The sequence below is a fragment of the Peromyscus californicus genome, unplaced genomic scaffold (assembly GCF_007827085.1).
Source record: "Peromyscus californicus insignis strain IS unplaced genomic scaffold, ASM782708v3 Scaffold_21__1_contigs__length_65335640, whole genome shotgun sequence".
Taxonomy (NCBI): Eukaryota; Metazoa; Chordata; class Mammalia; order Rodentia; family Cricetidae; genus Peromyscus; species Peromyscus californicus.
The window spans coordinates 17,613,440-17,901,797 of NW_026294514.1; the positions used below are offsets into that span (position 1 = coordinate 17,613,440).

Sequence of the window (288,358 nt, forward strand, 5' to 3'; positions counted from 1 at the left end):
TCCTGCAGGCTAAAGACCCCGGTGCTCGATAATAAAATTTACTTTCTGGTGTCTTCCAGTATAGAAACCCGAGAGGTCACATACAGCAGGAAATGGAATTAAGTACAATTCTATAGAGTTGATCGCTCATGTAAAAATTCATTTCTGCTTGCAAAACATTTTCCACATCTATTTGAAGCCCTGTGTTACAGGAATGCCAAGTATCCAGCATGCCTCACTCACAGAGAAGGGATTTGTAGCTGAGAGAAATTAGGGCTTGCCCAAGGCCACGTGTCTTTAAACTAGGACATAAATTCAAGTCTCCAGTCCAAAATCCCTTGAACTCTCTGTCATGTTGAAATGTACCAGGATGATGGGAATTACAAAAAAAAAAAAAAAAAAAAAAAATTGATCAAACGTATGGAAGACACTTTAAAAGCCAAGCGCTGTGATGGTGACCTCGGTGTGTTACTTTACATAGCCTTCAGTCCCAGCTTCTGCCTTAGACGCCCTTCCGAGTGGAGGGTGGCCACCTCAGATGCTCTTCTGAGGGGAGCTCCGGCTCAGCAGCACCTCAAGCAGCATCCGCAGCCTAGACAAGAGTGTGGGGCACAGAAAGAAACCAAGACACTTTGGGTTTGTTTCGGAGAACAAGAACTCGAGACTGGTTGACTGGGCAGGAGAGGGAAACTGAGGAGGCAAGAATCTCTCAGTCTTTTCACCGAAGGCACTGGCCTAATGGATGTTCTTTACCTGGCAGACAAGTCGGAAGAGGGTGAGCAGCTGTTCCAGTGGGCCGGCCGTTCCTTCTTGTTTGTACTGTGACCCCTTGCCGATGGAACCACTGGCCATTTGTTGGCCTCTCCTCGTCTTGTTTCCATGCTCCAGCCACGGAGGCCTGCTTCCTGTCCCCAGCTCTACAGCACCTCTCCCCATGGACCCTCTCTCATTCATTCAAATGTCACGGCCTCAGAGAAGACTCTTCTAACCACCGTAAGGTTCACTGTCAAGGGCGTTGTCTGTCTGTTTCCTTTGTAACACTGCGCCGGAATTCTAGCTAACACGTTCACATACCATTTTCCTCAGGTAGTGTCTAGGGACCCTGTCAGCTCTGCCTGCTGGGGTAGCCCACAAACCTTGAACAGCATCCAGCATGTTTTCAGAGTGGAGTCTATGTAATGTATCCCGTCATCTTAGGACTCCCTTTGCTCCACAGAAGATAGGTCAAAGGAACAGAGAGCTACGGCCTCTATTCTGCTTCTCCATTTCATCTGTTTGTGCCTCTGTGCTGGATTTCCCTGCCTCTGAGTTTCCATACATGCTGTTCCCACTTTCTAGAATACCTTTTCCTCGCTTATTTTGTTTTCATATGGCTCACTTGAATGAACCTCACTTTTCTCTGAACACACTCCCCAGTTCCTTTCCTCAGGCAAGGCAGTTTCTCCTTTTAAGACCCATGTGCTTTTGAGCAAAGTGAAGCTATGTGTCGGCCATCAAGCTCATGGTGAAATGACAGCATCAGGTAGGGGGGCTTGCTCGGTTGGCAAAGTGCCTACCCACTAGCATGGTGAACTGGGCTTGAGGCCTGGAGCCCAAGCAAAAAACCTGGGTGTGGTGGTGGTATGTGATCCCAGTCCTGAGGCGGCAGAGATATGTGGATCCTTGAAGCATGGTGCCCAGTTGGCCTAGTCTTCATAGGTAAGCCTCAGGCCACTGAGAGGCCCTGTCACAGAAAAAACAAGGTAGACACCCCCTGAGGAAGTCTACCTGAGGTTGGGTTCTAGCCTTTGCGTGTGCAGGTACACACACACACACACACACACACACACACACACACACACACACACACAGGGTGTCATGATCCTGAGGTTGTCTTCCCATGATTCCCCCCTTCTAGGAACAGCTACTTTCCACCTACACTCATGCAGATCTCATGTGGGTATCACAGGCTCTGGCCTAGTGGTCCCTGAGTCTTTGTGAAACCACACTCAGCCCCTGCTGACTGGCTGAGGATGTGCTCCTGACTGAAGAGGAGGAAGCCACCCATAGTCAGGAGTTAATGGGCATAGAATGAGCTCTGGATCCAAACAGAGCCCAGCAGTGGCTTTCCCTGGGAATGATGGTATTGTTACCAAGAACCGGAAGTCAGTGTCTCTGGCTTTGATGGGGTGCACTTCAGAGCTACAGCAGACACATTTTCTAATATGAAGGCAAAGAAGTAGAAGTCTCTAGAAAGAGAACAGAGAGCTAACGGAGGGGAGGGGAGGGCCCTGTGCATTTGAGTTCCCAGTCCTAATGGTTCTAGAAGTCACATTCCACATCTATATTCCTGTAATGAATTATGTATATGCTAAGATACTTATAATGAACTCCCCTTTGTGCAAGGTCTCTTCATGTTGAGTTTCTGTCACCAGCAAAAGCAAATGAGTAAATACAAACACACAGTTCTAACTAATATAAATTGCCCTGTGCGTCTTTGAATCCCCACTGTTTAGCACAATCTTTAGCTTACTGTATACTCATTAGCTAAATTAGTAAATTAATTAATCCTTATCCCAATTCCTGTGTCATACAACACCAAGTGAAAATGCCTCCTCTTGTAAAAGAACAAATACAATGGTGTAGTTGTGTTTTAGCTCGTAAAACGAAGCTGCCTGCTTTAATATAAATACAGTAGAACACACCATTTGAGCAAACTTCCAGAATATTATAACTCAATTATGAACGTAAGGATCTGTTAAGTGGCACAAATCTTTGTACAAGCCATCACAGTTGGGTTAAATTTGCTTGGTGTGGGTTGGACAGCACTCCAAGGAGAAACAGAACTATTAGAATAGCAATGTTTTTTACTTCAGGCTGCCTATTTAGGGTTCCGGGTAACTGAGCCTCCATGGTCTTCAGTGTCTTCATTCAAAAACAAAGGGGAGGTGGTCTTGTGGAGTTAGGCTTAAATAATGGCTGTTTTCCTAGTCCCCTGTCATGTGAACGATTACTTAAAAATCTAGGTAATTACTCGGTGAAATCAGACGTACTATCCTAGTTATAAACACACTACTGCCCGTGATCAGTTTGTGACGGTCATTATCAAGTTTTTCTCAGAGGGAAGAGGGCTCCTTGGTACAGTGTTAGCCTGGCAAGAATGAGGAGGACCTGAGTCCTAGAGCTACAGCACCTGCTAAAAAGACAGGCATCTGTGACTGGGGAGGGGGTGGAGGCCAAAGACTTGAGGATTCCTGGAGCTCCTTGGCCAGCCAGCTTAGCTCAATAGATGACCTCCAAACTGAGGGAGAGACTCTCGTTTCAAAGAGGGTAGTTGCAGGGCAGTGGTGGTGCACACCTTTAATCCCAGTGCTCAGGGGGCAGAGGCAGGTGGATCTCTGTGAATTGGAGGCCAGCCTGGTCTACAGAGCACGTTCCAGGACAGCCAGGACTGTTATACAGAGAAACCCTGTCTCGGGGGTGGGGGTGGGGGGATAAGAAGATAGAGAGAGAGATAGAGAGAGTTAAGACCTGACCTTGACCTCTGGCCTCCACAGTCACGTGCCCAAGTATATGAGACACATTAAAAACTTAGACCAGTGTGGGGATGCTTCTGGAACCCTTGGTGCCTTTTGACCTCCACCACTTCTCCTTGAAAGCCACTTCTCAAGGCAGGAGCGTTTTCTAACAACAGTGAGTTGGTTTTGCTTACATTTTATTTTGAAGGAAATCCAAACCACTGAACAAGCAAACAGAAAGTCCTGCTGTTGGGGAGAGACAGACGTGCAGGGGTGATTCTGTTCAGATCATCTAAAAATACACCATCAAAGACACTGTCCTCGAGTGTGTGTGTGTGTGTGTGTGTGTGTGTGTGTGTGTGTGTGTGTGTGTGTGTGTGGTGGGGGTGCTGGTTGTGTGTGTGGTGTGTGTTTGGGTGCTGATGCAGGGCACCCAGCTCGCTGCAGCCCGGAAGAGAACAGCGGAAGGAAGCTCACTTAACCACAGCCCCGCCAAGGGACACGTTTCCCTGGCCTCTTCCTCCCTGTGCTGTCCAAGAATTGTAGGAAACCAGAGGGCCAACGTGGAAAAACAAACAAAACAACTCTCAGCTAAGAAAATGACGAGCGTTCCCAGCCAGGTTCCGTTTTCTGAGAACACACTGGTTAGTTTTTCAGGGACTGAGTCACTGGAGAAAGGGCCGGAAGGAAAAGCCGAGAAAAGCCCACCTCAGGTAAGAATCTACTAGGTAGATTCAGTGAGGAGTTGGGGGACACTGTGTTTGGGGGCCCAGATGAGCAGGACAGGACCACACACAGACTAGGACCCCTCCACCCCCCACCCCCTCTGCCCGTGATTAAAATGTCTGTTTGGGATGCTAACGAGTACTACTCTAGCAAGTGTGCCAGGATGCACCATCATTCGCTTGCATGGACTCAGGTGATTCCTGCAAACATCTTGAACGAGCTGAGAGAGTCTGGAAAAGTACAGGTGGTAGATAATTCATAATTAGTGTGTGCCCGAGGCTCCTCAATGCTTGTAAAATTCATCTTGAAATAGTTTTGGAAGTCGTTCCAAACTACAAGAGAAAGTACAGTTTAGAAGAGCTGATGCAGGAGGAGAAATGGCCCGGCGTCTCCCTTCTATTATGCCCGTCCATTTCTCTCATTTGCAGCTATTGTAGCACAGCTGAAAGAACATGGCCCAGAAAGGCCAAGCAATGGACCTCAGGACACACAGCCTGCCGGAGGCACAGCGGAGAGCTAGGAGAATGAGTCTAGATCCTTCACAATCCCCTTTCTTCTATCAGGCTGTCTTATACATGAAGAGAGACACGAATCTTTGTCCTGATTGGAATGGAATTAAGAGTTTTTTTCTCACTGTTGTGCTCTGCTCTTGGCTCTCGGGAGCTGCTCTGAAGAATTCTTCTGTTTTCCTCTAGAACCTCTCATGAATGGATGTAACAGCTGTGAATGAGGAGGAACCATCCTCTGTGCTAAGTGAGTGGGCGCTGTCATGGAAGGTAGGAGCTCATCATGAACTACCAACATACACAGTTCAACTGTTTGCAAGGCCAGAAGGAATATTCTAATAGTCTATCTCATGTAGCTAGAGTTTTCCTGGTCCTGCCTGGCCCACGATCAGGACAAATATCTCTCACCCGCCAGTCCCGCAGCTGCTCAGACCCAACCAAGTAAACACACAGAGACTTATATTACTTATAAACTGTATGGCCATGGCAGGCTTCTTGTTAATTGTTCTTATATCTTAAATGAACCCATTTCTATTAATCTATAAGTTGCCACGTGGCTCGTGGCTTACCGGTATCTTAACATCTTCCCATGGCGGTGGCTGGCAGCATCTCTCTGCCTCAGCCTTCCACTTCCCAGAATTCTCCTCTCTCTTTGTCCTGCCTATACTTCCTGCCTGGCTACTGGCCAATCAGCGTTTTATTTATACAGAGCGATAGCCACAGCAATCTCAAGATGAAAGACAGGCCCTGTGCCTTGCCCTGCAGAGGCCTCCCTGGGTGCTATGTCCTTTGCTCCTTGCCTACCTATGGCTTACCTGAGCGCTAGGAGGATGGACACCTGCACCTTGCCAGTGATGAGCCATAGACCTGAACCTAGACAATCAAGTTCTTCCTCCAGGGGAAACGGGAACAGGGCACCCAGAAACTGTCAGTTCCTGTGGGGAGCCAGATGATAGGGTCATGCCAGGAAAGAAACTAAAGGAACTCTTCCGGAGGGGGATCGTGATGGAAGCTCCAGTGCCCCGTGTGCAACAGATGAGGAACCAAGGGAGTTGTGAAAACAGAAACAAGTGTGAGGAGGGGGGAAAAGAGAGGGAGGGGGAGGGGGAGGGAAAAACGAGAGGGAGGGGGAAGGAAAAGAGAAAGAGAGAAAATCCTTCAATTCCTACAGGTACTATTTTTTCCACAGTAGCTTTTCTGCACCCTCCCCGCCCTCCATCTCTGCACCTTTTTCTTAACGCTTGATACAACTGCAGTATGTTTTCTTGTTACTAGAAAGGGTGGGTTGACTTCTAATTTGGAGCAAAGCAACAGAACAGGAGATGCTCTGAGCCAGGTGAACAGGTGCTGGACAAGCTGCCCCTTTGGAGAATAAGGGGGAACAAAAAAGGCTGCAGAAGAACAAGGGAAGCAGAGATGACAGGGTGTGCGGGGAAGGCCACTCACCCCCAGGGGTGGGGGGAGGGGAGGATGGCGGACTTCCAGACACCCATTGACTCCCTGCCCAGCCAGTTGTGTTTTCCATCCCCCCCCACCCCCAGAGCCAATCAGCTGCTCATCACGGCTACTCCGGGACAGCATCAAAGGGATTTAATAATGGTTGGCAAATGTCAAATTACATTGAATCTGAACCAGATTCCAGACATTTAGGGCTGCACAGTCATTAACGATCAATTAGTGCACTCACTTTTCAGTCAAAGCATTTTTATGCTATTTCCTTTCCAGGGCCAGGAAGCCTGCTGCTCTGCCTGGTTCCCCTTCAGCAGCAGCAGCAGCGGTGGCCGGGCAAGGCATCATCGGGCTGGCTTAGTCAGGGGAGGGAACAATTGAGTCCCTGTTCCCATTGTGGCTTCCCTTTCTCTATTTGTTCTCCCGACGACGACGGGATTTTTCAGGAGGAAATGTTTCGGATTCGTACATTCCGTCCTGCAAACGTGGCTTGAGGCAGAGCAGGGAAGGGGTGGGGTGGGGTGGCGAGAACTCGGTCATTTTCCTCTTTTATGGTAAAACGCAGAGGAATAAAAAGTAAAGATGCAGAGACTCACCCACAACCGTTGTCTCTGGTGGGAAACTAAGGAGCTGCGCACACCAAGCACAAGGGAGGACATTCTGTGAACTCCTGTCACCTCTAGAGGCTCAGGGTTAGGCGAGGCAGGGCCACACTCCAGCAGCAGGGCCAGTAAACGTGGACCACAGAACAGGGCATTGCTCTATTGATTACTGCGTATCTGCCTCGCCCTTCCCTTTTCAAATTAGCTCAGATTTATGGCATGCCCTTTCTGCTCCCTCAGCCACCCACACCATTGCCCGTCCTGTAGGCCAGGTGAAGGGGAGAAGCAAGAAGCTGGATGTGAATATTTTAAGGAAGACTGTTCATAATCCTGAAAATTCCTCTCTGTTTGTGGGTTTTTTTTTTTTTTTTTTTTTTTTTTTTCCTGTTGGGGCTTCCAGAGGGGTTATTTTTAGAGTAACTTTCTCAGAATACAGAGAAGCCCGTATTCTCCAACTGTGACACATAGTCCTTCCCTCATGTAACTGGTAAAATCTAGACATAGAACTAGACTCAGCTCAAAACGCTTGGTTGACAGACATACTTCCAGCTCTCTCTAACATGGGGTTTCCTTCAAGTGCTCGGCCCTAGGTTTCTTCTGATGGTGAAGACAGAGACAAAGGTTTAAAAACTTAGAGGTCTTGACAGAGACAGGGTACCACTGGCTCCTTTGCAGCCCCGGATGGGGCCCAAACTGTGATCTCAGACCCCAGAGAGGGGGAGACCTTCAGACTCAGTGTTCCTGCACCCCACTACGGCTCCGTCAGAGCACATCTCTCTCTGCGCATGCCACGTGCAAACCAGAGGGGATCAAAACAAGGCCAACAAAATGGAAACCCATCTCCTCAAAGAATTGTGCCCACAGAGGTTCATGCTCAGAAAAGACTCAGAGAGGGGATGGGGGACAGGGCTTGGATAAAGGTGCCCGTTGCCAAGACTGAAGACCCGAGTTTGATCCCCAGAACCTGCACAGCAGGAGAGAACTGATCCCCAAAAGTTCTCTGATACACACACACACACACACACACACACACACACACACACACACACACTCAAGACAAATGTATGGGGAAAAATGTAAAGGAGGAGACCCATGGAGGTTTCACTTCAGCACATGTGCAGAGGGGGCTATCTGAGATTTTCCCTTTACAGCTGCCTATTGAAGTCACTTGTACTGAGGGGTATACAGTGTATGTGTGTGTGTGTGTGTGTGTGTGTGTGTGTGTGTGTGTGTGTGTGTGTGTGTGTTCTTCACTGTGACAGGCCCCAAGACGACAGGGCACCAACGACAGGGGCACTAAACTAGCAAATCACAATTGCAGCTGTTTGCAAATCCCTATTTTCACAGAACAAAACCAGGAAAAAAAAATGTTTATTTGCCTGACAAAAATCTTTGTTTTGCAATCTGACCTCTCTGTATCGGTGTTTCTGACTCTGGGGTGCTCTCCAGTTAAACCACCCTTGTCTAGTCGGTAGCACTAAGTCCTGGCCACCGAGCTCTACATCAAGTCGGGATGAAACAGAAAACGGCACTCACCAAACAAACATGGATCGAGTCTAATGTGGGTGGCCACCGGCTCTCACTCCAAAACACATCGCACACGGTAGGCTTCTGCACACATTTAAACAGAGGTACGTTTCTGCTTGGGAACCAATTACTTCACGTCAATCACAGGCCACCCTACAGTGTCAGGAAGGATTGCAAACCAAGGGGAGAGGTGTACATTTGGTCGGGTTCCAATCCTGTCTTTCTAGAACTCAGGAGATAACTATTCCATTATTATATGTATTTTATTGTCCATGTGCAGTAAGAAATATTGAGATCAATATGGCTGGCTCATCTTACACAGCATATACTCTAAGTGGCAGACTCACTGCCTGGCATAACAGTGCCTAAGACGTGAAGATGTGCCGGAATCTTCCATGTGCTTTTCGATTTTATGACCCTCTACCCTGAGAAATCAAGAGGCCAGCTAAAGGCATTTTTTCATTTATCACCATCCTAAATTGTGCTGAAAATCAGAGCTAGTGAACTGTACAGAAGAGGAAGAGAAGAGCATGAAAAAGCGCCCTGCCCAAGAAAGATGGGCCGTGGTATTGGGACCACGCTAGAGAAGGAAGCCTCGTGTGTGCGCTGGAACTGGTTCCTCATAGTGACATGGAGACAGAAAGAGGATTGAGAAAGATAAGCCAGAAGACGAGAATAAATGCAAAGAAAAAGGAAACAACAGCAAACAAACAAAAAACAGGGTTCCAAGACAGGGGGCGAAAGACACTGAAAGTTCCCAAAATCAAAGACGAGGCTTACATTTTGCCCACTATTTGGCATTGTTATCTATCAGGCCCTGTGTACCTTCTCCCATGAGTTCACCAGAACATGGAAATATTGCCTGCACTTCTTATTTCTAATAGTTGGGATTCTCTGAGTGAGAGATTCTGTAAGCAGAGCTCACATACTTCTCAAAATAGTTTGCAGTTTTAATGCCAAGAACAGACTATATCAAGGGCTAACAGAAAATTCACCATCAACTGCTTTGGCCCTGAGGTTGTTTAGAGTCCTCAACCATGTGTCCTTAAATATACCCCCAGGGGCTCAGGCATCCTCATCAGTCAAGATAGCCTGTTGACTTTCTACCCAAGAGACTCAACTGGAAGTTGTCACTTCAAAGAACAGATCAAACCCAGCTGCATGACAGGGACATGCTATTTCCATGGTTATTTATCCAGAGGTGACCCATTTCCTAGTAGCCGTTCCTTGAGATCAGCTCTGCAGACCCAGGCTCCTAGGGCTTCTTCATTTGATCACACGGGGGACTTTAATGGCAACAAGTTCTCCTTCAGTCCCTTGATTCCCGGTTGCCCCATGGCCTGGCAGTAATGGGTAAGGTGTAGCCTGCCTGGCAGCTTACACCTCCAGAGTTGGCCATTGCTTCTGTTTTTGTTTTTGTTTTTTTCTCTCTCTCTATAATCACCATACCTCTCATTGTCTCTGCACTTGAAAAACTTTCACCTGGAAGAATAAACTTGTTTGTATTAAGATGCATCCATCTCAAGAATGGATAAGACAGAAAGAGTTGCCTCTTTTTGGCTAGTCGAGGTTACAAAACAGGAAAGACATCAGGCAAAGTATATTTAGTAGTAGAACGTGAAGGATCTACAACACGATCACAAACGTATTTAGGAGGCCGAGTTGTGTGTCTGTGTACATGTGTGGGTATAGGTGCTGGCCTGAGACGCAGGAGTCATGGGATGAAGGTGAGCCCATTTTGAAAACGAGCCTCCCAGCATGCAGTGCTTTCCAGGCACTGACTATTGACCCTGGGGCAGGAGGAAAGGAGTGTTTGCTGTGGCCTCCATCTCCAAGCTACTGGCACAAGCTACATTTGAACCCACCATGAGAATTTCTTGACAGGTGGGCCTTCCAAGACGGGAAAGTGAGGCAGAGCACGCACATCTGTCTCACTAATAAGCCACAGAGGCTGCAAGAGCACTGTGCTCTGAAGTACCTTTCTAGGCATCAAATCAGTCTTTATTATATTTTCGCGTGCACTTACTTTTTGATTCAATTTGAAATGTGCTCCAAGGAGAGGCAAAGGGACCTAACCATGAGCTAAAAAGAAACGGTCCAGCAGGCACTTCAGAGAGTGACCACAAATGATGTCTCTCAGGTACCAACAGTAACAATTGGGCATTTGAATGCCATTCAAAGACGGGTAGTTGTATTCTGAGTTACTTACTTATTTTCATTTATATTTTAAAAGAAAACAGTTATCAAGCCAATGATCTGGGACTAGTTTTGCTTAGCACAAAACTAAAACTTCTATACTTAATGCCTTAGAAAGCACATTGATCTGCAGAAAATTACTAGGGAAATAATTACTAGTGCAAAGATATCACAGGGCTCTTGAATGTCACACTCGAGTAGCTCATATTGAAGGACCACAGTCAGGACCTATCAACACCCCTGGGCTGACTTCATTGTGCAAAGAACACGCTGTATGAACTTGGGCAAAGTAGAATCTGCTAAACTTCTCTTGACTCAAGGGGATACAGCGGCACCAACAGACATCTCCAAGATGCTCTCTACGTCTACCATGTGACAACTCTAACTACTGTGTGGGTAACTTTCTGTGATAGGTGGGAAGGAAGCAAGAAGATGGAGTCGGTGTTGCCTGCTGTGATTTGAGGCATCAAGGCAGCGCTTGGTTTCCCTAAAGCAGGGAAATAAAAAGTCAATGTACTAGGTTAGGAAGCAAGGAACTGGTGGTCACTTCCGGCCTGTGTGTAATGTGGCATCAACAAAATCTCGTGTCCTCCTTAGGTCCCAGTTCCTTTCCTTATCTTTATTAATCATTTTCAACTTTCAAAAATAGTATATATTTATTATAGAACATGATGTTTTGAATTGCATAGTGGAGCACCCAAAGCAATCTGATTAACATATTTCATATACTTACCCATTTCTTTGTTTATTATGATGAGAACACTTTCTATTCTGTTTGGGATTTTCAAGAATATGATTATTTGGGGCTGGAGAGGTAGCTTAGCCATTAAGATAAATGCTGCTCTTGCAGAAAAGGCTTGAGTTATGTTCCCAGCACCCACATCAGGCAGCTCACAACAGCCTTTAACTCCAGCTCCAGGGGATCCAAGTCCCTCTTCTGGACTTCATGGAGCCTGCATTCACACATACACACGCATGCGTGCCCCCCCCCCCCACACAATAGAAAATAATAAAAATAAATCTTTAAAAAGGAATCCATTTCAATCGACTATAGTCAGTGTGTGGCCCAACAAACTACTGAACTTATTCCTTCCAATTGAAATTTTGTCTTCTTTGACTGGTCAGCCCCGCTCAGCCTGTGGTGGCCTTCTGCTTCTGAATTCAACATTTTAAGATTCTCTTTATGAATGACACCTTGCAGTGTTTGTCTTTGAATGTGACCATTTTCTCTACTTAAGAGAGCAAGCAAATGACGAGGATAGCGGATAGCGCCTATTCAACCTATCCAGTCTTGACAGCTTTGGGAAATGAAAAATTCTCTTCAAACAGAAATCTTAGCCTCCCATCCTCTTGTAGATTTTTTTTGACCATTTCATCATTTAAAAATATGCTTTGGTTTTTTGTATAGCTATAGCAAAGTCAGATGTACTTTTAAAAGGTAATAAAATTCAAACCAGTTAATACTGAGAGTTTTAAAAATATCAGACAAAACATTGAGAGTTGGAGATGAAATTGGCCCATCATAGATCAACCAGCAATCCATCCATCCCTTGTAGGTAGCCTCAAAATCCTATTTTAGTTAAAATTTGTAGCCATCTCCTCTTCTAAATCTGTAAGTGGAAGATGAGCTAAAAATCACTAAATTATTTACCAGTTCCATTGAACTCTGCTTTTTTCCTGAGACTTCTTAGCATTAGTCTGACATTCTCAACTAGACACACAAATGCACATTGCAGATGCCACCACGGTCACACTATTCAAGTCCAAGGTCAGCCAGACCAAACTCTCAGAATACTGTTGGCTTCTGGTTGCATTTTTGATTTTTTTTAAAAAAGACATTCCCAATCTCACTTATCTGATCTGCGACTTCACAAGAAGATAAGGTACATCTAGAAAATGTCAAACAAAAACTTTGTCACATCCAAAGAGGACAAAGGTCTCTCTCTCACACACACAAAAGTGAAACTCCTACTGTATATAAAGTATAGTCTTCCAGTGCCAGGGAAGGAAAACCCAGAGACTGGAGCTTTCCTCCAATTTATACTGCATAAAATGGCTGCTCAAGGGCCAGCATGATGGGTCAGCAATTAAAGGCGTTCGCCCCCAAGCCTGATCATTTGAGTTCAACCTCTGAGCCCCACATGGCGGAAGCGACTCCTGAAAGTTGTCCTCTGACTTCCACATAAATTACACACACACACACACACACACACACACACACACACACACACTCACACACACACACACACACACACACTCACACACACACTCACACACTCACACACACACACACACACTCACACACACACACTCACACACTCACACACACACACACACACACACACACGTTTTTGAAAAGGATGTTCAAAAGGTTGTGACGTCGGTAACACATATTACAAGCTATTCTAAGCAGAAAAATTGTGACTCTAAAGAGGGTGCTTTAGCCATCTAGAGTATTCCCTTATGTATTTCATCTCCTTATGCCATATAGATTAGATTTACACTCTTCTCAGCATCCCAGCACAGCCCAGGGTGTGAGCCATTTAAAATGTCCAGAGTGATGCCTCACCATAAATCAAGGAAGCAGAAGAGCAAGCCAGTCTTGTTCCAGGTAATGCTGCAAAGCTATCTTCTTCCCTTCTCGCTCAGAGAAGTTTCTAGAGAATGATTTTGGTTCTGAGAATTCCATTGCTCACCTGCTGAGGCTCCTGAAAGGCTGGCGGGGGCGGGGGGGGGGGGACGACACTGAGGAGTTCTGCAGCTCTACTGCTGTGTTCCCTCACCGGGTCAAGTCCTTGCCTCTCACCCTGTCTGGGCCACTTGCCTGCTCAGAGGTGGTAGCTGAGAATTAGACTTTCCAAAGCATTTCTCTGGCCCCGAAGCGCCCACTGTTTTCCTTACTGCTCTTTGACGTGGAAAACAAGATGACCCATCTCTCCTCGAAGTTCCTACCCTGCTCCCCAAGTTCATTGTCCAGGCGGCTCTCCTGTGGCAGGTTCAGTCCCTGTAGTCATGGTTTCTAATGTGGACACTTACTGAAATTTCTCCCCAGGTTTATGTGACGAGGGGTAGAGATGTTTAGCCATCGTATCCATTTCAGGAAGCCCAAAGCATGAAAGGCAACCCCCAGTAGCTGTGTGCCCCATGAGACAAAGTGTTTATTGTTGCTTTCAGTTACTAATACTGCTTCCCTAGGGGAATGGCTGGGCAAGGGACGCTGGGATCACACAGCAGTTGGATCCTCCACCTTACTTCCTACCTCGATGCTCCCGCTAGAAGCCCAATGCAGAAATGATGTTAGCAGTCTCTTCCTTCTGAGAATTCTCTCAGATTTCTCCTCTTTTGCTTCCGGGGGTGCTTGTATCTGCATCTGTTCCTTCTCTGTGGAGTCGCTGGAGTTGTGCTGCCCTGCTTAGTCACTTTCTGCCCTTTCTTACCCACCGTGGCTTGTATATACTCCCTGTCTTTACCTCAGGGATTCCCTCTACTCGTCCCCCCTCATCCCTTCTCCACAAACCGCTTCAAATGATCCTTTCCAAACATACTCCTGGTTAACAGCAGTACAGAGCAAACTGCCCCTTTTCCCTCATCAAATAACCCACTTCCAATAAGCCGCTCCCAGCTCCCTAAACAAATAGCATCCCATAATCGACCTTATTCCAAAATATTGCTTTTCATAACCTCCAACCATTTGCTGTTTCTCCTTTAATTCACTGAAACCATGAAGTGCACACACACACACACACACACACACACACACACACACACACACACACAGAAATGACATCTTTTGCCTCCTCTTCCCCAAGAAAGAAAATATGTATGAGATTGTAAGGTGTCATTTGTATCTCTTTGATGATTTTTTTCCACTAATGAAATGAGCTGATGGGGAAATATAGTGAACCATCCCAAGGCCAAACACATTCTACTGTTTATTACACATATTACATTCTTAAATAAAAATGCGTCACATAACATTTTTGCATAGATATCTTACAATATACCAATTTAAAAAAGAATTATGAAACAGACCAGTAACAAAAATAAATTTTTTCTTCATTAATAATTTTGTAACATTAACATACCACCATCATATAATACAAATAATAGTTTTAAATCTTAAGACTTTTGTACAGCAAAAAAACTTGACAAAGTAATATATTTATATATATATATATAAAAAGCTTAAAAAAAATAAAATGTCAAAAAAAGGCATAACCGAGGGCTATAAGACTGGGTACTTCTGTGATATATTATAAATACCAGAGAAGGCCTGAGAGAATGTGACGGGGAGGTGGGGGGGAAGGGGAGGGGAGGGGCTGGGGGCAAGTCTTTCCAAACACGTTTGCTAGACACGTCCGGCAAAATGAAAATGGATAGTGCAAAATTAAATTTCTTCAAGCAACTGTGAAGAGGACGATAGAGTGGAAAGGAAAGTCACGGTGCCCGGGGAGTCATGGCGTATGAGCAGGAGTGAGGGTGCTGGGGTGGCGTGGTGGTGTGCGAGGGAAGGGAGAGAGGCTCCGAAACACGCTCAACGTTTACTGTTGCCTCTGTGTCAGCAAGGAGATCTGGGCCCTAACAGGTGCACTTTCCCTCCCTAGAATGGAGCAGAAGCGAGAACGGAAGAAATCAAACTATCTGAGCTCGGGTCAGGAAATGCATGCTGGGAAGCAAACACAAAAGAACCAGCCCACGAGCCCCCAAATCTTCAGGACCCGATTTACAGAAAGTGTTCTGCCTCTGGTCCCAAGGGCTAGGGTTAAAATGTCCCCTTCCCCCGCCCACTGCTCCTCCCCTGTACATGGAACTAACTCCCAGTGGTGTGGTTTTTATATACTGGCATTAGAAGCATTCATCCCCCCCCAAAAGAGATTAGGCACTGGTGGCTACCCCTCTTTACCTCAGTAGCCTGTTTTCCTTCTGTGAAGGTACAGTAGGTACATATGCACACCCATGAAGGTGTGTGCACACACACCACCCTCATTATTCTGATGTGGGGTCCTTTTTTTATGGCAGTAGACAGAAGCTGGGGTCGAAGCTGGGGTCAAAGCTCACAGTTGAAAAAAATCGTATAAATGGTCCCCAACCAAGAACACATCAACCTTCCCTCATGACCACAGAGAGGGAGCCCTGTTTTGAAAGAGTATCTTGTTTGGGATATTTCTGACGTGACAGCCTTGATTTCACTCTCATTTTGGATACCTGTTTCCCGAGGATTTACACGCAAATACAGAACACCCGAAGAATACAGTACTCTATTGGAAGGATGCACACAAGGTTAACTGCAGCTTAGTTATACCCTTTCTGGGATCTGTTAGAGGAACCGAGAGAGGAGACTGAAGTGTTAAAAACAAGGAACCCTGAAGCCTCAGGCATTAGTTAGTCATCAGACACCACACTTCATAGGAGCAGACTTTGCTTCCTTTGACATATTTCTGTCATCCCAAATGCTTCCAAAGATCCTCAGAGAGAAAAACAGGCCATCAGGAAGGCAGCAAAGCACACTCGGGCTGGGCCCTCCAGTTCCAAATGAAGTATCACCCATGTTTCCCGAAATGCAACCAGGACACTCAGAACAAGGGATCCTCCTGCCCCAACTTCTGCCGCTTAGAGAAAAATTTGAGGGGAAATTTTCATGAATTTATTTCAGCCAGGTCCGACTTACTAAATTTCCATTTGGACTAAATATTCTGGGTGCAAGATTTCAGTCATATGTGGATGTGGGGGGTCTTTTTGTTTCTCAGTTTTTCAAGGGAGAGAAAACAGATGATTTGTGTGCTCAAATGGATTACATGCTACCCACCTTTGTCCTTTTGGAGCAACGTACGCAAAAGAGGAGAGAAAAGTAGTTCCTGCTTGTACATTACGAAGTGACTTCCAGAAAGGAAATCACTCAGAACTATCAAAAACAATCACTGAGGTCTGCCCTGGCAATCTGTGTCTTTGGGCTTTCCCACGGCAGGCAGGAGTGGAGGCTGCAGGCAGGATGTTCTGAATGCATGGGGTTAGCCCCAAACCCCAACCCCAATTATTTTCCCTTGGATGCAAATAGACATGGATCATTTGGAAGTTTATCCCAAATTCAAGTCCCCAAATAAGCTCTTCTCTGATTTCAAAGAAGATTTTAAAAAATAAAATTAAAACAAAACAAAACAAAACCCTAAGAATCCATTCTGCTCATCAGGCATGAGGTTGGCTGTCTTTTTACCCTGTTATCATCAGGCAATTAAAGATGAAAGAAGGTAGAGGAGGTGCGCGTGGGGAGGTGATGGCGGGGAGAGAGGAGTGTTGGAAGGACTCTATGAAGGAATTTGGGAAGGACGGGAAAATGGCCAGCATGAAGGTCATTTTTGGGGTCTCCAATAGTTTTACAAAAATGCAGCTTTATCATGGAATTCAAACATCTCTCTCTCTCGTTTTTTTTTCTGGACAAAATGCTCATCACCGTGAGGCATGAAGCTGGGCCAGTGAGCCGACAGTGGGCCAGGAGGCCAGGAGCAAGGAGCAGCATTACAACGTCAGGTCTCCACATCCCTGACGGTCTTGTGGAGGAGACAGAGGCGTAACTTGAAGTAAAGAAATCGCCAGTGGCTTTAAACACGTCTTCTACGCAGCCAACTCTGGACCCTGGATAGAGTGCCCGAGGACAGCCTATGACACACTATGCCAAGTTTGTCCTTTCAAATTTGAGATCCCTTGGACTGCTGGGAGGTAATGTTTTAAATAGTGAAAGGGATTTTGTGTTTCCAATGTCCATTACATCATTCCAGATAACCAGTCCTCCTGGGAGCAAAATATATGTTGAGGTTATTTCTTGGAAAACCTGCTTCCCCTGCCCCCAGAGGCTCCAAGAGACCACCTCTGAAATTTGAGAAAGGACTGATGGTTTCTCACAAACCTATTTCTAAAAGGTCCAAGGGCTGCCCACCCCACGCTGAGGGCCGGTTATCCTCCACAGGTGTCCAGTGGGGCTCAAGAAGAACAGATTCAAAGCCACGTGCTTAGCACCTACCAAATTCTCAGGCCAATTCCCACAGTCAGCAAAGGACTCTGAAGCAAGCAAGCACCATCATGGCATCTCAGGGCACCCTGCTCCGAGAGAGGACAGGAGCAGATTACAAAGGACCTCACTGATACAAAAGAGAAATTACCAAACATTTCCGACACCAAAGAGGACCAAGGAGCCTTTGTTCCGCCACATTCCAATGAAACCACGGGTGACGAGGGACAGAGAGCAACGATAACTCTTTTGCGTATTTTTTTTCTTTCTTTCTTTTTCTCTTTTTTTTTTTTCCTTTTTAAATAGGGCCTTGCATTGATCCGTACAAAATTTAAATTAAGTACTATAAACCTTAGTAGTAACATTTTGAGAGCAAGAGCAGCCCCAGCCTGGGAGAGAACATCGGTAAATCGTGGCAGCCATGGCTTAATGCCATCCCTGGCGTGTGCGTGCATTCATGCTGGGGGCTGCAGAAAGGGGAAAGAAACAAAGCAACAGAATTCGGGTAGTCTAAAGTTTCATCTAGTGCACGGACTGGAGGTGCTACAGTTCCATACAGCTGAGGTTCAAGGTCCCTCACACATCCTTCATCCGAAAAGGATGCACCACACATTCAAATATAATCCCATGGTTTGCCCTGATGGACTGGCTGCAAAATGCACTCAAATGTAGGAGAGAATGAGATTGTCAGTAAGCAGTGCTCCAGTATCTAAGTCATGTCCACTTTTAAATCTTTGGAATAAAACAGATTTCTTTTTTTTTCTTTAATACCCTCCAACTAACATATACATAATTGCTTCTGGCAAATGGAGTGTGTGTGTGTGTGTGTGTGTGTGTGTGTGTGTGTGTGTGTGTGTGTATGTGTGTTCAGGGTGGTTTCTTTTATTATTATTATTATTATTATTTATTTTTGGTCTAAATTGAAATAAAAAAAGAAGTAAAAGAAAAAAGAAAATTCTAAAGGCCAGACCTCAAAATGCTCCAAGTGTCCAACTGGAAGCTATAGCATTTGTGACAAGGAGGTCCCTTCACCCTCAGACGAGTAGATTCAACATTTCAGTGAAACAAAGTTGTAGAAAGCTGAGAACCCAAGCGCCAAGGATCCTGAAGGTTGCTGTCATTGTGTGTTTGTGTGGCTTATATTGTTACTATTATTTCCTTTCAAAGACTTCAGTTTTGCATCCCAAATATGCACGGGGTCGCATTTTAACAGTCAATGAGTCAAGCCGTCAGAGGAGGGCGGGAGGGAGCCAGCTGGTATGCAGGAGCAGCAACCATGTGTGGACCAAATGCCATTTTTGTTTGTTAGACATGTCTTGAAGGGATGGTCCCAGAATATACAAAATATACAATCTGCCCTAATAACCACCCCGCTTGCTTGCATAGGACATTTGATGGTCCTAAAGGCAGTCTTTGGAGTTTAGACCAGTGCCAGCTAGCTAAGAATTCGGGAAGATAGAAATCAACATTGGATGTATGTGTATGAAATGCAAGTGAGCAATACAATCCCCTTGGAGTCAGCTTTCAGAGTAAATATGAGGCCTCTGTTGATCCTGGGTGCTTTAGGTCACAAGCCATGGTGGGCCGAGCCAAAAGAACCAGTTCCCCTCCCCCCAAAGAAAGCACCCCCCAAGCCCTAGACACATCACAAGAGAGACACCTCCATCCTTTCCTACATGGACAGCCTTCATTCCCACAATGGGATGTTGAAATATGTATTTAACAAGTGGGTACCATGAGCTCAGTGGGTAAGAGGGAAGGGATGGGATGATGTTTTGTGAAGCCTCTAGACTTGGGAGGCACCCTCAGATTCCTCCACTCCTGGACAGAGTGATTATTTTTGGCTTTTTGTCAGGTCATAACCCAGAGTTAGAGTAAATGCGCAGCTGCCCTTTGAGACTAGTGACATCTATGCTGTAACTGGTTAGCGTGGTGACAGTGACACAGCACAGGAGCTGCTCACTGTGAGCTGAGGTCATCACGCCTCAAGGAGGGATGAGAGAACTGTGATGTCCCATCTGATTGGCTGCTTCGAGAGCTGGACATCCAGGTTCCGGGAGAGTCCTGGAGAGGTTTAGTCCATGGAGAAAAGATAAAACATTTAAGCTTCCAAATAAGCTTTTTTTTTTTTTTTTTCAAGTTTCCATTAGCAAAAATCAGAGAGATTAAAAAGAAAAAATCTAGCACTGGCAAGGAGGTGAGGCTCAAGGGGTGTACTGTGACTTATCATCAAGGACTTTATTCTCTTGGCCACTTTGCAGTCATGCTAGAAGTTTCCAGAATCCCTAGTGCATATGATGTGCGAGAGTCAAAAAGGTAAGAAAAGAAAATTCCTCCCTTGAGAGTGAAGTCTAGAGAGATGCAGGCCAGAAAGGTGTAAGATGTGAATCCATAGTCTGCCGCCGCTAAGGCCGTTGGTACCGACTCAAAAGATCTCAGTGGTCCTAAGAAGAACCAAAACCGACCGAGAGTTCCGGGAGGAAGTGTGACGCACGGAATAGTAGGACTTTTCACACACAAAGGACAAATAAACCAGGAGTTAAGTTTGGCTACCAAACTGCAATTTGGTTTTCTAGGTCAATTTCCCCCAACTACTTAAAAAGAAACGTTAGTGCTACACATATGCAACCATGAGATGTTGGATTCTCTTATCAAGTTGCACTGAGAAGCAGTTATGTAAGCCCCTCGTACTGCCGGCCACCATGGAGACATCCATTTGCTTTTCTTTCTTTTTTTTTTTTTTTTTTTCCATTGGTAACAGCGGGAAGTAATTCCAATAGTGCTGGAGTCAGCAGCCAGCACCTCGCTGAGTTTGCCTGCCTTCCTTCTTCGTCTTCTACCATCTGGCTAGGGCAAGGCATAAGAAATAGACGTATATACTTTAAATATAGTTGAGTGCATGACAGTGGGTCTGTGTGTGGGTCTGTGTGTGAGAGGGTGTGTGTACGTGTGCGTGTACAAGTATGTACACAGAGGTTTGTAAGCGAGAACTTTCTTCTGCGAGGCAGCGCTCCCCGCCTGAAGTCCAGCCCTCTGCCTCACGGCCTTTCCTTTGGACACTGGCTGATGCCATGGCAACTCTGGCCTTGACGGTGTTTCGTTGTTTTTGTTGTTGTTGGTTACTTTTGTTTTTGTTTTGTTTTGTTTTGTTTTGTTTAGATATGTCTCTTCATATGGAGAGCAAGATGGTCAGACCTGGAGAAACACCTAGAATGATAAACAAAGAAGCTCGTTAGAGAGGTCCAGCTTTTACCAAATGATCAGTCTTAAAGAGAGACGGCACCCATGAGTTACGGAGAGATGAGGAAATGTACTGGAGGAGCCAGCATGGCTAAACTGCTTCAGTTCAAACCCTAGCTCTTCCAGGAGCTGTGTGGCTCTGCTCACACAGGGATGCTCACAGCACTCTCCTAGGCTTGTGCAAAGGATTAAACAAAAACGAGTATAAGAATATCACGGCACATGGAGCAGGATGTCAATGCATGTTAACTGTTATGATTATAACTATAATTATCTAAGACGGAACGAATGTGGAAGTGCTTCCAGACGTACGTCACGCTCATACACTGTAAATACAATAACGAAAAATTGGCCTGTATCATCAGATAGTGGAACACGGACGTTTCAACACCCAGATTGCAGTCTCAAGCTTCACCACGAAAGCCCAGGAATGTACTACCTGTAATTCCCAGGCTCACACAGGCATAATATACTCACGTCAAGGCAAAGAATGGAGAACGGTGTTCACAGACTGAGTATGTTTTTATAGTATGTAGAATGTGCCAGAGTATCCTCAACACTACCCTAGTGACAGCTCCATGGTGAGTCAGTCAGTCTCTGTGTGTGCATCTGTCTGTCTGTTTCTCTGTGTGTTAAAGAGCTGAGCTGAGGCTACATAGGAACTGGGACTGGGGCTTTTGGACTAACACTTGGTGCTTCAGTTCTATAATCGAGCGCCTTCCTTGGCAGATGTTATGGCCATCTTCCTTCCTCTTTACTGATAGTAGACACATGATAGTCTCTTGGGTAGAAACCCTTTTACGTTCTCAGTAGTATAAAGCTGACCTTCCTTCTAAGGTGAAAGCTATGGAGGCATTGATTGCTAAGCAACAGTCAGATGACTCCCAGAAGCCAATGGCAGTTCTTAGCTGCTGAAATTACTGGAAGGGAGACGTGCTCCTTCAACTCGGAATGCTAAATTGCTACGAGATGAGCGTGGCGTTGCTAGTGCCTATATTGTAGCTGTGGAAAAGCCTTCTGGAGAAGGAAGTGGGCAGGGAAGAGGGTGGAAGGGGGATAAAAATCCAGATGGTATCTGAGAACCTGGATTCAGCCAACCTTCAAGACAAACTGAATTCCATTCCTGATAGTTATCTGAGCTAATAAATAACCTTTTACACTAACATCACTCTAAAGCAGGGTTCTGTATCTTACCATTAGTATAGTATAAGCATTTCCATGCTCCAACACTGTGCAATCTTAGGTTCTGGCTGGAGTACCAGCTATGTTCATGTAAAACAACAGCCATGCATGACCCTGGCTGTGTGCCCTCCCTCTCTCCCTCTTTCCTTAAGCCAGTCCTCGCTTTGCCTATAAAAACATTCCTAGGCATCCCTGTAGCCTGAGATAGCCCCAACACTCAAAACCCTGGCTAGGACATTAGCAAGCCACCCATTCAGGTTTGCAGAGTTTCCTGTCCAAAGCAAGACTTCCTTGCGCTTGTTCATTCTTAAAACAAACAAATCACAAATCCACCCTGTCCCCTGACCCCAACAGTCTCCACACCCTCTGTTTGTGCCCATTCCTTAAATAGGTACACACGCACAACAGATGTTGTGAAATGAGATGAGGAGAAATAAGAAAGACTATGAAAAACTTACCGAATGGGAAAACCACAGCAGAAACCAACCTAACCCAAGGATACCCGGATAACAACCCCAGCCCCACCAGCTTATTTTAGGCCCTAATTTGGAGTGAACAGCTATATAGACAATCCTGCTGAACTAACTCTGAAACAGATTTGATTTATTGTAAAATAGTGATATAGCTAAATGGTCTTCGGAGAACTCAGCTTTTAACCTGCACAATTCCATACTGTCATGGGGGCCCACTGTCTCTTCTCCTTCCTTCCCCCAATTCCCACCTCTTTTGCTTTTTTCTAGCACCAACAGGCTGCCTATGTCATTTCTGGAGACTCTAACCCTCCATCATCAAAGCACAGTCCTTAAAAATGGAAAAGGCGGTTGAAAGAGACAGAGCAGCTTTGAAGATGGAGGATTTGGAGTCTCCTCCAATGAGACCCTAGAAAAAGGCAAGAAATAGACTCCTCCCCTAAAACCTCCAGAATAGAATGAAGGCTGCCAACACCTTGACCACAGCCCAGTGAGAGGAACTTCTATTGAACTTGGAAGCTACAGACCAGCAAGAGGATGATTTTGTAATGTAAATAAACATGAGACATCTGTGGTCCCAGGTTGTCATAACAACCAGAACATCAACCCAGAGGATCAGTGGTTAGGGTGGAATTAGGACCTGAGAGAAGACAACAGAGCAGTCTGTCTGTCTGTCTGTCTGTCCAGTCTGTCTCTAGTATATTGAACTGGTGAGATGAAGAGGGAGGGGCCGTGGCAGAGGGGTGAGCCCCTTTGCTTTTCTTCTCAGGTCCTGGGGATATCTCCCTGATGTAGAACATTATTAGTTGCGTGTGTTCAGCTTCTCCTCTGCTTCTCCTATGGCAGGACATCTAGCCATATATGTTCAACTATCTACCCTTATCCTTCAATCTTTTTCAGGAAAAAAAAGCCAAGCCCTTTAGTCTGGTATGAAATACAGCTGCGTGCCAACTGACCCAAACAAGCATCTTCATTGGCTCAAATTCCAGGAAATGTTTGATAGTTAGACTTAGACCAGATTCCCCACAATTAAGGTTTCCACTCAAATTCAATACACCAGGTTAGGTACTCAGTCAAGATTAATTTTCATTTATCAGTCTATACTTACTGAGCTCTGCATAGAAACAGGAAAGAGGAATAGATAAACTGGGCATCTAGAAGTCTAGAAGTGCAGAATCCAGTCGTTTGAAGGCTCCCACGCCCCAGGAAGCATTCATAATGGCACCACAGCCTAACGGCTTTCAGAACAAGGTCTTTAGTGACTGAAACTGGTATATTACGGAGGACTAGTCAAAGCCTACATCGTTCTCTTGCCTATGGTCAGGACCCTCTGAGGTCAAATGTGTGTTAAGCCAACTGCAACCCTCTAGGAGACTATGAGGCTGAAACGCAGCTACTACTCTTTGTCATCTAAAGGTGTACTGCTATAAATACTAAAACACCCCCTCTCAACTATCCAAGACCTTTTAGGATCACCTTGATAACAGTCCCCCCAGATTCTAACAGCCTATTGGGAGGAGTGTTACTCCGCCTGTTGCCTGTAGAACTGAGTCCTCTATACCACCATCAATAGCCTCACGCTCTCTTGGCTGGGACAGGGCCTGTCCCTCCGGCACTGGATCACTCGATGGGCTATACTAGGTTCTGTCTGATGATGAGGATGTGGTGGTACAGTCACCTCACTGGTTTCCCCTCCAACCTTAACCTGAAGCCTGAGGTCACAAAACTCAGTGTCTTCAGGGGCCAGGAGGGGGAAGCGTGTAAGGGCATTGAGCCAAGTATAAAAAGCGCACAGCACTCCCAGACTCTCTCTTTCCACTTGGGATAAGGCATTAGGTGTGAAGAAACAGTGCTCCTTGTTAGAGGAGATAACCCAGAAAGCAGGGGAGTACCAGACAACAAATGACTTGTTTTCATGCTGGAGAGGCAACAGGGAGTGGTGGGGACAGCAGAAAAACAACCGTCACAACATGTGACCATTATTCAGCTCCAGTCCCTGACAATCAGCTGGGAATATGAGCCTATGGTGGCCAGATACAACTGTTCTAGATCAAACTAGACATACGGACTTGTTTGGTATGTGACACTTAACAATTTTAAGCAGGAGCAAAGAAAAGAAATACATATAATTACCTCCTGTATTTTTAAAACACACACACACAAAATAAAAGTGTACATTATACATGGTATATGTTTTAAGAAAAGGGAGGTTAAACCTCATGTAGCCTCTACAGAAAGGGGGCTGACTGCTCAAAGTCTGAGGCCAGCAGCAAGGCATTCACACACACTGTGAAGCCATCAGGGCACAGGATCCTGCTACCAGCTGCAGACAGCCTCCATTTGCAAAGGTCAAAGTCTCCTCAGGAACGGCAGCTTCCCATCACTCCAGGGCTTCCTTTCATCTGCCCTGGGGCCTCACGACAGTTCCCAGACCTGTCTATTCTTAGCTCCCTGAGGAGTGAAATGAGAGGTACAGCCCTGTCAGGAGACACCAGTGAGTTCCAGCCCTCATTCATTCCTGAGGTTGAAAATGTTCTCCTGACCTAGGGCCTGGGACTCTGGCTTACTCAAACGCCCCCTCAGTATCGCATTGCAGAACTGGTGCCGTCCTGCGGCAAATCCCATCTGCAAAGACCTCGGTGTATTTTGATGAGGAAAACAAGGCAAGTGACTAACCAGGTTACCCATCACTGCCATTTCCTTCACACCCGACAGGCCTGGAATATTTTCCCACATCCGTCACACAAGGGGGTGACTGACTGCTAATGTATCGGCTGCTCCAAGTTAGGAATTCATCAGTGGGTTGTGATCTGGCAATTTCCTCACAAGTGCTCATTGTCCGCTTCTAAGCACCAGGGCAACCCATAATGCCACCGGCTCCAAGTCCCAGCCTCCACACCCTTCAGAGACGGGGTGACTCCTGCTGCTACATGGTGACAGCTCACAAAGAATTCATCCTCACCCCAGTTGATAACAGTGAAACGCTCTTCTTCTTCACAGGCCCGTGAAGGGCAGAGCCAACACCTGTCGGCTTCTTCATTAGCCAGGGCTGGGGAGGACTGAACCGGGGCCATGGGGGATAGAGGCTGAAGGATGGTGTCCAACACCGAGACACACGGACGGGACACCCTGAGGAAGAAAGGCTGCTGCACTCCAGAGGCCTTCTAGGGAATGGAATGGCTGTGGAACAAGGGCTGTGTACCCGGGTAGCAGACACAGCTCTCCAGGCAGTGGCTGACAAGAGCTGCTAGAAGCTCACTTCCTCAGGCCTGTGGGGGAGGTTATCTCCGCACTCCAGGAGGCATGGGGTCCTTATTTAGTTCTCAGAGGATGAAGATAAGAGGGAAATAGCCTCTTCAGGAAGAATGGGGGGAGGAAAAACACAACTGTCCTTTATAAGCATCCCCAAAGAACACCAGGCCAACTTGGCAGAGCGTGGACTTGGACATGCCTGCTCTACTCTCCAAGCAAGCAAACTCTCAGAGGAAGGCCTGGCCAGTGGGACATGCAGGTGTGGAGCACAGGGACTGGGAGAGGCAGGAAGTGAGAGAGATCTCATTTCCTCCCAAGGACAGCCAGGCCTCTGTGGACATCCTGCTCCCCCCCCCCCAATCCTGCCATCCGGCAAGCTGCTGTCCAAGCCAGGGAACCCTGAGGCTTTCAGGGGCTTTTATTGTATTAGAAGCATTTTTCTCATCATAACTGAGACCTTTAGTATTGCATTAAAAAGATGGTTAATTTTCTTAAGCTTCCTTTTAAACACAGAAATAGGATTAGACGGATAACATGCTCAGATGCAAGCCCATTATTTGATTATGTCTAAACCTAATCCTGCCTTCACCTTGGCCTGCAGAGTCTCCATTTTGGGGTTTATCGGCTGATAATGCCAGGGCTGTCAGATACTATTACTTGGCTACTATCTGCTGCTACGTGATCCTTCCACTATCAAATGCTGAAGGTTTGAAATTGAATTACAGGATGAGTTTGCAGAGTTTGGCCATCTTTGGACCCTTGAGCATATCTTCATCGAGGAAGGAATAGTCCAGATGTCCAAAGAATAGGCCCTTCCTTTAGTAAACTCATTTCCAATAACGCTTCAGATAAAAGTCTTAGAAATGAGCCTTTCTTCCATCAATCGACAACCCCGCCCCCCTTCACTATGAAAGATGAGGGAAGGTGGTATGGATGATAATAAAAAGATCAGAAGAAGCAACTATGATGAGATATTCTATTACCTTTTCCAGTATACTGTAATTTTCTGTCTCATCACTTCCGCGTGAGGGAGGGGTACTGATGTCTTGTTTCTACCCAGTGACCAGCACTGTTGGTTAAAGGCCAATGCTGAGCAAATGCTATGCCACCAAATTGAGAACCCGAATTTATACCATGTAAGAGTATGCTTCTTCTCACTTTTTTTTTAAGCAGTAGAGAACGTAGAAGGTATTGCCAAGGCCATGGAGCTGGGGGTGAGACGGGCCTGTGACTACTCGCACATCACACGCACGGACCAGCCTCCAACCTACAGCGCGGTCTCCCTCCTCAGTCCGGTAGCTTCCGGGTGGCCTTACCTGTCACAGTGGTTGCACTTAAAGGGCTTTGCACCTGTGTGTTTCCTGTAGTGCCTTGTGAGCTCATCGCTCCGTGCAAAACGCCACTCGCATCCTTCCCATGAGCACTTGTAAGGCTTCTCACCTGCAGAAGATACGGAAGGACCATGGTCAGCAAGGAAGGACCTCACGCCTGCTCGGGTTCTGCTGCCTGGTGGCTGGAGAAAACAGCCTCTCAGATCATTTTAGGGAGACTAGATTCCCTAATATAGAATGTCACTTTTTTTTTAAAAGCCTCCTGGTGTTGAGTTTTCTTTCTCCCCCCCCCCCCCCCCCTTTTTTTAACCTTCAAAAGTGGCTTTACAAGCTCTTCAATTCTGGGGCTGTCATTTCAGTTCCCAGAGCCAGGGCATTTCCTTCAACTGGTGAGGAATCAATTTTTATTTATTTTCTATTCCCCGGAGCACTCTGAGCCCCATGGTCCAAGCAGAAAGGAAACGTGCTATTTTCATCCGGACCACAAATGCTTCTAACTCTATTTTTCTCAAGAACCTACAGTCATTTACTATTTCAGTCTTTTTTTTTCCCTCTCTCTCTCTCCCTTCCCCCGCTCTCCCACCGCAAACCATAGCCAGGTAGCTAAGGGACGAGAGAAACACCTTCGCCTCCCAGAACCCATGTTCCTTCCAGGAAATGGGACTGGATGGACAGACAGCAGGACCACCGACTGAGAGAAAGACAACCATCACTTCCCAATTCCTGGCATTCATGGGGAAACCTCCCAGAGGTCCTCGTTAGGAGGTTCCCATGACTCGGTGGCTCTTCTAGAGTGTTAATACTGGACAACAATATACATCATCACAAGATATTTTAGAAGTCAATTTGTAGAGCAAGTTTTAGCCGCAGAGAAGCTGTGGAGAAACATGAAATCTGAGCACTTGTGCTCAAGTGACCTTTTCACAGAGTAAATACAGATGGAGGAATATGTAAGAAAACGTGCATGACTTTGTCGGGGGCTTTTTTTTTTTTTTTTTTAAACCCATCACATCTGTCATCAAATAGGACAAATATTTATCCTTCTAACTATATAGGGAGCTGGTCCTCATTAAGTAGAAAAAATAATGTTTGAAAGTCCAATGAAATCCTAACGTGACGCCCCTGCCGCTGAAAGCCTGGTGAGTACAGTGGTTTAGGGTCCACCGTCAACCTTCCTGTGGTCCTACGTGTGGCCACAGGCAAGGGTGATTAATCTTGGGTGGCTGTCTAACCTTAGGCAAGTTAACAAAGTTCTCTGGGCTCCTGTTTTCTCAGAGATGACAATAACGTGTACTCCTAAAAGGTTTGTAAAAATTAACAATCTAGCTTATATGTTACACACTAATTAGAAACGGTAGCTGGCACACGGGAGATTCATATTATTGGTAAATATTATAAAGTATACAATTTGAGGGCCAGGGAGACGGTTCACTGAAGTGCTAGATGCATAAGCACAGGCATATAAATAAGCATCCCGGACGCCCTGTCAAAGAGCTGGGTACAGCCGTGCACTAGGGAGTGAGACAAGCTGACCCCCGGAGTTCACAAGCCAGCCAGCCAGGCAGCCAGCTTAGCCAAGCTGGTGAGCTCCGGGTTCAGGGAGAGATCCTATCTCAAAAACCAAAGTGGAGAGCAACTGAAGAAGACACCTGATGCTGACCTCTGGCCTCTGACCTCTGGCCAGAACACACATTCATGAGCACACATCTGCACACGCACCTGCATGCACACATAGACATAGCCACACGAGCACGTACATACCACACGCACACGCATGCGCGCGCGCGCGTGCACACACACACACACACACACACACACACACACACACACACACACACACACACTTTCAAGCTACAGTATAATGGATGTATGCATCTTTCTGCATTTTCAACGGCTACACATCTCCCACCACACATCAGTTAAGAAAACATTACCCAGTTACAGTACTTGACCTACTTTTTTCTTTCCACCTTTTCGTCCCTTTAAACTTGACTAAAAAGCACTCACAATTCTCCACTTCTATCACCTCGAATCAAATCAAACATGCTTGAAAGTCTTTCCCCCCCGCCCCCAAGACAGGGTTTTTCTTATGTATCCCTGGCTGTCCTGAAACTCGCTCTGTAGACCAGGCTGGCCTCGAACTCACAGAGATCCACCCGTCTCTGCCTCCTGAGTGCTGGCATTAAAAGCGTGAGACACCACCACCTAGCCATGCTTGCAATGATTGTTTCATTAAACTGGTGCCCCAGTGAGTTCACTGCTGTGCAAGATGCAGTACAGAAGGAGAGTGAGACATGAATTTCCTTCAAAGGGAACTAAGGATACATGGAGTGGTGGGGCCTAGGAGGAAAGATTCATTTATGGAAGTGTGTGTGTGTGTACACACGCACGCACGTGCATGTGTAACACCAAGTTGTGTTGGGTTCACCTTATTGCTAGCTCCTTGATGAGAAACACTGGGAAGGATACACCTGCTGAAGAGAAGCGTGAAGACGTGCCCTCAACTTGAGAGTCAGCACACTTGTGACTGTGCTGAACTCTTTACTGTGGTATATACAACAGGTTTCTTGGACCAGGTAGTTTGCGACTAGCCAATGAACCTCAATTCCTCCCCTAGTTCCTGTGTTTGCAGGAGCTGCTTGGGAGAAAGGTCTAATTGGACGTCAGTTACAAACACTGAGAGCTCACGGCTCCCGACAGCCGAGGCTGGAGTCAAGGTGGTCAGCTTCGATACTGAGAAACAGGGAGACAGTGCAAGTTTTAATAGCTCTTCAGTATGTATGTGGACGGAGACAAGGCCAGGGTGCCCTTCAGGAACGTTCAGAATGAGAGGGGTGCCACAGGAAAAGCAAGCTACCCCAGGGCCCTGTCTGAAACACTAGTGGGCATCAGCTATTTAATGCTATGGATCACTCACAGGGCTCTCTGTTCTTTCACACGGAGACCTGGTACAAAAATATATATATGTAAATATGAACAAGGCACCTAAGTGTTCAGAAATTCAAAATGCCTTCCAGTCCCAAAGACCTAATAATAGTAATAACAATAATAATAATAATAATAATAATAATAATAATAAAACCCAACAAAAATTAATAATAATAATAATAATAATAATAATAATAATAAATCTAAAGCCTGGCATTTCCTAGTACCAGAGATCTTTGTTCCAGATCAATCTCACACAGGAACTGGCTGGCCCAGCATAGGTAACAATGCTGTGAAGGGTCCAGAAAGGACAGAGAAGAGAGGAGACAGAAACAGGGGCACTCAAGGTTAGGCTTCCTCGTTTCAAAGTGTTTGGTTTTTCTCTTGCTGTATTCTTTTAACTATTTTGTTTCTTCAACAAATAACACCGAAGTTTTGGTTATTTTCCCTGAAACACTGCACATGCCTGGTTCGTTCCCTGCACACGGGCAGCTGTCCTATGCAGGAGGGAGTTCAGAGTCCAGGTGCCTGTGACTCCTTTGCCTGCAGGAGGCGTGACGTGGCTCAGAGCCGATTCCCCAGGCACTGCCTTCAGCTGTGGTCGGGCACGATGCAGAGCAGCGCAGAGGTCGGGCCCCTTTGTGCCTGACATCCCAGCCCAATGACATTAGGTGACTCACTGGGCTGTTTTTGTTTTTGATTTCCTCACCGTCTAATCAGTTTACCTTCAAGTTAGCACTTTTGCAAATATTCATGAGGAATTTTAAATAATCACAAGGGAATTCAGCAACATGAAGGCGCTGTGCCTGAACACAGGGTTCGGAGGTCAGAGGAGCAGAAAAGACATACAGAGTTGGGAGCAGGGGACTTTGGCTGCTGTTCTCCACATTCTGTGCCCAGATCCTTAAACCGGTCTGTATCGGTGAGGCAGGTCTGTAAATTCTTGTTAGAGTTCTCACTATGGTCAGGATGGCTTCTCCACAGACCCCCAATACCTCACTAGATCTGAGGTGTGGAGCACCGATACCCAAAAGGCATGAATTCTTATCCTACTAATCTACCTATGGAAAAATTTGCTCACTTCATGAAAGGTTTAACCGTCTTTCTATATAAAGGAACTTCCCTGTTTGATTACTGAGAGAGAGGGAGAAAGGAAGGGAAGAGAAAAGGAGGAGAGAATTGGGGGGAAAGGTAGGAGGGAGGTGGATGGAAAGATGGAGAGGGAAGAGGGGAAGAGAAGAGCGAGAAAAGGAGAAGGGAGGGAAGGAAGGGGGTGGCATAAGACGAAGGAGGGGGAGGGAGAAAAGGAGAGGGAAGAGAAGGGTAAGAAAGGCTGGAGGGATGGTGGCGGCTGGTCAACTCTAAGTGAACTAGGTAAGTTGTTACTCAGTTCTCTCCACTTGACTCTCTCCTTCACCCCGACTTCCTTCCTGTCTACACCAGATACTCCTCCAGGGTATAAAAATGAATCACACGACAGGTGTGTGACATCCAGAATGGTTAAACCACTCATCCTGCTGTACCCCAAGAGTGAACAAAAATGTCCAGGAGAAGGGTGTTTGAGACAGGCAGATTCAGAGACACATAAAGCATTAGGTCGGGAGTCCCCAGCGGATCACAGAGGAGATGCAGGAGGACACATCACGGAGGTGGCTGCACACCCAGCTACTGCGCACCCAGCTCCCAGGGCAGGAAGGAGAGCACCCTTCAGAACCCCCAGGTTTCAGGCTGAATATCAAGAACCACTTTGCCTGGCTGGCAATCACCTCAAGAAATTTGTTTCCCTGGGGGAGACATGCCACCTCAGAGGTGATTTACAGCCAGATGAGGGCTCTTAAGGAGAGGTAAGGGTGCCTGAGAAACACAACTGCCATTTATCGAGGTTGAATTACAGCAAGAATTCATGCGCTCCTACAAAACGGATCTGAAATGGAGTGTGCTCTCAACCAGCATGGCATTTTCTCTGCCTCTCCCAGGGTCACTCTCCCTAAATTGTGATCAGCAGATCTGATGGATCAAATGACACCGTCATAAATACTTTCTGACCGTGCACCCCAAATATATGTAGATTTATTCATGAATTATATAAATGTACTAAAGTCCTAGCATGTTAGGCTACTGTAAAGCCCATATTCAATAGAGCGATCATTAAAAAGAATGAGGGCAAATTAAATATAAATAAAGTCATACATTATTCTTCTTGCACTCAGAAAGACTGTAAATTAAATATAAATAGGAGTTATACATTTTTTTCCTCTTGCACTCAAAAAGACGGAGCTGCACAGCCCAGCTTCTGAGGCCAGGGTCCTGGCAGGTTAAGGGAAGCAGCTGCTCTAGCCCCATGCTACTGGTCTGCTTCCATTCTTGGCCCTTACAGCTCAATTCTTCTTAAAGCCATCACAGAAGCCTTTGAAAATTCAAAACCACAGCCCGTGTCTCTCCCAGGGCACCTTGACATGTTCTACACCCATACACTCGGCTTCTTTGACATTCCATGGATTTTGCTTTAAGCATCGGAAACCTTATCCTGAGGGCTGGGGAGATGACTGGGTAGGTGGAGTATGCTCCACAAAGGCATGAGGACTTGAATTTGGAATCCCAGCACCCAAACAAACAAACAAACCAAAAGCAAGCATTGTGCCACCCCCCTATAACCTTAGAGCTGGGTGGGTGGAGACAGGATGCCTGAAACTCACGGGCTAGCCAGCCTAGCAAGATCAATGACCTCCAGGGTCAGTGAGAGACTGTCTTAAAAGAGGTAGAGAATAACCGAAGAAGATACCCAATACTGAACTTCACATGCATGCATACACATGTGCACAGAGATGAACACACGCACATGCCCACGCACAGATACACCATTTTTCTGTGAAAGGTGACGACAGACAATACTAGGCTACCACAACATTCCCACCTCAGAAAAAGTTAAAATGAAATACAAATGTTTATTAGTTCCCCACCATTCTCTTAGGAAAAAAAAAAAAAAGTCCCAAGTCTACAGAGCCCTAAAGTATGCACTTAGCATGACCTAACCCTGGCCAGGCCACCTTTCTTATCTCATCTCCCAATCTCCCCCTTCCAGGAATCCCCATCTTCCCACGCCGCCTCTCATGCGTGCTTCGACCCCAGGGCCTCCGTCCGCCCTGGCTTCGCCCTATGCCTGGAACGTTCTTGTTCCTTCACAGAATTCTTCACTCAGCCTCTGCCTCAAGGTAGCCCCACCCTCACTAGCCTCCGTAGAAAAGCAGGTGAACGGTGACACGGTGGCGCACACTGTAATCCTAGCGTGCGGGAGGGGGAGGAAGGAGGACGCAGAGTTGGAAGCCAGCCGTGTCTCTACATGAAATAAAGTGCAGACTGTCCCTCTACCCACAGCACCTACCTCCTCACTTTGCAATGAGGCGGCCTGGCGTTGCTGTGCGCTACTGTCCCCGTCCTCTGCCACACGGTCAGCTTTAGGCTAGCACCCATTTTGCCCACTGCAATGCTAACAGCCCTGAGCATGCTGTGGCATCCCTCCGAGTAGACCACACTAAATGAATAATAATAATGAAAAAAAAAAAAAAAACAATCCTTCCGACCTACTGCATCTTCCCTGTCAACAAAGACCGGAGTCCACACAGGAACAAGACAGCTTGGGTGAGTTCTAATCCCTTGCTGGCTTAAGAGGTAAAAACGTGTGCTGGGCTGTTTACGTCTGAGGTGCCTCTTGGAGGTGGACTAAATGTGTATTCCTTCACCATCAGAGGTCATTTCCATCCCTTCCTCATCTCTCAGAGCCTAAAGGAAGAGAGTCCTGACCACCTGCATCTCACACTTAGGACCTAGACCTCCTGAGCAATTGCCCCCTGGACAGTGAAGGGCATCAACTTATGCAGCCTGTTTATAAAGGCTTGCCTCTGGGGCTGGACTAGAAAGCATCCCTTATGGAGCAGATGCACCAAGCTTCAAGATCACCTTTAAGATACAGATGGTAGCATGAAATATGAGCATGCAGCAGAATTGCGCACTCAAGGATTTTTAAAAGACCCTTGGAAATGAGCAGTGTGCATGCAAATTTTCTAAATCCACTTCCTGATCTGCAAAGCGTCATCCTGAATCCATGTCTTACAAAGAGGAGAACTTTGACATGGTTAGAGTTCCGAAAAGGCTAATTTGAATCTTTCATGATTTGCAATGTGATTACTAGGCATCCTGGTACAACAAGGCTCTAGTCCTCTCAGGGCCTGGGTTAAGAACATGGAAATGTCTCAGATTAGGAAATGGAGAGGCTGGAGAACATGGTAAGGGGTTCATTTTTCCTTTAAGGACAACCAAAGGCCATCCATCAGCAAAGGCCCACCAAGTGCTTCCACATCCCACTCAGCAGCGCTAAAGACTCTCCAGTGTGGCACCCAGGGGAATGAGCCATCAGGAGAGACAATGCCACGAAGCTTTCCTAACACCAGAAACAGAACAACCAGCAAATGTCACTCCATGGCTTGGCCACACCAGCTCAGGCTTGCCGGTACCACCGTTTTAAAGTACCAGGACTGAGTTACTAATGGGCTCTGCTTTGGAGAATTGCCCAGGTTTCTCTTTGATTCCAGCTGTATCTTAAGTAGTTTCTCTTCTTCTCCAATAAAGGATTGGCTGACTGAGAGAAAATAAGACAAAGACTGTACTAGCCCAGAATATCGAAAGCATCTCCAATAGCTACTACATAAAATAGAGTGTGTCTGCACTAATCCATGCTCCCCGCTGATCCTCCACTCGCCTATTACTGCCTCACCCAAGGCCTCCCAGGTGCTAGGACGTACACTACTACATTTACAAAAAGCATTTATCCATTTTCAGGGCAAATTACTATCTATTCTTTTTTCAAATTTGTTCTGCAAACAGCTATAAAGCAATAGCCAGCTTAGGTTAGCCAAACTCTCCGTAGCCTGAGTATCTCCTTCAAGGTAACTGTTCAGAAATCACTTAAATCACATCCTCAAAGATGTGCAGGTCCTACTTCAGAACAGGGAGAGCGATGGGAGGGGGTTCTGGCTTACTCTCACAGCCTCTGATATCTGTGCTGACCAAGACAGTGGATACAGGCGCATATGGTGTGCATATTTGAAATGCACTCAGGGAACTAAAGAACTTGAACCTATGTTTCTAAAATGGACCTTAGAAACAGAAGCACTGTCAAACGCTTTGTGCGCCGGGTGGTGGTGCCGCACACCTTTAATCCCAGTACTTGGGAGGCAGAGCCAGGTGGATCTTTGTGAGTTCGAGGCTAGCCTGGTCCACAGCGCGAGATCCAGGAAAGGCGCAAAGCTACACAGAGAAATCCTGTCTCGAAAAACCAAAAAAAAAAAAAAAAAAAAATGCTTTGTGCTTTTAGCAGGACTACATTCACCATGGAAAGTCTAACACATGGACTCAAATATGCCATCCAAAGTAGTGCAGACTAAATTTTAAAGACCCACTCTACAAGGAGTGGAAAATATGACATATTAATACATTTTTCATATTGATTTTATGTTATCATATTTGTGTGCATTGGTTTATGTTGCTAAAATTAATTTTTACCTGTCCCTCTTTTCCTTCTTGGCAGCGCTCTGTTCCAGCTGAGCAAGAATTCTGCCACCGAGTTAACCCTCCCCACCCTTCTTTTTACATAAATAAAATAAAAAATTGCCTCGGTGGCATATATATATTTCTGCTCCGGACTGAACTTCACAAGTCCCATGACCAACTCAACCTTAAAGGTTCATCCTCCCGAATATTACCATATTGCTGCCCGTGTCCGGCCCATGGCCTGACACCCGGTGTTGACATTTCTGTGTTCTTACCTGTGGGAGACACAAGCTTGCTCCCACACTCATAATCTTGCACGAACTCTCAACTACAAGAGGCTGGGGAGAGAGAGAGAAAGACCTGGCAGCCCCACTCAGTTATTGTACTTTGGTGGACTCTCAAACCTACTCCTTTATTCCCCCTTCTCTTCCTACTCTCCCTTCTTCCTCTTGCCTCTTATCTTTCTGTCTGGAAGGCTCTGGCAAACTCCCCAAATGTAACAGCAGCTTCTCTCATTTGGAGGATTCTCCTTGTTGCTACAATGGGGTTGGCTGCCTGAGTCACCCTTCAATGGCAGAGTCTGCTTTGCGAAGCTTTGCACATGAGTTTGGGAGCCCTGAGCAGGTGATAGCAAAGTTGAGATGCCAAGGTGAAGGCAGCAAACATGTGCATGGATGGAAACTCTGTAAGTTTAAATGGCAGCATGTATTAAGGGCCTGGGAACACAGGTTTGGAGCATTTAAGAAATGTTCATTCAATCAAAAGACTCAAAGAAGACTTCTTTGATCTCCCAAACTCAATAGATGGATGGAGTCTCCCCCTGGCCAGAGAGCAAATTTCATTGAGGTCAGGAACCATGACCAATTTGCTCACTTTATTCACAAAACATAGCATAAGCTTACTCTCTCTTTCTTGTGTGTGTGTGTGTGTGTGTGTGTATGAAACAGAAGCAGTATAAAAATATTTTAGCCTCTTTGTAGGACTACATTAACTTTCACCACTGAAAGTTTAACGTATGTACTGAGTTATGCCATTAACATAGATATGTTAATTTTGACATATATATGTTAAATCATATATATCCACAGAAGTGCCATAAGAAGCCCAACATAATTACTATTTTTAGTGGTTTGCATCTTCCATGGCAACCTCTCTTGCCGTGGCTAATCTTCCTATTGCAGGAGTTCTCTTACTTCGGTTTGCATTAGAGACCTCTTAAGGTCTAGGAAAAAAACAGTTGGACTCCACCCTGAGTGACTGATTCACTAGAGAAGGACTGAGGAATCTGCATGTCCAGCAAATTCCTAGTCGATGCTTCAGAAACCACTGTTCCAACGGGGGAAAGGGATCACTCGAGTTCTAACTCTGTCATATAATAAATGTGTCTGACTAACTCACAGAGTCGGTTACCAGGTACCTCTTAAAGACTTAGAGTTCTTGGGGTTGGAAAGATGGCTGAGTGGGTAAAAGCACTACCTAGCCATGCCCGGAGCCTGATGACCAAGTTTAATCTCTGGAACCTGTGTGAAAACAGTTGGATGTGGTGGTGTCCGTATGTAATCCCAGGACTTCTACAATGAGATGGGAGGTGGAGACAGGAGACTCATCTTGAAGCTAGACTGCCAGCTAGCCTGGAGCGCACAGCACAGCTGCCTAAACAGGAGAGATTGCCTCGACAAGGTGGATGGTGAAAACCAACTCCGCCACTGTCTTCCACACGGGTTTTGGCTCATGCGCTCACCTGCTCTGAGGAAACCTAGTGTGTGAATGTGACCAGTGAACTACAAAGTCCCCCTCGAACGGAAGGTGTTACTTTGATCTGTGAGGAGGGAAGAAGAAAAGGATTTGACACGTGAGAGGCCAGAGAGGATGGTGGGAACAGAGGCCCCTGTCACGTGTACATAAGTGAGGACAGGGACACATACACTGGAGTGCAGGGAGCACACTGAGGTGCTTCTCTGGCTTACCCTGCCCTCCACAGCATGGTCGGCGGAATGCACAGAATCAGACAAGTCCTTTGGGGGCCATGTTCCACTTTTTCATTCTTTAGGAGGTAAAGTGTCAGGTTCCTGTGGACTACTGTTTGAAATGTTGGCAGAAAACTCGGCTGGTCATGCAATCAAGGCCACGACAGCCTAGACGCTGAAGTAAGTTTTAACTGTTGAAAGTCAAGGAGCTTTTTCAACGTGGCACACGTGAGATCATCAACCTGTGCCTGGGGACACACCTCACCAGGCTTCCCAGAAGCCAAAGGATGTTTGACGTATGTACTGAGTTACGTCAGAGTCATAGTCAAGTTTCTTGTTTAACTGGAAAGTGTATGAAGTGTTCTAATATGTTCTAGTGGGGCAGGGCAGAGCACAGCCAGTGAACAGCATACCCCAACACAACAGAGCAAAACGATTCAGACATGTGCGCTGCTGTTCCCACAAGACTGCGGACTCATTTACACACTTAGGCACAACGCAGCAGTTCAAGGTCATCCTTGGCTACACAGCAAGGTCAAGGCCAACAGTCTCAAAGAAACTCCCCCCAAGAGAAAAAGAGAGGGGGACGAGTGAAAACCCCAACAGCACCCGTATCTGGCATTCTATGTCCTCGAATTATGAACCGGGAAACCATGACCACTTGAACTTCAGACACTTTCACTACCGCTGTTTTTTAAAGCACCAAGCTACTTACAAAAATATTTTCCCAATTTTGTTTGTATTTGGTTTGAGTTTGCTTTTTTTTTTTTTTTTTTTTTTTTTTTTTTCTTCCAGAGACAGGGTTTCTCTGTGTAGTTTTGGTGCCTGTCCTGGATCTCGCTCTGTAGCCCAGGCTGGCCTCAAACTCACAGAGATCCACCTGGCTCTGCCTTGAGAGTGCTGGGATTAAAGGTGTGCGCCACCACTGACCGGCTTGAGTTTGCTTTTAACAATGATTTTTATCAACTATTTTAGAGATTAATCTAATGAAAGCTTGATGTCACTTGGAAATTTAATATGTTTATATTAATATATTTATATTTAATATAAGGACCAGGTATATGTTAAATTTGAAGGAGAAAGTTACTAGAGCATGCATCGTTTTCTTTTTAACATGACAAATTTACCACCATGTGAACTAATTTGAAACTAATACATAAGATAATTCTTCCATTTACCACTAAGATAATTCTTCCCTAAGTCAAGTTTCTACCATTTACGCTCATATCTAGGTAGGAATTTGACTGTTAAGAAAATATGAGCTTTATTTAAATTCACCTTTGGTCAATCCTTGGGATTCACTTTCAAATATAAAAGATAGTCATAAAGGACTAAAGAACAGGCTTTCACTACAACAAAATCTGTAAAGAATAAAGAATCTTGAAGACATTCATTAGGAAGCCTCCCTGACAATACCTGGACCCCCTAAAGAGCCGACCTGTTTCAAAGGCTGACAGCCCCAGAGTGAGTATGTTCTGCAACGAGTCTATTCTTCTTGACTGGAGTTTGATAGCAAGAAAAGGAACAACTGTGGTACATCCAAGTCTTGAGCATGGGCTGGCCTACGTGACACTCCCCCACACCCACAGGAGATTTTCAGGATGCCGAGGATGATGTGAGGTGACTGATACTTGGGGATCATAGCACATGGAGGGGACGGGATAGTCAGGACAGGTGAGAGGCCATCGCATCAGAACAAGGCAGAGCTGAGATGTATGGCAGTCACCAAATGACACACCCAGCTGACGACATCGAATGTAGTGTCTAGGATACGTTGCACTTTTCTTTAGTTCTAACTAAAAACTGAATAATAGAAGCCTGAATCGCTATTAGGATATAGTAGAAAGTTAGCTTTCTACTATATATGTTATAAATATGAAAAGAAATATGTATTTGAAAAAAATAGGACAGGATTATCCAAAACCACTGCAGGACTGCTTTTTGAAGTTATAGAATGAGTGGAGTCAGCATCCTGAGTATGTTTTGATTAAGTTCATGATGACATTTTGTTATTCCCTGATTATACAACTTGGATGGTAGAAATGTAGCCTAAACACACCAATTCTCATAAGGTAATTTCCTCTAAAATTTAACAAGGCAAAAACTAAAATTCTATCAAACCCCCAAAAGCTGAAATTAGAGAATTTACACAGAGACAATGGAGGGCAGATACCTTCTCTAGACGAGCTACCTTTCAACAGAATATGTGTGGATCTAGTTCTTTTAGAGACAAATGTCAAAAAAGTAAAGGGTTAAGTCATCCATAACCTACAAAAATCTCTTCCAAAATGATCGAACATTTTTTTTTCCAGAGGTTGAATCTCTTCACTGACTAAATCAACCCAACCGTCTATTTTACCTTAGTATCAAAGTCTCAGAAAATACTAACTCAGAAAAGAAAATCTACATTTCTTATTTTGTGATGAATGGCAGCCTAGGGCAGACTCTGTTTCCACATCACTGCTGAGGTAATTAAGAGACGGTATCCATGAAACTAGGCCGTCGGCTTTTCTACCTTACCAGCTGTTTACCACATCTACGACATGGTATCTCCATCCTCTCTACATACCACCACCTCTCTAGACCTCTGCTTACCGGAGTGTCCGGGCATCCACTCATAAGATGTCTGTCTTCCACATGTTACCCCCTACTGAAGTATTTTGCCTTCCCCCCAGATTTTAGCCTTCTCCACATCCTCAGTCTTTGGCCACCCATCTTCTAGTTCCTGTAGACAGTTATCTGTTTATGGCACAATACTGTGTCCTGATTTTCCCCACCCACATCAGATGCAAAGTGTTCACTAAACTGGGACATTGTACACTTGCAATGTGATAATAAATACTAAGTGCAGAGTGTGTGACCAGGCACTGGGATAGACGTTTTGTTGTTTGCCTCGCTCATCACTCACAAACTAATACAGGCTCAGATATCCTGTTTGAACCCAATGCAACACTTGCTAATTAACAAGTCAGCCATCAGCCCAAATCCAATAGGATAAACGCTTGTTACCACCTTGCCTACCAGATCCACAGACCTCTTTAAGATGCGTTATCTTAAAGATAATGAACCCTTCCTGCATCTCTGTCCACAGTAAACATACCAGGTCCAATTCTTAGACTTCTTCTCTAATTCAGTGACAGTCTCTGCTTTGTGGCACATTGGGTTCCACCGGCATTAGTTCTAACATGCATCTACCAATCACACGGCTAGAGAGGAGAGTGAGTGGGAAAAGAATCGTGCCATCAGAGAAATCCCAGGGGGAAAGCATCAGGCACGCACACAAATGATGCAGGGCCCAGTGCGTGTGGTAAATATGTATGTGTGTGTGTGTGCTGTCATGTGGAGAGGAAAAACCTTATAACTCATTAGGATCATTACAGTGGAAGCCCCCAAAGGAGAACAGACACAGTGAAATTTGAAGAATGCCAGGGCCAAGGGCATTCCAAAGAGAAGCGACATATGAAAAGGCCCGGAGACAAGCAGCAGCGGCGCATCACAGCAGAGGTGAAGGGTGAATACCTGAGGAGCAATACTAAGAGCGACGGACAGACGGTAACAGCCAGACCAAGGGACTTAAATGACAAACCGATGGGGTTTTGAGGCCAGAGGCCCAGTGTGTGACACTGGTATGTTCAAAACCTGACAAAATGTACGACCTCCATACTTCCAGAAGCTGCACCCTGGGAAGCTGTCACTAGCACAGGTAGGCATGCTCTCCCGTCCTCTCCCCCTCTCCCCCTCCCTCCTTCCTTGTGTGACATGGTCTAGAAGAGACTTAAACGGAGAAATGTTTCCAAGCCGAAGAACTACAAAACCAACAGTCCCTTCAAGGGCAACAACAATCCACCCCAATGTTCCCAAGACGTAGAAGACTGGAGACCTGCCGGAGACCTTCCATTGACCTGATGTGAACACACACACACACACACACACACACACACACACACACACACACACACATGCCTGCTCTGTCTTCCACCTTTTCTTCAGGCACTGTCTCCTACATCCACATCTGTCCTCTGTCTGATGCTTCCTAAAGGGATCATCAGGAAGAGAACTCCATGATGAAACCAGCCATGGAACCTACATTAACACACACTCAACCTCCCCTTCCCCTCAAATCTACAATCACCACAAACACCCGACACCCACATACAGAGAAGCACCCCCACACAATCTGTCAGACGACAGAACCCTAACCCCAAACAGCCTGTGTTTTCTCAGTACTAAACCTGCAGCGATAATATTTTCTCTTTATTCTTCTACTGAAAAAGGAAGGCATCCTGGGAAGAAAATGTCAATGCTCCTTGACTTTGCATTCTGGGGGGAGAAAAGGTGCAAGAAATATTAGTGTGGGGCCCATCTGACCCCATATGCATGCTCTCTCAAGCTGGTGACTCTGTATTCACTACAATACTACTGTATTCCAATAGTGCTCTATTCTCGTGACACTCAAAATGTACATTAAACTTCCAATCAGAACTTCTGCCACCTCACAGGAGCTTAACTTTCACACACTTATTTCCAATGCCCAAACACACCAATGCACTAGGCTGTCCCTTGACCATGTGCCACACTGGAAATTTCACAAGCCAAGCATTTTATATTAGCATGTCTGCATTATAGGCTAAAAAAGAAACGACTTTTAAGGGCAGAAGCATAGAGCACCAACTGCCAGCTACTGCCTCCGTTTATGTACTTCTTATCTGCAGTAAGAGCACCCTGAGTTTTAGTTCAGCTAATGACCACCAAGCATCAAGATTCTATTTGACCAGGCATGGTGGGACATGCCTACCACCTGAGTATTTCAGAGGCTTCAGGGCTATAAGCTCAGGGGAGACTGGGCTATATATATAGCAAGACCCTGTCTCAAAAGGTCTCAAAAAGTAATGATTGGTAGATAGATAGATGGATGGATGGATGGATGGATGGATGGATGGACGGATGATCTCCACTCCTTTGTAATTACTTGCTGACATATTGAGTAAGTCCTGCCTGATGAGAGATGAGTGGAAGTGATAAATGCAATTTCAAGCTGCACTTTTAAAGGCTGGGAGAGCCCCACTCCTTCTCACTTTCAAAAGAGCTGTGTCAAAACTAGGTCCCTGGAAAGCAGACCTGCTGGGTGCCATCTTAACTAACAGGGACAAGCAATTTCTTAAAACGTGAGCTCTAAGGACAGGGAACACAGGACAGGGATGAGTCTACAAGAATCTAGGTTTCTCATAAAAGAGAAAAAGAAACCCTTACATGTAATCTTCAACTTGCTTGAATCTTGGACCCAAGAGCTCTGTTTAGGACTCGATGACTTCACATGGTAACAGAGACAAGCACATGAAGACAACACATGTCCAAATGGCCAGGACCTCCAGCATAAACATGACTCCATCACTCAAGCAGACTTTCCTCCCCCTTCAGTCATGTTGCCCGTCTCTAGAAAAGGTATCTTGTATGAAAGCCCAACTCGGCAGAAACACATACACAGGCATGTATCCAGACACTCCTCTCCAGCAGGAGGCCTGGGTTCTAGCCCAGCTCTAGGAACCACCACATATTCTTAGGAGAGCTATGTGTGCGCTCTTTGAATCAGCTCTCCTCAACAAAATGGAGTTAATTCCCTCTTTAGCATTCGCCTCACAGGTCTGTTGTGAAGTACCAAGAGAAATGAGAAGACGGCTAGAGACTCGTGCAAAGGTCAAGTTCTGAGACTGGTGTTTCATTCCGTAGCGATGCGCCTCCACATTCCAGCTTTTCAACACATGATGCGGCACTGGTTAGAAAACCAGAGGGTTTGGACCATACAGCAGAAGCTCAACGCTGCATTTATAAACACAGAGCTACTTAGTTGCAGTCATATTGTAGTTCTTTTAAACCATGAAGAAACGCTGGGCAGCTGGGCAGCAGTGGCTCATGCCTTTAATCCCAGCACTCGGGGAGGCAGAGCCAGGTGGATCTCTGTGAGTTCGAGGCCAGCCTGGTCTACAGAGCAAGATCCAGGACAGGCACCAAAACTACAGAGAAACCCTGTCTCGAAAAAAAAATAAAATAAAATAAAAAAATAAAAAAAAAAACCCCAAAACCAAAACAACAACAACAAAAAACCATGAAGAAACAAAGGAATGTAACCGGCAAAGACCAGAAGCCCTCCTCCGAAACTTCATGTTCGGTGCTCAGAATAATACTACTGGCTATTGGACAGTAGTGGAGGTAGGTAGTCCGTTTTTCTTAGACAAAATGGCACATCAGCTTTATCAGTACTTTCTGATGTTCCTCCCTTCACTTTCTCCCCCATCTTTGTTACCTGGAACAGTTCTAGGTAAATCCAAAATGGAAGCCACAAGGCCAATGGCGAAGCAGGCCTTCATTCTTCACCCATGTCTATAACGGTTGTAAACTTTGCCAGAAACTATTTCCCACAAGGTCTTCCCGGGGACTGAGGCTCTCTCCTTCCCCTGCCACATCCTCTCCTATACCCAGCCCAAGCAAAGCGGGGAACTGGAGCGTGTGTGCTACTGGCAGAGCATTAGGTAGCAGTGTCTTCCCAGATGGAGCCACTTCATCCTGCAGGGAAGCTCCTTAAGACGGGAAGTAAACAACCCCAAACAGCTTCAGGAAGTCCCTAAAACTGACCAGATTCACGAGACCCTTTCCCCCCCGCCAATAATAAACAATAAAGACTGCTGAGGGTCACTCTCAGACAAGACAAGCCACAAAGATGACTGAGAGTAGCCCGGCTGTCTGCAAGAAGCAGAAACCAGAAGAGGTTTTGATCCACTGGGCACCTAGAGAGGATACTCTCCAACTTTGCTGAGCTGCCTGTAGGCGATGCAGTGTGCACCAGGTTCCCGGCTTTTGTGAGCAGTCATCCATGCAGGGGTACACTTTGGTGATGCAGCTGTCCTTTCTGTTCTTGTAAGTAACCTCAAGAAAACTCACTGGTTCACCAAGTTGGTGAACCACTATTCTGTGGTGAGTAGACGTGGTGTTGTTCCATCTCCCCAGAAAAAGCCTTGTCACACACCAGAGAGATACATACACTGTGACTGGAGAACAGGCAGGGCCCAGACTGTCCAGGCTTACAGACTGGCACCATCCCGAGAGCCTCCAGCACAGCAGAGCCTGAGCACTCCCAGGGTGAGTGATCTGAATGCAGATGCATCCAAAGTGAGCAATACACACAGGACTGCAGTCTGTGGAATGGGGAAGGGAGCAGTAATGGAAGGGATACAAAGCAGTTCAGTAATTCTTTATATTGATTGCATCTGAGATTATATTTTGGATATTGAGTAAATAAAACGGTATTAGAATTAATTAATTGGGGGCAATCGAATGCTTCTTAATTGGAAGTGGTAGAAAAATTGTAATTACACATATGATGCCCATATCATCTTTCTATTGAAAAGCACAGCCACATTTAACATCTTGGAATTCACTCTATGAACAAAGCATGGGACTGGAAGGTTTTCAATGGAGGCCAGACGTCATCAGAACTTGACTTTGAAGACGTAACACACTACACAGTAGAGAATGGGTGGAAGCAGGCAATGGTTTTGGATGAATAGAGGCAGGGATTCTAGAAGTCTCTCCAAGCATCCCAGGGAAAGAAGACTGTGGTTAGAACATAGACTTTTTCCATTCACAGCAGTAGAGTTGGAGAAAGTGGGTAGATACAAATCATAGTTAGCAGTGACCTTAGACATGGCAATTGGTTGGAGGGGTGTGTATTGGGGCTGTCACCCAGGGCTCCCGCTGTGTGCAGAGCGGATGGGCCACTCAGCGTTAGATTGCTAATATTTATGGTTTATCAAGTAACCCAAGGATGCCGTTGCCAGCCTGCACGAAGTGCTCCTTCAAGAGGCATGCATCAGAGATGCCCTGGGGATGGTGGAATGAGAGCACACTGCTCCAAAGTGCTTTCTTTCTGAAGAGCTCAGAACAACTAGCTACAGATTTTGCTAAGCCGAGAACCACTTTGGAATGCTGCCGGAAATGATGATGGTAATTGACGGCAAGTCCAGGAACGAGGCTGAAAGTGCAGCAAATGGGACCACTGGGCTGCCAGGGGCGGGGTCCTTGCTATTGGTACCCCCTTTCTTCATTTCCTTCCTAGGAAACTGCAGCACAACGCTGCAGGTGAATAAGCTTCACAACCATACTTGGGCTTCAAGGTCAGCTCAACTCAATGACCATTTGCTAAATGCAGTCACCCAAGCCCCTGAACTGGAAAAAAATACTGCCTTCCCTGTAAGAATTCACTGGACTAGCACAGGTAAGGAACCATTGGACTCCCTAATTTGTTCAGAACATTCCAGAAACTCAACATTTTCCCTCTACTCCAGCCAACACGAATCCCCGGAGAGGGCACTGGGTGTAAAAGAAACTAGTTCTCAGGTCTCGGGTGAAGAAAGCACAGGAAATCTCATGAAGGGAAGCGGGGCAGGCATTTCAGTGTTAACTGTACAGAGAACCGAACACCAGCCTGCGGCTGCCGTGACATCGGAGGCCTGCTCCTTCCAGGGCAAGCATTATCATGAATAATTAAAGTCAAGCTCTGCTTATCAAAATAAACGAACAAAGGAGTCTCTGACAGAGCAGTCCCTGCCCCCACCTTTTAAAGGCTGTTCCAGGAGACCATTTTCCCAGCTTCGTCTCCTCCTTCCACTCGGAACCTCTTCAGAGCCCTCCTTGTCAATTTGGATAAATTAGCAAGCTTCCCCTCCATATGGATTTTCAGCCGTAAATCACAAATATGACTGTGTAAAATTATATAGCATGGGCACAGTGAAATAATAAACACATTTATATTTTATAACTGCTGTTTTCTACACATCCAGGCTGCCTCACTGTCTGGGCCCCAATGGTTCCCAAGTGCTCCCCATTGGCCTCCCATATACAGCAGCCTCTCTTCATGGACGGGCCCCCACCCCTACTTGTCACACCACAAGCTATCTGCCAACTGCCAGCCGGATCTTCTTTGTGACGAGGCATCAGGCAGGGAGCTCCATGGGCTCCCAGCCCTCCTTGCCGCAGGACTCACACAAGAATTATCAGGTGACTTTTCAAACCATGTCAACACGGGCCCCTTGACCCACAGAACTCAAAATTTCAGTGGTTGGACTCGACATCACATCTGAAAGGACTCATGTTTGCACAACTGCGGTTGTGTATACAAAGATTTAACGCCTCAATAGAGCGAAAGCTTTTCATTTAATTTTAAGTATTGCTGTATTCGTCTAACCACAGATCAAAAAAAAAGGTTGAATGGTGAGCCCACGGTAATTGATCTAATAAGCTTTGTGCCCGTGGCCCTTCTAGGCCACGTGGCGACAGTTGTGGGAAGGGTGCATGCAGGGCTTTCCTTGGCCGAAAAGGATTCTTTCCAGGCCTTGGCTTTGATCATTAAACATTCTGGTTTGGGTAGAAGGAAGGACACCAAGGAAAACCGCACAAAAACCTGTGGCAGCCGGGCTGGGGAGTGAGGAGATGTAGGTGGACTAGAAAGTCCTCTAAATGCTTAACAGTACACGGCAAATAAGCTAAAATCTATTATCAAATGGGGACGGGCGTGGGGCAAGCCAGTTACAATGACTTCTTAAGTTTATTTCCTTGGCAGGTGGGAGAAAATGAAAGGAAGAAATAGACTGGAGAACACAATGACCCATGAAAATAGAGGACCACACAAAGGAAAATCCGCAGTCCTCAGAAGAGTGAGCCCTGAGGGGTGTATGTGTGCTGTCCCCTTTGCCTTCTAGGAATTTGTCTGCTGGTGTTAGTATCTCTGCTTCCTTCAGATCTCTAGAAGACAATGTAAGTGCCCATCATTTGGTGGTCCCTACACATCCTTTAAACAGGGTGGTAGAGAACAACCATTCTTCTTCACTGTGTGCTTTCTCTGAATACAGAGGAGAGATCATAGTCCACACTAGCCCAAGTTAGTGCTTTTGCTCATTAGTGGACACGCAGTTCCTGTATTTCCCATGGCTTCCTCTTCTGAAGACAATTAGCTTGTCCATAATGAGCTTCAGAAAACTGGGGGTGGGGGTGGGAGGGGAGGGACCAAACGCAATTATTCCTAATTTCGTATTTTCCATACAGGCGAAAATAAAAGCACAGACAGAAACCATTCTTTTTTAAACACAGCTGGGAAGACTCTGAAATACGTAAAATCAGAATGTAAAACTTACATGAGACCCATGCACACAGAGCATCCTTCAATTGCCCTGTGGTACCTTCATTTGACTTTCCAGCCTTATAACCAAAGATGGGGCCAGGGAGAATTTTCTGTTTACACTTCTTGCCGCCAGTTCTCTGCTATTAGATATCATTTCAAGAATCTACACCTTACCATTTGTTTGCATCTTTCAGACTAACTTGCGATTGAGAATATCCACTTAAGACTGAGGACTCCCTAATGAAGCCCATGGACAGAATAAAGACATTCCATTTTCTTAGCTATTCTGAATTTGTCATCCCATTGGGCAAGATGGCACTTTTTATGATGGTTGTCTTGCGTGTGAATTGAGCAGAACAAAAACTAGTGCGTCATTTGTTTTCCCTAACACGACCAAGTGCACTCGGCCTGCGTTGTCATGGTTCCCCCAAGGAACAACAGGCCTTGAAGGGGAAACAGTAGCTCTGTGACAGTCACCAGGGATGACACCAGCCATCTTCTGTTGTCCGTTTCATCTGTAAAATGGGGGTGAGAATAACTTACTCAGAGAGGAGAGAGAGGGCCCAGCGGTTAAGGGCACTGACCGATGTTCCAGAGGGCCCGGGTTCAATTCCCAGGCCGTCTGATGCCCGATCATGCCAGGATTAAAAACAAACAAAACAAAACAAAAAAGGAAGGAAAGTAACTTACTCATAGGCAGAGGCAGGTGAGATTTAAATGAGAGAGTGAGTGAGAGAGTGAGCTTTGTAAGCTATGAATGCCGATGTGAGGGACATTATGGCTTACGTGGGTAATGAAACAATATAGGAACAGCTACCCCCAGACTTGGCACCAAATTGCCTTCTCACCCCCATAGAGAGCCCAAGTCACAAGGTCTCAGTGTCTCCTTTCTTTGGTACATCTGCTCTGGGGAGCTGGTTAAATAACCATTGCATCTATAGGTCATCAGGATAAATATTACTGATTCCCTACCGGGTCTAAAACCAAGGTCCAATAACAACTGTGATCCAAAACATGACCCTTCCTGTGACCCCACGAGGCCAGCTCACTAATGGCAATCTCTCCAAGTGGCAACGGATAAGCTAATCCATGGGAAAGCCACAGATGTCACGTACTCGGCCACAGCCACATGGAACAGAGCAATGCTGTCAGCAGTGTTATGTCCGAACAGCAAGAACAGTGCCACACAATTATACTCGCATATTGTCCATTGTATCTTGGGATAGCATGGCTGACAATCTTATTTTCTATGCATGTGAATACAGCTAAAAGGGCCAATGCATAATTCACATCTCCTCACAAAATGCACATATAAAGTACTTGTGCATTAGATTGCACCACTTAAGTCTTTATCTGAAATAGCACGGTTCTCTCTACAAATTCCAAACACTTCCAGGATATTCCTTACGGTGCTGTTGCAGATCTCAACAGTGAGTGACAGAAAATGTACCGAAGCAGCAAATCAAATACAATGCAAAGGTTCCTCAATAAAAGTAACATTTGGGGCTGGAAATACATCTCTCTGATTTCTGCATTGTGAGAGTTCATCTTTTTGATGGCAGGGAAATGGGTATCATAAATCCCTGTGGGCACGCCACACGAGCAGACAGGTATAGAAAGACAATACCACGTGGCGGTGCAGAGCCTGATGAGCTAGGCCCACTTCCAGCAAGCTGGAAGCTTGTGTAATTCAAATCTTTGCCTCAGCAAAATCTCAAATTATTACAGGTCAGGAGCCTTCGGCAAAAGCAGTATGGATGATGTTCGCGAATGTTAATCTAGAAAGGTAAGCATCTAGCAGACAGAGTGATTTCCTTTACCTCCTAAGGGGGGGAAACAGCATATGTTCCAAGTCTCAACAGAAATAATAATGTATGTAATGCATCTATTTGGTCCATATTGCCAAAGACCATTAAACAGAAGGGAAGGCCTGGATGATGATCTTAAGTGGATAGGAAATATTTTTCAAGTTGTCTATAGCAACTCAGGGAGCAGATGACAAGGAGGCTGTAACAGGCAACTATCTCTCCACCTCAGCTGTGAGGCTGCTCTGTGCATCACGGGATATTCAGCAGACTCTTAGCCGCCATTCACCAGATGCTAGTATTACCAGTCTCCACCCCCACCACGATGGGAGATGAAATGTATCCTCAGACCTTGCCAGATGTCCCCCGAGGGCAACCCCTCCCCCCAGCTGGGAACCACTGTATTTAGCAACTGATGATCTCACACTTGTGGGAAACAGCTGGAATCAAAGGTTTGAGTTCCCAGGCAGTGGGCTGCTGTTCAGCCGTGTAGACAGAGGAAGCCTCAGTTTCCCCTCAAACTTTCATGTTCCTGCTGACCCCTCATTAGCCTCAGTGCTTAAGAGTGAAGAAACATGTGTCTGGGTAGGTCACTACCCTAGTAAGAAGGTGATCATGTAAGACAGTAAACACACGGTGTCCAGCGAAAAGGCTGAAGGAGGAAGAAGAACTGAGCTCTACCCCCAAGCTCCCTATGCTGGGGGCCCGTTTCAGATCCCCACAAAGGCACAATGTAAGCTAGTACTGGTCCTTTCAGGTGATCAGACTCCTCTGTCCAGACGTCCCAACTGCCTTTCCTGACAGAACAGGCATTAGCTTTGTAAAGCACGAGAATTAGCAAGCCTGTTTTTTAAGACTGAGAACAGAAAAGTTGAAGAGGCTATGGGGTTCTCCTCCTTTCTTCAAAGGCCAAAGCGTACTTGACGGGATACCTGCATGGTTAGAAATGGAAATGCCCAAAGACAATAAATCTGTTCTCTCGGAGAGTACAAAGGGAACTCAGAAGTGTGTACTGATGCCCACCTGTCACTGGGACTAACCACAATCACCCAAGACTTCAAAGACCACCCCCACACTTGGAGCTTCCTTGGTCAGAAATACAGTGAGGCCATATTATCATATCCAAGTAACAGACAAAGACAAATAGGGCCAGGCAAACCCTCAGGACTCCTTGGGACTTTTTAATTCATATACTGCTTAAGTCAACTAGGGACAATCAACACACACTTAAAAAAACGTTATTCTGGCAATTTGCTACCAACAATGACTAAACCTTCCAATTAACAATGTTCTCCCCACTGGAATATAAAACTCGTCAAACAATAAAGGAATGTTCTGACTTCTGGTGGTGCCACGTGAGGAACTGGCTGCATCTTTTCAATGCACAATACTCAGGAGTGATTAAGAACTGGTCCTCTTAATGCAGACAGTGGGAATATCACTCTACCTGTTTTGTGGTACCCTCTGAAGGTGAGGTTTGTTTCTTGCTCACTGAATGCAACTAATGGCCAGCTGGTTTGCGACTGACCTATGGGACCACCTAGCCCAATGTGAGTCTATCCACTGATTTTAAAGGCCTGTTAAACAGAAACGATTTCATGGAGTCTGATCTTAACTTACAGTGGAAGGGCCTGCATCTGCATCAGGCTCTTCCTCGGCTGCACTTCCAAACAGGCCCGTGATCTTATTAGGATGGGAAACCGGCCACAGCCGTGACTGTCACGTCAGAGTCCCCTTTGCTCCCTGGCTCTGCGTATAGTCACACAACATGCTCCAAGTTTTCTCAATAAAACAGCCCCTGCCCAGGAGAGAGAGCTGTCTCTTCAAGGGGCCCCAATTTACATAAGACTTTCTCAACCATTTAAAGTGAAATGTGCTTGGAGCATGACTTCACATCTGAAGAATCCTCCTCACACTTCCAGTGAGAATTTCAGTAATGATGAAATGGAAACTTCTACTGGAACGGGTGATGACAACTCTAATTATACTTTTTGCTTTAAAAAACAAACAAACAACAAACAAAAAACTCTATTAAGAATCCCAGAATTGGTTACAGATTTATTTTGCTTCATATTTGGTCATTTGTCACTGGTGATCAAGTTGTGCAAGACACGTATTATAATTCTCTGCGGCTGCAACAACACATTGTCCCTAAGCACAGGATATGCGCTGCGTACATCAGAGGAACAAAACCACAATGCCGAGTCAGCAGGGTCCAGGAGCCTTCCTCTACCACTTTGTAGGGAACAAAACCACCAGGAGAAATCCTATTATGTTTGGGCTTACTTTGTTTTGTACTGTGTGCGCCCGCCCTCCGTGGATCGAGGAGAAGGCTTACAAAAGAAGTCTGTCCGTGTAAGGGAGAAAGTGGTACTGCCCCGGAGACGCTTAAGCCGCTGCTCTGTCAATGACAGTGATTTCAATGTTTGTGCAGATTCTGCTGGTGCCTGTATCCGATGCCAGTGTGTAATGTTCTGCCAGGTTTTTTTTTTTCCCCCTCATAAGAAGACCCAATCTATCATTTATGTGATTGGTCTTTAAATGCCTTATTTCTTTTAAACCGTACTCGTAAGGCATGCAGAGAAAGGAAAGACTTCAAGAGCCTAATGTGTTTTTCAGAGCTAAAGGGTTTAGTGGAGAAAGCAGGACGAGGGGACGCAGGTGCCAGACATTGTGTAGAATTTGCACTTACGCTCCATTAATTGCCAGCATCGCTTCCTCTCTCCTTTGCTCCCCTCCCCCACGAAATCCCTCTGGAAAACAGCAGAGCAGCAGGCCCAGACTGGTACCCAGCAGCAACACCAGGAGCAGAAGTAGCCAATTACCCTCCAGAATACAAAGGGGGAGGGGGGAGGGAAATGATGCAGTTACCTAGCAACCAGAAGGAGCAGAAACAGCTGTGTAGCAGGCCCAGGCTGGTACCCAGGCAGAAATAGGATAGCCAATTAGCACACTGTATTTAATGCTGATGTGGTTTCCTAGTAACAAGCTGTACAAGTCTGTCTGTTGAATCCTCTCCCCCACCCCACATTTTCCTCAATCATGCACAGTATTACTATTTGCCCTAATTACTGTTTCTCCTCTGCTTCAAGCAACCATTATTTTGTCCCCAGAGAAATTGGAAGAACTCAGAAAAAAAAAATCTTCTGTAATGACAGTATTTAGTTTCAAATTCAGTTTAGCTGTAAGCCTTGAAACACTAAACAACAACAACAAAGAATGAAGAGAAAGAAAAGCCAGCAATACTCCCTCTGCCTAAATGTCTCAGGAACCTATGAAACCTTTTGTGCAAGCGTTTGCATATGAGTGAAACCAATACATACTATCATTGGCTATGCTCTGCATCTTCAAATAGGTTGGCTCCTCTGTGTGCTTGAATTTATTCATATTGATTTTCTGATGCTCTCCTGAACACAAGGAACATAAAATGTCTTATTACCTGTATCAGAGAAGGGAGATGTATCTTTTGTTGCTCTTTCTAAAATACCAATACAAGTTTCCACAGGCTCATGAGCAATTGAGAATTCAATATCAGCAATCATTATTTCCGTCCTACAAGTCAAGTGCAAGGGAAGGCTGCTGTGTATCCCATTGTAAGGACGCTACCGTCTCCATGTTATCAGTTCATAACCAAGCAATGAATCCCACTAAGGTGACATCAAACTCCATGAACACACAAGATGAAGACAGAAAACTTTTAAATAGGACTTTCCTGCAGTTATTCTAAAATATATTTCCAGCTGTACTCGATGTTGATAGTCAGTGGAATATGTGCGAGGGTGAACCTTTGCCTTGTATTCTGTCCATTGGCAAACACTGGTAGTTTTACTTTTCTCAGGGCACCCACCAGAATCCTAGGCTCTTCTGCCTTTGACAATGGCTCACCTATAAGAACAACGCATAGTCTGTCTTCCAGACTCCCCGGCTGTGGAAACGATGGACCCAGAAGAAGATGCCATAAAGCATAGCACACCCAAGGAGGCAAGGAGTATACCTTCTTGGATGTAACAAAAAGACCGACAGCTTTTATTATCTTTAGCTCATCTGGTGAAGGAGGTGGAACCGTTTTGTCCCAATACACTTGGGAATTTTTGAAACACAAGTTCCTGAAAACAGTATGCGCCACCTTCCTGATTTCCATATATTTAGTGTTCATCATGGTGATAAAAATGAGGCTTTATTCTGAAGGCAAAAAATAAAAGAAACCTGAGTATATGTTAGGATACTAAATGAGTGTGGTTTATAACATAAAAGTGGTCCAAATTATAAAGGCACTTTATTTTGAAAACGCAAACAAAAGAGATCTCACTGGAGTGCAGATTCAGTTTTGGAGGGCAGAAAGGAGAAGCTACAAGGGCACAAGAGGAGAGGGCCTACCAAGAAGGTGTGGCTTAGAGCAAGGCTGGAGCTAAGCTTCCTAAGGAACTGGCAATGGGATAGATAATTCCTTGATCTTCATTTCCCTGCAGGTGTATGGGGTCCAATTCTGGGTCAATCCCTAGCCAACTTCCTCCATAAGCCTTAACTGTGCCGGAAGAGGTAAGGCAACAGAAACACAGAATAAACCATGTTATAGTTCTTGTCACTATATGCATTCCTAAGTGATTCAGGGAGTCTGGGACCCACTGCATAAGCCCCGAAGGTTACAGTACTGAGAACAGTATCTGAGAACAGGAGACTATAACAATGGGGAGTAAGTCCTGCCTTGCGGGGAGCAAGTAACAAGCATGTTAAAGGGTGGCTACCGTTTGATTACTTTAATGGTCATGTCTGCACCGACATTTAATATGGTAACTGTCATGTCCATATGTTTTTGTATATAAGGCTGGCGAGCAGCCAGTCTTGGAAGCCAGAGAAGCCAGAGAGGAAGATGCAGGGATGGAGTCATTTCGAATACTTCCGTCATGTCTCCCGACTTTCTTTTTTTTTTTTTTTGGTTTTTTCGAGACAGGGTTTCTCTGTGTAGCTTTGCGCCTTTCCTGGAACTCACTTGGTAGTCCAGGCTGGCCTTGAACTCACAGAGATCCGCCTGGCTCTGCCTCCCGAGTGCTGGGATTAAAGGCGTGCGCCACCACCGCCCGGCCTTCCCGACTTTCTTAAAGACTCTGAAAATTCTATAATCTTCCATCATTGAGAATTTTTTAAATTAAAAGAAGAAATCAACCTGTTATACTCAGCTACATGTAAGTCACCAATCAACCTTATTCCTGTTACTGGACCCTAATTTAAAGAAGGCTACGCAAGCAATTGGAGAAGGGGACTGAGGTCTTCACCTCAGGTGTCTGGGTAGGGAATGAAGAAGAAAGGAATTGGGATTTGAGGAAACCAGATCACCCGGGGGCCTCAGTATGCCTCCATTAGGGTAGCAACAGGAACTGCCTGCTGGGAAGGGTCAACTCTCTCCCTCTGGTATGTGTCAGCAGAGCAGTCCAGATTCCCAAGCAATTCCACTGGCTCCTCAGAAGTGCTGTATATGAAAAGCTGGTTTCCCAATGATGCACTGCCAAGGTTTCACCTGTAACTTCCACTAGATTCAAACTTAATAAATAGAATGAAATAAGCCTGACTCAGACAGATGCTGCAGGTTTTCCCTCAGATGTGGAACCTAGACGTAAGTATAAATACACACGTGACGTGAAAGTGGAGAAGGACTTGGCACAGGGGAAGAGGTCTAAGGAATGAATGGGTGAGCAACCCAAGGTAATCGGAAGAAGGAAGTCACTCATGCAGACTCTAGATACACACAAACACACACACACACAGAGACACAGAGAGAGACACACATACACAGAGACACACAGACACACACACACACAGAGGGAGAGAGACAGAGAGACAGAGAGAGACAGAGACAGAGAGAGACACACACACATACACAGACACACACAGAGACTGAGAGAGACATACAGAGAGAGACAGAGAGAGCTACACACAGACAGACAGACACAGACACACACACACACACATAGAAGTAGAAGAGAATATATGGGTATATATTGGACCAGTGAGGGGACAGGAAGGGATGAAGAAAAGGAAGGGGCCAACTACTATGAGAATACTACATACATATATTTCTTGCTGTTAAATAAACAAAAACAGTAACTTAAAAAAAACCCTACAAGAACTGGGGTATAGCTCAGTCAGCTAAGTGCTTGTTATGCAATCATTACGCCCTGAGTTCCATCCCAGTACCCACAAAAAAGCTGGCTGTGTTTGGGGTGCACTTGAAATCTCAGCACTGGGAAGAAGAAATGGGAAGATGGGGCCTGCTGGCCAGCCTGGTCCAATCGGCCTGCCTCAGGTCACCGTGAGAGATCCTGTCTCAAAAGACAAGGTAGACAGCTTCTTGAGGTGGTCCTGTGGCCTCTACACATATGTACGTGCACCTGTGCACACATATCCCCTCAAAGACATGTTTCACAGGGGTTGGTTTTATCTTTTTAGAAAAGGACCACATCCAAGTTATTTGTTGTCGTCCTTTGATGGATTTTAATTGCTCGATTCTTTTCCCCCAATTCAAACATAATCAACTCCATGACTACTCCACTTCAGGAGACATAAAATCTCGTGTCTACTTCCAGCAAGTTCTCCTGAGAGCACCTTTTCCTTCAACCTCTACTCCTTACAAAGCTCCACTTCGTGTCCCTCAAGCCTGACATCTACACAGGAAGACTGATCATTATGGCTATTAATATGCTTTCCATAACAGAAGATGCCCTACCGCCATCCTGGCTGTACTCTCTCATGAGAAGAGGTTCCAATGGAACACTGTTATGAAACCCCATTTTAGGCTTTTGTTCCAGAAGAAACATGTTCTCAGAGATGGGGCAAGGAAGAGCTTCGAGTAGAGCAATAAAATACTGATTAATTTCATGTTTCTTTCTTCTCAGTTCTTTTATTTTCACATACTTATTTACTGTGTGAACACCAATTATCCATTAAAAGGACATCTGGAATAGGCGTCCCACAAAGCCTATATTTATTACTATACTATAATGATAAAATTAATGTGCTTATTGTGTATATGCTGAGTTTAAACCATTCTACCCAACATGTGTTTAGATAAATTTATCTTCATAAATGTTTAGAGCTTTCATATTACTAGCTTATCATGTGGTGAAGTCTAGATTTCTCCGAATCATAAAATTTTCCCATCAATTGTCTCCTACATACATCTTCTTTTCCAGCTCCTGAGCAGGCTAAATCCAGACTATTAAACTCCCCCCACCTTGTGAACTGAGCGCTTAACCCTTATTCTACTTCCCATCCCATAATTGAGGCCTAATGAGTTTCCGCCTCAACACATGGATAGACGTCATTAGCAGCCATGTGTCTTAGCATCTTAAAGGCCCCTTTAATGTCTTTAAATTGTCCCCATTTCAGTCGCTATTGTATAAATTCAAAGGAGCCCTATCTAAGGCACTGAGGACGTTGAAAGTGGGCCAATAGACCCCCTACAGTTGGATGCTGAGGTATTTAATTTTATCCCGCTGATAGGCCTGACCTTGAATTGGGTCTTCTATTTATATAAATTAGTGTATGATCACATTCCCGTCATTTAAAAACATGAACAGCATCACTAAACACCCATCTAAAAAGGGAAAAGTGACTTCTTAATTGGGAGTCTCCCATGCTGCCCCCCCGCCCCCCCCCCCCCCCCCCCCCCCCCCCCCCACCGATGAAAGCCCGTGCTCTCATTCAATGCCCGTTCTCTCTGCAGACTCCTCAGAACGGCCATCCCTGCTCTCTGATGGTCATCCAGGGGCACGGTGTCTTCACCTGTGGGCAACGGGGCAGCGAAGTGACGGGATTTAGAGCTACCTCAGGGTAAAAAGCTCCTAGCGTGTCTGTGAGGGCATTTCCTAGACGTTCAACAGGTGGGCAGCCCCACTCTAGGGGTGGGCGGCCCCACTCCCTGCTCTGCAGTACCAGGCTGAATTTAAAAAGAGCGAGGCGGTGGGGGGGGGGGGGGGGGGGAGAAAGTACAAGAATCCAAACTCACTTCTCGTGACTTCGCACTGCAGTCCCAATAGGACCGGCCATCTCACCTGCCTGCCGCCATCTTCCAGCCATGACGGACTGTGCCCTGAAACCATGAGCCTCCGAAAACTGTCACAGCCACCATGACAGCAACGTCAGCACGGAAGGCCCATTTGAGGGACGGCTGAAGAACACATTAGGGAGGAAGCAAGACAACCTGGTACAAAGGATGAAAACCCACCAGACAGGAAGGAGATGTGGGCCAAATTGCAATTCCGTCAGTGGAGGGATTACACAGTCTAGACTAAGCCATTTTTTAACCTTCCTGGATCTCAGTTTCCCCTACGTGTGATATCCCTTGTCCTTCTTATCCCCCCGGGATAGTGATTAATAGTTGTCATTTTAACACACAAACTGGCATATCTGCAAGCAAGTCTCTCCTTAATCCTAAAGCTGAAGATGGTAATGACCACAATAATAGTAGCTAGCTTTGTTATTTCCTTGTTTTGAGTCCCAGGTGCCTAAAGAGAGTATATTTAAGGTGTTCCTAACTTGTAACTATTTACAGAAGTTTTCATTGTCCTAAACTGTGTTTTCCATTTCCTCTTAAGAATAGACTATGAGCCGGGTGGTGGTGGCACATGCCTTTAATCCCAGCACTTGGGAGGCACAGGCAAACAGGTCTCTGTGAGTTCAAGGTCAGCCTGGTCTACAAAGAGAGTTCCAGGACAGCCAGAGCTGTTACACAGAGAAAAGCGGTCTTGAAAAACAAAACAACAACAACAAAATAGATTATGAAAAAAACCTTACTTCCCTCTGTCATTAGTTTGAACATGGAAGTTAAAATCTCAAACCTGAGCACTGTTTCCTGATTCGAATCCTTGCCTAATCATCCCTGAGCTGTGTGATGCTGAGAAAATTATCTGACCTCCCTGAGTCATTTCATTTCCTCATATGTAAAACAAGACGGTACCCACGCCATTTAATATGAGAACTGAAGGGATCACATTTGTAAAGGATGTAAAAAATGCCTGGCATACAGTAGTACTTTTAAAGTGTCTGCTGAACAAGTAAAATAAACAAATTACACTCAAATTTTAAAGAACTTTCACTATGTGTATTTTATAAACACTTCTGTTTACCTCCCAAACACCCACACTCGTCCCTCTGTTTGAAATATTTTTCTTCATCTTTTCATTTGAAAATAAACTATATCACCTCGATTTCAATTAAAACTGCCCCACAGCAGACTTAAATGCTAAAGCAAACTTCACCCTTGTGTTCCACTAGTTGGAAAGTATCCTGTTACACTCCTCAACGTAAAACCTATGCCCTCCTGCACGTTACCTTCCAGCACCCCATCCCACAGAAAGAATTCCCCAAGGAGCCCCCAAGAGAGCAGGCTCCTTCATTTCTCCTTCTGGAGTGAGCCTGAACCCAAGATTTAATTGCTGACCTCTGTCCTGACCTTGCCCAACTCACTCTGAATATTATGATTGTGGACATGCTTTTCTAGAAATCGCTAAACAAGGAAGGCCTTTTCCAAGGACACAGCACCATTTCCACCTCAGTTATCTTTCTCCTGAGAAGAGATCAAGAAGCAATGGGGAAAACAGCTTTGTGTCTGTGCGGAAAGCTGCTCACGTCTGAAGAAACCGTGTGGTGCTGAAAATGAGCATAACGGAGAGGTTTTTCTTAAACACTGGGAGTGAACATTCTCCTGGTTTCAAAATGGAAGGATAATTCAGCTACTTGTAGGCAGATGGATGAAGAAAACTGTGATCAAAGCAAGTCAATGATTGAGAAAAACCGTAACCCGGATCAGAAGGGGGGTGTCAGAGGTGTGCAATGGCATGTCTCCTGAAAATGTGAGTAAAGGACATGTCAACTCCTACACACACTTCTCTTCACTCGGATCCATCTTCTCAAGGTTCCTCCCTTCACTTGGATCCATCTCCTCAAGGTTCCTGTCACCCAGTTTCCGGCCTCACCATCTTGCCCCTCCACCCTGGATCCCCCCATCTCTACCTTCTCCTTTATTTTTTTTATTATTTTTTTTTTTTTTTGGTTTTTCGAGACAGGGTTTCTCTGTGTAGCTTTGCGCCTTTCCTGGAACTCACTTGGTAGCCCAGGCTGGCCTCGAACTCACAGAGATCCGCCTGGCTCTGCCTCCCGAGTGCTGGGATTAAAGGCGTGCGCCACCACCGCCCGGCTACCTTCTCCTTTAGAAAACAGTATGTGTGCTCAAGTTACCAACTTGAACATGTGTTACAGAAAGAAAGAAAGAAAGGAAGGAAGGAAGGAAGGAAGGAAGGAAAGAAGGAAGGAAGGAAGAAAGGAAGGAAGGAGAAAAGAAAAGAAAAGAAAAGAAAAGAAAAGAAAAGAAAAGAAAAGAAAACACCCCATTGCTTGATATTCTCTGGGCCAAAAAGTTTTGCAGGATTCAGCATCTTCAAAAACAATCACAGAAGAAAGAAAGAAAAAAAAAAGTGCATGTCTTTTCCAGCCTCGTAATCCCGTCTATATAAAGACTAAATGAATAACATTTTAGAACTTGCTCAATGCGAGCGAATCCACGTCACCAACAATGTATCGTCTTTCTGTGGAGGAGACAGAGGCTCACACATTTTATTTTACTTCATTTCATTTTGCGACTGTGTCTCCTTTGCAACATATTACCATATAAAAGAGATATGGCAAATATATATAACTCGTGAGAACAAAATGCCAATCTCTCGCCTTTCTCTGGGATCCTTTCCTTATGGCCTTTCTTTTTCTATCCCCAAACACCAGAAAAATAAGAAATAGTTCCACTGACTTGAAGTGAATCTTATCCATGAATAGCTTGCCTGGATCCGTCCACAGCCCATTTTCAAACACTCCAATCATCATTTGGTTAGCTCTCTCCACACTGCGCTCCTTCTATCAGCAAGGAGACCCTCTCCCAACCCAGTCCCCACTGCTCCTCCGCATCCCTTTGCCCCTGAGCTTTCACCAGCCCATTTCCTTTATATGGAGGCACTTCGTCTGATTTTACCCTTCATGCTTTTCTCATTACTCTTAGTTCATCCACACCACATAAATTATCGCCTTCATTTTCAGTTCCCCATGTGCCCCATTCACACCAATTCCAAATAAATACTTCTAATTCCCATCCATTTAATCCAAATTAATTCATATTCCCTCTCCCATCCTCCATCCCTCTCCCCGTTTCCTCTTCCCATTTACTTCTCTTTTTTACAGCACCCCCTCCTGTCTCTCCAGGTTCATCTTCCAGGACAGTTTAGATGTAGCACATGTCTGAGGATGGAGGGTGACTGCTTCCCTTGCTATCTGAGGAAAGCCATATTCTACATCACTACCAATTTCCCCAGGCTGGAGCCTGCAGGGCCAGCTTAACCTTGCACCCTGGTGTCTAACAGCATCATCCCTCCTCACCCACAAATCAGCCATGGAAGTCACTTGACGGCATGTTGAATATCCTTCCAAAATGCCTGGGTGTAGAAGTGTCCCAGACTTTGTACTTTCTGATCCTAGAATACATGCACACACATAATGAGAAATCTTGGGTAGAAGGCTCAAGTTGAAAAAACGAATCGCTTATATCTCATAAACACCTTATTATACACATAGTGTGAAGGGAATACTTCAAATCATTGTTAGTTGACGTGCATTTTGACCGTGGTTTGTGTAAAAAGCCAGGCATGGAATTATCGACTTGTGGTGTCAAATGGGGATCTCAAAAAAAAAAAAAAAAATTGCAGAGGGTCTGCACAGGTTACTCAAGTTGGCCAAACACTTCCCACATAAGCCTGAGGATCTGGGTTCAGATCTTCAGCACCTACATAAAACAAAACAAAACAAAAATCAATGAAATGATTCCTAATGATGTTATGCTATACTCATAGATGAGTGCCTTATCCAGCCGTCATCAGAGAGCTTCCTCTGGCAACAGATCGGAGAGGATGCAGAGATCCACAGCCAGACATTATGTAGAAAGAGAGTCTAAATAAGAAGTTTCCATGGTGCCCCTTTCCTCAGAGCTCAGAAGGGGAAAAAAGACTGCAGGAAAGGGGATGTGGGACACCAGGAGAACATGGCCTGCTGAATCAACTAAGCAGGGCTCATAGGGGCTCACAAAGACTGAAGAGGCAAGCACAGACCTGCATGGATCTACACCAGGTCCTCTGCATATATGCTATAGCTGTTAGCGTGGTGTTTTTGTGGAACTCCTAACAGTGGGAGCTGGTGTGTCTCTGACTCTTCTGCCTGCTCTGGGGACTCTTCCCCCTGTTTGGGTTGGCTTGTCCTGCCTCAATATGAGTGTTTTTGCCTTGTCTGATTGTATCTTGTTTTGTTGTGCTGGGTTGTTGTCTCCTGAAGGCTTGTCCTTTCTGAAGGGAAACGAAGAGGGGAGTGGATCTGAGGGAGAGGGGCGGTGTCAGGGGAGCTGGAAGGAGTGGAAGGGTGGGAAACTTTGATCAAGATGTACTGTATGAGAAGAGAATCTATTTTTAGATAGATAGATAGAGAGAGAGAGAGAGAGAGAGAGAGAGAGAGAGAGAGAGAGAGAGAGAGAGAGAGAGAGAGATATCAAGTGTAGTCTGTAATCCCAGAGCTGGAGAAGTGGAGACAGGAGGATCCTGAGTGGTCACTGCCCAGCTAGCTTAGCCAATCAGTGAGCTCCATGTTCAGTGACAGACCCCGTCTCAAAAACTGAGAAGGAGAAGAGCTTGAGGGAGGCACTGAATGCTGACTTCTGGCATGGAGGCACGTGTGTCACATACCCACAACCCCCACAAACACACATACATACACACCAAAAAAGAGTTTTGGAGTTTGGAACATTTTGGATTTGTGGCTGAGGATGCTCAATCTTTCTTCAGCTCTAGCTAATCAACTCATTTCTAGTTTACATAAAGCTGTTTCACTCATTTATCAATAACCAATGTCAAGACCAAGAGAATAACTCAAATCACCAAATAGTAATAATAACAAAACAACTCCACTACAACTGTTAATGAGCTATTATTGTCTGCCAAGTAAATGGCACATTCAATCTTGGAAACTAACTCTGATGCGGATACACTTATCCTTCTTATAGATGGGGAGACCGGGCCCGGAGAAGACAATGTATACAGGTCATAAGTCTAGGAATTAGTAAAGGCACAACACAAACCCCAGTGGACTTGACTATACCATCCTGCTCAACTGCTATTCAATACTGCCTTGCTCACACCGCACACTGACTGCTTCAGTAAATTTCCTGTGGTGAGGGATCTTGGCACTTACGTCCATCACAAAGTAAGTGGTTGCAGGTGCTATGCACAACAAGCTCCATCTTAGTACTGTGAGTACCCATTTTCAAAGAACAAATTCCCAAATAATGCATCAGTCGTCACAGTTACCCTTCCAACACCTCTGCTGGGGTCACAGGGTGGAAAGAAGAGAATGCTCCAGATTCTCCCCCACCACTCCCTGAGTCTCTGTTCCTTAAAGGCGCCCAGCTTCTACACAAGAGGTAACTTGGTTAGTGTCAAACGTTTGGAAAGGTAGCTAGCTACAGCCATGTATTCCACCACCCGGCCTATCGCAACGTTCTCGCTTCATTTTACTTTCTTTGGTTTCCTAGGGGGAGAGGAGTGAGTTTTGTTCTGCAGCCTGGGAGTACTGTAGCATCTTGTCATTACTTTCTTCCCCAACTCAACAAAGAAAAAAGTGAAAATTAAAGTGATTTCCGATAGTATCCAGAGAGGGGGAAAGGGAAAAGACTGAAAACAGAAGGAAGCTTTGACTTTAGTGTCTGGAACTGGAGAACTTGAGCTCAGATTCGGATAGGATTCTAAAGTTGGGCCATGAGATCCAAAAGCTACGTTAGGGAGACCATTCCAGAAACCCAGCAAGAGCCACATAGTGCTTCCAGCTTAGTCCTATGAGTGTACGCCTAAGTCGGGACATAGGAAGCAACGCTAGTCATCTTCACTTCATGAGAGGACCACTGAGGTTCACACCAGAGGCTTCTCCTCACACTGGACGTCTTTTCCTTCAGGAAAACTGTTTATGGTCACACAAAGACATCACCCGGACTGCCTGAACATCAGAGCTCAGAGAGACCTTCAGAGCTATATTGCTGTTGGGTTGCTTGGTTGTGTATTCAGACCACGTCTTACTGTCTTATGTAGCTCTGACTAGGCTGGTATTCACTTATTTAGACCAGACTGGCCTAGAACTCATGGAGATCCACTTGTCTCTGCGTCCTGAGTGCTGGGATTGAAAGGCCTGCACAACCTACCTGGCCCCAGGCACTTCCCTTACCTCACAGGCCATCACCTACTTTGAGAACATTCTTACTCTCTTAGACCTTTGGGGATTCTCCCTAAGCAGTACACAAAAACCATACAAGGGAGGCACCGTTAGTGACCCACCTACAAACCACCAATCCCAGTAACTATTCCTCGTGGCACTTTAGCTGACCAAGAAGAGACATCACCTCAAGCTCCAAACCCCAAAACTGAAAACAAAGACAGTTTTTAAAGGAAATGACAATTTCCCTCTCTTCTGTATAAACTCCTCACTTCCAAATGACCCCGCTACCCCCAAAGACCAATACGATTCCTTGGAATCAGCACAGGAATCCTGAGTGAAATATACAGTCTCCTCCCCCACCACTACCCTTCCCACACACACACACAGCCATGTAATCACTTTAACAACTTCTTCTCGGTAACAAGCTCATTAAAAAGCAATTCTGCCATCTCTCCATAAAGCACGCGCCAGAGAACAATGCAAAAGAGGAGATGCCAATTAATTATAGGATGATCACGTCTAATGAACTCTGAAACCCTCCTGCTGTTGGTGACTTTGATAAAAAAATCAGGGATGCTGGGGAAAGAGTGACTAGGGACACCCTGGCTACTTTGTGTAACTGTGAATGTTTTTGAAATGCACCTCTTCAACTTCTACTGTGGATCCAACCTGCTGAGGCACACTCGCAAAACATTGACAAATGCCAGTGTGGAGGCACTGGGGATGTCACATGTGTCTGTGAGTCACACCTCCGGAGCCTCCCCCCTTTGGCCTCAGAACTGTTGGCCTTGCCTCTGAAACCAGCTCCCTTTCAGCCAGGCAGTGAAAAATTCCATGTCCTGCGCTGGGAGAACCTAAGACCCTAGAGCTGGAAGTGAGAGTCATTTTACATCCCTAGCCAGCCCTCCTGCCTCTCTGTGCCCACCTAGTGTGCGCACGAAGGCAACCCCTCCTAAGAGCCGCCCATCCCACCACAAGGGGAACGCACAAAAGAGGAAGAAATGACCTGCGGCCAACTTGTACCACTACCTGTGTGAGTCCTCTGGTGGGCCTTTAAGTGGGAGCTTTTTGTATAAACTTTCCGGCACCCGTTAAACTGACAGCGGTGGACCCTCTTCTTGTTTTCGGGGCATGTGTCAGCCCCTACCCCTCCTTGTTCACTGTCGCTCTGTCCACTCTTAACTGCTCCAGCTGGTGTCACGGCTGCCGCCGCCGCCGCCACCCCTCCCACCTTCACCGAGCCGAGGGAAGCCTTCTTGGCCACCAGTTTCAACGTCACCGTGCCATCCACGGCTGAGAGAGTCTGTGAGGTTTTGACCAGATGGCGGCTGAGCTCAGGGGATGAGGGGGGCGTTAATGAGGTCACTGCGTTGAGCTGGGCCTGGTTGACCGCTGTGTAGCTGTCTAGAGAAGAGCTGGTTGGCTGGAGGCTGAGGCAGGTCTCAGATAGCAACTTGTCCCGAGAGAGCAAAATGTCCACTGCGGAGCTCTTCTCACAGATGGTGGCTTCCACTGGGAGCAGCAGGGGGTCTAGGCGCCGGAAGCTTTCCTCAATGCACGGGGGGAGGAGAGGCGTGGAGGAAGCAGTCCAAGTCCTCACCAAAGGTCTCAGAGATCCGTCGGGGTTCTGTCTGGAGGTAGCGTTCCAACTCCAGGCATGTCTGTGGGGGAAGGAAGGAGAGAAGTAACCATCAGAGGCAAAGGACACTGGAGGCAAAGGGCAGAGAAGGCTTTCATGGCCAGTGTCTGAAATGCTCTTGCCCATGGGTCTGATGCCTTGGTATTTACTCCCTGAGCACTTCTGAAGAGTTCAACAGGATCACATGGATGACTTCAGCTACCATAGTAGAGCAAAAACTGGCGCCCCAGAGGGACTATCTCACGCCTGTGAAATCCATAGAACCTCAATAACAAAATCACACACTCTCTTTCATTTCCAGCAGCTAAGATGCTCCAAACACCCCTAGGATTTGCCAGTAGAAGCAACAAACAGAAGCAAAGATTGTCCATGGTCCCATTTTGATGTTCAAGACAGACTTGAAGAAGTTATAAAATTAAGTCAACTTTACCAATTGATCTGCATAGAAAACCCTGTTTAATCAAAGAGTCAAAGAGGTAGCTTCTGGAGTCGTCAGCCAGAGCCAGCCCTGACTTGGGCCTGGATTCTATGACCACAAGAATTGGATATCATTCTACAGAATGCCTATTATAAAATCTTTGAGACCTAAGACAAGACTTCTATTGTCTATAGTACATTATAACAAATGCAATTGCTCTCCACTGTGCGGCAGGAGGCATGGATCTCATTACGACCGCCTGCCATCTCTGACTATCCAGTAAAAGTAAGTTCAAAGACAGTGATTACGACCTATGAAAGGTACCAGGTGTGGGAATGCACCCTTTTAATCCCAGTACTCAGGAGTCAGAGGCAGGCAGATCTCTGAGTTCCAGGCCAGGCTGGCCTATGTAGCGAGTGAAAGACCTATGAAACATAGAAGATTATAAAGCAGAGCATAAAACTTTCACATGGTAGACAGAGAGGCACCAAAAAGGTTAGTTTTAGCAAATCTTCAACCAAGGTACTCCTAAGTCCTTGCAAGATGGCAAGAACACTTTGATGGCAAAAATCAGTTTGTATTCCAAAGGTCTTCTCAATTTTACTACTCCAGACTCGTCTATAAAATGACGGTGCTAGTTTGCACACTCGCCTCTCATTTCCACTCTGTCTTCTAAAGGCTTCAAAAAAGAAACGCTAATGGCAATTCAAAATGTGACTCGGTCCAGATTTACCACCTCCAAAGCGCTTCTATCCACCCAGTGTTCTGGCTGCAGGACCTTATTCTGTTCAGGACATATTCTGATGGCATACCTAGATATGTTGTGTCTGTCAAAGGATTTTATTTTGGTAACATTTAAACCGACTGGTGTTTAGGCAGACCAGGTAAATCATTTGTATTTCTGAATAAGAATCAGATTTATAACTAAAAATCAGCTTTGGGCTTCACAGCTGGTGTTTAATGCCACAAGCCAATAGGTGGTTTCCATATTCATTCAACATTCACATTACAAGTATTCACACAGCTACCATGCTTGAAGTACGGATTTATATGATACAAGATGTGGTCGAATATCCATGTGATGTAGGTGCAGCGTAAACAGTCATGAGCTACAAGTGGCATGAATTCACCAAGCAAGGTGACTGCAAGTGTGTTTGTAAGCTGTTGAGGGGGTCAGTGAGTAAGGAACTGTCTGATGTCTAAGGTGGAGGTGCTCATCAAAGCAGGCTTCCTTGAAAACTAAGTTCTGATGTGTTTAACTTGCCGACTAAATAAATATCCAGCTCAGTTCTTCCAGGTACTTCATATCAGAAACAAATAGCCCAATCCTGCCACCTTCTCAGGTCTGGAATTTGCATTTCCTTGCTGGACCCTTTTCTGAATTCTCTGCCTGGACATTTCCCCCTTTCTTTCTCCACCTAACTGCTGTAGATTATCACCTTCTTGTCACCGTCCAAGCCCTCCGTCATCACTCTGTGGATTAAGGTCTGTGTTCTAAAATCCTAATCTTAAAACTGCTGCGCTCCTCTTTCTCCTTCTACACCGTTTCCCGCCAAGTACAGTACCCGGCACCCAACAAGTACACAACATTTATCAAAGATGCAACTACTATTGCCATGGTCACTCTCTCTCCTCCACTTTTCAAAAGTCAGTCACCCCAGTGACTCCGCCACCCGACACCTAGTGACAATTAAAAACCAAAGCAAACACACACACACACACACACACAAAACTGGAACATAATTGTCTCGTCCCCTACTCTCATGTATTTGTCATCAAAATCCATCTGCTTCTCTTATCTCTCCAGCACCTTCGTGTCGACGTTTTTCTATTATGCTCATTATTTTATAATTGTTTCAGTAGAGGAATCCATCATTACTGGGAGCAAGTAAAACATATGTTAATGTCCAGATATTTGGAGATTTTTCTAGGTATCTATTACTGTTTCCTGGGTTTATTTCTTTGTGATCAAATAACAGACTTTATAGATATCAAGCCTTTTAAATTTACTGAGGTTTACATTACAGTCTAGAGTATGGCTCAGCTTGCTGAGGTAGGCAGTTTTAGAAATGACCACTAAAACATGGCTTTGGGTACACATCAGAATTATTCTTGCTCGTTTGCCCAAAGAGGAGAACCAGGGCTTTGAGATGTGGACATGTTCCAGGTAAAAATCAGCTGAGTCATGGGTTATTGGATGTCCTGGGGGTAGTTCTCTGTCTCCTGTGCAAGGATTAATGTCACACACCTAGTTGCTGGGTCTAGGGATGGAGCTTTACTATACCCTGTCTATTTATATGGTTTGCAATTCAAAGATAGGAAATAAATGGATTGGTATGAGGCTCAGATCTCTTCATACTGTAAGTTCTGAGAAGCTGGAATATTTTAAACACATTTAGATACTATTATAAAAGGATTTTAAAAAATAGCCTTCCCAGTACGTCAGGATTTGCCTCCCAGGAGTCCTTACACTGGAAACATGGAAATATATATCGATGTCTCTAAAATCTGAGCTACTTCAAAAACACTGTAATTTGTAGGGTATCTTCCATGAGTGTCAATTGGAAGGTGCAGAAAAACCTATCAAGTCACTATGGAGGGATTCCTGTCTTGAGAAATCCACTCCCTGTAATTTCTGTTAAAAATAAAGCTTAGATAAAAGGCATATTTTCAGCTGGAGCCTAGGATGAGGAGTTTAAAGAATTTACTGTCAGGAGTATAGAAACTGAAATGCTATGAGTTAATGGAACACTATGACGAGATTACATCGAAGGCAGTAAGTTCATTTGCAATGTCATTTGTAAAGATCTGCAAGACTGCCTTAACCAAAGCCTTCAACGTTTAATGAGAAAATTAGGCACCACTATGTGCTCATGGATTTTCATATATATTAATTCTACACACCCATACAGGTGGAGACAGAAATAAATGTGTCTATGATGTACAAGCATTCACAAAGGTATCACCTCACTCTATCTACTAAGAAAACTTAAAGGTAAAGATACCCCAGGAACAATAGCACAAGGGCCTTGGTTCCTAAATATGACTATCCAGCAAAGAAAGGCGGGATTCTCTAGAAAAATACTTGTTTCACAGACTGGGGTAAAATCAGTAAGCTAAGCCTAGAAGGTCTGTGATCCCAGAAGACAAGGAAATGTAAGGGATTGCTCATGAGGGAAGCAGGGTGCAGTAAAGACTCCATGCTTCTAACTTACGGAAGTCTTCAGTGGCCAAATATGGACAATGAGGGGAATTATTGATAATGATAATGGATTATAACCCAAATAAATTAAAGCCCCATACCACTCTAAAGGAATGATTCAATAAATAAATGGAGGGGAAAAGATCAGTTTTTCCTTATATAAAATTACAATTTATATGGAGAAATGCTGACAGTAATTAAAAAACCACCATGATGCAAACAGCAAAGCAATAATGATACCAAGTAAGACCAATCAATAAAGGCTCAAGAGATGAAAACATAAGAAACAAGGTATTTGTCCTTTCAAAGTATCTCCCAACCAGATGTTAAATCCAAAGACAAAAACAATAACTTCCCAGTCGGGAAAGCCGGCAGACACCACCTGAACCATTGTTCATAGTTAACACACTAGTGACAAGTCATAGTGGCAACATGTACTCCTGTATGCTATGCTCGATGGGGTACTACATTACTCTGTGGTATTCCTACCAAAGATACATAAACTCAATCTAATTATGAGAAAATATCAAATAAACCCAAATGGAATTCATTACACAAAACAACCGACCAGTTACAAATGTCATGGTCATAGACTATAAGAGACAATATGATATGACATTTAAATATAATGGATCTTAGACCAATAAAATAGTGGGAAAATAATGCAATTCAAATAAAGTATACAATTAGCTAATGGTATTTTTCCCAATGATAATTTCCTGACGATGATAATTATACCATAGTTAGATATATTGAAGGGAAGCAGGAGAAGGAAATTGAGCAAACATCAGGGCAAGCTAGTAATATCTCTAGGCTATAAATTTGAATATAGCTCACATGATTCTCTCTATTCTGATGACACTTCAGCCAACAAACTCCAAGTCTGGGTCAGCAGATGTCAGTTTAACGACACAAAGTATGCCTGTCTGCCATCTCACCTTGGTGACAGAGACTCTCAAAGCCTGACCTAACAACACAACTTAGGACTTGCTCTGTCGCTTCAGCCTGACTCCTGAACAAACCATTATTTCAGGCAAAGGAAAGAATGTTTCCAAGTGCTAAGTGATTTCCTTATATGTTGATGAGTCACAGATGAGCTCCGTGAAGACTGTGATAGCCCAATTCCGAAATGCACGGTTTCTCTGCCCAGTCTCCTAATAAGTATCACCTGAAACTGCCTCTGAAACGCTCACTCTAAAAGCTCCTTCATGACTCGCTTCATGCTTTCACAGCCCTTTTGCTTATTGAAACAAGCTTGTTAAAGGTAATAATCCAAGACTTGGCTTTAGAAAAAGAAAGAAAGAAAATGGGCTGGCGAAATGGCTTTGTGGGGGAAGGTGCTGGCTGCCACTCCTGATGATCTGGCTTCCGAGTCTGATTCCTAGAACCCACGTGTGGAAGGAGGGAACTGACCTCCACATGGGCACCTTGACACGAACCTCCCTTTCTTGTCTCTCTGTCTCTTGTCTCACATCACACAAATAAATAAATGGCAGAAAAAATTATTTTAAAAAGATTTCAAATCTCTTACTGCCATACCTCTACTTCTATGACAAGTCCCAGAAACCAAAGTTGAAGGAGAACAGGAAAATTCCAGTCTTGCAGCACACTAGCCTATCAAAACTCCCCTCTCACTGGCAGTAAACAGTTACTGTCATGGGTTCAAGAGAAACGTAAAACACTTGGTTATATGATGCCAAAGTCAGCAAAAGGTTCTGGTTCCACTCAGGCCTACTGCATCACCAATCATACCAAACCTACCAATCTTGAGGGTGAGCCCTTACCATCTCCCTGAAGGGTTTTTCTCACTCATTTTCCTCTTTAATTTTCCCCAAGTCTACATGCTTGATGCAATCTCTCACCTTCCCTCCCACTAACCATTCTTCACTCAAATCTCAGCCCGGAGTCTAGCTCCCACAGGAAGCCTGGTCTACAAAACACGGTGCTGAGAAAAATGTGCTGATTGCCAAATGTTGAAAGACACTCCTCCCCAAGCCTGGACAATGAAACATATCTGCAAAATGAATCTAAGCGTGGACTGATTGGTGGGATGTCTGGATACCTTAAGATGACGATCTTAAAACTAAGAAGTGCAGGCTCCAGCCTAGACTCCCCAGGTCCACCCCCTTTTCAAAATGTTTAGGGCATAAAAAGTTTTCATTTGTATTCTCGATCTCAATTTGAACATGAGACACAGACATAGGTGAAATATCTTTGCTATTGCTTAAAAACTGTGGCAGAACAAGTAACCTGGAGTTTTTGGATCTATGTGTATTCAAGTTAGCAAGTTAAATTACAAAAAAAGAAAAACAGGAAAATAAATTACATTTTGCTAATGATTTTTTTTTCTGGAATAATGCAAAGTCAAAGAAATAAAAGGCCAGTAATCAATACGTAATTTGCTAATCAATCAATGGTCATTTGTGGTCTTTTTGTCAAGTTGTCCTTTCTTACAATCATCCCACTTGTCTCACCTAAAAGGGTCAAGAGTTAAGCCTACACAGAGATAAGACGATTTTAGGGAAAACATATAGATGCAAAAATGAGGAGAAATACAGCCTTCCACTTTTTGAAACATGCAAAGTCCTGCTTCCTGTGAGATCAGCCTTTGGCCTGATGTTGATGTTGATGGTAATGAGAGGTGAGGAGGACATTCCTGGTAAGGAAGGGGTGAACTTCTGTTCCGAGCAAGAATGTTCACCCAGGTAATTACCCACAGGTGAACTGCACTCGGCGGCCCATGGGAACCTCTTTCTGCCAATTATTATATGTGGTTTTGCCACGTGCTATTAACCACGGTGCCACAGTCCCCAAAGAGCCTCACACAGAGAGAGGGGAACCAACCGCTTGCTTTCTCCAGGGAGGGCCCTAAAGCTCACTCTGTGTGTGTGTGTGTGTGTGTGTGTGTGTGTGTGTGTGTGTGTGTGTGTGTGTGCGCGCGCGCTTTGAAATCTTCAGAAGCATCCCAGAATGGAAATTCAGCATGAAACCAAACAAGCTACTTGGGGGGTGGGGGTTGGCAGGGAATTGGGTTCCTTTTCTGTGGACATTTTCTAACACATCCCTCCCAGAGACTTTGTGGATGAGCTTATACTTAAACTTTGCAGCAAAAAAGGAGGATTCATCCAACTCCTGAAATCAACAAAAAGACTTATAAAGATTGATATGGATGGGACCTTCATAGCTTTGTTCTCTTCAAAGAATGATAGGATCAAAGATGCTGACATATTTTTACTCTTTTAAAATTAGGTCAGAATTGAAAGATGGAAAAGGAACCAGAGAGATCTGGTACCATTTTTCTCTGTGGCTAGAGGAGGAGAGCCACCAGCGACAAGCCCAGGAAGCCTGTGGCAGAAAGTCAACTTCCAAGTGCTTGCATCCCATGGCCTCAACATTTGAAAGAGGGCTGAGAAACAGTGTAGTCACACTGAGCACACTTCAGGACAGAATATGCAGACAGACCAGTGTCACTAATCCCCACCCCCACCCCCACCAGCTTAGAAAGTCAGTCCCAAGACAATGTTCACCTTTTCTTGATCTCTATCACAATCACAGTTTGGCAGAAAGTTGGAAAAGAAAGAACTCTGTCTAGAAAAGTCGAGTAAGCAAGAATACAGTACAAATAAAAATCTCTTACTGCATGTTTTAGCTATTAGGTTAAGGGAAAAAAAAAACCCCACAACACATCAATAGCACACCCCATAGGTACAATAGTATTACACACTGCTGTCAGAACTGCTGAACTCCACAAAACAACCAGGGTACCATAGGCAATGCAAGATCACATTCCTCCTGACTCTTTCTCACATCAACTGGTTGCTAGAGCTGAAACCAAATTAAAATATCTCCCTCTAGTAATTTGTAAATTCTGAGAGACAATGCTGTGAAAATTAATTTAATTCTGAGCAAACATGAAAGTTAGGAAATTTATAGCAAAACCTCTTCAAGGGCTTCTCCTCCCCAAATGATTTCCAACATACAAAGAAAATATTTGTTTGTATATTTTTCCTTGGGGAAGCCAGGAAGGAAGGAGATTAAAAGTTTGGGAAGAGGATGGTGTCTTTGAAATTACTTTCCCTGGGTACACGATGTGCAGCGTCCTCAAATACCCCTTTCATCTTCCACGGGAACTTTAGTTTCGATGCATAAAGCAAATTGTCCAAAACAACTCAAATCCAAATTAAACACTAGAGTCAGGCAACTCACGTAAAGCTGATAGGAGGAAGGCTACTCCTCCTTCCTCAACTTGGAATGCCTTTCCTCTGCTCTGAACATCAGTTCTCAAGTTAATAGCATTAAATAGGAACAAGTTGGAGCGAGCACATACGGAAGACCCTCTAAACTTGGTTCTTCCACTGTCTTTCCAGGTCTTACTTCTCAGAACACCTGGAAATGTGTCTGACGTCAATTTGAAGCCAAATGTGTGTGAAGACAATTTCGAGTCCAGGGGTCTGCAGTTAGCCCTCAGAAAGGTTGCTCACTGTTCCTTAACCATGAAAGAAAATTAAATGCCAACTTTGGAGTGCTATAGATACCATTGCTAGATAGGGAGAAGATGCTTTGTTTCCTTTCAGTCTCTTCCAACCAAGCCACCATTTAGGGCCGAGTAGGTGGAAGTACTATTTGCTGCTTAGTAGCTCAAAACTAAGTTTCGGTAGATGTCTCAGTATTAGTCATTAATACGTTCTCACGGACAAAATAAAACTCGTGCCTTAAGAAGAGTCAAAGAAAATTATTCCATATACTGCTGTCAAGAGCAACGGACTAGATCTGCAAATTAAACAAGAAGACTCCCTAAGGGATAGTCCTGAAGGAAAAGTCCCTTATAGCCAGTGACAATGCTAAGCAGTTTCTCCCGTTTGGAAAGGAGGGCTTCTCAGAGCCCATGGGCCTAGGAGAAGGCCTCTTTTCTCACTGACGGTGTCCCAGGAACAACGATGGGCCTGACGGGTGCTCAGCTTCACCATTAATTGTCCATAAAGAGCAGTTTTCTTGACGAGCGCTTGTGTGAGGCAGGGCCTGATGCTTCAGAAACCTGTAATTATTCTTGGCTCCCCACCCCCCACAGCCTCTGCACCTGTGTCGGTTCAAGGCACCAGCTGGCCATGTCTTGCCTCCTGCCTCTGAAGAGAGGGGAAGGGGGGAGGCATCATTGAAAATCCCAACTCACGCTACTCACTTCCTCCAAAATGAAAAAACAAAACAAAAAAAAATTTAAACTCACCCATCCCAATCCCTTCCCCCAACATGCCTTGCCAAAAGAAACAAATAAACATTAATTGGCTAGAGAGCTCTCATTCAAAGTAAAATTACCGAAAAACACAGTAACGGAGGAAGGTCTGACAAGGGGTTATTAATCCTGTTTTACAGCTCACTCGTACGCACCCCACCCGTTCCTGTTAACCTTGTAGACACACTCACACACCCTCCACAAACTCCCTGGGCCCCTTTACTCTCAGTGGCCAGGATGGGAACATGCAGAAACAATGACATCATCTCCCGTTCCTCTCCCAGATCACTCCACAGCCTGACTCAGGGTACTGGGATTTCTTTCTTTCTTTCTTTCTTTCTTTCTTTCTTTCTTTCTTTCTTTCTTTCTTTCTTTCTTTCTTTCTTTTTTTCAAGTAAGCGCATTTCACCAACTCTTCCTAGAACACCGTTACGTACTTCTCAGTTGGGTTAATTAAATATGCCCTTCCCCTACCCGCCATAGTACACACATACACGTACACACAATTACTTCTTTGACTCAAAGCACCATAGCACACACGTACAGCGTTCTCCTCTCCCTCTCACAGCTTGAATTTCCCAAGAACAACAGGTTCAAAGCCCACTGGGGCCCTCAGTGGCAGATGCAATCTTGTGGCTGATGATCACAGAGGACACTTTGAAAACACAGCTTCCAGGAATCTTCTGGTGCAGAACGTTACAGACAATGCAAGGTACAAGGAGAGGGCTGTACTCCTCAGACCACAGAAAATGGCAGCCAAGGGCACAATGAAAGCAAGCCCCGAGCTGCTTTTCTTGCTCGGACTGTTGTGATTTTGTGTAATTGTATGCCCGCGGAATCGATTTCGTAAAATATTTAAGATGGCCGCGTGGCGGAGCGGCCTTAACCTCTCTGAGATCAGTGTTCTCATCTACTTGGAAGAATGGACTGAACTTCTAAAGTAAGCACAGTCCTTGAAATAGTAATGGAAAGACTGAGAATGGGAGCCGCATATGGAGAGCAGGGTCAGAAGTACGAGATACGGCTCAGTGTCGACACCGTAGTGAAGGGGTTTGGAGAATCTAGACGGGCAGTACCAGGAGACCTGCTCTGAACATGAACTCAGAGCCTGGAACACTCAGTAATCCTGTTTACAGAATGCTACGATCTTGTGTTTCCTGCCTCCATGTGGCTATTGGACTCGTCGGTATCTGCAATATAAACTTAGCTAGAGTGTGGGAGCCTGGAAGACATCTGGACCCACTCCTGACTTGGGACCTGCCTCCTGCATTTGTGCAACGAGTGAATGGGTGGGTAGGTGAACAAATGAAGTAACCCTGGATTCGATCGAAAAGCCATCAGTGAATGATCACAATTCTGGGGAGGGAGGAGCGTGATGGATGCAAAAATGCATCACTGGTCATCCCTGTTCCTATTTCTTATGCAGCTTTAACTCCAAGCGTCATGTCTGTTTCGGGCCTTTTGAGGATAAATTTATGTTTACAATACAGAATAAATCTCAAAGTCTAAGCTGAGAGGCAACTTTATTTCCTGGGATAACCCTGAGAGTATGTACCTCAGTGCAAGAAAAATCCATGTCCTTCACAGAATTGCTACCTCTTCCTGCTTTGGCCTGTAGACAACACGAAGACAGAAGCAGTGTGGGCAAGTGGACTTCATGCTCTTCTTGTTTGTATTTGCTGTTGTTTGTTTGTTTTTTGTTGTTGTTGTTCCTCACCCCATCCCCACTGATGAAAAGAACTCTAGCCTGAGAATCTGGTCCAGGATCTACTTTTTCCACCACACCACACACACACACACACACACACACACACACACACACACACACACACACACTTCCCCTGGCAGGAGTTCACTTGCTTCTCTACAGAATGCATGAACCACGTGTTCAAAGGCCCCTCTGCTAAAGACTCCTCTGGTAATTCACCAGTGGCTTGCCACCCCCCTTACTTCTTTCTTATGGCCTCTGCTGACCTATCCCTCCCCATCTATCCCCCTCTCTTTCACTCATTCCACTCCTTAGACAGACACATCTCTCTATGACCAAGTGCCTCTCCAAGCCCTGGTACCTGCCCTCCTACTACCCAGAATGTGGGCTCCCGGGTTACTGCACATCAGCACTGGTTTAACCAATCATGTTTCAGTTCATTGTTATCTACATAGACAGGCCTTCTTTGACTTGCCTAGACAAACCAGCCTCAAACACCCCATTCATTCATCTCCATGCTACCTTGTTTTACTTGCAGTTTAGTGTTTATGAAGTCCCGGACTGCTCTCAACTCTTGGTTTACCTGTCTATCTTTTCCTCCAAGAACAGTACTTCCAGAGAATAGAGGCTGTAATGTACCAATGAATCCCCAGCACCCAGCAAAATGCCTTTTAAACCCCCATCCCCCCAAATATGCTAGTTGAATGAATAAATGAAGCTATGTCTCAACTGGGAATTTTAGGTAACACTTGAGGTGATCTCTCGAGCTGGGAAATCCATCCCCAAATGCTGTCATATTGATCTGAAAGGCTCAATCATTTCACCTAGAAGGCATCTGCTGATTCACACTGTTCAACCAGGAGGGAAACGGCCTCTCCTGGAGACAAAGCCTCCTTGGCTGCTCATACTTGCCCATTCCAGACAGATGCAAACATCTGCCTGTTTCTTCTCAGCAGCCCATATTGCATCATGTAGTTCAAGTGCCACTCAGATGAAGAAAACCCACCCCTCTCAGCACCTGCATGATGGGTGCTTATTAACTGTTGTCCTGAGGGAACAGGATAACGACAGAGAGAGATTCAACCCACTCTGTATCATTTATTCCCATTTCTGCCACCTAAAGGGATGCCCACGACAAAGGCAACTGGTCTCCAAAGCATGATGCTCATGACAATCTGGTCTCGAGGATTAGCAGCCATATAGCCATATAGTCCTTCCATGAAAAACTCCATTCAAACCTATAAGACTCCAGGAACGACTGTTTTCTACCATGGGCAAGGTCCTTCGAAATCCCTTTGCTGGCCCATCTGTCCTTCCCATAATTTCCAAACACAGAAGCATTTCATTTCCCCTCTGTCCCTTTTAAGAATTTTACATAAAAAGATCTCTCTACTGAGAGGTACTATTTATCTCAGGTCATTATTTCATGGGTACGGGCTCTCACACACTGGAAGAAGGCCAAAATTCAATTAACACGGGATGGTGCTTGAACCTGCAAGAGCTGAAGGTGAAAATACTGAACAGGATCTGTACAGGATTCCCTTGACTGTGTGTATGTGTTTGCATGCACACCGCTGACGGCAAGTGTTATCTTCTTTTTCATGTATTTCGGATGCCTCTTCCTAAAGCTGTCATTGTTCTGGGTCACAAAGCTGTCCCTTTCCTAATTCATTATGTTAGGCACTAGGAGTCTTTCTCAGGAGGCCTGGGAGAAGAGGAAAAAAAAAAAAGAAGAGATGGCTTTCCATCACGGAAGGAAAAGCAAAGTTGTGTGTGGCCCATGTCTGAACCACGGAAAGACGGTAGAGGTTTCAAAGGAACAATCCAACCCATCTTACAGGAAGACTCAACTGCAGAGACCCCGAAGTTGGGATTCCAGTCACACTGGCACCTCACTTAACCTCAGATGGCTTGACTGATAGCAGATGACATGCACTTGCAAGCACACCAGACTCTCATTGAAGAAGAGACACTAATTTGAATCATCACTGCCGTCCCCTCTCCCTTTGTTCCTGTCTGAACCAATTTCCATAGAGTTTCAGAGAAATCATCAGCCCATGCAAAGGGGAACTCCCAAAGGGATGCGAACTACATTAGCTGTGGAAGGGAGAAAATCTAATTTCCAATCCAGTTGCTTTGTTGTTCCAACCTCCAAGGAAGGTTGCTATGTAGGCACAACCCAAATTAAGTTTTAAAACATTACCATGATAAAAAATTAATAATAAAAAAGCTCCCGTGGGGGGGAAAAATGGCCCTTGGTACAAATCTCCTCATACAATGAAGGTCAGTGCCTCTGGAATTTGTGGGTGGTCCGAACCTTGAAGTCTCAATCATTTCAGCCAATAAAATAGTTAAGAATGTGCAGAACCATTGAGGCCACTGAACAGGACACTTATCATTTATAGTGAATGATTTCTTAGTCAAAGGCCATGTTCATGTAAGAATTCTTAAATTACTTTGTTGACATACCTCACAGAAACATATTACAATGGTCCAAATTACGGATTTCTTTTTGGTACGACAAGATAAGCCAACGTGATTTCCTAGTGCCCTGCTTACTGGAATAAAGCTCATGGCAAGACACCAGGGTGACTACATCATTAATTAACCTGAACCGCATACCGGAACATCACTGCTAATAAAACTCGCCTATAAAGAAAACATATTTTCTCTACGGAGAATCCTGGAATGTGGGCCCCAGCAGAGCCGCTGCCTTAATTAAGGGGAATTTTGATGGTTTGTGTGTGTGTGTTTATCACTGCCACAAGTTTGGTCATATTTGGTTTGGTCTTTAATAACTTCAGTTCTTCCTTTGCACGTGACTTATTATTAACAAATGCTACACTCTCAGCATTTGCTAATGTCCCCGTGAACGGAAGGGTCACATTTGTTTAAAGGAGATTATCTACAGCGTTCTTAAAAGCACACGGTGAGATGACAACCCACGATTTACTGGTTCAGAAATCTACAGAAACTTTCCATTTCTCTAAACAAAACAAACAAACAAGCTGGCAGATAAGGAACCAAGTCATAACTAGAACACAGGCGAGACCAGGACTCTTCAAGTTCAATCCATATGAAATGAATGATGAAATTTTTTTCCCAAAAACCAGAATTCATGTTTTGAAAACCACCTAAAAATGCTTATCAGTAATTCTCACAGTCTCACACCTGTGAGTCCCCTTGTGAAGCCCTATAAGCTTCAAGGATTAAAACTCCAATTTACAGGGAGCCTGCCTTAGTAAGAAAATTGGTATTTCCACAATTAAGCAGCCAAATCACAATAAAACCAGAAATAGAATCAAAGGTTTTTGGCAAATAACAATTAGGTTCAACAATTCTAGAACCTTCAACCAAGGATCTCAGGTACAGTATAAAACTTCAACACATGATTATCCCTCAGACATTTTGAGGAATTAGAATTCCTGATGAGGGAGTGGGATCTTCTAAATTAGAAAACCCACCAGATCCTTCAGTGGTGGGATGGTCTTTCTGTACGCTATGAATATGTGTTGCTTCCACTGGTTAATAAAGAAGCTGCTATGGCCTTTGGCAAGGCAGAATAGAACCAGGCGGAAAATCCAAGCAAAGATAAAGGAGAAGAGGGTGGAGTCAGGGAGACATGATCTAGCTGCCCAAGGAGGAACAAAATGCCAGCAGACTGGCAACAACACAGCCACGTGGCAAAACAGAGATTAATAGAAATGGGTTGAATTAAGTTGTAAGAGCTAGTTAATGATAAGCCTGAGCCATAGGCCAAACAGTTTGTAATTAATATAAGCCTCTGTGTGTTTACTTGGGACCGAGTGGCTGTGGGACACATGAAAACTTCTGGCTACAAGATCCTGAACTTCATTCCATAAGCTTTTGACTATATTTTCTCTCATTTCTGATAAAATGAGAGAAATGGTTTGTGTGTATGTTTATCACTGCCACAAGTTTGGTCATATTTGGTTTGGTCTTTAATAACTTCAGTTCTTCCTTTGCACGTGACTTATTATTAACAAATGCTACACTCTCAGCATTTGCTAATGTCCCCGTGAATGGAAGGGGACATTTCTGATAAAATGAGAGAAAAATGGGTGGCCTTGGTTCAAAAAACATCCCATTACAATGTGATTTCTCAGGCTTCCATGGTTATTTCATACTTTGGTGAAACTGCTGAAGGCACATGGGATTGAGTCATTCTAGTCTCTCAGCTTCCAGTGGAATTTGTTAAGATGTAAAGAAATGAAACTATTGTAAATTTTTAATGTGTGGCCAGAGAAAACCTATATAGTGTACTGAAGGCCTCATTTTATTTATTTGATCAACACCAGATATATGTGAACAACAATGTATATTAAAGGAGGTATTTGAACCTGCTATTCAACATTTTAAAAATATTGCTTGGTTTAAATAAATATAATTGTTTTATTAATGAAACCCAACATCCCCCCCCCACCCCCAGTGCCCTTCAAAATAGTGGTTATTGGCCCTCTTCTCCTGTATCTTTGCTTGGATTTTCCACCTAATTCTATTCTGCCTTGCAAGCAACACATATACATAGCGTACAGAAAGACCATCCCACCACTGCAGGGTCTGGTGGTTTTTCTGATTTAGAAGATCCCACTCCCTCATCAGGAATTCTAATTCCTCAAAATGTCTGAGGGATAATCATGTGTTGAAGTTTTACACTGTACCTGAGATCCCTGGTTGAAGGTTCAGGATTGGGCCAGAATTGTTGAACCTAATTGTTATTTGCCAAAAACCTTTCTCTCTTTTTAAATACTGTGTGTGCATGTGTGTGAATGTGAACATGCCACGGCAGATGTGTGGAGGTCTGAAGGCCACATATAGGAGCTGGTAAACTGGTTCTGCCCTTCCACCATGGGAGTCCTGGGGATTGAAGCTCGGCAGCAAGCACCTTTACTCACTAAACCATCTCCCTGGTCCTCTTGACTCATTTTTAACACCAATATTATTAGTCATTCATCCATTTTCTCCAAGAATCAAATAGAAGAGGCAGCTAGCCAAAAGAAACACAAGAAAATAGCATCAAGAGAAGGAAAGGGGCTGGAGAGATGGTTCAGTGGTTAAGAGAGCTGGCTTCTCTTCTAGAGAACCTCAGCTCTGTTCCCAGCCATCTTGGGTGGCTCACAACTACCTGGGAGTCCAGCTCCAGAGAATCTGATGGTCTCTTCCGGTCTCCTTGGGTATCCTCTCCAACACACCCACACACACACACACATACACACACACACACACACACACACACACACACACACACACACACACACAAATAAAAGTAATCTTTAAAACACAAAGAAAGGCAGGGGTGGGTGCTAGAGCAATGGTTCATCAGTTCATTGGTTAAGAGTGCACACAGCTCTTTGAGAGAACACAAATTTGGTTCCCAGCAACCATGTCATGCAGCTCACAAGTGATCATAAGTTCAGATTCAGGGGGATCCAATGCATCTAGCCTCTGAGGGCACTTAGACTGAAGTACACATACACACCCTTACACAGATACACATATGTACATATAAACAAAACAATAAACATAAGACTTTAAAAATACATTTTTAAAGAAGTGTGAGCAATGGAAAACAGAGCAGCAAGTCTCTCCCTTTGGTGTAAAAATCCTGGCCACCAATGTAAAGATCCATCAAACATTGGGCTTTGCTTCCTACCGGGAACGTAAATATTAATTTTATAGCGTTTTGTGTGTAGCCATTTGGTAGTAACAGACTAAATGGAAAAGGGACACTGTAGATGAAGTTGGGTGTGGTTCAGATGTGGATGGTGGTAGATCACTGTTGTTAGTAACTTTGGGGAAAGGGACAACCAGATTGTCCAGAAGGGCAAGGCCTTTCAACTTCAGGACTTTTTAAAGCGTGTAAAATCAAGGGCAATATGGGGGAAAGAATGCCAACCAAAGTCAAGAGAACTTCCACCAGATCCTTTCACTTAATTAACTGTGTGTCCTTCAGTGAGTCACCTTATCCTTATTCCTTAGTTTCTTTACCAAGAAACTAAAGGTGTTCATAAAAATGGACTAGCTATACACAATCCTTTTCAATACCATGAAAATCCTCTGACTGTAGATATAATAAATTTCTTATGGCCAAATCTCACCTGTCTGCAAGAAGCTAGGCACAAAGGAGATGGGATTTACCACTCTGATCCCTCTACATATAAAAGTGCCATGTTTCCAGGGATCTCAATGATAGGCTTGAAACTACAGTGTCTACCTCATCCCATAGACAAAGTCCAACTGGTACACTGTGGCAGATAGTATTATTTCTGTGGATAGCTACCTGGAGGCATTAAATCCTCTTCCTGATAAATCAATAGTTCTCAAATACAAATAGGGACCAGGAAAAATAAGACATATTCGTGACGGAATAAGACAGTGGGGATGGGTAGGGACTGTGGTAAACTGGATTGCACACACCATCTAAAAGAGAGTACATAGTTTCAGCTCACTGGTATCATATGAGAAATGAGGACCCAATGCTGACTTTTTTAAAGAAGCTTCGAATCCAAGAAGGTTATCTGAAATCTCCTCAAAGTTTAAACTAGTAAAAAATTAGAGTGTATGAATAAGCAGATGGCCCACAGGAGTCAAACTGAGGCTTCTATTCCAAAAGAATGGAGAAGAAGAATAAAACCCAGGCATATCTGTGCCATTCTTTCCTGCTGTTGACTTTGGCTCTTAGGGTAGCAACCAACTAGGAAGATTTGAACTGCTCTCCCCCATTTTCTGAGTAAATATACCCTTTGGGAGGAGAGACCCACTGGAAGGAACACGGAACAAGCAGCATTGTGCGCTGAGTTCTGGTTAATGCTCTTGCTCAGAACCCCTGGCTACAATCCCCGTTCTTACAAAGCATCCCAGCACAGGAGTACGAACCACAGAGATGGTACCATGGAACATCAGGCAGGAACCATGACAACACACAGCAGCCTTGAAGCTTTAAACTTTTTCGGGGCTAAGCATGGTGCTCGGTGCAACTGGTAGTTATTTAGTAAAATAAATTTTACATACATAAAAACATTTTCATATTTAACGAAATTATTTAGTTATGAACTAGATGACTGCATTTCAACATCATACATTTTCTGGTATTCTGTATACTTTTACACTTTTTAAGAATAATTTCACACATGTACACTTTGCATACTGACAACTCTAACCTCTCACCCCCACTACCATACCCTTCCTATCCTTCCCCCCTCCCACAAATCTCTCTGTCATGCTCATGTCTATTTGTTTTGTTTTGTGACCCACCAGAATTAACTAGGGTCATCTGTGTCTGAGGGTTTGGAGCTATCTCTTGAAACCTGGTGAGCTCAGCAGAGACAATTAATTCTCCTTCAACTGAATGAACATTTTTAAAGATTTTGATTAGTATAGCCATGTTTATTTCTCACTGCATGTTCTTCTGTGAGGTGCTGAGCGAGACTCCTGATAGGTAGGACTGTTCAATAGGATAGTGACTGAGGAGAAAGAAGGCCTTGGTAGGACAGCAGCCTGTGTCTGTCTGAATTGTGGGTCTTTGAGAGACAGGAACTATATCTTTTACTGCTCTGAAATTAACTCAACACTCACTTCCTGAATTTCTACTTTCTATTGGGCACTGATGGAGGTTTCCGGGGATTCTGTGGCTCACTGCTTCCCTGTAAATTGCCCATGGTATCTTATACTGGTGTTTGCAACATGGTTATGGCAGCCAATGGCCCTTCTCCTGCTCCTGGTCAGCTATCCAGGTCCAGCCAGGACATCTGGCTATGGAGCTGGGGCTGTGTTTGTGGGAAGGTGATCTAGCTTATGTGTAACTAGTACCTGGGATAGATTCATTGCTATGGCAACAGAGAAAAAGGAACCCATGCATTCTTCCTGAAGAGGTCAGTGAAAACGGAGTGACAGAGTCACATTTGAGGTAGACCTTGACGAATGAGAGAGCTTTGGCAGAGTGGGGGACAGAACAATGACCTTCTGGGAAGTACAAGCCACATGAGTGAGGGCCTGGAGGCATCAACGCTACACTGTGTATTTGGGAAAAGATGCCCCATCTAGGGGTTTCTGAGGCGCTTGGAGCATGATCAGGAAGAATGAGACATGTACCAGCAAGGCCCAGCAAAGGCCAAGGGCTTTCAGCTGCAGGCCAGGCTCGTTTGCTCCGGTTTAGCTTTCCCGGGGCACTCACTGAAAGGCCCTGGCCGCGTCTCTAGACAGGTGGTACCACCTCAGGGAAGTGGTATTTCTGAAGCTACGTGTCCTCACAAAGCTTCCTCAGCCATTGCTTTTCCAGATTGGTCCTCCCAGCAAAAAGCACACTCACAATCAACCACAAATTAGAATCAAAACACAGTAAGAAATCAATGCAGACACACCCCCTACCCTCAAACAGCATTTTTAAAAGTTCCTAAATTAGACACAGCCCCCAATGAGCTAAGCAAGTCTCCCCACCAAAAAACTATCAGTGAGCCACTGACCTGTCCATTAGGTTTAACACACACACACACACACACACACACACACACACACACACACACACACACACACACAGTGGAAGAGGGCACGGAAATTAGATAACAATTAAAACTTGTCCCCTACAAAAAGATTTTTCTTACATTGAAACATGTTCCTTCAAAACCCTCAAAAAGGTGTTGTCAAAGATTCGACCAAAGGTTCATGGCCTGAGCATGTTTTTCTCTTTTGTAGCCTCTCGCTGTGGATGTTTTTCTGGCTTTCTAAGCAAAGAGGAAACCTCTCCCATTCCTGTAGTCTGGAGTTTCCGACCCAACTGTGGCAGCCAAGGGCACACACGGCTCCCGGGGGCCCTTCTCCAGATGCAGGTGGCAATCAGGTCTAGCTAGGGCACCTGGTTATGGAGCTAAGGCTCTGTTTGCTCCAGCTTTTATGCTGGTCGCCTAGGAAGGGCTCCTGAGGCAAGGCTCCCTCATTCAGGAATAGCGCTCAGGCATGCCTGAACTTTGAAAATCCAGCTCCAGTCTGCAGCCTCCAGATTGATAACAAAAGCTCCAGGGCTGGAGAGTTGGAAGCAGCTCCTGCATGCTCCAGGTCCAGCCCCCACACGCTCTCCTATGACCGCAGCTGGCAAAATCAATACAGCAGCATTATGGACTCTGCAATATCATGAGAGAGGGCTTCACCACTGCCTCGGTGGATGGAGGGAGGGGCTGGCAGACTCGAGAGAGGATGCCGTCTACCCATCTTAAGCTATCAATGCCAGGGAGGCTGAGGCTCTGAAGGAGGAACAGAGGAACCCAGGGTTCCCTTAAAAATAAATTTCTTCAGGTCCAAGTATTGTCACAGTGCACCAAGAACAGCTACACCAAAGCAAAGTCTAGGCTGTAAAGAGCTAGTACCTGGTAGCTTCCTGGATGCCAAGGAGGGTAAAGTCATGCCAGGGGGCTAAGGCGAAAGTTTGAAGTGTATCACACAAGCATGACATCCATTCATTTACAGTCATACATTCCCACTGTCACTAATTTTCCACTTGGACTTGAGTCACCTTCAAGCACCAAACACTTTCCATTTTGTTTTGTTTTGTTTCCACCAGGACAAAGGGCAGAGGAGATAAGCTAAACCTGCACCCAGATGCTGGCATGGCCATACTTGAGTCACTTCCGCTTTGCCCAGGACTCTCACCCAAGCAGCCACTGTTCCCTCTGTTAGGTCTCATGACCCTATCCAAATGCCTCCATCACCAGATCAAAACCACCATCAAAGCTCCTAATACCAGTGAAATGAAGACTCCTAATTTCCGCCTTCATGTGAAAGTACGTGCTGTCCCAAGCCTCGGTAGTGCTAGAGACTGCCTGCAAACAGCAAACTGTTATTAAAGGTAAACAAAGCGAGTTGTCAGATGCATATTAATCCCCACAGCCTTCCTCCACACAGAGCAAGCAAATGCCTCATTTCTATGAAGTCAGGGCCTCCTTCAGCTTCTTGGCTCTACACAGAAGTCTGAGCATTCCCTACTGTAAACCAGATATTCATTCAGTCTATCTGCTGTTACGGGAGCATTGCTCTCCCCAGAAAGGCCCAAGTAGACTCAGACTCCTGCAGCCTGCTCTCCTTATTAACATCATTCACATCTGTCAACAGAGAACAATGGCATCAAGCTACTCAGGCCTCCAGAAGAACTTCGGGACTAGAAACACTCACCTTAATCTACATTCAGAAACCAACTACCAACAGTGATGACCATGAACCACCTGCTGCTTTTGCATTTATGGGCTTGGTTGGGACTCCTTTTGTTTGACATGATTTACTAAGTCACATAAGGACACCTATTAACGTTTCTTTTTTCTTTATTTCTCCTTCCTCCACAAGGGAAGGATAAAACCCTTTAAACAATACAGTGGTTCAATGCTAAGGACAACACTCGACCCTAGAATGTGGGAGGCTAATTTTTAGAATAACCTCCCTACATCAGACATTAAATCTACTCAAACATTTATCTAAAATGGAGTGATATTTGTATGTAATCTGCAGGCCCCTTTAAATAACATCTAGATTGTTTCTAACACCTTTTACAGTGTACATGCTTTGGAACTAGCTGCCGTACCACACCATGTTATTTAGGGAAAAAAAATATGGAAGAAAAAAAAAAGATGTGTGCACATGTTCCGTTACAGGCATTGTTTTCTACAAAGTTTGGACTCATAGTTGGAATAGACACAAAGGGCCACCATACAGAAAACATGGAGGGTGACAAGATCTTTGTTTAGCAACACACAAACTCCAAGAAAATACAGAGAAAGGGAATTGTACAACCTAAGGAGACTCCAAATAATGAAACGCAGGTGCTCGAGAGTTATTGCAAGAATTATCAAGTATCTGTTCCATTTTAGAGTCTTTCTGAGTAGTAACTATAAAAATCTGGGGAAAGTTCTGGAAGACCAGTTTTAGAAAGATGGGTAGGAAAATTCCTTGGCTCTGTCAGATGTGTCTCTGAACACCATTCCCTCTTGGCAGCCCATTCCTTTCCACCCGTCCCCGTGACACCTCACTCCGCCATATTTCTGTTCTTCTCTTCTTCTTCCACTTCTACACACTAAGCTCTGTGGGAGCAGGGACCAGGCCCCTTTGGTTCGCTACAGCATCCTCGACACACAGCGCGGAGCTTACCTCTATCATGGAAGAAAGAGAAGGAAGAGTAGGAGGAGGGAGGGAAGAGAACAAAAAGGAAGTGGAAGGCTGAGTTAGAGCGAGCTGTAGACGAAGGAAGTGGAAGGCTGAGTTAGAGCGAGCTGTAGACTACGCAATCCCCCCTGTCTTGTCCCGCATCCACCCAATGAATGAGCAGGGTCATTCTCACGTGTCCACCCACTGTTGGAAGATGAGGGACTCTTCTAGCAAGGCCTGTTGACTTCGGGACTAGGCGTAACCGCTCTGATGTAAAGTGACAATGAGCAGGCAAGTAGCAGGTGGGTAAGTAACAGGCTAGGAAGCGGGGTTCTTGTCTCCTCGCTGCTCTGTTTACACTACCTGCCCACTGAGGCTCCTGGCAAAGAGTCCTTTCATTTCCCTCCATTTCGTCTTTCAGGCAAAGTTACTCCCTAAACCACTCCCTTTAACTGGCTCCATTCTGCCCCTCTCTCAAATACTAAGAGGAAATATTCCCTCCAGCCCTGCCCCTGAGCAAGGCCAGTGTCTGTGGGCACTGCTTTCTACTCCCCTTCTCTCCCCCAATGCCCCTTGCTTTCCTGAACCTTTCCCTTCACAGCCCCTGGAAAGCTCTTGTCTTCTTCTAGTCTCCATTCTCTTACGGGAGGCCTTTCCCTTCTCGATGGTTCCATGAGACCTTCACTGACATAAGGAAAGTCTTTCAATGTACCCTGGGAAGCTTTTACTCCCTTCATTCACGGCTGCCCAAAAGCAATGAAAAACGAAAAAGGAAGTAAGTCAATGCGTGGCTCACCTGTCATCTCCCGGCCCGCCCTCTACCTCTTCCCGGAGCGCTGTCTTCTACCCTATTCTACCCCTGGCATGGGCCTAGACACGGTGGCTTCACCCACTGAAGCCCAAAGCAGGACAGGGACCATGATCTACATCTGCCCACTGGTGGCTCAACCCAGGGCAGGAAGTGGTTAGTGATAAGGAGCGGGATTGAGAGTGGACCTGCTGGGTCTCTATGCAGCTTCGTCAACAACAAAGCTGGTATCTCTGACTTCCACCTGTCTGGCTCCTGAAGTCTACTCCATGAAGTCTATAGGAAGAGGACAGGTCCATTTACTGCCCTTGCTGAAAAAGCAGCAGTTGCTATTACAGGGCTCTCTTAATGGTCCAAATCACTCAACCGAGTAAGACTCTTGCTATCATTTAAGCTAATGTGTAAGACTTAAACACACACACACACACACACACACACACACACACACACACACACACACGAGCACAGGTTGGTCCTGTCACCCCATTACTAGACTGCTCTTTAAAAACTTAAAAAAGTAATGACTCCCACAGGAAGGTCAAAAGTATTTGAACAGAGCAGAAAGTTATAAAAAGCCAATGCTTCCCTTTCCTGGGATCCTCTTACATCTTGTCCCTTCCCCCAAACTGTCAGTAAGGGTTCTCCTATGTTTTAGATTGAAATTTTATGTACATCAGCATCCACAAGAGACAGTTTTATTACTTGTTCTTTTCTTGTTTATAGAAGAAAAGTGATTGGCTTTTTGGTTTTCCATTTTAGCAGCTGATAGGGGCAGAGGCTAGGGCAGAGCCCCGCCCCCCTCCCCTCAGCCTACAGCCCTTATTTCTCATAGAGACATGGCTTTCCTAGGCATTTCTCCTGCCTCACCCACACTGCTAAGAAATGCCTCAAAATAAAACCGCCTTAGGATGGATGTGTGGGTCTCATTGGAGGAAGCTGGGAAAGGACACATAGGTCTCTTTGTACTCTTTTTTGCAACTTCTCATGAGTCTATAATTATTCCAAAATAAAAAGTCTTCCAAAGTGAAGTGGGTCCATGCTTTAAGGGGAGAGGCACAGTGAAGGCCCTAATGTAGGAGAGAGGGGACCTACTTAAGGAGAGCAAAGATTTTGAATACAAACATCACCACCCCTGGCCTGGCTATTTCTATGGTTCCTGGGCCAACATCAGCTAGTTTCTGAACTATTTTAGGACATATTTGATCTTTTTTTAAGAACAAAACTGTTTTCAAATGAAGTTCACTGTCATAGTTATGAGCTCGGAATGTTGCTACTTGATATGAAATATTTAACGTTTTTTTAATAGTTGAGCCTTTTTAATCCTCAAAAAAATCAAAGTTACACCTTGAATATACACAAATATTTAAGTTTATAGAGAAAGGTACAGCTCTCCAGATGAAAAGTCTATTCAACTCATATCTCAAGCATTTTATGGCCACACTTCCCTGAAGATCATATTGGTAGCACAATCCTAGCAGCATGCTCAAATGTTCTGTTACACTCCTGACCCCAGAATAAACTGTTCCTGTGGCAAACTGAGCCAAAGGTATGCCCCAACAAATCCCTACAGAAGTGGGTCAGGAGGCTGAGGACTATCCCTGCCCAATTTCACCTCTTCTTCTTCACGGAAATCTAGAGCCTGGACCAACGGGAGCTGTGAGCTTCAGAGACCCCACTGGACTCTACCCGAAGTCTGTCTACTCAAGCAGACAGACCAAGAAAGCAAGCTAGCCAAGTACAGAGCCCTAAGTGGGACATCGATATCAACCCCCGGCCCCAGACTCAGGGAATATCACGGGGAGGGAGAAGAAAGCCTGTGAGAGCTGGAGGGTGGGGAGGAATGTTCCGAAATGCTGTCTCCCGGACATAGCAGGACTGCAGTCCTCGCACACACAGCAGCTGTGGTGATCTGCTCAAGATCAAGCTAGTCAGCATTAGAGCACGGAGGAGGGAAGTGTTTACCAGACACCCCAACCCAAGCTGAGGAGCTATTGGCAATTGACGGCAGGGAGAGTCAGTTTTCTTCTGGGGTATGGCCCCTGGCAGGTTGTCTTTGCTCCTGTGTGTGGTCCCACATGCATGTACACGCAGGCAGCACAAACTGAACTCACTGAGTTACTGTGGGGGGGTGGGGTGAGCAATAGGACATGAAAGTGGGAAGGGTTATTGGGGGGGGGGGAGACCTGAGAGGAAGTAAACTGGTCAAGATACAAAATGGACAAAAAAATTCATTAAAAAGATTATTAAGAATTGGTGGGCTTTCTTGTCTGTGGTATTAAATGATTTCTGAAGAGAAAAAAGAAAAGTAAACCATGCTAAAAACAACACCCCACTCAGAGACATCACTCTCTCCATGAGCACTATCATTAGTTAGGTTCTTTGGGGTACCAGACTAACATGATAAAAGGGGGGTCCCCAAGGCACACCTCACACCTGCCCGGGCCTGCCCTTCTAGAAAATCTGTAAACTACCCAAGAAGTCACGGACAACCCCTTCCATAGCTCTGTCCACTGCAGATACGGCACTCTTGATACGTCACTGGTGACAGGAAGATAGGAAGTCTCACAGACAGAGACCCAGAAGTGACCTCACGTCCCAGTGCTTGGGGACACAGACTGAGAATGTCCTTAGTAACTGACACTTGACTCCCAAAGCCCTGTCAGCATGAGACCTGTCCTGAACAGCAGAAAGACATGAGCATCATCAGTGAAAACTTCATGGGGGGTTGGCAGCCCAGTCAATATGGACGCAGCATCCTTCCCTACCTGCAGTTAGTTACTCCATCCAAGGTCAATGTGACGCGTCTAATAGAAAGCTTCTCCTCCCTTCCTACCTTTAGCTACTCCCACCAAGGTCATCTCTTGACTGAGACAAGAGGCCACATCACATACCACCACATTCGGCACTGTGCCTTACTTCTAGGGTAGTAGAAACTTAAAAGATTTCCAAGGAAACCAGCCTCTGAGGTCCCAGTAAGTCCAGGACTTCCTATCCAGGTAAGTCCCCATCTTCCCATCACGGAACAGCATGTGATAGTACAGTGTTAATGAGTCACTTAGCCACACAGATCCACTTTCAGAAACAAAGCTCTCACTTCCACCCCCAAACCCAGCCTTTCTTCCCGTACACTACTTCTACCAGACAAAACTGTCACACGCGTGCGCAGACACACATAACTGCTTTTTAAATATGTCAACATATTTTAATGATTAAAAATGTGGTTTAGAGATCAACAAGAAACATTAGTTCAAAGCTTGAAACCAAAGCCTCCCCTACCACAGCCCAGACAACAGTAGTATAGGCTGCCATATGATGGTATACAAAGTGCTCACATCCATGTGTCATTGGATTACTGCAATCTTGTTATTACAATGCCCGCGCTACAGATGGCAAAACAAGAGCTGGATGATTTGTTTTGGTTTATCCTTACAACAAGACTGAATTCCTCATATTTTCCACGTCACCACCACTTCGGTCTCATCTGCCATCACACATTTCTAACAAATCAGCAAACCTGCCTGTAGCCTCATTCCTCACGAAAGCTGCACATGTTTTAAAAGCTTTATTAAAAATGTCCATTAATGTGGGACAATCATAAAACGAAAACAACTATCATGAACTTTTAACCGAATGTCTGCCAGCCAGATGCCCTGGATCTCTTACCCGTTTTCTTCATTTAAAATAGTAACAATAGTATTAGTAATATAATCAAAAGAAAGGAAAGAGGGAACATGGTTGGGAAGGATGGAGAGGTTAAAGGCAGGAGCTGTTCCAACGTTTTGCTTGCATTAGGAGGACAAGAGAAAGCTGAAAGGGAATTAAGCTGTCTCCCAAGGTGATTCCGTGTTATTTAGCACCCCACTCACAAAACCCCTCGGAGCGCAACACCCCCTCCCCTAAGCACTGGCCTAAGTAAGCCATGCTGAATTTGCACCCGGATTGAGCTAACATGCAAATGTGTTTACATTACTGCAAAGGGGGCTCACAATTCTTGAGAGACCAATCCCGGCTCGGACTTAATGACCCCTAGAGCTCAAGCAGGATATTTGCAAATTGAGGGGGAGAAGAAGAGATGCCTATGAAATGTACAGAGCTCCGGAAGTTCTAATCTTTAAAAAAGCTGGGTTTCATGGCACAAAGGCTGGAGGAAAAAGTCAACAGGCGCATCTTGGGTAGAACAAACGGTCTGCATTCTGGTTCTGTTTTGCAGGCACCTTTCATGCCCATATCTGGTCCGTCTCTATTCCTTTTTTCTTCTTTCTTTTTTCTTTCCTTGCTAGAAATATTTTTTGAAACAATTTAATAGTAGTTCCTTCTCACAGTAATAGAAATGGCACTTGGATTTGACAGAGGGAGAGAGAAAGAGAGAGATTGAGACTGACCTTGAATCACCACTTAGCAATCAGGCATTTAGAAAAGAAAAAATAAATAATTAGAGATTGGATAAAAGAAAGGGGAACACTTCATATTGAGTCAGTCAAAGGAAGTGCTTTAGAGGGGGTAAAAATGACCCTGAAAAAAAAAATCCCATCTGGGCAACAAAGGTGACACCCTTAGTCATATAAGGAATCACAACACAAAAGACTAATTCCTTTAAGCACCCCTGATGTAGAGCAGCATCCTGAAAGCACTAACAAGTGAAGGCCAAGTGCCTCGCTAGCAATTTCTGAATGCCAAGGGAAGGAAGAGTGCAAAGCACTTGAGTCTCGGAAAGTACTTTATTATAATACCGGGACTTTTCACACAAAGAGCATCACTTCTTGAAGTCGCCCAAAGTCAGCCTACACACACACACAACACACACACACACACACACACACACACACACACACACACACACACACACACACAGCAGCTAAAGCAGAATTCTGTACATGTTGCTACATCAGGGTTTTGACAAAAACATTTTTTTTTGTTAATGAGCAACTAATGTCCGGTGGGGGAAAAAAAGGATTTTGAGTTTTAATTTGATTTAATAAATTCCATGTAATTTTAATTTTCGGTATAAATAGCACTAAAGGGGTTGAGGAGTTTTGGGGTTTTGTTTCGTTTTGCGGCTTTTTTTTTAAATTCTATTTTACTCGTACTTAGAACAAGAAGAGGCTACAGAGCTCAGGAAACTCAGAGTCAGTTTCCTTCCAAGTTGGAAAATGTTGCGGATACCAATAAAGAATGAACGCTGGAGCAACTGTTCAGCCCGGGCGGGGGAGGGGCAAGACAGATGGTCCTTTCCACCCCAGATTTCCATGATCTACAACAGAACCTGGGTGACCAGGAAAAAGTGAGATGCAATTTGGAAATTGCCTTATAAAATAGAATCAGCCCCAAAGAAAGACATTCAACAAGATGGGAGAGATTGAAACAGAAATTAAAATGGATTCTGAGTAAATGCTCAAAAGCCACACAGCTTGAAAGGGTGACGGAGAATGTCACCAAACAGGAGCTGCTGGGAGGTGAAGGGGCCCAAGAGTGTTGCTAGTCTGGGGGTCAAACTCAAATCCATGCTGATCACAAACGTTGGGGGATGGGAACATCCGAGACAAGGTTAATTAAAGAGGATGCCGTCCCGTCCCAAAACATCTAAGGTGTAAAGAAGACTGAAACATGCATGCTAGCCAAATGAGACACAGCTTCAAGACAGTGTAGTCTCAGTTTCCTGTCTATCTGACAATCTAGCTCCTGTCTCTACCTCCACAGTAAACATTAGGAAACTGAAGAGGAAAAAGAAGTCCATCTTCCAAGGAGAAACACAGAAGAAAAAGTGTACATGGCAGAGCCAAAGTCTGGGACTGTGTTACACATGGATGCGAAGTTCAGCAGAAAATAAAATAAATGGCATTGGGGGAAAGTCCTCTTCTGGTTTGTGCATACTGAGTTCAAATGATAAGCTGTTTCAAGAACAAATTAAATTATACTCTAGTTAAATGAGTTACTGAGAATGGGGATGAGATGAGGGGAAATTTGTGCTAAAGAAGAAAAGAAAAATAACTTTAGTGGTCAGGTCTGGCGTTAAATTAAAAATACCCCTCAAAACCAACCCCCCCCACCCAAATACCAAAAAACCAAAACCAAAACAAACAACAAAAAAACCTCTGTGAAATCTATAGCTAAGGTGGCCCTGGATATGATATGGCAAAGGAAGCCCATGATTTCCACTGTACAGATAGGAAAATGAAATTCACACATTAGCTAATTCATTGTTTATCTACTATAAAATGCAAGATTTAATGTCTATGGCTCCCAGTTCCTTGCAGCTACTATGAAAGGCAAAGCACCCCCCCTGCGCCCCCCAAAAACAGGTTTTTCCATTTGTGGGTATTAGTTAATTAACCTTAAGGAAATGAAGAAGCTTAAATATATTTTGAAAGTCTAAATCTAAGTGAACACAGCATCTTGAGTTCTATGCAGTGGTTTGACGTCTTCCCAGGACAGCCCATGAAGTAGAGAGAGGGATGGAAGGGAAGTCAGCTGGAAGGGATGCTAGTAGGGGGGAGTGAGGATGCCTTCAGGGAGCTGACCACCTTCAGTGGTCAATGGAACTTTCCTAGTCTCTAGGAAAACAAGACATGCAAAATCTACTGAAGGAAGGAAAGCAGTCTACACACCAGGCCGGCTTCTGTAAAATAAACTTCTCTGTAGGTGCTGAACCAAACCTTAAATTCCAAGATATAATAAAGATTATAATAAATAATAAAGAGTTTTATAGCAGTATATGCGCAGCTTTGCCCCCTCCCCGAGAGAAAGCTCCCAACATGAACAACCCAATCAAATGATTGCTTTTCAGAGGCCTATTCACAAACACCTCACTTTATCACAGAAAGAATATTTCTCGTGTCTGTGAGTGCTTCCATTACGTCTTATTTGAAGGAGGAAAATGAAATAAAATTCCTATCCGAGATATTTATAGATCTCATAAAACCTGATTTGTTCTCATAAGCTGCTGTAAGCTCAGTCATCAGGTAAGCTGAAAATGGGAATGTGGTAACTAGCGCTGTATTATGTTATATGTGCCTAATTCTGGCGCCAAGGAGAAGGGGGAGGGGAGAACCCACACAGGAAAAACTTGGAAGTAAGTGATACATAAGATGGGTGCAAAAGAAAGGAGAAAGGCTGGATATCTGCATGAACAAGCCAAGAACAAGCCAAGAACATCCCAAGGTTGTCACCTTGGGTCCAATTTCTGGGGCTAATGCATTCCTTTTCCCAGTTCTAAGTACTAGGGGCATTTGCTAAGTGACTGCTACACGCCCTATGCTGGGTCACAGAGCCAACTCTTAGGAACCAATAACTCCACTCTAGATGAGGAATAGGAGTTGGCAGCGACCTTCTTGAGGTTCTAGCTGCACTTTCATGTAATTTGTGTAGGACAAAACACTAGAACTTTGTGAAGCACCTGGAACATGCAGAGAGAAAAAAAACCAAGGTTCAAAAATCAAGATGTACCTGTTGATCCACAGACCAGTGACAGGTCAACTGGTACCAAGCCATATCTTTGACTTGTGCCATCATGTCTCCTACCAAACTAAGAGTCAGTATTCACATAAAAACTGGAAGCATTGGTTTGGATTCTGCCAAGCCACTTTCCTGGCATGTGATTTTAGGCAAGCCACTGGATGTTACCACAATGACTCCATCTGTAAAGTGGGACAAGCAGACTATGTGCTTCACATGGCTGTGGAGAAGATAGAATTAAATGATACATACAATATACTCAAAGGAGATAATCTTTATTTAGGAAGTTTCTGATATATATTAGGTATTATTTTGATGCTTTTTATGATAAGAATAGTGACCAGATACAAGGAGGAAAGACACAAGTATATCTACCACTACTTTTGCAACCTGTTTACTTCGAAGCCATGGTAAGATAACTTGCTTAATCATCTCCACCTCAACTTTCTCACCTCTGAGTAGGAAATTCTGTAATATTTCCCTGCTTCCTAGTTACAGAACCAATGTGTCAACGGCAAGCGGCCATGAGCCCCTCAGAAATTTTAAATTCAATATCTGTTTGTTCAGATGCTCATCAGCAAATGTGAACTCTTTATCATGGAACAAATCATCTCCTGGTCATTATTAAAGAAGTAAGAATCTCGAGTCACAGGGGAAGACTTACAGTTAATGGCTAACAACTTTTGAATGCGAAATTCTATGTGACTCAAGTCAGACATTGAGCAGGATATCCTATGGATCACAAGAGAACTGTTACACCCTCCTCATGGAAGACCTCCAATGCACAGGAGGAGCTGTGCCCCAAGAGCAGGAACTATGGTCTGGTCTCCAGATGAACAAAACACAAAGGCTCAAAAGTCAGGGGTAGGTCTATCTATTTCCACTCCTTTGTAGATTGAGAAAATCTGCTGCCTCTCCAAAAATAAGCCCAAGACTAAGACCATTCAATTGAATTCTGCTCATTTGGCCTTGGAAGGTGAATGTGAGTGGGGTCAAGAGCAGGTGGGCATTCCCTCACAGGGCAATTGCTCCATGGCTAATTGCCATTTTCACAGCTGGGTTGAGCTTTCCAAAAAGCATCCTTCAACTCAGAGCCCTAAGCTTCTCCTGGAGGTCTCTCTTGCCAACCAGACCCCTTCAAAGACAGTTTATAGATAAAAGGACAAAGCTACAGGAGATACAATTCTGCAAACATCACAGTTTGAGAAAGAGGCATTTCTAAGGCTTCTTTGTGAATATCACCACATGCCCAGTCATTACCTCAGGAGCCAAGCCTTCCATGGATCCGGAGGCTGCCTCTTTGCCCAAATGTCCTCAGCAGTAATTTTTCTGCAGTTTATTTTTGTTCCTCTTACTAGAAGGATGGCTCCTTTGAATTTTTTTTCTCATAAAACAGAGTCTACTTTCAAACAGTGTGGTCAGTAAGAAAAATGGAGAAGTGGTCCCTGGTGCCCATCTGTACCATCTGACAGGCGTACATGCACACATATCTTCCTTTAAAACCACGGAGCAGGCTGAGCTAAGTGGAGAACCCTGACTGCCGACCTAAAAGGGAAAAATGATCTGAAATGTCACTTAACTGGATACTAATGCCCAACACCTCAAAGCTTCCAGAAATGGAATTTGACCTGGTTAAGCAAATCTGGGGTGGGTCATAGGAAATGTGAGCCAGACAGAACTGCCTTAGACATACCAAGTTTGGGAAAACAAAATAAGAAGGGTGGAACAACCCTTGGGCAGCTACTCCTAACAAAAACTCAACAAAGCTGGATGAGGACTACTGAACAGCTCCGTTCTGCTTTGTTGGAAACATCTGGCAATCTCATATTCAAATTATACAAGGAATAAAAGGTTCTAATGTAAGGACTAGGCCCTTGTGACTGCAAGTGACCCTCTGTATATCAGTGGTTCAAATCTGAGGCTATCTATTACTGGAGCTATCTAGCAGGCTGACGAATGTAGAGGTCTGACTGAGGCCCTCCCGATGGGACACTGTTTACTTGGTCTGTGTGACTGAGAACCGCTGTTAAAAACTTACATCTTAGCCGGGCGGTGGTGGCGCACGCCTTTAATCCCAGCACTCGGGAGGCAGAGCCAGGCGGATCTCTGTGAGTTCGAGGCCAGCCTGGGCTACCAAGTGAGTTCCAGGAAAAGGCGCAAAGCTACACAGAGAAACCCTGTCTCGAAAAACCAAAAAAAAAACAAAAAACAAAAAAACTTACATCTTGAATCACAGCCACAGCAAGTATCCAAGTAACTATGGAACCTCTACTGGATTCACTAAAACCTAGCAGGTTAAACACCAAAGGGTAACTAACAAACTCATCATTAAGGCAACAACTCTGTTTTAAGTAATATAACCTACGTAGAAAATAGTCCTAAGAAGAAAAGATCACAAGGAAAGAAAGAGCTGAACACAAATTTGTAAAAAAAAAAAAAAAAAAAAAAAAAGTATAGCAGTTACTATTGACTAAGGACAAGGGAGATGGATGGGTGGTTTCTTTCATCTGAAAGTTAAAGGATACAGAATTTAGACAGAGAATTGTGGAGGGGAAAGAAGTAGAAATGAGGTAAAAGGAGGGGGAAAAAACCCTAAATTTAAAAACCAAGCAAAGGCAGATAAAGCCACTCACCTCATTTGATGGCATTTGCTACTCCTAAGAGCAAGGGGAGTTTGCTAATGCTATATGGGCCTGGTCTTGGAACAACTTGACACTTACAAGTCTTAGACCTATCCTGTGTGTAATCTGGAGGGACTAGAAGCTTGAAAGCCAACCACAGCAGGTAGCTGAGGTACAAAGACAATTCCAGAGCAGGGACAGAAGGGGCCGAAAGTTGAAGGCCAGCACTAACACACCAAAGCCAACTCAACAGGAGATTTAACACTAATTTTATATATCGACTCCTAGGACTTTTCAGTCGAGAACTTTTAGAGTATACAGAAAGGAGTGGAAGATGGCTGGTGATTCGAAGCTAGACCATGAGAAGGGTTGCCATATTCACAAAAGGAACAGACAAGATGGGAGAAGAAAGGTCAGAGCTTTGGCAATCAATGGTGAATAACCTAAAAACCCTTGTAGAACTCTAATTCAAACACAAATACTAGAGAACAGAACAGAACATAGCTCTGAGAAAATAAGGAAGACTCTGACTATGGGGCGGGGGTGGGAGGATTAGATATTTCAGCTTCTAAGCTCTCAGAAGGCAAACGAGAACCATGAGGTGAGCTCCAAGAGAGAATTTCTCCCATTAGAACTAGCAGGGAGGGTGAAGGGGTAGACAGGCAAAAAGAGGATCCTGGCCCTGGAGTGAGATAACAGCTGTACAAATGTCCAGAGTCCACTTGTGAGACTGAATTTCTTCCTACTTTACTAGAAAGCACAGTACCTTTTGTTTAATGTCAGACAACGTTCCAGCCCCACATCTGTCCAAATTTCCAGACAACCGAAAACACTTCAGAAAAGATTGTCATGAACTGGGCCATGAGCACGTGATTCTTTTACGTAGTCCCTTGGCTGGCAAAGTGCCACGGGGCCATTTCACAGTTGCTGCTTTCTCCGTCAACCCCAGGTCTGTCTTTTATCCGGCCTCTGAGGACCTGTATCTGAATGACCCTCCCCACCAATTTGTTACTCGTTAAATGATAACACTTTTTTTTTTTTTTTTTTTTTTGGTTTTTCGAGACAGGGTTTCTCTGTGTAGCTTTGCGCCTTTCCTGGAACTCACTTGGTAGTCCAGATGATAACACTTTTTTATAAGAATGCCATTATTACTGTGAGGCTCCTGCCTCTCCTACACACAAAAAAAGATCCTATTTTTTTTATTTTTAAAAATCACTATAGATTATTGAGAGTGGAAGAAGGATTAAGCTAAACAAATTTTCCCTAAAATATTCTATAGTTTGTTCTAGGGCTGAGGCAATGCCTCTGTGTGTGTGTGTGTGTGCGCGCGCGTGCGCGCGCGCTTTCGAGTGCACATGCGCGTTTTGTTTTCTTTTGTTTTTGTTCCAGTTTCCAAGGTAAAGGAAGATGTTTCTTGTGTCTCTTTGGAATGGTAGGATAAGAAATGAGTTGAGCCGGGCGGTGGTGGCGCACGCCTTTAATCCCAGCACTCGGGAGGCAGAGCCAGGCGGATCTCTGTGAGTTCGAGGCCAGCCTGGACTACCAAGTGAGTCCCAGGAAAGGCGCAAAGCTACACAGAGAAACCCTGTCTCGAAAAACCAAAAAAAAAAAAAAGAAATGAGTTGAAGTATATTCATAAGCAGTTATTTGAAACGTACCCAAGTGTCTGAGTGCTGGGCTCTGGAGTCATCAGGGCTAACATGAACCTGAAGAACTCAATGCCTCCTTTGGCTTCAACAATCTACAATGATTCAAGTCCAGTACTTCAGAGTTGAGCAAACCAGAAGCCCTTTCAAGATTTGAAATGATAAGGTTTTTTTTTTTAAGGTTCTTAGCTTCGTTACAAGCTAGAGGCCAGACTTTCAAGATGACCCTCAGGAAATGTTAATGAATCCATATTCAGAAATAGATATTGCACGTGGCTCTACATTAATTATTTTAATTACGTCAAGTCATTTCCGAATGACACACACATGGACGCCATTTCCTGGACATTACGAACATGTGAAGTCACACTGTTGTTCACCGGCCCCCAGCATGCCCTGAGCTAAAGGCTTGCCCACAATAGAGCTGAGCAAATCTCAAGCCTAGCTTAAATAAACAAGTCCATGGGTGAAAAGAGACAGGTACCGACCAGTGTTCAAAAACGGCACTGAGGAGTTCATTTTTACAATGGCGACCTTTTCTGCATTATTTAATGTTAAACATGTTCCATTCTGGGGTGAAGCTGCTGTGGAGCAGAATCTGCTTCCTATTCAACTTTGCATGACTCAAATACAACAGCCTGCTTAAATAAGGTCTTATGAAATGAAATATTTACCATGGAATAGGTTTAATAGAGCCTGATGTAGAGTATTTTATTAAAAGCAAAATCCCACACAGGATCACTGGGTCTATCGCCAGCTCAACCAGGAGCGGTTTTCCCCTGGAATGGGAGGTCACGTGCATCTCAAGCAGGTGGACAATTGGGACTCATTTCCCCAAGGTGGCTTCTGATTCTGCTGTAGCAGGCACACAAAGGATATGGCAGAAAGAGTTCCTATAATGGAAAGTGGGACAAACAGACTGCAGACTACCAGACCAAGCTTTTAGGCTCACACCAAACGACAAGCCAGGGTCTTTGGCCCAAGGCAGTAGAAATGACTACGCTGCAAAGTAAAGGTAACTGAAGAGCAGGGTCAGGAAAGACTACTCGGGTACACATCTTACAAATGGCAGTATTTTATTTGGGGGACTCCTAAATGAGATTTAATAAGGATGTTTTCTCATGAGGATGTTCTAAAATGGGCATATAATGTAGGGAAAGGAGTAGTATTTTCCAGCTTGCCAGTGTTATATATCACATTAATGATTAAGTATCGTTAGTAGCTGTAGAGTTCTGGTTCCTTTCTTGGTAGAGTTGGCTAACACACTTAGTTGATTCAGGAGAACAAAGAGATTGGTAGGACACCAAGTCTCTGCCCTCTCCATCCTGGTGTGGTTCATGTTAAATTGGGGAGCTGTCCTAAACTTTCAGGAAATTCCAACTCCAACCCCAGCAAGTGAACTAGCATCAGGGAGGCATTGTATACATTCACCAATAACAGGTCCAGTGAAGGTGACTCCAGATAGAAACATCTACCAACTAACTGATCCAATATCAGAGCAGGCATCCTACCACCATGAGCTAGCTGGGACTGGACAAAGTAAGCTTGTAGTGCTTATACCCTAACAGCTAAAATAAGGGGAATTCTTTGAAGGGAGAATTTGAAGAGTCACAGAGAATGGCTATTAAAAGCTCCATTCCGACCCTCTCTAAACTATCCCCATTTAAGTGGGGAAGCAAATTAGCCTCAATAGGCATTTCTATCTAGCAGGGGGCTGGGAGAGAAGAGCCACATTGGAACACTTAAGGTCTCCAATATGCCCATCCATAAATCATCTCAGGGCAAAGCTGTCACTCCGTATCTTCTACTTTGCCTTTTAAATGGATGGGACCCCAGCATCCCTCTCCCCTCACGGTGGTGAGCAAGGGTTTGAGATACATGGAGAACAAAGAATGGTTAAGTTCCTTTTCCCCTACTGAGGACAGGTGTAGTAGCAATATCTGCATTGACAGCGTGGCTTACTTTAAAATACCAAATTGCAAACAGGTAGACTGAATGATTATGTGCGTGAGTCCCTAAACCCACACGAAGATGTGTCTATTAAAAGAACATAAAAATGAATCTATTACAGAAAGGCTAAGTGTGTGATTGATGGCATTCACATGTGCTCTCATTTTTAAAGCCACATGTATTTAGTGACTACATCTTTATAAAGAAAGTCTTCAGAATCAGGGCAGTTCTGATTTTTTTTTTCTCTACCAAGACACTGTTTCAAATAAAGAAATAGATTTACAATAACTGACGAACACACAAATCACATTAAAAAAAAAAAAAAGCCAGCTATTTTATCCTTTCAACGTGGTTACCAAGGCTCCTTTGTGTCTACAAATTTCTCAGGGTGGTGCTGTTGCCAAGAAATTCTAATTCACGATAAGGTTTTCTGCAAATCGGGACAGTGGCAAACCTGTGGATGGTCAGATCCTGCAGTTTGCTTTGTCTTGCTGTTTGAAAGAGCACCTGGCTGCCCAGGCCTGTGCGAGGCAAGATCACACAGCGGCAACGTGGCTCACAGACCAAATCCCAGCTCCCTCCGGTACCATGAGGCTGTTCTTGGAAGGCAACCATTTCTGTAGGTTTTCCCCCTAGAGATGTCTCCTACCAAAAGCCCTCATAAAAAGTGTTTCAGGACGCCTGAAACCAAGATGAAATTGCAGAGTTATGGGGACACTTTAGTCCTTACAGAAGCCAAGTATGCCATTAGTTTAAAACAATGAGGGAATGGAGGAGGAGGGAAGAATGTTCTATGATTTATTTATTTGTTTCCAGTAGCAGTGGAAAATTTTCTCCAAGCAAAAGGGAGGCCTGAAATTGACCCCATTTGCCAATTATGAATCAGCATTAACAATGAGCATAATTCCATAAGAGTTTTCAAGTAAACATGCCATGTTTCTCAATGACATGTAGCAAAGTTAAGTGCAAAGAATACTCCTTGTGATTACTTGGACTGTCCTCATGAAACAGCATGCCGGGAATAAAGAATCTATAAAAATTCTAAGTCCCTGCAGAGTCTGGAAGAAAATGGAAGGTGTCATATGAAATGCTTATTTTCTGAGTCAGCAGCCAGTTCAAAGAGTCCGACTCCTCTCGTGACTTTACGAATGTACCCCACTTTACCATCAAATGGTACCCTAAAACCTACTCTAGCATCCGTCCTAGCCTGGACTGTTTTCAACTTTTGTTCAAACAGCTTTTGAAATATTTCCTGCAAGTTTTCAGAGAGCTGAAGGCTGGTAGCCTTCAGAGGTATGTCAGCTGAATCCCATAAAATAACAGAGCACAGAAGCATGGTGCGATTTACAGTTACATGACAGGCAGAAATGATCTTACTGGGGCCAGTGTTTCAGCACACAGTTAGGGTCCAGAGATGCAGAGCTGTTCGGCTGGAATGTCCACCTGGGTTTTTAATTACACCAACAACAATTTGGGGAGTCGGAACGCTGGTTGAATATCACTGCCTAAGAATCCATGTCAAAGTGACAGAAGATAGTCCTATCTGTCACAATCAATGTCTTTGTCACAGGCTCAATGACACAGGAAACTATCCCATAGCCTAAGTTCGAAGCAAAGTCGACAAATAGCCCCTCCTCAATTTGCCGATGTGCAGATAGATGTTCTTGGGTTTATCATCCAAAACCATTCTCTAGAAACCAAATTAGATTATCAGGAGCTCCATTTTCCCCCAGCACGTCCCCGAGGCCAGGTATATTACTCACTTTAAGAACAACATCTAATAATAATTCCTCATTTGACCTCTAAAATCTGATTACCCCACAGCATCATCGGGACACTTCCTCCTGCCTGGGGTTTTTGTAGCAACCTTCTTGAGCTGTTTTGAGCAAAGGAGTCTCAAAATTTCACCATCTGGTTAATTGTGAACTAACAGTTGCATAAAACCACCACTACACCACTACCCCTCAGACTCAGAAGCAAGGGGGTATGGGGAAGGGGAGGAAGGAAGAGATAAAGGCTAAAGGTTTTGTCATCAGCATGAACTCAGGTCCTGGTTACCTTTATACAGAGCAGCTGTGCAGAGTCCCAAGCAGAGAACTCCTGGCTGTGGTACCTTGTTTACAAGTGTTTGCCCACAAGTTATGTTTCCATGTGGACTTGGAGAAGGGTTTTAAGATGGCAGTTGGAGACAGTTGAGGCAAGGAATAAGAAAGAGGACGGGAAGTGAGAATTCCTTTGCCGGGTGATTAAAAAAAAAAAAAAAAAAACAAAACTAAGCTAGAGGTTTCTAGAAGGGGGAGGAGGGAGGGGAGGGGGAGGAAGGGGAGAGGAAGAGCAGAGCTGGCTTCTGAAGAAACAATAGATCTAATACATCCCCTAATTGTCAAGCCAATGATGTTTCCTTGAAGCTGTACCTTCTGGATTCTCTAGGCCGATCTAGAAAAGCAGGTTTCCTCTAAAGAGCCCACCCCACCCCCCACCCCAGGAGCAGGCTTTACTACCTTGAAAACTTGAACCAAAACAAAGTTGTGTGATTCATCTGCAGGGAACGTTGTAACAAATAAAGCCAACTTTCTTCCCTCCAACACTAAACAGTCACAAACAAGGGCTGCCTGGGGCAGGCTGACTAAATCAACAGATTCCCTTCCCTAACCAGTCTAGACGGTTGTTAATATGCAACTGATTCCACACCAATGGGCTGACAGTGTGAAAAGAAGGCTGTTTGGAAAATGAAATTCTGGCAACGTTTTGGCTTACTCCACACAAGCAAAATAAAAAGGAAGAAAGGGGATGTAGTGAGATCCTTCCTGAGACCTAGTCTTGTTAGGAAAGGATGCGTTCAAGAAATGATGTGTCCACGGTGGCTGTGTGTTTCGCAAAGGACAGCATCCGCCACCGTCTTCCGACTGGAATGCGAGCCCTGCACAGACACAGGCCGCCAATACCTGGAGGAAAACTCACAGCTTCTAGCCAAACAAGAGCAACTAGTAACAATGACACGGTCTGAAGAGCCAGGGAGCGAGAGCTTTGCCACTGGCTCCCTATACCATGAGCTAAACATCTCTTCCTAAAACAGCAACTGTGACACCCCAGCCTCAAGCTGGCAAATCCTGCTTTGGATCCTGGCAGGGGAAACTCAGCCGTTCATTAGCCTTAACAAGCTGCTGTCACTGAGCAGAGAAGTTACAGGAGCAGCCGCACACCAAGGATGGCACACGGTCCTCCCCAAGGGCAAGTGGTTTTTCTCCTGGATGGACTGTACAAGTCCACACTCCTGGCGTTCAAATCCGGACGGTCTTCCTGGACTTTCCACCGGTGCACACCGTAGTAGAGTTTTTAAACACCCATCCTGTCCCCTCTCCCCAGCTGCCCCGCCCCCACGACCACCATCTTTCCTGCAGAATGTCCCTTCAGCAGCTCCTAATCGCTGCTGGAAAAACCACCGTTTCCGCAGCAGACCCAGCACTTTCCACTGACCAGCACTTTTTTTTTTTTTTAATTCCACTTCACAAAGCCCAATGAACTTGTCCCCAGTCAGGCTTCAACCTCCCTTCGATGCCAAGCCAACTTGGCACCAGTACCCTTCAGCATCCTAGGAGTTTCTTAACTAGTCCTCTAAGACAGAGTCAGAAGCAGGGAAGCACACACCACCCCTTTGTCCAAGGTAGTGCTAACCTGAGAGGCACCTCAAACAAAAAAAGAAAAACAAGGACACAGTATTGGCTGCTCTTTCTGGAGGCGTTAGCTGGGGAACCTACAATGTAAATGCATTGTCAGCCTAAGACAGATACATCTTCCCATCTTCCTTGTACATATACTTAAGCCAGGAAGCATCTTTTGTCACCTGGCTTCTCTTCCTACATACAGCTCACCTTCCAATCTAAAAAATCAAGCTCCTGTTCTTTATTGACACTCGCTAAAAAACTGGGGAAAACACTCCGTCCACCCCCTCCCCCTCGCAACTGACGGTCCTCAGCACCAGTTGAAATAGATGAACCCGATTAAGTACCAAAAAGGTCAGAACTCCTGAATTTAGGAACGTGGCATCCTGTCAACCATTGCTCAACTACCTTCCCACCCGGCTCCTCTAAACCCCAGAAGTTCGCCAGCAGGTCTCTGCTGGGGGACAGTGAGCCCGACAACGTGTGCGCAAGGATGTGTGTTGGTGACAGAAACGCAGGCAGCTAGGACCGGTTCAGCTCAGCACACTAAGGGGCTTGGGGTGGGTGGAGAGGTAAGCGCATATGATTGTTTCAGAAAACATTTTAAACAACACACAGACAAAAAAATAAGTAAGAATATAAGAAAAAATAAAAATTCAACTCAAAGCCCACACCAACGCAGCCCCTGCGTCTCCGCCGCCGCAACACGATTTACACAAGTAATTTAAATCATTCACCTGCTGCCAGGTCTCCTCCAGGGATGGCAAAGCTGAGAAGTAGCCGGTGTCGTGGACAAGTTGTAGCTCCTGGAATATACTATAACTAGCCAACACGTCCATGCTGCTGCTGCCGGGCAAAACCGGAGGAGAAACCCTCCCCCGAGCTCAGCTGGGTCTGTTTGTTTGTCAGTCTGTCTGGCTCACCCCCCAAGAAGGCAGACATCCAGTGGCCCTTTTGTTTTGTTTTGTTTCAGTCAACTAAAAAAAGGAGAGAAAAAAAAAAATCAATGCAGGAGAGAGAGAGAGGAGGTGAGAGAGGAGCGAGTGAGTGGGGTGGATGGAGAGAGGGATCCAGCGTGTACAGTGCAGATGACTGCCAGGAAAAGGGGACTTCACGGGAGTAACAATTCCCTTCCAGGGCTCTAATCACTCCAGCTCGTGGATCAGGCAGGGGGACGCAAACTCACTGACACGAAGCTGCCATCTATATCTGCAGCGCTGTTCGCTCCTAATGCAATCTTTGCTCTTTATTTTGGGAGGTTGCATTTTTTTTTCTCGCGATCGCTTCTCTCCCTCCCCCCCCCCCCCACCCCTTCCCTTCCCTTCCCTCCCCACCCCCCACCCCATCCTCGCTAGTTTGTAGTCCCCCCGCCCCCCCCTCTCTTGTCTCCTCCTCCTGCTCTTCCCCCCTCCCCAAACTCCCTCCCTCCACGCGGCTCTGCGCGCAGCCGTGGGATCTCGGAGGAGGGCGTCCATTAGGCCGCGTGTGACCATGTAAGGTAAACAGGGGGCTCATGAAGTCACTGAGGACCAATGCGGCACTCGGAACGGGCCCTGGGGCGGGGCCTGGCCCCGACGGCGGCCTCCGATTGGCGCGCTGCGGATCTCCCTGCTGCCTTACAAGGCGGTGCGAGGCAAGCTATTTTTAGAGGGCTATATAAGGGGGCTGAGGCGGCCGCCGGGCGGCCGGGGAGCTCGAGCGCGCCGGGGAGGGCCGCTGCGACACTAGCGCTGGCTCCCGGGACGCCGGAGCGACCCGGCTCGGGCTGCGCGCTGGCCTCCGACCCTCGCTGCGGGGCTCTCCCGAGCCGCCGCTGCCCGGACCCCGTGCGGATCCGAGGGGAACGGGTCGCCGCGGTGGCCGATCGGGAGGTGCGATCCCCGGTGCTGGGTTGGGATGCCTCCTGCGGGAGCAGCCGGTTGAGCGGCGGCGCAGCCGTCGGGGGCAAGAGGCTCTTGGCACTCGGCCTGCCCCCTCTGCCAAGCATGGGGAAGGAGGGCAGCGAGGGAGAGGCCAAGCTCAGGACAGCGTCACCTACCCAAAAGTAAACCCCAAAAAGCCCCTTCCGAATTCCCCATAGGGTGCAGAAATGCAGCGCCAGAAGAGGAAGTGCCTCACAATGGCAGAGAACAAAGGCGAGCTGCTCCGAGACGCGGCCTGCGCCCGCCCCCGACGCCGCACGCTGTCCCCGCCCCGGCCCGCGCGTCTCCGTGCGCGCCGCCGATCGCCGATCGCCTACCGCCCTCCGGTTCCTCTGACCCGAACCATAGACCTAGCTTGGGAACTGGTGCCCAGCATCCTTGAGTGTGCGTGAAAGAGAATAGAGGGAGCCTGGGTAGAATGAGGGTGCAGGTTGGAGCGGGAAGCTAGCTAGCGGATCCTTACACCAGGTTTATCCAGTAGCTTCCTGGGGTCGTGCAGACAGAGCTGGGATGGTGCAGGGCTCTAGAGATGTCGAGATGCTGCAAACTCTGAGATGGAAACCTGCGCAGTCCACGTGGTTAAGAGTTGCCCAGCTGCTTGACCTTAAATGGCTAGTGTTGTGCAAGCTTATCCAAAATACACCGAAAGCTGGACTACTTTCGGAATGACTGCAGAATCCGGTACTTAGAGACAAGGAACTTGTACCTTCAATGGAAGAACACAATGTCACCGACTCCATACCTTTCCCATCCGTTGATAACAATATTGACTTTGTTCTGTAAAACAAAAGTTCCCCATTCTCCAAAGCAAATTAAACAAATTATAAGACTGAAAAAAAAGCTGGTTTATTTACCCTTCAGTGCCTGAGATTCTACTGGTCAGAGTAACAAAATTAATTGTATAATTGATGTCTTGTTTGCAAGAACGCTGATTGGCCGCATGACTTGAGCAAATGGCAGAGTCAGGCTTCTGCCTACCCATCACGGGAGCAAGAATGCAAATCTCTGCCTTGATTTGTCAGAAAAGACAAAATACTGTTTGCAATTCACCTAGCATAGTATGTGACCATTAGAGGTACTAAATGTTAGCTGTCACTGTCTCCAGACTTGAAGTAAGGAAATTAAATAGTATCTGAACTAATAGGCTCCATAGGGAACAGACCAGGGTCTTGAAAAAGAATGCAAGGTAGCAAGCCCTTACATTAATTTGATAGGAGACGTCACACTACCCACTCTTCCTCCAACACTATCTGTTTGTAGGGCTTGGGCAGAAATCCATTGAGAGATTCTAGGCCAGAAGATGTATTCATGAGGAATAAGAGAAGAAAAGGAACTTGGATACAGGAGGCAGACATCAAGGCATGATCACATAATTTGCTGTTTAAGGCTCAAGGGAATTTAATTTTTGTATTTTTACTATTACCAGTTTTGTTGGTTTGGTTTGGTTTTTTCAAGACAGAGTTTCTCTGTAGCCTTGGCTGTCCTGGAACTCACTCTGTAGACCAGGCTGGCCTTGAACTCAGAGATCTGCCTGGCTCTACCTCCTGAGTGCTGGGATTAAAGATGTGCTCCACCACACCCAGTTTATTACTGTTTTTGAACAAAATATATCTTAACTTTTGGGTTTGAAGATTTTGTAAATAGCTATTACGCATTATGCTCTATGTGCGTAATATCTCCTTTGACCTTCAGAACCCCAACATAGGAATTCTCATTATTCTAACTTAATAGATGAAGATCTCCAGGCTTAGTATATAAGTGGACCATGGTCAGATAGGCAGGAAGTGACCTGGCAGAGCTTCAAGTCCATGAGTGCCTGACGTATAACACTTCTGCATGAGGCTCTGCTTGGCAAAACATTGGGTTTCTTGGTTTTAGGTTAAGACGTGTTTATAAAAATTGCCCTAGCAGGTTGGAGGTTTGCCACTGATGCTTTCTCCATGGAACTTTCAGACACCCAACCTACAAAAACATGTTCCACAAAGTTGTACAAAGTAAATCTTACAAATAGCATTTTGAGTTCTATTTCAAAGTATTATAGTGTTATGCCCAGATTGGGACCCCAAAGATACCATCACAGACCTTAGGTACAGAATGCAAAAGCATGGTTTACTTCTGTTTGTTTACAAGCTGCAGGCAGGGAAGCTCGATCCAATGCACTCACTCGTAGTAACCGTGAAGCCAGGAGGAACTTGCTTTTTCTTTGTGTGGCTAGCTTTTTAAAGGCAAAATCCACAAGCCCTTCAGGGGGTTGGGGGAGTTTTGCACGGGTGCAACTCGGATTGGTTTATTTTTATCTCTGTTCTCTTTTAATTGGGTGAGGGTATGTAACCTTTGAATTTACTGGTTGGTGGTTACAATTTATTACTTTGGGGGCAGTCCAGCACAAGTCCCAGGCTTTGTCCTTGAGCCACCATGGGGGCTGGCTGGCCAAGCATGTACTGCACATAACTCTAAGTTGGTGAGGGGCCCCAGAGAGTAAATATATGGCTGAACTTTGAGCAGTCAGAGTACGTGCAGAAAGGGAACTACTGCAAGGACTATGTCTTTTGTTCATGGCCCTCCCAGAAACTGCTTGCTCAAGTCTCAGGAAACTGAAATTGAGGCCTGATCTCTGAGAGAAGACTGAGCAGCCTGTTATGGCATCTGCTTGGTCCTTTCAATAGGATATTCCAGAATTCATTCTAAGAGATGTATGCAACGAAGTACTCCAAAAGGGATGCTTTCAACATTCATCATATTTAGATTAATTTTTTAATTTTTAATTAAATTTACTTCCCTTTCCTCCCTACAGATCCTCCCATGTCCCCTTTCCCTCCCTCTCAAATTCATGGCCTCTTTTTTCTTTGTTATTGTTACCTTTATATATTTACATATGTATACATATATACATGTATATATGTATACATATGTAAATATATATGTATATGTATATACATATATGTCATAAATACATGACATATATTTTTATATGTCTAAATATATAAATAGAACCTGCTCAGTCCATTTAGTGTTGCTTGTATGTATATGATTTTAGAGCTGAGCAATTGGGATTGACTAACTAACAGAAAACTGGTTCCTGGAGACATTTCTCTCTTTCAGCATTCTTTGTCTAGGGGCAGGGGGCCCTGTGAGATTTTCCCCTTCCCTGTTGGCATGCCTTTGGTATTATGCTTGTTCAAGTCTTGAGGTTTCATGGGCGATGCTCCCTGTCATTTCTAGGAGACACAACCTCACAGCAGACTTCCTGGTCCTCTGGCTCTTACAGTCTTTCTGCCCTTCTTCCTTGATGTTTCCTGAGCCTTAAGTGTGGGAGCTTTGTTGTAGATACAGCAACTGAGGCTGGGCATCTCGAGATTCCTTGTTCTCTGAGTTTTGACAAGTTGTGGTTTTCTGTTATGGTATCTGTCTATTAAGAACAGACATTCCTGTGATGAGGGGTGAGAGCTATACTCACCTGTGGGTGTAAGGATAAGTTGGCCCAATAAAGCAGCAGTCAGAGGCTCGCACTGAAGTTCCATGACCTTACTAGCCCTGAGTAGTTGACTAGGTTTCCAGTACCAGGCATGAGTTCCTCCTGTTAAGGGACCTTAAGTCCAATTAGAGAGCTGTTGGTTACCACCAAGCTGAGTACCACTGGGGTTACCACACCATGGTGGTTGTTGTGGCTATAGGCATCCCAGCTAGGTAGGGTTGCTTCCCTCTCTTGAACACTTGCATAGTGCTTTCTGGTGCTTTGAAAACTAGTCCTCAGGGAGGAGTCTTTCAGATGAGATCTAGCTTGAGTCCTCTGGGTCCAACCTCTGAAGTGTGTTTTCAGCAATAGGGGCCTACCATCAACCTCCGAGAGGCAACCAAGGTCAACAGAAATAACCTATATTGTTTTGGGAGTCTCTTGGACTCTGCGGACAGACAACTCACAATGGGCTTCCTTGTGTATTGGGGTTTTGTTAGGTATTTTTTTTAATAGCCTAGAAATCTTAGTTTCACATTGCAAGAACACATGTTAAGTATCCCAATATGCAAAATAATCAACAATAAGATCACAAGGGAACAAAAATAATCTGCACTTTGATGACTCCCATACTGAATGCCTTTTCAGTATCTGACATCTGACAGTTGTTCATGTCAAGTCTTTACCGCTGTGGTGTGTTGATCTGTTTAAAGACACTGAAGTTCAGAGAATGCATGTATTTTGCTCATTGTTTCTTGTCTATTAAGTACCAGAAGCAAATTCAGATATAGATATCCCTCCAAGTTGACTCCAAAATCTGTCTCCTATGTAAACATTGTCTTGGGGAACACTGATGATAGTATTTCCAATAATAATGGCCAGGTGTGGTGGTGTTTACCTTTAATTTCAACATTTGGGAGGTAGAGGTAGCCGAACCTCTGTGTGTTCGGGCTAGCCAGCGTGAGACCCTGCCTTAAATAAACAAATAAATAAAATACTTTGGAAGTGATACCAGAGGGAATACCCAAGAGTAAATAATATTAACCCATGAATTCAGAAATGAGAATATTTTAATAAATAATAAAATTTTTATACATGAGGCTGGAGAGATGGCTCAGTGGTTAAGAGTGCTTGCTGCTCTTGTGGAGGACCTAGATTTGATTCCCAGCACCCACATGGTGGCTCACAACCCTCTGTAACTCCATTTCCAGGAGATCTGATGCCCTCTTCTGACCTTGCAGACACCAGGCACACAAGTGGTGTACATACATACATGCAGGCAAAACACTCAAACACATAAAATAAAGCTTAAAAACGTTTTAACTGAATATGTAGGTAAGTCAGTTTGAATCTGAATGTCCCCCACAGGCTTGTGTTTTTGAATTTCTGGTTCCCCAGGTGATGGTACTGTTTTGGAGGTTGTGGAGCCTTTAGACGTTGAAGCCTGGCTGTCTAAAGTAGTTAGCAAGTGGTGGGGTCTTTAAAGATGTACCACCTGGGTCTGGTCCTTCTCTCTTTGCTTCATGGTCCACTGGATGTGAACACTCTCTCCATGGTCCTGCTGCCACAGACAGAGCCCTCCTCATGCCTTCCCTACTGTGATGGATTCAGCTCTCCAACACCATAAGCCCAAATAAGCGTTTCCACCCTTAAGTTGTTCGTGAGCATTGGACCATGAAGACGTGGAAGTAGCCGATACGGACACATCCCCCGGGAGACGCCACTAAGGTGTGCCTTGCCACCAGGTAAGGTCAGCTTCGTTAATACATGAATGCCTTGCCCTGCTGTGCTTAGGCCGGGTAGAACTTCCTCAAGGGAAATCTACTTAAAACAGAGACTGAATTGAGGAGCAACATTTTTTTTTTTAAATTAAAGGTTTGTTTGGAATTTTATTTAAAACTAAAATGCAGGTAGCAGTAAGTGGACACAGTGGCTTTTAAAACCAAGATGAAATGAGGAAGGGATTGTGGTGAGGAGTTGGGAGAAAAATTGTAGAAGGGAGAAAGGGGGATATATTTAATCAAAACACATGGTACTTACGTGTGAGATTCTCAAAAAAGAAATTAAAAAAAATTTTTTTAATCTTAAGTCTTAAAGTCTTAAGACACCTATTCTATGTGGTATGGAGCAAAAGAAAAAAGTGTGTTTCTGTACAGCTTTGTGCTAATTATGGAATGGAGTAATAACACATCACAATTTTATTCATTTGGTTTTGCCTGTGAAATAATGAAGCACTTGTCTGGGATCTGAACACACTGTCTCAAGGGATGACACTGTGCTGTGCTGAGTAGCTTGAGTTGAAAATGAAGCAAGACCTCTCTGGGTTACCCTGGCTTCTTACTCCCCTGAAGTTGTGGCAAAAAAAAAAAAAAAAAAAAAAAAAAACTGGATTATTTTCCTCCAAAATGACCCATAGCAAGTAAGGATGTCACCCTGTGACTTCCCACTGTCCTCCCTGAGGTCCTCACGTTGCGAGTGTCCTGCCCCGCACTGGCCAAGTATCCTGTGAGCAGCAGCCTGGCTTACTTTCTCAGTTTGTCACTGTTAGATCATACGTCCTCTGTCCAGTCAGACCTCCACACAACTGCTCGTTCCTCAGCAACCCTAAGCACAAAAATGCAGTTTTCCTCCGGTCCTCCCTTCTGAAGAGCCTCATCTCACACATAACTGCTTAATTCGATAAATCCAACAAGCTCTCTCTTCTACATCCTCTATTGCTATCAGTACATAGGCCACAAAACCTAACAATGGGAGGAAGGAACTATTCAACTCCTAAGTCACTTGGTCTAATATTAGGCTTTTACAGCATAGTCAAAGAGTGGGTCATTTTGTAAAAATGTGAGACTTCATGCATATCTTGGAAGGTCTCAGTTCTTCCATATTTTGAAGTATTCTTTTTTGCTGCAACAATACAGTCACCTTGCCTGTTGATTTTACCTTCATTTTGAGTTTAACTCTGCAGTCCTCATTTGCCAGTGGCTTTCCTGACCTCACTTTCATTGGCATTATGAACCCTCATACCTCTTGCAAGATCTGCAGTTTCACTTTGCAACAGAATTGAATGTATTTGCATTATATTGTCTTTGTCCTCATGGAGAAGGGGAGTAGTAAGGAGGAACATTTGAATGAGGGACCATCTTACAAAGGGTCTTACCACTCATAAATACTTTCCATGCATGGATATATCACAGTGAAACTCATTAATGTGTCTAATTAGTATGCATTAATAATTGTAATAAAAATTTTAAAAATACTTTCAAGTTTTCATGACTTCCTTCCTTTCACACTCTTATTAAAATAAAGTGTGAAATTAGGAAGCATTCTGCGGTTTCATCATGTAAACAAGAGTATCTGACAAGAGGTGGATTGAAAACTGAGAAGACAAGGTTTAAATGTTGATGACTGAAATAGAAGACAGAGAGGAGAGGAGAAAATGGTCCCTGTGATTCAAAGTCAAGGAAAAAGTCAGCTTTCTCTGGACTCTGGTATTAGTTACTTTTCTGTTGCTGTGACAAAACACTGTGACCGAGAACACGTATAGAAGAGTTTACTTTTGGCTCACGGTCCCAGAGAGTCGGAGTCCTTGATGGCAGGGACAGCATGGCGGCAAGTGGCAGGCATGACGGCAGGAACCGAAAACAGGGAGCTCACATCTTGAACTGTAAGCACAAGACAGAGGGGCTGAACTGGAAGTATGGTGCAGCCTATAACTCTCAGACTACAGCCCCAGCGGCATACTTCCTCCAGCACGGCCTCAGAAATATCTCCTTCAAACCACCACACATGCACAGAATAATGTTTCCAGAGATTAAATCTCTCTCTTAGTTTTCATTCTATGCTCACCTTCTACTTACACTGTGGCACCCCACTTGCTCAGCCTGTAGGGAAAAGATGTGCCTCCTTAAGGAAAATGGCCACTCTGACCGTCATGATTGCTATTGTCAGTTTTTAAAAAAATGTTTTAATTCTGTTTATTCCTTCTGAGTTTAGTTAGCGTAGACCTTACTTTCTATGTGGGTTCAGTCTTGAGACACTGACATGTTGAGAACTCTGAACATGATTGGCCAAAAAAAAAAAAAAGAAAAGAAAAGAAAAAAATTTGGTCTTGGTTGTATTAACCAAGGACTCTTAGCAAATAGCCTGCAGATATTGCTTCAAGCTGTAACCCAATCTCTCTGTTTTTAATGTTTCAGAATTCTGTGGGTAATAGTTTAAGAGAATATGTGTTTTAACATAAAATGCCAAAGCTAACACAGAATATGGAGGCGTGCATTGGACTGGATCATACACACTGGGTAAAAGGATGACTAGATACATTGCTGGTAGTAGACGTGGGCTAGGAAGTCAATTTGCTTTTCCCTCCAACATGAGTGACCTATTGCTTACCAAAACTTCATATACCGTGAAGGAAAAGTAAGGAACTCAAGAATTCAGCAAAAGCCTATGGTCAAGAATATTCAGCTCAAGCCTTATGTTTAGATGTTTAATGCCACCATTGTGACATGATTCCTATGGAAATCAATATCATCAGTCACTTATCTAGTTTGAAAAACTAGACCATAGAAGCACTAATGAAGAATGAACAGAGTCATTGAAATTCAATCAGTAATTCTACTTCTATTCAGTAAAACACTCAGTCCAACTTAACATATTGTGCTAAGGATATGGGTTGAAATTAATATGGAAAACACAGATATATCACCAGTGTTAGGCAGTAGTTAGACAATTCGTAGTCTCTGTCTTAGGAGAGGGCACCGGAAACATCTACCCTACGCTTTATTAGATTCAGTTAATCCCTGCAGGCACAGGGTTAAGCCACTATGACTAAACCTAGTAGACCAATTTTCCTCATCTAAGGACAGTATTGGAGGCCCTTAAAGGGTTTCCCAACAAAGATTTAAAGAAGGAAACCAGCAGGAAATGAGAAGATTTTTCTAAATGATAAAAAGTGACTTTTGCCGTAGAAAGATAGAAATGCCAAGACAGTTATAAAGGTAGTGATAAATTAAACTCCCATGTTTTAGGAATTGTTTCCCTTTGTGAATATGAGGCAGTTTTATATTTTACCCTGAATGGTTTTTGTTGTGACATATTGAATACAACACAATGTTATTATTAATATATTAAATATCAATGTCACTTTTATTGGGATATTATCATTTTTCTTTTAAGTGTGCCATTTCCAAAGGGTTTTGTAGGCTGTTAATGGTAGTTAACAGCAGAATGCATCTCGGATTTTGTAATGGAAATCAATGGGAAAATAAGATTGATTTGATAGAAAGTCTCTGTACTGCAAACTTTGCTGACAGTGACCATTTCTTAAGTGAAGGATACCTATTCCACAAGTGCCCGATGATGAGTTTTTATGTATATGATGGATCTGAGTAATTTGGAAGATTAATAATGTCAGCAGCAGTTTTTTGCTGACGGGTGGCTCATTTGAATTCTCCTGAATTTTCTTGAGCAAGGATGCTTATTTGAATGGGTAGAAAAGTCCACAGTTTTTAATGGTGGTTACTGCTCTTCTCAGGAGTAGCCAGGCAAATATTGGGATACTCTATCCAGCAGTCTCAATGGAGACATAGTGGTTCAGTGCCTATCTGAGACTGTTCCCGGTTCTCAACCAACACTCCTTGCTGTTTACAATGGTCAAGGATTACTTTAGGTAAATGTGGTCATGTTTTACCCTGGGGGTTGTTTCATTTTGGCTTTTTGACAAATATTCTTTGCCCACATTTCATCCAAGTTGGGATGTCAGGACTTGGGAAGCCAAGGTCGTCCCATTTCACAAAGACCAAAAGCAGTACCACCCAGAAAGAGTCCTCTCTGCACCCAGCCATCTAAATGTGATGCTACCCGATCTCCCTGTGCCAGAGATTAATGCCCCCTTTGTTTTTCTGAAGTACCAGTTCTCACAATTGGAGGAATGCTGGTTTTAAACCAGTTCCTTTGTTCGGTTATTCTTTTGCACGCTCATTGCATTACAACCCTTTTGAGAAGAGGAATTGCTTTGAGAACAGTAATCCTACAGAGAATTTCCTGCCATCTGTAGAAACACATACGTTACTTTTAAAATAATTTATTAAATTTAGGGCTGGAGGGATGACTCGGTGGGCGAAATATTTGGTCCACAGGATTGAGGACAGGAGTTTAGATCCACGACACCCGCTTAAGCACCCAGTGGGCCCTGCAGCCCACCTGTAACCCCAGTGCTCAGGAGGCAGAGGTGGGGGATCACTGTGGTAAGCTGGCTAACTACCCTGGCTGAGGCAGTGAGTTTGGGGTTCAAGAGAGAGACCCCTTCTCATTATATAAGGTAGAGAGTAATTAAGGAAGACATACAATGCCCATCTCTGATCTCTCTCTGTACATGTGCTCACACATATGTGCATGCCTGAGCACCTCCACATACTTGTATATATGCACATATACATGTGTGTACATTAGACAACAGCACACACACAAAATAAACGAAACTCATTAACTTTTTCAATAAAACGTTAAGTTTTAAATAAGATTCCTCCTTCCCCAGTTGTGTTTGAACATTGGGCCAGCTCCTGTCAAGTTGGCTAAACCAGAGGAAATGTCGCTTCAAATGATGTCAGATGGACTTCAAGAATATAAAAGTTCTACGATTTCTAGAAAAATCTCTGTGCCTTGGTTTTCAACATGGATTCCGCAGCTCCGGATTCAGCCAACCACACAGCAGAGAGGCACTCACATACCCAGAGAAGTCTGTCCTCAACATGCACAAACGTTTTTCTTTATTCTCTAAGCAATACAGTGTGACAAGTATTTGCACAGCATTTACATGGTATTAATATCATGAATAAGCAAGAGATGATTTAAAGTACACAGAAGGATGTGTGGAGGTTATATGCAAATACTCCACCACTTTATATAAAGGCCTTGAGCACTGGGGGATTTTAGTATTCGGTAGCTTAATTTTTCTGTATATATGAATACTAGCTATATGATGTTTAATGTATAGTATCCAGTATGTATGTTGTTGTTTGGGCTTTTAAAGACAGGCTATCCTCCTTTTATGGTTCAGGCTGGTCTGAAGCTCACTATATAGCCCAGGCTGACCTCAGATGTGGAATTCTCCTGAGTTCTGGGATTGCTGGCATGTACCAGCTCACCCACCCTCTCTTTATATTTCTATAAGGTACTCCTCAGTGGCAGCTTCCCTTCATTGTGATAAAATACCTGAGGAAAACCAACTTAAATGGAACAATGGTTTTTTTTTTATAAGTATTTATAAGTATAATATTTTATAAGTATTTTATAAGAGAAAACCAACATTCCTCCAATTGTGAGAACTGGTACTTCAGAAAATAAGTATTATAAGTATAAAATCCCTTTTAATGTTATTTGTTTATTTATTTATCTTTATTTTATGTGCGTTGGCATCAGAGCCCCTGGAACCTGAGTTACATACAGACAGTTGTGAGCTTCCATGTGGGTGCTAGGAATTGAAACCCAGGTCCTCTGGAAGAGCAGCCAGTGCTCTTAACCACCGAGCCATCTCTCCAGCCCTGGAATAATGGCTTCTTTTGACCCATGGTTTTAGAGACTTTGGTCCATGGTTGCTGGACCTCACCTCTTTGGGTCTGTGGCAGCACAGCACATCATGATGGGGATGTGAGGAGAGCTTGTCACCTCTTGGCGGCTGGGAAGCAGAGGGAAAGAGACAACCAGGGTCTCCAGTACCAATGTGTCCTCCAAGGGTACACCTCTCCTATGATACCATTTCCTTCATGGGCTCCACTTCCTAAAGGCCCCACCTTATCTTAAGAGCTCCCTACAGGCTGAGAACCAAATCTTTAGCCTGTGAACCTTTGGAGGCTCAAAGCTAAATCATAACACAAGCCTATCAGCAAATACACTCAGACAGAGAAACTCTGTAATCCTGATATTGCCACACTACAAAACATCATGTGATAATGGAGCCTTCTATGAGCCAGCAGCAAGGAAGTTAACTGCAAGCTTCTTCCACATCGTCAGGAGGTAAGGTGTCCTAGTACTAAATGACCTTTCAAGATCACTTGGGCTTGAAAGAGATCTACTTCAGAAGTTTTGCAGTGAGTATTTGGCAACCTTGAATTTCCCCTTTCTGATTTGTCCTTACCATGGCAACCTCCTAGTCTGTGATTTCGTTTTCAGAGTGGACTGACTTAAACAAGATTGCCCTTGGTAACACTTGGATAAACACATGGTATCAATTTTTATTTATTTTCATACTTACCTATTATTTCTTCTACTCCCAGGGATTCATGTGGATAAATAACAATAAAATGCAAGATCTTTAATACAAAAACCTATTCATATTTAAATAAAAGACAAAAGTCAAATATAAAGGGAAAAAGAGAAAAAGAAATATAATAGGGTCCCATTATCATTCTAGCGAGGTCTCCCATTAAATACTGATCACGCTGTGATTTTTTTTTTTTTTTATAAATTAGTCCCTTGTAAATTTGCTTTGTGAATCAATGTCCCTAGAGCACAAAAAGCTCACCTCTGTGAATTTAGTCGTTGGTTTTTAAAGTGAGGGAACACTGAGCTACAGGTTTTCCACTTCTGGTGAGGCCACTGCCCATATTCTCTCATTCAGAGCTATATAATTTCAGTTACTCAGAAACAACTGACAACCTGTGCCATCCAGCACTAGCTTGGGGATTAGGTCTACAAGGATGAATGTGATTCTTCCCCTTTTGGAACTGACATGTTAGTTGAAGACAGATCTAAATGAAAACTAAGGAGAGTAACAACGCTGAGATTATTAGGGCAGATTCTCTGTAAAACAAGCAAAATACTAGGAGAAACGGGTATGGACAAATTATAACTGAGTTGCCAAGATAATAAGAAATTCTTGGGTGGAAATCTAGATGCAAGTCAGATTCCACATGGCTTTTACAGTGAGTATCCTCAAACTCAATGTTCCCAGCCTTGGCTTTTAGAAGGTGTTTCCACACCACGTTAAGGCTCCATGTGCCTCCAGCAAAGGTAGACCAGATGGTGTTGGATGGACGCTCCCCCTAAGAGCAAACAAAATCTAGGCAAATATGAGAACACCTTCGATATGAAGGTATTGAAGAAGTGATGGAGCAGGATGAACTCACCAGTCCCAGTTCCTGCAAGGAAAGGAAGTCCAGGGAGAAAGTTGGCCATCCACAGAGTTGTATGCCACCGAAGTAACTCTAAGGAAGACTGAGGCTGGAAGCTAAGTAGCAAACACAGCTGAAAATGTGAGAAGATGAGAAACTGCAGCAATTTCAAAAAGCTAGGTTTGCACCAGGCATGATGGTGCCTGCCTCTATTTCCAGCACACAGGATGTTGAAATGGGTGAATAGCAAGTTCCAGGTCAGTGTGGGCTACATAGGAAGACCCTGTCTCAAGAATCAGCTAAGAGGCAGAACTCAGTGTTGCACCATTTGTTTAGCATGTGCAAGATGATGTTTTTTTTTTTCCTCTAGCATTGTGGGGTCAGGGAGAAGGCTAGGAGAATCAGTATTGGCATGGTAAATGCCCAGGGTGAGGGAACAGTGGACAGCAACAACAGATGTCCCTTTACAAGCGAAGGACTTTGGGGTCACAACTGATTGGAGTAAGCCTCTTAGTCAATTCTAAGACTTAGACGCTGTCTATCTGACACCTTGCATCTTCACACTGGATGTGTATCTGTCTCCTGTAGGTCCCCCACCCCAATATATCCTTTTTCTTTCCTGAACAACCCCGAAAGACCATACTGGCAGTTACAAAATCTTCCCAGAGCCCTCTCTTCCTTGAACCAAACGTTTCCTTTTAAGATATGTGTCTAAGGGCTGGAGAGATGGCTTAGCAGTTGAGAGCACTTGTTGCTCTTGCAGAGGACCTGGGTTCAGTTCCCAGCACCCACAGGGGAGCTCAACATCTCCTGTTCCAGAGATTATGATGCCCTTTTCTGGTCTCCTCGGGCACTGTACACATACGATGCATATATATATATTTATATATACACACACACACACACACACACACACACACACACACACACACACATTCAGGCAAACACATGTACATAAAATAAAAATAAATAAATCTCAGAGAAAGTATTCATCTATTCCATCAGATTTTGGTTCCTTTAGATGTGCTCACTTTTCAATGTCCACTACAAAGAATAAAGTGGAATTCCAATTGTGTTTCCACTAGTTTAGGGTCATTGTTAGACACTGTATTTCTATTAAGGCAATTTTCATTTCATTCTTGCAAGTGTATTTAAGTTACATTAAATGTAACCAGCTAAAAACCTATAAGTCATGTGCTGATAGCAAAACAATCTCATTCTTGTTATTTTCCCACCATAGGACTTTCTTTCTGTTCTCAGCAACTTTTTAACATGTTACCTATGTTTCCTGACCATCAAAAGTCTTTCTAAGTTCTTGATTTTATAGTCTAACACATGGGGTACCCTTCCTAACTCCTTGTTACCTAGGCCTACAAAATCGGTAGGCCTGATAACTACAGCCAGTACACACAAGGCTTGCTATGTACCCAGGTCTGTGTCTATGTTGGTGTCATAGGCACAGCATAACATGGGAAGCACAACCCCAATCACTGTCCATCTATTTAAAGTAGTGAGGCACGGAAAGGTGAAGCAAAGCACTCTGGACCGCTCAGTTCCTGCTAAGGCTGGGCGGGCTAAGTGGGAAGCCCACGTGCCTTGCCGCACCGCTGTGCTGGCCTGTGCTGGCCTGAGCTGGCCTGTGCTGGCCCTGTCGGAACTCTGAGGGTGATGTATCTAGATGACACTAGTATGCTGAAGCCTTCCAAAAAACCCTTCTTACGTTGAGCTCCGTCTGCCTTTCTATCGAAGCATTAGGCTGATTTATCACAGGTCATACAACTCATCATCTTTCCCACGATGGTACCATGTCTGTCGGTGACCTTTTATCTTCCTTGTGAATGAATTTCTGACACGTAACTTAAGGTTGAAACCCAGTTTATTCTGCCTCACAGTTTAAGGAGGTGGGGTCCAACCTGGAGGGGTGGATTTGTGGCAGGCAGTGCCAGGGTGGCAGGGGTGTGCAGCTTACCCCTTCTCCTCCTTGCATTGGGACAGAACAGGAAGTAGGACCAGCCTCATGAGCCACTTGGAATATTTAACTATGTAATTAAGATGTGTTACATTTGTGGATGCTGTGGAATATTACTTTAACTGTGTAAAGGTGTGTTACCTTTGTTTACACTGCATTTGTTTAGTGATGTAAGGATGTGTGTTTAATTGTGTGACGATGTGTTGCATTTGTTTTACCTTGCCTGCCTAAGGCACCTGATTGGTCTAACAAAGAGCTGAATGGCCAATAGCGAGAGAGAGAGAGAGAGAGAGAGAGAGAGAGAGAAGGTAAAAGGCCTGAGGCAAAAGGAACAGGTTAATTTAAGTTAAAAGAGCTAGCCAGAAATGAGCCTAAGCTAGGCCGAGCATTTATAACTAATAAGAAGTCTCCCTGTCATGATTTGGGATCTGGTTGGCAGCCCAAAAGAAAAAGCCTGGTACACCACCTTCTAAAGGCCTCACTACCTTCTAAAATAGTCCCATCAGCTGGGAACTAAGTATTCAGACACATTCAAACCTCAGCACGAGCACCAGGGTCCGTTTCACTGGCTATTTGGCTTAGAAATACTGTGTCCACAGTCTTCCTGCCTGAACCCAGGTCATCACTCAGGCAGAGTCATTATGCTGTTTGGCCTGGCTCCAACTTCAAGCATGGATGTTGATCCCTAGAGATTATTGCTTATCTTTCTGCATCCACACACTCTATGAGTTTAGTTGTAGCTCCTAGAATTTTTAAAGAAATTACGCCAAAGTAAAAATACAATCTTGGACTTAGGAGATTTTAGTGGGCCTCCAAGCAGGCTGCTATAGGAATTCCCACAGTGTTCAGGAAATAGGGTCTCTACCTTAGGTCTATCTCCTGAATCCCCCTCATATTATCATTTAATGATGTTTAAATGACGTGACTCACTCTGTTTTAACATACTGGGCTAATCTATACCATTTGTTTATAATTGTTCTCTGATGTGTGTCTCATGGTCCAACTTCCCCACATTCTTTTGTAAGCTGAGTTTGTGGAGGAAACCTGTAGGCCACTCAGGCCAGGATCTCTACAGTCCTCAGTGCTTGTGTGCGACGGAGGGTCAACCCCAGCAGGTCCTCAGAATTTCAGTTTGGGAAGCTCCCAGACCCTGGCTGGCTTCCCTTTGGATGTCAGGGCGGACTTCGCTGCTCCAGGTGTGGCCTTTAGACCTGTGCCACCAGACAACTGGGCAACACAGAGTGTCAGCCTCATCTAGACCTGCAGAGATGCAAAGTGCCTTTGAACAAGAGCCCCAGGCTGCACACTGAAGTTAGAGAAGGGAGTCAGGGGAGGAGACTCAGTGGCTAAAGCCCACGATGTGCAAATGTGAGGACCATAGTTTGGATGCTCTGCATCCATATAAAAACTCAGAGGGTGTGTGCTGGCCAGTTTTAGGTCAGCTTGACATAAACTTAACAAGCTAGAGTTATCTGAAAGGAAGGAACCCCAACTGAAAAAATACCTCCCTAAGGTTTGGCTGTAGGGCATTTTCTTAATTAGTAATGACAGAGAAAGGCACAGCCCATTGTGAGTGGTACCATCCTTGGACTGGTTGGTGGTCCTGGGCTTTATAAGAATTGAGCAAGCCATGTGAGCAAGCGAGTAAGGAGCAACCCTCCATGACCTCTGCATCAGCTCCTGCCTCCAGGGTCCTGCCCTGCTTGAGTTCCTGCCCTGACTCTTGATGATGAACTATTATACAGAACTGTGAGTGAAATAAACCTTTTCCTCCCCACGTTGCTTTTGGCCACGGTGTCTCATCATATAGCAATATTGACCCTAACTAAGTCAGTTTGGTACCAGGAGTAGGGTATTGCTGTGACAGGTCTGACCATGTTGTTTTGGGGAGGTTGATGCCCAGATGGACCAACTCAGTTACCGCTCAAGCTCACATCCAGGCTTTGAGTTGGCCCACCCCGACATCTACCCCATCTATGACCTGCTGGAGCTAGTGAAGGGACTCATCCTGCAGAACCACAGCTGCAGGATCTCCATGACTGGAGCAACAGCAGGATATTCGTGAGAAGTTTCAATGAGGGTCCAGATTGACGGTGTACCAGAAGCAAGAGGCCTTGAACCAGACCAATAACTTATTGCAGTAAACATTTGCAAGTAAAGCTGTTTGAGCAAAAGGGTATACTGCGTGATACACCACAGCTCCCAAGGCCACTATGACAAATGACTATATAGTGAAAAGGCAAGAATGACGGAGGAGCAGTCTTTTGTTTGTTTTGTTTTTTCTTCTTTAAAAAAATTTTTTTTTTAATTTTCTTTTGTGTGGTGGGGCAGGGAGGCTACAAGGGTGGAGGGCAGACATGGAAGGACTGGGAAATGAGTGAGATTGGGTGCATGATTCCCCCCAAATCAATAAAACAATATATTAATAAAAATAAAAGAACATAAATCTTCAGAGGAAAAAGAGATAAGAATGTTGGGAGCAGTGCAGACGATGGAGGCTGGGCTTGGGAGGTTTCAGAGGAATGCAAAGACTCTAGCGGACCTTGTGTGTGAGGAATCTGTGGTTCTGGTCAGCTGGGGCTGAAGAATCAGCTGCAATTAACAAGAGACCAGAACCAGTGAAGTAAAAACCTTTGCTTTGCTGGGATAATCGGCGCTGGTCAGCTGGAGCTGAGAAAGTAGTGGTGATTAGGATGAGACCAGCAAGGTCACTTGTACTGGATAGTTTTAAGTCAACTTGACACAGTTATCTGAAAGGAGGGAACCTCAATTGAGAAAAATGTCTCAGTAAGAATGGGCTGTAGTGTTGTTGGTTGTTTTGACTCTTTGACTCTTTTGCTCTTTGGGGGCTCCTGTAATCCTAGTATTCTCCAGGAGGAGATGGGGTTGCATGAGGAAGCTGGGTAGCTAGGCTTGCCGAAACTGCAAAGATCTGGGTTTGGCAAGAGACCCTGCCCCAGCAAATCAAATGGAGAACTGCCACCATCAAAAAAGACACCAGATATCAAACTCTGGCTTCCATACACTCATATGAACAAACATCACACACATGTGTGTGCAAGCACACATGCACATTCACACACACGATAAAAAAGAGAAATATCATTTCAGGTTGGGGTAACTTGATACCCTCTTTCTGAACTTGTATGTAAGCAGCAGCATGAAGCTCCAAGGCAACACCCTTACCTGCTTATTGACTCTGAGGGTTGTGGCTTGTTTCCTGTAGCATCCTTTCCATTTCACAAATGATGCCTTCTTTGGGGGAAGAATTAGATTTTTAGGAAGCTATTGTTCCTGTTCTTCTGAGAAAAGTCTCATTTGTTCCAGCTTAGATATTGGACCTGAGAATCTTCATAACCCCTTTTCAGCTGAATAAACACACTTCCAAAGGCAACACTCCTGTCTGCCATTCTTCTTGATCCTCAGGATAAGTTCCTGATATTGCTAGCCTTAAAATGCTAAGAGCAGACATGGTATTTCCATTTGTAATAACTTAGAAGTTATCTATATAGTGGGCATGGCAAAGTAAGCCCCATGCTCTTTCTACTGCAAAACTTGAGCTCCAAGGTGTTATTTCAGATTTCTACTCCATGCTGGAGGGTGCCCTAACTACCTTGAGTCCACTTCTCAAGTGCAAAACTTCCCAACTTCTCTAGCTAGAAGTGGTCCAGGGGTATAGTTCTGGCCAATACGATTGAAGTGGGAATCTTCTGGGATGCATTGGGTTCCCAGAGCTGCTGTGAAAATTACCAAAATGGGGTGATTTCACCAGCAGTAACATTGCGTTGCATCACTCTGAAGGCTAAAGGCTGAAATCGAGGTGTCAGCAAGATTGCTTCCCTCTGAGTGAGGGAAGGTCCAGTTCCAGGCCTCTCAAATTGGCATATGGTGGCTGCTGTATGTCTCCTGGTCAATCTCCCAACATGCATGTCTCCGTACCCACATTTCTCCTTTTCAGGAGAACACCAGTCATATAGATTCAGGTGCGCTCAGATGATCCCATTTTAATTTGGTTGCTACCATGACCGTGACTCCAACGATAACCACATTCTGAGGTACTGGGGCAAAAAGTGTAGCCGGTCCCTTTAGAAGGAGGCACAGCTCAAACATAACACTGGGGGAGTCTCACATTCTGGGGAGGCTTGTGTGTTCCTTGAAGATGGGGGCAGCCATCTCATCGCTTCCTTCCTATCTGCCTCACTTAGCTAGAGCTGTTCAGCCATATTTTGGTTATGAACGGACAACCAAGAGGACCCTGGGTCAAACAAACAAAAACAACCACTGCCTGGATACCTTATTACACTAGAAAAATAACACTTGGTGCTGAAGGACATTGCAGTTAGACTTCCTATTACTCTAGCCAAGCATCTTCCTAATATAGTATCAATTGTTTTTATGGAAAATGTTTGTTACCAGGTTATGTCCATGGGTGATTTCCACTGAGAGGGCAGTTGAATGAACTCAGTACTGAAAGTAGCATCCCATACCTGCTTCAGTGGCACATGCTGAAGGACAAATGCTGAAGAGGAGGAGTCAGGAAGATCCTGAGTTCAAAGCCAGCCGGAAGTGTACCACCCCCTTCTGAACCCTTTAAATAGGATGTCTAAAAGACTCGTGGGTGCTGGAGTCTGACTGCAAACTGCCACCTAGCTGCTGTGAAGGTGGTTCTTTCTCTTTTCTTTTCCAACCCTTCCAAAGGGCTCCATTAGGAGAGACTCATGGCCAGAGACAGTCATGACGGAGCCCTGAAAGATGGGAGAGCATACGGATAGACAGCAGCCATGCATAGCATGATGGAGTCCTTGAAGGGATAGAGACGGAGGCCTCAGTTCCAGAGAACAATGGGACTTGGGGTGGGGGTGTCTGGCACTTCCTGATTATTTGGGCGGGGTGAGGGAGAATAAGTTGCACATAATGTATCCTAGGTCATGTGACCTAGCCCACCACTAGGACTCACAAGACAGGAAGGCACCAAGTAGAAGTTAAGTTACAATTCAAGATTATCTAGGCATCAGAGGGCTGCACTTGCAGGAGTGTAGAGAGAACTGAGAACTCACAGCAGAAGTTGGTAGCTGCTCTTGAGAGACTGCATGGAGGGTGGTATGACTTTTGGGAGGGGAGCAGTAAGAGGAACTGGGCTCTAACCCTCCCCACTGAGCCCTGCTTTACCCTAACCTTAACCCTTCCTCTTGACTTCTCTTTATTCTTTTCTAAGACTCATGTAGCCCAGGTTGGCCTCAAGCTTACAGTGTGGGACAAAGTGATGTTCCCCCTGCCTTCACTTCACCAAGTGGTAGGATTGCCATCTTGGACCACCGCACTTAGTATATTTGGTGTTTGGGGTTAAAACCAGGCCTTCAAGCATGCAACAAGAACACTCTGCCACCGGGGTTGCATACCCAGTCCTCTAATTTTTCTAAGGATAATCCTGCGTCTTTGCACCTAGGAGTCCAATTTGTGCTCCCTTTATAGAGAAGTTTGTGGTATTCTTAGAGTTCCTTTGCCCTGCTTCTTGAGGTTCATTAGACACTTTGCTTATCTTCTGCCATCTGGGGGCCAGCTCTTGAAGGTGACAGTTGCTTTCCAGCCCCCAGTGTGTCCCCTGAAAAATCTAATAAAAGGATTCTACTTGCTATTCTTAGCCTCTTCACTAAAACCAGTGTGTGAGAGAGAATGAGGTCATGACTCGTTACCCTTGGCAGTGGAGAGTTGAGCAAGTCCCTCTGTGGATTTTGATGACTGAACATGAGATCATCTGTGCACAGTTAAACTTCATAGTCTTCCACAAACCTCTCTTCCCTCTCCCGTGCCGGGTCCTGCGTGTCTTCAGCAATAGTGGTTGTTGTATCTTCAGATACTGGGAGTGAAAGAGAGCATCATTAGGCACTGGGTCGGGGCAGGAGGATCACATAATTGCATTTACTTCACAGAGGTGCTCGCTCAGTGCTCTGTGCAGGCTCTGGCCTGTAGGTCCCCAGGCAAAAGGCCTCCTAAGTGTCTGGCCCAGCACTTCCCTTGGCACTCCCTATTTCTAGCTCTTCCTACAGCAAGAACCTACTCTAATGAACACTTTGCATTCATCTCACTTATCTCCTGCTTCTTGGCTCTAATGTGGGCGTTTTAACAAATTTGGGTTGAATATCTTTTCTTTGAACCAGAATCCTAATGAGAATACATCTGCAGATAAAGAGTTTTCTTGCCGTTAGGATAGCCCAGGCATTTAGTACTTCATAGCGAGAATTGTTCCGTAATCAAGTAGCTAGGTTTGAGGCACTGCACTTAAACTGGACATGGGAGTCACATATACAGTGTGTGAAACTCACCAAGAAATTCTCAGCCCAGGCACTCATAGCCCATGTGATAAATGAAATGCCACAGCTGATCTCTCCAGGAGAGAGGACAATTCCTAACTGCATATCCACATGCTAACACAAGTCCATCTTGTCCTCGCTATATGCCCTCCCTTCAAGATTTCTTAGTATTTATTTATTCGTTTAGTTAATTATTTTTAATTTGTGCATGTGTGTCTGCCTGTCTCCATATGGGTATGTGCCCTAGTGTAGGCCAGAGGAGGGTACAAGGGTCCGCTGGAGCTAGAGTTACAGGCAGTTGTGTGCCGCTTGGTACGGGTGCTAGGAACTGAATTCAGCTCCTCTATAAGAGCAATGTACTTAACCACTGAGCCATCTCTCCAGTTCATCCTTGTCTTCTTACATTAACTCCTTTAATCAGGCATCGAAGATTTTACCTATCTCCTAGTTAATTTTTATTGTTGTTGTTGGAGGGAAGTTTTATTGACTTCTTTGGTTTGGTTTGTTTGACTGTTTTTCAGACAGAGTGTTACTGTTGTGTAGCCCAGGCTGGCTTGGATCTAGGTGATCCTCCTGTCTCAGGCTCCCAAGCGCTGATAACACAAACATGTACCACTAATCCTAGTCAGGTTTTTCTTGACTGAAAGTTTGGTGGTGGTGGTGGGCTAAGGAGATGACTCAGTCAGTAGAGTGCCCACCATACAAGCCAAGTACATGAGTTCAGATCCCTAGCATCCACACAAAAGCTGAGCACCACGGTCCACATCTGTAACCCCAGCGCTGGGAGGACAGAGAGACAGATGTGGATCTCTGAGCTCATTGGCCAGCTAGCTCAGGCAACCATGAGCCCTGAGTCAATGAGAGCTGTGTCTCAAAAATAAGATGGAGAGAAGGGCTCAGAAAGATGCTCGGGAGCTGAAGGTGCTGGCTACCAAGCCTAAGAACCTGAGTTTGCTCTCTGGAATCCGCATGGTGGAAGTTGTCCTCTGACCTCCAGATGTGCACACATCCACACTAAGTAAAAAAAAATATATATATATATAATATATATATATAATATATATAATATATATATATATGAAGAAAACACAATGGAAAGCAATCAAAGAAGGTAGCCAACACCAACCTCTGGCCTTCACACACACATACCCGAGTATGGTCACCTACCTACACAGACACACACCTACATGAACGTGTAGTTACAAAACACACACACACACACACACACATGCATGCACGCACACATGTGGACGTGTGTATGTGGTTTCTGTCTCTTTTTTACACCAGAAAAAAAAAAACCATTGAGTTTGAGAGTAGATCAGTATGTCAAGTTTTCTCGAAATATTCTTGAAAGCCATTTGCTGACTGAAATGTCTAGAGGGCAGATCTAAATGGGGCCACCAGGTAAGAAAGCAGGGCAGCCTCGCACACTTAGGAGGTATGAGAAGGGATAAAATGGAAAAGGAAAAAAAATCTTATTAGGTTTTGTAGGTCAGGGAAATCCTTTCTAGCCCGGATTTCTAAACCCTCTGAATTTTAATTGAAAGTATTTCTCCAGGGTATTTACTTTAACATGACTGTGCACTCTCAAAAAAAAAATATTCCCTATCCATATTAGAAAAATATTACAAATTCCAGGAAGACAAGATTGCATTAGCAGAAAGACTTGATGATGTGCCTTTTCTGTGTGGGACAGTCACCATAAATTGCTGGCAACCACGGGCTGCCAAGCCTGTATGGAGCACCTCAGAGGGGAAGAGAGAGCATGTAGGGGTGTGACAGTAGCCCCCTGCCCCCACCTCGGAATCACCATTTATTCTTAAAAATGAAAAAAAAAAGCAATATTCCTCGCAAGATTTATGGCCATCTATACCAGAAAATGTCCCCAAATTAGACAGTAAAAGATGAGTTTTAACGTATCTGGAGGCTATTGTTAGAAATGTATGAAAATTAATGAATGAAGCTCTAAGTCACTCACTCTCATTTTCAGGGTTGATGTCTGAAGTATAAAATATTGCTTCTTCTTTCTACTGTTCATACACACTCTCCAAAAGGCAGACATTCACAATTGTTCTTTTTTAACCAATGTAAAACCAACTACTAAGGATTACTATTCCTCTTTAAAAAAAACAAAAACAAAAAAAAACCCAAATCATGGGTACATTTTTGCCCGTTTCTTCTTTCTGAATGTAGGCTTGTTACTTCAATTTTCATTGCTAGTAATAATGAGGATTATGATGCCACACTGGTTTAAATGCTCCTTTTTGTCCTTCTGGTTCAATATGTGCTTTTATATTGTGTCTATTCTTCTTCTTCATTGTATTCCCACAGGATGTCCGTTGCCACTTCTGAGGTACGTATGTTAAAAATCATTGAATTGAAAAGAAAGTGAGGTCAGAAGTCAGGAAGAAATATCCTTTAGCCTCCCCACACTAGAATTAATTAGCTCTCCTGGAAGACACAAAATGGAGTCTGATCATACAAGAGAAGGAGCACACAATTGAAAGCATGATTCAGGTGTAGAACATGCTTTCAAAATGGGCTTTTGTTCCCCAAACGTCTTTAAACGTTACATACAGCACATTGGGTGGTTTCAAAGCTAACCCACCTGAGTGAGCCAGAGCATTTACTGGACAACGTTTTAAGGAGTCTGAGTAGGAAGCTTGTGATGCTCCGACTGAGCAGGCGTGCCCTGATTGCGTGTCCCAGCTCTGACTCACTTTCTCCCAGCCCTCTTCTTCAGGACAAATGCTGTGGCTGCTCCTGGGAAGGGAGCACACTTCCTGAGCACACAGCAGAGACTACCTCCTTCCTGCTGTGGCAGCCCACCTGCATACTCTGCCCCATCCTCATCCCACCTGCATACTCTGCCCCGTCCTGGTGTGGGAGTAAGATTCCCTCCCAGGATTCCAGGATGGAAAGGGCTCTCAGCATACAGGAGAGATGTCAGTAGGTCCCTTGTGCAGTTACCCCTAGTCCACTGCCCATAGTGATCCCCCCTCCCCAACAGGTCCCTCCCTCATTCTCATTCTGTTCCACAAGTCCCAAGGATCTTTGAGGACCAGAATCTCGAAAACAACAGTACATTAGTAGATTGGCATGGGCATGGCCTCCTCTCCCAGCATTTAAAGTAGAGGATGCTTTGGCCCAGCATGAAATGAAACAGTAGCTGGGAGTGGAGGAAGGAGGGAAGCCATTCTCTCTTTGAAACCTGCAAGACTGTTCTCTCCTCCCATGTTAGGGTCCAAGTGACACTTTTCAATATTCAGGCAATTGATTCTAAGTTTTTGCTTAAGCACTATTTTGTTTGTTTGTTTTGTTTTACTCTGTTCTTACATTTCGACCTAACAACTTCTTTCTTGGTAACTACTGCACCTCAACTGCATGTTCTCAGCTTTTACATGTAGCATTTCATGGGACAGTGATTTTTGTTTGTTTGTTTTGTTTTCTGTTTTTTTGGTCAGCTACTATAATGGTTAATTTGGGGGTAGACATCCAATCAGAGTGGACTTCAGGACTTTGCTACAAGCTAGCTGAAGGTACTGGCTGTAGCTCCATTGATCTGATGTTGGGTGTGGTCAGGCTGGGAGCCTGACATCACCATGCCACAAGAATGAAGCAAAGCAAAGGAAGTAGTGAAGCAGAGCTAAGAGATGGACCCAGTCACCTTGTTGAAGACTGAATCCCACTCATTTTAGTTATAAACTCATCCTTAGCTTGAGATGCTTTGCCTTGGGCCCTCTGTCACAATTTCAATAAAAAGCTCTTCTAACAGATAAACAACTTTGTACAGGGCAGTTTTATGTCAACACAATAAAAGCTAGAGTCATCAGAGAAGAGGGAACCATAAGATCAGGCTGTAGGCAAGCCTATGAGGCATTTTCTTAATTAGTGATTAAAGGGGGCGGGTCCAGTCCATTGTGGGTGGTGCCATCTCTGGGCAGGTGGTCTTGGGTTCTATAAGAAAGCAGGCTGAGCAAGCCATGAGGAGCAAGCCAGTGAGCAGCACTCCTCTGTGGCCTCTGCATCAGGTCCTAGCTCCAGGTTCCTGCCCTGCTTGAGTTTCTGTCCTGACTTCCTTTCACGATGGAATGTGATGTGGAAGGAGAAGCTGAATAAACCCTTGCCTCCCCGATTGCTTTGGTCATGGTGTTTTGTCACAACAATAGCAATGCTAACTAAGACAAATATCATCTTTTCTTGCTACATATATTGTAGAATAATTCATCGACACACAGTATTATTGTAAGTAGAAAATGTGATCATTTACGTACAGGACATTTCAAGAGAGCAAACAAAAACGTGAAAGAGTGTCAGTATTCTTCCCTAAAGGTGATATATTATTGATATTTTCCTCCTTCTGTCATAACTGGATTTTTCTTACCTTCCATTTGAACTTAAACTCAGGTAAACCTACAACTAAATGAACAAGCCCTTATCCTAATGCCCTACCATTCTCTGACACCCCCTACCATATTTCCTTCTGCCAAACTCCAAAAATGTTTTTCAGTGTCTCTTAGTCCATTCACTTCTGGCCACTACCTTCACCAAAGTCACCGTCAGTTGTTGCATGAACTGACGAACTTTGGATTCTGTGTGGACCACTGGGGAAGAACTACAGCAGTTGTGGATTTTTGTTGGGAGTACCAGTTATGTATCTGCAACGTGACTAAATATCCCCCAACATAGCAGCCCAAACCGACAATAGAAATGTGTTACTTTTGTGGTTTCTGTGAGGTTGGGTTTGAGACTGGCTTAGCTCCACGGTTCTGGTTCAGGGTCTGTTGTAGTTAAGGCACAGGCCAAGGGTGCAGGTATCAGGGGCTTGACTAAAGCTGCAAATCTATTTCCAGTTTGGCTACTAGAATGGGCAAGGTGGGTGGCAAGTTGGTGCTGGTTGCTAGCAGGAGGCACTATTCATAACATGGTTTCTCTATGGGACTCAGTTTCATGACATAGCAGCAGCCTTCCCCTACAGTAAATGGTGGAAGAGACCTTAAAGAGGCCGTGACTTCTTCTAAGACCCAACCTTGGGAGACAAGCGCCATCACTTTCCCAATATCATTTGAATTATCCTTATCAGCCCCCTCTGATAGGAAAAGCTGTACTCAGTGGCATAAACGCCAAGAGGTGAGGATCATAGGGGTCATCTTGGAAGCTGGCCACCCCAATTAAAGATGATGAAATCTTCAGTCTGGGGTGGTTAGCTCTGAATGTAGAACAGTCATTGTCAAGGTAGAGGTGGACTGTAGCACGCTGGCTTTGGGAGCTGCGGTACAGAGACGCAGTGGGAGTCATTAGCACAGGGAGGCAAAGGTCTCCCAGGAATAGGGAGAAGATGGTGAAGAACAGAACCATTGACATTTAAGGATGAACAGAGGAAGGGAGGGATGAAAGCAGAAGGTAGAAAACTCAATGAGGGAGATGGAAGGCTGAGCAATGCCATCCACACCAAAGGAGTTCCAGGAGGAAAATCCCTAAAATTCCCTCTACACTCGAGAATTCTCTCATGTCAGTTGACAACTGCGACAATAAAAGTTTTACTGCGGGATGGAGACAAGTGAAAGTGAAAAGGGGAAAACCCCAAAAGGTCGCTGGAATTTCCTGTCCACTGGATCCATCCAATTCCTCCTTCTCTTTGTAAACACAAAACAATCATCTTGTTTCACTTTTGATGAAATTGATAGGTTTTTTTTTTTATTTCCCACTTCAAATTGGAGTTTTTCCCCTATCTGTCCCCCACCCCGAGTGTGTGTGTGTGTGTGTGTGTGTGTGTGTGTGTGTGTGTGTGTGTGTGTGTGTGTTTGATGCTGGTATGTGCAGATGTCTGTGGGTGTCGTTGTGTGTTCCACGTAATGCCTGTGGAAGCTGGAGATGGACCTCAACTGTCTTCCTGGGCAGCTCCTCTCCACCTTACTTTCGGAGCCAGGGTCTCTCACTCAACCCGGAGCTTACCATTTAAACTTCGCCGCCTGGCAGAAAGCTCCAGGGTTCTCCCCATCTCCACGAGCCCCACTGGGGTTCCAGGTGCACTCTGCTGCACCCAGCTCTTACACGGGAGCAGGGGATTTGAACTCAGGTCTTCATGCTTGTAGAGCACTTACGTTATCTACTGAGCCATCCCCTCCTCTTTGCTCTGTTTATTTTGTTCCTGGATTTCTTCCATTTTTTTTTTCCTGGCCACTGAAAGAATCATCTAAAATATAAGACCTGGTCATCAACTTAGTGTATTCTCCTCCTGCCTCCTGGAGCAGCACTCCCTGCATTATACCATGTAGGGTTTAGAAGGCTCCAGATCTCCAGAGCCCTCCATGTTCCGTGACATCATAACACATCATAGTTTGTAACAATTCTGTTTCGACTCCGTGTTTTGGTTGGGTTTTTTTTTTTTTTTTGATATTTTGATCACCTATAATTCTAATAGTCAAGCCTTAGGAAATAGAATTTGATATAATTATGAACTATCCATAAATATAATTGATTTTTTTCTTTGTTTTTTGTTTATTTGTTTGCTTTTGTTTTGTTTTGCACTGTTTTGTCTTTGAAAGCCTTCAGGTTGGGCTTGTGTGTGACTCAAGAGATTTGTTTTATTTTATTTTAGGACAATTTTAGCCAATCTATGATCTATTTGTCCTGCACCTGGCCAAATACATTTGCTCTGACCCATTTCTTAGACAGCTGTTTTCTGTTTACTTTCTAGGGAGAAAAGGACATGGTCAGCCAAAGAAAATACTGCAAGTGCCAGCAAGAGAATCTTATGTGATCACTTAGCAAGCCAATTGTATTTTGACCCTCTTCACTATATTTTGGAGCATTCAAATTTAAGTCCCTACAGGTGGAACTGAATGTGGAGAAAAAGAATCAAACTTTACATCAACGCATAAATAGCATTTTTCCCAAGCAAATGAAACCTCCAAATGGGACTAAAACTTGCACTCCTGAACATCTTGTAACAGTGACTGGAAGTCCTAATATACCCAATTTTCTTTCCTCTCTTTACTTCATTACAGAATTGGCACAGGAAACACTCCATTCCTTGTTGGAATACAGCCATCTCCAGCACAGAGAGCAACAAACTCTTTAATAGCTACACAATAAAGCATTTCACAAAGCTATGTAAAGGCAGTCCGGGTCAAAGAAAGCTACTCTCCAGCACCATTTCAAGCTGCAACTTAGCTGGTATGCATGTAGTCAGGGTGGCCAAGGAACCTCAGATGTGCCCGTGTTTGGGGGCAGGAATTACCTTTAAAGGAGGTAACTGAATTAAAATAAAGTCATTAGTGTAGACCCTAGTCTACTGTGACAAGTGACCTTTTCAGACACAGAGGAAAGACCAAGTACAGACTCATGGAGAAAATGCTCATCTATAAATGAGAGAGACAGAGAGACAGAGACAGAGAGAGACAGAGAGAAAGCGCTTAGAAGAAGCTGCTCTTGATGGCACCTTGAACTTCAACTTCTAGAACTGTAGGGAAAATGATTTCTTTGTTGAACCCACCCAGTCTGTGGCATTTGTTGTGGTGACACTTGCACGCCAATTCAGCCACGGTGATGGGCAACAGTAGCAGCCCTATGTTTGGTTCTTTGAGTCCAGAAACCCCAAATGTAGCAGGCAGCGAGCTCCATGTCTGCACTGGCTGGCTAATCTGGCTTCTCTCCCCGAGTGGCTGGAGTCTTCCCCTCATCCACTCATGGACTTAGTTATTTTCAAACTCACATACAAGATATGATAACCTAAATTAGTCCCAGCAGGAAGTAACTAAAGAGTTAGTTTCTTTCTGTGATTGCACACATGCACACATGCATTAATAACTGATAAATATTCTAATAAGTGTTTTAAAGGTCAACAAGAGGCAAATTCTTAGCAAGGCAAAGTGATCACATAAATAAGCTGTGTGGGAGAAAGTCAGGGCCCATTTATGTTTTTCTCTCTCAGTCATGTACTGACGCATGAGGATTTATATGAATCTGTTGGGAATAGTGATAGCCTGTTCTGGACACGTTGGGGAGGGGGGCACGTCTTCCTTTAATTCAGAGTGTGTATTTGAGAAAATTCCCACCAAGATGTATTAAACACAGGAAATAGAGAGCATTAAGTTAGGAACTGAAATAAGTACAGCAAGATGACTTTTCAGTCTGCATGACATTATCCCACCGTGTCTGTGGGATTTGGGTTCTTTGGGAGAGCTGTGCTCCATCTGGACTTCCCAGCTTCTCTGAGGACAGAGAGTGGGGAGGATCAAACAGACAGATGTTGACCCAGAGGATTCCCAGGCTGGCGGTGCATCTACTGCTCTACGTCTTGACAAGGTGCCTCCAAGGCTACTTGGAGTATACATCTTCGATACATACATGCCTCCATTTCTTTCAAAGTGATGTGCTTGTTCCACTTGTTAATTCAGCGTGTGTGTGTGTGTGTGTGTGTGTGTGTGTGTGCGCGTGTGCGTGTGTGTGTGTGTGTGTGTGTGCGCGTGCGTGCGTGCGTGCGTGCGTGCGTGCGTGTGTGTGTGTGTGTGTGTGTGTTGTAAAGCATTCTCAAAAAGAGCTTTTGTAAGAATGACTTTAATATTCACTTTCTTCTCATGGGTTTACCCGTGTTTTCCATGTTCATGATCTTGTTGAGTATGGCCTAGGAGGTAGGCAGAGTTTTACTGCCTGAACATATATCTATCCATTGTGAGACTCTATGGTTTTAAAAACTCATGGATTTTGTGTGTGTGAAGGAGCACATGGTGTGCACTGCTTATACTGATTATACCTAGAGCCACAATGCCAACTTTCCAGAAATTCTGCAAGGCTCACATGCTAAACAGTAACATATGGGCTCCTTTTTTAGTTTTGGGCTCCAAAGTCTCTTTCCCAATCCTTGATTGGAATTACACTCCAAGGTATGGTCAAGTGTGACCTTTACATCATGGCAGAAGAAAGGAGTAGTGTGTGGCAGTTCAGCATTCAGTGTTGTGACTTCTGTTCCTCCTTATATATAACCATAAATATATGAGATAAGCTAGGGCAAAAGTCTCCTCCTCATGGTGTCCATAGGAAGCATGTTTGGCTCAGTAGATCCTTTCATTCCATGTTTGGTTATTTTTCTTTGTACTAAATTTAAGTCAAGTTAAAATCACTTCTTATTGCTTAAAATACTAAGTTTGAGATGATCTGCTGTAACGAAGCCCTTTATCTACCTGGTCTCTCTTAAAATAGCTTCTTACTTGAGCAATAGGGGAGCATAAATTCAGGGTTGTGAAATTTAATGCCTTCATCTTTTCTTGTTTCTGCTTTCTCCTGGAACACTTCTAGATCGCCTAAAGTAGTTTTGTCCTGTAAACATATACTGTGTAAGACCTATACAGTTATTTTTCTTCGAAACAAATCAGATATCACCATACAAGTGAATTAGGGAATAAATCCAAGGATTTCTTTTTCTCCCACTGGTGAAAGGGGACTTTGCAGATCAGAGCAAGAATGAAGAGCATTGTGCTTTGGGTCAAGCTACACCTACTGTCCTGAGGAGGACACAGCATGGTCAATCTGAAGGCTCCATCATCCCCCTGGAGACAAACCACACATTCCGTATTCCCTTACATTGTCTATGTCATGACCCACAGTGTCCACTTTACAAGATGGCCGTATTACATGATATGCCTCAGTCATAAAGCCAGTGTTTTCTTTATATTTAGCATAATGGTTTCTAGAGACTGCAAGTCACACAATCCTGGCATACAAATACAGGGTGAGACCTCAGAAATCATCTAATAAGTTCAGGCCTTGCTCTTTCTAGTTGAGGAAGTCACAGCCCAGAGAGGTGAGGCGTCTTTTCACTGAGAAATCATCAGCATGTATCCTGGCTGGTTTTGTATCAACCTGACACAAGCTAGAGTCATCAAAGGAAGGAGCCTCAGCTGAGGAAATGCCTCCATGAGATCCAGCTGTAAGGCATTTTCTCAACTAGTGATCAACGGGGAAGGACCCATCCCATGATGGGTGGGGCCATCTCTGGGCTTGGGGGGTCCTGGATTCTGTAAGAAAGCAGGCTGAATAAGCCATGGGGAATGAGCCGGTAAGCAGCACTTCATGGCCTCTTCATCAGTTCCTGCCTCCAGGATCCTACCCTGTTTGAGTTCTTGTCCTGACTTCCTTCAATGATGAATAGCAATATGAAAGTGTAAGCCAAATAAACTCTTTCCTCCCCAACTTGGTTTTTGGTCATGGTGTTTTGTCACAGCAACAGAAACTCTAACTAAGACAGCATGCTAAGGACAAAGCCTGCCGACCTATAACTGCACCCTTTTGACTTCAACTCGCTACATTGAGCCTAAGCCTGAGACCCTTAAGCTCTCACCTCCTTTGTCCTGGCTTTGGCTTCTATTTATGGCCTCATTATTACTGCAGTATTGTTAGGTAGTTTCAAAGCACACAGGGCAACAAGTAGGGGCTAAGAATGGACATTGCAAAGGTAGACCAGCTCTCCAAACTCCCAGAGCTTCTTCACTCCTTCATGGTTGCAGCAACATCAGCTGTGTCTGAGGACTCCCAGAGACCTACAATGCAAACAAGGCCCTACATAGGCTCATTTTCCAAGCAGAACATCCTCAAAAACGATTTAAAAATGTTTTTACAGATAAAATGGAGAAAATGTATGCATCTATTCAGTACCCTCTTTAATAATCATCAGTAAGATGAGAAAAGCCGCCTTTTTAGAAACCAGTAGAGTACAAAATTTAGAAAAGTGTAAAGCAATACTTATTTGAAGAGGAGAGACACTGCTGTAGTTTAATATAGAACTGACTAGAGATAAAAGTCTTAAACAGAAGCAGTTGTAAAGAATGGTTTGGGACACCTGCTGCGGTAAATATGGCACTAGAAGATGTTCAGCTGGTGAGGGGTGCTCCTTGGGGGAGAGTAAATACACCTGAGCCTTTATAATACTTTAATTTTCATAGAAATATGTTACAATAGAAAAACACTCATATGGACATTATGAAAATCATAAATTCTTTCACTACAAATTCAACAACTAAAGTAATTAAAATTTTTATACATATGAGTGATTTTTCTACATGTGTGTCTGTGTACCATGTGTGTGTCTGGTACCCATAGAGCCCAAAAGAGGGCATGGTATCCCCCCGAGATTGGAGTTACAATTCTGAACTGCCACATAGGTGCTGAAAACCAAACCTGGCTCCTCTGGAACCACAGCAAATGTTCTCAACTGCTGTGCCATCTTTCCAGTCCCCATTAAAGTAATTTTTAATAAAATATTTACATGATGATCATGGGGGTGTTACAAAGAAATGTACTCAATCTGATTATCAAAAGACAACTATATGTCAACAACATGAAAAAGAACAGTAAACTGAGCTTCCATGTATGATAGATTAATGAGTGTATGACCTAAAAATATTTAGTTGTAATTTACTAGATTATCTCATGCTAGATGATTGCTTATGGCTCTTGTCAATAATCTTTTAACCATGTAAAATCATAAGGACAAAAAGAACCCATTACATTAATTTTTCATGTATTTATATTTTATGACCTCTCCATTTCCACTCTCTGTCCATAAGAGCAATAACTAAGATTGTAGATTTTGTGTCTTCAATAGAGCATTCTCATTCTGAGAGGTAAGAGTGGCCATCCTTAGAAAAATCTTCCCTTAGCTTAATGGCCTTACATCAAATCTGTCAATCACTGTTGGAATAAGACAGTGAACTTGATGCTGTGAACACATATGCATCAAATGCAAGTTCAGAGATAGCCCCAGGGTAGGGCTTAAACCTCATGCAACTCCATCCATGGTCAAAGACAGAAACAGGGCTTCTAACTCACTCTAAGGAATGGGGTGGGTAGTAATACCATAGGAGTCAGATGTGAAGAAATATAAAGTTCCAAACCAATCCTTTAAAACACAGACTTATACAGGGCATTAACCTAGTATCCAAGTTATGTTCTAGGATAATATAGAGAGTGATTTATTAAACAACTTCATTACAACATAGAAGTCAAATATGTAAATGCATATTGATCTCATTTCCATAACCCTATCAACATTACAAATAATAACTAGATAGCAGTGATATAAAGGTTTTAACTTCTGTTTCTGCTAATACTAGTCACAGAACCTCAAGGTATAGCAATGAAGAATTAGCTCATGTTAAAGTAATTATGTGGGAGGCAGCTAATAAAAATACATTGACATTATACACACTTGTCTTTCCACAAGAACCACAGCAGTCAAACCACATTAAATTTAAAAGAATTCACTAAAATACTTACTACCCAAAGGTGAACAACAGATCTTCCTTAAGCAGCTGATGGTGATGATTAGGAGAGTCATGTCTGATTTGCCCATAAAACTCATTATTTCTTTTGCTATTCTTGGGATTAATTTATTTCACTTATCTGTGACCTGTTTAGTATGGATCTAGGTCACTTTTAAATGAAAAAAAAATTCATTTAGAGTAATGGTAAGTCCATACATTAAAAGAGAAAAAAAAATCTGTAGATATAAATATAATGCAGGCATTCCTTAGGTCACAAGCACCTGACTTATGAATACAGGTGCATGTGAGCAGAGCCCTGAAGAGTTTGAGGCAGAACTAGCCAACGCTATTCACGTAGGTTCCATTAATGAATGGAATCATTGTTTTAGTGGGAGTCTCCTTCCCCCAGTGTACCCAAAAAGTAGCAACCAGAAAGTCCCACTATTTGTATTAAAATCTCTGAATGCTTGAATGTTAAACATACCAACTCAAAACAATGTAAGAATACTTCATAATCTACATCCGTGGTTCTCAGCCTACCTAATGCTCTGACCCTTTGATACAGTTCCTCATGTTGTGGAGACCCCCCCCCCCCCGCCCACAACCATAAAATTATTTAGTTGCTATTTCATAACTGTAAATTTGCTACTATTAGGAATTGTGATGTAATTACCTGATACGCAACCCCACAGGGGTCGGGACCCACCAGTTGAGAATCACTGATCTATATAAAAGACGAGTGTGAATCATCGTGGGGGCAAGAGTGTATTCAGGGGCTATAATCTATTGCCCTTCTTTCGAGATTTGAGAATCAAGTTTGCTGTATTCCTAAGCATGTTTCCAGAATGTGAAGCAGCCTGTTGATGACTGGTAAAGGATTTGTGTCAGTAGCGCATATACTGTACACTGGGTCATCCACACAGACTTTTCCGCCAACACATTAATGTTCCATATCATGTGGTGCTGGCTGCTGGGTGCAAAATACATTAGCTCAGCTCAGTGTAGCAAACCACAGGGGGATAGCACACTGGCCATCCACTCTGCTCTGCCTTAGCATGATCATTTACACAGACTCCCTCAATCTCCGTGCATTCTGATCTTGTCTCCACAGTGGCAGTCATCTGTTAATTTCCTAAATAGCTCCTTTACCAAGCTACATTCACTTCTTAAGTCCTATGGGCACGACAGTGTATTTAGCTGAAAGTTATTACAATTTGTAGGTCTAAGTTACCATAATTTATTGGAAATGATTGTTTTTATTGATGTTCTCTTTACATGCTGCCTCAGTGCTAATTGGTTTTTCTCAATCTTATTTTCACTCCGAAGCACTGTTATTTTTGGTGCGAGCTATTGGTTTAGTTTTTTTTTTTTTCCTATCTGAAATACATATACTGGAAGTGAAAGATCATCACTTACATGTAGTATTTCAAGTCATATCTATTTACTAATTATTATCCTTAAACCAATGTAAGTCACCAAGCCTTTTCATACATCTTATCATTTAACCCCACCCAAACATCCACTCCACAGCTGTAGACGTGTAGCCATAAGCTTCTCTGGTCCCACTCGGCCCATGGTCCCATGTTTCTCCAGTCCCGCAGCCACTTATAAAATAATCACTCAGAGGCTTAATATTAATTGCAAATTCTATGGCCTATTGGCTCAGGCTTCTTGCTAGCTAGCTCTTACAACTCAACTCAACCTATAACTCACAGAGATCTGCCTGGATCTGCCTCCCGAGTGCTGGGATTAAAGGCGTGTGCCACCACCGCCCGGTGTGTTCCATGGCTTTACCTGCGTCCCATTACATGTTGCTCCGTGGACGGTGGTTTGGCGTCTCCTCCCACTCTCTTTTCCCCTCCCACTATCTCTCTTGGATTTTCCCACCTAGCTCTATCCTGCCCTGCCATAGGCCAATGCAACTTTATTTATTAGCCATTGGGAGCAACACATATTCACAGCGTACAGAAAGACATCCCACAGCACAGACTGACTGGAAACTACATACTAAGCAGCCTGTTAGGCTCTGGAGAAGGCCATGAGCAATGTAACAGACCAGACCTTTCCTTTCATGCCTAGGTTCTTCAGCCAGATTGATATAATAATTGATGTCATAACTTGTTACTTGTGCTAGATTTCCTTGTCTAAGTCAAGGGCACACTGTTATTCCTCAAGGCCAAGGGGATAAGAAGGAACCACTATCACTGAACTCCCTGCCACTGTCCTGGGGATGGGAGAGGTGGGATCTCTCATATTACACATCTGCCATCACCAACAGTAGAAGCCATAAGATCCCAGGTGATCTTGGTTGCTAACCTCTACCTCCCACACTCCCAAACTCAGCTGTGTGACCCTTGCACTTTGACCTTAGTACTTATTAGGATTTGGACTCTCTGGGACTTGAACTTCAGATTTCCCTGTGACTATCTAGCTTCCATTACCCCTCTGCTCATGTCTCTTAGCTTTTGGTTTTTCTGAAGGCATACATCTCATACCTTCTCAGCCTTGCAGACCAATCTCAGACCTTTTGGCCATTCCCAGTTCCCCACAATGGGATGTAGAAGGTTATTGATTGGACCCCATTCTGGCCACGTCAGGAACTATTATACAAGCACTCAGTATTCTCCACAATACCTCATGCTCACCCTTCAGAGACTATTGTCCTGTGAAAACACAGTGTCTTCATGGCTAGTTAACCCTACAAGCCATATCCAACTTATTATCTCAAAAATATATCCTCCTCCAAGTTTCCAGTGGCTCCCCATCACTTTTATTATTATTATTATTATTATTTCCAGATTCCTCATTGAGGTCCAAGCCCTGTGTGATCTGGTCCCTGTCTCTTCATGAATAATATTTCTCACCAATATTTGCCTCCATATTGAAGCCACAGTTTGTAGCTGGAGCTTTCCTGCCTGGCCCACAGTCAGGACAAATCTCTCTCACCTGACAGTCCCACAGCCGCTCAAACCCGACCAAGTAAACACAGAGACTTATATTGGTTACAAACTGTATGGCCGTGGCAGGCTTCTTGCTAACTGTTCTTACAGCTTAAATTAATCCATTTCCATTAATCTATACCTTGCCACATGGCTCGTGGCTTACCGGCATCTTCATATGCTGCTTCTCATCATGGCGGCTGGCAGTGTCTCTCTGACTCAGCCTTCCACTTCTCAGCTTTATTCTCCTCCTTGTCCCGCCTACACTTCCTGCCTAGCCAATGGTCAATCAGTGTTTTATTTATTGACTAATTAGCAACACATTTGCATTACAGAACATCCCACAGCAACAGTTGCCTTCCAGGCTTCTAAGCCTGGAAAGCTTTTCTGCCATAGGGCCTTTCCACACATAATTACTTCTGTCTTGTGGCCCTTCCACTTCTGTGTGAATGATTTCTAAGTCTCAGTAAAAATGAGTCCTCATCAAAGCAGCCCTCTATAATCACTCTGTTGTTGTGTTTGATTCAAGCTTGTTATAATTTATTTTGGCAGCCTATAGGCAGAGAAAAGACCATATTATTTGCCACCATATACACTGTACTGGATCATAGTCCATAAAATTTGAATGAATCTGCATTAGCATTGTAAGGAACGCAATGGCACTAACAGTAACTTAATAATAATACTGTAATATGGACAAATAGACATTTGCAGGTCTGATGAGAAGCTTAAGCAGAATTTTAAAATTTGTTCTTAAGACAAAAAGCAAAACGTTTACTTACAGTTTTGGGAAAAGAATCTGACCATTCTTTGTTGTTGTTATTATTATTGTTCGTTTATTTTTTTTGAGACAGGGTTTCTTTGTGTCGCCTTAGCTGTCCTAGAATGAACTCTGTGGACCAGGCTGGTCTTGAACTCACAGAGATCCATTTGCCTCTGCCTCCGCCTCCCAAGTGCTAGGATTAAAGGTGTGCTCCACCATTGCGGGCCTGAATCTGACTGTTCTTATAGCAACAGTAAGGCTTCAAAGAATACGTCAGAGGCTTGATGGGGAGGAGGAAAGCAAGAGGAAGAATAGCCTTCATATTCGGAAACGGATGATCTAATCCAGGAGCGTGACCTCCAAAGGAAACACCTTATGGATGAACCCCCAGCATCCTGAGGAAAAGATGAGCTGTGAAGACTTCTTTCAAATGGAAAACATAGAGGAGCGATGAATTGCAATACCTTAATAAGGAATGTATCCTAGAAGAGATGGGTTTGCACCTGTGCTCATCAAAGCGGCTGAGGAAAGTGGTCGGGACTTTGGAGCACTGGATTATTCCAGGGGAAAACCACAGGAGACAAGAAAATGAACTTTGTTTAGGAGAGAACAGAAAGTTCAAAGGCAAGAGAAATCCCAGTGATAATAGAGAGGTCCAGAGAGGGTGTTGGGTGTGGTAAGGGGACTTTGGTAGGCCAATGAAAAACTTGGACCCATTAATGGAAGTAGTGGGTAACTGATGATTAGATGAACATCGTCTATGGACTTAAGGACAGCTCATTTTGTTTTTCAGTTTTTTATGATCTGGATAAAAGAAAGAAGAAAATAAGAACAATCAACTGACATGCTGTTAATATCTATCTGCAGATCTATAATATGTATTTATATAATATAATATAGTATAATATAAACAATATTATATATATATATAATTGGTCTGCCTGTCTTGTCTATCTACCTACATATTTCTCTATGTATCCATCATCATCATCATCATCATCATCATCATCATCATCATCATCATCTCTTTGTCTATCTGACAAAAGGAATTCCAGAACTGTAGGAATTCAAAGGAGGTACAGATTCAAGGGACACTGTAAGGGACAACCAAGGAGGAGTCTTGTCAATCCAGACCATCATTCCATTTCCAGAATGAGACATCAGGCTAATCTGCCTTTCAGTGTGATCTGCCATCCCGGTAACCTTCAAAAAGGAGTCACGGGGATGAAAGAGGTGCCTCAAACAATGAGATCCCTGTGTCCTTTTTAATCAGTGTGGTGCTCGCTATAATACCCAGCATGCACTCCAGGACCCTGCTTCTGATCCAGCAGTCCGGACATGGATAGAGTTGCAGGACCGCCAGTGTCTGTGTGTCAGAGCCACAGGCTGTCCTCAGTGCTGTGAAGAACGCAATGGAACAGTGCAGTTCAGTAGGCATCTCTCCAGGGCTCAGCAGTGGCGGATCTCTACATCACACGAATGGCTTAGCCTACACTGAGCAACACCTACTGGAGAAGGGGAGGAGACCTGACGCTATTTTCTCCCACACTGAGCATGTGGGAAAGTTTTTCTTCCCCCAAATTACTACCAGCTCTCGCCTTTCACTTCCAGCCTCTCATCTAAAACCCAATCCATCCAGGCAAGGTTCTATAGTTACCTCTGACTGCTTTTCCTGGACCAGTAACCCAATATACAGTAGTTTCCCATTACTAGTGGGTTCATTTTTCCTCGCTTCCATAACCTATGGTCAACCATAGTCTGAAAATATTAACATCTGTTTTGATTCTTTTGACAGATTATTTTCACATAACATCATATAATATGTTATCCCAGTTGTTCTGTTTTTATTATTGTTTATCTTTTATAATCTCTCACTGTGACTAATTCATAACTTAAATATCATTATGGGGGCCGGGCGGTGGTGGCGCACGCCTTTAATCCCAGCACTCGGGAGGCAGAGCCAGGCGGATCTCTGTGAGTTCGAGGCCAGCCTGGACTACCAAGTGAGTTCCAGGAAAAGGCGCAAAGCTACACAGAGAAACCCTGTCTCGAAAAAACCAAAAAAAAAAAAAAAAAAAAAAAATATCATTATGGGAATGTATAGGACCAAAGCATAGTACATACAAAGTTTTATTCTACCCATGACCCCAGGCATCTGCACGGGGCCTTGAAGGGTATCATGGGTGGCTAAGAAGGACCCACTGCTACCTCAGGGCAAAGAATTCCTAAAGTGTACCACTTTTCATATCAATACATTAGGCTGGGAAGACATATCTATTTACTCCATTAAGCTCTGTGTAAACTGCTCATTCTTTTCAATTCCCCCACAGGATTTGCAGTCACCCATCTTTTGGAGAACACAGCTATTGCACTAGGTAGTGGATCTGCTTATGAGTTGGTTGTATCCTGTTTCATAATGACATCCCTTAATCATTTGCATCGCTAACTTCATCAATTCTCGGAGAACACTAATGTATTAAGTGTTGGGTATCATCCCATAGTTTCCCTTGCTTTTAGGTACACAGTGGGCATTCAATAAATGCCCCTTCCATCAGACCAGATTGGTAAGGCACAGGAGCAGTCGATGGCTTATGGTTATGTCTAAATCTTCTGTGACCAGAGAAGAAAAGAAGTGAGCATATATTTCAGCCTTGAAATGGCGTGGGAATTTTTTTTCCTCTGTAGCAATTTGAGTAGCTGATATTAGACTTACCACGTAGTAGGGATTGCGGAAGTGCAGTACAGAACTCAAATGACAGTATGAAATGTATTCTGTGTGTATTCACAAGATTCCATGGAATCGATCACCATCCCCTTGACAGAGTTAATATGAACTCCAGCAGCAGTAACCCACGGACCTCTAATAGAATTCACCGATGGGAAATGGTAACAGTTCCCATGGAAGTATTACCTCCACTGCCAGCGGTGATCTATGGATGACAGCCTCCCAGAAAACACATTGACACAATAGGCTGTAATGGCTCAGATGGGGCCTTTATGTGATAGCGGGCCAGTGATCCGCAGACAATGTCTCGCTGGGAGGTTTCTCAATTGCCTTCTCCAAAGCTTTTCCTCATGCTCTCAGGGCCTGTCCAGGTAATTTCTTCAAGCTCAGGGATGTCTTCCTGTGCTCTTGTGCCATCACAACTTGCCTCAAGCCATTTCCATTACACTAATGAGCCCCAGTAAAGCCAATGAGAAAATGAAGAATAGTTACAGATGGAAGATCTTATCTAATCTGGAATAACATAGGTATAGCTGGGCTTGCTTAGGAAATGTAATTAAGCCCCAACAATCAGACTTCAGCTTTATATCAAACCATGTTGGCCAGTTTGAAAGCTGCTTTCTCCATACCTAAAGAGGATGCACAATGCCTGGGCCAGTCAGTCAGTTATTCAGCCAATGAGTATTTGATGAATGTACTAATAATTTTTCAAGGCATATAGAGTAGGTCAACATTGGTATCTGACCTCAGAAAGCTTTTAGTTGAGGGTAAAAAGGTAAAATAACCTAGTTCACTCTTAAGGACTAAATCGCTGGGTTGGTGTATTCTATATACCTTAAGCTGTGCACAATTGTGCATTCGATGCTACCTAAAAGACACTGGTGTTTGAAACATGATCTGTTTAATCCTGAAAAACACTGGACACCTTTCACAGCACTGGACAAGAGAAAAATGGGCAGTCCCTGGCAGAGAAAGCCAACGAGCAGTAGATCCTGAAAAGCCCTGACTCACATTCTTGAGGTAAGTCAAGGACATATGAGAAGGAGGATTTGGGGGAAGGGGAGAGAAGATTATTAACATTTATTAGTATCAATCATGCCCCAGACACTTGACAGGTTGCCTCATTTTACCCGATCATATGTCTAAGAGGTAGTGATGCTATTATCATTTTACGCATGAACAATGGCTCACAGAGATTATCTGGCTTGCATTAGGCCACACAAGTAGGCAATGACAGATCAGGTCCCAAGCCTGGATCTCTCAGCTTCAAAGCCCACATTCTTCCTCCATCATGCCAACTCATGTTGTTTCATCTGGGCCAAAGCACATGCATAACAGTTATACCTGCCACCCTGTTGGATGAGCAGTGTCATTCAATATGATCCCCTGACTAAGGGCTGGACGGGAAAGGGGGAAATCAAGAAGATGTAGGTGAAGGATAGACTCACGTGACACTTCCTACTAATTCACATAACTAAAGCCAACCCTGGATTTCTGCCGGGATGCCATGAAATCCCCTTCAGCATCCATCCTGACTGATCAGTAAAAAGTCATTTAAGATCTAATGTATTTTTAAAACATCATCACTTAACAATTTATTTACTGGGATGATAAACTTGAATACATGCACTGTTTGTTTTTAGAATTATGTTAAATCTGAATATATCGCTAAATAACAAAGAAAGCAAACAAATAACACTTGTTGCTGGGAGAAAATTTACACTGAGAAAAATTCAATTCTTATAATCATGCATGCTATATTTTTTAAAAAAAAGTAAGACTGTAAGAAAACACACATAAGGTTTTAGTTGTAAGTACATACAACTGTCTTGGTTTGGTGAGATGTGTGATGTCAAGGAGTTATTGTTTTATTTGTTGACTATGTACTTAAAAAAATAAAATGATCCTACCCACCACTCCTTAATCTCCAATATCTAACTCTTCAGAAACATTTTAACAAATAGGTGGACATCTGTTTTTTTCTACTCACAAATGAACATAAATTATATTCAAAAATATATTTCCATTTTATAAAAAATGAAATGGTATAAACTGTTGCAGCTTTTTATACATAATACAGCAAGAATGTCTTTCCTTGTCAATAAAATAGATCCATTTTGTTCTTTTTAGGAGCTATATGGTATTCTGTGCATGACTATTTGGCAGCTTCAAGTATCATTGATAATATATATATATATTTTTTTTCATGTGTTAATGCTACTATAAACACCTTTGCACATTTTTACACACTTTCATGAATATTTAGATAAGAAGTAAGAAAAATCCCTTCAAAGTACCATGTTCTCATTTTATCAAGTTAATTATAGGTATTTGACTGTGCCTATTTTATAGACATTCATATGTGCACTTATTCTTTCTCTATATAATTTTCTGATGTATCATTGTACCAGTATTACATGTGACTGCTATAAATGTATTCAGTGCAGTTCTTGATTATCTGTAGCCTCTATATACGATGTGGCCTTGTTACCGGTGCAGTTCACTCTCTGTCACAGTCGATAGCCCCCACAGAAGGGAAAAATCAAGCATGACCCAGATAGGCTTTGAAGCACTACCAAAGCTAACACTAGTAACTGTGTGGGAACTGGAGTAATCAGAGAGACTTCTGAAAGATCTGGACTTTAGCTTCAGCTTGAAACATGAAGACTGGACTAGCTGAAGGAGTCAAGAATGTGGTGTCAGGACCATGGACAGAGCAGAGCCAGGCGGGATGGGAAAGTGGACTTAGAGAGGTATCGGAGGAAAGGGATAGGAGACTCCATAAGACCTTAAGATGAAAGTTTTGAAAAACAGATAGGAAAGTACACAGGTGGCATAGAAATAGGAAATTGGAAGCAATGCACAATTTGAGAAAACTTTTAGCAAACCTGGATGCCATATAAAGTAGGTAAGACCACAAATCAAAACTCATAGTTAAGTGAAATACGCCATAGAAAGAATCAGTGTGGCCCATAGCTACCACTTACAGGGAACCAACGCTGTGCCAAGACTTGTGTTAAGGTCTCTTGTCACAGCATCTCATTCAATCTTCAGGAACCATCCTTTAAGGCTACTCTGAGTGTATCCACTGTCACTGTGTATGATTGAAGTGTTAACCCATTTACTCTCTACAACCCTATGAAGCACCCCAGCCACACGCACACAATGCAGCGCCTTGAGATTAATTTGTTTAGGATCAAACAGCTGTATGGCAGAATCAGAATTGGAGGCCAGATGTTATCCAGCACATCAACTCAACCCCATGACTTGGCTCAATAATTATCACAGCCAACTCCCAGGAAGTATCCCATTGCCTGTGCGTAGGCAGTACTTATTCAGGGCTGGGATGAAAGCCTTTAATAGAAGTTGTGCAATTCTGAGGTTTGTGCTTTGGAGTGCCAAGACTTTGTTTGATATCTACTTTTATAACATACTGTGTAACCTCAATTTCCATTAAACTTTCCTTTTTGTAAGGCAGAGATGAAACAGTGTCCACTATATAGAGTCGTGACATGTAAAAGTAATTTTGAGTGTCACAAAAGGAGCCAGAAGAAGTACCCAAATTACAGAAAATGCTCCGGCACTTTGGATATTGGAAAGTATTTATAGATACAGAGCCCATCTTGACATCAACCACCTGATCACCTACTTGGAAGAAATCTCCAGAGTTGAAGATATGCTAATTCTTAACTATAGGCATTTAAACCTTGGAGTGCATTTTCATGGGAAACTGAGTTCTTAGGTGTTATGTTACCTATGTTCCCTAGAAGCAATCACTACCAAAGGAGTGGATAACTAATGTGCAAACCCATAGAGTGAGTATTCTAGGGCTGCTCGCACTAAAGGGGAGATAAGTACCCTTTCTGATAGGGGCATGCTAACTACTAAAATGCCCTGAGTTTCATATGCTACTCATTGGTTGTATAATGATCTACAGTATCATCATGTTGGCATCAGAACAGCCCCACAGGAAAGATTAGAGGATGATTTTGTGCTTTAGTTGATTCCTTGAAACATTTCCTAGATAACACCATTATTTGCATTTTCCTGATGCTAATCCAAATGTTGAGATTCTACTAATTTGGATAAGACACACAATGAGTCTGTGGAAAGTAAAAAAGAAAGGACTCGCAATACTTGTCCCCATCACTGTAAATGGTTAACCTAAATAACTATGCCTATACAGTTAATAAACATGGGAGTTTGTGGAGCAGCACCTTCAGAGTATGATAAAAAAAAAAAAATTCAACTAAACCTGCCTGGGAAAGGCTACAGGAGACTTATAGTCAGGATTCATCAGACTAGAAAAGCACGTTTAAGGCAGAAGTTGAATCAGAGTCAGGATGAATTTAGATTTGTTGTGTTGTTCTTTAATAGGGAGGGGACAAGTCTACCTTAAGGAGACACTGAAGGGAAGAAGTCCTGACTGAAATCTGGTGCTGAAGGGATACCAAATGCTAACTATCAAACCACTCATGGCCTCGGTTCAGACCCTGTGCTCCTTAAAGCTGTTCCAACCGTCTCTACTAAAAGCCACCCTGTGCCCACCCTGAGGGTATCAGTGCTGGCATGCCTGCAACCCAAGACTACCTGCCTTCTACTTAACAATCCACCTGCCTTTAAGCCCCCATTGGAAGGAAAGGAGAGTCCTGATCACCATTCTTTGCTTTCCTTCTCTGGGAGCACTGTGTTTTCAGAAGGCTGCTGCTTAGAGCCTTCTAGAATGCCCACAGAGCGTTCACTTCACCTCACACTGTGCTCTTTCCTGGGTGGTCTAACTCTGGAAGAAGGGAGCCCTTCACCATGCCACTTACCCCTGCTCCCTCCCACCCTTGGGGGATGCTAAGGCAATGCCAGAGGTCAGCCCCAGCCTCTTGTTCTGTGAGGGTCCCGTGCAAGAGGCAGCACTCAGGGGAGATATACAGGGATCAGGCTGTCAGACCCTGATGTGGACACACACAGGACTTTGGATATCAGCTTCAATGAGGAACATGCACATCAGGAGGGGCTTTTCTTCCAAGGTAGAGGAGCAGGGGTGCATTTCATGCACGTAGTACACTGAGCAGCCCAGGACTGTGGAGGTGCCTCCCAAGTGCCTGCTTCTATGAAACTGCCTGTGAGCACAGAATCTTCTTTCACAGTCTCTGAGGCACATGGACAGCCCTACAAGTTAGTGTTTAGTAATAGATGATATAGAGCCAGCAGATTAGGACCTGGGATCTTAATTCTCCACCTATTTACTTCGCTAGATTACTTCTAAACCCAGATTACTTGTAACACAGGGAATAAAAATACTACTTATATTGTCGAACAATTATGAAAAGCAAGTGGCATAACATGAACTGCTTATTATAGGGTGGACTAATAAGACTTCAGGGTCTTCTGACTATAATTTCAAGGCACCCTGAATAGATTCTTTCTGATCTTTTAATCCTTTTGATTAAACGAGAGCCACACTGCAGGCTCTCACCAGCTGGGTGACTTGCACCAAATCAAATAACCATTATGTACCTAGACCAGATCTTTCTCATCAGAGAGTGTGGACACCTTGCTCTTCATTCTGACTCGGAGGCAACTTGGCCCCATTGCAAACCACCCACCCTGACCGAAAGGTTAAAGTCACTCCATCCTGCGTCAGTTTCCCACGCTGGTCGGCTGTTCAGCAAAAAGTGTAGACCCGAGTGAGGCTCACCCACCAAATGAAGGAATGCTGACATGCTGTATTTACAAAATGCCTCACACCATAGAAACTGGCCACTCTGACAGGCATATTTTAGCAGGAAACAAGGCAGCCTGCTTTCCAAAACGCTTGCTCTTGCATCTCATAACCAAAGAAGGAGAGCCGCATTTTTTTTTTTATTGGCCCATAACCTTTTCAGTTATGTGAGTTTGGCACAAAATGACATCTGTTCCCCAGCAGGCTGCCTCTTGGCATTCCAGTGATGGCTATATTAGGGCCACCGCAGGGCCCAGGCCTGCCATAAGCCCTTCGTGAATCAAAGTGCCACTAATTTTCCCTAATAAAAACCACAAGATGGTATCCAGACTGTGCTTTTCAATTTACATTGTTCTGCCATGCAGTAGCAAGATCATGAATTTTAATTGCCGACTGAGATTTGGTCCTGTAACTGCACCATGGGCCCAATGCCACCATGGAGAGAGTGCTGTGCAAAGTCAGTTGAACGGTGTTTTTACAGGGAAATTTGATTGCAATAAATCCCGATGACTGAGGCTGGATTCAGCAGAGGGTTCTCATTAAACATCAATTCCCCCTTTCCCCCTGCCCTTGCTTCACCTTCTCCAACATTTTATAAATCTTATCTTACACGACTTACAATAGGACTAAAACATGCATCTTACTGCCTTCCACAGACACTGGTAATAAAAGGCAGAGATAGTGGGAATCAGATAGAGGAGAGAGAACAGGAGGCTGGCGTTGGCTGTGGCTTCATCAATAATTCATCGTCTGCCTCTCCAAACCCAAGCTCCCTGCAGGTCCCTTCTTTAACTGGTGTTTCCCTAAGTCTCCTAAGTGGCCAGCCTTGAAGTGAGGAAGCGGAACCCCTGACTTGTCCTTCGTCACCACATTGACGGGCGGTTTCTTTACAGTCTTTCTCAACTCCAGTTTTCATCTCCAGCTCTGCTACACCACCCTAGAGCCTTCCTCATCTGAAACCTGGTAGAGCAGTTGCCTAGCATTCCCAAGGCTCTGGGTTCTATCCCCAACACCAACACCAGGCAAGACGATCTGGAAAACTGAGCTATCCCTATTACAGGCTTATGGGCAGGCAACACTGGTTGCAAACAAATCTGGTTACAGTCTGTACTAGCCACTTGCTAACTGTTTGGCCTTAGACAAGGGATTTAACACACCCACACCTCATTAAAAAATAAAGCTGACAGCTACCACTTCTCAGAGTATTGGTTATAATGATCAATGAGCGTCAAGACTTCTCACTATTTTAACCATTTGGCGTGATCTATTTCTTCTTTGTTTTACATACCTTCAATTTTCTCTTACTAGAATGAAGCTACAATGAAGCCATCTTCTGCTTCAAAGCCTATACAAAGTATTAAACAAACACCAAAAACCTTAGTCTTTCGGCCAAGGCTTTTTATGATGAGTCTGTAGGTCGCTTTCTCAACATGCCTCTTCTACAACAACTTTATCGTCCTTCCTGGACTCCCTGAACACAATTGTTTTTCCTGTCAGTACACTTCACAGGTCATGTCATTCCTTTCCCTGTATCCCGGCCTCATCTCTATCACCTGAACGCAGTTTTTAAGATCTACCCCAAATCCATCATGCTTTCAAAACATCTTCTACTTCAACCCAGACTAGCCTCCCTTCTCCGCAGGACCTTGTAGTCGATCACTGTGAGGTTCCTGCTACACATCACATACTGCCAAGGTTGCACCTCTTCTTTCGTGGATCTGTTTCCCTTTGTTGCAATTAAATTAGGATATTCTTTGGATCTCAGCCAGTGGGCTGCCTTACAGATGAAATGACCTTAGCATAAAAGTCTTTGGGTTTTCAGCCTTTGAATATAATCCAAAGTGTATACATCTTATGTGACATCTATAATAATAAATTTTTGTAGAAGGCACATTATTAAAATGTAAATTTGGATTCTGTTTTAGTTACTTTTCTAGTGCTGTGATAAAACACCTAGACCAAGGCAACTAACAGGAGAAAGGGTTTATCAGGGGTTTGGGTTCCACAGGGATCAATGTCTACCATGGCAAGAAAGAGCATCAGCAAGCAGCAGGCCAGAGAAGGATGCTGAGGGCTCACATCTTGAACTGTAAGCAGAAAGCAAAGAGATAGTGAACTGGGAATGCTGTGTGGCTTTGAAGCCTCAGAGCCCACCTCCAGTAACAGACCTCCTCCAGCAAGGCTACACATTCTAAGTCTACCCAAACCATGCCGCCACTGGAGACCAAATATTCAAAACCTGAGCCTATGAGGAAATGCAGCTGTTGTTTGTTTGTTTGTTTGTTTGTTTTTCTCTTTGGGGGCCTGCCACCCAGCTCCCAAATAAATACACAGAGATTTATTCTTACTTGTGAATGCTTAGTCTTAGCTTGTTTTGTTTCTAGTCAGCTTTTCTAACTTAAATTAACCCATTTCTTTTCTTCTACATTTTGCCTCTGGGTTTTTTATCTTTCTTAATTCTGTATGTCTTTCTTCACTTCTTACTCTATGATTGGTTGTGTGGCTGGGTGGCTGGCCCCTGGCATCCTCCTCTCTTTCTGCTTTTTCTCACTCCTCTTCTTTTTGAGCCTAGATTTCTCCTCCCATTTATTCTCTCTGACTGAAAGCCCCACCTATCCCTCTCTCCTGCCTACCTATTGGCCATTCAGCTCTTTATTAGCCCAATCAGATGTTTTAGACAGGCAAAGTAAACACAGCTTCACAGAGTTAAAGAAATGCAACATAAAAGAATGCAACACATCTTTGCATCATTAAACAAATATTCCACAGCATAAACAAATGTAAAACATCTTAAGCTAATATTCCACAACAAAGAAACATGTCATTCAAACCACCACACACTAAGGAACGAATAGGCAAAGCACTATCCTGGCTTGGTAGTTACCAAAGGTGACATTGACAGGGCATCATTCTCAGAAAAGGCTCCTGCTGAATGGGCTCATCTCCTAGATGCCCTTAAAAATGGGAAAAGTATTTCTTGGTCTATGGGAATATGTCAGTGGATAGACAAAATCCTAATCTCACAGTGAGGAGACCAAGAAAGTGTTATCTACCCCACGACTGGGGAATTAAGCCCATCCCAGATGACATCCATGGGTGACCATCAACTGGATCACTGTTTTCCACCACAAAAATTCAGACCACAAGACAGTTGTCTGAAAGGAGTTGTTTAGATCCAATGGATTGTGATCAATAAGAAATGAAGAAGGTACCATAGTGGAGATGAATCATCTTTATGTCTGTCTTTCTTACATCCTTTCTAAATAAACCATCCGCTTTCCCCCACCTGTGAACAGCAGAGTATTTGTATTTACAAGAGCAAGGTCAAGTTTCTCACGGCCAGAAACAAACTAGAGCCTAAGTGCCAGAGAGTGGGCAGAACCCGTCATGTCCCAGAGGGTCAGCATTGGGAACTGGAGGAAGAACACACACAGACTAAGACACCGTGCAATAATGGCTGCCGGAAGAACACACACAGATTCTAAGACACCGCGTGATAATGGCTGCAAAGGGACACACAGAGAGGATACGGGAGATACAAATGCCCAAATCAAGAAGTGAGTATCGCAGTCAAGAGCAGGAAACAAGTTAACGAAGGCCACGTGTCGCTATCTCTCAAGATGAACAGTGTCCTCTCTGAGCCCTTTGGCCTTAGATGCGTTTTGAAGTCAGAATTTTTAGATTTTGGATGCGTTAATTAAATTGATTTTAGTGCAATGTTTCTGGAGCAAATGTCACTAAGTGAAATCAGAAAGAGTCGTCAACCTTGTATCTAGGTCAGGTGTTGCTGCTTGAACCTTGTCCTACTAATGTACAAACACTAACTTTTTTTTTTTTTTTTAGGATTTTGAGGTGTTTCAGAGTTACCAATGAGAATCTATGGACTTAGGAAGACTTATAAAGTGGCAGACACTGTGTGAGGGTCTTCATTCACCAGAGGGGCTGACTCTTGGGTGACAGTCATCCCGTCCAGTCCAAAGCGAAGGAATTGGGATGCTAAGAGTTGTCTCGTGGTCATCTGATACTTCAGCTACAACCTGTGAACATGGCCCTGAGTGGAGGGTTCGTTTCATTAATTTAACTCTTAGGTTAGCCTATAAAGCAATGGGTTTCATGATGACATTCCGTGCATAGTTTGTACTTCTCTATCTCCCTTTCCACTGTCTCTCCGCTTGCTTCTCTTCACCCCAAGAACTCTCCTCCTTCCACTTTCAGTTATTCCATGACCTTCTTTTTCCTCCACCTCAAGGTCTTTTCCCATCTGCTTCACATCACACACACACACACACACACACACACACACACACACACACACACACACACACATGAACAGATTCTCCATAGAAGAGAAAATACCTGGTATTTGTCTTTAAAGTAGAATTCGGATGTGAGGATCCCATTGTTCTTGACCATGTTGAGAGTCACATGGAAAAGCCACTCAGTAAACCACAATTTCTAAGAAAACTCTGATGTGACACAGACCAGACTACACTCTGAAGTTCTTATTTGTCTCATATCTCTGCCTTATGGGCCTTGCCATTGACTCTCAATTGCCTCTTGGTATTCTGAAATTCTTCCTTAATGACTGTCTTAGGGTCTCAAGAGGAACAAAACTAATAGTGTGTGTGTGTGTGTGTGTGTGTGTGTGTGTGTGTGTGTGTGTGTGTGGTGTGTTACAAAGGGTATTTATTAGATTGGCTGGCATAGCACATATGGGTGGAACAGCAACAGCTGTCTGCATCCTGGAAAGGCTGAGAACCTGCATCTGTTCAGTCCACAGGGCTAAGGGGCCTTCGAAGCTGCATCCAGTGCTGAAGGCCTGGAGGATTCCTAAACAGCCACTGGTCTCCAGTTCACACCGGAAGCTGGCTTCCATGTTAGTAAAGGTTTTCGGCAGCAGCCATAGGATGAACCTATTCACCAGCACAGAGCAGAGGCAGGCAGGCCACAGAGTGCTGCTTATCCTTCAGACCTCCTCAAACCTGGGCTACTAAACAGAAGGTGCTGCTCCCGCCAAACCCCTCCCCTCAATGAATGTTTCCAGGAGCTATCCTCAAATACCCACCCACAGGCCTGTCTCTTAGTTGATCCCAGACCCAACCAAGTTGACAACAAAACTCAACTATATAATGACTTTGAGTTATAATTAGACAAACAGAGCACCTTTTCCTAAAGTTGATCATTTGCACTAGTGACCTGATCTTTCAAAGGTACCTATTTAAGGTTATTTTTAAAGTTATTTTGATTCTATAATATCACCAGCCATTTCCTGGACCTACAAAGGCTGCCAGAGATAATACTATTGTAAAGACCAACTTTTTAAAGTAACAGAAATGGAAATGAAAGAGCCTATACTTCCTTTGGTCTGCAGATTTCATCTATGCATTGTTGTGGAGGTGCAATCGGGCAATACCTGCCTACAGCCATGCAGGAAGCAGCCTTAGCAAAGGTCATTGTCCCCAGTGTCCCTGAATATTGGCACCTGGCTTTCTCATCGGCTCCCAACTGACTCCTGAAGCCACCCCTCTAAGCAATGTTCCAAAATAGAGACTCTGCAGCATCATTAGATCAGTAGCCTTGGCTCCCACTTCCAGCACAACCCTGAGGGGTGTCTCTCACTTAATCCTTTTTCATAATAACCAAGTCAGATGACGATGTGGAGGGGGGAGGAAGGCAGATAAACAGAAAAAGGAACTATCTTACCTTCTCTCCTGTGCCTCTTCCCTGAGCCCCTAGACCATTTCATCAATGACCTGGCTTCTATCACCAAGTAACATTCACAACATTTTTTTAATTAAAAAAAAAATAGTGTGTGTGTGTGTGTGTGTGTGTGTGTGTGTGTGTGTGTGTGTGTGTGTACAGGGGTTTGTATGGCACAGCCTCAGGAATCTGCTCTGTCCTTCTACTGTAGACCTGTTGAGTCCTGGGTTCCAGCTCAGGTCTTCAGGCTTTGCACAGCAAATGTTTTCACCCTCTTGAGCCGTTTCTGTGGCTCAGACACTTGATTTTTGTTGTTTCCTGTATGAAGTGCTGGGAATTGAGCTCAGACCTGACACATGCTTACCTAGCCCGCTTACCCCAGACTCAGAGCAATCGAAAAAGCAGTCATTTCCCGAACATTTATGGTCAGGAAGTTTCTCTACCTTCCGTGGTACCCAACTCCCTCTCTCAAGTGGATACTCTTTCGGGGGGGGGGGGGGGGGGGGACGGGTTGTAAATATCTATTTGTTGTCACTTGTTTTCCCCAAGTGTTTGTTCTTTATAAATGGATCAAGTCCCTTACTACCTGGATACCTGTTTTCAAGTTCTCTGAAAAATGAAGTTGGTTTCCCAGGCTGAGCCTGCTGAAACCCGTGGTGTTGGCTGGGGAAAGAAGAAGAAGCAATGTTCTAGCCAATGTGTGTGAGGATTTTCACTTGACTGCTGTTAATGCTGAGGAGCAGGATCTGCCAAAATCCCTGTGTGCTGAGAAGAAAATATCTGCCTTCATGGGGTGGTTTCCTCTGGCATTGTGGATAATTCACTGTGGTGCAATCAACTTTCACCACCCTAATGGCACATATACGTCACACGCTGAAGATGCTGTTTATCGACTTAATGTAGATGTTATTGCTATCGTTTATTACGGAGAAGTATCTTGCAGTAATTGAAATAGAACATGGTGCCATTAGTCATCCCGAATACAAAAATGTTAACTTTAAACTGGTCACACTGTATTAAATACTCCTCAAACCATAAAGCAATTTGATTTTCAAGTTTGAAGAAAAGCTAGAAGTTTAAGATTGAGTGTACAGAGCTCTGAGACCACAAATCTGCATTAGGTTTCTCTACAGCTAGCTTTAGGTAAGGAAGTTGCACCATTTTGTGGGGTGGGGGGGACAGATTTTCCCTCCTGCTGTGTATATACCAGATAAAATGATTTTGAAATCGTTTTCAGGCAATTAAGAAATAATCTGTTTTCCTCTTTGTTTCTGTATTCGCCTTAAGAACTAGTTAATAATCTTATTCATACTTTCAATATTGAACTCACTGGAATCCTAAATTTGAAAGGCGGTCACATCAAACAGCAACAATAAAAGTCACTGGAAGCGAGACGGGTGATCATAGACCTCTGTCCACAGACCATCCAGTGTGTCCCCACAGCCTCATTCGTTACCAAGTAGTAAGATTGAAATTACATTTTATAGGCAAAATATTTGAGGGGGGGTCCCCTGTTTGTTTCACAAAGCAGAATGTGATTAATAACAAAAATTGCTTACCACATGCGTGCTAATGTACAGCCCTTTTAAAATCCGGGCTGTGGTACAGAAGGAAAGGTGGTGTGTGGCTTCCCACACAGCACGGACTTTGCAGAGAAGAAGGGCTAAGTCCATCCTTAAGCTGCCTTTTTTAAAATCAGACACAGGACAATGTATCTGCATTGTTAAACAGCTAGGCTTTAAGGTGTTGCTCTTTTGTGTCCATCATTTATAAAAAGAACTCACTGGGTGGTGTTTCCACATTTTCAAAATTTGTGCCATAATTCCATTTTTTGAATAGACTATTTTAATTATAGAAGTAAAGCATGCTCCTCCTAGACAATCCACAAAATACCCGGGTGAAATAAAGTCACTGAAAATGCCTCCAGGCGATATTTTCAAAAGCTCTTGTAGCCATTTTGAATGTTAAAACATTCATTAGAGACTCTTGCCTTTCCCTTTGACATGGACTGATAAGCCACTGAGGACCCCTCCGTGGAGTCTGGTAACTCGGATTCGATGTCATTTCACATTTGACTTCTGTCTGGAGCGCTTCTCTTCGCCAGCACATGTATTGGTGACCACTTTGCAAAGAGATTAAAATGAAAATGTATGAAGAGTCCCAGAAGGTAGGCTGCTTTGAAAAGCTGTTTACTTGCCTGGGGCATGGTTTGGGAGGTGAAAGGTCAAGGATAGTCATAAGAAAGCCCTGTGGGCTGTCCATTCAAGGGAGCTCAATGCTCTTTCATCTCTGTTTTTGTTGACACCAGCTGTGGCTACCTTAATCCTCCCGTGCATTTCATCTTTTTCTTTTCTTAATAATCTATAAGTAAACCTTGGAAAGGGGCCTGTGGGGACAAGAAAGCGATAGTTGGGAAGCAGCCGAAGGAGAAGAGACAGAATGGATAAGGAGCCCCGGATGACATGGCGGAGCTCAACAGCATGTTTGATGGGACTTGATTTGTCCCACAGCACCAGTGGCTACTATGAGTCGTAAACATTATCTAAACCCTAAAACAAAGGAATGCCGCTGTGCTAAATGTCTCACGAGCCTCTCAAAGTGCTTCCCATAAATGATCTTTTTGTGCAAAAGATGACAGGCGCATTTCACTATTTTGAAGCTCTTAAGGACCAGAGAGTTAAATACAGCCAGCACAATGCTTGTTTTAGCGACCACACCCCGCTGCCCCCTGCCCCAGTACTCATGTGTTCTGCCTTGATCACCCCCTTTCCAATAACATGAAGGTTGAGGTGAAATGGGGGTTTGGCAGACTTCTGATCCCTTGGTGTGTGGAGAGAGGGAAGCGGGCGATGGAAGGGAAAACTCAGTGTATTCTAGTCAAGTTTTTTTGGTCCAAAAGGCCCAGAATACAATGTGAACACAGACAGGAAGAGAGGCTTTAAAGAAAGGGTCATTAAAAATAACAAGGAAAGTCCCAGAAACAGATCACGGTAGGCTAACTCCCTGAAAACTCCAATGTGGAGCCTTTTCCTTGTCTGACAGCTGTGTGGGTACTTTGGTGCTTGAGTAATGCCTGTTGGTGGCTCCACCTGTGGAAGGCAGCACTCTGGACCTCCATGCTGAGGTTAATAGAAAAAGTGGTACTGATGCTGTGATCTACCAGGGGAAAAATGGAGGGCAAGAAAACATCAAAACCAGAGACCATCCTAGCAACACCGAGGGAATCTTCTGCATGGTATGGCTGGTTCCTTTTGCAAAGGAGAAAAACATCTTTAATATTAACCACAAAGATGGGGTAGGGTGGGGAAAGGAAGGCAAGGCCGTCTCTCTAGAGAGACCAGAGCCCGGGTTTGATGTGATGTGTTCGGATGATGCTGAGTGCCCTGCAGTAACCCCTGGCAACAGCCATTCCCAGAACAGCTGTCAAGCAGTGACTTAAATGGATGACCCAAGTGCTGGCTTTGTTTTTTATTTGGCTGCTTGTTTTTTAACCCTGATGTATGCCTATGAACACCTGGGGACTCTTTCCTTTTTGGAAGAAATAAGCTGGCATATATTTTACGTGCAGAAGGTACTTTCGCTTGAATACCCAAGAGAAACGACTTCATTGTCACGAGCGCCAAAGACCTGTTAAATATATTACTCTTAAAAGCCCCAATCCCAAATTTAGTGCATGTCGTTCACAAGTACTATCATTCTAATTAATGCTCGCTGCCGGAATTAAGAAAATTGCACTACGGGCTTCCTCTCTACCCTCCTAGCTGCGCCTTCTGGTGTCAGAGTACTTGCGTTGAAACCCTGACTCACCCACCATTTGTATAATAAACTTCAGGCAACCATGGGTCCTCTCCACACTTCAGCTGAACATTTACAACCCAAAGCTTGATACAGGACCTAAGTGAAGGTGTAAGCTCAGGGGAGGCACTCAGCATGCTGCCTGGCTCCTCATCATCAGTGCCAAACACAAGATAGTTGGCCGCCATTAGCATCCCTTAGCAAGTGCTCAGTGCGAGCAACTATATGATGCTCACTAAGAAGAAATAACTGGTGGGTGCTAATAGCCTATAACACAATGCTTTCTTACAGTTCATCATTTTGCACTTTTGCAAATGTCCTTCTGAACTTAACAGCTATAGATTTTTGTCATCTATCACTGCTGTGCATCCATTACAAGGGAACTATCAGTTAAATCACTTAATGAATTCATAAACCTACTCAGCAGCGGGGCCCAATTCTCCTGAATACCTTTTTTGAGTTATCAGAGGCCCCAAGACCACCAGGAACACTGCTGATCCTGCAAAACTGCATTTATTAAACTCGCTGAGCAAGAGAAAGCAGCACCTTGGCAGTGTATCAGCACTCTCCAGAGGGGAGGAAGGAGGGGGATGTGTCATGTCTACGGGGAGGCGGGTGGGTTGTAGAGTAAGCACAGGGCAGTCTGCAGCGGTGTTAGTAATAATTGAGAACTGGGCAGGGGCAGGTCAGAATCTGTAATGGGAAGAGCTTCTCCAAGTCTTCTCGTCTTGCAACAAGCCGGGCTAATGTGAAAACTCTTTCAATGGAGCTTGCTGTGTATCCCACGGTTCACACAGTTCACACAGGCTTTGCAAATCTTGCGCTGTAGTTTTGCAAGTACTGATTGTTGCTTTAATTCTCATCCACCGTCATTCACATTTGCCCACCCAACAGCATGATCTGTGTGCCATTATGGACACTGGTAGTGATGGGGGTGATTTCATGAATTGCTCTTCTTATCAATCTGACAAAATGCCTCCCCATGTAGCTAAAGGAAAGAAAGGGGTTGGTTTGTTTGTTTTGGCTCAGTTTAAGGGGCTGGCCTGTCACAGCAGGAGAAACCCTGCAGCAGGAGCTTGAGACAGCTGATCCTGTTGAGTCCACAGCCATGAAGCAGATAGAGATGAATACTGGCGCTCTGCTTTCTTTCTTTCTTTCTTTCTTTCTTTCTTTCTTTCTTTCTTTCTTTCTTTCTTTCTTTCTTTCTTTCTTTCTTCCTTCCTTCCTTCCTTCCTTCCTTTCTTTCTTTCTTTCTTTTTCTTTCTTCCTTCCTTTCTTTCTTTCTTCCTTTCTTTCTCTCTCTCTCCCTCCCTCCCTCCTTCTTTCTTTCTTTCTTCCTTCCTTCCTTTCTCTCTCTCTCTCTCTCTCCCTCCCTCCCTCCTTTCATTTTTTCTTTCTTTCTTTCTTTCTTTCTTTCTTTCTTTCTTTCTTTCTTTCTTTCTTTCTTTCTTTCTGTTAAATTCAGGACCCTACCCCATAAAATGTGCTACCACATTTAGGGTGGGTCTTCTTCCCTCAGTTAAAACAGTATAAAGTCTCCCTGGCAGATGTGCTCAGAATTTTATCTCTCAGGTGATTCCAGGTCCTGTCATGTGATTGTTTTGTTCTGATTCTTATAATTGGCATTAATTTATTTCTTCAATCTAAAAATTCACTACTTTTCCAAGTTATTTTCCATAAAGAAGTCATCTTACCTCAGAAGAAGCCACATGAACCAAGAAACAAGAAATTTCTTGAGCATCCGCCTTGGTGTTCTCGGTACTGCTATGAAACCCCATGACCAAAAGCAACTCAGAGAGGAAAAGGTTTATTTCATTCATAGTTCCATGTAACAGTCCATCATCAAAAGCAGTGACAGCAGGAACCCAAACAGGGCAGGAACCTCAAGGCAGGAGCTGATGCAGAGGTCATGGAGAGGTGCTCCTTACTGGCTTATTCTCCATGGCTTGCTCAGCCTGCTTTCTTATAGAACCCAGGATCACTAGCCAGGGTGGCCTCCACTTCCAATGGGCTGGACCCTTCCCCATCAATCACTAATTAAGCAAATGCCCTGGAGGCTTGCCAATAGATGGACTTTATGGAGGCATTTTTTTAGTGGAAGTTCCTGCTTCTAAAATGACTGGTTTGTGTCAAGTTGTCATAAAACTTGCCATCACAGCATCTCACCTTGTAATCATGTGCCATTTAGTGAAATTAGAAAAGATTATCAAAGATACATTTTTTAAAACTTATTTATTTATTTATTTGGTTTTTTGTTTGTTTTTCTTTTTTTTTTTTATTTTGAGACAAGGGTCTCCATATGTAGCTCTACTTGTCCTGAAATTCACTATGTAGACCAGGCTCCAACTCAGAGAGATCTGCCTGCCTCTGCCTCCCAAGTGCTGGTATTAAAGGCATGGACCACTGCTCCTAGCCTTATTTTTTAATATAGAATTTTAAATATAGAAATTTAAAAATATATAACATACTTTTGGGCAGTGCTGAGGATTGGTCCTAGGTCCTTATGAATGTGAAGCAATCACTCTACATTGAACTAGGATATAATCCTATGTTTTTATTTTGAATGGACATGTAGAGAGTATAAGTATCTATTCAGAAGTATACTTTAAATTGAATTTTGAACTGAGTAGATTTGAACTTGATTGGCTGGTAACTTGCCCAATAGGTGCAATGGCAACTCCCAGGAAGCTACGTCTGTCAGGACCCTGAACTCAAGACTCACTTATTTCTGGGAGGCCATGCATTAATGTCTGTGTCTGTGCTCTTTCACAGGTTGGGTGGGATGCAGAAAGAGAGAAAACTGGAAACCCATTCATATTGTCAATGGTTTGCTTTCTTCTAAAAGACTACCCCAAACATTAGACTTCTGGATAATGGACATTGTCTTCTGACTAGGATGGGCCAAGGAAGAAGCGTCATGTATTTCCAAGGCCCCAGAGCCTTAGAAGTCTCATATGGTGAACAGAGGCCAAGCTCTCTCCCTTCCCATGCTTAAAAGTATTTCAAATTAAAATATACTAAGTAAGAAGTTATCTTTTGATTCTCCAGCAACATACTGACTCCTCTGTGATGATTTTTTTTTTTACCAACTACACATCTGATAGAAGGTAATATCCAAAATATATAAAAGAACTAAAAAAAAAAAAACACTAGACATCAAGCAAACAACTCATTTAAAAACATGGGGTACAGATCTAAACAGAGAATTCTCCAAAGAGAACACTCAAATGGTTGAGGAACAGTCTAAGAAATGTTCATCAGGGAAATGAAAATCCAAACTATTTTGAAATTTCATCTTACACCTGTCAGAATGGCTCAGGTCAATAAAACAAGTGACATCTCATGTTGATGAGGATGTGGAGTAAGGGGAACACTCATTCATTCCTGGTGGGTGTGCTAACTTGTGCAGCCACTGTGGAGATCAATGTGGCTGTTCCTCAGGAAGATGGGAATCAATCTCCCTCAAGATCTAGCTATACCACTCTTGGGCATACATTCAACACTTCATCCTACCATAGAGACACTTGTTCAACCATGTTCGTTACTGGTCCATTTATAATAGCTAGAAATTGGAAACAAGTTAGATGTCCCTCAACAGAGGAATGGATAAATGAAATGTGGTGCTTTTAAATATAATGGAGTATTACTTGGACTTAAAAAAAATGAAATTCTCAGGTAAATGGATGGAACTAGAAAAATGCCATCCTGAAGTGAGGCAACTCAGACCCATAAATACAAATATAGCATGTATTCACTTATATGTGGGTATTAGCTATTAAGCCAATGACAACCAAACCTCTGCAGAACCACAGAGGTTAGGTTTAGAGTGAGGGACTAGTGAGGTACAGATAGATCCCCCTAGGAAAGGGAAATAGTTATGGACGGGGGCAGGATGGATCAAGTGGGAATGAGGAAGGAAGGGGGTGGGATAGAGAATACAGAGAAAGACAGCTAAAATTTTGAGGCATGAGATGAAAACCTAAAATATATACATATATGAAGGCAATCTAAATGAAATTGCCAAATAATGAGGGAAAAAGAGCCCCTGCTGGACATCTCTTGTCCTCAAACAAAGCCTCTAGTTCCGGGAATGGGTTTCATCTAATTGAATTGTTGGCCAAAGGGGTTCCATGGGAACCCCTAAATGACCTAGGCTGTTATCAAAACTATAGGTTGCTCTGCACAAGCTGACAGCAAGGCCCCATTGCTGGAGACAACACCCACACAATTCATTGAACATAGAGAAGTTGACCTGGTGCCTCCATAGAGCATTCACCCTCCTACTTGCTAGCATCTTTGGTACAGGAAGGTTCTCTCCATGCTTCCAAATGAGAAAGTAAACACCAACCCAGTCACAAACCCTTTCATCTACAGTGGTGTCTTTGTAAGATATACTAGGACAATTGTGATACAGAGCTTGTGGGGACAGCCAACCAATATCTGATATGACTTAAGACCTACTACTTGAGGCGGAACTCATATCCAACACTGCTTGGGTGACCAAGAACCCAAGACTAGATAGCCCAGGGACCTAGGGGAAAACCAAATACTAGTGTTCTACTAAAAGAACATAGCAATAAAATGATCCCTAATGACATTCTGCTATACTCATAGATCAGTGCCTTGCTCACCCATCATCAGAAAAGCTTCCTCCTGCAGCAGATGGAAAATAACACAGAGACCTACAGCCAGACAATATGTAAAAAGTGGTAGGCCTTGGAACACTCAGTTGTAAATGGGGTGTCTCCATTAAATCCCTCCCTTCAGGGCTCAGGGAACACTGTGGAAGAGGAGGAGGAAAGAGTGTAAGAGCCAGAGGGGATGGAGGACACCAACAGAACAAGGCCCTCGAAATCAACAGGATCAGTTCACCTATGAACTAACAGAGACCGAGGCCGCATGCACGGGGCCCGTATGGGTCTGCACCAGATGGGGTCCTGGTGCTGAAAGAAGGAGTGGACACCTGCCCCCACCCCTAACCCAGACGCTATCTCTAACGGATAAGCACTTTCAAGTGAAAATTTAATTTTCTTCAAGGGAGTTGTACTGGGAAAACAAATTATTCTTAAGGGTAGGCTGCATGTCCCGCAGTAGATGGCCAAACTCAATGGCATCTCTGGAGGTTCCTTGTCTCAAAAGGTTGTATTGGGGATTTTTTTAAATTTAATTTTTATTTTTATTTTATTTATATTCTCTCTCTCTTTTTACCTACAGATTCTTCGGATATATATTATGGCTTCCAGTTTAGTAGGTTTTTTTTTTTTTTTTATGAGATTTCTGAGTGTGAGAACAAATGGATCTCTGTGTCTATATCAGTTTCTTGTGCCTTTTCTTGGGCTCTTTTCCTTCTGTTTGTTTTGCCCTGTTCCAATGTGTTAGATCTTGTTTTATCTTATTACATTTTATTTATTGTTTTCCCTTAGAAGCCTGTTTGTTTTCTAATGAGAGACGGAAAGGGATAATCCAGATGGGCGAGGACTGGAGGAGGACCTGGGGGGAAAAGAGGCAGGGAAAACAGTAATCAGGTGATACTACATGAGAAAAAAAAATCTATTTTCAATAAAAGGAAAAACAAAGAAGCCAGGCATCTAATATGTATAAATCACCAGTGGGAGAGCTAGAGGGAAATGTGAGCTTGATGAAGCTTAGAGCATAGTGAAGGCTATAAGATGTATCTTGTCACAGTTTCGCTCATCATTTGATTGTCCTAGCCATCTTAGGAGGGTGGTGATGCAGAGGAGTGATGGTGAATATGGTCTAATCCTTATCCCGTAATCAAGTCTCCATCACCCCCAAACAGACACTCTGAACCAAGTTCCAACCTGTTAACTAGCCTTGGAGTTGGGCAACAGTACAAATCTCTGTCCTACAGGAGTCCTACAAAAGGAGTTCACCTGCCCCCCTTAATACTGCATTTATTCTCTTCTCCCCTACGGTAAGTTAGGATAGTCAAGAGAAGAACTCTTGCCCATCTTGTACACAGCTGCTGCTCAACTGCTCTGCCATATCTTCAAAAGACGACAACGTTCGAGCTGCCCAGTTGAATTGACTTGGAAGGAAGAATTTTCTTCTGGTATCTATTCAGAAATCCTATCCATTTTCCTGTTCTGTTCTCAGAAGAGATTTCACACATTTCAGTTTCTTCCCCAGACCAAGTCATTTTGGTATCTTTCATCCTTTCTCTTGGGACTTACATATTAATATTCTACTGTGGATATGTGCTTCTTTTCTGACACTTGATGTCTTGCCTTCCTCTAAGTTTTAGGAACATGGGAAAGCAGCTGTGATGTGAATAATGTTCTGGTCACTGAGCGGTGTGTACTAATCACCATCAAGTAACAAAGGGGTGGTTGATGGTCAGAGGCAATTGGACCCCTTCATCTTTGCCCAAAGGAAATGACAATTTTACTTCGGTCCACATGCTTATAGAAATATCAAATTTATATCTTCACAGTCATATTTTTCCATTTTCATTATTTAAAAAAGAAATAAAGATGGTTAATGTTCTCAGACTTTTTTAAAAAAAAAGAAAAATCTTGGAGTTTTTCCCTTTCTTTGTTATTTTTTTACAAAGGAAATATGAGTACCCTTGTGTCACTAATATCCGAGCATATGTTTTGTCCACCTGCTGGGTGATCCTCACTGGGTGGCATCTCGATTTGCTTCTGAATCGGGAGATGCCTTTGAGTTTGAGCTACAGACTGGAGATGCTGGAATAACACTGTGGACACTTTGTGTTCATTGTGAGCAAAATCCCCCCTACACACCTTTTTTCTAACCCAGTGTCAAATGGGTCATATCTGAAAACACAATTCAGATTTTCTTTACTGCAGATTATTCACTCTGTAGGGTTTCTTTTTCTGAAATTATCCTGGGGAACCTTTGTGTTTGAAGCACAAAATGATATGGAAAGTCAAGGATTTTTTTTTCCTCTTTAGCAAACCTAAAAGCTGAAGGCAGGTGTTGGAAGCAGAAAAAGCATTCCTTGAACTCCCCAGGAGTTGATCAAAGAGGCAGCCATAAATTGCAACAAAGGCAGAGATCCACTTTGCTCTGAAAGCTAGCCAGCAACACTGGAAATGTTTCCTTATTTATTCCATTAATTCTGTGATAGCAATCTCTACTGACAAGATTTGCAAATCTAATCATTTATTAATGAAACCTGTCTGGTGGATTGTACCCAAGATTCTCCTGAGGTCCCAGACTCTATGTGGCCACAGCCCTTTGCTAGCTACAAGCTTGTTGTCTTGACAGTACGTGACATTGGAATTTCATAGAGTCTCAGGAGAGATCCAACTCTGTTAGAGCTTACGGCCATATTCAAAGATGGCTGCCAGGCAGAGCCTTGCTCCAAGGACCAGCCTGCTGGCCAGTTTTAAGGACAAACATGGCAAACATAATTTCCTCTGTGTTTAGAGACCATTCTCTGTGCATCCCAACCCAGTGTGTGTAGTCTTAGGTTATGCTGCTGACAGGAATGGAGAACTGGTCCCGCATTTGTATTATCGTTACTCACCCTGATGAAGATAAGGTTGCCCTGACTCTTGACTAAGACATTGATTTTTCCTAGAAATTTCTCTGTGGTTTCAGACATTTCCAAAATCTCACCGTTTCCTTAGCGACCATCTAAGTTTTATTCACTATGAACCGACATGGCATGATTCATCAGTGAGCACCCAGCAGCAGCCACCCAATTTACAGGCTTCCGAAAGATTTCCTGGAAAGCAAACCCTGCCCTAAGCTCTTTCAAGGGCTCTGGTTTTGATGTTTCACAGGGCATAGCTAATAGTAATAGTAATAGTAATAATAATAATAATAGTCCTGTAACTAGTGCATGAGGAGCAGTGGTGTTGGTGGAGATAATGAAATGCAAAAATGCAGAAAAGCTCCTCAGCAGAGCTCCCTCAGATGTGCCTAAGCTCTGTTCATTAATCTGTGATAATTAGACTTTTTTGCAGAGGTTAACAGCAGTGGCACATGGTAATTAAGGACTCCATCACTACCAAAGGGATTGAAATGTTTCTGGTATGACACATGTCCAGTTTTCAGTACATGTTATGTTTGCTTTAAGTGCAGATTCCCTACATAAGAGTGTGGGGGGGTGTGTGTGTGTGTGTGTGTGTGTGTGTGTGTGTGTGTGTGTGTGTATGTGTGTGTGTGGAGAGAGACAGAGAGAGAGAGAGAGAGAGAGAGAGAGAGAGAGAGATCTATCTATGATCTTATATTACTTTCTACAATGAAAGTCAACAAAGCATTTTAGTTGTAAAGTAAATAAAAAATGACCTATGGCTGGGATCATCAATCCTTGGCTTGGTTGTGTGACCTTAGAGAAGTTTCTGATGTCCTTTGCCTCAGTTTCTCTAACTGCAAATTGGGGTGTAATAGAATCTCCAGAGTCTTATAATTTAATAATGATAATCATCAAAATTGCTAGCACTCACTGATGATATAAATTATGCCATGTTCTGTTCTGAACCCATATGTGTCCCCATGACATTTCAGATCGAAAGAGGTTGAATAGGCTGCCAGTAACACTCTCTGGAAGCAAGTAATTTAATTCACTTTGAGATATCCAAGTCTCTTGAGAGCAAACTTCTCCCAAAGGGCAGTTCAATGGACAACATATTTTTCCTTTTTGTTCTAGAATGAGATGATTGCTTATGCCTTATAACAACTCTACCTTGGTAATCATCATCATTTGGGCTTAAGCTAGCTATAGTAGCATGATCCCATCCATGAAAGAATCCATTAATAAAGACTCACAAAATGCAGAGAAGGGAAGTGTTCTGCCTCTCTGCAGTTTTGATTATTGGGCTAAATGAGGTAATAGATGCAAAATAGATGAGCCACTTGGTCAATGCTAAGTGCTCCATAGCATATTGTACTTTTCGGAAGAAACGAAGAACAGGTAAACTGTGTATTTCACTTTGCACATGCATGTGAGTTTTTACATACATCACCCACCCCCTTATCCACAAAGGATGTTGTCTAAGCCCTCAGTGGATGCCTGCAGCTGTGAATGGCATGGAGAATACACTGTTTTCCCCCCATATATACAGTATAGCATAAATACGCTGGACAAAGGAAGATGATTCCGATCCTAGGGTGGTGTGACAGTCCATCCATGTTACTCAAAACAACACGTAATCTAAAACGTGAATATTTTATTTTTGATTTTATTTCTATTTTTTGATTATGGCTGACCACAGGTAACTGAAACCCCAGAAAGGAAAACTAATGTGGTCTAGGTTATCGTCATGTCTAAATTTATTTAATATCAGTTTTTAAAACACGGCTGGGTAGTGTGCGGCGTTACAAAGGAGAAAGGAGAAGGGAAGGACTGGAGGTCGTTAATCTTCATTGTCAATGTGACTAGACTGAGAATCACCCAGGAGCCATCTCTCTGGGCATGTCTGTGAGGCCATTTCCATGAAAGCTGAACTGAAGAGGGAAGGTATATATATATATGCCCTGAATTTGGTCAGTACCGTCTTACAGCCTGGGGTCCTGAGCTGAATGAAGAGGAGGAAAGGAGGAAGGGAATGAGTGCCAGCATCCATTTCTGTCTGCTTCCCGTCCACAGATGCGTGTGGCAGCTGCTTCTCTCTCTTGCTGCCACAGCTAGAGCGCTTCTGCCATGCTGGACCGCACTCACAGCTGGGAGCCGAAATCCACCCTTTCCTCCTTATATTGCTTTGGTTAGGTATTTTTTTCACAGCGAGGGAGGGGGAAGGGAAATCGGGGAGGAGGGGAAGGGGGAAGCATTCCTTTAAAAAGTAACCACAGTTTCTAGTCCTTAAGCCCAGAAAAACTGAATTTCAAAGGCCTCCAATCCCAAGAGAGAGAAGGATTTTGCCTGTGGGTTGAGATGTTTCCAGACTAAGCCAGAAAGTCAAGTGACTGCTGCTTTGCCCCAAGAATGGGGTTCATTTTTTTACCCAGTGTTCCAGGATCGCCTCCTCAAGTGTCTTTAGTCATGCTCTGGTTGAGGCCAAGAGTGAGGGTTTCAGTGGCGACATGAAAGCCCCACGCCTGAGCCTGGCAGACTTTCCACGGCAGCTGGCACATCCATTAGCAGTTCCCGACTCCTCTCCCCAGATGAGTGTGTGAATGGGCAAGCTGGCACTCGCTTTCCCAGATCCTCCTTTTACTTTTATTTGCGGTGGGGGCAGGGCTTTTGAAAGATTGACACCTCCATTTAAAAAAAAAAAAAAAAAGGGAGACCTGTCAGCACCAGACAAGAATTAAGGATGCTCTAAGGAATGATCAGAAAGTTCCTCCTTCAGACAGAAAGTCATCACCATGTCTTCCTCCATGGATGAGAACAGGAGAGGCACCCAACTGACTTGGTTTCCTCCTAGCTCAGCTCTATCTTTGTTGGCTCTGAGCTGAGTTTCTGGTAAGAGCAGTCTTAAGCTTCTACATGCTGACACCATTGCTTAGAACAGCAACATGAAGCCCACACAGTCCTGGTTCCCCAGGTGTGGTGAAGGAGAGACAGTTAACAGGCAATAAGTGACAGACATATTTCTGGCAAGGTTTTCTATTCAGACACCCTTTAACCAGAAAATAGGCAATCTGATGCTACCATTGTGTGCTATTCAGTGAACCAGTTAATAAAACCTGCAGGAAGTCATTGGTTTGCACTGAACTCCTTACTATATCAGATCCAATAGACCAAACCAAATGGTGTCACTCAACCAAGACAGAACTAGGTTGCTTATCTGACCTCCTAAGAAATCAGAAGAGAGAGAGGGAGAGACTCAATTCCCCAAAAGGTTGATGTTACCAGCATGAAGTCCCCTTGGCTTTCATCTTTTATAAGGAAAGTAACTTCGGAATGATCAATTTCCCTGCTTCGTTCTCCATTTCTACCTTTCTGTTTGCTTAGTTAGAACACTCCCTGCCACACAGAAGGAGGTGTGCTGATTCTGAATCACAAAGAAAAGGCAATTAAGATCTTCCACTTTATCTTGGTGTAACTCAGCCACCGACTCATTGCACTGGAAATTTGGAAAACACTGGTAAACCTTCTCGCGTTGCTTGGCTTCCGTCCCGTGAAATATCCTTCCCATTTTCCTTTCGCGAATTTAACTTGGGAGAACGTGGAGTTTCACCTTTCCCTCCTCTTCTGGGTCTTTTTTCTCGTCTAAGAATCTTTTGACACAAAGGATCCTTCTCTCCCAGTTTAGAGGGGTGGATCTGCCCCCTGCAAAACAAGAGGTCTTCACGCGCCGAGCCTGGTGCAGAGGAAGCTGGAAGTGAGATTACGAAGCAGTCATGGCTTGGCTTTGAAGTAGGAGAAGCCGGGCTCTAACAACGACAATAAGGATCGAAAGAGATAGAAAATGATTCCTCTTGTTAAAGTAAATTAATTAGTTGGATTTATATGAGGAGACAGAAGGGAAGGAGCCAGGCTGTGTCCCACATTAATAACTCCCTCGGGAGAAGCCAGATTGGATTGAAAGACGATGATGGGGGAGGGGCCGCCGTGCCACCTTGGAAGGGAAGGAGCTTGGGTTTTCCTCTCTTTGCACTCTGTCACCCCGCAGACACAAGCCCATATCCTGAGCCTGACATGAAAATGATGTCATCTTTCTTTTTGACTCACCAACCAGACTACATTAATCCCCTACAGCGTGAGGGCCAGCAGGAGGCTGCTTAAGGGACTTCGGGCCTGTGAATAAATGATGACCCAGTGGTTAGGGGCGGTAGCCTAGATACATTCAGGATGCATTAAAGCAATTAGCTGCAAGAGGAGTGAGAGTACAATTTCCAATCCCCAAGAAGGACCAGGCCATGCCTGGAACCGGGCGAGGGACTCTATAGCCGAAGGTTGGTAAAAGACACTTAGCAAAATGACTGCTCAGGAAAGGACCAGGGAGTCTTACCCTTTGGCCTCGTTTCACGATGGTACCACTGAGGGTGGGGAGGGGGTTTCAGCACAGTGAGAGCCGTGGACTGGACTCCCCCGGAAATCGCTGCGCTTGAGCAAGCCTTGTTACAGATTATGTCCCGACCGTGGCTTGCACACTGGTACCCCCTGGTTGAATCTGGTCCTAGGGATGGCTTCTGTTTGGCCAGAGCTTTTGCTTTGGCTCAATACTTTAAAAAAAATCGAAGCAATATTTTAAAAATTAAAACCAGATTTTTCGATTGTCCGGAAAAGCCTGCAGGTGTGGAAATGCTGGGTTGGCATTCCTGCCTGACTCCGGGGTGCTGGAGTAGCTGTGTGCTCTCCAGGTCTCACGCCTCCTCCCACTTGGCTTATTTACACGTACTCGGACCTCTGTATGGCACTGGAGTTTCTGATTGCTACCTTCATTCTTTGATGCATGTCATTTCCTTCCTTACTTCTGGAGACAGGATCTTGCTGCGATGCTCAGGTTGGCCTTGAACTACACATATAGCACAGGCTGGCCTTAAACTCACAGGCCTTCTGCTCCAGCTTTCCAAATTCTGTGAGAACAAGCATGTGTCACCATACCATCTTAGACCTTCTTGAAATGGCTTCCGAGAATTCACCAGAAGTATCAAGTGACTTCTAGAACTTCCAAGCATGTTTTCTACATCGATTCATCTTAATCCCTGCTGTCTGAAAGACTTACCTCTATTGAAACTTGCATAGGAGCCTCCCTGTAAAACAGCCATGACTCTGAGTCTGGGTCCTTCATAGACAAAGCTCTGGAATGTACCTGCTCAGCTATTTCAACCTGGTTAGAAATAGTGGCTGACCGTGAAGGCGCCTGGGGAATATAGGGTCGTCCGAATAGGCTTTAATTGCAGCAATTTGGGGCAGTGTGGAGACCCATCAGAGGAGGAGCGGCCAACACTAACAAGCTAAACAAAATGCCAGCCAGAGCAGCCTGCTTCCAGGCAGTTTCATCCACACTTCCCTCTATGACAGGACATGAGAAACAGCCCTGAGATCCTAGGACAGCCAGCAGAGCCCAGTTCCGATTCCTCTTTTCCCGACATTCCTTGCTTCCTGAAGACAGTACCACTTTCCCCCATTTTTGTTCTTATTCGAATGAATTTCCAGTTGCAGATGTCATTTGAAGATAAACAAAAGCTCCCGTGACTCCAGGAGACCACATCCCACCACCCTGAAATCCCTCTTCTGAATTTCGGAGGCTTTTCTCACGTCTTACTTCCCAGCTCTCTTTTTCCCAATACTTAGGTCTAACAGGATTGAAGTGCAAGGCAGAAGCTCCCTCCCTCCCCTCCACTGCGCTACAGTTGGGTACTTCTAAAAGGCACATCTCGGCCTACAACTGGCACCTCAGTTAATAATCACGTTGCTTAAAACTAAAGGACAGTCAAGAGCCTCTTTTGAAGGGGGCTGAGGGACCAGCTTGACTACTGTGCTCCAACAACGAGAGAGACCGAAGTAGAAAGTACCTGGTACACAGTCAGAAAATGAATAATTCAATTTCCCTCACACGCTGAATTAACCTTGACTTCTTTCATGCTTCCCCGCCCCCATCACGCCAACTTTCGCCTTTCTCCGACCGGAGTTGGCTGCAATCATCCAGGCATGCATTTTAATCCCATCTGGAAACGTCTTCTGCTCCATTTGGATCACAGAACATGAGAGCAATTGAGTAAGTATGTGTTCCCTATGGGAAAGGGTGTCATGGGAAAGCCTGCAGTGATAGGTGCTTGGGACGTTACCCATGCCCGTGAAGAATGACCACCAACTATCTTTCAACTAATATTGACAGCCAGAAGATAAAACAATTTAAGATTTAGGGAGCGTCCATGTTTCTATTTTTGTATCACTCATTTTCCTTGACACAATCTCCCCACCCTCCACCCCACCACCACCCCGTCTCAGCTTCCACACATTACTGCCAACAGCAACAACCATCACCTTTCCCCCCACCAAGAAAATAAGGCACACAGCTTTGGGAGACAGGTGGAACAGACACTCTTGTCTTTTTTAAAGTCAATTTACCTTTCACGGGTAGAGTGTGGCAGTATCATATGCTAAGCACAAAGCCACAAGGTAGAGGGGGGGGGGCGGACAGCAAGGCCCATGACACATGAAAGCCCAGTTTGCCCAAGAGTTGTCCCTAAGGCCCTTCTCTGTGACCAGTTGTTTACAAGGAGGGTAGAGGTAAAGGAGGAGACACAAGTGATGACCAGCTCAGAGGAACATATGAACACGCTTGTGCACATGCAGTGCTTTTCTTGGTTATGCTGTGAAATAAGTACTGAGTCACCAGGTCTGGTGGTACAGGCCTGCGGTCTTGGCTACTTTGGAAGCTGATGCAGAAGTATTGGTTGTTTAAGTCCTGTCTGAGCTACAGAGTGGGTTCCAGGCCAGACTAAGCAGCTTGGTAAGAGCCTGTCTCAAAATAAAAAGGAGGAACGGGGCAAGGGAATCCACTTCAGTGGGAGAATACTTGCCTAGCACATCCAAGTCCTAGCACGCTCAATCCTCCGATGCAGAGAAAAATACTGTATCCACTCAGATGGTATCCTTGGACATATTAGGAGCTGAGGCAAAAAGAAATCTGGGGCTGGACTTAAGAAATCTGCTGTCATCACAGACAAGCTAACTTCTAGAAGAATGTTTCAGATGTTGTCCAAGAGAATCTTCTGGAATGATGGAATGTCCTGTAGATGTGTTGCCCAGTGTGGTAGACATGGCCACTGAACAGCTGACTTGCGGCATTTTAATCTTTATCAATTTTAAATCATTTACATTTAAATGGCAGCATTGGGTAGCGGACAGTGTCGGAGGAGATGGCCAGGCAGACGCAGGATCTTCTACATCTTTTTTTTTTTTTTTTTTTTTTAATGAATCAGCCTTAAGTCTGTCTACCTCCAAGCACTTCATTCAGAAATTCTTATAGCATCTTCAAATATGAGGCAGGAAGAAGCAAACATTGGATCAAGCTTCCTAGAGTGCCAGGCCTGAGAAAAGTGCTTTCACGTACGAAATTGAAACTCCGATTCCACTATAAATAGTACTACCCTCCTTGTGCAACTGGGGAATCTGCAGGTGACGAATTGAAATATTGGGCCAAGTTGCAAGAGGAATAGCTGGCAGAATTGGAATTTCAGCCCTTATTATAAGTATGAAGCATTGTTCTCAATGCTAACCTCATAGAGGGAAAAAGAGCCATTAATTGCAAAGTCCATGGGTAAGTGTTACTTGCTCTTTGGTGACAAGATTTTCTTGGGTAGGAGAACAAGTTGGAAACATTGGATAAGGGAGCAGCTTCTGTTCTTGCATTTCTTGGTATTAACGGTATTAGGTCTGAAATGGTCCCTCTGATGTTTTTGTTGTCATCACCGAGGGAACTTAGACCTGAAAGAAGTCCACATTGGACAAAAAATAGTGTCCCAAGAAATAAAATCTCCTCCCCTCCCCACCCCACCCTTCCAGGGAAAACAGCCTTCATCTGAAACCACTCAAATCCCCTAAAAGAAGGCAGGATTACCAAGGAGGGTCAGTCTGGCACCCTTGGCTATGGCTGATGAGCAGAAAGTGTTTCCTGGTGCTAGCCATTCACGGAACACAGTTGAAGTTGGTTATAATTAGAGCCGCCTTTCTGGGGGTGGGGTGGGGTGGGTGCTTCCTCTACCAGCTCTGCATGTGCATATGGCAGCGGGGATGCTGCCACCTGGCTTGCTCTGTTCTCCAGAGACACCTCAGCTGCTTTCCCAGGGCTGGTGAGATGGGAGCAAGGGAAGGAGAGACCACAGCAAGGGCAGTGACCACCGTGCAGGCAGCCTTCCACAGTGTGAGGCTGCCGCATGCTTGTAGCGCAGCAGACTTCGGCTACCCCCATCCCTCAATGGCTGCTCCCTTTCTACACCAATGGGCTCTGAGGTGAGAAGTTCAGTCCTCAGTTCTGTCAAACCTGCAGTTTCTTCCGTGACCTACTTTTCCTCACTCTGCGGTGGCGTTTGGAACAATGCCTCGCTCTGATCCTTGTTTAGACTCTTCTTTTGCCTGCCCTGGTACTGAAGCCCAGGCTTTTGCCAGTCCCCACCCCACCCACCCCCTTGAATCCCTGACAAGTGTTGATAGGAGAGAGAGAGAGAGAGAGAGAGAGAGAGAGAGAGAGAGAGAGAGAGAGAGAGAAACAAATAGTTTTCAGCTCACCCATAGAGGCTTGGCCTCCAGAGGGACTAAAAGCTAGCCCATGGATAGCAGACAGTCTGTGAGAAAGGCTTTGCCCTGGAGGAGATGGGAATGGGGGGGGGGGGTTGGGGGGAAGGTGAGGGGGACGGGAGGGGGGGAGAACAAGGGAATCCGTGGCTGATATGTAGAACTGAATTGTATTGCAAAATAAATTAATAAAAAAAATATATATATACCAAAAAAAAAAAAAATGTGCTTCTCAACTCACAGCAGAATTGGAATCTGGGTCTGTCCCTCTCTGGCCACCTCCCTCTCACAACCCACCCCCAGTGCATCAGGAACAGTTAGAAACAAGCCATGTAATGCCAGGAACACTCCGGACCCCACAGCATCAAAGAAATTGCTGCCTGTGAAGTACCAGCATGCGAAGGAGACAGCGCCAACCCTGCTCTCAAGACACATCCACCAACCCCTCCCGCTTGGGTGAGCCAGCGCTGAAAAAGCAAGGCCAGGGTTTCGCCAAGGCTCCCTGGAGCCTTGGGCTGTTTCAGGGTCCAACCCCAACAAAATCTTTTGCATCCTCATGGCCGTAGCTATTGAGAGAGTGGAGTGACCAAAGGGCCAGTGAATTGGTCCAAAAGATTCTTTGTGTTCTGTATAGCAAATGTAAGATCTTCAAGTGAACACTAGATAATCTGACCCGGGGAAATGATACAGAAGAACAATAAAATCAAAACTAGCCTTTATTGATTGGTTGCCATAGCCATGTGTGCTTTTGAATATGTGGTGTGTCTTCTTGTCTAAGACCATTGGAAAGAGGTCCTGTTGATGGCCTCATTTCATAGATCCTCATTTCATAGAGGACAGGGCAATACCTGGTTCCTAAGGGGTCACCTTGGATCTGCATCCCCAGTCCCTCTAGAGCCTATACCTGGCATGGACTCTGGACCTTCATAGCTTTGAACTACCCTCAAGTGCCACTGTTCACATTCTCTTGTCTCATCTCATATATATCCCACTCTTCTGGGACACCCTCCGTGTTCCCTCTCAAGGGGACTGGGGCTTCCACAAGGGGCTGCTGCCCGTGCTGAGCTCAAGATGGAGGGCATCCCTAAGCCCGTATCCTTCCCATCCCTTCTAGTCCAGGCACATGTGTAGTGTGTGCTTTGGGAAGTTTAAAGGAAATCCCAGAGACTGAGAGACTGTCCTCTGGGAGTCAAGTAGAGGGCTCCACAGGGATGTCCTTTCTGCTCCGTCCCCTCTCCCCCTAGGTCTGCCACAAAGTGAGGAGAGAGTGTAGAGCTGTAGTGTAGGTCTCAAAACCACAGGAGGCACTCACCTTTGACCTCCTAAGGACAAAATTGGGGGAAAAAATTCTCCTGGGAGCTTGGTGTCACAGAGGAGCCACCCCTAACCTGGAATGACTAACTTCTAGGTTTAAAAATTAATTTGGGGTTGGGGAAATGACTCAGTGGATAAGACCACTTTCTGTGCGAGCCTAAGGACCCCCAACTTTGAGTCCCCAGCACCCGACAAAAAGCCAGAGAGGGCTGCAAGCAGCACTGGTGCTAGTGGGAGGTATGGTAACAGAGACAGGAGGATGGCTGGGGCTTGCTGCTGTTACAAACAATCCAACACCCCAGTCCCAGTAAGCTCCAGGTTCAGTGGAAGACCTTGTGTCAAATGGATAAGGCCGAGAGAATGATAGGGCTAAGCACCTGACGTCTTTCTCTGGATGCCATGAGCACATGGGCACACAAATCTGTGCACAACAACCACACTAATTTAGATGATCAATTGTCAACCCATCAGACCTTTCTGTTCCTTCAGCTGAGAGCACTTACTGGACAGTCACGCCCCACAATCAGCACCCCCAGGAGGCTAGGCAGCAACTTTTGTATTCAATGTTGATCACCGCCATCCCCACCCTTTTCCACCCAAAGGGCTCATCTCCTGGGCCGCTTCCCAAATTGCCCCAGTAAAGACAACCTGGCCAGCACTGCACCCCACTTCCTGGCCTTAACAATCATTCCTTCCTCTTCTGGAAGATTCTCCTCAAGTGGTTGCTTTCTTCTCTACTGGACTCAAATGCCTCCTTGCCTTAAAAAAAGGTCCCTTCACCATTCAGTGTTGAGTAGTCAATCCCTTACACACTGTGTATTTCTTTCATAGAATGTAGCACTCTACATAAACATCTTGTTTAATACCTCTTTGAAGTTTGTCAAAACACTGCCGGTTCCAGAATGAGTGCCCGGGCTCAAAATCCCCTGCACTGTTTGTGAGTTTCAGTGGGTCCTCCTCCTCCTCCTCCTCCTCCTCCTCCTCCTCCTCCTCCTCCTCCTCCTCCTCCTCCTTATCCTCCTCCTCTTACTCCTCTTCCTCCTCTTCCTCCTCTTACTCCTCCTCCTCTTCCTCCTCTTCCTCCTCCTTCCTCTCCCCGTTCCTTCCTCTGCTTTCCCTCCTCCGTGTTTTGGCTGATGTGCCTCCACTGAGCTCTTCTCCAAATTGTGAGAATCGCTGGGTATACAATGGCTGAGATCCTAGTTGGGACATTGCCAGTGAGTCTTGGCTCTGGTTTGGCTTTCTCTCTCCCTCCCTCCCTCCCCCTCCCCCCTCTCCAGGATATTATCTAGCCCAAACTGGCCATGCACACTTAATATGTAACAGAGGATGTTCTCGAACTCTCGATGCTCCTGCCTCAACTCCAGTCTGCCTCACAGTGTACACTACCGCATCCAGCCTATGCGCGGTTTTCAGCAATCCCTTTAAATTGGGGTGCTTCTGTGGTACACCATGAGGGTTTCTAAGCTTCCGTCTTTGCTTCCCTATATCATTCTGGTAGCTTTTTAGGCTTTCAGGCGACATAGACCTATGCCTAATTATGTTCATTCTCAGAGGTAAATGACACAATGTTAAAAATCAGATAACAGACTCAAAGCCCACTAGGACTTGACAGAAGCCTGTCTGATCAGCTAGAGAGGATGAATGCACTAGTAGGGCCTGAGAAAGATTTGGAGAGACAGTACCTTCCTTTCTAGCATTCCCAGCCACTCAAGGAAAGATTTGAACATCCAAGTAAGAGCCTCTTCTCTGGGCCTGACCTCTTCCTTCAGCTCCTATGTAACCTCTGAAGCCTACTGGCTCCTCCTGATAATGCTCTCAAGCAGGATGACTGCAGCTTACCTTCCTTTCAAAGGAGGAGCTCTACCCCTCACTGGGCAAAGGAAACAGATTCTCTTGTCCCTCTAAAACTGCTAACAACCAGCAGCATGAGACTGAAACATTGGAAAAGAGATTGAGGACATAAGATACCCTTTTCTGGGACAACTGGGCACCTTTCAGCTCCGAACAGATGTCTGCCGGCTGGTTTGTCTGGAACCCAATTGCTTTGGATGGTCCTTGCTGAGCAGTAATCAAGATACACAGGCAAAGATCTTCATCCTCATCCAACTAGAGGTTGGGATGAGACCCAGAATGGTATGATCACATCCTCACCGTAATTTCAGTCTAGAGCAGAATAAAGGACAGGAACTGGAGGCAGCTGAGACATTAAACAAACTTTTTTGGGGGGCCTCCAGCTCACAAAAAATGACGTGGAGACTACTTATTAATTATGAAAGCTTGGCCTTAGCTTTGCCTTATTTCTAACTAGCTCTGGTAACGTAAATTAACCCATAATTTTAAATCTGTGTTCTTCCATGTGCTAATCACTTCATCCATTTTGCACATCTTGCTTCCTCCATGCCTGGTTGGCGACTCCGCTTTTCTTCTTCCCAGAGTGCTCTCTGTCCAGAAATCCCGCCTATACCTCCTGCCTAGCTATTGGCCGTTTAGCTTTTTATTAAGCCAATCACAGTGACACATCTTCACAAAGTGTAAAGGAATATTCTACAATAGACACATGGGTACTTCCTTGAGGTCCTGCCCACTAAGAAGGACAGGAACTGGGGGCAGTTGAGACATGGGTATTTCCTTGAGGTCCTGCTTACCACTTCCTACCACTTAAACTCTGATCCCAATCTCTCAGACACTTGGCTTTTAATAAATAAGCACCACACATCTTTCTACCAATTCCCTCTTTTGTCCCTTGTGGACTCACACATCCACATCTGTATCTTACGATAAAGAGACCCTACATTATAGACTACTTAAAGAATAAAGACCAGAGCTTGACACCTGCTCCTACCACAGAGGCCTAAACAGAATATGTTTATGTAGCTTGTCCCTAATGAACCGTGGGATTAGTGTGAATGATATCCAAATAATTGCCTCTCCCTCCCCAAAGAAACCTAGACAACTTCTCTATCTGGTCTGCCATGCGCTTCTCAGGTAGACAAGCCAAATGACAGTTTCAGAGACAAGGGGGAAAGATTATTAAGAAGAAAATCCTGTCTGTTGCAAAAAAAAAAGAAAAAAAAGAGAAAAAAAAAGCCATGAATGAAATAAAAGAAACTGTGTTCTGAGTTCCCGACTCACATGATCACTGTGGGTCAGCCATCAATATGTAGATAGAAAGAAAATAATTGGCATAAGCTCCTTGAAATTTCTGCCTAGGGCCTCCCCAAGGAGGCCTCAGGGAGATTCAGATAGCGTTTGAACAGCCAGGGTTTGATAATGAGAATTGACATTCTAGTGTGTACTACAAAAGACACTTCCCTCCTGGAACCGAGAAAAGTACTTTAATCAGCCAAAAAGTTGCTACTATAAAAAGGAGGGAAAAATGGGATGAAAGAACCCCCTCATCGATTGTTTCTGCACGGTTGCTAGGCCCCGCTCCCACCAAATGTGCAAGCCCCTCTGGCATCATCCATGCCTCTCTCATTAATGCCATTTGTTCATTACCGTGCCAGAAACCCCAGCTGATTTCCAGGAAGCACCGGACTGAAGGTTGCCCGGGTTTCCAGTTGCTTATGCACACAGTTCACACCCCATGTGTTAGGAGCTCCTTTACCCTTCCAACCACTCAGAGAGTCTGGGAAATGGGAAATGGGCTTCCAACAGAATGGTCTCTGGCTCCTCCCTGCCTGCCCGGTCAAACCCCAGGGTGTCTGCAGAATATTTATTAGTTGTAAGTGCAAAACAACTATCAGAAGCAAAGATAAAAGGTTAAATTCACAGATGAGACACGAAGAATGAACAGACCTCAAGACTGAAAAAGGTAAGCTGAGAAAAATGCAGCCTCCTCCAGCAGAAGCTAAAGATAAAACAAAGCATGCTTTGTGCCCAGGGCAGAAAATTAAAAATTGAGCAGGTTCCCTTCTGAGAGGGGAACCATAGGGTGATCTTGCTTCTACACACCTCCCCTCCACCACCCTGTGCTCAGATTACCTGCGGCATGCTGATTTCCTTCATCCCCTTGCTCCTCACTGAAGCAAACACGCTAGTACCTATCATCATGGATGCCAGTACCATCCACAAGGCAATAATCCCATTCAAGCTTAGGGAAGCATCAGATTCTCGGGCTTGGGGTAGATATTCACACGCCCAGTACAAAGAGCTAAACACGTCCTTGCATCTATTTCAGAGTCTAAAAGTTGGACTATGACCCAGGGTATGTCTCCTCTTGAGTGCATCCTACAGTAACTCATTGCCCTGTGTGGAGCACAAAGACAAGACGGCCTTGCTGGAGTTGAGAGCATCTCTCAAGATCCAGCTCCAGAGGATGCTGTGAGCAACAGCAGAAAAAGGCCATGGCTTCTCTGAAGTTCAGTGTTTCCTTTTGTTCCCTCTTCTTTCTTCCTTCCTTTCTTGCTTGCCTCTCTCCTTCCTTCTTCCCTATTTCCTTCCTTTCGTAGTCCTGGGGTTTATGTCCAGGGCCTTGCACATGCTAGACAAGCACCCTTGAACTAGATCCCTAGAACCCTGCCTTATTTACTATTTCAGTTGTGGCCAGAAGTTTCTCCAGTCCTGCCAGTCCCACAGTGGGGATGAATCTCCCACCCTCCTCCCACAGTGCTTGGTCCCAAGTAAACACACAGAGGTTTATATTACTTACAAACTGTATGGCCTATGGGTCAAGCTTCTTGCTAGCTAGCTCTTATAACTTAACCCATTTCTATTCATCTATATGTTGCCACGTGGTCCTGGCATTACCAGTCTGTTGGCATGTTGCTCCTCTGCAGCAGGCTGGCGTCTCTCCTCCCTCTCCTTGCTCCTCCACTATCTCTCTTGGATTTTCCCACCTGGCTCCATCCTGCCCTGCCATAGGCCAATGCAGCTTTATTTATTAGCCAGTGGGAGTAACACATATTCACAGCATACAGAAAGACATCCCATAGCACTCAACTGTGTTTACTCCAAGTCCACTACCCAGTAAATTTGCTGTATGAAATAAGAAAAAAATAGAATAAGGATTAAAAATAGAATAGATTAAAAATGGAATAAATTAAAGAGCTCTTGAAACCCAAGGATTCTACCTTGAGATGATCTTAAAGAGAAGCAAATGGCCTTCCCTTAAACCTCCCCTGGTATTTCAGGTTCCCAGATTCTCACAGGAGTTAAGAAAAGGCAGTGTTATTTTGTTGACACCAAAGTAACGATGGGATTCTATAAGATGACAGATGAGGGTCCAGGAAGATGGAACAACTTCTTGGAGAAAGGGTGGCATGCAAAGTCACTAAAACATGATGATCCTGTACATGTGAGCATCTAAGTGCTAGCAAAGAAAAGCTACTAATTGGTACTCTGGTGATGTTGTCTGAATGTTTGTGTCTTTCTAAAATTCATATGCTGGAACCTAGTCCAAATGCAATAGTCCTAAGCAGTAACCATTTAGGGCAATGCTTCATCAACAGGATTAGTGCCCTATAGGAGAGCAACAAAACTGTTTTCCCTTCCAGCTTGGGAGGATGTAACAAAGGTACCAACCAGGAAGCAGAGAGTGAATTCTTACCAAACCACAAATCTTCCAGAACCTTCAGCTTGGATTTCCCATTCTCCAGGATTGAAAAAAAAAATTCTGTTGCTTGTAAGCAATCCAGTCTTATAACGAAAGATATATATTTTTATATAAAAATTTAAAAAATCAACCCACTTCTATAGCAGATGGGGTAGACTGAGACCCATTCATCTTTCTGTTATAAAATCCAGCTAAGGAATATGGTGAGCCAGACTGCCGAGACTGGTATTGAAACAGTATAGGAAATTTAAGATAAAAGGCCAAGGAAAGAGGCAGAAAAGAAGAGACGAGACTAAAGGACACTTCAGAGAGAGCCGTTAAACAAGCATCATGCCTCTGGTTTATCTTCTTTGCACACAGGGCTCCAAAGGCTCCCAACCGAGCTGGAGCAGTGCAGAATACCACAGGGAGAGCTTGGCTTGTCATATAGCAAAGAGAAGTTGAAGGAGAGTCTGGAAAACATGAAGTCAGCCACTTAGTAATAGTTGGCCCGGATGCTCATTTTCCCTGGGCCTGTCTACAGACGCGGTCAGGAATTTTTTTTTAATGATGACCTATACTACTCTGGTCACTATCAAGGTGGAGAGCTGGCGTGTTGAAGATGAGTTGGTATCGGTCTTCTTTTGATGAGAGAAGAAGTTTCAACTGAGATGAGAGCATGGATTGCGAAAGGAAACTCTTCCAAATGCATGAGTGTCTGGCAGGTCCAGGCCAAGCCGTCATAGGTGGCAAAAATCAGTCTTTTTGTAAGGCTCTACTTAGAAAAAAAGCTAGTGCCTTTCTGGTTAGACTATTCTATTTGTGACTGACTTTGACCCCCAGCCTGGCAGAGGTAAAGAACTTTCCCCACGATCTTAAGTGTTCATCTGCTCACACGCAGGTGAACTGGTAATGTCAGGGTTAGTTTTTCCATGTCCAAGTCCACGTGCCCATACTCTGGTCCTTGTTATCCTGTCATCATTTCCGCAGCATGAAAGAAAACCAGTTCAAATATCAAAACGGGAAGAAATGAATGGAGAGGCATGAGCGAGAGCAGGGATGGGGATGGGAGAGAATAATAATAGCAGAAAACTCAGAGCAAAGTGATCGGCTTACTTTCAAGATTGCTGAGATGCAATATCCAAGCTCTTCATACAGAATGAGAGTTGGGCATCTAAAGATAGAGCCCTCATTCTTAAAAAAGGAAATCACGAACATCTATTCAATACTAGGACTATGCCAACCAAATGTCAAGCACTTCACCCAGAAGAGGGCATAAAGGAGGTGAGGCTGCAGGCTACATTTCCCTTCTAGACCTTGATGACTCAGATTCTTGGGACTTTTCATCTGGGGCTGCTTAGCTAATCTTCATTACTGAATAAGTCAAAGTGTGTATGAAGGCAATAAGCAGGAAGCAGAGAAATAACCCATGCATTAAGTATTTGAAACCAATAGTCTACAGAATAAATGAGAAACAAATTAAGTTTAAACGGGAATGTAGATGAAAACTTTGTTTCCAAAATTCTAAGGAAGGCTCTCCTTGATTGACACCATACACAGTTCTGTGCTAGTCTTTGGTTCTGTTCCAAGCAGGGCATCCTGATCCAAATATAGATGGAAGAAAGAATGTAGCTATTTTCAACATGATCAGCTAAGCCTCATATTGGAAAGAAAAAAAAAACACGTTATAGAAAAAGAATTAAGGTCAGAGTAGTTGTACGTGGTCACGTCTTAGCTTAGGCTACTATAACAAATTATCACAGGGACTGGATTAAGCTATCTTAGCTACTGAAAACTTATTCCATATGAATAGCTGAGATATCACATCTCAACCATCTTGAAAGACTCCTGTTCACTTTGCCCTTGGTTTTCTGCTATTGTTAATCAACTTTTTACTCTCACTTTGGTCCATTTATTCCTTCTCATTTTAGCAGTTACATTGGCTTTATTTTCTGAGGTAGCAGTGGTGATAGAAATGGTGACCATGAAACTTATTTCTCACGGTTTTAACTGCTTGGAAATCTCAGATCCAGAGTCCATAGGCAGATGTGGGACTTGTCAACTGGAGGCTTTTCTTTGTATATTTCAATGGCAGGGGGAGGAAGCAAGCTGCCTAGTGTCTTTTCTTAAAGGGCACCAATCCAGTTCACTAGGGCCCTATCTCCATGACCTCATTGCTTCTCCAAAATTCCACTTACTAATGCCACCCTTTTGGGTATCAGGACTTTAACATACTGATGGAAAAATACCATCCACTCTATAACAGACCACGTTTATGTCCTAGCAATTATTTTAGAAGCTGAGGACACTGGCTTGTATCCGAGACTTCACCTCCAACTGATTAAATAGTTTTGTCTCATTCCTGAGATTACATGTGCTTCATTTTCTCTCCATTTAAAATCATGCTTCAAACTCCTAAAACTCCCCCCAGTCACTCCTGCTTTAGCTCCTAATGGACACCAAGCTCTCCTCTGAGTGCTAAGCATGCAGCCTCAGTGGAGAGTGAGTAGGTAAGCAAGGAGCTTACCTTGTCAAGAGAATATGGAAGCATTTGTTAGTAGAAAATAGATCTTTTATTCATCTCCTTTGGTGGAGGATACTTTCCCCATGTAATACTATTTCTTTACATGGAATTGGGCTTTCGTCGAATACACATTCAATGTCATGGTGTTCTGTTATGTATCAGTATCATAATTGCTATGGTATTAAAAACAGCAGTGATAAAGCTTCTGGGTGTAGAAGCCTGAATTTTTTTCTCTTTTCTGTCTCGTGCCGGTCCTTCCGGAAGCTGTTCTCTCCTTCCAGGCCATACAGAACCATCCACTCTCCTCACAACATTGGGCTAGTAGGCTGTTAATTATCTCCTGTGTGTAGCTCTTGTAGCTTCATCTGGTGAACTAGTCATTCGAGGACAAGCATCATGTCTAATCACCGAGGAGACCAAGGAAGTGATGGGCATAGAGTAGGTGCTGGCCAAATGTCTGGATGAGTAATCGGTTGCTGAGATAGTTAAAATGCTGCTGCTCAGCTGTAGAGCTGGTAACAGGTATAGCTCACCATTTGACCCCTGGCTACCCAGGAATGCCTGCATCTCCGAAGGTACCAGAGATACCTCAATCCTGCTTCCCCCACAGTAAATACATCCTCTTCCCAGCAGGTGTTAAGTTGGTGTTAGAAGTTCAAAAAAAGCCGTGACAGAAAAAAAAAGTCAAAATATAAAGCAATTCTCTCTGTGGAAAAAAGCATCAAAGGAGATTTGAGAAAACCATTTTGAAAAGTGGTTTATTATCTTGACTTCAATGAATGGTCAGATTCCCACTTACCTCCACTTATAGGGAGAAAAAGATGTGGGGGGAATCCAGCTGGCAACCAAAAGCAGCAGCTGCCACAGACTCTCGAAATTTCCAATGCAGTTAGAGTTCTGTTAGTGGAATGGGTTGCTTTGCTTTGTCTTAAAAAATCTGTGTGTGTGTGTGTGTGTGTGTGTGTGTGTGTGTGTGTGTGTGTGTGTGTGTAATATGTTTACTGATTCTTTGAGAATTTCATACGTGCATACAATTTATTTTGATCATAGAGTTTTGCTAGTTGAAAAGGTTGCTTTTCTTTGTCATATATACATAATATTTTTACCAATTCTTTGAGAACATCATACAAGCATACAGTGTATTTTGATCATATTCATCCAGGATTCTCCTTGAAACTCCTCCTGGGAACAACCTCCACCCCTGTACTTTATTCTAACTTTATGTTCTCTATCTATCTATCTATCTATCTATCTATCTATCTATCTATCTATCTATCTATCTATCATCTATATACTCATGCATAAAGAACCATTCACTGGAGCATGGTGGACCTACCAGAGGCCACATCCTTATAACTGACTTTCCCAGCGCTGAGTGGTGGTGGCACATACCTTTAATCCCAGCACTCGGGAGGCAGAGCCAGGCAGATCTCTGTGAGTTCAAGGCCAGCCTGGTCTACAGAGCGAGATCCAGGACAGGCACCAAAACTACACAGAGAAACCCTGTCTTGAAAAACCAAACCAAACCAAAACAAAAAAAAGAAAGAAAGAAAAAAAAGAAACAACCCCACAAAAAACTGACTTTCCCTCCCCAAAAAGTTATCAATCATCTATAGCTTCTCAGTTAGGGGTGAGTGCTCATGAGACCCTCTCTAGTCCATGCTGGAATATTGACTGGCCTGTGGTGATATATTGCTTGTAATCTAAGAAATAAAAGCTTGCCTGAAAATAGAGGACAGAGTTAGCCACATAGTTAGTCATAGAGGTCAGGCAGTGGTGGCACAAACCTTTAATCCTAGCACTCAGGAGGCAGAGGCAGAGATCTGTCTGGAACTCTGTGAGTTCAAGGCCATGATGGGCTACACGAGATTAATCCAGTCTAAAAGAGAAACAGCCAGGCAGTAGTGGCACACACCTTTAATCCCAGCACTAGAATGGTTGAGACAGAAAGTGATGTGGCTGGGCAGAGAAAGGAATGTAAGGCAGGAGGAGACAGGAACTCAGGTCTTTTCAGGCTCTTGCAGGCTAAGGAGTTGGTGAGTTAAGAGATGGTTAGCTCTGCTTCTCTGTTCTTTCAGCTTTCATCCTGATATCTAGCTCTGGGTTTTTATTAAGACCAGTTAGGATTGGTGCAACACTGGCCTGATCTTTATGCAGATCTTGTGAGGGCAACCACAGCCGCTGTACATTCATGAAGGCAAAGGTCCTGTATGCCCAGAAGACAGTGTTTCACTCTGATCCTCCCCAATCTCTGACTCTTACAATTCCTTCTGGCCTCTCTTCCTTGATGGTCATTGAGCCTCGGGGAAAGATGTGATCTAAACATCCAATTTGTGGTGGAGCACCTCACAGATACTTATTCTCCATGGCTTGACCAATTACAAGTTTCTGGGTTCATGCTGTCTGTTGTTCAGCTTTCTACAGCTCCACATTGGGTGCCAAAATGTAATTGTTTGTTTTTGCTTTTTGACTCTTTTGGGGGCCTGCCACCCAGCTCTCAAATAAATCACACACAGAGGCTTATTCTTAATTATAAATGCCTGGCCTTGGCTTGGCTTGTTTCTAGCTAGCTTTTCTTAACTTTAAATTATCCCATCTACCTTTTGCCTCTGGGCTTGTTCTTACTTCTGTTATCTTACTTTCATTCTTACTCTGTGGCTGGCTGTGTGGCTGGCCCCTAGCATCTTCCTCTCCTTGTTCTCTCACTCTTTCTTTTCCTCCCAGATTTCTCCTTCTATTTATTCTCTCTGCCTGCCAGCTCCATCTGTTCTTTCTCCTGCCTCACTATTGGCCATTCAGCTCTTTATTAGACTATCAGGTGTTTTAGACAGGTAAAGTAACACAGCTCACAGAGTTAAACAAATGCAACATAAAAGAATGCAACACATCTTTGCATCATTAAACATATCTTCAACAGCATAAATAAATGTAGCACATCTTAAAATAATATTCTACAACAATTGTCCATTGAACAAACGAAGTTCTCTGATGAGATCTGAATGAAGGTTGTACTAATTTGTCAGTATAGACATTCAAGCTTAGATGAAAGTTGGATACTATATCCATTTAGCAAATAATAGTAGAAGGTTTACCTCTTGGATCTATGAGCTCAACAACAATGGGTTCTTGGCCAGATTTACAGTACTGGGTGTGCTTCTCCTCCTCCCATGGAGCAGGCCTAAATCCAATCATTAATGTGTTGGTTGCCCCTACTATGTTCATACCACTCTTGTACCCATGCTCATTGACATAGTTAGGGTTTCTATTGCTATGATGACACACCGTAGCCCAAAGCAAGTGAGGGAAGGAAGGGTTTATTTGGCTTATATTTCCATACTACTGTTCATCACTGAAGGAAGTCAGGACAGAAACCTGGGCAGAAACAGGGCAGGAACTTGGAAGCAGGAGTCAATGCAGAGGTTGTGCACATGTATGAGTGGGTGGGTGCTGCTTATTGACTTGTTTCCCACGGATTGCTCAACCTGTTTTCTTATAGAACCCAGGACCACCATCCCAGGGATGGAACTACTCACAGTGGGCTGGGCCCTCCCCATCAAAAACTAATTAAGAAAATGCCTTACAGCAGGATCTTAGGAAAGCATTTTCTCAATTAAGGTTCTCTCTTTTCTAGTTTGTATGCGAAGTTGACATAAGACTAGCCAGCACACGCACGTATTCCCATGCCAGTGGTTATTGTAGTTCACTGGTGGATAAAGTTGCTGATGACTGACTTAATCACCATCACATTGCTGTGCAGACACACCACGACCAAGGCAACTCTTATAAAAGAAAGCATTTAGTTGGGGGCTTGCTGACAATTTCAGAGGTATAGCCCACTATCATTATGATCATGAGCATGGAGTTGGGGCAGTAGCTGAGAGCTACATCCTGATCCACAGGCCAAGAGACAGAGAAACCAGGCTTGGCATGGGCTTTTGAAACCTCTAAACCCAACCCCACTGACACACCTATTCCAACAGGCCACACCTCCTAATCCTTCTAATCCTATCAAAGAGTTCCAGTCCCTTGAGCCTAGAGGGACCATTCTTATTCAAACCACCACAATGACTTTTCTCCCTCAGCAGTCTACATAGCACCTTCTTGTACCATTAAAGCTAGCCAGCAGGGAGGAGGCTTCCTGTTTGTTTTGTCTTTGAAACAGGGTCTCACTATGTAGCTCAGGCTGGCCTTACACTTGCTATGTAGCCAAGGCTAATTGGTGATCTCTTTGTCTTTTAAGAGTTTACCATTATGACTACCAATTAGTTAAAATTTTAATTCCAAGACTACAAATGAATTACAGTTATTAGGACTTTTTGAATGTGTATGGGTGTGTGTGTGTGTGTGTGTGTGTGTGTGTGTGTGTGTGTGTGTGTACAGGTGCATATGTGCCTGAAATTGATGTTGACTTTTTTCTCCATCATTCTCCAGTTTTATTGAGGCGGGGTCTCTCATTAAATCCAGAGACTGCTAATTCCAGTTTACCCCCAGGATGACCTGCCTCTCTGCCTCTAGAGTACTGGGATTCCAGGTGACTGCCACAGTCCTCTGGCTTTTATGTGATTCTGTTCCTCACACTTTCAGGGTAAGCACTTCATGTACTAAGCCATCTTCTCAGCCTTTATTAGGTCTTCTTATGTTTGCAAATAATGCTGAGTTCAAGGAAGAGCCTCAACCAATATATATGACGCTATGTGGACCCTGCCTAGTCCATCACAAGTTCTATGTATTGACAGGTTTCATACTACATATTCAGATACAGATACATATGCTGGTGGGGAGAAGAAGAGACAGTTGAGTCAGTTTATAGGGACACAGAGTAGGGTACCTAAGAAAGACCAAACTACAGTGATGGAAAACTAACTGACATGGTAATATACTTTGGTAAAGAGATGCATGGATAGGGAGGAATCTGACCAACTTTTATGGAGTTAGTAGAGTTCTGAGCACCAAATGTGATGTGCCTTTATTCCTGCTCACCTGCTAATAGAGCTTGAAAACCATTTAGTTGTACCAGAATATCAAGTACTTCAGTCTCTTTGTAAGAACGTCATGAAATAAGTGATCCAACAGGACCTGTCCTGTTGTCAGAGATCTGTTTGGTGACCAGAGTTCAGTTACCTTGTCAACAATAAGAACTTGGCCATAGGCTCTCCTCCATGCGGAGAAACAGAAGCAGCTTGTTTCTACCTTGTCCACACTGGCCTTCACTCCACAGTAAATGTTACCGTTCCTAGCTTTCCCTGGCTGTAGATGACGGGAAAGCTGTAGTCTATACATGCACTAAACTTAAGCGTTGTTATCTGATGGACTCAAATGCTCTTGTTTTTGTGCATGTCCAGCCCAAGAGGGTGAAGAGTGAACATTACCATAATTCTCTCTTCACGTTTCCAGTCATTCCAGACACGCCTCTGCCTTCCTCCCTGGCCTTCCAGGCTTACCGTCCATTTCCTTCTGTGGTGAAGCTGGTCGAGCGCTCATCTTTGGGGCGGAGAGCTGTGAATCATGAACACGAGGCTTTGCAAACCCCCGCCCTGTTTCTGCTGCTTTGCCTCCACATCCTGCCCAGCGGGCTGCAGCTCTGACCCATCCCCATCTTCCTCTGTGACCGGGGCCTTCAGGAATGCATTTGTGAAATCGAGAACAGTCTTGTGTACAAGGGAACAGAGTTACAGCGTTTTCCTCTTGATGTGCTGAGTTTAAAGAGAGCCCCGAAGGCTGCTGAATGCATTGTAGAGAGCTCAGTTCCCATGCTGAGTCATTTCAAGCTGCTTTGGGTCCAGTTTTCTCACGTAGAAAGGAATAAGGCTCCTAGGGAAAATATCGCATAGCTATGGCCCAGAAGCATTTTTAGTAGAAAAGAAATGAGAAAGAGTATGATTATTTTTTGCTCAGGAGGTAGGTTGTGGGGTTAGAATGGTTGGAATACCAGCTCAAGTGAGTTCAAAGGACAGTTGACCTAACTCTTTGTCAAGCTGCCTCGCAATATCCCCTCTTTTTTTGCTCAAAATCATTGTGTTCAAGTCAAACCCATTTGCCTGCATCTGAGAATGAAAAAAAAATATTAAAATAGAACAGGCAGCTGGAAATGGACAAGAGGCAACTGGACAGGAAGTCGGGAGTGGGGAGTCTTCCACACTGGGTGGGACCTGCTGTGAAATCCTCACTGAGGTAGCATGGAAAGCTATAAGGCTGCAGAATGGTCCAGACCATCTATGTGTTTCATAACTACTAAACTCACAGCACACCAGTTCACACATGGTTTAGGGGGAAGTTATTATTTTTTAAAATATAATACTTTTATTAATTCTTCAATAATTTCCTACACCGTATTTTGACCATATTTACCAACTCCTCCCAAATCCTGTCCCGTTCTCTACCCCGCTTCCAGATTTATTTCCTTTATTGACTTATTTTTTTTAAGAACCCGCCAAACCCAGTTTGTGTGGACTATATACTCCTGTGTCTGGAGTCATCTGCTAAAGCATGGTGGACCTCCCAGGTGCTTCACCCTCAAAGAAAACTGCCTCCACTTCCCTCAGAGGCCATCAAGTTTCCATAGCTTCTCAGTCAAGGGTGTAGGCTCATAGGCCCCTTCTCCAGCCTACTTAGGTTTTTGGAAAAAGGTGAGAACTTGTCTGTTGGAACAAAAACTGTCCTTGTTTTAGCCTTGAGTTTCTCAGGATGGGATGTTCTGCTGCAAACAGAAGGCAAGGACAAGGCTGAACATGCCGTGTTCATCACTTTAAGGCGTCACCTTAAGATGCCTCTGTCAAGGCCCTTTCCTTCTGAGTCACTGGAATTCTGTTCAAAAGCAAGGCAGTAGGATTGGGTGAAGCAGGGGAGAAAGAGAGGTTCTTGTTTTTGTTTGGAGACAGGGTCTCACTGTGTAACCCAAGCTGACCTTTAACTTACTGCCATTCTCCTGCCTCAGCCTCCTGAGGAGTAGGGTTACAGGTGGGTACCACCACCCCTGGTCTGGAGAGAGTACTTTCATCTACCCTTCTTCTCACCTAATGTCTGTAAGTTCTGAGATGACTGATGGTAAAGGTAGCCCTGGTGTTCAGTGTCTTCTAAGATGGGTTTCTAGAAGGATCGGTGCCTGCTTCGTGGCTGCCCCTGTGTATACATGAGCCAGCTCCACGGAGCATGAAAGAATCAAGAACAACTAGCCAAAGCTGAGACTACACTGTTTGGTAATGGTGTGTATCCAAGAACCAGGTCCCCTCTGTGAGATCAAGGACACAATCTTGTGGTCACATTTCTGTGGAATGATGGGTAAGACCCACACATGCTCTTTATACCTTGGTCCATAAAGCAGAATGCTGATGAAAAGTGACCATGTTTGTTAACACCCTCAATGTGGTCAACTGATTACAACAATGCCCCAATTCTGATATCCCTGCCTGAGCATCAATAAAATGACATTTATTTCCCCACCCCTTTAACTGGAGCTGACCTCGTGATTCACTTTGACCAGCAGGACACTGTAAGTGATGGTTGCATGACTTAACCTCAGCAGGTAGGAAACACTTGATACTCTTCCCTGTGGGCCCCACAGTCACCACATGAACAGGTAAGTGGTGCTCGATAGTAGAGTCACATGACCCACTGCCCAAGCTAAAGAAACCTGAGAAAGAAGTAGAGACTTCCTAGACCGAAAAGCCCTCCACCAGCCTGCCAACTGACCCCAGGTATATTCATGTGAGCTGAACTAAGACCAGGCAATGTGACCCAGGGCTGTATTATTGCTGATTCATAGACTTGTGAGCACACATACGTGCCTATTGTCTTATGGTACTAAGTTTTGGGGTAACTTGTTACACAGCAACAGATAATTGACACATTTACTCATTATGGCAGGTTGAAGTACTAACTTGAGGCAATCTCATGTTCGATTATCCTACAGATTTTGACCAAACACCTACTGTGTAAAGGTCCCCCACAGGCTCTGGGATACACATCCTTGTTCTTTTAGACATTTTTGTTGTTGGTGGTTTAGTTTTTGGAGCCAGAGTTTCCCTGTGTAGCCCTGGCTGTCCTGGAAGTCACTCTGTAGATCAGGATGGCCTCGAACTCAGAGATCTGCCTGCTAGAGCTGACATTCTAATAAGTACAAATCAAAACCAGAACTAAGTAAATAACTCCATAACTTAAAAAAAAAATCATCTAGCAATCATCACTATATAAGACCCTTTTTAGATGTATAACAGGGTCTGGGAGAGTTGGCTCAGTAGGTAAATTACTTGCTGTACAAGTATGAGAACCTGAGTTCTGATCCCTAACAACTATGTAAAAAGCCCAGCCCTGTATCATGCACCAGTAATCCCGCTGTTGCTAGGCAGAGACAGAGTTATCCTTGTGGCTTAGCCAGTCTGACCAATCAGTGAGCTCCAGGTTCAGTGAGAGACCCTGCATCAAAAAATAAAGTTGAGCAGCAATTGAGGATGCCTTCACATGCCAACCTCTGACCTCCACACAGGCGTACACATGAAGAGATATACATATAAAAATTTTAAAAATGTATACGCATAAAAATTAAATGAGCAAAACTTTAAAAAATAAATAAAATAATAATAATCAATGAACAAAAAGGCATGAAACAGTGTGAAAACTTATAGTTACATTAGGCTTGGTGGTCAGAAAAGCCTCAGTGAGGAAAGTTGGAGATCTGAATGTTAAGAAGATTAGAGAAAGGGGTCTTTAAGCAGAAGGTTTAGGAAGTGAAGAGGCCCTAAGGCCAGAACACAGTGTGTGAGGACCAGAGACTGTCTGGACAGGGAGTGAAAAGGGGGAGGAGGCAAAGAACAGAGTATGTTGGCTTGGTTTTTAAGCCAGGAAGAAGAATTCGGATTTTATGGTCTATGTACTAAGCCAGCTGCCCTCTACTTTTAAAATAGGAGAGTGATGCAATAAGATTAAATGGATTCCTCTGGCTGATAGGGATAGAGCACCTATCTCTGTCCCAAGGGGCACTAGTACAAAGCAAAGTAGAAAGCTCCTGTAATCACTCACACTGGGCGAGGGGTGCAACCATGGAGGTTAAAAGGAGTATATTCTAGAAAGGAAGTGGCATGTGGGATGGACAGGATGTGGAAGTAGAGACAGTTGAGAGGGGAATCCAGGTAAGTTCTCAATCTTTGTTCAATGACCAGAGGCTGCCCTTCAAGTTTGAAGTACTCACTACAACAGATTGAGACCAAATGTGGGGAGGGCAACACTGGCCTCTTGTTCTGGAAAAGCTTAGCACTAGAGGAGTAGATTTGGAATCCCAGGCATGAAAGTGATAAACTTTGAACTGGATGAGGTCACCAGAGACAACTAAAAAAGACAGGAACCCAGGATGGAGAGCTGGGATGTGCCAGCATTTACAGGTTGACTAATTGAGAAAGAACTGACAGTGGAGCCTGGGGACCAAGTTGGTATCCTAGACCCAGCACGGAGGCCATATCAAGTGTGCAGAGCATTCCTAGCAGATAAGAAGAGCAAGAATCTGACACTTCTGAGGTTGACAAATCAAAGCATTCAAATGCCCTTTGCCCTGCTTGGGGGCAGTAGTAAGTCACAGGGCATATTGTGATTGTGGAATTGTATTTGAAGCTCTTGCCCGGGCAGCCTTTTCCTCTGGGTAGCTGAGAGTTCATTCCAAGCCCTACCCCAACTCCTATTAATCTAATTACTTTCTAAGCTCCATGGCTTTCCATAGCCCCAGACCAGGGTCATGGCATCTGAATTCCCTGGGAACTATATCTCCCAGAGGGTAAGGATGGCAACCCATTTTGTTTCTGCTCTATCCCTCCTCTGAGGATGGTCCCTAGTCACAAAGAAATTCCTACAAATATTGGGGACATGGAGGAACAGCAATGGTCTCTCCCTTATCCTTCCATAAACAGACACAAAGCATTTTGTCAACATTTCCCATGTTGAAACTCTTCTGGGTGGGGTACATACTCTCCGATCATTCTTGGGTAGGATGCTATTGTTGAAGCCAGAACTCCTGTCTCTCTGTTGGCTTCCTAGTTGCTGGCTTCTCACCTTTTGGCTGAAGAGACTCCTCCTGGTGACTTGTGCCATGTTGACAGTTAGGACCAGTCACACATGTGTGTATACCCTGCAGGATGTCATCTTTAAGATTTTTGTAAGCATTTTCACAGACAGATTTTTCTTTGGGCCACTAGCTCACAAATAATGACATGGAAACTTACTATTAATTATGCAACCTAGAGCTTAGGCAGTTCCTAACTAGCTCTTATAACTTAAATTAACACATTTATATTCATCTACATTCTATCATGTGGCGTTACCTATCATCCATCTTATACCTCCTATTTGTCTTCTGTGTCTCCTAAACACCTAGATTCCTCCTCCTCTTCCTTTCTCTCCCCAGAAATCCTGCCTATACCTCCTGCCTAGCTATTGGCAGTTCAGCTTTGTATTACGCTAATCACAGTAAAGCACCTTCACACAAGTATCAAGTAAGAGTTACATTCACAGCCGGGCGGTGGTGGCATACGCCTTTAATCCCAGCACTTGGGAGGCAGACACAGGCTAATCTCTGTGAGTTCAAGGCCAGGCTGGTCTACAGAGTGAGTTCTAGGAGAGGCTCCAAAGCTACAGAGAAACCCTATCTCAAAAAACAAACAAACAAGCAACAAAAAAGAATTACATTTACAATATTTCATCCATATGTATTTGGCAAATTTAGAGAAGTATTGTATTATCTATCCTATCTTAGTGAGTTGAAAGTTTTATGCCTAAACCATTTTCTATCATAATTCATCATCCTAAAAGTATCTTTTTAAAATTAAAAACATCTTCTTAGATAAACAACTTCAGGTTTTATGTTTCTCAACCTTATAAACTTTTTATCTCTTATGTAATTTTTTTTTCTGATTTTGCTAACAAAGAAAACGGTATACTAGCTAGTCTTCAATCCCTGTCAGAGACCCGAGAAGGATATAATATTAGTTGAGTAAACATTAAGTACAGAGCAAGTAACTTTCAAAACTATAGAAAAGACAGAGACATCTGGCTGCCTGGACAGTAACCCAAGATTCCTTTGCAACATTGGGATATCCATCTTTGGCCTTCAGGCTTAGAATATCTGACAGACTTTTATGTGGAGCAGGAAGCTTTTGAGGGACTCTCCTACCTTGTCTTGGTAAAGTTCAGCAGTTGCCTTCTTTTGTGTCCTGCTTGTTCAATTTGGACAGCATACTATCAGCAGTCAAGGCAAGGGCAGTTTCTTGCCCAGTGTCTAATTTTGCCACAGTAAAAGCAAACTCCAATGGAGGTTCTTCAATGCCCACCATCCTTTTTTGAAATAAATTGGTGCTTCCAAGAGCAGATGTGTCTTACTGTCATGAAAAGCCTTAGGTTATTAATACATATAAAATGCCATATTCTGTAGGTCTCTGAGGTGTTTGAAGACCATCTGTGTATCTAAAATATATCTCTGTTTGACTATGAAAACATCTAACATGGTATGTTTCAAACACAAATCTGATTGCTAGATAATTAACTACTAACCTGTATTTCTTAATTATCCTAAATAGTTTGTAATAATAACTTTCAAAGACTAGAAATTTACATTACATTGTTAAATGAGCTGCACAGGTACAATACCTTAAACAAGAGTAGAAACATATATACAGTATAACAAAAATAACATTTAATTTATATCAATATATAAAAATCCATACCAATGTAAAATATTTGTGACTATTAGTTGTTCAAAAGTAGGCTTAGCAATCCAACCTTTTATCCCATCATTCTATATCACCTCTTTTTCCTTTCATAAAGAGATCTCTGAATCTAATTGCCTTTGTTCAGCTTTTTTTCCTGACCATGACCAACAACTTATAATCAACCCCCCTAAATGATGATAAACATCCATAATCAATTGAATGACCAAAAACTATCCACCCCACCTCTTGGGAAAGTGAGTGTCATAGTCTCTAGACTGCTTCCTGTTGTCTGGGGGCAATGGTATCTTTGGGAGACCCTGAGAAAATTAGGATAATGGTCAAGTCCTAGGAGAGATAGATGTATTATTTTTGTTTAGTCTTTGTGTGGTGGGAAAGTGTAGGGCTTATCTGAACTTTTGGTTGGACAGTCTGTGAGGCTAGACCATCTCAGCTAGCAGCTTTGAAGTTGTTTTGGATGCAGAATTTAAGGTAGCTGCAACAGAAACATTTTGAGAGGCTGTAACACCTGGGCTACTTGTCTTCACTGGTATCTGATTCTTTTTTTCTGAAAACACATAAAGTTTTAAAGGTAACATACATATCTGTATTAACACAAATATGGAAGGTGCCCTGTGTACAAGTAAGCTAAAGATGATTTTTTTGTACTATGTTTGAGCAGGTGAAAGACATCTGTTAATTGTATAGTTTGCTTCGACAGTATAATCAAACCTCTATGCATGCTGTATGAAAGGATGGCATGTAATAAGAAGTCATGAGGACTCTGTAGCCAACAAGATTTATCATGTCTCATCCAGTCTCAGAGTTGTTCCTATAGTAGAAAGATCAGAATATACATCACCTGTCCTGTAGTCTTTCTTGGTTTCTTTTTTTAATGTCTGTAGTCAAGATTTTTAGGAGGGCTACCCTAATCAAATCTGGTCTTCATTAATTCTGAAGAGAACCATAACTTGTTTTCTGTGGAAACAAAGGCATAACCTCTCACTCAGTGTAACATATTTTCTGACTTCCATTTTGAAGTTAAGACAATCTTAAAATATATAGGTTGACTTAATTTAGCAGTTTCCATAATCCAATGTCTCTCAGCAGCTACTGTTTTTTGTACATTAGCATTTAAAAATTCAAAGTCAACAAAGCACCATACAGGATATAGACACCCTGTGTATTTCCCATCTTTACATGGTTTATTCTTTTTATATTACTTTACTCTCTCTTTAAAGACTTTATTATTTTTAAACTATTTTTTCTATGAATGTCTATATCCATTTTTTTCTTTATTCAGCATCTAAGTACATTTTTAAACATGCTGTTATTGGGGAATATTATTTTAAGGTTTGTTACTTTTGTTTATGTTGTATTTGTTTAACTCTGTGAAGTTGTGTTACTTTGCCTGTCTAAAACACCTGATGGTCTAATTAAGAGATGAACAGTCAATGGCAAGGCAGGAGAAAGGATAGGTGGGGCTGGCAGGCAGAGAGCATTAACAGAAGGAGAAATCTGGGAAGAAGGAGGACATCAGGGGCCAGCCATCTAAGTACACAGCCAGCCATGGAGTAAGAAGGAAAGAAAAGGTATACAGAAATAGAGAAAGATAAAAGCCCAGAGGCAAAAGGTAGATGGGATAATTTAAAGTTAAGAAAAGCTGGCTAGAAACAAAGCAAGCTAAGGCCAAGCATTGATAAGAGAGAATAAACCTCTATGTGTGATTTATTTGGGAGCTGGGTGGAAGGCCCCCAAAAGAGTAAAAAAACAACCAACAACATGCTGTAACCTGTTCAGAGGTTTTGTCAGCCTGAACCTGGCCTTTTGTGTGTGTGTGTGTGTGTGTGTGTGTGTGTGTGTGTGTGTGTGTGTGTGTGTTTGTCTGCGGCCTCCTCGGACTGTGTGAACCAAATCTTAAATGGTTTGGCTACTGTCATGCGGCTCTGCTTAGCATATCGCATGCTGGCAGCTGGCTCCGCCCCCCTCGGTTACATGAGAGCCTAGTCTCATGTTGACAGGTACTGGCCCCAGAGCCACATTCGCCTGTCCCAGCTCTGGGAATTTGTTGTGTCTTCCTGAAGCAGTAGTTTATACCCAGTGTTAGGCTACCTCAGTCAGTACCTCTTAACCCAGGGTCATGGGTTTGTGCCCCACATTGAGTGCCATATATAGATAGAGTTTTCTTTAGGCTGTCAGTTCACAAATAACAACATGAAGGCTTATTATTAATTTTGAAAGCTCAGCCTATAGCTTAGGCTTGTTCCTAACTAGCTCTTATAACTTAAATTAACCCATTTAAATTAATCTACTTTCTATCATGGCATTGCCTCTCATCTATCTTATACCTCCTGTTTCCTCTCCATGTCTCCTGGCCTCTCCCGAGTGCCTGGATTCCTCTTCCTCTTCCTTTCTCTCCCCAGAAATCCTGCCTATACCTCCTGCCTAACTATTGGCCATTCAGCTTTTTAATATGCCAATCATAACACTACAACTTCACATAGTGTACAAATATCCCACAATTCTTCATTGTGGAGTTTTCCTTTCTTCTTGATATTCAATTCACACTTCTGCAAGTTCCGTATCGTGGGATGATAGGATGGGTTTCTGTTGGCTTGACCCAAGGCATTGTCTATGTAAAAGTCAAGTTGATGATATCATGACTTTCTGCTACCTAAAGAACATTTTTTTAACCTGAAATTCTGTCCTCAATGCTCCCATGTGGCTCTGTCTCAAAGTTTTTGCTTCCTGTGGCTGCTTTAGACCCTTTCACAGGAAGGCATTCAGCAGTCAATGCAATGGACCAAGAACAACTCCCCCAGAAACCTGAGTGCAATTCTGTTTTCTAGAACACAGATGTCAGGACACAGGACACTGAAAATTTAACCTCACCTTACCTGAGCAAAAGGTGAAAATTTAATCATCAGGTCCCCCCCACCTCTTAATTCCATCTTGTAAAGGCTTTGGAAATTGTGGCAAGCTTAACTCTGTGATGACTCTGCTGCCACCTGCTACTGCAGGGAGCTTGTATTTGCTGGACCTGTGAAAGGAAATTATCACAGAGTCAAAATCAGATTTCAGTAGAAGTCAAGACACATATTAAATGTGATGCTTCACAGCTGAACACAAGCCTCCTGCGCCCATCTCCGATGGGTTTCTCTTGGCTGTGTGCAGACAGATACTTAATAAACATTTTGATGAAGGTCCCTCTGTCTTAAAAGGAAATTAGATTGTTCTGACAGTATCATATCATCGCTAAACTGCTGGTCATTATTCAGCAGCCTGTGATCCTCCGGGTGTTTGCAAACTGATTGCTTCATGTTCTGCATTCCTCTATGTCCATATTTGGAGGGTGAGCAGTCACCTGTACAATTTCCATTGTAGACAAGGTGTTTGTCCCTTACAGGTCTTAGGGCACTTGAGGGATAGTCACACAACTTTTATTTGATAATAATTCATTCACACACATACGCAATTTAAAAACAACCCATTCACGCTTTTGATTTAGGAAATTTCCCTGAGTTCTTCATTGACTCAGTAAAGAATTTACTGATGTCAGGAATGTTTAGAAGGGTACTGAGTAATGCCCGTGTTCATGGTGGCTGGCAAAACAGAGCACATTCACTTTCTTCCGGGGTTTAACATCTACTGACCATAATTTCCTATTGTTGTGAGTACTGTGGATGAAATAAACAGGTTTCATGATGCAGAATAAATGCCAAGTCCTTTTGAATTGGAAAATGTTAAGCTGAGACACAGCAAAACTAGGAGGAGGAGATAAAAGAAGGAAGTGGCTAGTTCAAAGCCCCTGTAGTGAGAAAAGGCTCAGCTTGCTCCTGGGCTGCACAGAAAGCAAAGGAACATGGACTTGGAGGAGAGAGTAAAACAGTGATGACTGTAGCATGAGGTACCTGTGGACAGGGCTTACATCCATCCATCCATACATCCATTCATACATACATGCTTATATTCATCTATCTATACATCCTTACATCCATCCCAGCTTGCCAGCAACAGACATAGTATAGATCTTTGTCCCTATGCAATTAGAAGCATGGCCTCCTTTCCCTTTCAAAAGTGGCCTGGTTTGCATGATATATGACCCTGCTTCTTAAAGGGCATGTCAAAGAGTTAGGATTTTATAATATGTGAGACAGAAAATCATTGGAGAATATGAAACTGGGATGTGACAGACTAGATTTATGCTGCAGGATCATTTTACCTGTAGTCACAAGGGGGTCAAATGTGGATGTGGAAAGAGCTGGGAGAAGGCTATTATAGTGGTGCAGGGAATAGTTGACAGTCCACCGAGCATTGCATTTAAAGATATGTTCCTGGTAAACAACAGCTCACCCTCTTCCTCTGCACCTCCCAGTGCTGGTTCTGACAGGGACACATAGGAAGTCAAGACACACTGAAGTACACTGGTTAGGTTCCTGTCACACCCCTTCAGGGCTCAATCACTTAGTCCCACAGTTGTGTCCTTCCATGGGAGTCACAGGAGAGAGCTGTCATCCCCCCTGGGGCAGCATACATTCCAACTGAAGGTCACAGCAGGGGTATAAGGCTGCCTAAACTCAGAAAGTCATCCCAGCTCAGTAGCTCCCGGGGACACTCAGACCTCTGCTGCAGTTGTACAGCAGTTGGACCACAGTTCAATTTTCCCTCCTTACACTGTTACTCTAACTGCCCTGCTGTGGGATGGTCTATATGTCAAATGTGTTGCTGATTGGTCAATAAATAAATCACTGATTGGCCAGTGGCCAGACAGGAAGTATAGGCGGGACTAACAGAGAAGAAAATTGAAAAAACAACAAGACAAAAGAAAGACACTGCCAGCCACCACCATGACAAGCATCATGTGAAGACGCCGGTAAGCCATAAGCCACGTGGCAAGGTATAGATTTATAAAAATAGATTAATTTAAGATGTAAGAACTAGATAGCTAAAAGCCTGAGCCATTAGGCCAACAGTTTAAATAATATAAGTGTCTGTGTGTTTATTTTATAAGTGGGCTGTCGGACTGCCAGGGTTTGGTGGGATCCAGAGAGAAAACTCTCCAGCTACACTGCCACACAGGTGTTGCCCCTCAGAGCACACCCCCAGTCACCTGCATGCTGATACCTACAGAACTTATTGGCTGGGAGACCTGACCTGTGAGGCCAGGGGAATCACAACTTTCTTTAAAACATATCTTTGATGCTATCTATCTTAGACTCCCTGTATCTAAGAGGTGGAGTTGTCCCAGGTGCTGTTCTACTGGGTGCATGAGAAATGTTTTCCTATTGTCTTCTATGTGCCTTGAGAATAGAGTCACAGTTTTGTTTTTTGTTTGTTTGTTTGTTTGTTTTTTGGTTTTTTTTTTTTTAACCAGGATAATTTTACTGTAAACAGTTGTATTGGTTCATGATGCTGGCAACCTCCTTGCTTTTAACTGCATCCCAAGTAGTTACTTCAGACCTTGTAAAACATCAGCTCTTCTTTAAATACCCTGATTTTCTATTGCCTACATATAGTTGTTGTTGTTTTTCATACTTGAATGATTTCCTTAGGCAATGTAAATTCTTTTTCTATTTCTTTGTTTTTCTATGAGATTATTCCCTAGTGATTCTCTGTAATAATTTAAAATATACTGACATAAATTACTATGGGGGCTCTATTTTTGTATATCTCATTACCACTGAGAATGTAATTTGTCATAGATTAAATCATAGTCTCCCCACTCCTAACTATGGTCAACAACAACAACAACAAATGATGCAGGTCCTTTAGAGTAAAACAGGGGCAAAAATGGCAGTCTTCTTGAAGTAATGTGTAAGTCCTCACTCCCTCACAGGTTAAAGAGAACAAAAGCACAGAGGTCAGTGAAGAAGGAAGGGGTGGTAGCTTTTGCACACTGCGAGCCCTGAGGGTTGACCACACCTCTTCCAGTAAAGTCTCTGCTTTGGCTTCCAGCCATAAGAACTCTCCCCATCTGCACCCTTCCTTATAGTGAAGGCACACTATAGAGAATGGAATGTCTCGATACACTCGATAGTTTGATTCTCTTCATTCATTCATTAAACAAATACTTTTAGCACCTGTGGTAATTGGACTGTATTTCGCCCCAGAAGAATTCATAGAAAGTGGCACTATTGTGTGTGACTTTGTTGGACTAGGTATGGCCTTGTTGGAGGAAGTGTGTCACTGTGGGGGTGGGCTTTGAGGTCTCATATATGCTCAAGCCATGCCCAGTGAGACAGACCACTTCCTGTTGTCTGCATATCAAGATGTGAAACTCTTAGCTCCTCTAGAACCATGTCTGCCTGCATGCTGCCATGCTCCCCAACATGATGATAATGGACTAAACCTCTGAACTGTAAGCGAGCCACCCCAATCCAATGTTTTTCTTTATAAGAGTTGCCATGGTCATGGTGTCTCTTCACAGCAGTAGAAGCCCTAACTAAGACAGCATCTACCATTGTTCTGTATCCAGGAAGCATGGGCTAGGCACAGAGCATCCTAGAATATAATGTCCATCAAAGACCATGTGTTAACGGGTAGTTCGATTAAGACATAATAGATTTCTTTAAACGTGGGCTTAATGAGGATCTTGGTCATTAGGGGTGTGGTCTTGAAGGGCATTATGGGCCTAGCCCCTCCTCATGCTCCTGTGCTATCAACATGTATTCTTTGCCACAGGTCCCAAAGCAATGGAATCAAATGGCTGTGGACTAGAACCTGTGACACTGTGACCTGAAAGGAACCTTTCTTCTTTATAAGCTAATCGACTCAGGCATTTGCTACAGTGCCAGAAAGGAGGAAAGGCCTTCCCTCCCTTCTGATCCTGACCGCAACATGACTTTGGTTCTGTGTTGCACAGCAGAATAATACAATACCCCATTGTTATTTTGCCTTTTTGATGAGTTGATTTGATATTTTTTTCCTAATGTGATAATCCTTCTTTCATTAAAATCTACCTTTTCTTCCATTTCAAATCATCTAACCCTTCGACGCTGTAAATTTTTGATCTTCGATTCATTTATCATATTATGGGGAAATTAAGCCAGAAAGAATATTTTTTTCTCCTAGTTGATCAAGAGCGAAACTGCTTTCTCAATACTTTTTAATATTTCACTCTTATTTCAAAACACTGGATACATTATGTGCCTCAGCATGCCCAGCTTGGACTGTAAGACAATGCTTATGGAGACCTCTTGGAACTTCATACTGGACCAGGCCCATTTAGTCTCTGAGAGTCTCAGTGTTCTATAGATAGGGATAATACCCACCTTAAAAGATTTCATGAAGATCAGAAGAAATCCTGTTGAAATCGAGGTACGATACACAGTGTGCATCTGTCTGTAAGCCTTTCATTTCTCTTCCTCACAAACTCCTCATTCATTCATTTACTCATTCATTCACAAATAAGCATTTGCTGATACTTAGGTTGTGAAAGGCTCTGTTTTAAGCTCTGAACACATAAACTGAGCGAAAAGAACAGCGTACATGCTATTAGACAGCTCTACTGTAGAGGGAGAAGGTAATGAATAAATAAAAAGAAAGCAGGCAGTGATAAATGATAAGATTAACGTTAATCAGGAAGCCATGATAGGAAATGAATGTGGAGTGGGGAGTCTGCTTGATACTGAGTAGCCAGAAACAGCCTGAGGTAGCAGAGATTGAGCTCAGACCTAAATGACAAGGAGGTAAGCCCCACCAAAAATCTGAAAAGAGAGAGAGAGAGAGAGAGAGAGAGAGAGAGAGAGAGAGAGAGAGAGAGAGAGAGCAGTCAGTGAGAGCCCAGAGTAGGTAGGAACGGCTTGGAGGGCTTCATGCCTGTAGCAGGGTAGAGAAAGGAAAGGCCTGGGCCTGACCACTGTGGGCCGCTCAGGGCTGCAGTAAAGATCTTCTGTCATATTCTCTGTGCAATGAAGAGCTTTTGGAGAATCTAGAGCAGAAGAGTGGGCCTGGGGTCAAAGTCTGATTGGCATGGTTCTGAATGCTGTCAAGAAGGAAAGTAGTAAGAGTAGCCAAAGTGGTAGCCACGTAGAAAGCTACTGTAGTCATCCAGCTGTGAGATGCAGGGGTAGGGGGTATGTGGACCCAATGGTCGTCACAAAGATGGGAAGAAGTGAGCAGATGCTGGCTGTCTCTTAAAGGCCTCAAGACTTGAAGCAGAGAGTGTTCAGGAGTGAGTGTGTGGCTCACAACTTTGATAGCCAATGAACTTGATCCACAAAGGCTCCATTACCAGCAAACCAATACCATGCCCATCGCCAACCTGACAGTCCTGGAAGGCATTTCAGGATTCACTTCCAAACACATCAGCATAATGGGTTGAATTGTGTCCTCCCCTCTCCAAAATAAGATACACTGTGGTCCTCGTCTCTTGGGATGTGCTCCTGTTAGGCCTAAGGTCTTTACAGAGGCGATCAAGTTAAAATGACTTCCCTCAGGGAAGTCATGCTCTAATATCGTGTGTGTGTGTGTGTGTGTGTGTGTGTGTGTGTGTGTGTGTGTGTGTGTGTAGGGGGCAGCATATGAACCTGAAGGCAGTGATCAGAGTCATGGCATAAAAAGTGAGGAACGTGGCTCCCTGCAAACCACTGGGTGAGAAGCACCAAATGGCCCAACAGTGCTCCGTCAATCTTAGCTCTCCAGCCTCCACATCCAGGAGACAATATGCTGCTGCTGTTCAAGCCACCTGGCCCTGGGGGATCTTGGCCGTCAGTGTTCTAGAAGAGCAGCCACCAGTCTCCAATCTCTGGTACTTTCCTTTCCTACATACAAAAGACAAAACAGAGTTCTTAGAGAACTATGTCAGCCATGGAAGATTGCACTTCCTAGTGTTGTACTCCGTGTTTTCAGTATTTGAGACTTAAACTTTGTTGCTAGCACTTAGCATAAAAGGGAGGGAGGGAAGGAAAAGAGGGAGGGAGGGAGAGAAAGAAAGAAGGAAGGAAGGAAGAAAAATAAAAGATGGAAAGAAAGAAAGAAAGAAAGAAAGAAAGAAAGAAAGAAAGAAAGAAAGAAAGAAAGAAAGAAGGAAGGAAGGAAGGAAGGAAGGAAGGAAGGAAGGAAAGAAGGAAGGAAGGAAGGAAGGAAGGAAGAAAAATAAAAGATGGAAAGGAAGGAAGGAAGAAAGAAAGAAAGGAAAAGAAAAGAAAAAACATTAGCAACGAAATTCTATGGGACCAGTGGCTCTTGAGTAGTAACTGTGATGTAAGATTCTACTTTAACCAAGAAGTGCAGGAGACAAGGCTGCAAATATCAGTAACACAACATGTCTAAGGAAAGTGACATTTGAGTGTCTTCACTCAACACGGAAGCACTGAGGATAGATAGCCTTCCCACCCATATGACATTCAGGCCACAAGCAACCCTGGAAGGGAGAGAAGGTCAGCTGGCCACCCGCTTTCTCCTTTGAAAGGTTCCCCTTTCACACTTCTGCCCCTACACAGAACTTCCATCTCGGTCCTGTGTAATAATGTTCTCTAACACCACGTGTCTCCACGTGATGGTAACAGTTGATTGTGCAGGAGTGAATTAGAGTCTTATCTGGCTCCTCCAAATGAAGACATGTCTGAGCAGAGGGGAACCCAGGCATCTGGACGACGGAGGTGGAGAACCATGCCTTTGGATGTTGAAATGTAGCGGGTAGCTGCTTACTGGGTCAACAAGGGTCTCCCTTTGTGTTGAGGGAAACAACTAGAAACGAAGATGAGAAGCTGCCTGGCTCCAGAGATGAAGAACTTCAGTCCAGGCCAAGCAGTGCGTGGGAGAACGAGGGGAAAGGTTTTGCTACAAGGGTGGCAGGCTTCTTGCCATCAATGAACAGTGAAGTGTGTCTGCAACACACATCTTCTTGGACTTGTGAGGATTTTTGAAAGTGTTGAAAAAGCAAGCATCCAATCATTTCTCTTTCAAGCTGATTCTATTCCAAAAGCAGAATTCAAACCGTCCATGGCTGTGTACACACATACCCTCCTAGCAGATTTGAGCAGATTGGTCACACTGCTGGGCAGGTGCACTCTCTTTGTTCATTCCAGGCTTGCGCACTTTGCAAGCTCACTCTGGATGTTCACTCCCTCCTTAGGTATGCTGGATTGACTTAAAACAGATCTGAAACATACTTCAAGACGATAAAAATAGTTTTGCATTAAAAATAGAATTACAACAGGCACACAGATAGACATTTAAACAAAAGGCAACCAAATCTTCTATTCTTCCCATTAATTCATTCCTATTCATGCTGTCAGAAACATGTAACTATCTTACCACTAAATTAGAATCTTCGGTTCTACTATAATGTGTTGCTGATCAACCTTGTCAACTTAAAAAAAAAAATAAACCCTTCTTATTTATGCCATTGTAGTAAAGGATTCCCTTCTCCCATGCAGCAAGTCCAGAAGGAAAGTGGGTTGTTGCCATAGCAACGGAACACAAGGCAGAGAACTCAAAAAGAGGGAGGTCTCTGCTCTGAAGGCCACAGCCACAGGAAAGCCCCAGGCCTCTAAGTGGTGGTGATAAAGAAAAGCATCCTGCCATGACTTTGCTGTCAGGTGGCGGCCTGCTGTTAGCATAGGCGTCCCTGAATTAATTATTTGCATAACTCTGGATCATCCACTCAATGGCAAATAACAAGTATTCACTGCCATACTTACTAGACATATTTTCCTCTTTCAGCAGCCTGGTCTGAGAGATTTTCTTAAAAACCTAGCACACGGGAGCCTCACTGCGAGAAGCTGCTGCTGAAGTATGTATTTAGCTATTTACAGGCTTTCTTCTTCAATCTGATATTGCTCAAGATTCCGAGTTCAAACCAAAACAAAGCAGGCACCCTCTTTTTAGAGTACTCACTGTTCAATGAGACCAGTGTATAGAAGAGCCACATGACCTTCCTCCTCTGTCCCCCGGGGTACCACAAAGGTGGACCGTTCAAGGATATAGTAAGCCATGCTGGAGAAATACAGAAGAAGAGAGAAAGGACTAAGGAGTCTCACAGGGTAGAGAAGGAACTAGGGTGCACCTGACTGTGTTTGGGGGACCGTCTGAGAGGTGACAGCACAGGTGAAGACCTCACTGTGAGGGATGCCCAGTTCATACAGGGGACACAGGCTTGGGTTGGTCAAGAACCTGCAAGGCTGGGAGTGGAGGATGCTGACCTCTAGATGGAGTGGGGAGACAGCTGCCTAAGATTTGGATAGCATGTGGGAGTCCCTTCTTACTTCATCTTTGAAGCCTAGAGGTGTAATTTCTGGTGGGCAGTAGAGGCAGGAACATGGCAAAGCCTGCTGTCCAAACGACCTCTCAGTAACAGAGGGGAGAGCTGCTGGGCCAATAAGGCTGGAATCAGGAGGACCATGTCCAAAGCTGCCTCCGACACCTGGGCAAGAGACATATAGTAGTAGTATGAATCCAAGTGGGGTGTCAGCAGTGGGAGGTGAGGTCGGAGTATCCAAACAATAGAGTCACACAGCATCTCAGCAGGGCTGTATTCTCCTCTCTAGACCCATTTCAGTGCTAACACTGGACAGACTGAGAGATGGGAAAGACGGTAAAGGTGCTTGATGCTAAGCCTGATCTCACACACACACACACACACACACACACACACACACACACACACACACACACACACACAGTGATCAACTTCCTTTCCATTGTGCACAGCTTAAGCATTCACTGCAAGGCTTTAAGCATCACTTTCGACCCTAGCGGCTGAGATGATGGACAGGCAAACATATGCCTTTCTTGAATTTAGCCCAGCACAGTCTCCTATCATTAGTGGTCACGGGGGGTCAGGAAAAGAAAGGAGATCTTTTAGAAAGATTTTAAGCAATATCTCAATGGCAGCACCGAGAGGCAAGCAAAATAAAACTGATAAGGGCTTCCACAGAGATAGGATCGGGCTTCTCTGGCCCTCCTGGTCTCTCGGCAATATTAATTTTCAGCGCATTCCTATTAAGTGGGGAAATGGAAAAGCAGGGTGTGCTTCTTCCGCACAAGGGAAGAGAGAAATGACTGGAAAGGGAGGAGAGATGGTCAGAAGCAGCCCAGCCAGAGGGAGGAGTCTGGCCTTTCCCTTTCCCTGGTTTTATCATGTAAGCCTTCACTAATGAGGTCACTGTCTTGAAGACAGCCTGCGCAGATTTCATCTACAAGGAGGAAGCAAAGACCTGGGTAATTTTCCAGATAATTTCCTTAAAAGAAAAAAAAAAAAGGCAACCTCTCTCTCTTCCTGGTTGTTTATAACTGATATAATACAGGAAGTTGCGATGCTTTTTAATGAGTTCCCAAACTCAAGTTCTGCTGTTTAATTTTTTTTTTTGAATCTGCATTTGCCTAAAATATCTCAGTAATTCAAGTGGAAAGGGAGGCTTTTGCCTAAATTATGAAAATGACCTCAATTTATTTTCACGTAGCTATGGAGAAGTAGGCACCGTTTGGTATCCGGGCAGCAGGAATCAATTCTTTCCTCTCACGGGGTGCGGGGCACGTGGGTCCCGGGGTGTTGGAGTGGGGTGGAGGGGGAAAACCCATGCTCAAGTTCAACACTGTATTCCTTTCTGGCTTTCGTTCTGAATTTGTGTGCCCTCGTCATGCTCATTCTGCATCTGCCAGGTCTGCAGCAGGCACCTCACCCGGCATCTTTCTGTCATTGCTATAGAGGTGGAGACACAGGACTTAACACTAATGACCACAAGCAGCGATTCGCTTGGAGCTTGCCGGAAGATCAGCGCTGGACAGAGCTTGTTTCTGCATTGTTTATATGGGAGGGGGTGTGATGGGGCCGTGGGGATAAAGCAGGAAAAGGACCTTGTTGCTTCCTTCCCCAAAGCCCGAGACACCTGGCCAGCTCTTCAGCTCTTTGTTGCTGGTCCCCGTATCTGCCACCTTGTGCCTGTTGGCTACTGTTCCGCACTCTCCCCTTAGCCCTCCTTTTCCAGTCCGCCAGGATAAAGGCATCGCTTCTGGATGGTTTAGTTCGATGAAAACCTTGGACGGTGCTATGGTCCACGGGCTGAAGAGAAGAGCCCTGTCCTGCTGATGGAAGCAGACCTAGGGGCTGTGGCGGGACACTGTTTGCCTCTTAAGGGGGGGTTCACAGACACAAGCTTCAAATCTGCATGAGGGTCATAGGCAGCTCCTGCAGGTGGGCATTCAGAGTGCCATGCCGCCCTGGTAATAAGGAGGGCCAGGAACAAAGATGGCCACCAGGCCACCCAGGTGCCCAGCTGGAGTGCATTCCCATCCACTCCCCATCTCTGCATCCTAGAAGTCTTTCTCTTCTGGATTTAAACATCTCTCGAAGGTTAAGTGCTCCTTTCTGGCATAATTCACGTGGATACATGTGATGAGACGTGATTTCCCAAAACACCGGAGCAGTCAGAGGGTTCTACCCAAAGCCTGGTCTCTAAGTGGTTAAGGCAGGAAGAGAGAGGCCCTGGGAGGAGGGAGAGGGAGGGGGATGGGAAACCAGGGCTCTGAAGTCTTTGTTTCTCTCCCATCTGGCTGGAAGCCAGAGGCAAAGATCGAAGAGACCTCTCCTTTGTCCACTGATCTGACAGTCATCCCGTGTTACCTCTCGGCGAAATCAAAGTGCAGTGCATTCGCAGGTTTCTGTCTGTCACCCCAGAGGCTGCTGGGAAATCTGCTTTCCTGTGCCTGATGGCAGCAGGGTTCTGGGCTGCATTTTTGCTTTCAAGGTCATAACACAAATTAAGAGGACTCCACTTTCTCCAGGAGAGTCTGTCATTGTGAGCGTTCTCCTAGTCCTCCATGGGGACCCAAAGCATGTGCTCTGTGGCTTTAAGGGAAGAGAGAGCTCTTCCCAGCCCTCTCCATCACGTCTGGTTAGGCTTCCGCATGTAAAGTTCCAGGTCATAAATAATTCAAAAGATATGAAGACAATTTTCTTCCTTCTCCATCTATCCCTGCATGCAGCATCTCCTCTTCCTTCCTGGCTTCTAACAAACACTAATTTAATCAACAGGCAGTAGATTGTCCTGGTGGCTGACTCACGCCGGGCCTGGACCCTGCGGCACTCACAAACTCTGCTGTCTCATTTGGAAATGAACAATAAAGAAATCTGGCCCTGAGGTGCCTGCCCACCTTTCTTCTTTTGATGTCCCTTGTTTTTTCCCCCCTGACCACCTAAAAGGATTCTTCATAGATGTATTCCATGCCACACAATTGAGTGCTTCTCATGGCAGCCTAGGTTACCTGCAGTAGTTTCAGCTAAAGGCACATAGTGCCACCTCTCAGCTGTGCTAGAGATGTTTGGGGACTTCCCCCATGGCCCTGATGGTAACTCCTAAGTGTACCAGGAAGAGAGAAGAGGAAATATGCTAAGGGATGGGAAGAGAAATGAGGCAGATTAGGCTCCTTGTTATGTAAGCTGAGAACTTTGCTCTTCTGTCAGGCTGCACCTATATTGGGAAACGCAACAGCATTAAAGTCAAGAAAGAACAGCTCTTCTCCCCAAACCCGTCGGGGTCAGGGACTCTTGGACCCCTGGGACAGTACCCAGAGGATGCAAAGAAGCCAAGATCCACAGGTGCAAGGGCTGAAGAGGACGGAACCAAAAGACGTGTCTTCTCAAAGAAAGGACGGAGATGTACAGGAACATGACAAGCCTAGGTAGCTCCGTCCATGGCCAATTTCCTTTGCCTTCTGCTCTTTCCATTTGGCTGTAAATATTTATCTTGTGAAGAAGCATCTCTAACCGAACCCCAGAGGGATTCCTTTAAAATCTGCACTACCATGATCCTCCAAATATTAGCTTAGCACTAATGTATAGGGTCCTCTGTGAGGAAATAGATCGTTTACCCTCTCATCTCCAAATGCTTGTAAAGAAAGCACTTATGGTATCCCAAGCTCCATCCTGCTGCCCATTATTTTGTTTGCTTTCTCCTCATCACCCGGAAAGTACACAGAGGGGTAGCATTAAGCCTGTTCTAGAGAGGGGCTGAGCTCCGGGAAAGAGCTCGTGGCTAGCAAGCCAACTATGTCTGCCAGACACCCTGCTCCCGGCATGGGGGAGGCACACATGGTAGGCTATCTGCTTAGACATTAGGCTTACGGTTTAGTAAACACATAAAACCACCAAGTATCAGAAGGTTGGGAAAGGCCTCCCTGGTGTGGTCTTGAATTCAATGAGTGGCTTTGTTTACTTGTATACTCTCCCTACCCCACCACCTCTGAGTTGGATTGTAGATTGCTTTTCCCCTGGGGGGTTTTCTGTCCTCCACAAGGCTAAGGAGGGGAGCTTACAGAGAGCAAGTTCAAGTTTTCTGCTTGATCACAAATGTACGTTGGCTTTAATAAGAACTGTCATAACCACCTCTGTTTTTTAGTCTCCCCCACTGGGGCTGATTTCTTCTGAGGGTGTTTCCTTGCACTAACAGCAATGTCCTGGTTCCTTTGGGTTCTCTTTCCAGATGACGGTATGTGTGTCTTAGACGGACTGCCTTGTTTCGTGACCCTCTTGGATGGCTCCTTGCTGACAAAGAAGACATGTACAGCCGCAAAAGCACTTCCGCTTTGGAACACTGAGAACTGAGAAAAGCACCATCCACTTCCTGCGGGAAGCTGAGCAAGGGGATGAGATAAGCCCCTGTCCCTGAGAATCCTCAGGTCGTGTCCCCGTGCTTCTTCCTCCCGATTTATAATTCTACAACTTTGAGGTCGTTGGGGTGCTGGGAAAGAATCATCTGTGTTGGGGAGGATTCTGCACAGCACACAGCATTCTAGCCGTTCCTCCTTCACTGCCAAGAATGGAAGGCGTGGTTCCCTTTGTCCTTATTTGACCAGAAGGCAAGGCATGGAATGCTGCCTCCGTGCCTGGGCTGGAAACTCCTGAGGACTCATAACTAAGCCTACAGCCTGGTAAGGCCTCTTGGCTCAACGTTTGCACAGTTACTCAAATGAAGCAGCAGGCATGAGTCAGGAGGGAGAAATAACCCCAAGAAGGGGGGCAGGGAGGCTTCGGCGACCCAGGGCTAGAAGATGGTGCTTTACTGAGAGAGATGCGCGCCAGAGACTCCAGGGACAGACTGCGAGCCCTCCCCCCACGCTGTGCCACCTGCCAGGGCCATTTGCAAAGCAGCTTGTAAGAGCAGCTAAGGGAAAGAGCCACTTGTCCATCCTCTTCCGGGGAGGCCAACAAGGACTTTGAGCGTTGCTGAGAGGGGCAATAAAAAGACATTAAATATTTTATCTGCTTTGAACACTCACAATTTGAACCAAGGTTATACACAAGCTGTGAACCCAAGGCTCAGGGATAGCATTGACTCAGCAAGGTTGGGTCCAGCAGAAACACGAAAAGAGAAGTTAGTGAATTCCAGTGTTAAGTACTCCCGTAATGAGCAGATTGCCAGATCTATGTATCCTGGCCTCGCAGAGATGGGGTGCCAGCAGCTGGTGGCCACAGGTTATTAAGCCTTATGGCATGCCTCATTTTCTCTGAGAGGGAAAATAAAGATCCTCTTCCTGCTACATGTTATGTTCCAAGGGTCTTAAAGAGAAGTACAGCAGTCCGAAACGTACCGACACTCCCCGTTTACAGAGGGTTGGTTCCAGCTCATCCCCACCCCGCCTACAGATACCAAAACCTTCAGAAGGGCTTAAATCCATGATGCAAAAAGGCATTGTCTTTGTGATGACCCACATCCTACCGGCCACTTTACATCCTGTCTAAATTGTTTGTAATACCTGGCGTAACGTAAACACCGGGTAAACAGATTCTATGCTGTATTGTTTAGGGAACAATAACAAGAAAACGTCTTTACAACTTTGGAATATTTTTCTGAACATTTTGATTTGTAGCTGTTTGAACCAACAAAAGTGGAATCTACAGATATGGAGGTTTGTGCTGGGTAGATAACTCCTCCCTCCCTCCCTCCTCCCCTCCCTCCCTCCCTCTCTCCCTTCATCCCTCCTTCCCTCCCTCCCTTCCTCTCCCCCTCCCTCCCTTCTTCTCCCCCCCTTCCTTCCTCTCTTCCTTTCTCCCTCCCTCCCTCTCCCTCTCCCCTCCTCTCCCCCTTCCTCCCTCCCTTCCTCCCTCCTTCCTTCCCCTCCTCTTTCAATCCCTCCCTAATGAAGTTCAGACCCAGATGTCATATTTCTTTGTGTTTTTGTTGTTGTTGTTGTTTGTTTTGATTTTTGTCTTCTTCTGCTTATTCCGAGCAATGACATTCATCAGCTCAGGCTGTCCTAGAGAAATGCTAAACACTGAGTGGCTTTAACAACAAGAATTTATTTTCTAAAAACTAGAAGTTTGAAATCCAGGTGCCACATCCCTGGGCCCTTCTGAAGGCTCGCTTTTCAGCATTTCAACTTCGTATGTTGTCTCCATGGTCTTTTCTCTATGTCATCCTGTGCCCTAATCTCTTGTGGGACACTTTTCATAGTAATTTTTGTTATAATTACTTCTTTATAGACCTTATTTAAAAAAAAAAACAGTCACATCCTGGGGTCCTACAGGCTATTATTTCAACACACAAATTCGGGCAGGTCACAATTCAGCCCACAGCAGTTATGATTTTATGCATGGGACCAATGACGCTAGGCTTTGTCTGCACAGACTTTGGGCAAGCAAAGAAGATACAGGATCAGCCCAGCTGTGCCTGCTGACCCGCAGGTACCTCTAAAAGGTAAGACCAAACACAGTGAGTGGTTCAAGCGGAAAATCAACATGGAAGAAGGGCCATGAAGTGTGCTATTCCAGGAAAGCAATCCCCTGGCGGAGACGGGAGGGCAGCAAGAATAAGGACTCGGACGGACGCTACCTCTGCCTGTGCTCTCTCTGCTCCCTGCCACCTGATTCCCTCATTTTGATGGCCTAGCCCATGGTACAAAAGTGGCTTCTGCTGGCTGACTCTTTCAGTAACTCATGGAAGCAGCCGGTTATGATAACTGGAGGAGTTGCCCGTGTTTTGAATGGAGCTGGGGTTTAGCATTTGACCACATGAGGTTTCAGGGTGCCCAGGGTCCAGCTTTATTCCTGAGAATTCATTCATTTCTATGGCCCTTGCCTAAGCACCCTGGTCCTTCTGGGGAGGAGGGGTGGTGTCACATTACCACTGCCCCAGACAAGAGTCCCTTCAAGCAGAAGCATGGTCCCTCCCTAACCCCTAAGCATCCATCCATCCCAGCCAGCCCCACCCCCACAGCTGCCCTTTCCAAGGAAAATGATGCTGAGACCTCTCTGGTGACTTTTGGCTTCGCAAGGACAGGATAGTGAAAGTGTGGTCAAGGAGGGCCATTCCTGTGACATTTGTAATGCTTTTTAAAACAATCTCGTTTAGAATCTTCTGCACTAAGGCCGTCTCATGTATCTTATTTTGAAATGCTTCTCTGAATCTAGCATGCCGGAGGCAAGACAAATTTGGCATTTCAATCCATATGTCCATTTGAATTCCAGGAATACACATAGATTAGGGTTGTGGAGCACCTTCTGGTTAAGTAAAGTCAGAGGCACATATCTATTCCAATACACAGAGAGACAAGAGAAATTAGCAGCAAGAATGGAAGTGGAAAAAAAGATACTTTCCATTTATCTTCTTTCCATTTCATAATTCAAGCCTACATTTTTAGAGATTGTTTTAAAGGCCACAATAAGGAATTCTTAATCAAACAAGATTAGGAGTCAAACAGTGAATTAATACTGTTTACTCCTGATACACAGGGTAAACACGTGGTATATGGAGAAATAAAAGTATGATTGTCTGTTACGCAGGATCACACAGAGTAAAGAGACCTAGGCACACCAAATTATGGTTAACAATGGAAAGAAGGGAGGCTGGGCAGTCGCTGAGAAGGATAGACATTCCACATTGCTGGGTTTCACTATGTGGATGATCACCCCATGAGAAGGGTCATGGAAGAGAAGGTATTTGAGTCTGGACTAGGGGTCTTGGACTGGGTCTAAGAATCAGTATGGTTTCCCTGAAGGTGCCTGAGCAAGGGTACAGCAGATGCTGGAGGAGGTGGGAAGCCAGGCTAGGACACAACCTGGCAGATCCTGGCCCAGGTAGTAGGCAATTTACTCCTGAACTGAAGGTTGGCAGGAGTGTACAGAGGAAAAGCAGATGGGGCAGAGGTGGGGAAGAGAACGTGGGACTTGAACCTCTCAGAGTATGTAAGGCAGAGAACAGAGACCAAAGTCCTGATGCTGACCAGCTTCTCCATGCTTCCTGGCCAGAAAGCTCTCTTAACCCCCTTCCTCTCCTCCAGTCCCCTAGAGACAGCACACGAGGCTTTCTGACGGAAGTCCTGGGTCATCCTGAGAATGTAGCCCTGATCTCTGAACTCATGAAGAAGAATGTTAATCACATGTGGCCAGTTGTCAAACAAAAAGCCCTACGGCTCTCTGGCTTTGGGTCATCCATTTGCCATCAACCCCAAAGCAACTCTCCACTGTGGTCTTATGTAAATAGATACAACCAACTATAACTTAGATATTTTAGACGTCAGGCTGTAGACCTCCATCTCCTTCTGGATTTTGGGGTGGTCTATAAGCACCTTTTGTCTATCTGACCCCATTTCAACAGCCCTTACTTCTCTTTGTGTATCATCTGTGAGCCCAGGGGTCATATGACATGGTCTACTACATCAGCTTACTAAGACACTTCATCCACCTGTCAATGCTGATATGACAGCTTCCTCTAAGTTTACCAGTTACACGAAACAACTTCCCTTTATTATGTGAACTACTTGGAGTTTGTTATCTGAGGTTTGCACAGACCAAGTCTCTGAAATAGTCTCTTCATGTGTTACTGTGGCAAGGGCTTTGTGAAGGGAGGCAGAACATGACCATACTATGCCCTGCTCTGGTGTGAACTAGCTATATGATCCTCGTCCTCCAAGTCCAGTATATTTGGGAGGAAGAGCTTGGTCAAGGCACTACATCTTTTGGGGCTTGAATTTCTTTATGGGTAATTGTTCAAGTCAATCACTAACAATCTTTCCAGCCTTAACATTTCAATCCCAAATCCTCACTGTATTTTGAAAGCAGTAGGGTTCTTAAGAATGGTTCACATGAACTACCCAGCACACAGCCATTCCACTACCTTTGCCTGACAGGTAGACAGCCACTGCCAACAAGACTGAGCCATTAACCATGGCTCCATGTCTTTGAACACATGTAGACATGACCTAAGAATAATAGCCTTAATGGAAACAGTCAGTCGTTTCCTTGGGGATGTGGGCAGAAAGGTCCTTGGGAAGAATGAGGAAGGTATGGAGTTGGGTAGGAAGTCAGGTCACTCTTAGACATATTGAACTGGGATAAGTAGAAGATAACCAAAAAGAAATGTCTACCTGAGAGATTCTTTGTTCAAGGGGACAGTCTCAAACTTTAGCAAGCATGCAAACAGTCAGATGACTTTGATGTGGATGAAGACAGGCACAGGGCAAGAACTGGATAGAAAAACCCTGCTTAGAAACACATTGACAGAGCAGGGACAAAGGGGAACTGAAACCAGGGGCCTAGGAACAGAGATAAACAAGGACTTAAGGTACACAGATGGCTCAGAGGTTAAGGACACTTACCTCTTCTCTTGTAGAGGACCTAGGTTCAATTCCCAGCACTCACATGGTTGCTCACAACCATCTATAACTCCAGTTCCAGAACATCAATGCCTTCCTTTGGCCTCTATGGGCACTGTATGCATATGGTACACACACATACATGCAGGCAAAACTCCCATACACATAAAATAAAAACAAAGCATTGTATTTTTAAAATGCAAAGGAGAAAACAGAAGAGAAACAACTTCATGAACTAATGCACCTGCTTCTGTCAGTGTGTGGAAAACCTAATGGTGTGTGTTAGGAAAGAAAGAGAACATGCAGTCTAAGGAAAGGGCCCTTAGGTTTGTGACTTTGGGCTTAGGCAATCAAGTAGTTTGCCCATTGACCAAAGAGTGGGGACAAGGAAGGTCACAGCGTCCAGTTCAGTCACAATCGAGATTGTGGCCCACCTGATAAGGATGAATCCTAATCTTATAGGTTGGAGATTGTGTAGCTGGAGTTTTCCTGTGTCCACCCAGCTCCTGCAGCTGCTCAGACCCAAGTAAACACACAGAGACTTATATTACTTACAAACTGTATGGCTGTGGCAGGCTTCTTGTTATCTAGTTCTTGTATCTTAAATTAACCCATTTCTATTAATGTATAAGTTGCCACGTGGCTTGTGGCTTGTGGCTTACTGGTACTTTTTTCTTGCTTCCTCTGTGTCTGGCTGGCAACTTCCCACCCAGGCTTCCTCCTCCCAGAATTCTCTTCCCTGTCTGTCCCACCTATACTTCCTGCCTGGCTACTGGCCAACCAGCACTTTATTTATTAACCAATCAGAGCAACACATTCACAGCATACAGAGCGATATCCACAGCAAGATTGTAGTTGACACTTTGGTGTTCTGAGTCAGGACCCTTGTCTGAATTCAGCACATGACAGTCCCTCCTCAGCTGCCCCACTAGTCTCTCTGCCTTGGTTCCCAGGAGTTCTCTGATTCTATGGAAGCTTCCCATAGGGAAAGGTCAGACAGACCATGGATTCCACGCCCTTCCTCCTTAACTCATGGCCACTGAGAACCAATGGATTAATGTCCCAGCCTTTCTGTTTGCCTACAGCAGAGATCTCAATGCATCTGTGGGCTTGCTGGTCTTTCCTCCCCCCCACCCACCCACCCATCGATATCCCCATGCCTTTCCACCTGCTGCCTGGGGGTTTCCAATGAAATCAGCTACCTGGACTCAGTACTTGATTGAGACTTAGGGCTCAGAAGAACCAGACCAGACTCAGATAAGCCAGATTTAGTGGGGTAGACCAAGAAGTGTTGGCAGAAGTATGAGCATACATTTCCCTTTAAAGCCCCAAAAGGCTAAATAAGTCCAACAGACCTCTGCTTGTGTCTGCAATGACTAAAGTAAGCTGTATCCCACAGGGCAGACGGAGATGCTGCTCTGGAGAGTATCCAGAGCTCTTGGTCATAAATTCCTCTTGGCAGGGCAGACACGCAGTGCCTGTTCTTAGGGCTTCCTACTGGAAACACAAACAAGCACAAGCAGCAATCACACCATGGTAGAATCACATCACAGTAGCAGCCCACTTCCCCTTTAGAGACTCACTTTCCCTGGTTCAGAGGATGCGGTGCGGGAGCGTGGGATAGTAGAAAGTCCAAGAAAGGTGGGCTGTTTCTTCACTACTGGATTTAGTGTGTCACTAAGTCACTTCACTCAGTCATGCTTCCGCTAGCCCTGGGAGGCATCAGAGCCAACACCTGGAACTCCAGCACAGCTGTAAGGAAGTCTCACTTCACTCTTCCACAGGCCCTCTAGCTGTGGCCTCTGGGTCACCTACCTCCCAGTTTTCCATCTCTATTCTACCTTGAACTGCTCTAAGGTTTTGCAATGAATCTCCTCCTTAGACCTAAAATGGCTGTTGTCTTCAATGCTGTACTGATTGTACCCTGCGGTGCGGGGAGAGTGGTCTTTAGAAGTTTAGGCAAAGCTATCCAAACTTGAATGAGACCCATTATATAATTTCTATTACCAAATAGAGCTCTAGCAAGTAACTAGTTCTTCCGAAATCTTAGGAAGATAAGGAATGGGAGGGGGTGTGAAAAGCCAGAAAGGGCAGATAAAGTCAAGACCTATTTCTGTTCCCTGCATGCATCAGTACTGCTCCTATCATGGAGGTCCTCTTGCTGGTCCTCTCTGCCTTTGTCCAGAACCTGGCATGCTGCTCAAAGTCTGCCCCTGTTTAGAATAGTCTCATGTTTGCCCCCCAATCCCACCCCACCTCCCACCCCTGCCGCCTCCATCTTCAAAGTACGTGTTTCTAGACTCTAGTGTGGATGGCTACTGAAGAGGTCCTCTCCCCACGGGACAGCCAAGCATCAATTACCTTTGTGTTATAGACCCTCTGACTCCCAACTGCATCTTTTAACTTCTAGGTATTTACAAAATTAATTCTTTAATACCTTAATGAAGCCCTTTGAACTCTTCCTTTAGCTAACTTCCTCCTGTTAGAGGAGACCTAGACCTTGTCTCTGTATGTTTACAGGATTATCCAAGGGTTTTTCTTAAAGAAAATAGAGTGGGCTGATATTACTTCAGCATTAATCGGCACACAGGCTTTAGCCCTAACCTGGATTTGATGCATGGCCACAATTTCATTTAACCATCACGATGACAAACACATCCTTTACCGTCTATAAAGGTTGTCAAGCCTTAATATTAAAGGGGAATAAAGTAAAACTTGTGGCCCAACAAAGATGGCATCACTATCACCCGGATCTCATTTAAAGCTCAGGATTTTATAGCTGCCTTAAAGGAAAAATGGCCAGGCCAGGCAGCCATACCCAAACATCCTTTCTGCTTTTTTTTTTTTCTCTCTCTCTCTCTCTTTAATCTAGTGCAGTGGTTCCTCAAATTTTGATGTGAATAGAAATTAGAATACAGGGTGTTGTATGTTTTATGGTTGATGCAAGGGCTCTTCCAGGGTAATTCTGAGTTTATATGATGTTCACGTTAGGTGTTGATTATGGGACCTAAAAATATCATCCCTGAGATGTGACTCCTCTGTTTGGAAAGCTTTCCTCCACATGAGTTCTGCCAAGAGAATAGAATGTTTGTATTGCTGCAAAAATTTAATAGCTCTCCCTGCCCCTCATTCCCTTATTTCTCTTGCTCCTTCGTCTTTCTGCCTTTTAGGAGAACTTGACCCTGAGGCCTGGAATGAACACCGGAAGCCACTCCAGACCCCTGCCCCACCCAGGTCACCACTTAACAGGGTCACTGTGGTATAATAAAGGGTGAGGTGTCGGAAGCAAGGAGCTTGGCTTTCTCATCCTCCAACTAGGTGCCTAGGATGGTAAAGTCCAATCCCGTCCATTTCACTTGTAATTTTCAAAGTAGAGATCTCCTTGGCCCCTCCTGTGTGTCCTGGATTTCCCAGATTTATTTCCAACCGTTTCATCTGTTGCTGCCTTTACCTCTGCACAGGTTCCTGGCAAACGGTCTCTTGCTGTGGATGACTTTTTCCTCTGTGTCGGGGAAAGAAAGGCCCATTAGACAAATCCAATGGGACAAGTTCCGAGAGTTTGTCAGTTCCTGTCACTTTCAGGGCTGGCTGTGCAGTGGAGCACGGACTCGAAACAGACTGGTCAAGATGGACAGCTCCCTTTTGGGAAGAGTTTATCTCAATGGAGAGAAACCGTGAGGGGCAAAAAACCTGAAAAACGTCAGCATGTTGGTCTGGGGAGATGTAAGGAGCTGTGGATAAGTCAAAGTCTCACCTCTCAGTGCTACAAATCCCAAGTTTATTAAGGGCTTGACACAAAAGGGAAAGCTATCTTTTCTTATCAATTATTATTTCCAAGGCTTCATTTTACCACTGTTGGCATTATTGACAAGAGACATGAAAAACAATGTCTTATTTCACTAAGAAAATGGACAAGAACTGCATCTTTCCATTGTCAAGTTCCATACGTTCCTCCACGTAGCCGCAGTCTCCTTTTCTGAGTGACTCAGTTGGTAAGCTGTCTGGGTACAAGCTAAGGCCACACACACCCTCCTTTAGCCAACTAGCCTCCCTCCCTCCACCCCTTTGTCAAGAGTTCTCTTCTAAACCAACTTATGTAACACCAGTTCCTGTCTACTCAGTCAGCCATTCCTTTCGGAGAACATGCCATAATAGCTACCATCAAAAAGATCTTTTTACTCTGTGTTTACTTTTAGCTGCCAATCTTCTTAATGCTGTCTGTAACAAAGTTCCTTTGTGAACTTCCTCTCTTTCCCACTTTCTAGAGCAATGTTCAGGAAATAGAAAGTTACCAAGGTCACCAGTGACGCCACATAGCCAGAGCCAATACTTATGTTCACAGCATTGGTTTCCATGTAATAAATATATATCTGTTTAGCAACTGCCCCCTCAGTAGAAATATTGTGCTAATTACCAGATATCCTCAACTCCAAAAATACGGTATGTCTGGTATACATTAGGCATTTAGTAAGAACTCATTAAATGGATAATTCAATTAATTTGATTTATCATCATTAGGGGCTGTAACAAAATGTGGTTCACGCAGAGCCTGTGTATCAGTAAAGAGTTGGAATGAGTGTTTCTTTGAGATATATCTGTGTCATTTATCTACCTGTCTGTCTGTCTATCTATCTATCTATCTATCTATCTATCTATCTATCTATCCATCTATCTATTTATCTATCTATCTATTTATTTAAATTTTGCAATGGTCTGGGACATGGTTTTGCCTCTTCTCAGGAAGGAAGCAGCAAGAAGAGATGAAGCCAGTACTTGTTTTGTGTACAACTTAGTAAGTACTAGTTGTTTCATTTTTCTCATTTAGTGAAGATGGGTGCTAAGACTGCATCCACTGTGCAGATGAAGAAACTTAGGCTTTTGCCTCCGTTCTTCTCTCTTTTTAGAGAGAGTAACTGAGTTTGTTCAAGTTTACTCAAACACGAGTTCAGTATCAGTGAGGAAGCAGTGGGCTCCTAGCTCCTTCCTCTTAAATGCTGAGAATTTACATGAAATCACAGGACTTAGGCTGCTACCGACCAATGTAAGTCAGAGTTTCTAAAACAAAATACATGTAGTGTAGAATAGTTGTGGTAGTGTTTCTATTGTCAAAAGCAATTAGAGGTGGAGAGCAACATGATTTTGATTTCCTTTCCCATGTATGCTAACCATCATAAGAGGCTTACAGCCATTACTCATGGGATATACATAGCTAGAGAGGAACCATATGGCTAAAGGTGCCAGATAAAACACAAGAAGTCAAGTTCAATTGAACTGAAACTGAAATCCAAGCAGTGTTTTAGAGTAAATCCGGCTCCACTATGGCGTGGGCCATACACTTAAAAACAAAACCCACCACCTAACTGAAGTTCAGATTTCGCTTTGGTTCCATAATTTGATTGTTAAATCTGTCAACCTATCCAATCACCATCACCATCCCTCTACCTGCCTCATAATGTCACTAGATAGGTTTTGTTGAGACAGACAGAAAAGAGGGGGCGGGGGGGGACAGCTTTGAGAGGACTCTAAAAAGATAAAAGCAGTGACCTGCCAAATGAGGGAAAGGCTGTCTGCCTCCAGAGACCCCCTGAGTCCTGCTCCATCACACAGACCTCGTCGCTGCAGTTCTGAAACTGAACCACTGTGGACAGCTCCATACTGCCGCTAGCCTCAGTTTCTTTATCTGCAAAGAAGCAGTAGCTTTAACTGTTGGGAAGTAAAGAGGTGCTGAGGGGTAACTGGCTTCCATTGATCTGGTGCTTAACCTAAAGCTTTTCACCAGAAACCTAAATGGTTCAGGGAAAGAAGCCACGTGAGCAGACACAGTGAAGAGAGAGTCTGTCTTCCAGCATGGGGGCTTGTATCTGTGCAATTGCATGTATGATGAAGAGACGGGAGCCAGATGGGGCGGTGCATGCAGAATGCTTAATGGGGACACAAGAATCCATACTGACCTGCTTTTTATTTTAACAAAAATAAAAGGAACCAGATTTTGAACAAAGTGAAAACTTGGTAAGTGGGACAAATGGAAGATGGTCCATAAATCACTCTCCTTGAAGTGTGTTTAAAATGGTGACTTGAAATGCATGCTAAGAGGAATATCAAGACAGTGCATAAAGATGGCTTCAAGTTAAGACCAAGGCAATTTAAAGGAAAACTAACACTGTCGTTATTTGATATAATGGGTATTCTGAACTAGGGCAATGGTATAGACTGAACTGTGTTCTCACAAATTCATACACTGAAGCCCAGTTTGGTTATATGAAGTCAAAAGGGTAAGACCTGAAGTTATTCTAGAAGCCAGGAAAGTAAAAAGGGATCATGGGGGGGGGGTAGCTAGAAAAGGGAATACCAAATGCAGGCGATATTAAGGGGGAAATAGGATAAATAGGGAGGGGAGCTTTAACAGGGAGAGGGGAAGAAGGTCAGTAGAGAAGAAAAGAGGAGTTGGAACAAATAATATGAAGGACGTTTGATTAAAGCCTCAAAGAATCATATTATTTCATATTTACCTAAAATTATGCATACACATACATCTATATACATATATCTATATAGAGAGATATCTTTAGTGAAGTTATGCCACTTGGGCTGAGAATAATCTTCATGAGAACCACAGACTATCTAATAAAAAAAAAAAAAACAGTAGCTGGCATGAGAAATCCCTATTTGAGTTGTCCGTCAGGGTAGGCCAAGTGACTCCCAAAACAACATAGGCTATTGTTGCCCTTGGTAACATCAACCTCTAAGTTGATGATTAGTCTCTATTGCTGAAGACACCACACACTTCAGACTCAGGACCTGGAAGATTTGAGCTGGATCCGATCTGAAATCTTCCTCCCTGAGGTCTCGTTTTCACAGTACCAGAAGGTGCTTGGCAAGCTGCAAGAGAAGCCATTAATAGGTGTGATGCCTGTGAACGATGAGCAATGTGGCAAACTCTCCCTACAGGTGCAATAGTGGCACTCACATCTTGACTGAAACCAACAGCTGTTTGATTGTGTTTACAGCCCACTCAACAAGAGTGAAATCATGCCTGGTACTAGAAACCTAGCCAACTATCAGGTCAGGAATCTTAAAGGAGAACCTATCACCACCACTTTACTAGACCAGCAGGATTCCTAACTTCATACTAAATGTATCTATCCTTATACTCACATATTAAGTGTGGCTCTCACTCCTTATCAAAGAAGCTTCCCCTCAGGGTAAACAGATACCATTCTAGAAAAGCACAACTGGTCACAGTGCAGAGATCAACTGATCTTGGGGAGCCCAGCCCCCAGTGGCTACATCTACAACACAACTCCTGCACCTGAGCTCAGGGAACCCTGTGGAAGAGAAGGCAGAAAGATTGTTAAGAATCAGAGGATCAGGAAGTCTGATGTAAGATTTTTGTCTCCTAAAAATGACAGTAAAGCTATGCCCGTGATGCCTCAATACTATGGCTGCCTAAAAAAGATGATGATAATACAATATGCATACTAATGCACAAGAAGGAAATCCCACAACCTCCCAGCCCTAGACAAAGAACTACGGCAACAAATGAATGCTGAGAGAGGGAAAATCAGTCTCTTCTGTGGATGAGCCCCCTAAATGGTCAACTGGTCATCCAATACAAAGTGGTCACACACACACACATATATATATATATGTGTGTGTGTGTGTGTGTGTGTGTGTGTGTGTGTGTATGTGTGTGTGTGTGAATATATAATTCATATATACACAAGCAACAGTAAACTCAGCAGGTTGTAATTATATATTTACGCACATATATGTAACAATAATAATCAAAAAAGGAAGACACCAACTTTGGAGGCAGGATTTGGGAGGGGTTGAAGGGAGGAAAGGGAAGAGGAGAAGCAATGTAACTAGATTTTGATTTTTTTTAAAAAGGGAGAGTCGAATCCAATAGGATCAGTGGCTCTACAAGGGGGATGTTCTCTTTCCTTTTCCCTTTTCAGGCCTTCTCCAACCATATACAGAGGAAAGGCTAGCAAGTGCACAGCAATACAGATATCCCTAAGTCGAGAAACAAGCCAACGCTATAATCTGACTCTACTGACACCCAATCTTAAACTTCCAGCCTCTAGAATGATGAGAAAATAAATGTCTTTGTTTAAGTCGTACAGTCTATGGCCAGCTCAGCCCGATTGTGTCCAAGAGTTAAGGAACTAAGACCCGTTTGGAAGAGGGCCAGCATACACATTTTAACAATCTTACTGCACAGAAAAGGTTAAAGTTGTTTAATATCAAGTAGCAAATGGAGCAAGAAAGAGAAATGAAGTTAGTGAGAGGAATGAACAAAATAACCAGACTTGAAGCCTCTCCCGCTATGTGAGGCCCCCTTTGCGTTGATCAAGGGTCTGAACACAGCCACAAAAAAAATGATCATGGGACGTCACTCTCACCTCATCCAGTGAATACAAGTTAGATTAGCAAAGGCAAATGAAACAGTCCTGTGAATATCTCTAGAAATCCAAGATTTGGATTCTAACTTTAAAAATTCAATGGCTATAGTAATTTATCCATTTTGAGTATTTTGCTTGGATTGCGAGGAAAGACTAAGGCATAATGGAAACAAACCTCCTGCCTTGGTTCCTTCATTCACAATATTACAGTCAGGGATGGGAGGAGGAGCTAGCTAAAAGAAATGGGAGCTATTGGTCACCAGACACATGATGCTCAGAAAACCCAAGTTGTACAGGGATGAGACTGAAAAGGCAAAGACAAATAACTATTGTATGAATAAATGGCTACATAAATGGATGGGTGGGTGGATGGATGGATGGATGGATGGATGGATAGATGGATGGATGGACAGATGAAATGATAGGTGAGTGGATGATGGGTGAGTGTGTGGATGAATGGACGATGGATGGATGGATGGATGGATGGATGGATGGATGGATGAATGGATGGATGGATGGATGGATAGATGAATTGGTGGGCAGGTGGATAGATGGGTGAGTGGGTGGATGGATGGACAGATGGACGGACAGATGGATGGATGGATGGTTTGGTGGGTGGGTGGATAGATGGGTGAGTGGGTAGATGGACAGATGGACGAAAGGATGAACGGATGGACGGATGAATGGGTGGATGAATTGGTGGGTGGGTGGATGGATGGGTGAATAGGTGGATAGGCAGATGGGTTGGTGGGTGGACAGATGAATGAGACAACGATCATTACAAAGGTTCAGAGAAGTTCTGTAGAGCTAGCCTCTGGTTTTGTTGGACCTCTTGACCACAGGCAGTGACCATTCTCTGATAAGCTGAGAATACCCTGTGCATGGCTTCTCTCCTCTGGCTACCTGAGAAATCTGTACAATGTATTATTTATGTATTATAAATGTCTGTTATTCCAAGGATCTAGCTTCAGCCTCCTAAACTGGGATACTGACAATCTCACTGACTCTTTGGCAAGTGTTCTCTGAGCTCTGTCCTGCTCCTCCTGTTATTATGGGAACATGTTCAATTGAATCATTAATTCATTGGCTCATTCATCGCTCCAACAAATACTTATCAATTGCTTTCTATGTATCTGACATTGGTCTCCATTCAGGGACATAATTAGAAAGCACATGTATGTCAGCCTCTGCTGAGAAGAAATGGGATACAAAACAACACGCAATGCATAGCAAGCACTGTGGAGGAAAGGCAATACAGAGAGAGAAATGGAGCAAGATGGAATGAGATGCAAGGTTTAAAGGTAAGGTCAGGGAAGGGGCTCCCTGACCTTCCAGGAGCAAGTGCAGAGTGCTGGGGTAAGACTCTTTCCTTCATTGCATTAGGCCAGAGGGAGAGCAGAGGTAAAAAGGGCAGAGAGATTAGAAAAGGGGGAGACCTTTGTGGTGACTTACAGGCCTTGTAAGAATTGTAGCTTTTAGTTGAGTCATTGAGGGCATGTTTTCTTGTTTGTTTGCTTTTTCATGGTATTTTTATTTATTCTTTGAAATTTTCATATATGTACAATGTTTTTGGTCTTATCTGTCCTCCACTACCTCTTCTGATCCCCCCCCTCTTTGACCCATCTACCTGTGTCCATCCTAACTTGATGTCCTTTTTATCATCACCGTCACCATCATCATCATCATTATGATTATCAGTTGCTGACCATGCGTGAATGTATGTGGGGCCATCCACCAGAGTATTGCCAACCCACCAGCAGGCACATCCCCAAAGAAAAGTGACTGTCCCAACCCCCCACCCCCACCCCCACCCCGCCAAAATCATCAATTGCCAATAGCTCCTTAGTTAGGGGTAGAACCTCCAGAGCCCCTCCCTCCCCCATGCTGGAATTTTGACTGGCTCAATCTTGTGTAGGTCTTGCGGAGGTGACCATGAGTGCTAAGGAGTTAATGTGTGCATCAGTCATGCCGTGCCCAGAAGATAGCATTTCAGAGCTCTCCTCCCCATTCTCTGGCTCTTACGTCCTTTCCAACCACTCATCTCCCACATATACCAAACCTCGGATAGGGGGAGGTTGATATGGATGACCCATGTATGACTAAGCACTCACGGAGACTTGAATTTTAACAGGATTTCTCAGGCAACTGCATTGACAGTATGAAAAATAGACAGCACAGCAAAGGCAGACAGGGGAAGGCATTTTTATAATCTTGATAAGACGGGACATTATGGTGGAACAAGTGTTGACGGCAGAGGTATCCAGATACCTGATTTTAAATGTCTTTGGGAAGTAGAGCCAACAGGATTTTCTGATACTGGTTTTCATGTGAAATCTGAAGGAGGGAACTCCCTTTTCTAAGCACCCTTAGTTTCAACACTGGTGTTGCTGGGTGGCTTCTGCTAAGGGAGCTCTGGTCAACTGTTTGTGAGCCTCCCCATGTTCCTGCCATTGTGTTTTAGACTGATGATCATTACGCTCCTTCATCCCTCCCTGCCCCTCAAGCCCAACCCAGGGCCCATTCTGTGTCCCTCCAATTCTGCCTGTCTCACTTTACCTGTACTTAGGCTTCCACAGAGCGGCAAAGTGAATTTTGGAAGAAAGGATTTACATGGACGAAAATAGGCGTAAGTGAGCATGGCGATTGACTCCAAGCCAAGGTAAGTGCTAAGGCAGAGCTTTGGCTCATGCAGAATGGCACTAAGATGACAGACTATCAGGGCCAGCCAGCGAAACATTTCCAGCTTCCCATCCAACCTCTTTCTAAATTTCAAGACCTTTAGGTAAAAAATGAAACTTACACGGTAGTAACTTAAGAGCTGGAGTAAGTAAAATATCTAAAGACATTTATGACTTGATCCTAAGAACTTTTGATCTCAAAAAGAAAAAAAAAAATGACAGGCTTTAATCCCGGCACTCGGGAGGCAGAGGCAGGTGCGTCTCTGAGTTCGAGGCCAGCCTGGTCTACATAGGGAATTTCAGGATAGCCAGGGCTATACAGAGAAACCCTGTTGCCGGGGAGGGTGATAAGAAAGAAACAAGGAAAAAGAAGAAACAATAAAAATAGCAAGATTCTTTTCCTTTAGCTATTTTATGAAAGCCAGCAGCAATTTTTGTTGACTTTGACACTATTGTTCCCCTAACTTTTAAAAAGAACCTAAGCCATCAAACTGCTATATATTACTTTGTGACTTAAAGTCAAATGTCTAAAAACGTAAAAATTAAAATGGCTCAATGGAGCTGGGCAGTGGTGGCCCATGCCTTTAATCCTAGCACTCTAGAGACAGAGGTGGGTGGATCTCTGTGAGCTCAAGGCCAGCCTAGTCTACAGAACTAGTCTGAAACCCTGTCTAAAAAAAAAAAGGAGGAAAAAGGCAAAAGGCTCAATGACTAAAACACTTACTATGCAAGCAAGAGAACCTAAATGTGTCTCCCTAGTACTCATATAAAGCTGGATGTAGTAGCATGTCTCTGTAGGCGGAGTTTTCTGTCCCACCAGTTGGCTCCCAAATAACTACACAAAGACTTATTATCAATTATAAATGCTTGGCCAATAGCTTAGGCTTGTTGCTAACTAGCTCTTAAATTAATCCATATTTCTTATCTATGTGCTACCTCATGGTGGTATCTTTTCTCAACAAGGCATATTTATCTTCTGCTTCTGTGATGACTCCCCTTTCCTCCACCGTTCATCTTCCCAGCATCCTCTTAGTTCAGCTCTCATATCTAACCTCTTCCTGCCTAGCAATCGTATAGACAGCTCTTTATTAACAATGAGAACATCTTTACAATGTACACATCTTTACAGTGTACAAAAGGATTATCCTACAGCATGCCTCTGTGATCCCATGGCAACTGTTACCTAACTTGGGGGTCACAATATGTACCCCAGGTCAGGTCCAGACACCTGTCCTCAATAAGCCAGTGAAAAGAGCCAAATTAGTAGTGGAATAAGGACACTTATTCAATGTGGAAGAGAAACAAAGAGATTCAGTGAACCCTAAAGTCCTTCATGGTCCTGAAGTAAGATCAGAGTTTAAACAGAAGACCAAGGTATGCACATCTAACAGTCCCAGTCAAGACGTGGTCCCACATTGGCCCATCCTTGTCTGGGCTTCAGCCTCCACCTGGAAGGTAGTGTGACAAGATATTTAAACTGTGTGAAATCTCTTTCTTGGGCACATGATCCCTGCCCCCCCCCCCAAGCTGGAGCCTTTTCTTTCTCTTGGCATGAGATGCCTGGGTGAATTCTCATTTCTTTGGGGTCCACTATTTCAATAGTCTGATGGTCCGACTGAGAAATGCAAGTATCTCTTTAGAATATCTTCATGTCTGCCCTACTGGTTGCACAATTACAGCAAGATAGAAGGTGGTGACGAGAAGCAGCTCCCAGGCCAGCTAGTCTCATGTATGTACACAGCAGCAAACACGTGACCCTGTCTCAAGCAAGCAGAAGGCAAGGACCAACACTGAACTGGTCCTCTGCCCTCCACGTGCTTGCCCTGTCACATGCACGTACGTGTGCATGCACACACAAGATAAAAATCTTTTCATAAAAGAAAAATAAAGCACGTCTTTTTAGGCCATGGGAGTGAGAATGCCAAGTGTGACCAACACACTTTGTAGTATTTAGAAAGCATATCTGGTAAATAATTCCAGATGCAGTCGGCACACTAGAGACTCTCCTTGTACTTACCGGCTTCACGATCCCAGTTCCCAGACATTCAGGGATGCTCAGGGCTGTGTGTACAAGTGTTGTTGTTTAAAGCATCTAATGCTACAATGCTCACATGTGGAAGTTGTCCACTGGCTTCAGTTTACCGGCATGAACCACCCAAACTTCAGAGATTGTGCTAAAGAACTTTGGAGGCCCTTTTCCAACCTCCTGGTGGAATGCATTATAAGATGTGATGAAGAGGTTCTTTCCTAGGGCTCCTTGTGTCTTTATTCCTCCCACAAACAAAATGGAAACCATCACAGATTAAATAGATTCCTCAAGGTCCTAAGGAAGCAGCTCCCGCTGGGTTTTTGTAGAGTCAGCAGTAGTGTCTCAGCTGGCGTTAAAGGGCTGGCCTCTGGAGAAGAACTCATTTTAGCAGTGGGAGATGAACAGGAAATACAGATCTTAAGAGCCTTGAAGAGATGCTGGTAGAGTGAATGACACCGGTGAGCAACAGCCCCTGATGAACTTATCTGAAAATGTTTAGGATCAGAAGTATTTCAGATTTTCAGGGTTTTTTTGAATGCTTGCATTGACTGTAGCCTTGAGCATGCTCCAGTGTGTTTATTTTCTCCATGCCTAGAAGCAGAGCAGATGTAGTGATCTACAGAGAGGTTCTCATAAGATCAGCTCTCATGGAGGTAGGCTCCATCAGACTGGTTCTCTTGAGGGGCAAAATCAGTAGGAGAGGAGAGAGACAGAGAGAGAGAGAGAGATTTGTTAGGTAGTAGGAGCTGGGTAGTCTAATAAGGGGCATCTGTAGGTAATAGAGCAGCAGTTCTCCACTGTGAGTCACAGCCCCTTTGGGGGTCCAATAACCCTTTCACAGAGGTTGCCTAAGACCATCTGCACATCAGAAATTTACATTGAAACTTAGAGCAATACCGAAATTACAGTTATGAAGTAGCAATGAAAATAATTTTATGGTTGGGGGTCACCACAACATGAGGAACTCCATGAAGGGGTCACAGCACTAGGAAGGTTGAGAACTACTGCCATGGAGGCAGAGAACACAGTAACAGCTCAGTCCCAGGGTCCGGATCTCTCAGCAGCTCTCCCTGGGGAGAAACTGGAGACTGACATCAGTGGGAAACAGCAGTGGCAGCCTTAGACTCAGACCATAAGTCACAATGTCCTTCCTCGGAGCTCCTCATATCTGAGCTTCCCCTTTGAGAAAGGCCTCTCCTATCAGTTAAGCCTCTCTGGAAAGGCCCGCCCAGAAATGCAGAGAAATCAAGCTCTTAGGTTGATTCTAAATCACACCAAGCTGATGAGGAAGATCAGCCATCGCAGAAAGGGTCTTCTCGTGAGACGTATGAAGCCTTCAGGAGATTAGCAGAAACGTCTCCCGTTCACAAGATCCCCGCCACTACTGTATAAGATGTAAACAAATAGCCTGGGCAGGACTTACCTGCGCTGCAGCCGCCTGTCAGCATCCCAGGGGATTCACAGCAGTACAGATGGCTGTGTGTCCTCTCTGCTCCTGTAACAAACCCCAGGAAATTGACCTTCAATGTGGTACTCTGGCTGTCAATTCCCTCTCTATGTGGGGGTGAATAGACATCCATGTATTCTCGGGGGAGGGGGGAGTCACACAACACATACCTAATCTGAAAAATCCCTAATCCAAAATGGTCTGAAATGCAAACCTTCAGAGCATCATGTCAGCACTCAACCAAGTTGTAGATCTGAGATTAAGGATGTTCAACCTCTATGGGTCTTTATGGGATCTTCATTTGTTTTTTGTTTTTTTTTTTGTTATTTTCCTCTGAAGACTGAGGTTGGTTGTAAACTAGAGTAGTAGCCTTGATTTTGTTGCTTTGAATGTGTGGGACTAGGGATTTGGAACTCAGAACTCTTAAAGTGCCCTGGGCAGCAAAGCTACTGTACGGGTAGCAACAGCAGGCACAGGGTGTAGGGCCCATGGAAGCTGTGGTGGTCCTGCCTTCTCCTGCCGCTGCTCAAGCTTTCATTTCTGAATAAAGTCAGTGACCCCGATAATTGTCCCGCACTTCCATTCATTGTTCCCGATTTACACGCTGGAGGAGGGTGGTTCAGCATGACGTGCCCCCTGCAGCTCTATTCCCGACCCTTAGTTTGCACTAGCTGATTAGAAACATGGCAGCAATCAGCTCTTGGGTACCCACCTATCATCAGCCCTGCCTAGGCTGTGCCCCTTCGTAAGGCCATTAACTGTAGGTGCCGTAATGAGGATGTGGAGACAAGATGACTTTTTCAAACCCCACCTTGTCAGTGAGGTGACAGAAACGAATAGATTCCATGTTCATTAGCATACATCTAGCTGGAAACTATTACTAAAGCCAGAACTTGCAAGCTTCAGTGAACAAATTAATGAGAAACCTTGAACACGTCAGAGACAGAAAACAGTTAGTTTGAGCCGACAAACCTTTGGACTAGAAATTACATCTTAAGCTGGGTGGAGTGGTGTGCACCTGTAATTTCAGCACTTGAGAGATGGAGGAAGGAAGATCATAGGTTCAAGGCCAGCCTCCACTTTATAGAAAATTCAAGGCCAGCCCAGGCTTCATGAGACCCCATTTGAGGGAGGGCCAATGAATACTAAGATAATTCTTATGAAATATTTACATGACAGTTACCATAATTGAATATGAACTAATCTGTTGTTTATATTTTGAAGCTGAGTAGAACATATATATACACACACATATATATATGGGATTTACTAGAGTGGTTTACAGGCTGTAGTGGTTCAGATAATCCAACAGTGGCTGTCTCCCAAGGCTGGCTATCTCAGTTGGTCTTCAATAGACACTGGAATCACAAAGAAGTAGGCTCTAATGCCAATAAGAGAATGGACCTGCTAAAAAGGCGAATACAAGCAGGCAAAAAGAAAGAGATTCCTTCTTCCATGCCCTTTATATAGACTTCCATCAGAAAGTGTGGCCCAAATTAAAGGTGGTTCTTCCCACCTGAAATGATCCAATCAAGAAAAATCCCTCACAGGTGTACCCATATGCTTGGGTTTTAGTTAATTCCAGATATAGTCAATTTGACGACCAAGAATAGCCATGACAGCCTGTCTGTTACTGCAAACAGATCTTTACTATATTAAAAAGTTGGTTTTAAGAACTTTCATCTTACAACTTAAAGACATCCGTGTTCACTATGGGAAATTGAACGCATGTCAAACTTTGTTGAAGGAATCTGTTCCTGAACATTGTAGCCTCCAGTTAGACAACAGCATGCGTCCTAGTCTATAGTCTTTCGAGGTTGATGTAATTACCAATATTGCAATAAATAAACTTGTTATTAATGCCTGGCTCTGTATCTTACCAGCAAAGGATTGAACACTATGTCTTAAAATCATGAGCACAGCTAAGCAAAATTCTAGGAATCCCACTGTTCTCGGGCCAGAGAAAGAGTTCCTCTACATTAAGTTTCTGATGACCAAGGAGGCATGTTTAAAATTGGGGGGAAATCATTCAAAGAATAATTTTTTATGACCACTTGATTAAAGTGAGTGTAATAGTTTAATTTTCCACTGCTCTCATAAAATTCTCTGGCAAAAGCAACTTAAGGGAGAAAGGGCTTATTTTTGCTCACAGTTCCAGGATACAGTCCATCATGTTGGGGAAGCCATGGCAGCAAGAGCCTGAGGACTCTGGTACATGGTGGCCACAGCCAGGAAGCAGAGAATACTGAATGCTGTATTAAGCTCCAGTTAGCTTCAATTAACCTATCCAAGACAATCTTCCACAGGCATGCTCAGCGGCTACTCTAGTCAAGATGATCCCTTACAGACAGGCCTGGAGGCTCATCTCCAAGGTGATTTCTGACTGCAAGATTACCACCACAATGAAAATATCAGCTTATAATGGTGTCCACAAAAAAAAAAAAAAAAAACAAAAAACAAAACACCCTGGCCCAGAAGGTGATATACACTGTTCAACAATGCATATGGAGTCTGATTATTCTAAAGCCAGTCTACTGCTTTAGAGGTCAAGGAATAAGAGGGTCCTTTGGAAGGTCATCTAATTCCACCTCAGCCTGAAATCCCTTTCAGATTCTCAACAGAGAAGTCAGGAAAGGAAGTCAGCCCTATGAGTTGCCCCGTGATGAGAAGTGCTATACTTTCGATGTGGTTTGTTTATGAATTGGAAGCTTGGTTCACTGTATAGCAACACAAAAGAAGATGGTGGAGCCTCTAAGATACTGCCTAGAGGGGGGAGACTGGGTTCTGAGTGCCTTTTGAAGGGATTAATGCAGGGCTTGCGGCATGTGTTAGGTCCCCCTGGAGTGCATTAGCTCCTCCCGCAGTACACTGATGTAAAAGAGGAAGCTGTCTTCCTCCTTCCTCTCTTGTTTCCTTTTTTTAACCAGGTTATCTCTTCCCTTGCATCCACCTCCTTTCCCTATTTCTTTACCACACTGTGACGCAGACAGGGAAGCATCTCCAAGTGTCGTTGTCATGCTGTGCAGACTTTTCAACCACCAGAAATTCAAACCAAATAGGCCTTTTCTTTTCTTTCTTTTTTTTGTAATTTACCTAGCCTCTAGTATTCTGTTTATAAAATATATATATAAAAAAATGGGCTAAAAGAAAAAACCTGTGGTCTTTCAAATCACCTTTCGGTCTCATTACATGAGTATAGTTCAGCATGAACATGCTACCTCAGCATACCCCTTCTCCCCTTAAGTCATGGATTCCCTTAAGCCCCCCCCCCCCAAAGTTACATATCCATAGTGTGGACTCCAGTCTCTGTCCAGTCCCTGCTTCAAAGAAGGACATAACATGGTGACTGTAAAGAGTAGACTTCTCCAGCCATCAGCTAATCCCACTTGAAATCACACTCTTTGCAAGATAGCCCACCTTCTCCGATGAAGGAGGTACCCGCTACAAGGCAACGTTGGTAGGCAATATTCCCTCCATCACTTCCAGCCAGGTTGGCCAACGCTTAGTGAGCTGGTACCATAGGTTGGTATCGTCTCCCGCCTAGTCTACTGTCCTTCCCTCCTTTTTTCTCTCAGATGTTGCTCTCCTGAGGAAGGACCTTGCTTGGGAAGGTCTGTCTCAGCATCTGTTCTGCAGAGGCAAGCAAGGACAGCTGTTTTGTATTTGGTCCTCTTCGTGAGTTGACTGCCAAGTGACAAACCTGTCCAGTCCATCCAGGCAGATGAAGGGCATTGGCTGGAAGGTCACTAGACTGCTCTCGTGTCCCTCAATATTTAGCCCTTAGAAGAGGAGTCATTTTGTCAAACAAGACCTTCGGTGAAGTCACAAAGTGGCGTAGAGAGGCTGTACTGAAGCAAATGTGGCAGGCCACAAGGTCTGAAAGAAATGGAAATCAATGAACCAGATAGATCAGTGGTCCTCAGCCCGCACCTGCATCCTACTCCATCAGGGGCATTTTCAAAATACAAGTACTGGGGCCACATGCTGCTGATTCCGTTTGGCCTTATAAGAGTTTTTCAGGTGACTTAGGCACCTGAACGAACCTTTGGGGTCTATCTTCTCTTGATCTCTAATTCCATAAAATGCACAGGTAGTCTTTTTTTATTTTCAGGTGCAGTGCCAGCATTTAAAACGGGGCCCTCACAAGCTGAGGTTAGAGAACCAGTCCTGGCTCTTACACACATAGAGAGATTTATTTTTAATTATTCATGTTCACTCCCCAAAGCCAAGCAAATGAAATAGCGGGTGTGCTCACATCCCCTTGACCTCCTTTCACCCCAAGATCAAAGGGTTTGTAGTGTTCCTGCATCTTACTTCTCTACTGCCAGGTGTCCTTGGATTCAGCCCCTACACTTGCCCAAAGTTAATTATTGAGGCCATCTAACTGTGGGAGGTCCACATCAGCCCTACCTAGGCTGCCCGGGGGCAAATTTCATAGGCATTATCCGTAGAAACCTGAGCGTCCTCTTTATCCAAACTTCTATTTGAAAAAGTCATAGCTGGATGTGATAATGCACCTCCATAATCCCAGCACCCTGGGAAGCTAAGACCGGAGAAGTACAAGTTGAGAGCCAGCCTGGGCTATATTGCCTCAAACAAAACTCCCATTGTTTACGCTTCCCATCTTTTTCAAGCTGAAGACAGATGCTCTGACAAACGCATGCCCTGGCTTTTGGATTTTGTCCTATATCTGATCACGAGTAGAAAGGGCAGACACAAGCAGTCCTCAAATGCATTTGCTGGCCCAAAAGACCTGAAAATGAACATGATTGAGTTTCCTCTGATTGTGACTGAAAGGGCACCCATTTTTAAGAATGTCGCTAGTTTACTTCATAAGCGTCCTCCTCAATGCTCTAGATTGTGTAGCTTATTGTTAAATTTTACAGCTAGTGTTAGAGCAATCCTTATAATGCTTGGGATTAAGATCACTCTTGGTCACCTGCTCCCTTTTAGATCCATAAAAACATAGTTCTGGGCCCTCTTCTGGGTCACTTAAGAAATTCAGTTAGACTCAGTGATCTTATTTTCAAGTTGATTGGCAATCTGAAGCCTGCGAAGATAGAGTCAAGTTCAATGCCTTCAATTCCCAAGAATCAATGGCCAATGCCTAATAGCCATGCAGTTGTACATGTGTTCAAAAAAATATGTGGCATTATTTGGTGGATGCTCTGTAAGTGATTTTATGTTGTATAGGTGATCTAGTAATTTTTCACCCAACAACACATAACTATCTTTCTCTTCAGTAAATAATTATTTATTGGAACATAATATACATTAAGGGTTCAGGTCATACATAGCAGCTAAAAGAATTTGCATGAACTGAACATTCCACCAGTTACCAATATGTAGCTTGAGTTTTCCTGCCTGGCCCACAGTCAGGACAAATCTCTCTCACCTGCCAGTCCCACAGCCGCTCAAACCCGACCAAGTAAACACAAAGACTTATTGCTTACAAACTGTATGGCCGTGGCAGGCTTCTTGCTAACTGTTCTTACAGCTTAAATTAATCCATTTCTATAAATCTATACCTTGCCACATGGCTCGTGGCTTACCGGCATCTTCATATGCTGCTTGTCATCATGGCAGCTGGCAGTGTTTCTCTGACTCAGCCTTCCACTTCCCAGCTTTATTCTCCTCCTTGTCCCGCCTACTCTTCCTGCCTAGCCAATGGCCAATCAGTGTTTTATTTATTGACTAATTAGCAACACATTTGCCATACAGAACATCCCAAGCACCAATATCAAGAAATAAAACATTAATAGCACACACACACACACACCCCTTTCTAAAATGATTACATCAATTACATGCAGGAGGAAAAGCATTCTTAACTACACCTGTTTGTTGTTGCTGTTATTGTATGTGTATGGGGGGGTGAATCTTAATACAGTCTTAACCATAGTGATATTTGCAATGGTTAATTTTTGTTGTTAACTTGATTGTATTTGGAATCAGTGAAAAGATATGCCTTTGGGAGGGGTCTAGAAGGGTATTTCCTGAAATAATTCACTGTGAGCTGAAGATCTTTCCCAAGAGGGAATGGCAGCACCCTCAGCATCCCACACAGCGAGAGGGAGGAAGGAAAGGCTGTTTGCCTGCCTGCCTTTGTTCCTTGCTGGTGAGTGCATCTACTCTATGGTTGTTGCTGTTGCTGCATCTTTCACTGATATAAGAACCCATCTTTATCCACCTTTCAATATGGACTGAAGGCTGGTGGCTCTCCAGGAACCCCCCCAGGTCTTCAGCTCCAGATGGAAACTGCTGGAGCATGTTGGTTCATGAACTGGGAAGCTGTTGGATTCTCAGCCTAACCAGTGTGCAAAAAGCCTCTGCAGGACTACTCAGCACATAGCATGTAAGCCAAGCTAATAAATCTCCTTTGTAATAATCCTCATCCCATCATTATGTTCCACTAGAGAACTCAGCCACAGTGTCTCATTATGGTTTGTATATGTATATTTCTGGCCACTAATATTGTTGGTCACTTTTTATCCTATTTTCTGAAGACTTATTTGGGTCTTTTGTCCATCTTAAGGCTTCAGTCAATGTTGTATTTGCATAGTATAAAGAAATAGATTAATTTTTTAAAAAAAATAGATAACTCCCACAATTTCATGCTTGCTTAATCTATGTTCATCATTTTGGGTCAAAAGGAATATTCATATAAAAAAAACTACCACATTAAGTCTCACCTTGAACCATACTCAAAATAGTTTCCAGGGGCTCCAGAGACTGTAGGTATCAATGTGAAAAGTAAAAATTTTTTAGGAAAACACAGAAAAATATTTTAATGACCATGGGAATGACAGCATTTCATAAGGAGGACAAAAAAGCACTGTGCATAAAAATCTAACAAGTGACAAAATGAAGCAAAATCAGGCCTAATGTTGTGATCTTCAGTGATACTATCTAGAGCAGTGGCTGTCAACATTTCTAATGCTGCCCTTCCCCTTATTTTTGTTGCTACTTTATTACTGTAATTTTACTACTGTTATGAATCATAAACATCTGTGTTTTCTGATGGTCTTCAGTGACCCCTGTGAAAAAAATCATTCAACCCCTAGAAGTCACGACCCACAGGTTGGGAAACACTGATCTATAGTGTCTAATTCCAGTTTTTCCCTCTACAAATACAAAGAAAATCAAATTCTTAAGAAGGAAAATTCTTAGTATATAGTCACTTAGTTAATTTTCTTGCTGCTGCAATAAAATTCCAGACAGTGAGTGACCAGGAAGTCCTCTGGGGTATAAAACCTCAAGGCCCAGCCGCAGTGATCCACTTCCTCCACCCAGGCTCTACCCTTGAGGGTTCTAAAGCTTTCCAAACAGCACAGCTAGGCAAAGACCAGATACTCACTCAAAGTGAGCCTCTGGGGGACACGTCACAGTTAAACTACAGCAGTCACTGGTGGCATATGGCAGCCCTCTGAATGGTCTTCTTTCTGCTCTACAGTAATTTTTTTTCATGAATCAAATTTAATGAGTCTAAGAGATAGGGATGAATTTGTTCTCATATTGGGACATAAAAGGAAAAAAAAATCATGCCTAACAAGATATCTTGCCGTCTAAGATACATCTCTCATCTGAAACTGGAGGGTCTCAGAGGACGGTAGCATACTGAGATTTCTAATTACTTGGTTCCCGTTAGTATTTGGGCAAGGCCTCAGGCAGCAACTTGACAACATGTATCACATTTCTTTTGCCCCGGCGAGTCCACTCCGGTAACTTAGGAAATAATTGAGAATGAACAAGAATGAACAGACGCAGGCGTTCACTGAGAGCTTGTGTGTTACGTTAAAATGCCAGGTACAACGTGAATGTGCGTCAAGAGATTGGCCAAATACACTGGGACCATCCACAAAGCAAAATAACATTAGAAATTACAATGTGGCGTTTGATTTACAGCTTTCTAAAACATCAATAAAATACTGTTGTAAATAAAGCAGATTATAAGACAGGAATATTCTAAATGCAATATTCTGTAATTGACTTTAAGAACACATACATCTCTATGTGTACATGTGTAGAAAAACGCCTTGAGAACTCACACCAACATGTTTATCTTCGGTTGGTAGGATTATGGACACCTTTCTCTTTATTTCTTACAACTGTATGTATGACCTGAAGTTTTCAATGATAGACACATATTGTTTTTATAATAAAAGAAATAGTAGGGCTGGAGAGATGGCTCAGAGGTTAAGAGCATTGACTACTCTTCCAGAGGTCCTGAGTTCAATTCCCAGCAACCACATGATGGTTGGCAACCATCTGTAATGATATCTGGTGCCCTCTTCTGGCCTGCAGTCATACATGCTGTATACATAATAGATAAATAAATCAAAAAAAACTTTAAATAAATAAATAAAAAAGAAATGGAAATGCTACTTTAATTTTTAAAAATATTTTAAATTGTTACAAAAAAAATGATAGTTCTGGAAAACTCAACTCTGTGGACCTTGTCTATTCCTCTGACAGAAAGGCGACATCTCATTGCTGCTGTGTATACTGTTGGGACAAAGTCTCTCAACCTTAACACCGCTGTTATTTGGACTACGGAGCTCTTTGTTGAAGTGGGGGGGGCTCCATGCATTTTAGATGTTTAGATGTATCCTGGTCTCTCTCTACCAAGTGCCACATACACACATCATTACTTCTCCCTAAGTTATGACATCTAACTCTATCTCCTAGCACTGCTGTGTGGCGCTGGGTGCCTAACGGTGGCACTGGCATGGTTGAAGGCACCAAAGGAAAGCAGTGTCAGCTGATACCCATCACAGCAAGAGGAAAGGCAAAGTAAAAGGACCGCCCCATTTTTCATAGCAGAGTGATTATGGTGGAAATTAGATCCCGGAAAAGCCTTATCATGGCTTTCCTCCATCACACAATTGAAAAATTGTGTTTGGGGAAATTCTAGAAACAAATGCCCCAAAGCCCATCAATGCCTTCTATCACCGTTCAGTAATAAGAGAGGGTGTGCCAAGAGCATGTCTCCCGGATTGTTAAAGCAGTACATTGAGGAGATAATCTTGCTTGTGGTTGGTAGGCTCAAGGGGAAATGGGCCCAGCTGATAAAATGATAACGAGATTTAGTTGACAATTTTCTCTGAGTAAAATGTCGAGCTTGTAAATAATTTAAAAATAGCCTGTCATTCAATTGCTGCGTGTCCTTTAAGAAATTTTAATCGATGCAAAACACATTTCTCAGACACTAGCTCTAACCCCTGCGAAAGCAGCTATAGGGCTAAACAAAAAGCTGTGACAGGAGCAGACAGTGTGGCAGAAGGTGACTAAGGAAGGGAACGTGAACTTTAACCCCAGAATCCAATATCATGACAATATTCGGCAACCTAGAATTAGCTGTTGTGACAGTATGTGGTGTGGAAACACATGACCAGTTCGGCTTTCTTGCTCAAGGACACCGAGAAGCTGAGGTTTTCATGGGCTTAGCAGAGAAAACCAGCATACATGCGAGCGGTGTGCAGTTGGGCTGCAAATGGACTGTGTGGTATGTTGGTCCAATGTTCAGCATCACGGATGAAGAGAAAAGAAAGAGAAGGCATAGAGCAAAATGGGGGAGAGCATAACAGATGTCTGAAATCAGGGTTCAGTGTTCCTCTGAGAAGGCAAGTACACATCATAAAACTTGGGGAGAACGGTTTCTGCTGACCCCACAACTACCATTAATCTAAGCCAACCCCCTCTCTTCCCAGCATCCACGTCAAACAGGGACGGATGGAGACAGTTCTAAAGTGACATGTGCAGCTTGTCATCTCTTCCAAGCTACTGCTTTCCTGGGGCAAGGGTGGGTGCCGGGACTTAGGCACCAGGAGTCTGCATGCCTTCCAAGCCCCGAGCGGCCAGCCTAGCGTCACCTGACTCAGCTGAACCTTCTATCAAAGGCAGCCAATCAGTGACCAGCTCACCGTGCCAGGAGACATTGCCAAGGGCTGTGTCTCTCCAGTTTGGCACCAGAGTAGAAAAGACCGGGCTCGGTCCCTGCTTGAATCTGGAATCCATTTCTTTCTCTTTCTTTTCCTTTTTTTTTCTTTTTTTTTTCCTTTTCAACAACTGACACAGATTATGAAGACATCTAAATTGCCAGCATGGAAGCTCTGGTTTGGGAAATGAACCAACACAATTAGAGAATAAGGACATCCCCTGAGTACTTAACCAAATTTGGCTAGCTGTTCGTTTTTAATGAATTGATTATCACTGATAATCACGAGGTATACGTATTGATTTTTATCCCTTAAATCTTAGATGGTACATAATCTGTAAAGCTGTTAATCCTGATAGATTTAAAGATAATAGATAATGATGCATTATTCATAAATGCTGCTCAGCAGGATATCCACTGCGCAACTGTTAATCTCTCCACTGTATCATTTTCATATTCATCTGTTATTAGTTTATTTAGACCAGATTGCCAGAAATGTTTACAAGGATGATTTTTAACATCCACCCATATAACAAAATATCACTTCTTCCTTTTGGTCCAAGGCGGCCATGGAGACTGTCAGAATAAGTCGCTTCCCTCCCTCCACCTGGCCCAGCTTACACACAAACACAAAGACATGTGTGCACGTGGCTTGCCTCTGTTATTGACTGTGGAATAGTTTCCAGCCTGTCTTTGTCCCAAGGTCAATCAGACTCAAGTTCTATATTTTTTTTCTTCATAGAGGAAGATTTCCTCATTGGTAAGCATAGTTAAATTCCTTTGCAGATATTGAACTAAATTTGCCCAGGCTTGAGCCTCCTGTGGCCTTTTACTCAGAGCTAAACATTAACAAATAGCCATATCAGACAGTTTTTGATGAAACATTAAAGATTATTCTGGTTACATGACTTCTATATTTCTGTTCTTGTATATTTCTATACTTCTATGTTTTCTGTATAAAAACCCAAGGCTGTCGAAAGAGCCTCGGTGGCAGAAGGGAATAGCTTTCTAAATTGCTGCCTATGGACCTCCTGGGACTTAATGGCGCAGGGCAAAGGAGCAGCTGATCTTGGCAAAGGAAGAAAGATAAATAATGCTAACCTCCAAATCAACTCCCCTCAAAATCGCTACTGTCAACTCCCCCCGCCAGTTATGAATCTGGGGGCAGGTTGCTATGGCATCGTGTCTCACCCAGAATCAAGTAGTATCATTCCTTTCTACTGGGGAGAGGTTCACATCACAATCGAGAGAGAGAGAGAGAGAGAGAGAGAGAGAGAGAGAGAGAGAGAGAGAGAGAGAGAGAGACTTTTATTTTCCTTTTCTCTTCTCTCTTATCCCGTATGTACACTAAAGAAACCGAATCCAGGCCAGCCAGTGATGCTTATACTTGTTAGTGTCTTGTTTTTAACTACTTTGTCCTTAATCCAGTTACCACATCATCCCTGCAAAGAATAGGGCCACATGTCTCACAAAGTGAACTGGCTTGTAGAGATGAAGGATCAGGCTAGAGAAGCAGGAAATGACAAGAGTGGGAACCTGGGGACTTGGGAGTGGGGATGCTTGTCATTTTCCTGAAGTTCCTCAAAGAGCTCTGAGCCCTGCAGCTCCAGGAAGAGGATGATGTACTCCTTGGCTGGCACTCTGAAAGCATGAGGTATACCTCCCCTCATAGGGGACACACATCCACAGTCTGAATGGCTAACCTTCGCCAGACTCTGTGCTAACTGTATCATCTTGCTGAGAGTTTAGATCAGCCCCTAAGGATGAGTAAGGGGAGGAAGCAGTATTATCCATCCTGCTACACTGGGAAGAAGTCCCTGAGAGGCATCTGGTCCTGATGGGATAAGAAGGTGGCAAGCTAAACACAGAGCCAACTGCAGTCACATCCTGGGGGCAACCATTGGGTTGGGTTTTCTTGAGGATTCCCTTTGTGAATGCCCTGAGCATCTCTAGGCAATTCCAATTCCAGTGGAATCCCATGGATCCTATGGAAATCCTAGGGAGAAAGCTCATAGCACATTCTATAAAGTCCTTCTCCCAGCGTCCCCCACCCAGCTTTGAGAGGCTCTGACTTTGTACCTAACTACAGCCTTTCACACTTCACAGACACAAAGCCATTAAACTTTCCTCTTATGTTACTGTTACTTCTTATGAACAATCTTATAAAACTGAGTTGATAGTCGCACATAGAAGCTGTGTGTAGTGCATCAGATGGTGGCTTCTTGTTACTGTTTGTTTTTTAATACATAAAGCTTTTCCACTGTGTCTAGATAATATCTCTGTATAATCCATAACACACACACACACACACACACACACACACACACACACACACACACACACACACACCAAAGCGATTAAATGGAATAGACACAAACAAAATCAGCCTCTACAAACTGAATGAAGTACCTGTACAAAATAAGCCAGGGCTAGCACAATTCAGTCTAGGGGGTAAACATCTACCCTCGCTCCACCGTAATGTCATAAAAGTCACAAGCCTTCGCTCCTATAAAAAAAACTTTCCAATAGCATTATTCTGCTTACATTCCCTAAGGTGATGGAGGAAGTGTGGTCCTCTCTATTTCCAGGCTCTGAGACTTGTGCAAGATCACGATCTGAGACAGAGAGAGCACGGGACTCTGCCAAGAACATGGAAGTCATCAGGATTGCTGTCCCCAAATGTTTTTAGCACAACCATTGGCCATTAACACTGAGATTCATGTTTATAAGTGGTCTTTACCCTTGATTCCAGCTGGGCCCAGGTGGGACAAGATTGTTATGTGTCCCATTGTTATTTCATCCACAGTTTTATTTTCTCTCATGGGTGAGCAAGGACAGGTGACTCTAAAAAGGCTGCTTAATGAAATCAGAATGATCAGTGAGAACAGGATGGTCCCACACCTTCCCTGCCTGGAATGGAGGCTCTGTTTCCCTTCCGACACGCCCTCCCTCCTCACTGCATCACCCTGCAAGGCATGTGGTAAAAACACAGAAGCAGTCTCCATAAATTCAAGTTTAAAGGGAATAATACTGGATCTTAAATCGTTAAGTTAAATCACTCTTTACAAGGCATTTTTACAATTTCGAACCATTTCCCCAATATAGCTGCATAGGAAAGTAATTACTGCATTAGTGGTTCATCGGTGACTCATGGCAACAAGGTTCTTACTCAAAACAAACACAACCGTGCTCCAAATGTGTGCTCACATATTTGAAAACATTAGAAAGGGCTTGTAATTGTAGAGAAAAACACTCTTGCTAGCTTTGACGCTCATCTCATCCTATCCTGGCACAAGTCACAGTTCATCTTCCATTGGTCTACATGGTAATTTGTCACACTTGCCTATGTGGTGCTAGCTAAGGACTTGTCAGAAGGGCAAGTAGGCCAGGGACAGTTAGCTCTTAATCTAGTGAAATCAACTTTAATGTTTTGAATTGCATCGTATATAATATATTAACTATATTAATGTACAATATAAGATATAATGCATTTGTATATTAAATGTTATATTAACGTAACATAGCAATATGATATGTTATATATTAATATATATTAAACATATATAATCAAGAAGACAAATATACTATGTTCTATCTTTTTTAATATGTTTTTAAATTGAAATATAATCATACCACTTTCCCCATCTCCTTCCTCCCTCCAGGCCCTCCCAGTTACCCTCCCTTAAACCCCTCTCATACCCCCCCTCTCAAATTGATTGCATCTTTTTCTTTGATTATCATTGTTACATACATGTATGTTTGTCCACAAATACACATAATTTTCAAAAGTCTGAGAAGGAACACACTCATGGTGCATAAACACAACAAAAGTCGCCTACATTATATCCAGTCATCCTAACTCCAAAAATATATTGCTTACCTTTTGGAAACAAATGGTTCATCTAAAAAAAGAACATTAAGTTGAAAACAATACATTCATCAGGACGGCTCCAAGCAAACAAATGTTTCAATTGCTCCCATATTTAAGTTCGATAGATGCAAATTCTAGATGAATGATGCAAATTGGTTTTTCGTGTGATTTAAGTTTCCTCCCAAAGACACCTGCTTCACGTCTACTGAAAGTTGTAATACACTAAAATACCAGTGTTTACAAAGCAAGTTTTTGTGAGAAACATAATTGGTTGGGTAGGTTCAAGTATAGTAATTGTGATGATAAGTATATTAGAAGTCAGAATATTTGAAACCAGACCTGAGCCCCAGGGCAAATATTCTGTGGCCTCTGGACCACTCCAGAGAATAAAGCCACATATATGCCCATACATTCATGTGACACTGGGGCGTATGCTGGCCAGAGACACATCAAAAGAAGGCTGAAAAGAGGAAAAGTTACCCCAATATCCACTAACTGTGTGAGAATTAAACCGTGTACAGTAGACTTACGGAGCATCAGCTAGGAAGCATGGACTGTTATTACCCTTGCAGCACAGATAAATGTCGCAGCCACAATACTGAACAAGAGAAGCCAGACATTCAAGGACCACGGGCCACCATTTCACTTCTGTGTGGTTCTAAAGAAAACAAACTATCTGTGGCGTTAGAAGTTAGAAGAGTAGTAACCTGTTGGGGAAGGAAGCAGTGAAAAAAGGGGAGCTGAGAGAGCTGGGGGACCCCAATATCTTCATACAAATAAAGTAAAACTACTGTCTCGATTTATTCTTTGAAATTTGTTCTGGCTGTACACTATGTTATATGCACTTTCTGAATGTAAGTTGCAATTCAATTAAAACTAAATTAAAATAGATTAAAAAATATCCTAAGTATTACACGTAGTTCAAGGTCTCTTTTCACACCCTCTACAGGGGAGCAGGGGCCTTAGTGTCCTTCAGAGACTAGCATTAAGGAGCACTCCTTCTCCTAGGAAGAATCCTCATTGTCAGACAATCGTGGTGAGCAAAACTTCGCACTTTAAGAAAGCGTTTGTGGCCTCCCTGAGCCAAATAAGGCCCAGGGTATGTTTCTTCAGGTCTGCCGGAGCCCAGTCAAACAGACTGGGATTCCAGAGAGGCTGTCCATGGTTCTAGCCAGATGAACCACTTGCCAAAATGTGAACTGCCTCACTGCCTAGAAGAAATGGGGCTGGTTTGAAACGGTGCAACGTGATAAGGAACAGATGCACTCTGCGATCTGCCTGTAAGCATCCTCCAATGAGAGTGGGCACTGCAAAAGTCATTTCAGTTAAGAAAGGGAAACTGTTACCTGATCTGAGTGCTCTTCAAGAAATACAGCAAAGGTAACACAGCTCAGCATGATGTCCTCGGGGTACACAAAGCTCTGCCACTGTCACAGCTATGGCTCTGTTGGACTCCAGAACCTCCTTGGTAAGGAAGACAGGGAAGCTCATAAAAGGGACGCCAAGGCCAGTGCTGAACTTGGGTGGAGCAAGCAGAGATGTGAACATTTTTCCAACTCCAACTCCCCTGTTCCTTAGGTCAATTATCTTACCTTCTTAGAAAAGAGAATATATCTTACAGATACACTTCAAACAAAGGGTTCAGAGTGTCTTCCCCAAGCAGAAGTGAGGAGAGTTGATGGTTGGGAGGAAACTCAGGATTCACTTGCCTCTCTGGGCACCTGTCCCGTTGAGAAACATCATTACCAAACCTGGTATCATCCACTGTAGTTACAACTCTGGGGTCTAGGTAGAACATGGTGATCTATCATCTTCAGTTCTTCTAACACTATCACTTATGTGTGACATCAGCCTCAGCTAACCATTTGACCTATCTGGGCTGCAAAGTCTTTGCCAACTGAGATTGCCCTTGTCATTCTTCAGATGCTCAGAGGAGCAGAATAGACTGACCGTGTGTTACTTTGGTGAAGCATAAGTGGTTGAACATGAACATGAAGGCCAGCCTTGTCTTCTGGGACCTTCTTTCCCATCTCATGGATAAGCCCTCCCAACTCACTCTCTCTGCCAGTAGTGGGGTGGTGCATATACAGCTCTAGAATCCAAGCAGAGGGTGGGTAGCTCTCTTAGCAGCCTGTGATTTTGAATTAGTATCCTCTAACTGCTCCCTGGGTTCCCTGCAGGGTTTCTGATGTCTTTCTTGTTAGATTTTTTACCCTTCTGGTATTTTCCTTTTCTTTGATTTGAGAAAATGCTTTCAGAATTCCCTTGATCAATCCAGACTGTGAGGATGTGATCAGTGTTCACTCATGATAAAGATAAATGTTGCCTATGCGCTTTTATTGTTTGGAAGCCGAGGAAAGAATGATTGGGTCTACTGACAACCCAAGGAGAAGTGTCAGAAGCGTTCAGAAGCTACAGCTCACACAAGGCCAACGAGAGAGAAGGAGAAAGCATTGCCAAGATAAGAAACCAAACCAAGAGGAAAGTGAAGCCTGATCTCACCCCCAAAGGGCAATTACCTTCACATTTTAAGGAGCACATCTGGAGTGACAGTGAGCCACATCTGCAGGCCAGGCCCTTCAGGCACTCCCAGCAAGGCTAACCCAGTGCTGAGAAAATGAGAGTTTCCTTTAGTGAAGCATGTAATCATATATTTCCAGATGAGAGGCACAAAAAATGATTAAAGCTTTGGGAAATTGGATCTATAGAGAGGGAGTAATGGAACTGGCCTTCCATGTCCTAGAGAAGAAAAGACTGGAAAGGGGGAGAAAGCTCTCAACCACCTGTGAGTGAAGGAATGCAGGTGGCCGCCAGAGGCTGAGTTAACTTCAGGCCAAAGTAAGGTCATTACAGAACATGAAAAGTAGACTCCATGTGTTGGCTTATTTTGTATTTGATCATAGCTAAAATCATTGTGACCAAATGTCTGACCAGAAGCAACTTAAGTGAGGGAGCCCTTATTTCAGCTCACAGTTCGAGGGTGCAGCCCATCCTGGTGTGGAGGGCATGGCTGGCGGTAAGAGCGGCTTACAGCTGTGCTGACAGGAGACTGCCCACATCTGGGTGGATCAGAAAGCCGAGAAAGGGGGATGCTGGGTTCTGCTGGCTTCCTGCTTTTTCCACTTGTACTGAAGCCAGGACTCTAACCCATGGGGTGTTCCCATTCACACCTGGGGTGAGTCTCCTTTCTTCAGTTAAACTGCTCTGGAAACATCTTTCTCATAAGACACCCAGAGATGTGTCTCCAAGGTGACTAAAAATCCAGTTACACTTACAGCAAACACTAAGCATCGTAGTATTTAGACAAGACTGTCAAATCATTGGGCTGGTAAGCTCCAGGATCCTCAGAACCATCCCTAATAGGAAAGAGGTCTTGAGTTTGCCTGGAAACTTTGGATCAAGGTGACCCTTCCTTTCTGGGTTTGGCTTGGCTGGCAACAGAAAGCAGTTCAGAAGGACTCTGATGGATGACTTCAGGGTTGCAGCTTATGGCCTTGAACACCAACCATTAAAGTCAGTAAGATGACAGCAGTGTGATGAGACATAGCACCCATCAGTCCATCTTCCTCAATGACCATCTAGATGCTATCATAGGCCTACATCATCTTCCCAAAAAACAGGTCAGCGTTGAGGCCATCCACTCCAAATAATAAGTGACCTTCCTGTTTCCATAAATGAGATCACCTTTGTTCAGTTGCCCAGGAGTGACACCTCAGAGTTATCTCACACTCATCTACTTCAATTGCTCCTCTGACAGTCTGCCACCTGCCATTCAGTCTTCCTTCTGTCTTTCTTATCAATTTCCTCCCTTCCCATTTCCAGAGGAAAACATCCTAGTCCATGCCATCATTAACAAATATCAACATTAAAAAAAAACTAATAAGACTTTCAAACTCTCATCTTCTAGGTTCAAGATCATTCTCAATGCTTTTCACCTCCACAAAAATCATCAAAGGAACTTGTTTTGGGAGCAAAAAACTTCTAAGGCCCCAAAATCTGACTCAGAATATTCAGGGTTGGCACTGAAGGATCTGAATTTTCAACAAGCTCTTCCTGTATGAGGCTTGTATTCCCCCACAGAAAACTTTTTCTACCAGGTGAGTCCACTAGTTCAGGTTATTTATTTACTTATCCAATAACACATGCCAGGAATAGCCCCTCTTTTCGCTGATCGATTTACCGAAAAGTCTTAAGTGGGTTTATTAGTATAGAAAGGATAAATAAAATATGATGTGTTTGTATAACAAATGGGCTACTATACAGCAATGAAAAGAACCAGTCACTGTTATACATATCTTCCTGGATAACAGATAAAGATGAGGGACAGGAATGAAACATAAGAGTACATGCTGTGTGGTTTTGTTTACATGAAATTTAAGAACAGTGTGGTCATAGATATGAGAACTGGAGTAATTTATAGGACATAATAATGTCTGGGTGGGTTTAGAGGTACTGGAATTGTAAAGTTTAATCTAGACATATTGAAATGTTGTTAAGGCTTGTATACTTTACAGTATATATAACTGTATATAAGTTATCTTCTGGGCTTCCACAAGGACAGAGTAAAAAGGACAAGGAAGAAGTGGGAGGGTGAGGAGGAAGGAGAGAAGAAGAAAGGATGTTGAGTGATTCACAGCATCATACCTTAGGGATCCAAGCTTCTTGGCATGTCTTTGAAGACCTTCCAATATTTATCAGTAACCTAATCTTTTAAAGTCCTATCATTTCTCCAACCAAACGTGCCCACTCACTTGGGTGTGATTTCACTGAACAGAATTCATGATTTCTTATTTTCTTCTTCCTCTACAGTCGTATCTCAGCCACCTAGAATACAATTCTCTCTGCACCCAAACTTTAACCATACTTGAATGTCCAACCATGTTCCTAGAGAGATCTTTTCTTGACCATTGTGAGTTGATAAGACATGTTGAAGTCCTCTGGAGCTGGAAGGTTTTCTGTGTCCCACCCAGTCCACAGCTTCTCAGAGCCAAGTAAACACACAAAGCTTATATTAATTAAAACTGCTCGGCAATTAGCCCAGGCCTACCACTGACTAGCTCCTTCATTTAAACTCAGCCCATTTCTGTTAATCTATATGTCACCACGTTTTCCATGGCTTTACCTGTGTGCCATTACATGCTGCTCCCTAGACAGGGGGCTGGAATCTCCTCACTCAGCCTTCCTCTTCCCAGAATTCTCCTAGTCTGCTTATCCCACCTATACTTCCTGCCTGGCTACTGACCAATCAGCATTTCATTTATCAACCAATCAGAGCAACACATATTCACAGCATACAGAACATCCCACAGCACCTCCCCTTTTCTGTCTAATCAAAAAGGAAGATTTTAACTTTAACATAGTAAAATTACATATACTAGAACAGTTATCAAGCAAGAATTACAGTTACAATATCTAGTCTGTTTGTATTTGGCAAAATTAAAGAAAATATTCTATCTATCCTATATTTGTGAATCTAAAGTTTCATATCTAATTTATCTTTTATCATAACCAAGGAAAATTATAATTATAACTATCTAGTCTTCAACTACATCAAAGACCTCAGAAGGATACAATATTACCTAAGTAAACAGGAAATGCATTGCAAGCAACTTCTAAAAATCTAGAATGACAGAGACAGCTGGCTGCCTAGACAGTCATCCAAAGTTCCTCTATAATATTGGGGCATCCATCTTAAGCCCACAGGCCTAGAGTCTCTCAGTCACTTTTCACTGTGTCCTGTAGAATGTCTGGCAGTTTCCTCTGCGAAGCAGGAACCTAAAGGACCATCTCACCTTGCAAAGTTCAGTGGTCACCTTTCTATGGGTACTGCATGTCCAGTCGATACAATATTTTGTCAATCAGTCCAGGTAAGAACAGTTTCCTGCCCAAATGGCTATTTTTGCCAAGAAGAAGGTAAACTCCATATAGAGTGTCTTTGATGTCTATCTTTCTCTTTGAAGTAAATGGGTACTGCCAGCAGCAGACATATCTCAATGTCCAGAAAAGTCCAAGTTTTTAAAACATTTTAAGTGCCATATTCTGTAGGTCTTTAAAGTGTTTGAAGATTATCTACCTAATTGAAATATATCTATGTATACCTAGAAAACTTAACATGACTGTAAGTTTGACTATCACAGAAGACTAATTATTAACCTGTATTTCTTAAGTATCCATTACAATTTAAATGAGCTGCACAAACATAATACCTTAAATGAGAGTAGAAATATATATAAAGTATAACAAAATTAACTTTAAATTTGTATCAATAAACTAAAATCCATAGCAATATAACATGTTGTTACTCTTTAAAAGTAGGTTCAATAATCTACTCTTTTATCCTATCATATCTATATCCTGTATTTCTATATCACATCTCCCTTTCTTATTTTAGAAAGAGATTGTGACCAATAACAACTTGCAACCAACAATCTAAACAAAGACAAACATCCATAATCCATTTTTTGGGAATGTGGGCATAGTTTTCTAAGCTACTTCCTGCTAATAGAGGGCTCTGTATTCTTATAGGGATCCTGAGAAAATTAAGAATTATGGTCAAGTCCTGACTGGAATAGTCTGTGAGGCTTCATTGTCTGAGTCAGTTGCCTTGAAACCATTCTGGATGTTGAATCATCTGGGCCATGGTGTCATCAGAGACCTTTCAGGGGTTTTGGCTGATCAAACCATATTAGCCTGGAAGCAATCCACAGGTTCTCAAAACAAAAGCAGAACCTCTTTTCCAAAGCAATGTGTCCTTAGACATAGATTTTGAAAGTCTTTCTGTGTCCTGCCCAGTCCATAGCCACTCAGAGCCAAGTAAACACACAGAAGCTAATATTAATTAAAACTGCTCGGCAATTAGCTCAGGCCTACTACTGACTAGCTCCTTCATTTAAACTCAGCCCATTTCTGCTAATCTATATGTCGCCACGTTTTCCATGGCTTTACCTGTGTGCCATTACATGCTGTTCCTTGGATGGTGGGCTGGCATCTCCTCACTCAGCCTTCCTCTTCCCAGAATTCTCCTAGTCTGCTTATCCCACCTATACTTCCTGCCTGGCTACTGGCCAATCAGCATTTCATTTATCAACCAATCAGAGCAACACATATTCACAGCATACAGCACATCCCACAGCAGTCCTCACACCTGGCATGTCATCTAGAAGACGGTCTTTGAAAATGTTATTAGTTAATTGGGGTGCTACTGAATCCAGATTGGGTGGGTCCTAAACTTAATGACTGGTGTCTTAAAAAGAAGACGCACAAACACACATACAAAAAAAAAATGTCATGTAAAGATGAACACAGAGATTGGACCAATGTCTACAAGCCAAGTAACACCAAAGCAAACCAGCACACCACTAGAAGCCAGGAGAGGGACAAGCAAAGATCCCCTTATAGAGTCTTGTGGTACAAGTGGAACTACCTTGATTTTAGAAGATTTCTAGGCTCTAGAACTGTGAAAAATACATTTATTTGTTTTGAACTGTCTGGTTTACAGTAATTTCTTACAATAGCCTGGGAAAATAATACATCAACCCTACCCATAGTCACCTCATAATTCTTGGCTTCTAGTTCCTAAATTCTAAACAGAGCTCTTGATGCTTATGGTAGCCAACCTCTTACATTGTCCACCCTAATCCTAACCACATAGAAAGGATGTCATTGTGTAGACCCTCCCCACATTTTCAGGACTGACCTATGTCACAAATAGTCTACTATGGAAATGATGTATTATTTCTAAGTGTGTGTGTTAAGGGACATTTCAGGTTTTGTCTTGCCACCTCGTGGAAACCAGTATCGCATCTGTAGCACACGCAGGAAGTCCTGTGAAGTTCACCTGTGAACAGTGACCATAGCCGTGTCATTTATCAGGTATGGTAGCACATACCTGCAATCAGCACTTGATAATCTGAGATAGGAAGATCGCAAGTTCAAGGCCAACCTAGGCTACAAAGTGAGACCCTGTCTTGAGAAAATAAAAATTAACTGTTAATTAATATCAATCAAACTCGTCATTTATGTGAGTGGGCCTAATTCAATCCAGGCAAGGCTGTTGAAGACTGTAATCCTAGCTAAGATTTTGCTACTTCTGCCTTGTAAGATCTTAAACTACTTTTGGATTCCAATGAACAAGAATTACATGAGATAATGAAGATTTGTTCTAAAATACCATGTTATGGCTTGTTTTTTTTTAATGGTAATATATTAAGGATTGAACCTTATATTAAGGATTGAACCTTATATTAAGGATTGAAGACCATCTCATCTTAACTTTTCTTTGTAGGTGCTTGACAACTCAACTGGGTTGCAAACTGTGTCATTTTCACTTAAAACCAAGGATCATTTGTGTTTACATCCTTACGCACCATGCCCTCTGAACATATGTGAATGAATGGGTATGGCTGGTATACCTGCTTAGACAGACTTGCAGAATACCCCGGTGAGCTGACAGGCACCCCTCTCATTTAAGGATCATTCATGAACTCTTCTCTTACAGTGAAACACGCAGGAAGGCTGAATTTGAAACTGTTTTGAAGTCCTCCGTTCCCTCCCACCCACCTCCTTGCCTCTCTGGTGTTGTTGGCTTCTGAAATGTAGGTCACCTCCAGTAGCATGACCTAATTAGGAGATGTAATTTAACAGGGGGGAAAAATAATAAAAGAAATCCTTTGGGATGTCAGGTTTGAAACAAAGAAAAGTGGTTCTTCCAGTTTTTGATTTTGGCAATAGCTTCCCGACTTGAGCTACCTTCATCCAAGCCCCAGGCTACACGGTTTTCAAAGCACAAGGCAGAGAGGTAGAGATGTGTTCAGCAGCATCTGGAAATAATGAATGCATCATGGCCACAGAATGGGGAAGGGCAGGCTTCACTTCACGAAAGAGGCTGCTTCTTGGCAGCACAGTGGTGGGACTTTGGAGAAAGCACTCTTGCTGATGGAAAGTCATCAGCACTCTAAAGACCTGAAGAGACCTTCCGTCTCCTCGCATCCAAACCCTCCGGAAGTGCCGTGACACCTGTTGCGTTCGTAACACAATAAAACTCCATACGCAATGCATCTAAACAATATAAACAACAGAGGTGGGTTTTTTTTTTCTTTGTTTCCTGCCCATGTTTGGCACTCTTGTTTTTAAAAAGAGAAAATGGGTAAGCAAGGTAAACAGATTTTAAAGGTTCATTACAAAATTAAGTTCCGGGGGATGTCATTGGGCCAGATTGGACTCCATCCAGCTCCCTCACCTCTTCCTCTCAGGGACATGATGCTTAGTTCCTGTAAAATATGCTTAAGTGCTTTCTGAATCACCCTAGAAACACTTGACTACACTGATCATAATTGAATGCATTATTAATTCTTTCTTTGAAACCCGATATTCCATGTTTATCATCAGGCAGCCAACGAAGCTCAAAAGCCTAGAGTATGCACAACTTAGTGGCTGACGTTCATTAAGGTGAAAACCATTACACGGTTCTACAGAGATATAGAAAGGCAAGGTAACTCATCGACCAACCAAACAGCTGATGAGAAATGTTCCAGTTGACTTTCTATTGCTGGGATAAACACCATGACCAAAAGCAACTCGGGGAAGAAAGGATTTATTTGCTATAAATGTCTAGATCCCAGTGCATCATTAAGGGAAACTGAGGCAGGACCTCTGGAAAGAGAAGCGGCAGGGTCATGGAGGGGTGCTGCTCACTGGCTTGCTCTTCTGGGCTTGCTCAGTTTGTTTTCTGATACAATCGAGGACAACCTGCCCACAGTGGGCTAGGCTCTCCCACATCAATCAGCAATCAATATAATGCCCCACAGATAAGCCCGCAGGCCAATCTGATGGAGGTCATTCCCCAACTAAAATTCCCTTTTTGGGGATATGACTAGGTTGTGTCAAGTTGACAACACTTACCAGCATAGGAAGTGAAGCAAAAAGCAAATTCAAGGAACCTGACAGCAGAAACGGTGTTCTTCACTTCCCTACACGACCTTAAGTAAATTATAGATTCTTAGTTCCTGTCCACTTAAATACATTCTAGACACCAGATCCATTTCTCACTACAAGTAATTTCTCAGCATCAGGGGAGAGCCCTGGTCATATTTAGTCTTCTTTTCATTCTGTTATTCCCACTGGAGATGTCATACTACCGCTGATACCCCTGGTTCATGAGCTGGCAGCTCCCTGTGCCATGCTTTCCTGATATCCAGCTCCCATTAAGAACCACCACTCAGGGCTGGAAAGCTGGTTCAGTGGTTAAGGGTGCTGGCTGCTCTTCCAGAGGACCTGGGTTCAATTTTCAGCACCTACATGGCAGCCTACAACTGTCTGTAACTCCAGTTACAACAGATCCAACACCCTCACACAGACATACATGTAGGCAAGACACCAATGTACATAAAATACATAAACTAATTTTAAACGAACCACCACTCAAAACTTGAGGGATTCCACTCCTGTCATGAGAAGCTCTATGGAATGACTCCTCAGTGAAATTTGGGTGTCTAGAAATAACTACTTTTATACAGCAAAGACAGAAAGAGTTTGTTCATGGAAGTCTACGAAGGCTTGGTAATAATTGCAAGCGTTCTTGGCATTTCAGCCAATAGCCACCTCCTCCATCTGTGCACCCAGACCAGTAAGATAGAAATGCTACTCCAAACTGCTGCATGAACTTAAATCCCCTTCTCACTCAAACTACTGGTGAGAGCACCACTTCCCCGGGAGGGACAGGGCATCAAATTTACTCCCATTTCCCAAGAGTCCTGTGGCTGAGTACAACCAAGAGATGGGGTTCTTGTCCCCTGTCCAATCAGCACTGGTGTGTGCAGAGGATGGAGCTGCTGAGAGTTAAGAGACCTCAAGCACATACAACTTGATTTCTGAAGCCTGGGGTCATGCCAACAGAGTCAAGCTGAGGAGGCATGAGGCTGCTGCCCTCCCAATCCACTGAGCACGTGGCCCCTTTAAGTGAGGGTGTCACTCGCTGAGAAACGCACTGTTGTTGCTGCTCGGAGCAACAGAACGCGGCCCACAGGCCTCATCAGGAGAAGGAACAGGCCACGAAAAATAAAGGTCCAAATCCCTCCCTAGAGAAACTTACTTCATTTACAATAGGGTCTGAAGGAGGTCAAGTTTGAAGGTGCTCTCACAAGTTGTGGAGGCTGTGAGGGTAAGGCAGTTAGGAGAGTGATCGTCGCTGGAGATGCAGACCAAGCTGTGGGACAGCTACTTTGCTGTAGAGAAATGAGGAAGGTAGAATCCTACCCTCCTGAGGTAAAAACAAATAGCACACACCTGTCTTCAGAGCTTTCCCTTCAAAGGAGCCTAATCTATTCGATTCGTCTGTGAAGCAATTTATGCTCAGGGTATTGCTGAAAACACCAGAGCATTTAGCTAGCAATTAATTGCGTTTCACATCTGAGTGTGGTCAAGGAAAGAGACACAATCAAAAAGGCCCAGTCAAAACTGGTCATTCCAGGGTGACGGTGGCACACGGAACGATGCATCCTTGAGCAGCCGCAAAGGCAACAGCGCGTGGGGAGAAGGTTGAGACACAGGAGAATAGATTTCACTAAAATAACCCAGCAAGTCACAAAGTGAGTAAAAAAGCAAATTATAATGGCATTCCCTCTCAGCATTACTTCAACATATTATCTAAGATGTATAGTTTCTCACAGAAAGAACAGGATACACATAAAGTAACAGAAAAATATGTCCTGGAAAAAAAATACACAGTAAAACTGACTATGAAGAGGCCCGATGTCATATTTAATGGACATAGATTTCCTAGTAGCAGTTATCAACATGCTGGAAATACTCAAGGAAACTGTGGCGAAAATAACCAAGGTGAGTGGGATGACAATGTTGCATCAGAGACCCCTCCCTCCTAAGGGGGGAAAGCACATATGTGTTTTTTTTTAAAAAAAATCAAATGGAAATTCTAATGGAAGTCAAAATTACTAGAGGTTCAACAGTAGTCTTCAACTGACAGAAAAAGGAATATCAAACCTGTGTGACTGAGAGAGTGTATAAAATCCAAAGAAACAGAGGCTCAGAGAACCATGGGGCACCATACTATTACTTTAAGGGCACCAACCTATGCTAATAGAAGCCCAGAAAGAAAGAACAAGGGTAGGGAGGGAGGAAGAGAGAAAGGGGGGAGGGAGGGAGGGAAGGAGGGAGGGAAGAAGAAAGAGAGAAAGAGAGGGAGAGGGGGGCAGCAGAAAAAAAGATGAAAAAATAATGATTGAAAAACATTAAACTACAAATCCAGAAAGGTCAGTGGACTCCAAGGAGAACACAGAGAAACAAACCCACACACCTACTGAAAAAAGCTGAAGAGGAAACCCCAATAAAATTACAGGAGAATTCTCAATAGAGGCCAGGAGACGGGGAAATATTACTTAAAGTGTCAAAACAACCAGAAATCCAAGCTGGCTTTCAAAATCGAAGGCAAAATAAAACCGTTCTCAAATAAACGTAAGTTGAGAGAATTTGTTTCTAGCTGTCTTTCTTTAAAGTAATACCTGTAGGAAGTTCTTCAGGCTAAGAGCAAGTATTCACAGACAGCAGTTCAAATCCGCACTAGGAGGTAAACAGAACTGGAAGTCACTATCAATTATAAAAGACACCATGAATCCATCCTCCCTTTTTTTCCTCTTCATTGATTTAAAACACAGTTGTGTAGAACAGTATGTAGATGGTATATTGTGGAGCCTGTAACATAGAGAAAAGTGATATATTTGTCGATGATAGCACAAAGGGGGTGGGCGGGGAAAATAAAAGCTCTTTGGGCTAAGAAAATGACTCCAGATGGTAAGTGGAGTCTACATAAACAAGGGAAGAGAAGCAGAAATGATAAATGAGAGCGCAAGTATCACTCAGTGATGGCTCTATGCCCTTCTTGCTCTGCTAGCTTATTTAGAAGACATTAAGTGATTATGTATATAATTACATGAAATAGTATGATTATATGAAATCATAGCTATCGCAGCATATTACTGAGTTTTTAATACTCATGTGCAAAATAATAACACTCCCCAAAACAAGGAAAGGAAACATAGTCATACAGGAATATTTCTATATTTCACTACAATTAACTTAGTATAAATCTGAAGTTATTCCGGATGAGTTAAGATGTAGATGGTCCCAAGAGAAACTACTAAGAAAATAACTTTTAAAGTGGGGGAGGGATTAATCAAGGAAGTTGAAAATATCATACATTCACCAAAATCAGTACAACACAGAGATTGTTGCTACAAACTATAGACTTTAGTTAATGATCAATACTGAACCACAGATTATAACCAGTGTACCTCAGTAATGCAAAAATATTAATGGAAAATATGGCGGCAAGAGATGGACTACACAGGAGCACTTTGGATTTTCTGAACAACCTTTCCATAAACCTAAAACGTATCTTAAGAAATAGTTAACTAGAATAAAAGAACTAAGATTCCTGACTGATGATTTATTTAAATCACTAAAGAAATTGAAATGGGACATTAGGGGATGTTCATTTAATGTCAAAAAATTAAAATTAAAAAAGCAGTAAAGGACTAAACACAGAGAACAGAAAAGACGGGCTGGGGGTGGGCTAAGAGTTCATACTGCTTTTGGAGAGGACCCAAGTTTGGTTCCCAGCACCCACATCAGGCAGCTCACAACTGCCTGTAACTCCAACTCCAGGGGATCCAATACCTCTGGCCTCCTCAAGCACCTGAATCCACACACTCACTCTCACACACTCACACACACTCACACACATACACTCACACACACACTCACACACACATTTGGTTTTTTCTCTTTTTAATTAAAAAAGGACCCATCTATCAGTAATATTTAACAATTGGGGGTAAATGTGTACTTTTCAGAAAGGCACAAAATTGTATGGAACCAAACTGACAGAAATGAAGGGAGATACAATGATTCGACAATAATCAGAAGCTGAATTACTCCACTTTAAATAATGGATAAAATCCACAGAACAGTAAGACTTGAACAACACTGCACACTAAGCTGACTGATAGGTATATGTACATCACTCCACCGTACAGAAAGGCAGTGTCTTCTCAAGTGTTCATAGGGGTAAATTGTAACTTAATAAAATTATTTTTAAATTCACTGGCATTCTATGAAACAGCTAACCCATACTCTTCAAAACCGTGACATTAAAAAGTAATTAAAAAAAATCAAAGTCTGAAAAATGTTCATAGTTCAGGGATGTTTATGAAGTCATTCCCAAAGCAGCGAGGCACCCTGAAGAAGTTTTTGCAACGAGAAATGGTCATTTAGGGAAAACCTAGGGAAACCTGTGGCTTTAGCCCATTGTTATAAGCCAATGCTGGTTCTTTATAAAGAAACACAGTAATCTAAGGTGTTGAAGAGCAGGGAAACCATGTGAGGGGCACACAGAAAACTCTGTATTATCTTTTCAAATTGTTTGTAAACCCAAAGATATTGGTGAATGCCTATTTAACTTCTTTAAAGAAATCACTACCCCAAATTAGTGCTTGCCTATTTACGTTTTAGGAGTTAGCTTTCGAGTACCGAATTTGCCAGGACTCTTTTTCAGTGAAAGATGGTTAGGGCTGGATGCTGGTCCACAAGACAGGAAGAGGAGAAACAAGAAAGGCGGAGCCTTGCCGCTTGGGAGGTTACAAGGGAACAACTGGAAAAGAGGGAGAGGCCTGGCTGGCAGATGGTACTGATGCTGGGCATGAAATAGGAACCCTTGAGGAACAAAGACAGTGCAGGAGCCCTTAGCATCCCATCTCAGGTCCAAGAGATGGACACTTCTTTCTCTACAGACAACCCTAAGTCACTATCCACTCTTCCAAATGATGCAGAGGACTGTGGCCTCCTTCCCTCCTGGTACTTCTCCAGGGCCTAGTGTCCTGCAGGGCCATATGCAATGTAGCGTTAGGACAGAGCCTTACAGGAATCGCTTACAAACACAGCCTCCACTGCCAAAACAAGCAAATGTTCAGGATGTAAGACTCATAAAAATAGCAAGACGAGCATCTGATCAGAATATAGAGAGGAAATCACTTAGCAGACATTTATTGGGCATTTACTACAAATTATGTCCTAAGTCAAAAAGCTAGGGATAGGAGATAATTGCACTGTCTGTCTGCCCCTGGGGGGAAAGTCGGCATCAAGGTGCATCTGTCTGGAGGTGAGAGGAGGTGACAGATGAGGAGGAGAGGACTTGGAATGAAACTGAAGATATAACAATACAATGCCATAGGGCCAATGGCAGTGCCCAGTCTCCTGCCCCTTCAGTGAAAATTCACCCAATAGGGTGCTGATGCATGGGAGGGTTGAAGGTGTGATAATCCTGACTGACCAATAAATGCTCACTGTGCACCCGCCTGAGTCATGTTTAGACCTTGACTGTGCTATGCCGTTCGATCACACCACTCCACAGGGAGATGTATTCTCACCACCCCGCGTCCCAGATCCTTAAATAACAGTTTAGAGAAGTTAAAATGACTTTTCCAAGACCACAGAGAAGAAATATTGGCACAGATTCTCCAGATCCATGGACTTAAAACTCTACGGAATTGTGTCTGGGTGAAAGGATGAGAGCTGAGACACACACGTTATTTCCTCATTCTAAAATGAAACTCCACGTGGATGAGAGAAAAGAAACTAATCAGGAACTAGGCCCTGAATCCTTCAGTCCATCCTCACAAACAAGGTCAGTTTTAGCCAGAGGGAGGACGTGGATGGAGGCAGCAAGAAGGGGAGATGGTAACTGAAAGAATGCCAGCTCCTCGGAGCCCCTGCTGTTCTGCACAGGAAAGGGACCTTCGTTCCCAGTTAGCCCTTCCCATGCCAAGACTGTTGATCCAGAGTGACAGTGAGGCAGCAGAAAGAATTAATAAATAAGTATGTGCTCCAAGCCATTATTGCCTCGGAATAGCATTTGCACCCAGCTAGTGTACACTTTAATATGAGCGGGAGTGGGTGCATAGAGCCAATGAGGAAGACGGGGGGAAATGGTGTCTAAACACTGCCAAGAGTTAGGGCCGTTTATTTGCTAGAACGAGGAGGTCTCGGCTCCCCTGGGAGAAGCCTGGTGGCTGTAGCTGCACGCAGTTCTTCCTGTGCGGGGCATGAATGAACGTGAATGGATTCTGAGCATACCATGCACAGCACGTAGACGCAAGCCCATTTATAGTAACGTGTGGACGTGTCTCGGCCATATTTCTGACTCCAAAGGGTATTTTAGCCAAGGCAGGAGCACATGTGTGTCACCTAAGACACATTCAGCTTGGTGCCCTTGAGACATTAAAGGCCAATGGGGACAATAAAGGCCACTTTAACCCATATACTTAACTTTTAGACCTCAACTATCTCTGTTCTATTTCATTTCTCCATTCTGAGATAAAAGTTGGCTCTCTCATTTGTTACACTTGCCTGTTGTTAATATGACTTCATATTCATTAAATCTGAATTTGGAGAAATTATATATGGGGTGTGAATATCTTTGTATAGATGGAATCCACTTGAAAACTCCTTTTTATAAACTCATTTTCTTACATTTACCATAAGAACTTCATGATAGATTTTTTTCCTTAAATTAATCCTGAGTATACATTCATTATGAATCCGAATTTTTTTTTTAAAGAAATATGTAGCTGAGGCTTGTGTGTTGACAAATTATGCTGAAGTGGCCACAGTAGGCAAGATTGGGGGCTACAGGGGAGACATTACCAGGATACAGTTGTCACTGTGGATGACAATATCGACAGTTCTTGCCTATTCCTAAATGTTTTTCACCCCAACTATCAAAGCCGTGTTCTGTTTCAGAAGGGAAAACATGGGACATTGGTGTTGGGAAGTAATATTGCATTTTCTCAGATTCTCCCATGTGGTGGTATTTTACTTATACTGAAATGTGATTTTAATTGTACGTTAATAAATAAAGTTGCCTGGGGGTCAGAGCTATTAGAGCCATAGCAAGTGCGTGGCGGTGGTGGCGCACGCCTTTAAGGACCTGGAGGGCGGTACATACAGGCAGTGACGAGGCAGTCACGTGTTTGGGTTTACAACCAATGAGAATGCAGAACAGCTAGACTATATAAAGACATACAGACAGGAAGTAGGCCCCTTTTCGGAGAGCTCTCTTGGCTGAAGAGGATCGCTGAATCAGGAAGGGTGAGGCTCTTAGCTCTGACCTCTTGGCTTTCTTCTCTGAATCGGCTCTGTGTTTCTTATTTAATAAGACAGTTGGTTACATCTACACTCCCACCTTGCTTTGAAAGAATTCCAAAATCCCAAATACTATGACTTACTCAATATCACAGAGCTTTGCAACCTTGATGAGCATTTCCATGTCTGTAAACATTTTCAAACTTGAGCTTGAGGTACAAACTAGGACAGGGCCCAATCCACTGAGAACATGATGCTGGTCCTGAATTTTCTTCTCATCCACAGAAGAAATATCATTGAATACTGTCACCTAGCCAGAATTTGGATGTATCAAGGGCAAGTATGGGCCTTGTGATACTTAAAGGTCACAGAACTTGGAAGTGTCATCCAGGAAAATCAGACCAGAAGACAAATATGATATTGGGTATATAAGAAAGGACACACATTTAGAAGAAGAAAATAAAATCTAGTGTATTTTTAGTGAGCAAATATTGCATATATTATAAATCCCCAAAGATTATGTAATAATTTCTGTGACTCAGCTTCAGACACACCTCTATAATATCTGTCCCTGCACACTTTGGGCTGCATGCCCTCATCATTTCTTCATGTGACAATGGTTATGTAATAGTTTTATGGAAGGGAACTAGAATGATAATTTTGCCTTTGCTCTTTCATGGTCGTTCAAACGTTTCCTTTCATTATCTACAGTTTAGAAAGTGCTTCCTTCCATTTCAGAACTCATTAAAGGTATTGTCCTAGAAGGCTTTAGGAGAGTTATCAAATCAGAGAAGACATGTGGCAAGCTTTTTTTCTCACATACATGAAATACAAGATTTGGAGGCCTTTTCTACAAGGTAGCTTCTGGCTGTGCATATTTAAAATTCGCTTACTCCCTGCATACAAAGTACCATCTTTAGACATCTTATTGACAGCCTATAAGAAATACCCTCTAGCTCCAGTCCCAAGCAAGAGGCAACCTGGATTTCTCAGGGACACATTCTGTTCCTGTCCCTTGGTGCCACTTTGTATAGGGCAGGAAGTCTTTGGGCCAAGGGAGGCTTCTCTACCCAAAGCTCATTCCCTGATACTTTTAATTTTATTCCAAATACATAGCACCCTGGGATCCTGGTAGAAACATTTTGTTCAGTCAGGTGTGGTGGCCATACCTTCAGACTCAGCAATTGGAAGGCAGAGACAAGCATATCCCTAAGTTTGAGGCTAGCCTGATCTATAGAGCAAGTTCCAGGACAGCCAGGGCTACGCTGAGAAGCCTCATCTCAAAAACAAGTAGATAAAGATAGATAGATAGATAGATAGATAGATAGATAGATAGATAGATAGATAGATAGATAGATAATTTTGTTCAAACAGAGACTATCTGCATCTCTTCTTCCTATGGACAAACCCTCTGCTCATTGTGGGTATTATTTGGTCAAACTCAGATCCATGGATACAGAGCCTTAAGGGACCTTAAGATTATAATTCATTGACTTTGCAGTAAATCCATTTCTTTGAGGCACTCAGTGACTCTTCAGTAAAGGACTCCTTCTACCCTGGACCTTAGAGGAATTTTGTGGTTATCCTAATTATCAAAAAAACCAAACCAAAAAAAAAAAAAAAAAAAAAAAACAGTTCATAAAAATCTCATCACTATACCACCGTGGCAACCATACCGAGAAAGTCCTGAAAGTGATGGGAACATGCATGGATGGCTCTGACTACAAGGGGTATCTTCCTGGACAACAGGAAACCGTAAACATCTGTCTGTTGCAAATCATTAGTGCCGGACTCTGGTGTCTCCCAGGGGACAGACCTGCCTCCCTGTGTACCTTCAGTTTTCCAAGTGGGCAGAGATGATACTGTTCTTTCTTCCTTCTCCTCTTCCTCCTTCTCCTCCTCCTCCTCCTTTTTATACAACAAACTTGTTTTAATTTTTGAAAACACCAAGAACTTTGAGAGCAACCTGAACGTTTGGCTCTACCAAGAATAAAATACAAGTAAAAACATTCCAAAACCGTGTCTCGCTTTGGCCACTGATTGTTTTGAGATCGGAAGTAATTTAATTATACCATTTCTCCCTTCCCTCCCCCCGCAACCCTCCCATCTACCCCTCCCCACTCTCCTTCAAATTCAGCAGCCACTGTTTTCCCTTTCTGTGTTAAACGTGGTGGGGAAGAGAATGGAGGTAACGGTGATCGAAGAGGACTGCCCAGCCTAGCCTAAAAGAGAGAGGAAAAAAAATTAAGACAGAAACTCTGAGGGACTCATGTACACCCAGCATTGGCTTCTCTAATGCACCTTCTCCATGCCAGCTCTCTTCATTCTTTGGACCCGCGTCCCTTGGATGGCTTCCACCTGCAAGGTCACAGCCTTGGTCACGCATCGGGTGAATCCTGGTAAGGGCTCCAGAGGCAACCGCGGAGCAGGCGACAGAGTTTGCTCAGAGTGTCTCCCTCATCGCGCAGCGCCCTGTCTTGTCTCCAGGAGGTCTGGGTCTCTCCCCCAGACCCCCCGGGTTCCAGCTTTCAGGCACTTTTATTCACATTCAGGGCAGGAGATAATAAGGACCCTTGCCTAAAGGTATGTGTCCTTAAACAGAAGAAAACCCTGTATTAAAGGTCGGAAGCAACAAGCTTCAAGAAAATGTCTTACAGACTGAAGGTGTAAAGAAAAACGTCCAGGCTCTTTAAATAAGGCGTGACATTAATCCCCACCACCTCCACTGAATAGGAAGGAATTAAGAAACGGAGTCGGGGTAGTTAGCCCAGAATGGGAGTGGTGGGTTTGAAAAGGAAGCTGGCTGACTTGTGGTAAAAGTCTGGAGATCAGGGTAGGGGCTGGCAGGGGCCTGGTACTGCCATGCCCTCTACCCTGCTGGCTACACACACACACACACACACACACACACACACACACACACACAGCCTCCCAATGGGAGGTGCTGTTCCCAGCATCTCATTTCGTATTCCTTGCACTAGGAGAGCAGCCAGCCCAGGGGAGTGAGGAGTTGGGAGGGGCACCGAGAAAGAGAAGGACACATTTAAAAGGAAAGATTTACGAGGCCATGAAGATGCTTCTCCCTGGCTCCTGAGTGCAGGAGTATGACTTATTTATTTTATTTTCATTTGTAACCCAAACCTTCCCCTGGACTCCCATTGGCCCCAGCCGAGAAGGGAGAGAGGGCTGGCCCCGTCAGGCGTTGAGCATTGGGCCAACGGGAGATAGTGTGGCGTGATGCTGACGCAGCCCACTGACAAGCCAGACAGGCCCAGGGGAGCAGCTGGGAGCTGAGCCGCTAGAACCAGGCAGGTAGCGAGCTGACAAGCGGGGGATTTGCGAAGAGGCATTGCTGGTGGGGGCAGGCTGGGGAGACAGGCAGGCAGGACAGAGGGTGTGACTCTGTGGCTTCAACACTGCTGTTCACCAACTCTGCTCTGAGTCTCCCTCCCACATCCAGAGCCGCGTCAACATTGCCCCTGCTTCCCTTCGCTCCCCCACTTCTAGGAAGACAGACAAAGCCAGACCAAGAGCGCAGACCACTGAATTAGTGACATTAAAACATGACTTAGTGGTCAGCTGCCTTAGTGGACAGCGGCTGGCTGTCCTTGGGGCAGCCTACTGGATGGAGGTGAGCTGTGTTCTGGAAGACAGGCTAGGCCTGAAGGGAGTGTTTCCTTGGTGCTGAGAATGACTCTGCTCCTGGTTCAAAAGAGCAAGCGTGTGAAACCACCCATGGCCTGGAGAATTGCCTGTTCCACAACCCAGTCCGCCCAAAAGGCCTCCCATGGAAAAGGGGAGCTGGGTCCTCAGTCTGGAGCTATCTTTTGATGATAGGAAAGTGAGGAGTGGAGAGATCAAAGCCTTGAGGCCCTGGACAATCTCAGTCTTTTTCAGGAACCCCCAAATTCACAGTGACATGCCCCTTCATAGAGGACTGTGGCATTTTTGTCAAAGCCCTCCCATCTGAGAGAAAAAAAAAAAAATCAACCATGTAAGGCAAAAGCAAGAAAAACACCACAAAACTTTCCTGCTGGGTATGCCTATCCACCATGCTCTCGGAACTTCACAGAACCGTGTACACAGCCCACCATGTTCCCCCTTGATAATGCCACACACGGCAGTCTTACAGCATACAGGGCAGGCCATAATTTTCACTTCTTAAACGGTGGGACAGATGGAGCTGATCCGATGGCTGGAACATTCAGACCTATCTGATCCACGGTGGAACTCAGCAACCCCACAGTCCCATCCTTCTTGGTGCCAAAGACCCTCTAGCTCTTCTTGCTCCCTCTATCTGGAGACAGGTTATGTCACAAGCAATCTCTAGACAGAACCACAGGCCCTACAGTCTGTCTGGGGAGATGGAGTGCTCGGAGACATATTGTCACCTTACCTGAGGACTTTATACCATGAGATGCCATTATGAAGCTTGTGTGGCACTCACATAAGCCTGGGGGTGGCTCTAGGAGCCAGTCTGCAGGCCTGCAGCAGGTTGATCGTGATGGGAAGGCTGCGCATCTGTATAAAATCCTTCAGCTCTGGAAGTCCGTGCCAGGGCTGAGGAAGTATGAGAAACTCCCGAAGGCAGAGAATCCCCAGAGGAGGAGAGAATGTGATACAGTACAAGAAAGCAATTTGGATCGCGTAAAGGCCCAAACGGCAGAAAGCAATGCTGTTTTATTGGCCTTTTATTTTGGATTCGAGGGCCTTTCCATCTCATACACTCTATACTTTTATAAGTGTGGTAAGTGCTCAGCTGGCCTGTACCAGTGGGCAGAGTTCTTCCCGTTTCCAGTTATCATTGGAACAGAAACTCCTTTGAAATAAGCCACCTCCTCACCTAATGAAAACTCTTCTACCCAACATTGGAAACCTAGATGTGTTTTGTTACAGTGGAATTTTTTATTTTCTTGCTGTGTTTAGCCTGCGTTCCTGGACAGTTTCCACAGGCGATTCTGGCCGTGTTAATCCCTCGCTCCTCAATTCTCCTTCTGTTACTCGTTTCTACGGCGTCAGCCTCCTGGACTGTGTTTGTAACCTGTCTATACAGTGATCAGTTTTAACACACCTCCAACGAGCCATTAACTGTTATGACCATGGAGCCCCGGTTGCAGCCAGCCCCGATTGCCCATCCCAAAGCCAACGCGAGCAATTATATAGCTTGTTGACATGCAACCTCTCGTCAGGCTTTATGTACAGATCAAGACCTGTACTACTTGGGTCAGTCCAAATCGGGATCGCCTGAAGTGGGGTCAGCCTGAATGGAGGAACCTCATGATTTGATTTTGATTGCATTCTAGAGACCCATCAAATAAAATGCCTGATACTTGATAGGTCTCTCCTTCCCCCATCCCTCCCTCTATCTCTCTCTTTCTCTCACTCTCTTTCCCACTCTCCCCTCCCCCCACCCCATATGTATAGTGTATTAAGTGACTAAATAGAGTCTATTTAAAGCTGGATCTAAGAAATCAAAAGTTAAAGCACAGGTTGTGGAGCCAAAGCGCTGAGATGTCAGCTCGATCATAAACCAGCTAGTGTGAGACTGGACAATTGACGCCGACTCTCTCTGTACCGTTCACACACCCTTGTTTTCAGGAGTAAATGGAGACGATAACTACCTCACAGGCCTCTTGTGAGTGAGACTTAAATGCTGCCTACACTACAGTCTCTTCACCCAGCAGGAGACAGGAGATCAAGACTAGTGGGATAGTGATTGCGGTGTGCTACTTACCCAGCTATCCAAACCGGGAGAAGGTTCTCCTACACCGGTCATGTGCGTGCTTTCATGGCTTCACCAGACCCAGACTCACACATGCGCAAAATCTAGTCTCAGACCTGCCTTGAAAACTTCTTGTAGCTACGGGGAATCTCATACTGGGAATGATATTTGTTTTTGTGTCGCTCTGTGGCACGCTGTGTTTTTAAACATGCTGGTGTCAATTGATTTAAGTATTTTGTTGAGCAATTTTACTGTTTTGTGCCCAGAGGCTTTTTAAAGCACGGACCAATTTTTTTTTAATCAAATAGATAAATGGATAGTTGTCGCAGGCTAGGCAATAGGGCTAAAAGCTTCACATTGCTATTTAACTATTTGCATGATAGCCTGAGGTTTTCCTAAAAAATTGGGAGAGAAGCTATGGGCACTTCAGTGCTGATGTCCCCAACCATCTTACATGCTGTCAGTCAAGCTCAAAACCCATGTCTGCAAAACCCAGTATTGCCAGGCTCTAGATACATTGGAATCTTCCTGTCCTACTGATGGTGGGCAGGCTGCCCTTACCTAGCCCTGTTTATCTGATATCTAGTTGTGTGTCTCCTGTCAAGAGCAGAGTATTGGATAGTAATAAAACAATAATTTTATTGCAATATTTATTTGCATATGCTGCAAACTGTGGCATATGACTATTCATTATCCCGATGATCATCTTAATTATATGATATGCAAAATAGCTTCTATGTTACAATATAAATGACAAAGTTAAAGAACTTTATAAACCAGGATCATCCAGAGTGGAGAATTCTAGAAAGCAGCATCATTTGTAGTGAAACACTGCAACCTGATAGAGATCTTGAGCCATGGTGTGTATACTACACCACTTGTGAAGAATTCTGTACAAATGTCTGTAACTATCAACTCAACCAAGCTTAGAGGATTCAGAAAACTTTTGAATGAGGCCACATTAAAATAAGAAACATGGTTTAACCTTACAAAAGTGTAAAGGGATCTATTCTAGACTATAAAAACCTCTGGAAACTCCAAGTGCAATACATGACCTTGAAATAACTCTGACTTGAAAAAGACAATCTATAAAATATATTTTTAACCAACTGAGGAAATTGATTTTAAAATAGGTGATACCCAAGAATTGTTGTTAGTGGACCTGGATGGGAGTATAGTCAAGAATGTTCATATTTACATAAGATGCCCACTGAAATATTTAAATATGAAGCATCACATGGATGTGATCACTACGTTACTAAGAATTGCTAAATCAAGGTGGTTGATAAATGAGTAAATGAATGAACCAGTCTGTCAGCTATTCCACATGTTTGAAGATGTTCCTGACAAGTTTTCCTTGACACATGGGTCTTTCTGGGTGAACTTCATAAATTCAGAACAATACAGGGAGCCGGAGCTTACATTTCTATTATACTACATAAACTCAGGATTGAGGTAAGGAAATGGGGTATGTCTTAAACCATCTCTGTGGCCTGTTTAGGGTAACCTGGCCTCTGTGCCTATTCATGGCACTGTGAAATGGGCCACACTCCTGGTCCTGGTGTCAAAGCAAATACGTGACCATTACTCTTTATATGAAGTATCTAATGAGCAAGACAATGAGCGCACAGTATTTCATGTATGCAATATCACCTAGCTCACTGTTTACTAGATCAGGCCTCTACAAGTATCCCTCACCTCTGATAATCAAATGTCATGTTCCTATGACCTCCATAACACAGACTCCAGAGTCCTAGATCTCTGTTGCAACTGGGGTCATCTTCCTGTGTGTCTCATAAGATTGATTTCTAAGTCTGGGATGATAGAATTGATCAGCCAAATAATTAGAAAAGAAAATACATCTTGGTACCAAAAGCATGTTTAATCATATGGTGGAGAAGGGACACTCATTTGATTGATGAAAAGGAGAGAGGTTGGGATTTGTTCAGATTGACAAAGCCAGAATCATTTAGAGTTTGCCTGTTTTCTTCCAGTCACAATCTTCTGTTGATGTTGCAGTCACAAATATATGAGGTCATCCACGGTGTTATCATTTTTATTACGCCTCTCTCTGGGTATCATAACTGGAACGCAGCATGAATACACATGAAGCTTTTCACAGTCAAGGGTCAAGGTGGACCTAAAACATAGAACCTGTGCAGCAGACTGTGTTCTCAATTGCTTTTGTTTGGAGGGTTGATTCCTTTGGAAAACATTTCAGTCAGCCAGTTTTGATAAGGAGTCATCTGTTAGCAAAATGAATGACTGCACTGTACAGCAGCAACACACATCCTCATCTAGACCCCTGCCCCTGAAACACCTCACAGAGAAAGCATTCCTTTAAGACCTAAATGGAAAACCACACATTGGCTCCATGCCACGCTCTCATCCTTTCTTTTACTATTTTGGATTTATTAAATTCCCACTGGATGACAAGCACTGTTCTAGGTACCTTGGGAAAAAAAGCAGATAACACTTCAAAACTGGAGCCATCTGCTTCATGGAAGCTACACGCTAGTTGAGAGTGAAGACGGCTTGATAATAAACAGAGAACAGTGAACGAATGGTCAGGATGGAAGAGACCCACCTTAGACTGGTGATCCAGAAAGGCTCTCGAAGAAATCTTGTAATGGAGAGCAGAGTCAATGGAAATAAAAAAAGACTAAACAGGGGCTTTCCACTAGAAGATCTAGGTGATGCAGAGGTCCTGGAGGGAAAATATAAGCCCATTGAGGTTGAAAGACAGAAAATCTAAGGCAGAGAGAGTAAATGACTTGCAAACGTGACCAGTGAGCATTCAGTGACATGCAAACCTTCCTGAAGACACTGGACTCATGTTCATTAGACAGTAGCGTGCAGAGCAGTGTGACGGCATTTACACTCGGATAAGACCTCCCAAGTTCAGAGACCCTCCACATTGACACCAAATTCTGTCTGCTGTCAGGAAAGCACATTCTCTCTCCCAGTGAACAGATGCTGTTTGAAGCTCACATCAGCTCAGGTGTCTGACAAAGCATCAGGTGACTATATCACGGTCACCAGAATATTAGAAGGAGTGGGAGAGGAAGTCCGGGTGATTATCCTCCACCTGAATCACAGTCAGAGGAGAAAATAGTGGTCACACCAGTCTTGTCCCCAGTCCACGCAAAGGACCTTCTGAACAGTCTGTGGCATCGATGACATTGGTAACTTGGAAGACTACCTCCACTACTCATGGGAGGGACCATGACAGTGATATAAAAAGGATGCTAAATTGGATGGGTTGGTGGATTCTATCCCCAAGCAAAACAACAACTGCACTACTGAGAATTATAAAAGTGAAATGAATTATTTAAGCTCTCTGGAAACTGTCCTAGGGCATAGAGCAAATGGAGAAATCATCTTTCAGTGTAATCCACCAAATTTCCTAAGAACGGTGAGTCCGTGGCTTTCTAGCCACATCCTACTTCTTTAACTCCCTCTTCCTCCCTCCCTGTTCTATGCTACAGAAACTGAACCCAGAGACTGAGCAGAAGGAAGGGGGCTTTCCCCAACATGTGGGATCTGGGATTATAATTTTACCCTGGGAGAGGCAGGGTGTTACCAAACATTGCTCACCCAGCCCCCACCACTACAAGAACTCTATTTCAGGCCACTATGTCCTTAAGGCTGAGGCTCCCTTCTCTAGAATCCTGGTCCAGAATCACAGGGCAGGTTTCCCTGTTGGAGGGACAACACAAGAAACCAGAGGCTACCACTGCACATCCTTCGAGGGTTCATGTGCAAAGCTTGAATGTAAGCCCAGCTCAAGAACAGATGCAGTAATTCTGTCCTGTGGTGAGGTGACCCTGAAGGGAAGAAGTCAATGGCTCTGCCTGATGGGCTGCCTCTGTGGCAGAGAGTAGAGCACTCCATGCCTGGGGATATTATGGAAACAAAAGAGATCTCAGCAGAGAGTAATTACAAAGAGCCGGGTAGCTCCAGCACACAAGCAGAACAGCAGAGAAGCCAGAATTTGAACAGACAGAACTAAAACTAGAGCATCCAGGAAAAGTCCTCGTGGGATAAGGGTCCACATGGGATACAATCCCCACCCATACAGAAGCTTCAACATAACCTCTAACCAAACACTGACCTGAACAATCAGCTATCAGAACCCAAGGGTGAGTCTTAGGAAGCTAAGACTGATAATACAGTCACACTCACCCAGGAAAACTGGAAAATCGTGAACAAACACACCCAGAGTTGTTCTTGTGAGTGACTAGGGGGACAACCTATAAACAAAGCCACTGGTCCTTGGGTGGCAACAGGCACAACTTCTGATGGGTAATTAGCTTGGATCTTGAACTTGAGGCTACCTCAGGTAGCCAGGCTCAGAGATAAAAACAAGGGGGAGTTCTAAGAGTGACCATAAAGAAACTACACACTGTGAGAGAAACTGACATGGCAGGTCTCATTCAGTAAGTGAGGAAATAGAAAATGTCGAAGTACAGGGTGGCTGCCTCCAGTCCTGGAGGAGAGAAGAGGGGATGCATGACTATTGTGACTGTCATTTCTTATCAGTGTCAGTCAAAATCCAGAGGCGAGACACCTAGTCCATATCTTGGTTTCTAATATCATTCTCTGAAAGAGAGAAATACTGTCTCTTGGCGACAATACTGATTCTAGAGACAGGCAACCCACAAGGTGAGTCTGAAGTATCTTAAAGTGATAATGTGTAAGAAGTGACAGAAAAACAAAAAAAACCTGACATGGTTAGTGGAACCAACTGAAAGAGTCCCCAATGGCTAAATTGTACCAGCTGAACAACGAAATAAGTAAATACCCAGGAGCCTATGTTGATATAAAATGAATCTCTTGGTGGGAGAATGTTTTTAACTATGTAGATACTCTGTCCTTGGTAAGGAGATCATTAGTCCCATCCCTTAACTAAGGACTTCTCATACTAACTTACTTATTGAGGAAGGGAGAGCTCAGGTGAATGATGGAAAAACCTAGCAAGCGCTACCTCACCCAAGTCACGGTCAAGAGTAATACATCGTGTTGATGTTATCTGTCTTTTATATGATGTGGCAAAGATGGTAGCCATCTCGGTGGTTTCCTCTAGCCCGCTAGAATACCTCTGTCATGATGGGGATACATTAGGCAAATTCCGATGCAGGACTATCTTACCCAGTCCAATAGAGAAGAACCTTATAAGCTATTCCACCTAGTCTCTCTGGTCTTGAAACTGTTAATATCAAGAGATACCTAAGAAACTGAGACAGCTCTTGCCGCCACACACTCCCTGTCACAATAAACTGCTTCACCATAGGTTCAGAACAACGGAGTGAGCCAACCGTGGACCGAGACCTCTACCACCACAAAGCAAAATAAAACTTTTCACTTTGTAAGTTGATTACTAGGGCATTTGTTAGAGAATGGAAACCCTTAGGAGAATGACTGGAGTTCTGGGAGATCTAGACACTGATGGCAGGACAGACGCCATCATGAAACCTGAGTAAGGGCAGAGGACTCCAGGCAGAAGGCACTCACTTCTCGCTCCCTCACTGAACCCAGTCACTCCCCTACCAGTGTCCATCCGACCACATCTCACAATGTGACTCAGAAAGTAGCTGTCAACTAAACAAAATTCCTTCTCAGAGTAACACACAATTTAAACCGTCAAGCACTTCAGTCACATGTGTACAACGCAGCTGCTAATACTCAAGCCACAGACATGCAAGGAAAAAGATCCCACCAGCCTTCACACACGGGATTGTAATTTCTCTTCGGTCTCCCTTGTCACTGATCTTATATGATTTCAATCTGTGGTTAATAAAGAATTTTATGAATGCCCTGCTCCTCATTTTTGTTTTTACAAAGACAGTATTTTTATTACCTTATTTCCTGAAGCTGTTTGAGACCGCATGCGACCTATACCAATCTTCCTAGAAGGGAAGAAATACGCCATTCTTGTCTTTGCTTTTAGAGAAGATACTATTCAGTTTTGTACCAGGAATTATTATCAGGCAGCTGCTCGAGAAAACCTCAAATGGTTGAAAAGAAGATGATGATGAACTTTCAGGAGACATGTAGAGAGTGCCATGCTAAGGGCACTATTAATGACAATTACTGTTGATTGTACACTCGTTGTACAACAAGCAATGTGCTAAATGCTTGGGTGGCTTATTTAAATCTACACTATGGTGTAGGGTTGTTGTTGTTTTTTTAATTACTTGAATTGGGAAGTTGAGATTTAGGACGTAACTTGTCTATGTCTGCATGATTTTTTTTTCTTAAGGAAAATTGAACACAATCTAACTACATAACAGTAAAACTGGGGCCACACCTAGTTGCACATGCTGAGCATGGGGGTGGGGACGGTGGAGAATTAAGGGTTGCCTAAGAGAGCTGAGGGAGGGGAAGGGATGCGGTACAAGCTCACAGCCTAAGAGAGCAGCGGGAGGCAGGATTTCAAGATGCTGTCAATCAATAATGCCATCTGACCAGGGGAGTGAGTTTTTGTTTTTGTTTTTTAATCTTTCACCCTGGGTGCTTCTCTTGCCTCAGGCTACTCCTTCTCTGGGCAGGTGCAGGAATCATGGAAGCTAAGACAGGTGCAAGGAGAGGATCACAAAGGGCCTTCTGGTTACACTAAGAACTCTGGCATCGACTCTAAATAAGATTAAGTCCTTAGAGTGTGCTGAAAAAGAGAACTTCCACGATCCAACTGAAGCATTAACCTTTGGCTGCAGGTTGATAATGGGGCTGAGGAGGGTGAGGGCAGATGCAGGGAGACCAGTTATGAAACCATTGTGAAAATCCAGGCAGGAACCTACAGTGGCTTGGAGCAGATGGCAGCAGGACAGGGAAGTCAACTCCAGTTATCTGGGGAATAGAGATGACATCATTTGCTATGGGACCAGAAAGGGAGGAGTCAAAGATGATGGAAGCATCTGTGCTAATGACAAGTTGTCTGACTAAGAGGCGATTGGACTTAGTGTTTAAAAGGTCCTACGTGAGCTTGATGGGAGCATTTCCCAGGAAGAGATGGAGTTCGAGGAAGACTGAATGAAATAAACTGAGTAATACGTGAAAGATAATTAACTAAAAGTAATGAGTGTAAATGATGCTTCTCTGTATGTGCAAAGGAAACTGGGTAGTCACTGGGGGACTTTGGGTCAAGGAAAGGTTACATGAGCACGTGTGTCTGTGTGTTGGTACGTGTAAAGATGTAAGGGAATTAAATACATTTATATGCTAAAACCAAAAAACACATAGAAAAGGAGATTTGGAAAGCACTTGGCATAAGGAGAAGTGACTGAGGGAGCTTCCCAAAGGGATGGGAATAGACAAGGCTGCAGTCCAAGCACTCTCAGAAGTGTGAGGCTTGAACAAAGGTGGGAGGTGTTGGATGGGATAGCAGAGTCAGGGGTGGGTACCAAGATGAAACACTTCGTGCTGAAAACGGCTCAATTTCTCCCAATTAAAGCAAGTATTATAAGACAAGTGGGAAATTGTTCAAAGTGAGAAAAGTTTAAACAGCTTAATATTTGGGGAGGGGCGGCGAATAGGGCTAAGGACCACAATAAAAACCCAGAAAATGCTATAGATTGTAAGTAAATTAGCCGGACCAATCCACATAGTTGGGTGATTGATTTGGATATCAGGAAAGAGTTTATATTATTTCAGTCCAACGACATGATGAGCTCCAGATTTATTTCTTAAGAATTGATAAGACATGATTTACTGGGAAAAATATAGTTCTCGATACTTAAGAAGGTTGGTGCTGGCACTCATCCATTCATGTTATATAGTGCATAACCATATCAATGCCTAATGCTACAATCGGATAAGGTCAACTCTGGGTTTATTTCACTAAAGACCTTCAAATCCTTTGCTGCTGCACATTCTCTTTTGAGAAATAGATCTATTTTAGTTTTCAGTCTTGTCCATTTCCAATTTCTCTGGTAGTAATGGATATCACACGATTATGAAAAAATTTTCATTTCATCTTATTTTATATTTGGTAAAGGCCAATATATTGGGTCTTTGCTTGAAACATCAATTCCAAAATTAAACCATTTCACTCTTGAAACTTCTCCAGCTTACCTCTAAGATTTCTTCAAGTCTTTCTATTTAAGAAAGACATAATTAAATATAGCAGAAAACTGCCTTATCATTGCAGTAGTTGTATAATTTATTTTTTTTTCCACAAGGCAATGTGCTTAGCAACTTGCACATTAAGACTTCTATTAAGATGGTATTAATATCATAAATATGCAGGAATAAAACCACTCTCAGAGTTCAAAATAATAACAGTAACCTTTCCCTCATATAAAACCTTTTATCGAAAGATCTCAATGCGCTTTCCCAACAAACATAAGCACCCTGCCCTCCACTTTTGCAAAGAACCAGTTAAAATGCTGCCTTTCGATCGGCTGATTCACTGGTTCAAAATGCTAGGAAGGGCTGGTGGAAGGCAGAGCAAGCACCTGAGACGATTATGATTTTAATTCTTAAAGTTTCGCACAGCAGTGTCTCTAGTAAGTAAGAGACTTCCAAAGACTATGTCTCTCTTTGCTTTATGCAGCAGCCACTGTAGACAAGAATGTGGGAGGCTGTGGCTTTGGCAAACTCCCATATATGTGACAGTGACCCACATCACTCACAGACACACAAATACACAGTGATGCAAACCTAGCTAGAAATGAGTCAGGGCCCTTGAGGTACGAGTCCATGACTAACTCTCTCTCAGCAACTTGGGAACAGACTGAATGAGGTCGAACCTAGAACAAAGGCCAGGTGAGCAATGAGCACAGCAGAATGGAAAAGGAGATGTGTTGGGTTCCCAGGGCCTCAAGGACTCCTGGGAACCTGGTTGTTCCCAGGTGACTTTAGGGTGTCTGGAAGGAAAGCTAAGCTTTGTCCTGGGCAATACACACAAACTCACTGTGGGATGAAAGGGGACTTCCCTTTTCTTGGCCTTGTTTCCTCATTTCCAAAAATAAGGAAATTCGATTACCACATCAGGAAGACTCCTTCCTCCTCCGACACCCCACGGAACAATGACAGTCATTATTCCCTGCTCCCTGGGGAGGCATAACGTGTCTTTAAAAGGCATGGAAGGAATTTGTTCTCCAAAAGAGTTTCATATTCTCAAGGAACTCTGGCAAGCCCTCCGGTTTTCAGAACTCCTTCATCCTTCACTCAAAGAAAGCCAGCCCACGCAGCGGGAGAAAAAGAAAACCCACTTCATCCTTTGGTTCCACAAAAACCCATGAAGGGCATCTCATCAACATGTGACCACTCGGGTGTGGGATAGCGCAAACAGGATGCTTCTCTGATAACCTCAAGCATCCTGGCCTACTATGGAGGGTCCCTTGCCCTAAGGGATAATGCCACCCAGTCACTGTCTTCTCTGAGACGCTAGCTCATGAAGCATCTTTTTCCTGGAATCACACCCCAGGAAGTCATTTATTTTAAAAAAAAGTCACAAAAATCCATAAATATGTCAGCCTCATTTTTCACCTAACGGAGAGATGAAAAAGAAAGATATTCTTTCTCATTTTGGGTCAGCCGAGCTAAATTAAAGGAGACTTTATAAACAACTACAGGTTTGTAAGTTCTATCACACTTCATATATTTTATTCTTTAAAGAAGAATTTTAGTTATTCCAATTAGGGAGTGTGGAGATTGTCAGATGAACTTTTTTTTTTTGGTTTTTCGAGACAGGGTTTCTCTGTGTAGCTTTGCGCCTTTCCTGGAACTCACTTGGTAGCCCAGGCTGGCCTGGAACTCACAGAGATCCACCTGGCTCTGCCTCCCGAGTGCTGGGATTAAAGGCGCAGATGTACTTTTAATACATCATAATTTTCAAAACTGAGAATATCTGGGATACTGATTTATTGCCCCTGAATCTCGAGGAGTAACATGCTGGGCATTTGAAACACTGAGAAATTTGCTTGGTCTTTGTTTTCACCCGAGTGTTATAATTCTAAATGGTATCATTGTTGATGAATGAACATACCTTGCTTCTTTAAAATAAATACGAAATTTAAAAATTAAAAAGGCGGTAATTACAAGACCAATTTGTGCCAAGGAGTCAAGGAAGGGCCCTTGAGATGGACCTGTAAGGTACTTGGGCCCAAACAATGCCTCTCATCATCCACCAATATTTACCTAGTCAGATGCTTCCTTGGTCACACCTCCCCCCCACCCCACCCCCCACCCCATTCCACCCCCCTCATCCACCCCACCCCACCCCACCCCAATCCCGAAGCATGACTGCAGGATAAACCTCCTTTGAGCCTCGGTCTCCTGCTTTGCTCTGCAGCTGACTTGTGAAGTTCTTTGAAAGCTGTAACAGAAACTGAAAGCCAGACAGAACTCCCCAGAAAGATGAAGCCCTAAGAACTCTTAAGCTTCAGCGGAAGCAGATGTCTGAACAAGGGAGTTTTTAGACGAGACAATAGAGCAGCCATGGGGGGGGGGGGGGGGGAGTTGGTTCTTTCTATTTCCGGAGAAAAGGAGAAACTGCTTAGTTAAATACTAAACCTCTTCAGAGCAGAACCAGATCCCCAGCCAGTGTGACTGGTGAGCTAGCTTGCTGTCTCTTGGATGTTTGCGCACGGGCACATCGCACTTTGCATGGTAACCAGTATCTAGACCAACATTTGGAAAACTAGCCAGATGAATGGACTATATTGGTGTCACAAAGGAATCCACTTCTCTAAGGCAACGTGATTTATTGCCAGGTGGTGGTGGCAGTACAAGTCTTTAATCCCAGCACTTGGGAGGCAGAAGCAGGTGGATCTCTGTGAGTTCAAGGCCAGCCTGATCTTCAGAGCGAGTTCCAGGACAGACAGGACTACACAGAGAAACCCTGTCTCAAAAAGGCCCAAAAAGAAAAAAAAAGTGATTTACAAGAATCTATTTTTTTCATAGAACCCTCTAGGACTACAGTCATAAAACATGAGTATTCTGGATTCAGACATAAAAAAATTATGCAAAATATGCAGTATAGTGTTCAAAGAAATTGTACATTTTTATAGAAAATGGATTTATATTTTTAAAAAAACTCACTATGAAGTTTTACTTAAAATCATATTATTTGCGATTGTTCTCATCCCACAGATGTTGACACATAAACCATCTTGCTCTTTATAAATCAAGTCAACAACTATCCTATGACATTTATATGTCCCAAATTGCACAGGCTTGGTGAGAAGTGTGTAGAGGGATACACATAATCACAGACAGCCCTGTGACAGGGTACTTCAACATCACTCAATATAACCCAGGCTTTTCTAAGTCACAGATGGTCTGTCTTCATCTTCTAAGAAGCCACGTGATCTGCAATGGAGATTTTTTCCCCCTAAACAACTGTCTAAACTAACAGAGACTTTATAAATAACTACAGGTTTGTACATTCTGCCACACTTCGTATGTTTATTGTTTAAGCAAGAATTTTAGTTCTTCAAATTATGGAGTGTGGAAATTGTTAGCCGTACTTTTAAAGCATCATAATTTTCAAAACTCTGAGGATATCTTGGATCCTGTCTGGGTCTGCTCAGGACAGAGGGAACACTTGGCGCGAAACTTTTCAATGTTAAACTCAAGGTCTACAGCCCTGGAGAAGTTGGTCACCGTGGTGATCTGATGAGAAAAGAAATCAGCCAATGGTGTCAGTGGAGTAAACTCACTGTCCTCGAACTCTCCAGCCTCCCGTCTTCCCCTTGGGTCCCGTCTTCCTCCGGAGACTTGGTGCCAGACGGATCCAGGTCTTCGCTCCAGCTTTGCACGACTCCCTGTTTTGTTTTGAACAACTGACTCTTGCAACCTGATGCTGAAAACTATCAGGTCGGGAGGCCAGAACATGTATGTGAAATATTCATCAGCTGACCTGACACGTATGTCACCCCTTATATGTCTAGAGTCCTATTGTCTCCAGGATGATACCCACGCTCTGATCCTAGAAGCACTGATACAGCGCTGCAGATACAGTTTACCAAGAGGTTAAACCACGCTCCAATCCCAGAGCTGTTTGCAAACCTGTCCTCTGTCCTTCTGTCAGGATTAAAGCCAAGAGATAGATGTAACTAGAGCCGTGTCCTTGTTTGCCTCTCTTCCTCAATCCTTTTCTTTTGATATTCTGAAGCAGAGACTTTGCCCTCTTGTTCATATACTCAGTTACACACACACACACACACACACACACACACACACACACACGTATGTGGGAAGGGGAACCATATAAACACATACACATAAACAGAAACCACACATACACAGACAGAGATAGAAAGAGAGAGTACATAAATATATAAACAGAAAAACCAGACACACACACACACACACACACACACACACACACACACACACACACACAGAGGTTGTTATACTGTTGCACTAAGAAAGGCCAATAAGCATTCCCCCCGCCCCACTTTGTTTCTTTTGTTTGTTTGTTTGTTTGTTTGTTTGTTTGTTTTGAGACAGGGTTTCTCTGTGTAGCTTTGCGCCTTTCCTGGAACTCACTTGGTAGCCCAGGCAGGCCTTGAACTCACAGAGATCCGCCTGGCTCTGCCTCCCGAGTGCTGGGATTAAAGGCGTGTGCCACCACAGCCCGGCTGTTTCTTGACTATTAGGAAATAAGAGAAAAATTATGTGACCCTAAAGAGGAGACCAGATGGGGTCTGGGAGTGGAAACCCCGAGGAAGAGAAATTGCAGACAGAAGGTGGTTTCACTTCGGAGTTCCTGTCAAAAGCAAGAAGTCCCACAACTCCAATCGTGTACCTTGGTAATTTCCCTGGGGAGTGTCTCACCTCAGAGAACCCCTAGCCCTCAGTCCTCGGAATCTAGGGGAAGCTGAGCTAGGTAAATTCCAAACATGGAGAGCGGGAGGGTGATGAAAAGTCCAAAGCCACAGGCCTAGACAAACTTCCAAGTAGGCCTGCCTGACAGCCACAGACGCCCGCCCGCTGAGCCAATGGGGGGCTCTACTGACTGAAGAGGACTGCTACCCAAGATGACTACTGGCAGTTTCCTTTGACTCTCGGCTGGCTTCCTGTGTTTAAAACGAAGGAATCCGAGGCTTTATGTGACCACTCTTGTCTGGGATTCATTCCTCAAGAGGTGTTTCTTGAATTTGTGAAGAGTGCCAGGAAACAGCGTGAGTCACGGCTTCTGAGCAGACAGTATTCGGCTTTAAAAATTCCCAGAGATATGACTTGTTTATGGGAAAGGAAGCAGCTATTCTGAGCTGCTTGAGGAAGAGGAAAACGCTGCTCATTTAAAAAAAAAAAAAAAACACCCCGGTGAAAGGTCATGTAGACAACTGCACTGCAGCGAGCCCCTGGTGTAGACGCTGGTGTTGAACAGTTCATTCGTCTGCATTTTACAGGGTATTTCTGAGTTTGGCATTTTTAAAATGCAAGTCCCATGATCCTGGAATTTCACTCTCAGTCTCCAGTGCAAAGTTGGGTTTTGATGGACAGGCTCTGAGTAGGAACCAGGGAGGTGGAGGCTGAGAGCTGAGAGGGAGGTGACTGTAGGAACCCCCTTTGACACTTTCTAACTTCCGATTTCAGAGCGGGGCACCGATATTCATTCCCATATCCCAATGCTGCCTCCTCCAATGTCTTGTCTCCATAGTTTTAGCAACTAGCCTGTCAGCTGCCATGCCTTAAAGGATGATGGTTCAAAGCCACCAGTTTTGGAGGAGAATATGCCGAGAGAGAGAGAGAGAGAGAGAGAGAGAGAGAGAGAGAGAGAGAGAGAGAGAGAGAGAGTTAGGGGATTCCTACTCCTACAACTGCTTCTGCACTGGCCAGCTGTCTCCTGGATGCACTCTGGCCCTCAGCTGTTAGAACGTGTAAGATAATGGCATCACAGATGGACTTACCAGGAGAAAACCATTCACAAAGTCCCCACTGATTCAGCATCATCAGCTTCCCCTGGTAGTCACAGGGGCCACACCTGAAGGAATCAACACCGTTCCCTAGTCACAAAGGAAACATTTCACTAGATGTTGAAGGATGCCCATTCAATAGGAAACAAGTGGAGATGGATTAAAATAAAAATTTGCCTTAATGGATAAACATCCAAGCGTAATCAAACAAAAAAGTGTGCACCGTTATCACTTTAGATCACTTCCCTGTCTGAAGCCATAAGTCGAGAATCGCAAGGGATAAATGTTGTGAACAAAAATAATGAAGTACTTGAGAATTACACAAGTATGCCTCTGAGAAAACTAAAAGTATGAACTAAAGACATTCTTATTAATGGAGTGATAAAGTGGTTTGAAATAAGAAAACATATAAAAACAATAGTATTTGTATATTATGGCAATGCCTGGGTAGATGATAAAATAAAATGAAATCAAGCACTAATGTCTGCTGCTAAATACAAAGTACTAATGACTTAAGTATTAAGAAGCATAAAATACATAGAAACCCAATGAGAAGTGTATTAAAGATTAAAGCACTTGATGAGAGAGATAATTCAAATTATTAGGATTGTTTTATTTTAATTACATGGGAGAATTCAACATAAAAGGTGAAAGATTACTCAGATGATTACAATAATTCCCCAAATCTAATTCCTTGGAAGTCACTAAAATCAGCATCAACTAATACAGAGTCTGGTGCTTCCCTTCTGACAAAAGCGTGAACTATAAGCAGGAAGAAGTAGCCCAAAGAATAATTTTAGGACTCATTCTTCTGAAATAGCAGAACCTATTCTAAAAACTGAAAGTGTGAGTTTGATGTCAATGTAAAACATAAATAAAAGGAGACTAGTAAATGCCTTGGAACGGGCTCTCTTAAAAAGCGTGTGTCACCTTCTAGAGATGGTTTTATAGTTGGCAAAGCTTTCCGCCTGCCTTACAGTGTGCACTGGAGAATCGTGCTCCGAAACAAGCACTATCGACTCCGTTCTCTTGGACAAAGAAAACGATCAAAGTTCAGTGACTTTGGCAATGTAATAAAACTAAAGAAATTCAAAGCTGGATCTAGATTTTTCTGACTTCCCAAACCAGACCTTTCCACTTTATTGTTCCCACAAAACAACAGTGAATGAATTCCTTGTTTAAGAAAAAAAAAATGCTGCTCTTCTGGGAAGGGTTTAGACTTCCCTCTTACACCTAAGAGCCCCACTTACTTAAATAAACAAACAAAGAAAACTGCAATTGTTTAAGGCATCACCACTGACTGACAATCACATCACAGATACTCTGGAGAAGAGAGATGCCCAACACAGCTACAGGACACTAAGCTGATGCTGTGACTGGACCTCGAGCCCACTCACTCGCCCATCAAGGAGCTGTAATCATCCCTGCTCACTCCTCCCTGCCCAGCCCTCCATCTACACCCAGATGAACTTCCCATCGCCACTAAGACACAGCGGTCCTAAAGTGAATTGGGAGCTTTCTAGTGATGCCTCTCAAAAGAAAATGCAGTCTGTCCATTTCTGAGGAAGGAGAGGGCAATCGCAGAGTTAAGTGAAGCAAGGGTACATATGCATAAGAACAGGGTATAAAGGCAGGGACTAGACAGACAGCAAAAAGTCTGTGCTGTTCCACGGGACAACAGCTCAACAATAACACTGTAGAAGCTAGAAACGCTGTAGAAGCTAGAAACACTGTAGAAACTTGCAGTGAACAGGGATGATTATCTTGAATGTGTTTGGCTATGCGCCAATAAAACTTGACTTCCGTGAACAGGCAGCAGACAGGACACACTCCCATGGCTCCTATGTGAGTAGAAAATTGTTTTCCCACGCAGTGATCCTAAATCCTCTAGAGAAGAAACCAGAGGTTGCTCAACTTAGCCACCAGCTGTGAAGACAGTGGCAGGTGTTATCTTCCGTGGGCGGCAGATCTGAAATTCATAGTCTGGAGACTCCAAAGTTTGAAAGGACGAAGTCATCCTAGTACATGGCCTCCTGGGACTCAGCGCTGGAATCTGGGTTTTTGTAAATTTCTTTCTGCAGGCAGACGAGAAGAGCTCTGGACAGGTTGAACCTCACGGAATAAACATTTGCCAGAGAGGCATTGGGTAGGAGCTTGTCACAAAGCAGGAAGTTGTAGATTTTTCCATTCACCTCACAACACCCCTCTCCTCCTGCCCACCCACAGGCTCCCCCCACAATCCATGGAGGATCAGAGTCCTAGAGAAAGGCATGTTGCAGTGTTGTACGTGTATGTGTGTGTGTGTGTGTGTGTGTGTGTGTGTGTGTGTGTGTGTGTGTGTGTGTGTGCCTGTGCCACAGGCAGCCTGGTGGCTGTTTATGAAGACCAGGAAATACTCAAAATTAAAAGTAACCTAGGGCACTCCCTTTGGAATGGAAATATCTTCCCTCCCCCACCCATGTCAGAATAAGACAGAAAAAAGCCTGCATAAAGTTCACTGTGTACTTCAGGGACACATGTCATCCAATGGCACAGTCATATTGTCACCTGGTACTGCATGATTTCAGCTGGCTTCACCTCCCCGATTTTCCCTTTGGGCAGGGCACTTTGTGGTCTTTACACTGAGCACCTTTCTGTTGACAGACCAGTACTATTAAAGCAGTGCTTTGACAAGAGCCGGGATATATGACATGCAGGGGTGAAAGGGCCATGATGAAGCGGGGGGCAAATGAGCTTTTAAAGGAGGCCAACACCATCCAGCTAGTTTTTATACAGTGGCCTGTGAAAAATCTTGACATATCGGTACACTGCTCTGAGTTATCTCTTCATATGTTGGCAGACAGTGGCCTAATATTATTTGATCTTGTAGAGTGTTATCTAGGACTATAAACTTATTTTATTTTAAGCTCAATGACATTTCATCAAGAGTTAACACAGCATGTGTAGATAAAACACACTTCAGGACAGTACTTGAGGCCCCTAGGAATTCCTTCCTTCATTTTTGTTGAAGAGTGAGCTGTCTGATTTTCTCTGCTTTGGATAGTTTGGGGTTTCTGTTTTTGTTTTTGTTTTTATTTATTTATTTACTTATTTATTTATTTACCAAATTTGACTGCCTTAAGCTGTATTTTTTATTCCATGCTTACACACGATATTTATTTTGACACAACATCTACTTGTTATCAGTACTGACTGAAACTAATCCATTTTATTTTCTCAAATTAACTACAGATCAAAAGGGAAGAATTATCTTTCCTGGCCATGCATAAATGGAGTGGGATGCAGAGGAGATAGACACAGCCGTGAACGATTCCCTGGGGGTGACTCCATCCTGCTGCACCCCCACTTTGGACTTGAGGAACAACCCAAACATGGCAAGATTTCTACTGAACCCTCAGGGGATTTTCTCAATTCCAGACTGAGTCCACACTGGTGCCTGGAATTTGATAATGTTTTCTGGAAACTTGGAAACTATTTATTCCTAGTTTTAATTCAGCTATTGACGTTCTGGTCTTTTCTGCTTAAAGCCACAACACTATTTATTCTCTAGCTGTAATCTAACATTGCTTGTTTTAAGCCTTTTTAGTTGATTTCTGACCAATCAATAAGGTTGGCCGTACATTTAATGTGATTCTCTTTGAGACAGCCAAATTCCACTGATAATATGTATATATTATATATGTATGTGTGTGTGTGTGTGTGTGTGTGTGTGTGTGTAT

The 288,358-nt window shown here is 43.9% G+C and overlaps 1 protein-coding gene and 1 long non-coding RNA gene across 2 annotated transcripts; one reads left to right on the forward strand and one right to left on the reverse strand.

Moving 5' to 3' along the window:
* Window positions 1–14,390: 14,390 nt before the first annotated feature.
* On the reverse strand, window positions 14,391–106,431 carry Klf7 (KLF transcription factor 7). Its single transcript, XM_052749669.1, is given in 5 exon segments — window positions 14,391–20,692; window positions 26,946–27,069; window positions 64,694–65,228; window positions 65,230–65,325; window positions 105,883–106,431. Coding segments are annotated over 5 exon segments (909 nt in total). The 5' UTR covers window positions 105,985–106,431; the 3' UTR covers window positions 14,391–20,640.
* A 101-nt stretch (window positions 106,432–106,532) lies between these two features.
* On the forward strand, window positions 106,533–138,102 carry LOC128117605 (uncharacterized). Its single transcript, XR_008220846.1, has 2 exons — window positions 106,533–106,643; window positions 134,609–138,102. It is a non-coding gene; the product is annotated as an uncharacterized LOC128117605 (long non-coding RNA).
* Window positions 138,103–288,358: the final 150,256 nt, after the last annotated feature.